At 34.5% G+C, this 288,358-nt stretch overlaps 8 protein-coding genes across 12 annotated transcripts; 5 read left to right on the forward strand and 3 right to left on the reverse strand.

The window, feature by feature from the left end:
- Nucleotides 1–8,718: 8,718 nt before the first annotated feature.
- LOC111062909 lies at nt 8,719–40,916 on the reverse strand. 2 transcript variants are annotated; one of them, XM_039438267.1, is made up of 10 exons: nt 39,571–40,916; nt 30,765–31,000; nt 27,856–28,014; nt 25,636–25,820; nt 22,755–22,920; nt 21,441–21,445; nt 20,965–21,089; nt 18,614–19,077; nt 15,110–15,361; nt 8,719–11,651 (listed from the first exon to the last, which is right to left on the reverse strand). In XM_039438267.1, the coding sequence occupies exons 1-9, from the start codon at nt 40,807–40,809 to the stop codon at nt 15,358–15,360; spliced, it is 2,583 nt and encodes an 860-aa protein (XP_039294201.1). In that variant the 5' UTR covers nt 40,810–40,916; the 3' UTR covers nt 8,719–11,651; nt 15,110–15,357. The 2 variants fall into 2 exon arrangements, with proteins under 2 accessions (XP_039294201.1, XP_039294202.1); XM_039438268.1 differs by lacking the exon at nt 21,441–21,445 and having other exon boundaries at nt 20,965–21,086; nt 22,756–22,920; nt 39,571–40,915.
- Nucleotides 40,917–43,084: 2,168 nt separating this feature from the next.
- On the reverse strand, nt 43,085–75,642 carry LOC111059435 (CLK4-associating serine/arginine rich protein). The gene is made up of 20 exons (XM_039437283.1): nt 75,421–75,642; nt 74,386–74,503; nt 74,127–74,218; nt 72,098–72,273; nt 70,038–70,370; nt 68,578–68,753; nt 66,958–67,031; nt 65,555–65,722; nt 64,000–64,071; nt 62,967–63,136; nt 62,315–62,372; nt 60,112–60,159; nt 58,964–59,053; nt 56,634–56,756; nt 54,995–55,037; nt 51,938–52,022; nt 50,250–50,355; nt 48,512–48,637; nt 45,815–45,988; nt 43,085–43,738 (listed from the first exon to the last, which is right to left on the reverse strand). Exons 2-20 carry the CDS (start codon nt 74,485–74,487, stop codon nt 43,720–43,722), a joined length of 2,235 nt encoding a protein of 744 aa, XP_039293217.1. The 5' UTR covers nt 74,488–74,503; nt 75,421–75,642; the 3' UTR covers nt 43,085–43,719.
- Nucleotides 75,643–78,032: 2,390 nt separating this feature from the next.
- Nucleotides 78,033–186,206, reverse strand: LOC111058141 (actin-histidine N-methyltransferase). The gene is made up of 11 exons (XM_039438270.1): nt 185,821–186,206; nt 184,848–184,949; nt 183,916–184,137; nt 173,734–173,931; nt 171,278–171,342; nt 169,971–170,029; nt 88,891–89,008; nt 84,325–84,534; nt 82,127–82,244; nt 80,685–80,833; nt 78,033–79,596 (listed from the first exon to the last, which is right to left on the reverse strand). Exons 1-11 carry the CDS (start codon nt 185,981–185,983, stop codon nt 79,432–79,434), a joined length of 1,569 nt encoding a protein of 522 aa, XP_039294204.1. The 5' UTR covers nt 185,984–186,206; the 3' UTR covers nt 78,033–79,431.
- On the forward strand, nt 101,174–168,236 carry LOC111058139. Its single transcript, XM_039438269.1, has 3 exons — nt 101,174–101,453; nt 161,254–161,349; nt 163,359–168,236. The coding sequence occupies exons 1-3, from the start codon at nt 101,427–101,429 to the stop codon at nt 166,662–166,664; spliced, it is 3,429 nt and encodes a 1,142-aa protein (XP_039294203.1). The 5' UTR covers nt 101,174–101,426; the 3' UTR covers nt 166,665–168,236.
- LOC111058138 lies at nt 176,401–183,334 on the forward strand. Of its 2 annotated transcripts, XR_005572510.1 has the most exons (3): nt 176,401–176,549; nt 181,294–182,822; nt 182,933–183,041. XR_005572510.1 is itself a non-coding variant. In XM_022345637.2 (2 exons), exon 2 carries the CDS (start codon nt 181,305–181,307, stop codon nt 182,724–182,726), a length of 1,422 nt encoding a protein of 473 aa, XP_022201329.2. In that variant the 5' UTR covers nt 176,401–176,549; nt 181,294–181,304; the 3' UTR covers nt 182,727–183,334. The 2 variants fall into 2 exon arrangements, 1 of the variants encoding a protein (XP_022201329.2); XM_022345637.2 differs by having other exon boundaries at nt 181,294–183,334.
- Nucleotides 186,207–186,441: 235 nt separating the features above from the next.
- On the forward strand, nt 186,442–197,107 carry LOC111058140. 3 transcript variants are annotated; one of them, XM_039438275.1, is made up of 6 exons: nt 186,452–186,547; nt 187,380–187,571; nt 189,499–189,601; nt 192,445–192,542; nt 193,515–193,597; nt 195,207–197,107. In XM_039438275.1, exons 4-6 carry the CDS (start codon nt 192,512–192,514, stop codon nt 195,855–195,857), a joined length of 765 nt encoding a protein of 254 aa, XP_039294209.1. In that variant the 5' UTR covers nt 186,452–186,547; nt 187,380–187,571; nt 189,499–189,601; nt 192,445–192,511; the 3' UTR covers nt 195,858–197,107. The 3 variants fall into 3 exon arrangements, with proteins under 3 accessions (XP_039294208.1, XP_039294209.1, XP_039294207.1); XM_039438274.1 differs by lacking the exon at nt 189,499–189,601 and having other exon boundaries at nt 186,442–186,547; XM_039438273.1 differs by lacking the exon at nt 189,499–189,601 and having other exon boundaries at nt 195,210–197,107.
- A 3,538-nt stretch (nt 197,108–200,645) lies between these two features.
- Nucleotides 200,646–245,024, forward strand: LOC111058142 (transient receptor potential cation channel subfamily V member 5). The gene is made up of 19 exons (XM_039438272.1): nt 200,646–200,865; nt 201,855–202,128; nt 203,572–203,750; nt 213,649–213,739; nt 214,134–214,310; nt 215,538–215,727; nt 216,803–216,956; nt 217,665–217,815; nt 218,617–218,720; nt 219,907–219,989; nt 221,726–221,947; nt 223,784–224,075; nt 233,712–233,897; nt 234,490–234,641; nt 235,980–236,089; nt 237,448–237,629; nt 238,465–238,581; nt 242,551–242,676; nt 244,630–245,024. The coding sequence occupies exons 2-19, from the start codon at nt 202,038–202,040 to the stop codon at nt 244,774–244,776; spliced, it is 2,754 nt and encodes a 917-aa protein (XP_039294206.1). The 5' UTR covers nt 200,646–200,865; nt 201,855–202,037; the 3' UTR covers nt 244,777–245,024.
- An 8,681-nt stretch (nt 245,025–253,705) lies between these two features.
- Nucleotides 253,706–262,275, forward strand: LOC120353658. The gene is made up of 3 exons (XM_039438276.1): nt 253,706–253,861; nt 256,316–256,394; nt 258,578–262,275. Exons 1-3 carry the CDS (start codon nt 253,806–253,808, stop codon nt 261,371–261,373), a joined length of 2,931 nt encoding a protein of 976 aa, XP_039294210.1. The 5' UTR covers nt 253,706–253,805; the 3' UTR covers nt 261,374–262,275.
- The last annotated feature ends 26,083 nt before the right edge of the window (nt 262,276–288,358 follow it).

Raw genomic sequence — 288,358 nt, forward strand, 5'->3', positions numbered from 1 at the left:
CATTTGCTTCACTAGTAGGTCTACTCATTGCAAATCTAATTTTAATCAAATCTAGAGTATGTAGAACAAGAATGGAAGCAACAAAAAAAAAATCAAAATTCAAAAATGCTTTATTGCCGTGAACAAATAAATGTTATTAAAAGCTATCAACCCGCCAGCAACACCAGATAGCAAATTAATGCTCATATACTTGACATGATCAAAAACTTTCAGTCCTGGTTTTCAATAATCTGTTGTTGACTATGACGATACCATTCCAACATTTCCGTTTTTTTATTACATAGTTTTTATTATTAAGACAGAAATTAGTAAACTTCTGGCGAGATATTGTAGCATGACGGTAGTATTTTCCACTCCAACCATATCACTCTTGAGTTGTAAAATTATTTTGAGCTATCATTTTCAGAAACCAAATTGAATAAAAAGTTGGCCATTTCTTCAGCAAAGTTTTCATTTTTGGCCAATGCTCGGCAGTGGTTAATCCATTTATTGTAGTTATCCTGACTTGATCGATCCATAAATTTCAAATCTTTGATGGAAGTTGATGAGGCGGTGTCATAAGTTTCAGTCAGGATCGTTGCCGATTTTGATAAATTCTGATCATTTAATCTTTCCAAAAATATCTGTATCATTTTGAAAAATTCTCTCAATTTTTTGTTGGCAGCTGTAAAGCGTTCTTTGGCTTCTTGTACTTGCAGTCCTGATTGTTTGTAAAATTCGGAAAATTTCTGCTCATATGCATGCAGTTTGCTTTTTCCAACAGTCATCTTCTGATTGAAATTGTTTTCCATTTCACTCAAATGCAGTTTGGCGTCTCTCAAGTCAACATACATCAAATTCTTCTCTCTCAGTAAAGACTTGTTTTCATCTCTCAACACATTCACCTCAACCTGTGCTAGTTCTAGAGCATTTTTCAGTGTGATAATTTCAGAAGCAAGCAGTTCGGTATTCTTATTCGAGATAGAGCTTATGTCACCATCTTTCTCATCCAACAGACTTGTGGCTAGTTTCTTTGAATTGACAAGCAGTAATTCTTGCTTCAAATTTAAAACTTCTTTCTCCAAAGCTTCTTTGTTAATGGTCAGTTCTTGGATACGTTTTCTATTTTGTGTCAATATAATTGCCATAGCTTTAAGTCTTTCTTGCGAGAAAGCAGTCGCTCCAAACTTTTTTGAACTATTTTCTGGCTGTATTCATCACACATTTTATGAGCAGCTTCATCTTCCAGAATCACACGGGGTAACTTTCTACTATTTTTCAACTTCTTTTCTGGTTTCTGTTCTCTTTTGACTCGTCTTCGAAATTTCATCAAACAGCGACAGACTTTCTTATAGCGAGTTTCCAAGCGTTTGATCGTATTCAGTTGTAGCTGGAAGCGAACCCGCCAAGCTGATTGAGCCACCTGCTGAATATGGCGTTCCTGTCCGACTCTGTCGCGACTGTTCTGAAGCACCATCTGCAGACCACTCAGCTCACACTTAATGCGACCCAGCTTCTCCACCAGACTACCGTCCATCATACGGTCCACGTGTGTGGCTAGCTCTACGAATTTTGTTTCCTTCTCTTCATCTTCATGATATAATTCACTTGAACTCAAACTTCTCAGGATGCTCTTTCGGGGTTTGCATGCGTTGTCTCCTGTTCCTCCCGCTTTGGAAAATGTTTCACTCAATTTTGAAGCTTGAAAATATTGCTCGTCATCTGTCTCGGAGTTCAGCTCTCTTCTAAACCATTCTGTCGCTAAATCTACAAACTCCTGACAAGGGGCTATGTCGGGATGAGCTCTCATGCTCCTCAATGCAGCATCTACATTGTCAAGAACTTCTAGAAACATTTTTCTGTCTTGTATTCTCATACGGCTCTCTGACAACAGCTCTTTTTTCAGTTGAAGATAAGGATTGCTTTGCATAATGTTTGCATTGTCTACTTCATAGCTACCGTCCCCAATAAACTCATTTTGCAGAAGTTGCCAGCTCTTTCTTGGTTGAATAGATTCCGTTTCTTTCCTTATAGAGAATTTTGTTTGAACTGGAAGGTCATTTTGGCAACAAAAATAGCTGAGATCAACAACAGATTCGTCAGACACTTCGGCCCTTTCGTGTATGGAACTGTTTTCATTCTTATTTGACGGATTATCTCCTCGCATCAAGTTAGGTTCTGATTCTAATTTCCGATTTCCAAATTTTGCTGACATTTGTTCCAGATTTTCAATATTTTTCTGCAACATTCTCAGTTCCTCATCTTTTTTCTGCAGTAGCAGGAGAGAACGCTGGCTTATGGCCATCTCACCACTGACCAACTTGTTAGCTTCATGCGCTTCATTTGGGTTTGGCGTTTCTTCACTGATCACTCCCAAACTACTCGAAAAAGGCATCATGGATATTGTCTGATTCAATTTATAGAAAAAGATTTCGAAAAAACACTAGAAAAATTACGTTTACTATCAATAATTTATGTTATATTGGTTGACAACCAACTCTTTGAAAATTTTTATTGAAAATAAGATAGTAAGAAATTGAACACGAAGGACGAATTTCAAATTTATTTGCATTCAAAACTAAATAAACATAAGACTAAACATCACCCATGTGGAAAATTGCAACCTGATACAGTAGTAGTTTTAAAACTAAAGAATCTAAACCAGATGATGAGAAGTAGCTGTTGAAGAAAATAATTATTTAAAGAAATTGTTGTTTTTAGAAATAATAGTTTGAAAACTTGAAAATGGATTGAACACCCAAAACTGTTTTTGTATTTTTATATGAAAAAGTTTCTTTTCTAAATGGATGCTATGGGATTATTATGAAGATAAGAAAATTATTTTGTTTATTAGAAATATGTTTATTTTAAGAAAACTTGAAAATGGTTTGAACATCCGAAACTAGTTGTTTTTGTATTTTTATATAAAAAAGTTTTCTTTTAAAGGGTACTATGGGATTATTTTTCTACTAATAAATCAAGTAGCCCTAATAAAATACCGTACCGGTACGTTATTACAAAATATTCAGCTTTCATGATTTTGTATCTTAGCGTTCCTTCATATCAAAAAATTGAAGGTAACAAATAATGTTCAGTAACATTTTGCCGTAAAATCAAACATTGAAGAGTATTCTAAAAGAAAAACTTGTTCCAATCTTATCCGGAGATTCAATGAAAAATTCTGATATGGCGCACTCACACAACTTTCCTTGCCATTATGGAAATTGACGCTAGTGTTCACGCGCATCTCAAGTCTACTATTCTAAGATCTGAGCCAGCTGGTGACACACGAGGTCTGCTATCTCTTCATAGCGAATAAATTAATAGAATTAACAGTTGCCAACAGTTTGCAATTGAATAATCACATTTTCTCGAATTTCGAGCTTATTTCCATTTTTAGGTGAAAATGTTACTAAACATAAATTGTAGAGATTTTCATGCTCAATCTTTTCCACTTGAAATTTTTTGTTTAAATTGTATCTGAAGACTGATAATTGGGAATCTAAAATCATACTTTGCATAGATAGGGCGAAGCTCCTGAAATTTTTACAGATATGGTACTTGTGGCAATTGATAGAGCTTATCAATGACTATTATACGTATAAATTTGATCAAAATCGTTGGAGCTGTTTTCGAGAAAATCGCGAAGAACCCTGTTTTTGACAACATTTTTGCCATTTCAGCCGCCATCTTGAATTGCATGTGATTGAAATTGTTCGTGACGGATACTTATAGTGTAAGGACCTTAAGTTCCAAATTTCAAGTCATTCCGTTGATTGGGAGACGAGATATCGTGTACGGTACACAGACGCACATACACTCATACAGACCAATACACAAAAACCACTTTTTTGGATTCGGGGAACCTTGAAACGTATAGAAATTTAGAAATTGGGGTACCTTGATTTTTTTCTGAAAGCAATACCTACTTTCCTTACCTATGGTAATAGGGCAAGGAAAGTAAAAAAAATGAGAAATTGGAAGGGAGTTATTGCTACCAGTTTTTGAAATCGTGTACTACTGTAGTGCTCACTTGTAGACAACTAACCTTTTCTAGTGGCTAAAAGTACAACTAGATTGAAAATTAATACTGTTATAGTGAGGTTAACGTTTTAATGGCAGAGAACAATGTTGCCAATTCTCTGCCTTGCCACAGCCTTTTATGAAGGCATGATTTTGGGACCACCAGGGCATTAGACTTCAAATTTCATTTTACATAAGATTCGCCCATTTTTGATCATCTTGGAGCCAAAGGTTATTGACATAGAATTATTTCTGGAATATTCCATAATGTTTTATTCTTTTTAAGTATCTATAATGCATTTTTCTGTATTATTCAGCCTATCCATAAATAAATAAAAACAATTTATTTGATCAAAATATAAATTGATCATTTGAACTCGAATCTAAATAGATACGTGAAAATTTTAGATAAAAGAATAAGAAACAATTTTTGTTCTGGTGCATCCTATATTGGAGCAAAAGGTGTCATATCAAGGAATCAAACAATAAAACGTTTTACCTCAAGCTCTATCCTTAGCCCAAATATAAAACTCTGATTCCCGGTTGCACAAAAACATGATAAATTTCAATCATGATTAAAAGCAACATGAACCAATAAAAAAGCCTTCTCTGATAGTTCTCGTAGCATTCAATCATAATTTAATTTAACAGACTCTTGTGCAACCAACCTGCAATATTTTTATATTTAGAGTAAAGAAAGCCTATTTGCTTCTGAATCGATGCAGTTTGCTGCTCGTCTGGCCAAGTAACTGGGGTTAGAGATAAAACATGTTTCAGTGGATAACTCACCCGGTACTGTTGCAAAAAGTGTCATATCAGGTCATAACTACTGTAAGGTCCGCCGCAAAGTAGACCCACGATGATCCACGAAAAGCAACCCACTCCGTGGGATGTTTTGTAAACCATTGCTATAGAATTATCCATAATCAATCAGCTGACAAGTGGATTATTCATTGTATGTATTATTATCATTACACAGATGTCTGGAGCAATGGTTTACAAAACATCCCACGGAGTGGGTTGCTTTTCGTGGATCAGGGTTGGTCTACTTTGCGCCGGGCCTAATAATACTCAACAAATAGGCTACCAAAGTTTAAAATGTGAATGGTTTTTGACTACTCAATAAACAACATATTTTATACAGATTAGGACACCAGTAGCCTAGACCAATAGCTATCCAGGTCAGAAATCAACCAACTAGCCTATATGGTAGAAGTGATGAACAACACAGGTGAATAGCTATTTTATTTATTATGTAAGGTATAAAATACAATGAAAAGATACATTTACCCGAAACTTTTATTTCGGGATTCAAATCTTAATAATACTATATATTTTTAAATTCAGGTTGTGTTCATTCAATCACAGTTTCATTAAGAAAAGAGCAACAAAAATGCTACTATCAACAACATATAGGTTGATGATAAAAGCGAAATCAATACTTAGACACAACAATATATTTAACTAAACATACTATATACATGACGATTAAAGATAATGAAATCAAAATATTTAATAAGTAATGACTCCAACAGCTTTGCCAAAAGAAAGCAATTATGGTATAATATTGATTGTAATGTAATATATAAGTTAAAGTTATTTTTGAAACAATCTGTACAAATACTATTTTATATTAGGCATATCAAATCTTTCAAGTTTATAGTCTTAACAAGGAAACTCTATTTTAGATTAGCCTATACCTGATAGAAAACATATTAATAAAAACACTACATTTAAAGCTATAGTATCTAGTTTTAGTTATACAACTTAATAGGAACACATTTTGCTACGTTCTATACTCAACTATGAACACACAAAACCTAAATGAATATAAAATGTTATCACTTCAAACACTTATTATTTTAGGCCATTTCAATTGTTTCGTTGCTCTTGCTGAGTTGTAATGACTGGAGTTGAAATTATAATTGTATTTATTATTCGTTTACAAAGTACATCAAATCTACATAAATTATGTATTTAAATAGATATTTACTTGTCATAACGCAGTTAAGACAACAACCTTTCATATTTTACAAAAACCTCAATCATTTCAATCAAAATTTTATATTGATAATAATAGAATTATAAGCAAGTGCTACTTTTTGATATAATAAGTTATATTACGTAATAATATTACGTATCTTCTCACTTTAAATGCAATAATAATAAATGCTATAGTTATTTAACAAACATTCAATATAACACAACTTCCAGAGAAGTACCACAGCCTTAAGCTCAAAACAATACTATATTCATTATATCCTTTATTGGGGTTAGATGGTTTGAAATACTGTTAAGATATATGCACGAAACAACAACAACACAGAAAACACTGGAAACGCAGATTTTGGGCGTCAAGGGATAGCAAACTTTTGAAGCCCTCTCTACGGGAAATTATAGACCCCAGCTGAGCCTTTGTACCGACTACAAACGTTTTCTATTCGTTTGTTCTCTAAAAAGCTGAGAAGACTCTGAGAACAATCTATTTTGAGCGTATCTTAGGCATATTCTCAAGGTCCTTTTAAGACAGAATGTGTAGACCTTAACTGAACTTCTGTAACCTGGACATTTTCTACAAATGCTGAGAAAACACAGAGAAAACTCTGAGAACCATCTATTTTGAGCGAATCTTAGGCATATTCTCAAAGTCCTTTTGAAACAGAATGTGTAGACCTTGACTGAGCTTCTGTAACCTGAACATTTTCTACAGATGGAAACTGTAAATTACAGCATTTTTTTTAATTTTCGTTTAATAATAATTATGAGCATTTTCTGTTCATTTGCTCTCAAAAACGTTGAGAAAACGCAAAAAAATCTCTTGCAGAATTCAGATTCTGGCCATATTTTAAGAATTTTTGTTTAAAGCCACAATTAATTCAGTTCAAAGCTAAGAAACCCAACAACAGCAAATATGAGGAATGGTGTTTTGTGATGTAGAAAGACACCACGAATGTCATCATCAACAACGCCATACATTCAGATTCTTCCCCAAATGCAGCAGGTGAAGTCTGAAAGCCAAGTATGCGCGCAGCAAAAACGTTTGCATCTGCAGTGACGCAACCGTCACGTGGTCAGCGCAGGACACTGCACAAAAATGAGTGGACTTCCTCCTCCGTGTTCTTTCTTATGATAGCTCTTCTTCGGAATCAGAAATATGCGATTGTCGCATATGACGGTTTGAAAAAGTACATCGATTGTGCCCCCTTCTGCACCCACAAGGAGAGTTCCCCGACAAAAAGCGAGGCTTTTGAGAAGGGTCCCATTGCATCCAGTTCCTCCAACTTGCCCTTGAATGGTGAGAGGTGCAGTTGGAAGAGTCAGCAGAATCAGTACCATCCACATCCGCAAAGGCAGAAGCAACCAATATTACACAGCCATTACCTGCATTAACAAGAATAAATGCAAGGACACATCTGCACATCAACCTGCTGCAGCAGATGCCCCCACAGAGTGACCAGGTCTGGGCTTCAACTCATAGATCAACAACAAACAGCCAATCTCGCAGTGTTAGCAACTATGCAATAACAGGATCCAAAAATGCTAGAAACATCTGGATGACTCTGGAAGTGAAAAGCATACGATGAACTTTCTCAATTACAACCGTATCTGCAGTTGCATCGTCTGTTAGAGCTGGAACATCTTCAAGCAGAACTCTTGCAGCAAATGCGTTGGCATTTCTTCCAGTGCAATTTTACCTTCAACGTCACCCAATGAGAACCCTCAAACAATAAAGCATTGCTGACTGGATCAGTCACTGCTTCAGTGACTGCATCAGTGACCACTTCAGTGGATGCATTATCTGTGACTCCTTGTGACTGGAAGACTAGCTGAAGCAGCCTTGTCACCTACATAATGTTTGCAAAGAAATAAATTAATACTCAATTATGTAATTACATTGATCAAATTTCAGAACAATATACTGTAACATTAATCACAACTATTATGGTGGATCGGTTTCGATTTTACATCTCCCTATCTGTTGTCACACGATAATAGTAATGAAAATATGATAAATGTCATAGAGGTCAGGGGTCCTCGAACATTTTGGACAAGAAATGTTTTTCTTATTGCATGCAAGTTCTTACAGATTAATCTTTTTCTTATCAAAAACATTCATTGCATATCAAGTGTCTGTACTTCTCTACAACCATATTGATATTCTGCTGCTAGCTACAACAAAAACAAAAGCAAAATAACATCTGCTACTGTTGAAACCGTTAGGCATCTTCGCCAATCTTCCTTCAATTGCAGTAATAGAAGAACTATCACTGTTCAACGCAATAATTGATAATTCTGCTCCAGCTAAGCTTGCAGCCATAAAGAGTCTCAGATGATGCACTCTCAGATGCAATCACTGATGCAATTACTGATAAAGTCACTAATGGAGTAAGCGATGCAGTAGTGTTAGTGATTCTATGAAGGGTCTCCTCTGATGAAGATGAAGGTAAAACTTCAGGGAAAGATGCCGTCGCAGTTGATGCAAGAGTTGTACTTGATGATTTTCCAGCTCCACCAGACAATGCAGCTACTGAAACGGTTGTAATTGAGGATGTTCGTCTTCTGCTGGTGACTTCCAGAGTAGTCCTTCATCCAGATGTATCTGGCACTTGTGGAGCCTGCTAATGCAGAGTTGCAGACACTGCGAGATCGGCTGTTAGTTGTTGATCCACGAGTTGATGCTCTGACATGGTGGCTCTGCTGGGGCATCGGCTGCAGCAAGTCTACGTGCAGATGTTCTTGCAGTTGATGCAGGCAATGTCTGTGTTATATTGGTTGCTTCAGCCATTGCGGTGCTACATGTTGTAACGTATCAAATTCTGATGGGTAAATAAAAATCCCTACTTGAAAGAAATTTATAGGTCTAAGTGGAATAATAGGCTAATATCGCCAAATGCGATAACGTTTTTAAAGATTAGATAATATCAGGTATCATGGCTAAATTTATAACGGCCGAATAGAAATGGAAATAATTTGCTACTTATATAATATTATATAAAGTATTGAAAATTTGAGGTTAGGCGTAAAATATCTATTGATCGGCGACATAATGATCGATTGAGTCGCATAACGTAAAATCTAGCCAGACACCTTGGCAGAAATTTATTGTAATTAAATGGTATGCAACTAGAGGAATTAAAAATGCACATGGCTAATTGTTATAAAGCGAGAAACAACCTATAAACAATAGAAAATTGTATTGCATGTAAAAAATGTATTAAAAACCCAAGATAAAAATAAATTAATGTATTAAGGAAGTAGGAGGTTCGTAGGCGCATGTATACTGTAACAAATTTGCATGAACCAATCAAATGGTAGCAATTGATGGGCGGTAATAGTGAGCCGATTCAAATATATTTGTATATATTTCTATAAATGATAAGAGTTTATGAATTATTGTTGTTCAGTTTATGTACTGGATATGGCCCGAAGACAGATTTAATGTCAGATGGGTGACATAAGTAATAATTTAATAGATTGGCACGAACTATTTGAGCCTTGAATGGCGTATGTATAAAATTATTTAAATTTAATGCAAATTTGCAAGTCGGAAATGAAAAATTGTGAAAAAGAAAGTAGAACTTGCCCACTTGCCTGCCAACCACTACCATGGAATGTCACCAAAATTTATAGAGCACAATATCTTTTACTGTACATTTTTAATGACTTAAAGTTTAATCAAATTATTAATTTTCCATAAGACTTTGTGATGCTATAGTAAAGCAAAAGTCATTTAAATATTTTTAATCCCTTGGAAGAGATGACTTCGGCCACCAATAATCCAGGACTACCAGGAATTCGGATCGCCATCAGCAACTTATAAAAAATCCAGCACGTGAGTGATAAATAGTTGAAATAAGAATAGGGCGCTCTCAGTGCTTCGAGTGAAATAAGAAATAAAAGCTAGCTCGTCAGAAAGGTTTTAAAAAATTAAGAAATTAATAAAAATACTTGCGCAAGTCTTAAAAATGGTATAAGAAATATTTTATTGAATAGGAACGACTCAATTTATATATCAAGGGATACACCAATTAAAAGAATATTAAATTCTATTAATTGCCATTGTTGGTTTTCTCAAGATTCGAACTGAATCAATTGTGACTGTTTTTTGTGATAGTCTTCACATATTATAAAATTATCACATTTCATCTGAAAATTACATCTGAAATTTCTACGGATGTTGTAGATTTGATGTCTAGGGAGAATGCAGTTGAAGAAAATATGTTTCAGTAGCAGAATATTCAAATGGTAGTACAGAAGTATAAACACTAGTATGATCATGGAAAATGTTTACGAGAAATAAAACAATATGTAAATGAAGAACTAGCATGCAATAAAAATAACATTATCAGTGGAAATAGTAATATGAAATACAATCGAAAAAATAATTAAAAATACGAAGGTATATCTGGAGTAACTGTTAATATGGTATCAAGTAGAATGTGCCAGGGCAAGAAATGATTTCAAGGTTACATAAGAGGGCAAAGTTAAGGACGTAGAGGAGCCCTGCTATCTATATGCGTTATTCGCACAGGTCTAGTGCGGAACATGAGACACATACTACTAACAAATAAAATTACCATTTTTCGCAATTTTTTAATGCGTGTTAGCACCACCAGAATCAGAATTTAGACACAAAACTTATGACCTAAATTTATAGAGCATTATGCTCTCCATACCACAAAGATCACTATAATGATATTCACTTCCAACTGTCATCATTCCATATAACATAAAATCTTACCATTGAACACTAGCCTGGCGTGATCGTACAACTACATGCTAAAGTGACAAGAAAAGCTTGGGATGAATTGAACTTGGAATGACGAAACTTGAACTTGGAATGAAGAAGGCGTTTCTTGACAGTGTCACCGAAAATGTCGACTCCATGAAAGCTAGTTTGAAAAGCGTGGAGGACTGGCAACAACACTACGATGAAAGAGGTTCAAGAACCAGACGAACGGCGATGCAAAGAGTGAGGAAAACGGAAACGAATGTGATGCGGAAGAGAAGGAGAAGAGAAGAAGAAGATGGGAGTCGAAGAAGAGAAGGCAGGTGATGAAGAAGAAGAAGAAGAAGAAGTGGGGAGTGAGAAGAAGACGGAAAAAATGAGAAAAGAATGAGACGGAAGAAAATGGAAAAGAGAAGAATGATGAGGTGAGTAGTGATAATGATGAAGCGGGGAAGACAAAGAAAGATGCCGCCGACGAAGTGGATAAGGAGGAAGAAGAAAATTATATTCGGAATATCTAAGTTTGAAGAGAATCCCACTGTTTACACATAACTTTTCACTGCGAGTTAGCACCAGCCGAATGAAAGTTCTGACTCAAAACATCGAAGTCTAGAGCATCATCGCGATTGAAACTAGTCCGATCGTGATCGTCACTAGCGACGAAATTCTCCCAACTTTTAATCAAGTCCTCGGTGGAGGCCGACACGTGTGGAGGCCGGCGTCTCGCGAAAAACGGCTCCTCGGTCAGCGTGAGGTCGGATGCTGCGCTGAATACCAGTTCGTCCACATCCGTTTTACTGGATGTGAAATTCTGCACAAACCGGTCCAGGTTGATGACCTCGTCGTTTTCACCACCAAGCAGAAACGGCTCCTTCACATCTCTCACCTCCCTCACCTCCCCACTCTCAGCTTCCACCACCTCAAAACAGACAATCGATTTTCAATTATATACATAAATATTTCCAATCATCTCCAATTTATCTATAATATAATAATAAATTCCTAATAAACTTTATTTCGCCAAAATACAAAATCACTAGAAAATATTTCTAACTCACAAACTTCAGACTTCAACCTCCAGGTAAAAAAACTGACAACTTGAAGTTGATCTTAAGAGGCAAGTTTCAAATTTTACACAATACGATCATCTATATAATAAGAGAGAGTAGGGTTATGTTTGTTCGTATCAAAACATGATAACTTGTGGATTGCATACCGGAAAAACAGGAATGATTTAGATCTCCAAATTTTGCACATAGGTTCTAAAAATATCAATCTCGTGCACCTCGAAGCCCAAATTTCAATTTTATTTGTAGATTTTTTAGAATTAATGTTCAAATTTCATTCATTAGACATGAATACATACCATATGTTACAACTATAATCTAGAGAGTAGGGATGGGTATCGATACATCGATGTTTTTCACTTATCGATGGTTTTACCTAGACATCGGTCATTCGATGTTTTTCCCAACAAAAAGGAATTTTTCAATCAGGCTCTCTGTATTTTTATGTGAGACTGTTGGATAGTCTTGAAGATTCACATAACTGTGGCCCTTGTCAAGGTTAGATACCTATTTATAATTGAATAAGAGGTCGGATTTTTCGTTTCTTAGGAACAAAGAGTTTTTCTTATTACAAGTGCTTTCCTCAACATACTTTTAATACCAATTATTAATCTAGCTCTGGAATAGAGGTCCTCGTATTGTATGGAGTGTAGATAGCCATAAAAAACACCTCTATTCATTCTCATTTCCTAAATAAAACTATCAGGTATTGAATGAATACGATTATGGGTAACAATGATTGCTAAAATTAGCTTAGGATGAAATCCCAAGACAGAATCTTCGAGGATATCCCGAGAGGTTTCTGACTCAACTATTATTGGATTTTCTTTTTTATATTCGATTAAATATCAATCTCTGTTGATAACGTAGAGTCTGATTACCTACAACTACAAACAATTTATTAACTTACAGTTTCGTTGCTGCCAATCAATAATATTCCTTTATTGTTAACTACTTTTTAAAAGCTCTGTCCCTTTCTTTTACATGTACATAAAAAAGGAAATTGATTTCACTATCTGAGTTACTCTAAGGATATAATAGTCTTCCGTAAAATGTACGGCAACACGTCGATGTTTACTGTTCGATGTTCTTCACTCATCGATGTTCAGGAGAAAAAAACATCGATGTTTTGTCTTTCGATACCCATCCCTACTAGAGAGACTACCTCTTCAAAACAGATGATTAAAATTAGCAGTTGAAGAAATTATCCATACTATAATAAGGAAAGAACTTGCTCATATACGTGCAGGAAAGGAAAATAATTATGTTTGACGCATCATCACGTCTAAACTACTGGACTGATTAACTTGAAATTTCGCATATAGATTCTTAATTAACCGAGGGTGGTCCTAGGCCTATTTCTAACTCTTCAAGACTCCACTCGGCCAAGTTTTAAAATAGACCCTTGCGGAGCACGGGTTACCTGCTGGTCAAATATAATATAGTCATAAAAGGCGATTGGGCGGGCGAAACCCGCCTCCCAGCCGGAGCGCGAAGCGCGGAGCCTGCTTACCCACCCTACTGGAGGTGCAGGGGGCGAAGCCCCTGCCGAGCGCGAAGCGCGATTAATTTAGATAAAGTCAAATATAATATCAAATGATTTAGATGAACACTATCGCGGTTCCAACTCTTTTTTATGGAAGTGAGAATTGGATTCATACACAAAAATTTGACAGCAAGATACAAGCCGCTGAAATGAGATTTTTAAGAAGTGTTTTCGGCTGAACCAGGACAGATAGAATAAGAAATGAGAAAATAAGAGCAACGTTGTCTGTAATACCCGATAATACTGTAGTACACGACGAGATTATTCAGTTCATAATTTACACTGTCTTCAGAAATGGAACTTTTCCATGATGAAGTGAGAATAGAGTGATTACGCAAATATTGTCAAATCCACAAAAATGAGTTTATTTAAAACCAGACTCGAGTTTCAATGGCATACTTGGCATCATATTTCACTGAAACTCAAGTCTAGTTTTAAAAAACGTATTTTTGTGGATTTGTCAATATTTGTGTAATCACTTTTTCACCTAATTATTCAAAATAGAAGAAACTGGTACTAGTCCAGTCAATATAGACATAAAAAGGGGGTATGATTGCAATTTATATGGTAGTTCTGATTTTTTAATATATTATTTTGGTACATAAGAGAAGTCCAGAGCCAATTTCTTCATGCAAAATTTCTTTGTGATAAATAAAGGGTGGCCCAAAAACCTCGTATTTTCGGCTCATTTTCCAGTTTTCAGCTATTTCTGCCAAATCTCGTAATCGAACAGAAAAAGTTGCTCTCGCTTTTTTTTAAATTATAAAATTTTGAATAAAATGAGATCATTCGGAACTCTCTATCTTCAATGAGTACTGAGTTATGATTTTTCAAAAATGAGTGAAATTTGAAGGAAAAAAAAACAATTTGGATGAACTTAAGTTTTCGATCAACAATATCTTCTGATTGTTACCATTTAGATGTATAATTCAAAATCCCTCTGGGCGTATTTTTGTGCTCTACAATCTGAGATCAGGTAGAGCGCTCTATCTCATTTAGATTTCCAGGTCCACCTGACAACAATGCTCCTTGTATTGTGGAAAACACCAAATTTTCAGCTTCAACCATCATCACCAACTACATTGTCCTCACATTGATATTTCGCACAATAACATAAGTTCATGAGATTATGTTCTATGAGAATCACCCGTTAGATGCACTTCATTTCAGTATTTCCTAGTGGAGAGGCGCGCTTAAGGACACCTCGAGGATCAAAATTTCAAATACTTATAACTTTTGACACAATGCTCAGATTTCATCGTAGGCCTACTATATTTCTGTCCGATTACGAGATTTGGCAGAAATAGCTGAAAACTGGAAAATGAGCCGAAAATACGAGGTTTTTGGGCCACCCTGTATCTAGTACAAGGAAATTTTGCATGAAGAAATTGGTTCTGGACTTCTCTTATGTACCCAAATAATATATTATAAAATTAGAACTACAATATAAATTGCATGCACCAATGTATATAGTGACTGGACTATACAGACACTTGAATAGGATGCCTTCAGGAAGAATCCCTTCAGAAGCGAAACATTCAACACCCACTGGGGAAAGAGATATAGGAAGGCCGAGGAAAAGATGGTACCGAAACCACCAATTTACTAGACTTAATCCTTGAAGAAGAAGAAAAAGATTCGATTCATTCTCTATTATTACAGTGAGATTCACTTCAAGTTGTTAGCACTAATTGAATGGAAGGAAAGCATTGATGACAGTATGACAATATGCTGACAGTATGAATTGAATTGTACAATATTCACCTCATTGGTGCTGACTTGGTCATCCTTGCTGCACTTCTGCTGTTGCGTGGTTATAACAGCAGGTGAAGCGACGTGTGCCACGTCCGCCACTGGATGGGTGACCGCTGCGTCGCTCAGTCCACCGACTCCACTATCGGTGTCGGCTGGCTGCTTCTGGTGAGTCAGCATCTTGTCGACTTTGAGCAGATCTTCGTCCACCTTATAGGTTCCGCACGGTATGCCAAGCATAGAACTGATCGACACGTCCTTCATCTGTAAAAACAAATAATAAATAAAATCTCATTGTAAGCAACCAAGAAATCACAAGAAAAATATGACTCATTATAGGCGAATTTCCACATAGGCCTATCAGTATCAGATTCAGTGTCAGGTAGAGTGGAAACATTCTTTGCATGAGATCTATTGGGAATGACTATTCCCAATCTGCCCGGCTACTGATATGTGGAAATCTATCTTTCATTGATTCATAATCAGTACATCATCAAAATGATGGGGAGAGAAAAAATAAGGTAACCTTGTGCTATTCCTCTCCCAAATTTAGATAAGGTTACACATAGTCCGAAATAGGACGTCTTGTAGTTGTTCACTTCACAAAGTTTTCTATAGAATAGATTCATCAATTAGAGAATTTGTGTAGATTCAAACGTTAAACATTGTACAGTTTTCAAGTAAACATTCAATATTTCAAGACTAAGGCCCGGTTGCACAAAAGCCGGTTATATTTTAACCGTGATTAACTTGATAACCAATCATAGAAGGCGTTTTTGAAAGACGGCTTCTCTGATTGGTTCTCGTGGAATTAATCACGGTCAAAATTTAACCGGCTTTTGTGCAACCAGCACTAAATGATTCAATCTCAAAAATCATATAGATTTTATCAACTTATTTTTTATTATAACTATAGTCTGAGCTGAAGAAACCTTGGTTCTCGTGGAATTAATCACGGTCAAAATTTAACCGGCTTTTGTGCAACCGGCTCTAAATGATTCAATCTCAAAAATCATATAGATTTTATCAACTTATTTTTTATTATAAATATAGTCTGAGCTGAAGAAACCTTAGCATTGCTCTTATGGAGTACAGTACTGCCAGATTTCACAGAAGCCAGAAAGACATTGAGATAGATAGATAGATGCCTTTTATTTACACTTTACAATTTCAAAAGTGATGTGGGCGAAATTGAGGCAATAGAAGCCCCCTCTTCCACTTAACCCACCAGAGAGAAAGAACGGAACGGAAAAGAGAGCGCATGATTCATTTTGATAGAATCAGCATAAAAAATGGAAACAGGTGCTCCTATTCTCTCAAGAAATAACATTGGCCTTAAAGCCAATAGAGTTGCTGACAGTTTAAGTGCATCTTCTGAAATGAACAATCTTCGAATTCAAATGTAATTTATCCAAATTCACAATATATGCAATCAAAAGCAATAATGAAACAAAAACAAACAGCTCAGTAGGTTAAAAAAATAACACTGGTATGTTTTATGAGAAATAAATTAGTGAATTGGGAATAAAAATACTACTTGCTGAAAGTATACAATACTAGCCGTAGGCTCGCTTCGCTCGCCATATCCGTCTAGCCAGGAGGCTCCGCCCCCTGGACCCCTGACTGGATCGTCCAAGAATGAGATCAGCAGGCTCGCTTCGCTCGCCTGCATTTTCCATTTGAGCATTTTTCATATGTTAGGACAATCCAGTCGGGGGTCCAGACTAAACGTCTGGCTAAACGGATATGGCGAGCGAAGCGAGCCTGACGGCTAGTATATAATATTCCCAGGATGAAGTAGCAGTGCCCAATCAATTTTTCCGCGATAAATGCATTCAAATCTTCAACTTGGTGCCAACCTAACAGTCAACTCAACTTAATGCCAAGCTGACAAATTATTAATTTAGTTGCCAGTTAACAACTGTTCGAAGAGGAACTCTATCAATACCTACTACTACATCAGGCCCCACAACTGGAGCTCTAATAAACTATGACGTCATCACATGTAGATCACTGATCTACTGTCGGTAGGCAAGCGAAATAAGAGCGCTGATGCTTGTTATCACATATGATATGGTAATCAACAAAATTGGAATTACAAATTCAATTTTCACGGTCTTCATTTCAATGAATATGGTTTGTTTATCATTCTTCTCATATTCGTTTGTAAAAAGTAATAATGAATTTGGGGTTTAAATCATGGGATAATGTTGTGTACCAAATTGTCGCGGGAATTATAACAAGACTCCAAAAGTTTCCGTACGGTATTTTCTTTTTTGAAAGATGAAACTTTGACACGAAAATAGATACGAGTGAGAAGAAGGAAGAACTTCAATTCTACAAAACAACGGTTTACATGAAGTGTGAAAGAACAGTGTAAATAAAGTGTGAGTAGAAAATTTAATTGAAGTGTGAAAGAACAATGTAAATGAAATGTGAAATAACAGTGTAATTAGAGTGTAGAAGAACAGTGTAAATAAAGTGTGAGTAGAAAATTTAATTGAAGTGTGAAAGAACAATGTAAATGAAATGTGAAATAACAGTGTAATTAGAGTGTAGAAGAACAGTGTAAATAAAGTGTGTGAGAGAACTTTTAAACTAATAAATTGAAAAATAAAAGCAAAGTGTTGAGACTGTTCATAACATCCTAATATTAAAGGTTTTACCTAACTGAAAAACATTTTTCTGATGGGTTTCTTTGTACCACAGATTTATTGTGTTCAAGTTTGTGGAAGCCTCTTTCCTAAAAAAGAGTTAGATACAACATCTTATTTGGTTTATCTTTGATTTACCTCTCCTTTGATTCTGATACAGGTTATTATTAAGAATTTTTGGTTAAGATAAATTTATCATTAGCTCTATTACTGAATCGAGTAGGCCTATGTCTATCAAGCTGAAAGTATGGATAAATTATTGCATTTGTGGAATAAAGTGTTTTTATTTCAATAAAATCTATATTTAATAAAATACAAATGTTTTTAATCTAAAATTCATATGGTATTCCACCCAATAAAATTGATACAGTAACAAAAGTTACACTGATAAGCTAGTATAAATTACTACGATCTAGGAAGAATTAATCTACATGTTATGACGTCATTAATAAGTTGTGGGGCCTGAAGTAATAGTAGGTATGACTCTATCCAGATTATAGTTCTATAGTAACATATGATATGAAAATTTCAATTATAATTAAGAGATTGGGAGAAAAAGAATATACATGCTAAAATACGAACTTTAAACCCTTAAAAACAACCCTTAGAGTTAAAATATTGCCAAAAGATTTCTTAGTGCGCCTCTAAAGGGCCAACTGAACATACCTACCAATTTGAACGTTTTTGGTCCGGTAGATTTTTAGTTATGCGAGTGAGTGAGTGAGTGAGTGAGTCAGTCAGTCAGTCAGTGAGTGAGTGCCATTTCGCTTTTATATATATAGATTCCACGTTTGCAAGTAGGATTAAATAATTGATTGGCACCCTTTATTTTTAGCTGCTGACAATATAAAGTGAATCTAACCTCGAACGTAGCTGCATCCAGAGTACACTGATCAACATTGTCGACTGGCTGAAAGAGGTTGCCAAACTGGCAAGCAGCGTCTTAATCTGGTCGCAAAGCACATGCGCACGAATTGATGACGTCACTGGCAGGTGGTTAGATGACGTCACTGGTTGATGTGATGTCATCACAGACTGGTGGTGAGATGACGTCACCGGCTGATTATGTGTAGACGTCACTGGCTGATGTTGGGATGACGTCACAGGCTGATGTTGAGTTGACGTCACCGGTTGTGGGTGTGATGCCGTCACAGTCTGGTGGTGTAATGGCGTTGCTGACTGTTGGTGTGATGACGTCACTGACTGCTGTTGTGATGACGTCACAGCGTCCACCCTGAGCAACAGTAGCTGCCAGGCTGATAGCACGCTAGCCAAAACGGGACCCACAACCTCCACTAGTTCAGTCAGTGAGCACAGGTCTAGCAACTGTAATTCAACAAATTGATGAGAAATAATTGTTGTACCTTTCCTCAAGTCAAGTATTTGTAAATAACGTACACGATGTATTGTCATAGAGAAAAGATAGCATAAGAAGAAGATGGAATTATGACAGAAGGATTATGGAACTATAGCATAAGAAGAATCCCATGATATAAGGGATTTCTGTTCCAAATTTCACTGTTAAATCAAGCCTATAGTCCTAGTAGTTCTTTTTCGTGAAGCTATGTGACGCTGGTAGTCTGTTATACTGTGCCGTTCTCACACTCTCACCCCAACAAAACAGTAATAATAGAAAGTAGTCGTTAGTAATCGGCTTGAGTTGACAGTAATCGTTATTGATCGTCATAGATTATGCAAACACAATTTTAGCAGTAGTCAGTTTTCCGTTTTCTCCTTGTCTTTAATAATAATAAATTTGAATTTATTTCTGCGTGAAAATATACAAAACATGTGGAAATTAAGAGTAATACAGTTGAACAGAATATGCACACCTTTTGAACTAGTTTAAAATCTATTTGTGATAGTGTATGGAGACTATATCATTTTTATCATAATCTCAGAACTACAGGAGTCAGAAATTGATGAATTGAAGTTATGATGTTTTTCATAGTGTAAGATTTATAGTGAAATTGAAATTGATGGCTAGTCTCTGAGACTAGCTTCAACTACTATAGTAAAAAAATTATTGATCATCATAGATTGTACGAACACAATTTGAGCAGTATTCGTTACTTGAATAGAAATACACACCAGGCATTTCGTTTCTGGTTCTGTACCTTGAAGGGGACATAATGTATCAATTATTGAAATGAGAGTATTTTACAAACATGCTTAAGATGAAGAAATTCATAGAAATGACAAACAAAAACTCAATTTAAATTTATTGCTAGTAGGTTATAAATGATCAATTTATAGGCTATTTATATCCCTATAACCCAATTTGTAACCTATAAAACACAATTTAAACAGTTATCATTTGAAAAGAAGCACACAAACACACACACACACACACACACACACACACACACACACACACACACACCAGAAAGTCATACAGTAATAGAGTGTCATTTTTTATGTATCATGAAGACATCTAAACGTGGAATAATATAAATGGATATGCTTACACATGTAAACCTCAAATTAACGAATAGACTTTACTCTGAAGTCTGAATAAAACAAATAAATCTATATAATAAAGGAAAGGGCTGGCTTGTACACGTACGGGATTGTAAATTCACGAATGACGCATCATCACGTCTAAACTAATAACCTGATTAACTTGAAATTCTGCATATAGATTCTTAATTTACCGAGGATTGTTATAGCATAGGCCCATTTTGAATTCTTCAAAATTTAAGCACGTTAAGTTTTCATTTTGTCAAGTTTCCAATTCGATCCTTGCGGAGCACGGGTTAGCTGCTAGTCAACAATAAAGTAAGAACAAATAAAGCCGGGGACACACCTGCCAGCGTTCAGATCCCACTCAGATGCGATCAGGGATGATAACGGCCTAGAATAATGCATGCCACACAAGTCTGCCATATGAGCGATCTGTCCTACACTGTAGAGAAATATCAGGCATGAGTAGAATTGGAACGCTGAAAGATATGTGTGGCCCCGGCTTGATATTGCAATTTTGCGGACATCTCATACAAAAATTCATGATTCTTAGGGGCGTGGAACAAGGTTGAGAAACCCTTCTGGCAAATAGTTACATAAAGAAATACATTTATTTCAGAATCAGGAAAAATATAGAATTCACTCAACACATACATGAATATAAATTTCACAAGGCATTTCGGTTCAAGTCTGTGTATCTTGAAGAGGACAAAATAGATGTATCAATTTGAATGAAAGTATTTAACCAACCTGTTTAAGATGAGCTCTGAGTTCATCAGGCTTAATACTGGCCAGCGAACGACGCTTCAACTTTCTCTTTGAAAAACTACCTCCTCCTCCTCCTCCTCCGACTCCTCTCGACTGCTCCACCCCTGTGTGCATTAATTAATACATTTAATATATGAAAGCATTCAATAGTATGCATTAATTAATACATTTAATTTATGAAAGCATTAATAAACTCAACAACAAAAAAATAATACAGTAAGTAAAGATACACGTATTAGAATCAGTCGAATTCCTAAGACACTTTGCACATTGTACGTTGAACCCTGATATGAAATGCTGGTGAATTAAATCATGTCAATTGACTGTTATTATGCTTATTGAATGGTTTTCATTATGTCTTCATAAAGACATCGAAGTTGTGAGTCTAAATATAGAATAGAATAGAATATCTTTATTAGCCTCAATAGTACATCAAAATTTGACTTATAGGCCAGTCAACACGATACAATACACCACAATAAAAACGGTCAATAAAACACTACAATAAACAGTCACAGTACATTGGACTCAAATTCAAATATACATTACATACAGTTCATAATGTACAATAATACACATTCAAAAATATACATTATTTTCAATTCATTTCAAAATACCTTGGATATAATTTCTTCTCCATATATTCTTTAACAGAGTAGAAGGGATTATTTACGAGAAATTTTTCTAACACATTTCTAAACCTTTTATAATAAAGTTGTCTTATTTCAAAGGGCATCCTATTCTTAATTTTGATTGCGGCATTAGTGGGGCTTTGATCAGACTTGTGGAGTCTGCTTCTTGTAACATTCAAAGATTGACTTGTTCGTGTATTATGTGTGTGTGTAGCACTTCTCAACTCCATTTTATCGGTATTATTATATTATATACATATTTATAGACATATACCTGATTTGTAACAAAATTTAAATTCAATAGTTTGTTAAATGCGTAGTAGCAAAGAAAAGATCTAGAAAAGCTATATTTTCTCTATGGTAGAAAATACTTCTCCTTCTTCAAATTGTCAACCAGAGGTCAGCTTATAATGGGTCATTTATTGATGAAGTATTTTAATATGACATGAACTGTTTAATTATAATAGAAATCACTAATTTCAGCTTAAAACTAGATGTGTTTAAATAAAAAAGTATGAAGAGGGTACTAGTGATTTCTATAATAATTAAACGGGTCATTTATTATAATATAATGTTTTACATTCTGAGTTGAAACCACCAGCTAATCTATATCCGTTTAAACTGAGATGGTGCTTATAAACCGATAAGGGTCTTAGGTCCATATGCAATGCACAATCTAGGTTTAACGCTAAACAAGGTTTATATAAATACATCTATTATACTAATAAAAACAATATAAAAATATTGAAGCACCCTTAATTAAAAAAAAAAACTTTAAAATAGTTTAACAAGTAGTTTCGGTGATCACACCATCGTCAGGTTATAAAAAATTTTTTTGGTGTGATGGTGTGATCACCGAAACTAGTTGTTGAACTATTTTAAAGTTTTTTAAAAATTTAACGGTGCTTCAAGATTTTTATATTGTTTTTATTAATTTAAAAAGTAGCCCATGTAAAATAAAGTGGTTTTATCTATTATACTGTATATCTGGATTGCATCTATTATACTGAGATGTGTAGCATTCCGGGTTTAGACCAGCATCTGATCATCAATAATCGTTTAATCTAGGATAGGACATAGGCCCTTAGAAACCGGATGCGATCAGACTTTCACATTGAACCTTGTTTTTTGCATAATTTACCTGAATTGGCCTGGGGGGGCGGAGCGGATTCACTTGTAGCGGGGGGCCGATGGTCGGGGTACTTGAAGAAGTGGTTCTCCATTTTGGGAAAGCCCAGGTAGACTTTGTTGCACTTTGGACACCGAAAGCTGGATGAGATGCGACGCTTTTTCGTCTCCGCTAAGCCTTCAACAACAAAAAATACAAATATTATTATGTTGAGAACTAATACTAATTTAACTATACTTGAAATACTAAGGGCTAGTTTATATGCTAACACTAAGTTTAACGCTAAACCACGTTTACTAGTAGATATGGTTGCATTTATCATGAAGTATTTCATACAGAGTTTAAACGAAAAGCTGCATTTCTCCGTTTAAACCGAGTATCTGCATAATGGCCTTAATATAATAATAACGTATAATAGTTTCAAGTTTATTAGGCCCGGTTTCCGAGCTCGGGATTTAGCTAATTACTAGACTTCAAACAAAACGGGGCGTAGTCACAGTCCACGTTTAAATTAAATTTCAAAAAACTAGAAAATTAAACAAAAAATAAAATGAAGAGGAAATAGTGTAAAGTTTCAGCTATTTTGAATTATTTAGTAATGTTTCATTTCGTCAAGGAAAATCGTTTCCAATTCTATAATTGAATATATATAACGATAACCAATATATATATATTGAATATATATATATATATATATAATATATATATATATAATATATATATATATATATATATATATATATATATATATATATATATATATATATAATGAGAAAATAAAGATTATCATAAAAACTACGACTACGCCCCATTTCGGAAAGCCAATTATTCTGAATCCAGTTGTTTAAAGTCTAGTAATCAGCTAAATCCCGAGCTCGAAAACCAGCCCTTAGTGTAATATTTTATTATACTTGAAAATACAAATTTAAAAATAATTAAACTATAGTGAGATTCACTATATCATACTGGACAGCATCTGTTTAGCATTGGTTTGCTATCATTGTCAGTCATTAGACAGTGTCGATAACACTATCCTTCTCCAACTCCACACCATTGGAAAATTGCCAGGAGTACTTGATTTCCACTTTCAGCAGTGCCCATTCAGATGTAAATAAGCAATCTTTAGTAGGTCAATTGAAATGTTGTAAAATATTAGAAGTAACCTTCTAATCTTTCGATCAAAAAAAAAAAAACATACAACGTGACAGATGACCTACTAAAGATAACTTGTAAGTCTCTGCTAAAAGCCGTGACCATTGGGCAATTGACAATTTTAATAATAGTATATTCAAACATTTCTGGCAATTCGACAACGATATGGAATTGAGAAGGATAGAGTTATTGACAGTACCTAATGAGCAGCCCAACGATGGGTGGTTTGCCAGCGTTCGTCTTCATTGGCTTTCGTTTGTCATCGCTTCAATTCTTGTTGAGCGAAGGCCAGCCCAGTGAAGGCCAGCGTTGCCAACCCACCCATCTACACTCTTGTCAACCAATGCCAGCTGTTTCGTGTTTTGTAATCTGCTCTGAGTTGCTATAGGCCTAATTGTTATTGCGTTAATTACTTTCCTTACCCTATTACCATAGGTAAGGAAAGTATTGCTTTCCAAAAAAAAATTAAAGGTACCCTAATTTCAAGTTTTCTATACGTTTCAAGGTCCCCTGAGTCCAAAAACATGTTTTTGGGTGTTGGTCTGTGTGTGTGTATGTGTGTATGTCTGTGAACATGATAACTCCATTCCTAATCAACCGATTGACTTGAAATTTTAAACTTAAGGTCCTTATACTATGAGGATCCGACAATAAGAAATTCAATAAAATTCAATTCAAAATGGAGGAAAAAATGGCGGATAGTTAATAAAAAACCATGTTTTTCACGGTTTTCTCGAAAACGGCTTTAACGATTTTCTTAAAATTAATACCATGGATTCATAAGCCCTATCAACTGACATGAGTCTCATTTCTGGGAAAATTGCAGGAGCTCCGTAATATTTTTGAAAAAAAAAAAAAATGGCGGATAATCACTAAAAAACCATGTTTTTCACGGTTTTCTTGAAAACGGCTCGAACGATTTTCTTCAAATTTATACCATGGATAGCTATTTATAAGCCCTATCAACTGACATGAGTCTCAATTCTAGGAAAATTGCAGGAGCTCCGTAATATTCTTGAGAAAAATGGCGGATAATTACTGAAAAACCATGTTTTTCAAGATTTTCTTAAAAATGACGACCGATTTTTTTCAAATTCATACCCTGTATAGTTAGTTATTTATCATCTCTATCAACTGGTATGAGTCTCCTTTCTGGGAAACTTATAGGGGTCCACCCCATCCTTGAGAAATGGACTTTGTAACCTCCTTCTCGTGCATGAGGTAAGTAGGTAGAGCAGTTCATAAAAAGAACACATAGTCGAGATATTTCATCTGTAGAGCAGCTGTTTTACGACTTTTAAAAAAATAATCGAATTTCACAATTTACACAAAGGAAAAAGTACTCTGAAAACAATTATATATACACATACAGACGTCTGATCGTAGTTTCAAATATGTTGCCGCCAATCGTCATTATGTTATTCCCCTAAATATTATTCTCGTAAGAATGAGGCTTACAGTTCAATGAGCAAGGAAAGTTGTGTGAGTGTACCACACCAGATTTTATATAGTTTTTTTTTCAAATAGTTTTTAGTCTGTTCCTTTTAGTTAATATTTAGTAATATTTGCCATCTTCATCTTTCCACCGCTCACCACCGCTGGCCTTGATGAGGCACTGGTCATATTGCAGTGTGTGCAGTGTGGATGGCAAGCCACGGCCAGCGTCTTGGCAAGCCACGGCCAGTGACTTGGCAAGCCACTGGACCAACGTGTGGACTAGGCATTAAAAGACTAGCATACCTGGCAACAGATGGATTTGGTGGGAGTCGGCTAGCGTGTCTTGGTCCTCAGGATCGTCGCTGTGATAGTCGCTGTAGGAGTTTTCGTCGTCCGACTGTCGTCGTCGGATGCGTTTGTAGTCGCGCACTATGTGGCGGGGCGGTCGCGACAGGCGACCCGATCGCGTACGCGGCAGCGCTACCTTCCTACAAACCCAAATACAAATATGTCAAATTGTTCAATTTTCCTACAAATAGGAATAAAATACCATGTAATTTACTTAAAATGTATGAATTTTATTTTTATAACCTGACGATGTTGTGAAAACTGAAACTAGTTGTTATAATCTGTATTCTTTATTATTTATTCTTTTTTTACAATGAAGCAGATTGGGAGAGAAAAACTAAGAATACCTTGTACTATTTCTCTCCCAAATTCAGGTAACATTAAAAGTCCAAATGAGGTTATGTCTTCTAGATTTCCACAAAATTTTCTGTCCAAAATATTAATACAAACCATTCTTTTGAATTTAGATGTTCCAAATACCAAAATAATAATAATTTATAACACTCAGTTATTTTTAAAATAGAGAATATTCACTTATTAGAGAAATTTTTAAACACGAACCGAAAAACAAACTTACTCCTAAAAGTACTTAATTTATTATTCTATTAATTTCAAAGGGCTAGCACCTTCTGGTTCGTGGGTTCGAATCCCGTCGATGGCATGGACGTTTGATCATCTCATCAATTAACCGACGCACTCTCCATTACTCATGCACAATCAAAAAGCTCATGTTGGCATCAACCGCAATAAAAAAATGCATAGTTCAGTTCTGTACATTGGGTGCAGTCGAACTATTAAAATATAAATTTTTAAATATTGAAACCAAAGACCTTAAAGATGCATACCTCTTTAAGGTCTTCGATTGAAACTATAGACCTTAAAGAAATACAGAATTAGACTGGCTTCTCCAGACAATATAATATAGTCTAGATTAAAGCCTTTTATTCAAAAGACCATGTGGTAGGGACAATAATTAAAAGTATATTTGGCTTCAGGCTGGCTTCTTCATAGACAAGAATTAAATAACTTTCAGCACTAACTATTGAAGGATCCAGGGCGAATAAAAATTATTGGATGGACTCCAATTACTATAAAATATGACAAGTAAATGAAATCAAGCTACCTTGAATATAAGAATTGTTATTTTCTACAATTCAAAATGAATTGGTATTCAAACTGACTACTTTATACAAAAAATCAATAAAAAATTATTTCAACTTGAAAATGATCTAAGTTATGGTCGAAATTAGTCGTTGTAATATTTTAAATTAAAAAGGGTACTAAAAGTTTTCATATTGTTCTTATTTAAAAAAATCAGTATATTTTAGCACAAAAGAACTCGATGAATGTACTAGATGATTGGAAACACTTCATCAAATCCAGAAAAATATGACTTTAAAGAAAAATTAATTGTCTATTAAAATGTTTATCCTAATTCGAAACCTATACAATTAGTATTATCAGCAAATTTCATATTTATTCAGTTAAAAAGTTGTCTTAAGTATTGTTTTATTATTCTTATTTGCTATCTTTTTCTTAGTTTTGTGCGCTGTTCTGTTGTTGTAAATTGGATGCGAAATAAAGAATCTTATCTTATCTATATTTGTTTCCAGAAAATGCAATCAATTTTAGCACTGTCTATTAAAGATACAAGGAAGATTCTAGATCGTAGACACTCGTAAGCCTACTTCTCATCAGATACTACCAAAAATAAGGTCCAAGCCACACGAGGCGTTTCTTCAGTCGGCAGGAAAGGATTGGTAGTTCTCTGATTGGTTGGACAGGAAGCTTATCACTCGATACGCCAACCCAATCAGTCAATCGGACAGCTCCTGACCTCTTGTGTCGACTGAAAAAACGTCTCGTGTGGCTTGGCCCTGAGAAAGACTAGTAACAGCAGAAGTAAAGCAAGAAGTGAAAGAATAAGATGTTGATATTGCCATCTTCAGCTGAAGTTCAGATGTGGTAGGTATTACCATGAAACCTGGTTCTGTAATATGAATTAATTTTCGAATAAATTTAAGTGGTATTGACAACATCAACATCTTATTCTTTCAATTATGGAGAAGTACCACAACATCTCATACCATACAATCAAATTATTAAAGCAAGAAGATTGAAAAGTGGATGAAATAAAGTAAGAACTAGAAGAACGAGTGAGAGAGAAGTACTGACTTGCGAGGAGGCTCCTCAGGCGCGGGAGGGGTTGTGGTGGTGGGGGAGGCCTCCCCATCACCCTTGCTAGTCCCCTTTAGAGGTCTTCCCCTCTTTTTGGTCGAGTCACCTGGTGATGATGACGGCTTCTTCAGGTGGAGGTCTTCCGGGTACACCATTCTACAACATTCACAATCAAATTATTTTGTCAGCTACTATATAAATGAATTTTTATTCATTAAAAAAATCAACTTTAGTGATATTTACGTTATAAATTCAGAGGAAATAAAGGACGTCATAGTTGCCAAGTATCTTTTTCCACCGCCTTCTATAGTAGATAGCTTTGATTAAATTCGTCCCGGTTTCTTAGGGTGGTCACTAACGGCAGGACAAGTGTGTTGAACTACTTGCCTCCGTAAACAAAGCCATAGTGCATGACAGGTGGTTGATGGTAACGTCAGCACAGGTAGGGCTCCTACACCAATAAAACCACTAGCTCATATAGATCAGCTGAAATCAACGAATTTTTATTGGTGTAGGAGCCCTACCTGTGCTGACTTTACCATCAACCACCTGCCATGCACTATGGCTTTGTTTACGGAGGTAGTGGTTGAAAACGTGTGTACACACATCGTTGTGTAATCACAGCGAAAGGCTTCAACCAAGTTTTTGAGATTAGGTTTATGTATCTTCGATTTTTTGTTGTTAATTTTTTCTTCGCAGCTCTATTTTAAAGTTAAATTATTTTTAATCTATATTTTAATCTATAGGTCTTACAAATGAGTGTCTAAGGCTGGTCACACACACCGATTAGTCAAGACAAGACTAGTCACGTTTAGTCACAATACTTCACATAGTTGATTATGTAATAGTCATGTCTAATTGCAATGTCTAATCAGTGTGTGATGCGTTATAAGCAGCAATGTGAAGTATTGTGACTAAACGTGACTAGTCTTGTCTTGACTATTCGGTGTGTGACCAGCCTTAGATACTCATTTGTAAGACCTATAGATTTAATGGCCCATTAGATCTAATAAGTGTCCTATAAACAGGACCTATATCTGTTACAATATTAATGGTTGATTCTTGATAATAATGCTCAATATTATAACTCAAATTTATATTATATTCACCAAGAAAATATATTTTTTCATAACTGTATTTATAAGAAGTATTCACAATCTTTAATAAGTAAACTGGCATTTGCTAACTTGAGATAATGAGCTATATGTCAACTTCAATACAAAATTTAGAATCAAGAATTATTATTTGTTATATTTAAATTATTTTAAGAAAATTATTATTTATAATATGATTATTATCAATTATATTTAATAGAATTCAGACATTAAAAACCAATTGAAGAAGATAGACAAGATGCAGCACGCAACTGGCTCAATTAAGAGTTATCTCCAGATAAAAACAACATGGCCGCCGTTTTAACAAAACTAACAGAAGTTAACCCGAGTTAACGCACTCAGACATGCACTATCTGCTATCTTAGCTGATAATTTTATTTTTCCAATTTACTTCTCCTATCTCGACTCAACACTGACTTATCAAATAGCATAACTTAACAGGTAGCACGAGATACCAAAGCTAGCTAAGGCCCGTATGCAGATACTCGGTTTAAACGGAGAAATGTCAGCTGTTCATTTGAACCCCATATGAAACACATTATGATAAATGCAACCATATCTACAAGTAAACGTGGTTTAGCAATAAACGTAGTGTTAGCATAAAGGTGCGTACAGATATACGCGCCGCGAACATGACTATATCTGTATTTTTACAGAAACGGTAAGATACAGATATAAAAAGCTTGGCATCAGCTGATTAAAAGTGAATTGCTCATGTTCGTGGCGCGTATATCTGTACGCACTTTAAGGCTCTAAGTCAAAGATCGTGGATACAGTAAATAACTAATTTTTATGAGATTTTTTTATTTTGTTAGTTCATTATATTTCTTAATAACGTACAAACAATTTGGCGTTAGAAAATGACATTAGCCATAGAGCTGCTTTTACTAATAACAGATAGGGATAGCAAACAAATGTTAATCCAATTTTTTTATTATATTATAAATAGTGAGGTATCATTTTGAAAACGAAATACAATACAATAATGTTGTATTATTGAAAATTTATAAAGAATAATGTAATGTTCCTGAATTTATTAATAAACTCCTATGGATGTGTGGTCCAATATCCAGAGAAATTGTTATTCCCTCACTATAGTACATCATCACGTCTGTACAACTGAACTGATTGACTTAAAATTTTGGATGGAGATTCCGAGGATGGTTGTAGGCCTATTTTCATATTCATTAATCAATGAATTATACTTTTAATAATTAAAACAATTTATTTAATTTATCATACAAAGTTAACTTTAGATAAAAGGCCAAACAAATAGTTTTTCAATTGTAAATTATTCCAGTTGTTGATACGTTCAATATCAGCATGGAACTATGAAACTGAATTCAATCTATTTGTGCTTTTAACAGACCCTTGCGGAGCACCCTTGCGGAACACCTGCTCGTTTTTTATATTCAATATTAATTGAATATCTATAGTCTATAATATTATGAAGAAAAGAATTGGCTTGTACATGTACGGGATAGGAAATAGACGAATTTATTTATTTAGATAATATAAAAGTGGATTTAATTTATCACTGTGTGATAGACGCATCATCACGTCTGAACTGCTGAACTGATTAACTTGAAATATTGTGTATTGTATTCTTAATTTACCGAGGATGGTTATAAGCCTTTTTTTAAATGCATTTATGTGTTTCAATTGAGTCAGTTGATGGTTTAAACTAGAATTCAAGTTCAACTGTTTTGGAGTAAGCGACCCTGATTTTATTTTACACACAAATAATTTGAGATATTATTGATGTTTTAATTAATCTTGTTGGCCACTCACCTATAGATAATCCTGGTGTTGGTCTTCTTGTCGAAGACGACGTTCTTGTCGGAGGGGTCGGCCTGGGTGAGGTCGAAGCTGTTCTTGGAGAGGACGGAGGCGACGTTCCGCAGCTGGTTGCTGGACAGCGTCTGCACCGTCGTGAATGTCTTTCCCTGTTGCACCAGTTGGATCGGGTTCTTATTGGTGCCTACCTTCTCGCTCGAGTCCGACGTCGCCTGGAAACGGGCCACTATCTGCAAAACACATACAATTACTGATACAAAATGTAATAATAAAAACTCTTCATACACATGGGCTACTTTTTAAAAAAATGAAACAATATTAAAAAATCCTAAAGCACCCTTTATTTTATAAAATTTTAAACAACTAGTTTCAGTGATCACACCATCGTCAGGTTTTATAACCTTAAAAGTTTTTTTTTAAATAAAGGGTGCTTTAAGATTTTTTATATTGTTTTATCTTTATGTAATAATAAATATCGGGGCACCGAGCTTCGCTCGTTATTTTTATTTATTGATAAACAGAACACAATTCTCTAAAATGATCGTGTTTATATTTCACAGCTGGCTATACGTTATCTTATAAATTTCGGGGATGCGATATTTTGATTTTTCACATACTCACTCGCTCACTAACTTTTTTACTATCCACAGCTGTTTCAGTCAAGGATGAATTATCCTTTTAATGTCGTTCAGCGAGTTTTCCCAAGGATGAGACCTAGTGCAATCGAATCTTTATATCATAAACCTACTATGTTCCAAATTTCGTGAAAATCGTTAGAGCCGTTTTCGAGATCCGTTAAACATAAATAATCAGATATAAAAATAACCAGATATATAAATACAGAAATTGCTCGCTCAATATAATAGGATTATTGAAGAAAAAAATAGTACCATTTTTTAACTTTTTACATACAGGGCTGGTGAGAATTATGGAATTATGAAAGTTAAATCTTTCTTTCACAAGGATGATTTGACAGTAAGTTTCATTGGGGATCCTACTTGAATATTGAAAAACTTCTTTTTTGTCGCATCAAAATTTTGGTTCGCTTCTTGAATTCAACATATTTTTTTTCAAGAGAGGTGGTCATATTATACATGATTTCGATACAGAATTTCAATAGAAAATGGATTACCGGTGCGAAAAACACACATCCTTACCTCAAACCGTCTCAAAGTTATTCACATATACTAATAAATCATACAAAAATAGAATAAATGAGTACATTGAAAATCTATAATAAAATTTTAATTTCTTCAAGCGTTGGTATACACTCACTTATACCAACATCTACACACATTAAAAAATTTCAACCAAAAGGTTTTATCACTCAGATTTTTAATTTTATCATTAATTTATTCATTATTTAAGGCGACTTGCAGACAAAAATGATCATGAAAAATATTCACTCACTGACTGGATGGAACATGCTTTTGACTAGCAATTATTAATTATTCTGTAATATTACAAACGGTAATGGTTCAAATGTGTTTAAAAGACGCTGGTTTATCAGGTTTTTATACTAAAATGACGACTTGCGAGCTAAAGTAATAATTGTGAAAAATATAAAATATTCACTCACTAACTGGATGGAGCATGCTATGAATCCCAATAAATTATCAATTATTTTATAATATTACAACGGAAATTGTTCAAGTGTGTTACAAAGAAACTGTTTTATCAATTTTTTAAACTAAAAGCACGACTTTGGAGACAAAAATAATAAAGAAAAAAAAATACTGACTGACTGGATGAAGCATGCCTCAAGTTAAAATCGCAATACATTATTAATTATTTTGTAATAATACAAACGGAAATTGTTCAAATGTTTTAAAAAGAACTTGTTTTATCAAATTTTATACTAAAATGACGATTTGCAGACAAAAATAATCACGCAAAATATAAAATATTCACTCACTGACTGGATGGAACATGCTTTTGACTTTAATCATAAATGATTAATTATTATTCGGTAATATTACAAAGGAAACGATTCAAGTGTGTTACAAAAACGCTGTTTTATCAAGTTTTTATACTAAAATGACGATTTGCAAACTAAAATGATTGTGAGAAATATAAAATATTCACTCACTGACTGGAGCATGCATGTTAGAGAATGTTGAAAATGGATCCTATGTAATTTGAAAGCATGCTCCAGTCAGTGAGTGAATATTTTATATTTTTCACATTTAATTTAGTCTGCTAGGTTATTATTTTAGTATAAAAGCTTGAAGAAACATAGCAGTTTGTGATGTACGGTATCAAGAAATTCAAGATGATGCTTTACACTACAGATTTGGTGAAACCTACCTTGCTGGCTGAGATCTTGCGAGTACTGACTAAGTTAGGCCAAATTGTTTGGGGTATTGCATTAATTGAACTTTGAACTGACAGTGTGCAAACAAAACGAAGAAAAATTGACCAGGTGAAGAAAGAGTGGTATTATTATGGGGGAAGATTAAATAGTGCTTCAAGCTTCTGTTATCTTATCGGGTGCATTTAACGAGTTACCAACGGATATCCCTTATCCCTTTTCTATCTCTAATGGCTGAAAATAATCCAACTATAGATGGTTAAATAAGCTAAGTGAATATTAATTTCCCGGACTGACAAATAATTTTTGAATAGTAGCTCTCATAGAATTTCCATCTAGCTGTTTACCCTGTTGTCAATATTTGCAGTAGCAGAAGTCTTCGGGGTGTATTACAGCATTTACTTTCCTATCGCTAAAGTTGGAAAATATTTCAATGTTGATATTTCAATATTTCAATGATTTCAATAAATTGAGTAAACTTTGTACTAATTTGGGCATGGTTAATCATTTTCAACACACTGCAGTTGTAGTTTAACTTATTATAATCGAGCAAACAGTCTGCAAATTATTAATCATACTATATTCTAGCTGAATATAATTGAGATTGAATTGATGCCTGCATTTTAATCCTAGATTAAAATATATTGAAAGCCATGAATCATGAAGATTTAAACAACATGCTAGACAGATTCAAAGCTCAGAAGAATTTAATGTGATCCACAAATTTGGTGTTCTGTTAAAAAAACAGCTAAATGGTATAAATGCGGCAATTAATTACAATTTCAATTAAATTATCAAATATTGAAATATAACGCACCGGATAGCTCATGTTTAGAAACCTAGTAGAAACTTTCAAAAAAAATTTTATCAAAAAATAAATATTATATTTAAAATTCAAAATTAGTTGGAAGAGAAATTAAAATCTTATTGTGGTGAGAAAATTATTAGGGCCTTAGAAGGGAAAGGATAAAAAATACAAATTTCAAGAAGCATGAGATTAAGTTAGAACTGGCAAACGACAGAGGAATTCAATGAATTACTTTTCACAATCACCAACATTTTAGTTGATCATGCAATTTATAATAGCCAATATAATTCATTTATTGTATAAAATACTATAATCATAATACAATTATGACATTGGAGGAGAAACTAGGCTGAGCCTGTTCTATTTCTCTCCAAAAATTTTGATAAAATGTTAATGTTGTCCAAAAGATAAGGTTATGTAATCACACACTGCTTCGTTACTTGATTTTCGGTCCAGGAATGATGATTTAAAATTTTGAATTTTGAAGGTTGATTTTAATTCATAATGCAATGATCACACATGCAGATACACACACCCACAACTCATATGAAGTTGCATCACGATTTTCTGACAGCATAATGGCCGGGACACACAAAACTGCACCGAGCCCGTGCCGCGGTACGGCCGAGTGTCGGACGTTCTACGGCGAGTGAGGAAACAAATGCTTTCAAACGTGTAGGGACACATACTACCGCACCGCGTCAGCACCATCACCGTGTTTGTTGCCCGAGCCGTCACCGACAAGTTCAGTTTACTTTTTGACGGTGCGGCCTCGTTTAGCATAAAGAGTTAAAATCTTATTGAAGAGGTACGGAATTTTCCAGTTTTGTACGATCAAAGTGATGAGAAATATGGTTGAACGGAAAAATAAGTTAAACCAAGAGTAAAATTAGAACCAAATAAGTTGAGCCAAAGGTATAATAAATAAAAAAAATCTGGCGCAATCACACAACTTTCCTTGCCGTTATGAAAATTGATCACCTGACGCCAGTGTTCACGCGCATCTCAAGTCTACTACTTAAAAATCTGAGCCAGCTGTTGATAGTTCAATAACGCTGGAGACACACGAGGTCTGCTATCTCTTCATAGCGAATGATTTAATAGAATAACAGTTGCCAACAGTTTGTAATTAAATAATCACATTTTCTCGAATTTCAAGCTTATTTTCAAATTTAGGTGAACATGTTACTGAACATTACTTGTAGAGATTTTCATGCTCAATCTTTTCCACTTGAAATATTGTGTTTAAATTGTATCTGAAGCCTGATAATTGGAAATCTAAATCAAACTTTGCATAGATGGGGCGGAGCTCCTGAAATTTTTACAGATATGGGACTTGTAGCAGTTGATAGAGCTTATCAATGACTATTTTGGGAATAAATTTGATCAAAATCGTTGTAGCCGTTTTCGACAAAATCGTGAAAAACCCCTTTTTTGACAACATTTTCGCCATTTTAGCCGCCGTCTTGATTTGAATTTGATCGTAATAATTGTTCGTATCGGATCCTTATAGTGTAAGGACCTTAAGTTCCAAATTTCATGTCATCCCGTTAATTGAGAGATGAGATATCGTGTACATACACTCATACACACACACACACACACACACACACACATACAGACCAATACCTAAAAACCACTTTTTTGGACTTAGGGGACCTTGAAACGTATAGAAATTTGGAAATTAGGGTACCTTAATTTTTTCGGAAAGCAATACTTTCCTTACCTATGGTAATAGAGCAAGGAAAGTAAAAATAAACAACAAAAAGTATAAAAGAAGAAACCCGTGACTGTGTCTTAAATTTTAAATTTAAAACTAATTACGTGTAGATGCAGAAGATAACAATTTTATTGATGATATATATTTCCGATACATGACTGATTGTGGTATTGTTATGCACCGAAATATATACCAGCACTATGATTCTCATCTTCATGTCTACAGGTAATTAGTTTAAAATTGAAAAGTATAAATTTAAATCGGATGTGACAAGCTTTTAATAGTGTTATATTATTAACAATAGTTTAACACATTCAGAAATGAGACCACAGTAGCACTACAGAACTGAGATACTGCTGCCGTTCGGCTGTCGCACGGATATGTGTGTTCTCCTACCACCATCACTGTGTCGCGGACGTAGCTCGGCCATACGTCGCCGCGGGCTCGGTTCAGTTATGTGTTCCGGCCTTAATTGTTTCCGAACACAGCTACAAGTCTTCACATGGAAACTAACTAACTACAGCTCTCCGGATACAACTCCCGGAAACGTCTTTGCAACGTCAAATATATTGGATAGTCACTTGCAGAGAGTCGCTAACTTTGCTTTATATGTCTGTTATAAGCCAGTATGGAATGGGTTTATGGTATGGAATAATATATTTATTTATTTTACTAACTTGAGAAACATGAAAAGTGATGATTTATTTTCTACTAAGCCTGCATCAGTTATCAGAAGTTATTGCAAAGGGTGCTGTCGGTTATCGGTAGTTGATAAATAACAAACTTGAAAGCAAGCTCATAGCTTCAGACTTAGTTTCAAAATTCTATATTGACTTCTACTACCTGATAATTAATAATACTATTTTCTCTCTACAGCATTCTATAGTGAGGTCGACGATATAATGAAAGCGGAGAAATGAAAGTTGCCGATTCTCTTCATTGTCACTGTCTTCTATGATACCAGTATATCTAATGTAATATTAAAGGTCGTCGTCACATACCCAGCTATCTGTAGCTAGGAATACGACTTCGAAAGACCTAGCCGTTCTATCTCCCAATGTTAAGGCTGTGCAAAGGCTAAAATAAACTTTGTACTCGTGATATTTTTCAAAGTTTTTCGATTTGTATATCATCAAGCTATCAAAATGAAAAAGTTTTCTCAGGAAAAAATTTTTTTCCGATCATTAATTTTTGAGTTATGAGCGCCTAAAGTTTAAATTTTGGGACAGAACATTTCAAATTCGGTAAGAGATAAATTCATGCGATTTAGGGGATAGATTCTTCATAGTATTGTTGATCTAGTAAAACAAAAATTTTCTGAAAATATCAACTAAAATAGATCAACTATGAAGAATCTATCCCCTAAATCGCATGGCTTTATCTCTTACCGAATTTGAAATGTTCTGTCCAAAAATCTAAACTTTAGGCGCTCATATCTCATAAATTAATGATCGGAAAAAAATGATTTCCTGAGAAAACTTTTTCATTATGATAGCTTGATGATATACAAATCGAGAAACTTTGAAAAATATCACGAGTAGAAAGTTTATTTTTAGCCTTTGCACAGCCTTAAATCCACGCTACGCAATCTATCCGTCCAGACCAGCGTAGCTTTGACATTGGGAGATAGTATGGCTACGTTTTCCGAAGACTTATTGTTAGCTACACCTACCTACACCTAGCTAGGGTGTGTGGCGACCTTTATTCTTCATTCTTGTTCAAAATAATAAATCATATTTTTATTTCCCAAGAAATTCTTTTTAGTGATTGAATCATATATTTATGTTCATAATTGAGATGAATATTTCAAGTAATTATACATTCGGGCAACGTTGCAGAGATAAAAAGAGGATAGCGCTATCTGCTTTGTTGAATTATATTCAATTCAATTTTTCTTCCGTCTGTGACCAGTGTATATACTGGATAGACATTGTCGATTTATAAAACACAAAAGTTCAAATATTTACAGTTATCTCAAGATTGCCGATCAAAGAGACTGACAAAATTGATGAATATAGGCAATGATGGCAACACCAATGTTAATCAAATACTGTCATTGTAACGTAGACCTTACAATAGCTTTTTAAATCATTATATATGATAAAATTGAATTGAAATTTCCCCGATTTGGCTTGCATTGGAAATTGCAATGTGATGACATTATTGGCTTGAAGGATACTGTATTGCAGGGCTTAATTTGTGACGGTACCTTTCAAAGGGAGAGGGAGATTGATTGATTTAATTCCTTTATTGAAACAGAGTTAGAACTCCAGGTATTCACTGTCACAGAAAAGAGAGAGAGAGAGAGATAGATTGATTGGTTATGCATTTGATAGGGCGGGGTTAGGAATCCAGGTTCTCTCTGCTACACAACCCTTTACTTGAAAAAAATTAGATTACAAATTAATAGAAGGAAATAAAATCCTTAATCAAAAATAAACACGATTGTAGAGAGATTGATTATATGCCTTCAGGTCGGAGTTAGGACTCCAAGTCATCTCTACCACACAACCAGAAGAAAGAGGGAGAAAGAAGGGGAAAAATACTGCTTGATTAAATAAATTATTATCAACAGAACTTCGTTGTAACGATACTTCGAGTGGCAATGAATATCAAATTTTGCTAAGGTCGTACTTCTGCTTAGTTTTTGTCTAATGAGCACTCAGTGTCAGACTGTAGTGTTCTCTTTTCTTAATCGCTATTTTTAAATCTACTTCCTACTCCTATACCATAGAGAATATTTTCAATGAATAGGCCTATATGAATGTAGAATCACACAACTAAAAGCTTTAAAATCATTCTAAAATCGAGTTTTGGGGAGTTTATTATTGTTCATTGTTTTTGAAGGGACGGATTCAAGGATCCAAAGGTTCAAAGAACCCCACACGTCAACCAAAGCATATTGTGTTCCCAAGCAGTATGTTAGTTAGGCAAACCAATACCTGCATCCTTTACAAGAGCCAAAGTTTTCACTATACTAACATCCCATTCATCACCTGGTTGCTTGTCGCAATCCAGTATGATATGCTAGGCAGTCTCTTCAGACTGATTAGTCCTCGTGACCAACGTGAGTTCCACTCCTGGCCTTTTTTGAAGGTCCTTCCGCTAAGAAAGGGCAGCTAAGTTGCCTCTAGGGCGCCTGGCTACCCTTGACTCAGCCTCTTGACCCACATTAGTCCTTGAGTTTCACCCATCTCTGGTCCCTTGGGGTTTTTCCCTCCGAAACTTCGCTGGGTCAAAAGCCTCACCTCTCCCAAGAAGTTCTGCCTAAATGACCGCCCTTTTTTGAGCAGTGGTGAGGTTTGATCTCTCCACCCAAAACTCGTACCCTACGTGAGTTCCACTCCTGGTTTTTTCGTAGGTCCTTCCGCTGAAGAAGGGGTCACCAAATTACCTCTAGGGCACCTGGCCACCCTCGACTCAGCCTCTTGACCCGCATTCGTGCCTGGAGTTTCACCCATCTATGGTCTCTTGAGTTATTCTTTTTGCCCCTCCGAAACTGCCCTGATGGGGCAGATCCCGTGGGTTTGAAGGCAAGGCAACTTCTGGAGTTGCCTTGGGGTCCCTTTTAGTCGCCTCCTACGACAAGCAGGGATACTTTGGGTGAAATCTGGTTTTCAACACATTCTTCAGTAGGATGTTCGACTCAAAACTCCCCAACCCACAGGGGGCTTGATGTAATATTATGTCGCGTAAATATTTTCAATGAAAATATGATAGTAAAATCACACAACTAAAAACTTCAAAATCACTCTAAAATCGAGTTTTGGGGAGATAGAACAATTTAACCCCCGTTTGGCTGGAGGGCAAGCCCCTATATCCTCCGTCTCCGTACCAGAACCATTTATCTTCCACTGCTGTTTTATAAAATACTATTACACACTGCACGTAGTCTCTATGAAAGATATTTAGATATTAAAATTAAATAATAACTGAAAAGTGAAAAAACTAAACTACCCACCTTTGATACTTCCTTAGGAAGGCCTTTGGGAAGTAGGAACGGCTTTACAGGAACAATCCTGTTTCCATTCTCAGGAATATTCAAAGTTTGCACCTTCACTTGATCACCGTTCAACACAAACGAGTTTGCACTTGAAGTTCTATTTGAAGCTGGTTGACTGGACGTTACTGAAGTAATTAATGGAATAGGCTCTACAGTTGGCGTAGTGGGAGAGTTCACAAACAGCGCCGACGATGTTTTTGTGTCTGAGTTGAGGTTAGTTTTTGGACTCAACCTTACAAACCGTTGATACTTATTCGGTAACATCTGAGAATCAATCATTCCTGGTAACGGTTCATTCTCATAGACCACCAAGTTGTCATTGATTGCGTTTTGAGTTCCTGAGAGAATGTTGTTTGAGTTTGTTATGTAAGCTACACTGTCACTCTGATTGTTAGTGTCTGCTATTGATAACGACATTGGGGGCATTGTTAATGTAGATGGGTCTAGAGATTGAGTGGTCAAACTTGACAAATCAAAAGAAGAATCACCGGCAGTTGTTTCAATTGGCAACATGTGTGTTGAATCTTTTGAAGAAGACACATTATTAGTGGATAATTCGTCGGTATCAGGTTTGCTACTAACTTGTAAAGTGTAAGTGATAGTTCCGTTGTGAACATGGGGAACTAACGTAATTTGTGGATTAACTGTTTCATTCAATTGTTCAATGATGTTGGCATCTAGTTTCAGTTTGGAAATATCATCAGAAGAAACTATATCATGCTCTGTGAGATTAAAAGTATCATCTTTTACGTTGCTTGTATCGTTGTTACTGTCATTAAACAGACAGATATTCTCGGAAGGATCTTTGGAGAAGATAAACTGCTCTTTGTCAATACTTATCTCTTTATCGCCAGTTGAGAAGGATGTGTTTGAAGGTAGGTCAACGTCACACACGTTAAATTCAATTCCCAGCTCAAGAGCTTGTTTAACAGTGAGATGTATTGTTGACTGTTCATCTCCATTGCTCTGTTTAAAAGCCACCAATTCATCAACACAATTATCTTCTTCTGTACTCTGTACATTCTGGATAAAATGATCGGAATCTACCTGAGATGGAACATTAGGTGAATCCTCAACGTCTTGTAGTGCATGTTGTAAAATATCTCCACTTATGTTGCTAATTGAATTGATGTTGTTCTGCTGAAGGATAAATGGTTGTCCGTTCAGAATGAACACTCGAGAACTTAACGAATCCATTTTAGCTACATAAATTATATTGCAATTTAAATAAACAAATATATATTCACAAACCACGCGACAAAATACATTGCACAGCTGACATATTTTGTGTTTCTGTTATGGTCGCCATCTTTGATCTTTCCTATGTCCTGTCTACTGCCTACATGATAGCATAATTTTGTATCAAACTCTTGACTATCAGCACCAGCATTAAAAATTAAATATCAATAAAAATATTCAACAGTAATTCTCCAGAGTTTGAGATATCATACTTTCTAATTTTCTAAAGATCTATTAATATTCAACGACTTGACAACTGTAAAAGCGAAACTAGCGCTGCCTGTGCAGATTGCTCCTAAACTAATTCCTCTTTTATCGATATGTGATATCGATCATATTAATATCGATTATGTATAAGATAACAGAATCGATTGGGTGATATCGATTTTATTACTATCGATTGTGATACAGATAACCGGTGTAATTTACGGATGTAATTTTTCAGAGTCGAGTTGCCTGAGTGAGGATGTAATTCCGCAGCCGCACCTACATGTTGTCCCAATGAAAGCCAATGTCGACCAGCACCAGCACCAGTGTGTGGATGGATGGTTTAACCAGCGCTGGTCTTCATTGGAATTTGAGCGTTTATTTCGCTTGCATAGTTCACCCCATAAAATAATAAAATGCTAAAAGTCATTAGGTCCCAACTACAGGCGTACACGCGTCCTTTGCTGTATTAAGCTGGATTCGCACATAAGAGTGACAGTAAAAAAAATAATTACACTATAAATCAAATATATATATATAAATCTACCTACCTTCTTCCACTTCTCTATCACACACCCTTCCCTTCCAGTTATACCTTACCTGCCTATTACATGGGAAACCATAGTTGGCAAGGTATTTTCCCCCTCTTTTTTCCAGCACACATAATTTTTATTGTCTTTTAATGTGTTAATATCATTGTTATTGATTTGTTGTATATTGCTTTTACTCAATTTATTTTTGTGTGTTGTGAATAAATTGAAAATTGAATTGAAATTCCCAAAAGTTCTGATGGTATTATTCATAATCAGATAGGAGTGATCCGTGGTCTAGTGGATAGAGTGCTTGCGTAGCAGCATAGAGATCACGGGTTCAAACCCTCTCAATACCAAACGTTTTTTAACCAGATCACTCCCGTGTTATCGGATGGGCACGTTAAACTGTCGGTCCCGGCTGAAGTATGACAGTCGTAAGGCCCATTGACGGCTTAAATTATATATTCAGGCGGTGGGACCTTCCCGCAAGGGACTCCCCACCAACAAAAGCCATACGAATTTACTTTTATAATCAGATACTCACTCGGCCGGACAAAGTGGGAATATTCCGATAAGAACTCGTAGAAATTATACTTTCTATGTCGCCGTTGTGTGCGAATCCAGGTTTAGTAATTTAGCAAACATCAACATCTCACATAGCATAATATGAGTATGGTATCTATTCTATTCATGATATTTCCATTTTATAAAAACGAATCCAAATTCAATAACTATTTCCTGCACATGAAAATATCAGATTATTTTCAGGAAGCAGCTACCTACTAATAATTTATTTTTGAAATTAACTCAATTTCATATAGAGCTACCGGTACAGTACTAGGAAGATCAGTAGACAATAATAAATAATAGAATCATTGTACTCTCAGCATTTATTCACGCATTACATAGGTAAAATAATTTTAATATCTGTAAAATAGTAAGGATACAATAATTCATTGTAACTTAGTTTATATATATATTTTTTTAAAGTGGTACGATAGTTTATTTTTCCCAGTATTTTCCATTTCATTTTCTCAACAATAGCATGAATAGGCTGGAGAATAGTTGATAACAGTGATAAGACATTCAGAATACTGTAGTTATTGCTATGTTGATTATTTTACTCAATCACGAGTTATATCTAGTTTGGATATAATGATTAAAAAATAATTATATGGATTCAGTCTATGGGAGTCTTTACTGTAATTTGTACTTCAAGTGTCTACACTCTGTACAGAAATAAGGAAAAATAGCAAATAAACTTTGAAATTTTACTAAAAACGTTTGTATTATTGGTACTAAGGGTAATAAGATTTGTTTCAACTGTCTTTGAAACGTTTTAGCCTAAATTTCTGGAACTAAAAATGCCTTCAACCTTGAAAAAGATTCTTCTGAAGAGCTGTTGTACAAGTGTGTGTGACTAAGGTGGAGGAAATAATAGAAACTTTGGAAAAATTTCAACAATCTGAATTGACATCTAAAGGTGGGATTTTTTTAAGCGTGATGATTCGACGACTATTAAAGAATACACTTGGCACGTATAGGAATGTTTACACTGCACACGTTTAAACACTCCCATAAGCGTCAAAATTATTCTTCCGTAATCGTCGAATCATTACTCATAAACCTCACATTCAAGAGGATAAAATAGTGAGGATAAGATCAATTCTAAAAGGGAATAACCACAAAAACATGTAGTTCCTTTAAAATTGTTTTTTACATTATGTATGAAATTGAGGAAGTCTGACTTTGATTCCCTCATATTGCTAATATAATATCAATAATCAGAATACTATCATTATTTAATTCACAATATCAATAAATTGGTAAGAAATATAGGAAGAAATATAGAATATCATCTTATACAACCATTGATTTATAATACAGTGGGATATGGTCTGTCATGGAAGGAAATCATGGTACTACAATTAAACTTATTGGATCAACTTATAGATTTAAATTGAATTAATAGTTCCTTCAATAATTTAGAAACTAGATTAACTCGTGAACAACATTGATACATGAAAAAAATCGAAACCAAGACAATTCTTAACTTAAAAATATAATAGTAGTAAGTGCATTCAACAAAAAACTGTTTACCAACGCATGAGCATCGTGGGCACAGTTGCTAGTAGTCGACTAGAGGCCTGAAAACAAATAATAATGTTTTAATAATTAAGTAGAGAACTTCTTACAAAAACTTGAAAAACGCAGAATTTATTTGACATAAAATTGAATTGACTTCCTTGGGTAAGTTGATTCAGAATGCATTTCTAGAACCACAGAAATATATACAAAATACAATATTCATTTGATAAGAACTCAATATTCTTTCACAGATAAAATTACCACTACAGGGCTAAACTTTGAAATAACTTATTGAATAAACAAGGATACATTATATTTTACTAGGCATGTTTTTTATAAGTATTCCGTCGAGTTACCGATCAGATTGTACTGAGATATTCGGATCTGCATAGAAATCTACATATAATTACATAAATGACAAAAGCTCTGATAAGAAACTAAACTTGACATCTTTCACTGATCTGATAGACCTACAAAACAATAGTAATTAATATCTATATAATATATTTAATTTATAATTTGTATTTGATGTTATTTAGAATGGAATGACTTTTTCATTTGATGAAATGGTACAGTTTGTAGTTTGAGGTCTTTGTGAGTTGTTTGGACAAGATGGATGTAATATTTTGAAGGAAGATGAACATAACCTCAAATCCTTCAATTTTGACTAGATCGGTGAACTCTATACGTAGTATAGAATTCAGTGGACCAGTTACCATATTTGGTTGGAAAACTATCCATATACATATGAGATATGAGCCATCACATACCAGAAGAAATTATTCACAACCTTAAAATATATGCAGGTGTAATGAGGCCTTTGAAAACAAACCGTTTCTTGCAAAGGAATAATGTTTAGAGGCTAGAAAATATGACTGTCAAGTCAAATAGCTGGAACCTGAGATAGGGTGAAAAGAAAATGGTTGCTTTAAGCCTAAGAGTGGGCCCGTTCTGTGTACATGGAATGTAATGTGGTAAATTGTCCGATTCACAATTTACCAAGTAAAAAGTTCCGCGTTCCATGGGAGGAATTTTGACAGATACTGTTCCAGAAACCTGTTCTAGTTCCATAATCCTGCCCCACAGTCGAAGTGTGGTAAATTGTCCGACCTGGTACAGTTCCAACTATCTGAGCTCTCATTGGTCGATTATTGTAGTCTGCTTGCTTCTTTGATAGTTTGATCACCATAGCATAGAATACATAACCAACAATATGATGTTTGATAACCATTCATTGAATGAATTTCTCTCGATAGAAAATTTGAGAGTAATGGAATAAAATGAATTTAAACTTTTCTAGACGGTAGGTTTGTGAAACAGCCTTTCTTCATTCACGCAGCTAGTAAACGACACATTTTAGTGTAAATCAACTTTATATGTGCGCGCCAAAAGCTTGAGCCAACGATTTTGAAATGGCATTCCATGGGAACATTTTGCACTAGTCACGTGATGGAACAATTTACGATTGGAACTGGAACAATTTACTGTACACAGAACGTACACATTGATGAGATGCGACCTAACAACTCTGACACCAGACCTGAGCCAGCCAGGTCAATTGACATTATTATCATTTATGCTGAAAATGCTATGGTACTTTAATGAAAACACTGGGATGTTGTCAGAAATGTCACTAATTTCGTGATAATAATTCTATCATTATGGATAGATATCACAACATCTCACCAACAGCAGTAGCCTATCTGAAGTCTATGATACTTAATTGATATTTCAAAGTAAAATACGCATTTGGACAGTAGGTGAAGGAAAAACAAAGACGACTAAAAAACTGTTTGAAATACATGAAGAAATACATACAGAACGTACACAAGTGTTTAAATGTTGGTGTATATAGTGGAGCGGTATGTTCTGACCCATTTATATACATGCATTACATTCAAAACTCTCAAGCTTGAAGCAACCTTCACCGTTCCACTATGTTTTCACCCTAAAAATCATTCAGTCATAACTGGCAGAAAATCAAGAACTAAGAACAAAGACAGTCTGTTCTAGGTCGATATGAGGAAATTCTTCTGGACAGATTTGTTGCAAATGTCATGTAGAATCTATGGTATTTGTGGGACACTGTATTACTAAATAACTGTAATATTAATTACTACACTTGTTAGCCGTACCTGTGTCGCCTGCTATCATGGGGGCTGTGGTGAGGGGGCCGGGACCTGCCCCCCCTAGCCGGGGGCGGACTGCGACTGCGACGTCGGTAGGAGGAGGAAGAGGAGGAGGACGAGTAGGAAGGCAGAGGAGGAAGAGGGGGCGGAGGGGCACTGCGAGAGCGAGAACGCGATCTCCTGCAACACAAAAAAGATAAACAATCAAAATCTGCTCACTTTTCTTTTTAGGACTACTGAAATTATTCAAACACTATAAAAGTTTCAATTAACCCATTATTTTATCACAACACAAATATAGTGAGGTCCACGTTATACTGGCAGTGGAGAAAGATAGGAGAACAGCGTTGTCGAATCTCTGTCTAGTCACTGCACTTCTATAGAAGATAGATGATACTGGTATATCTGATGGAATATTAACTGTTCATCCTATTATATTAAGCGAGCAATTTCTGTATTTTTATATCTGGTTATTTATATTTATATCTGGTTATTTATGTTCAACGGCTCTAACGATTTTCACAAAATTTCGAACATAGTGGGTTTATGATATAAAAATTCAATTGCACTAGGTCTCATCCTTGGGAAAACTCGCTGAACGGCATTAAAAGGATAATTCAACCTTGGCTGAAACAGCTGAGACCTTCGTCGTCTGCGGATAGTAAAAAAGTGAGTGAGTGAGTATGTGAAAAATCAAAATATCGCATCCCCGAAATTCATAAGATGACGTATAGCCAGTTGTGAAATATGAACACGATCATTTTAGAGAATTGTATTCTGTTTATCAATAAAGAAAAATAACGAGCGAGGCTCCGTGCCCCGATATTTTATGTCAATAATAATCAATTAATTTTATTTGTGTAGTGTGTGTAGATAAGATATTTTTCAATTTTTTAATAATAAATTCCTTTAAAATAATAATGATTTGATAAAATCCTTTAAGGTGGATTCGCACACAACAGTGAAAGTGAAAATATAATTCCCATGAGTTTTAATTGGACTATTTCCACTCAGCCCGGCCGACTGAGTATGAATAATATCATTAGAACTTATGGGAATTAAATTTTCACTGTCACTGTTGTGTAACAACGTATGTTGTTAGAAAAACGTTGTGTTCAACGTATTTTTCACACTCGTAAGATGTTTATATAGAATATAAACTGAATATGAATATCTGTAACAGCACATCTCCTTCACTATTGCATGGGAATATATATTTCTTATTTATAGAATCGGCTAAGAAATTACGATGTGGATGAAATACTGTACAATGTAAACAATCATTCACCCAAACATGTTTTTAGTCAATTCAATAATTTAGTCCACAATAGAACACGATACGGCTGTTATGTAGCTAAGGTGAACGTGATATTTTCGAGCTCAAAATTCAAGTGGTTTCATTCTTTATTTTGTGAATTTAAAGTTTGTTTCATGTTTTTACGAAATTTTTATCATCAATCTATCCAAATTTAAAATTGTTTGTTTTATTCTAATCTATATTCTCAGATTGTGATTTGGTGTAGAAAATTGAAATGGACATAACCTATGGTCATATTTGGCAATTTGAAACTAAATTACGAAATTGGAAAAGTTTGGGCAATAGCCTGTTTTTTCTTTTCCGATAATAAATAAATATTACAGCAGTCGATGGAAATAATTTATTCCAATAAATAGTCCAAATAGAGTTCATGTTGAATATGAATCCAAATTAAAGATTTATTCTCAGAAAATACAAATAAAAGTGAATTGTAAATTTGAAAATCCTAATTGAATTTAAAAAGGTTAAATTTAAACAACTTTAATAGACGATTTAATTTAAATTAAAGTTTTTAGCTGAAGAGTCTCAATTATTATCAACTTAAACAATTGATATTCCAGGGGCCCCGTTTCATAAAAGTCACAATTTACATATTCACTATGAATTTTAAGGCTGTTCGTTACACCTTTTTATTCAAATTGGATAATCTTTTTCAATATAATTGTTAAGATTATTATAAGAGTGAGAAAAAGTGGCAACTGAAATTTTTAATCATTATAAGAGTGAGAAAGATCATTATAAGATCTTATAAGAGTAATCATTAAGATCATTATAAGAGTGAGAAAAAGTGGCAAATGAAATTTTCAAGTGGTAGGCGAGTTATGGGTTGTTGAAGTGCTAAACTCCGTTTTCTTTCCAGATCATAGACAGTTTCGAATTTTCCATTGGAGTTTTTTTTAATACATTTAGTATATCATTGGCTTTGTTCTAATATGCGTTTTTCGCGATTAATGCCAAAATAAACAAGTTATCGAATTTACAAAAAATGTTACTTTTTTATTTATGAATGATATGGGGGAATAAAATGTTTTAGTTTGGAAAGATACATTTTTTGAATTTTTAAGAGAAGTTCTAATAATATAGTCGAAACCGTTTATGATCTGGAAAGAAAACGGAATCTGGAAAGTTAGCACTTCAACAACACATAACTCGCTTATTAGACCACTTAAAAATTTCAGTTGCCACTTTTTCTCACTCTTATAATAATCTTAACTATTATAGGCCTATAGAAAAAGATTATCCAATTTAAATAATTAAAAAAAAGTGTACCGAACAGCCTGAACGGTGAATTGTAAATTTTAATGTGGAAAGGTTTAATTTACATGTCTAATGATTTTACTGTCTTAATATTTTTAGAAATATGTTGAGATGCATGAATGACTCACCGTCTACTTTTCAGACTGGAAGTACGCTCAGGGCTAGACGCGGGAGAGAGAGAGCCCGAAGAGACCGAACTCAGATCCCTTTCATCATTATCCTCCAAATAGTTCTGGTGCCGCTTGATACGTTCCCTGAACATAATCAGAAACATCTCAAAATAAAATTCATTTAATCATTTTAGTACTACACAAATCATAGAAATGACTTGTAATGAAACAACGGGAGCTGCTCAAAACTAGTCCTTCCTCAAGCTTTGATAGATTGATATGAATGCTCCAAAATTGGGCCAAGCTTTCAACAAACGTTGCCATTAAGGTCCGCCGCGAAGTAGACCCACGTTAATCCACGCACTGCAACCCACGCCGTGGGATGTTTTGTAAACCATTGCTATAGAATTATTCATAATCAATCAGCTGACAAGTGGATTATTCATTGCATGTATTACACAGATGTCTAGAGAAGCCTAGACATGGTTTACAAAACATCCCACGGCGTGGGTTGGAGTGGCGTGGATTAGCGTGGGTCTACTTTGCGGCGGGCCTAACTACATGATAAGTGTGTTGAGCATGTTATGTGTCATCAGCGTGAGGCTCCAAACAAAAAAAAGCTGTTTGAAAGCAACTTCTAACATAGAATAAGCAATCAATAACCATAAATAACTACAGGAAAATTACCAAAATGAAACAAAAATTATTCAACCTTGAATGGAGCAGCGAAGAAAAAATGAGCAATAAAAAATCGAAGATACAAACTTAACCTTGAAAAATGTTGTTCGCTGTGATGACACAACGATGTATGAGGACGACATGTGTGAACACACTTGTTCAACAAACTTGTCCTGTTAGTGACCACACTTAAGAGTCAAACTTTCAGCCCAGAAATACAAGTACAGAAATGTTGAAATCAGAGAGATTAGAAACCAAAATAGAATATTGCACCCAATAATCACTGAAGACTTTGAAATAATGAGTAATTTACATCCAGAAAAGAATTTCTGTTTTTACAATATCAACAAACATTCAAATCACAATGGCAAACGTGAGAAAAGCAAGATTTGATTCGATGAGCACATAAATTTATTCTTTGTTTTGTAAAAATTTATGAAACAACAAAACTTTAGTTTTCTTGGGGAAGTGCAACATTTGAACACCTTGATAGGAGAAAATCAGATGAGGCACCTAACCAGATTAGCTATATTAAATCGTTACGAGTAGAAGTAAAGTATTTTTCGTATACATTATATTTTCTATGCTGTATGGGATTATTTGTATTTTTTTGCCAAGATGACGCCCACGTGAGCTCTAGGCTTGTGCATTGGTAATGAAACTGATCTTGATGACAGACTGGACCTAAAGCTTTCGGAGGGTTCCCAACCATTGAGAATCGATTTGTGTAGAAATCGATCAGTAAATGTGTAATAGCATAGAGAAACAATAGCGTAAGTAGATATCCCATGGTATAGGGAGTTTATGTCGTAACTTTTACTGTTATCTCAAGCCGATAGTCCACGTAGTTCTTTTCCTTGAAGCTGTGTGACGCTGGTAATCTCTCATATTGTGCCGTTCATACACTCTCACCCGGCCAAAGCAATAAAAATCGACTTGAGATAACAGTAAAAGTTGCGACATAAACTCATTATACCATGGGATATCTACTTACGCTATTGTTTCTCTATGGTAATAGGAAGCTATTGTATTAAATTATAGATATTGTATCTATTATTAAATGATAAAATTAATTTACCGTCTTCGCATTTTGATAGATATCTCTCGCATCTCTTCAGCTCTGTCCAACCTATCTTGTTCGGCCTTTTCCAGGCGTTCTCTCTCTGCTCGCTTATCAGCTTTGTCTGCAAATTAAAATTAAGTTAGTTTTATACAATCGGAATCTAGTCACCATTTTACATGATTCGTTTCTGAAGAGATAAAATACTCTGAAGAAAATATAGCTATCTAACTTTGACTACAGGCGAATATACAATAGCATAGCCATCTCTAGTATAAGGCCATGGCCTACGATATTGCAACGTCGCAGCGTAGGCCTAGAATCTATAACATGAGAAAGATTTTAAAAAAATACCAGCTGATCTTTTTCACCAATCATGTATTAGATTCTAGGCCTACACTGCGACGTTGCAATATCGTAGGCCAGGGCCTTGTATTAGAGGTGGCTATGACTATAGCTATTACTTTACAAATAGTGAAAAGATTAACTCAATAGTAATATGAATGTAGAATTGCGACTCTACATGAGAATACGAAAAACACTATAAGAAGAATAACGTTTCAAAGACAGTGTAAACGACAGGAAGCCACCGTTGTCACTTTTCTATTTCCACCGCCTTCTAAAGCTGTGATTCATGATATACCGGTATATCTGATCATGTTAGCTGTTAATTCATGTTAATAATGTTCAATTATATATTTTAATATCGGGGCACCTAGCTTCGCTCGTTATTTATTTATTGATGAACAGAACTCAATTCTTTAAATTGATTGGGGAACGACTAACAGGCACAGCCCAAAACTGTTTCTTCCCCGAATTTTGATTTATACACTATAAATATTCCAAAAAGTAGGTTATGTTCCATACACTTGAATTCAGGTCAAATTTTCAGTCCAAATATTTGAAAACATAAAAGTTCTAATTTAGATTGTTTACATACCAAATTGAATAACAAAATAACACTCACTAATGACTTACAACTGTAAAATAATTTTTAACTTTGAATATTATGATATATACCATCTCATGTCAACAAATCAGATTATTTTGATCGAGTCAATTAAAATTTCTAGATTTCTCGCGAGATACGGTAAGCTAATTGATTACACAGCTGATCTCCCACACAGGCACACGCATCTTTTGTTATCGACTAACGACGAAATTATCATCTGTTTTCAAAAGATGAATTATCCTTTTCATGTCCTTCAGCGAGTTTCCCCAGGGATAAGATCAAGTGTAATCGAATTTTTATATCATAAACCTACTATATTCAAAATTTCGTCAAAGCCGTTAGAGCCGTTTTCGAGATCCGTTGAACATAAATAACCATATAACCAGATGTAAAAATACAAACAGATATACAGAAATTGCTTGCTTAATATAATAGGATTCGCCGAGCCAATATATTTTTCCATTATCTAATAATGAATTTTCTTAACATATATTAAATAATCTTGGTAGCACTTTATATTTCTACAAAGTCTATGAACAATTTGCAACGGTGCGGAGTTGAAAAAAGATAGAGCTATCTGCTTTGTCTAATGACAGACAAGGATAGCAAACCAATCAGATTCTGAATTTATAAACTGAATCCACGAAAGATTATTTCTATAAAAATAGAAATAATGCCTATTCATTATTATTATTATTGCACATCATTTTATTATTGCATGAACTGTAATGTAGATCTACATAAAAATACTTACATTGGCGGTTTAGCAATGCTTGCATTTTCTTCTTAAGCCGTTCTTGTGGAGTACTTTTGACTATAGGTGCCGATGAAGTGGAAGGCTGCAAAACGACAAAATCAAGTAAGTCTACAGACAAATTACACTTTTTTCCAACAAGTTCAAGTAAATGATAGTTTCTGAATTAATAAAAATGAAATATTAGAGAGGTGTAGAGATCCCAAGACTCAATTTAGATAAATCATATAAATCCGAAATCTTAAATTGTGAATGAAATGCAAAGAGAGTTTGCAAAGAAGCCACATATTGTAGATATGAAATATAAGTGTGATGTGATTAATGATACTGTGGAAAAATTCATCGGTTATAAGGGCAGTATTAATCGAATAGACTGAAGAGTGACTTGTTTATTTTTGTTGACGTGGCGAAGTTTGGACAATAATGTCCACTTAACCACGATAATGATTGATTAATGAATGATTCTTGAGTACGTTCTAAGCCAAGCACGCTTTGCAACCAATGAGAACAATTGGAACAAATCATGCTTGGCAAAGAACGCTATCTAGAATATTGTTTATAAATACAGCCCTATGTGTGCTGATGAATTGGTGATTGGTAGTGTAGGCTTATTAGTAAAATGTATTGGCATAGAATTGACGAGTATTGGCAAAACTAACTAGCCTCGCATGAATAAATGAACTTTGTCATTTTTGTTACGAATTCTTCACAATGAGAAATATCGAAATATATAAGAATATGAAAAATTAAGATCCAAAAAGGAGATTTTTCTAATCGTCCATGTTAAGAAACATTAGCTAAGATAATAAATGGTGCAAAATAATATGAAAAGCAAAAATGACAGTAAAGAAGGAAGAATGAATGAAAATAGACACTATATATTATGACAAACATTTGTACAACAAACTTTAAAAAGGGAAAATACATTAATATAACAAGAATAAGTACAAACATACATAAAGAATTACACCAAAATACAAACTCATTGATAGGGTAGTTTGTATTGCAACATCAGTTTATTATTTTGTGTGTTAAGCAAGAAGAGACATATTTATCAAGTATTTTAAAAGATTTATGGGAGTAAAGTAGTGACATCAGTTTATTATTTTGTGTGTTAAGCAAGAAGAGACATATTTATCAAGTATTTTAAAAGATTTATGGGAGTAAAGTAGTGACATCAGTTTATTATTTTGTGTGTTAAGCAAGAAGAGACACATTTATCAAAGATTTTTAACGTTTTATGGTTGTAGGGTGGTGCCTTTTCTAAAATATGATTTATTAGAGGCATATTCCATAGTTCCTAACGATTATACAATTATGATTCACAGTAAACTTACCCAATATAATGTTAAACGTACTCTCATATAAATTAGAAGAGCCATAAGATATCTGAAGAAAGTTCATAAGTGATTCCTGATTGAATTAACGTGTAATGACTTGCAGAGAAAACGTCTAAAAATATTTGAATAACTACAGTCCTGAACCTGAGCTACTCATGGGGACTACTAATGACTCAGAGAAAGACTATTGTATTAAATAACCTCTAAAAAAACTTCAATTGCGAAAAAATCCACAATTTATATGTAATTTTATTTATACATACTTGAACAATAAAAACAGTATCAACTGTTCAAGCTCTGAAATGTGTATTGTTATACAAAATTTGATGAAATAAACAATTGATATGAACAATTAGAAGAGTTATTCTTGAAATTATTTGAAAAATGATTTTTAAATTTAGAGATGGTTGATGTAATTTAATGAATCATATGGCACAAGAACGTTGAGTGACGAAAATAAAGTTGAGGATCAATCCTCAAAAATCTTAAATGAAGAATAATAATTTATAATTAATTAGGAATCTATCAATTTCAATGACTTATACTTTACTATGAGAGACTTGTGAGAGACTACACATTCTAGGACTTCAACCATTATACCGAGTGATTCAAAAAGGACTTTACAACTTTGAAAGTCCATATAAATCTTACTAAACAAGGTAAAGAGCTAGTTTTGGTATTGTTTTGAAGGAAAACACTCAAAGTTTTGACTCACGTAGTCCGCTAGTGCCTGGTCGCGCCGCACAAGCACTAGCGGCAGTTCCGTCAAAGATGGCTGCCTTCACTGGACTCGAGCGTGCTAGCTGTGTGTTTTGATATGAAAATCGGCATAGTGTACTTTGATATGTTGCAAACATTTTTGATACCACAGATCGATGAGGATGACCGAGAACGAAATGTTTTCTTCATGCAAGATGGCGCACCATAACACTATATGACTGATGTCCGGGATTTTCTTAATGACCACTTTCTAAATCAGTGGATTGGCCGTAATACGCCAATCGCATGGCCCCCTCGTTCCCCAGACTAACACCGCTGTATTTTTTCTTGTGGGGTTTCATAAAAGATATGGTGTATGTACCTCCTTTGCCAGCCACTCTACCTGAACTTGGAGCAAGGATTTGCGCTGCTGTTGAGCAAGTTACACCTGAAATGCTAGTGCCAGTCTGGGAAGAAATCGACTATCGATGGGATGTCTGCCGGATAACCAACGGAAGTCACATAGAATATCTTTAGTTTTAGGTAAAAAAACTTGAAGTGTTTTCCTTCAAAATAACATCAAAACCAGCTCTGTACCTTGTTTAATAAGATTTATATAAATTTTCAAAGTTGTAAAGTCCTTTTTGAATCACTCTGTATTATCTTATTATATTTCGTCAGATAACAAGCCTCTATTCTCCCATCCAACCTTTCCAAAATTATTGAACTATCAGTCATACTTGAATAGAATTACAAAATTTAATTTCATTAGCATTACGTTTTGCAACGATTGAGTTTTTCAAGACCAACGAAATATTTCCAATATAATATCGAATGAATGAATGAAAAAATTGATAATTTTCTTCTAAGAAAATTTGAAAACACCAGTCTAATAAATGATTGAGAATCGGTTGTAAATAATGTATGAATGGCCAGGCGAGCCCAGGAATTGTGTGTGAGCAAGGTTTGACAAAATGTCATCTATAAGATACGCAACAATTTTATGATTCTTACTGACTTTGTTTCTGCCACTTGAATTACCAAACACTGATCGCGCGTTCCTGCAACAGAATTACAAAACACATTTTTACAAGGTTTTCAATAAATACAATAAGACTCCAACATAAATGTTTTCAAAATAAAAAAAAAACAACAAAGAGAAGTCTATTATGCATATTTCTTAGCTCCATAATTAGCTAAGCACTATTAACTAACTCCATATACTTCCTATTGGCTATCGTTATACATTACCTCCACACTTTTCAATTCAATGTGAAGGAAAAACTATATTCTACAGATGAAAATTACTGATATATTGCAATTATTCAAATGTTAATGAATTAATTATTATTATTAAACGAAAATCCAAAATAAAATGCTGTAAATCCACCCCGAAGACTTCTGCTACTGCAAATATTGACAACAGGGTAAACAGATAGATGGAAATTCGATGAACGCTACTATTAAAAAAAAAATCTACTCAAAAAACAATTTTTGAATAGTAGCGTTCATCGAATTTCCATCTAGCTGTTTACCCTGTTGTCAATATTTGCAGTAGCAGAAGTCTTCGAGATGGATTACAGCATTTTAATTTGGATTTTCGTTTAATAATAATAGAAACGATATTGTTAGTTCCACATGATTCATGCCAGTTCCATCATGTGGAACTGACAATATTATCGTTTTTATTTAACCGTAATATGAAGAAACTCCAAAGTATCTCTGTTCATAGTGTAAAATTTTAAATTTAGGTTATCTAAGTTTGAACTGAGTGTGTGATACTTGAAGTTTAAAAAATGTTTTTTATCAGTTGATTCTGGTAAAAGTCGCTGGGAAGATTTGTCTTTCCAATATTGAAGTTTGAGGTTAGATAGACTAAGGCCCGATTGCACAAAAACCTGTTAAGTTTAATCATGATCAAATGACACGATATCCAATCAGAGGTTTTTTTTAAAAGAAGACTTCTCTGATTGGTTCTCGTTTATTTAATCACGATTAGAATTCACCAGGCTTTCTTGCAACCGGGCCTAACTCACCTATAGTGGGATTCACTTATAACAGTCAGCATTAGTTGAAAGAAAATAATTAATCTTATGCTGAAAGTAGAATCTGACTAGAGCTGAAAATGCTCTATGTTTCTTCTCAAGTTTTAAAATTAATGTTCAATCAATTTTCTATTTTCCAGTTATCAGTGATGGTTTAGTGAGATATTATTCAATTTGGTTTTCAACTTATCTAAATTCCTAGTTTATATTAGGCTATATTATATTGGACTCTAAATTGGACAAAACTTATAAAGTGATAAACAAAACCTATTTTTGGACAATTTTTATCTAAATTTTGGAAAGGACAGTTTTGGGCTTCAAGCCTGTTGTTCCTTTCCCAATCATTCATAGTTGAGAATGATATTGTATCTACTATCAATGCATAAATTTTAAACTCAATGTCCCAATACTTGACATTTTAAAAATACACTCAACATAAAATTATTGTTTCTAAAATAAGTAACTGAAGTGTTTAAAGATATGGAATGAAATCAAAATTCATCCACCTACAAGAACATTGTACAATAGTCAGAAAACAATATCTCATTACAATATAAATTATACAGTATAACAAAAAATAATGTTGAATACATTTTAATTGTAACCACTTACTTGTCAGGTACAGGTTTATTTTGCGTAGACGATACATTGGTATTTGTGGAAGACTGAACAGATTCACTCTCGCTTGAATAGCTCAGTTCTGAGGAAGAATCTCTGTTATTTCTACCATAGTATCTGTAAATCAACACAGTTGCATCAAATTTCGAAGCTACATAAGTATAGATTGAGAGCAAAAATTTGCAGGCTTTATTCAATTGCAGCCTCAGATCGAGATAATGAAATTAATTTCAAAACTTTATTGGGAAAAACAAAACATTTACGGCGTTAGTTGAATACGAGTACATTTTTCAATTACATTTTTTTACAATTTATAAAGCCTGCTCCAAACATGCGGCATTCGGCGAACACCGAGCAGCTACTTGCCGAATCACGAGTAGTGTGGATAGATGCTTGTCTATTCGGCAAGCAGCGAACATTCGTGCTCGTCGTTTCCCGTTCAGTGTCGGTCTTTGGAACACTTCAAAGTGGAAGAAATGTTCGGCAAAAGGCGGACTTTCATTCACACACCCATCACACATCCCTCATCCACACATTCGGCTTGGTGCTTGTATCATTTTGTTGTTTGTTTTTGGATTTGGATCTTCATTGATTATTTTATAAACTGAGTTTATCAGAGATTGACAATGGTGTAATAACCGAAACCGGTCTTTCTAAGTATCAATAAATCTGTGGTTTTTTGACAATTTCTTAGTCTTTTTCATTCAATAATATAAATCACTTTTTATATTATAAAGAAGCTCATTTAATAAATTCAAATCTTTATGAAAACTAGTTAATAACCAGTCCCATCCAGGTTACTGAATTAAAGGAAATTCTAGGGCTTTTCATGTCATGTATAGCTATTGACCGGGGTACATAGGGTTAGTTTGGTTTATTTATAAAAGCAGAATAAACAAGAAGAGCATCATCAACATTGACATCCATGTTGACGGTCGATTATATTCAGTTGACGAATATTTGCTATTCCTAAAACGAGCAAGTGCTCGGTAAACCACGCATGTGTGTAGATGTTGGCTCGTTAATCGGCAAATAGCAAGACGAATAGTTTGCCGAACGCCGAACATTCGGTGCTTGCCGCATGATGCATGTCTGGAGCCGGCTTAAGAGTATAAATCCACATGATAAACGTAAAGACTAGGGACTGTGAGTATTCGATGTGTTAAAAATAATGGCCAACAAGAGAAGCGTGAAGACTTTTTAAACATGATCCTCAGGACTCTCTTATGGGAACGAAAAAATATAATTTAAGCCGTAAATGGGCCTCAACCTGGAGCGACAGTTTATTATTCACTAGCTGGCCCGGCGAACTTCGTACCGCCAAATAGTTTGACAAACATTAGCTGGATGCACACCGGAGGAGGCGCGTTGCGTCATTTTGCATCCAGGTGCTTCTTGCTTATTGGTTTGAATGGAAGCACTCAAACACACACACTGAATCGAGCATGGCGTGGAACGGTGTGATAAGGCAATCTCCATAAGATCAACACTTTGTATCACCAAGCGGCGTCTCCTAAAATGTGCTTAGCCTTAGCTTATGATGCATCATTATATTTTTAGGAAAATTATACAACAATCAGTATTTACATTTATATCTCAATATGGACTTCCTATGTACTTAGTTAGTTGTGCTCGCTGGGAATTGAATGGTATATCTCCTTGCTGCTGACTTTCCCGTGCATATTCTAAATTTACAGCATTTCGAGTTCTACGACCCAAGTTTGGACGTCGTTCGTCCAAATAGTTTACTAAAAAATAAATAAATAATTTACTAAAAATCAATTGATTCTAAACACCGAAGACAGCACATTTATTCGAAACAAAGCAATGTATTTAGAGCATGTAAGTCCTGAGGCCGCACTGCTGGATGGTTACACACAGAACAGTCATTTTGTTTTTAGTCGGGGCGTTTAGAATAAAATACATGGGCGACTATGGAGCAGCACACACTCTTGTCTATCTACCAACGGCTGTTGGATGACGCAATGATTATAACAGCTGATTTTTATTTCTGTGTGTGGCCAGCTCACAAATCTTCTCCCATAAGTATTACATGTAAACTTTGAAGGACCGTAGGAAAGAGTCCTGAAGTCTGATTATGAATTTGATAGGCCATAAACCTAGTCCTGAACATAATGAACGCAACTAAAAAGAATCATGAAATTCGGTGGACACATTAAGAATTTATTGAATGTCAAAATTTGAGGCTCGATTTTTATTTATATAGATCATTATTTGTTTATCCATTTCATGAACGAAAAATACAACAGTGGAAGTAATAATCATTAAATTGTTCAAAGAGCAATCTGAATTTGAATGCTAACCTGGTGATGACAGGCGGTGCAGGGACTTCGATACTTCTGATCATCTGTGGGCTTGGCGACTTGTCAAGTGGAGGAGGTCTTCCATATGATCTGAAACAATACAATGCTCTAGTTTATTCATACAATGTTGAGCAAAAGCTTTTACTTTTGAGCAAATGCTCAAACTATTTTTTTTGATGGGCATGAGCAAAAGGTTTTGCTTACGTTTATTCATAGAAAATGAAGCAAATGCTCCATATTTTAGAAGTATAAGAAAATGCTCAACTTTATTCATATGGCCCATTGTGTATATAGAGAATTTGATTTGATTTTAAAATGAACACAATTAAGTACATTTCTGGGAATAACCCAATAATTATCAATTAATAATTCCCGTTATTAATTAATATTTTCTTAATTAATAATTCCCGTCTTTCGGAGGAGACGATAAGCCGTCGGTCCCGTCTACCTAAAAAGTAGTCGTCATCTCTCATCATCATCCCTCTCACTCATTACCCACGCATAAGCCTAAGAGCTTTAGTGGGCTTCACCCTCAGTATTATTATTGTAATATCTCAATAACCCAAAGTGGTCAGGTCTCAAGTAAAATTCGATTTGGACTATAATGCAATCGTTATCAAGTTCACATGTTCAATGGTTATTGACATTTTCCAAAAAAATGTGCACAATTCAGTACCTTTCTTGTAATATCTCAATAAGAAAAAAATATAGTAACCTGCCGTTTTCTGGGCAGATTGAAAACAACCAATTAAAATGAATTTAGATTCTTAGATTGAATTTTTAATTGTAGACAAACTTTAAAGTGAGATCCACTTCATACATTTATCTTTTATTTTAGATATGGCAACAAGAGTGCGAGGCTTGTTCGTGAGTAATGCGAGATATAATTTTTAGATTGGAATTTTTTATGTAGATTACAATAATTATATACGCTGGCTTATAAAATTCAAATAACTGACAATACAGCTAATTCGAAATTCATTGGATTCAACATTTTATGAACTGGAGAATACTATGATCAATATGATAATGTAATGCAATGCGAATTACGATTACATTTATAATTCAACTCAATTGAATATTATTATAAATGAGTTGATTAATTAATAACAGAAGTAAAGTTTCATCTAAAAGATTGCAATATTCACCTTTTATTTGGGGATCCACTTCTTGATCTGGAGTAAGACCGTCTTCTCCTACAAAGAGAGAGACAACATAATTAAATATTAGTGAATGATTTTCTTTCTTTTATTAAATACGTGGATGTGATATACTTCTATTTACTTTAAGTTCATCATTTGAGTGATTGTGGCAACTTGTATATTTAATACTAGCAGATAATCCTTGCCCCGCAAGAGTCTCATTAAAATCTTGACAAACTGAAAACTTGACCTACTAAAATATTGAAGAATTTAAAATAAGCCTATAACCATCCTCGGTAAATCAAGAATCTATATGCAAAATTTCAAGTTAATCAGTTAATCAATTTCAAGTAGTTCAGACGTGATGATGTGACATTCATGAACTTCCTATTTCGAACGTGTAGACAGGCCTATAAGCCAATTCTTACCTTTACTATATTCTATATATCAACTACAATATCATATTCACTCACTACCATACACAAAATTGAGTATTTTCTGAAATCGAGAGCTAAGAACGAATAACTAATAGAAGGAAATTGATAAATTCAATTAAAGGTATTGTCAAGAAGCATCAGAAATGTTACATCATTTTTAGTCATGGCTAAAATATACTTGCTGTATTTTCATAAGGTCTATAGTTTCAATCAGGTACTTGTGGATGAGAATACTGCGTGAGGTCTACTGTTCACAGAACTACTAGTAGATTACATATTAATGAATTAGTTCACGTGTTCTATAGGGTTTTTGAAATTGTTAACGATGGGATAGACCAATACCTACTATTACTTCAGGCCCCACAACTAATTAATGACGTCATAACATGTAGATTGATTCTTCCTAGATCATAGTAGTTTCTACTAGCTTATCAATGTAACTTTTGTTACTGTATCAATTTTTTATTGGATGGAATACTATCTAAATTTCATATTAAAGGCATTTGTAATTTAATAAATAGAAATTTTATTGAAATAAAAACACTTTATTCCACAAATGCAATAATTTATCCATACATTCAGCTTGATAGACATAGGTCTCCTGAATCCAGTGATAGAGCTATTGATAAATTCATCTCAACCAAAAATACTTAATAATAGCCTGTATCAGAATCGAAGGAGAGGTAAATCAAAGATAAACCAAATTTGATGTAACTCTTTTTTAGTATAGAGGCTCCCACAAACTTGATCACAATAAATCTGTAGTACAAAGAAACCCATCAGGAGACTGTTTTTCAGTTAGGTAAAACCTTTAATATTATGATGTTATGGACAGTTCCAACACTTTGCATTTACTTTTTAATTTATTAGTTCTAATAAATAGTTGTTAAACACTGTTCTTCCACACTCTAATTACACTGTTATTTCACATTTTATTTACACTGTTCTTTTACACTTTAATTTAATTTCCCACTCACACTTTATTTACACTGTTCTACACTTCATGTGAACCGTTGTTTGTAGAATTGACGTTCTTTCTTCTTATCGCTCGTATCCATTTTCGTCTCAACGTTTCAAAAAAGAAAATACCGTACAGAAACTTTTGGAGTCTTGTTATAGTTCACGCGAAAATTAGGTACACAACAGTATCCCATGATTTAAAACCCAAAATTCATTATTACTTTTTACAAACGAATAATAGAAGAATGATAAACAAACCATATTCATTGAAATGGAAGACCGTGAAAATTGAATTTGTGATTCCAATTTTGTTGATTACCATACCAGATGACTGTGATAACAAGCATCAGCGCTCTCATTTCGCTTGTTTACCTCCAGTAGATCATTATCTACATGTGATGACGTCATAGTTTATTACAGATCAGTTGTTGGGCCTGAAGTAATAGTAGGTATTGGATAGACTGGCTTCTCCACACATCTGTATAATCACTTGTCAGCTGATTTATGATGAATAATAATTCTATAGTCTGATTTTTACTCTAATATTGGCGTATGAAAGAGGCTCCTTTTTCCTTTTATATTATCCTTGAAATGCAAAATTTCCAAAAAAAAACCTTGTATATACGTTGACGCGCAATTAAAAAAGGAACATACCTTTAACATTTCATGAAAATCTATTACCGCGTTTCGCCGTAAATGCACAACATATAAACATTTAAACATTAAGAGAAATGCCAAACCGTCGACTTGAATCACCTCACTTCGCTCGGTCAATTGAAATTTACAAAATTTAGTTGAAATATTTTACTAACCTCGGGCTTCTACTGCGTGATCTAGACCTGGAATCTCTGTAACTTCTCCTGTGAAAATCAATGTGTTGTCAGTTGATTCAAATATGACACTTGAGAATAAAATAAGACAAAGTACAACACGATTCTGACCAAATTTGAATTTTTTTAAATAGTTTTATCCAATTTACCTAGAATACAGATGTGTAATGTATTCTAGGTACCTTGGTATTATCAGACCAAACTGATAATATTTGACTATATATTGCCATATTAACGTAGCGTAAAAAATATGTTCTAGATGTAGGTTATGCTCCAAATCAATTCACATTTACTAATCCACAAATCACACTGACACTACTTTTTAATCCATAATATCCATTTTTAAATCTTCAAAATTTTTATTTTTGTCTTACTTGCGGTAAATATCCTCAACTTTGAATAAAAAACAACATAAAATTGTAAAAACCACTTATTATAAGAACGAGAAAGTAGTTTCGATTGTTAATACACTATCTAAACTACAGTGTTAAAACTCTATAGCAGTCAACAAATTGGAGTTCTATTATAAACAAACCATATTGAACCAACGAACGATAAATGATACTGTTACATCCGCAACTAATAAATGACTATTCTAATAAAGCTGGATTCTCATATTTCAGTATCAGTGAACGTGTCCGGTGTGACCTCCACCTCTCCCCACCACCACTGCTACCAGCTGCTGACCTTGAAGTCGCCAGATCACGTGACCTATTCTGTGACCTCGACCTATTTCGTGACCTTGAATCGGATCTCGACCGTCGTCTATGAGTGACAGTGTGCGGTGGACTTCTTGTTCTTGATCTGTTAATAGAAAATGTTGAAAAGTGAGTATGGTTGAAATATTACAGAGTGGAGAATAAAATTGAAAAACTACAGATTGGATAATAAGATTGAAATATTACAGATTGGAGAATGAGATTGGAATATCACAGATTGGAGAATGAGATTGGAATATCACAGATTGGAGAATGAGATTGAAATATCACAGATTGGAGAATGAGATTGAAATATCACAGATTGGAGAATAGGATTGAAGTATTACAGATTGGAGAATGAGATTGAAATATTATAGCTGCAAAGTATTTTTTAGTATAACACTTCTTTAGTTTGATTACTAGGCTATAAGGCCCGCCGCAAAGTAGACTCACGTTAATCCACAAAAAGCAATCCACGCTGTGGGATGTTTTGTAAACCATTGCTATAGAATTATTCATAATCAATCAGCTGACAAGTGGATTATTCATTGCATGTATTACACAGATGTCTAGAGAAGCCTAGCAATGGTTTACAAACCATCCCACGGCGTGGGTTGCTTTTCGTGGATTAGCGTGGGTCTACTTTGCGGCGGGCCTAACACTTCTCTAGTTTAATTACTATAAAACTCTTTTCATTTTAAAAATATGAAAATCATGTGAAAATTGAAAAATCTAGATACTATGAAATGAAATAAAATCATCTAAGAAAACTGATATGAAATCACATTTGAAACAAACGAATCCTAGGTCTTCTTATACAGAATTCTACAGTATCTTGTTCAGGCAATGTTTTTCAAGTTTTCAATACCTTATACAATATAAAACATTGCAAAAATAGAGCCATCATCATGACAGGCAGGTGAAACACAAAAATGAGACTTATGCAAATATAAAAATACTCGGCTGTACCTTCGATCAGATGTTTTCTCAGACCTCGATTTATACCTGAGGGTTCGAGAATTCGATGCTGAACTGTTCTGACTGGAAAAAAAATATTGCAGAATGAGTAAAGTAAGTAAAATCAAACACAATGACAGAAGTTACAGGAAAAATTGGTCAATTTTCACCATCCACTTACATAATATACAGACACTCTTTCAAAACAGACATAACAATGACAAACACGTACAACATAACTATTGTTGAAAATTTGAAACTAAATTTGATAGATCAATCAGATGGAGGTATTTAATTATTCGATATTTTAAAAATAGAATTATAGTACCCTTTAAAATTAATAAAACAATAATACAAATTGTAACGTAACTACTAGTTTCAGTGATCACACCAACGTCAGGAAATAAATGTATTATAAATGTTACAATTTGTATTATTGCTTTACTATTTTATTAATTTTAAAGGGTACTATAATTCTATTTTATAAATACAAGAGAGTGGCCCTGAACTCATACATTTAATCGATTATTATCAACTTGAGTATTTTCAAAAGATGTATTCGTAGCATAGAAAAAATTCATCGGTACATTAAAAAAGCAAGAAGAGTTTTTAAAATAGAAACACTATGACATGAATTAATTTTTGATCTGGAGTAGCTAGAAATAATATATTCATGTCAGAATGATTTGAATAAACGTTATCGAAACATTAAAAATGATTTTAAATTAATATAAAGCGATATAAAAACTATAGAGGCCTGTATTGAAAGAATAGTAGAAATCAGAAGTTGTATAGATTAATCTTAAAATATAAAATAGTTCAAGTCTTCTTGAAGTGACATACAAAAATGTCCTTATCATACAAACCATAATAAAAATTGATATAGATACCTCCAACATTAATCTTCTATCGAATAGTTTCCCATTCACAAACTAAAATCAAAGAGAAAAAATAGCGTAAGTAGATATCCCATGGTATAGGGAGTTTATGTCGTAACTATTACTGTTATCTCAAGCCGATAGTCCACGTAGTTCTTTCCCTTGAAGCTGCGTTACACTGGTAGTCTCTCATATTGTGCCGTTCAAACACACTCACCCCAATAAAACAGTACAAATCGACAGTAATCGGCTTGAGATAACAGTAAAAATTGTGACATAAACTCATTAGACCATGGGATATCTATTACGCTATTGTTTCTCTATGCTAAAACTTTATAAGTCCAAAATAAACTTTCATTAAACACTATTTGCCGAAAGTAAGATAAATTAATCTGATATATGGTATTGATAATTCCTGCATAAAACACTACCGTACACGATAAATGAATTAGACCTTAATTGTCTGCTTTTCTAGAACCTCATATCTCTGAACGTTTATTAAGTAACTACTTTTATAAACTTCAACACGACTTAGATCTCATGAAACTTCAGCCCTCAAACTCTTTTTTAATCAATTTGTTACCAGCATGCACAAAATCCAGCAGGGTACTCCATGAAGACTCTTCTGACGTCATAAAAACGGATGACGGTAATTGTTCTAGTCAATAGCTCAATAGGAACTTTTTTACCTTAGTTTGGGAGTTTCTGTGGGCGTGGCTTCATCGCCACCAAAACTTGTGATGTAGGTCACTTGGCCCGTGTTGGAAGGAGAGGGTGAACGGGATTTCGACTTCGACGGAGAATTCGATTTTGACTCTCGATATGCGAAATAGGTCGGACTTTGTCTAGAAGCATAGCTGTAACAAAACAAAAATTCGAATTACATTTATTTAATAACAACCCAACACAATACAAGTTGTTACTCCAAAATTTATGTGAATACTATTCGATGAATGCTCAATATTTTCAATTCATTTTACCGTGATAATGGCACAACTGGCCGAAACTAGTCATATCTGAAAGAAAGTAGATAAAAATGGTACTATTTATTCTATTTAATTGAATTATTCAATGAATACTAGATTGAAAAGCGAATCTTTATCGGTTATCAATATTACCATTTGAATCGTACATACTACAAATGGTTCATTATGATAGAAACTAAATGGACTCATTCCAGGCGGGGACAATTTCACAAAGGTACAAGCATTGTTACCAACCATGGTTACGGACAAGTAGTTTTAGTACATGTTTACAAGTACTCACGTTTCACAAAAATTTATGATCTACAAGTTTACAATTTTACAAATACTCCAATAGTAAACATAACCTATTTTAATGATAAATTCCTTTTTTCATGCTTTAAACATGTTACTTGTACTTTTTAATAATTACTTTGAAAGCAATATAATGTTTTATGTACATTACATATAATGTTTTCTACTTCATTGATTGCTGAATTTGTAACCTACACAGTTTGTACTGTGTGTATAAATAGTTTATGTACTATAATTATATAATGTATACTATATATACTGTGTATATATACTATAGTACACATAGCCTAAGAGGTAACACATTAATGACTATTTTGGAGATTTATTAAATTTAATATCCCAATGCATATATTTCCAAAATAATGAATTATAGAGGGATATAGGGCATTTTTAAATATTAGAAATGATCATTGAATATTTTTAATAATCACTTGTAAAACCTTTACATAGCTTTTCACTTCGGTAAAAATGTCATAGTTACGAACAAGTAATTTTGACAAAAATTGTTGGCTACAATGAAAATCTTTGTGAAACAGGCAAAATCACTTGTTCGTAACAAGCAAATCACTTGTAAACTTGTAAATCCATTGTAGCTACAAGTTTACAATTCAGCTTTTGTAAAACGCTTGTAATCAGCTGTTCTCCAAAACCATGGTTGGCAACAAGACTTGTAACCTACTTGTACCTTTGTGAAACAGGCCCCTGATATTCAACGACCAGAAATGTCAAAGAAGGCCAATATGGACCTTCATAGTTCAATAAGTGAACTATGTAAAGATTATATTCAGTATTCAATTAAATTGAGACTATTTTACCTAGGTGGGCTTATTTTTCTGCCTGCCAGTTTCTTATCTCTGTATGCTCTTCTCTCACGTCTCGCTTTACGACCCTAAAAACAATAGAAAAACACAATCAAGAACAAATTTACGAAAGGAGTTCAATTATGTATAGTGAGAAAATGTTAGCTAGAACAAGATAAGTTACAGTATATGGGGAAATAGCTGGTACGTAAATTGTGACACTTCTAAGATATTTTCCACAGCTCCTGTAGTTGTTTGGAACAAGCACACCAAATTCCTACTTTTGACTTGGGACGACTCGTCCGTTTGTGAGTTTTACTTTTGAATTCTTTAACGATCAACTTCAAATTTTCAAAATTTATCTTTGAACCACAGATCAAGTTTGTTGGTCAACGAAATTTACCGACTCCTTGGTACTTTTTGAAGCCATCTCCAGATAACATGCATAAAAAATTAAAAATGCATAAAAAACAGTTTTAAAAATTCATCATTACAAATCACAAATCAACGACTTTACAGTTGAAAATGTCCGGCGAAAAATAATATAACGTTTGTGGCTGGACATGACATTGCATGGGCCAAAGAGTCTTCCTGGAAAATATTCAATTTGAAAATTATAACTTTATGGAAATGCACGCTTTATATGTTTGGGGCACATGCTCAGTTTGACATGGTGGGTACCCACTACTACGACAAACCACTCGGTCGACTTTGTAAACAAAGGTATTATACGTCATCACTAGGCATTTTAAGCAAAGCCAATTCAAAAGGTGAATTAACTTCATCAAAAACACGGCATAATGAAGCTTTATGAAAAAGTGTTTCTTATAATATTAAAAATTGATAAAAATGCACTTGAAAAAGGCTAAAAAAATAACAAAATAGGCGCTGAGAGCTGCCTACGTCATGGATTAGCTATAATATGGTTTGTTTACAACGTCGACCGAACGCTTCGTCGTCCGAGTGGTTGTCTCCCGTTTGACATTATAGCAAAGTCATGACGGAAATGTCTGCTAGGATTGAATGAGGATTGGCCAACTTGAAGATCCTTTAAGAGTGCACGGTAACAGTAGCCAAAATCGCTATCACAAGTCATATAAATATGATAAGGAAGGAACAGGCTTGGCCCAAAACTATTCCATGCCGAAATTTCGATAATGAATAACATTTTCAAAAAAATAGATAATGTTTCTACAGTAAAACTTATCTTTATCACATTATCAACTAACTTATCATTTAATCTCTTGAAACACATCATAGCACCATAATTTATGGACTTTTTATGAGCGTTCAAACTGTTTAAAATTAGGCTTTGAACTCGACGAATGTACTTTTTCAACTTTGAGCTCTCATAAAAAGTTTATAAACGTCCATCAAATTAACAGATTATATGAATCTTATTGGAAATTTCTTCCTCTTTCCAACCGTATTCTTAGAATTAGATTTTGACTGATAGTTTTCTAGTTATTGACGTTTTTTCAAAAACATCAAAAAATCTATACATCTCAAAAACTAAGGTCGATATAAGAAAATTTTACTCGACATAATTTGTTGCAAATTTCATGTAGAATATATGGTATTCGACTGTTACACCTTCAGTGGAACACTATGTATAATAAGAGTATAAATACTAACCGAATACATGGCCTTCTCCTCCTCGCGCTCCCTGGCCAGCCGGAGGTTCTCTGCCTCCTCGATGTCGTTGGTGAGGAAGCTGAAGAAGTCGTTGCTTTGCATGCCATACACGTGTGCGCACACATTCATCTCGCGCGCCTGCTGGTTGCCGATCTTCGACACGTCCACGCACAAGTCTAAGCAAACACAGATTCAAAAATCAACCATTTCGTTAATTAACGAATTTGATTCCAAAGTTTAAATATTAAGAAAACATTCATTGAAACAATCAACCGTTATTCCGTATTCGTTAATTAACAAATTTGATTCCAAAGTTAAAGATATTGAAGAATGTATTGTAGGCCTATTCTAAATATGAGACAACATGAAAGGAGTGAATCTTATTGAAAATATTTTTCACCAACAAGAATAATGAAGTGAGAAGTGGCGTCCATTCACAAATCTAACCACAATGGTTTACAAATAAAAACCACTATTTAGGTTACAAACATCACTATTAAACTAAACATCATTTAGGTTAAATCTAACCACAATATTTAGGTTACAAATAGATAAAATAGTTATACAAAAAGTTAATTAACGAATGTGATTACAAAGAGTTTAAAACAATCAAGAATAACAGTACGATTGAAAAGTTTGTAGGGCTATTGTATTCTAGAAATGAGACATAATGGAAGGAGTGGATCTAATTGAACATATTTCCTCACAAACACGGAAAATGATCTTAAATTCGTACCAAATATGAGAGGAAATGCGCCGTATTTCATTATACTTTTACACAATACAGCAATGAACGAATGAATAACCTTGTATTATAAATAACACTAGATTAAATGAATCTTATTTTAATTCCCGATATATTCAAACAATAATTCATTCAATTTTACATTGAATAATAAACAAATAATATGAATGATTGGGAAAGAGTCAAATAGAATAATACACAATTATTATAACTTCACACAACTATTCCTAGCTAGAATTAAATAAAAAGATTAAGAAATTGTCAAAAACCACAGATTTTATTGTTAGTTAGAAAGACCGGTTTCGGTTGTGACACCAATGTCTCTCTCTGATAAACTATGAGTTTTATCAGCTTTGTGACTATGGTGTAACAACCGAAACCGGTCTTTCTAACTAACAATAAAAACTGTGGTATTTGACGATTTCTTAGTCTTTTTATTTAATATGAATAATTACCACAATATCAACTTCTCAACTACACAAAAAGTGAAAAAAAAACTAGTTAGATTGTCTAATGAGAGAAGAAAATCTTATTTGTTGAGTCGATAGTAGTTAGAACTGAACAATAATTGAGAATGGAATGCATATCAACATCAGACAATAATGTTCCAATCAATCGAATCGATAGTAGTATGGAAATTCGTACAATATTGATAATGTGAGAGATTAGCATCACATAATAAAATATGTATCGGATAATCAGAGCAGCAACTCACCAAAATCCACATCCTCATCACTATCATCATCGTCGTCATCATCATCATCATCTCCATCCTCACCACCCCCCTCACCATCACTTCCGTTCTTCTCTTGGGCGGCCGCCAACTCGATTCCCGCCAAAACAGGGCTGCCATCCACTGCGCCGACGCCATCTTGGCTCAATCCTGCTGCAGTGCTGCCAACCTCACCCGGTTCGTCGTAGTTGTAGCCAATGGCGACGCCGGCACCTTTTTTCGGTTTGGTGTCGACGCCCGGCGGTAATTCGGGTTTCATCACCGGACCGAACTGTTCTTCCAGGTAGATCTGGCGTAGGAACTTTTCTTCCTGAACTGTTGACAAAACATTAAATAGTAACTAATCAATCATTTTGGTTAGTTTCAAATAATCTTTCCGTTAGGATAGTCTCTTCAGACTTAGCTACGCTGCACTGAATTAGATCAATCTCCCAATGTTAAATCCAAGCTACGAATCTGTCCCGTTCACAGCAACGTAGCGTAGGTATCAATATTGGGAGATAGGACGTAAAGGACGGCTACCTCATCCGAAGATGTATTTCTGAGTACAGTAGCTATAGTCCGTACAAATTCACTTCAGACTTGGAGGAATATGCAGCGCAGAGAAATGGAAGATCAGCCAATTACAGTGATTAATAGTGATAGGTAGAAGAGCAGTTGCCAATTTGCCAGTCGTCTGACCCCTTTCAGACAGGAAACTTGGCATGTGTAGCATGATCCTTTTGCTGGTGATGCCGGATTACCATTGAGAAGTATCTAATTATGACTTTGGTATTATTTATGCTTGATTTTTATTTTAATTATTTTATACTTTTGATTATAAAATTAAGTATTTTCTTTTATTATGTTTTGAATATGTATTTATTGTATGTGACTGATTTGATTTGAGCACATGAACAGTCACTAGAAGTTGGAGAACGCTGGCCGCTTCAAAACGGCAACATCGCGCCTCAGTATCCCTTCCGCTGTATGGTTTCTCTGCTGCGCATGTCCATCCAAAGTAAGAAGTAATTCTGTACAGAGTATAAGTGTGAAGAGACCTTTACGATCTTGAAAATAATGCATGATTGTGTTCAAATGGATTTGATTCTTGGATTTGCATAGAATTATTACAATATATTTACAGTCCATATCTTATTACACCAAAATCTATATTCGACTAAACTAATCGAGTACGAAAACAAGAGAAAATATCAAAATTATAATAATTTGTTTTCAAATTTGCTTCCGATTTCTCAACTGAATACTAGTGTGTCTCCGGGCTGGAGAACTCGTTCAAAATGCCACTGACATTTTTTTTAGCTGTTCTTATGAAAGCTTAGGGAAGTCGAGAGAAAAAAATCAACTTGTATTGAGTTGAAAGTTCAATTAGCACCTTGATTCGATGGGCCGGGTGAATAGAAACAATTAGGACATGTGCTTGACTAGCTAATGGCCATATGCTAACATTACGTTTAACGTTAAACCACGTTTACTAGTAGATATGGTTGCATTTATCATGTGTTTCATACGGGGTTTGAACGAACAGCTGACATTTCTCAGTTTAAACCGAGTATCTGCATACGGGCCTTCTATTCAAACTACGAGCACAAGCAATTAATAATCCAGCTGATATCAATTGTGATTTGTAATGATAAATTGGTACACATTTTTTCTTATACACTTTCAACGCTATCCTGTTATATCCTCAAAAAAGACAAAGTAGTGAGTTAATTTGGTTGACCGACGAACTGAGTGATGGTTCAAAGAATATAATTCAGTTGCACAAAAACAAAAAATCTTAACCGGGATCAAACGCCACAAGAATCAATCGTGAAGGCCTTCAATGCAAAAAACCTTGTCTGATTGGTTCTCAAGACATTAAATTAGGATTAAAATTCGACAGGATTTCATGAAACCGGGCGTTAGTGTTGGAGTTGATTGATGAAAGTATTTAAAAATTATCGTTGAACATACACACAACTTGAGCCATACATACAACGCGACTTGAGCCTCAAGTTAAAAGTAGGACTTCGCTGCTCTCGTTCAAATTCTCTACTCACCACCGAGAAAGTCGTTCTGCACAAGAATGCGATAGCGTTCATAGTTGATCAGTCTGTCCTCCATGGAGGCGCCATCACCCGAGTCGTCATCATGCCTCACGTCGGGGATGTAATCCAGATGCGCGCGCACGTCGAATCTGTCAATCATTATGTCACGGTTGCCTTGCCACGGCATCCTGGAAACAGGGAATAGGTATATGTATTCAATCAATCAAGCATTACAAAATTGGTACCGCTAACAATTGGTACCCACATTTGTGCCTGGAGTTTCACCCATCTCTGGTCTTTTGGTTTTTTGCCCCTCCGAAACTCTGCAGGGTCAAAGGCCTCACCTCTCCCAAGAAGTTTTACCTGAATGGCCGCCCTTCTTTGAGCAGTGGTGAGTTTTGGCCTCTCCACCCACAAACTCGTGACCTATGTGAGTTCCACTCATGGCCTTTTTGTAGGTCCTTCCGCTGAGAGAGGGGACGCCAAACTGCCTCTAGGGCGGCCCGGCGCCCGGCCACCCTCGACTTAGCCTCTTGACACACATTTGTGCCTGGAGTTTCGCCCATCTCTGGTTTCTTGGGTTTTCCTTTTTTCCCCTCCGAAACTGCCCTGATGGGGCAGATCCCGTGGGTTTGAAGGCAAGGCAACTTATGGAGTTGCCTTGAGGTCCACTTTAGTCGCCTCCTACGACAAGCATGGATACTGTGGGTGAATTCTGGTTTTCAACACATTCTTGAGTACGATGATCGACTCAAAGCTCCCCCAACCCACAGGGGGCGGGTTTATTGTTAATGGAAATTGGAAAAAAAGAAAACTCAAAAACTTCAAATCATAAAACTAAATTCAAATTAAAAGAAAGTATACTTGATACTCTATAGTAAGTAAGAATAAATGATATTAATTTACTTCAAAATTAAGGATAATACTAAACAAAAATAATACAATAAGTGATAGAGTCTCAAACGTTAATTATCCATCCATATAACACATGAAAATTATATATTATATATTATAAAAGTTAGTCACTCTAAGGCGGCGGTGTTTCGCAAATAGGCTACTAAAATTTATTTTAAACCCACAAGTTTAGACCTTGATTTTCAGAGGTAAGAACGTCAAAGAATCAAGGTCATCAATACAGGAGAATCAATGGCTATTTTCACACTGACCGATTGTGGCCGACCCTCAGAATAAGAGCCAGTCCATATTAAGCGGGTTTTCATGCGTTTTTGAGCCAGGAAGCAAGGTAGGAAGAAGCAGTCCGATTGGCTGATTGGGTTGATGCCTGAAAAATGCTCAATATGGTTTTACCCTCCGATTGACTGAGAATTAGCCAATCAGTTGACAATTCTGATTTTGAAAACATCCATTTGGTTTCCATCACACTAGTTTACCAGGCTGGGTACCAGTGGGATGGGACATCAGTGATGTCCTTGTTCAACAGTGGGTAGTTCGTTTTAAAAGATTATTTCAGTTTGTGCCTTGAGATAAACTACTTGACCTCCCACTCGAATCATAGTATATTAACCATTTATTCCGAATTAGGCGGATTCGGATTTCACACCAAGCTGGGCCAGGCCGGCCCGAGCCGGGCGCAGCAATGCGATGCCGAGCGGAATCTGGGTGCGTCCGCACTGAAGCCGATTGCCGAATCCCTTTTTAAGACATGTTTTAGTTAAAAATACAAAATACTGCGCAACTCACTACGTGGAAAGATCGAACTAAACTGAAAGAAGGCAGAATCCACTTGGCCGAAAACGCTCGAGTCGGCCTTCAAGCCGACTGCAGAAATCCGCTCGGCTCGGCCCAGCACCGCTCGGCATCGCCCGGCATTGATTTGAATGCTCTCGACTAAATCCTGCATAGTTAGCGCGCAAGCGGATTCCGCTCGGCTCGGCCCTGCCCAGCTTTAGTGTGAAACCCCATTTAGAATGCCTTCTCCAGTGTTATAAAAAAATAAATAGATATAAACTGAGAATAAGACTAAAAAAAGGAATAATATTGAAGAAAACTGTGAAATAAATTGAGTGAGAAAGAAACTTACATATTGACTTCGGCAGCAATGGCAACCTGTGGGTCCAAGCTAACCTTAACAGGTCGGCCATGAAGTTGGAGAAATTGGGTGGGATCAGCTTTCTGCAAAAAAAAATAGTTTTAGAAAAAACAATTTTAAATAAAAGAAAACCGAAAAGGCCTACCTTAATGAACATGAAGAATGTTAACTAACATTATAATGAAGGCAGAAGTTAATCCATTCTATGCTAAATTGGAAACGTAACTTCTGATAGATATTTTGAACTTACAATTTTTTCATAGTAATCTCTCCTTCGCTCGGCTCTTTTCTTATAATCAACCAGCATCCCACGAATCTTCTTCTCCTGCTTCCGAGCCTCGTGCCACATCATCTTGAATCGGTGTATTCTGCAAACAAAATTAAAGATGAATATGTAAGAATGTTCTAAAATGATCAAGTCTTAAGTAAAATTTAGTTTGAAGTTCAGTACATGCAGCCAAACCCAAGTTCATGTCTTCAATGATTATTAAGATAGTAAATTTCATGGAATGAGTACCTCAGATATTATTGTGATATCCCAACCACTGACTTAATAATTTTTACATGTCTAAAACATTTTCTAAATCAGTAGAGCCATATGTAAAATTGAATTTGGAGTCTAATGCAAGTTGAAATCTTGAATGGTTATAGACATAAGTAGTTTTTAAATGTGGACATTTAAACACATTTCATAAGATGTCCCAGAAATCAACTAAATATCACAACCATTGACTTATTGATATTTGATGGCTATAGACCTAATATGTTTTAAAATAGTAGATAGTAATGTTGATTTGGAGGCCAATGCAAGCAACCGGTACCATGTAAATATCTACAATGATTGTTGAGATACTTCGAAAAATGTAGACAGTTTATCAGAAATTATTAAAATACCTTAAACAATTATTGGCTAAGTAATTTTCGGGTGGCACCAAACTGTTCCAAAATAGCAATTACTTCACTAATTTACTAAAATGCATTTCAGTAAAATTGTCAAGATTTTTACGCAAAAATAGATCTGAAAGATAATTTAATTCATTTTTTAAACACTTATTTCAAGTATAAACATTAATGACACTTCTTTTATAGATAAAAATAAAATTTGGTAGATTGCCAAACCTAACCCAACAAACAAAAGAACTCACTAATTAAATGTCGTATTAACTAAGTTGACAAAGGCAATAGAAAAGATAATTGATGTATTATTAATTATTAAAAATGGTATTTTACAGAAATAATGTAGAATAAAAGGAAATTCAAATAGTTAACATTAGTATAAACTTACCGGAACAGCAACACTAGATATCATTGAAACATCAATTGGACAAAAACTGAATCATCAAGTTCCTGACTGGAAAATATTCCATGTAATTTCCGTCATTTAAAACTGAAACTGATCATAATGATTCTAAATTATAAATTATGTCTATTCACAAAATATCTTATAATAATTCCGAAGGTTTTATGGCGTCGGTCAGACGAGTTACGAGTTCCTGAATAAATAAATCCCTTTGTAATTATTTTCATTTTTCTGAAAGTGCTGCTTCTGGTGAGCAGAATTAGAACTAACACCAGCTGATTGCAAATGGAGCTAAATTTGAATTTTCTTCCAACCAAGAAAATGTCAACACGACTTTTCACGGCCGTACTAAAAGGGGACTCGCATGGGCCTATACCTGTAATGTTATTTCCCCGATTTTTAGGTACACTTTTCTTAAAAACTATCAATGATATCTCTATGAATTTAGTCTTATTCTGTTTATTATACCTTTCTGCATGTAGCTATGTGTTTTAATTTTTCTTATTGTCAAGAAAAAAAATTATGAATTTTTTTCAACATGATGAAAATTTTTCATTTTTTTGCAATAATTTTTTTTAATATAAATCAAGGTGATGAATTATAAAAATTTCAACTTCATAGCAAAGTTGAATCCAGTGTGAGGAATAAGTGAAAAAAAATTATCAAGATATCTTGACTGGTTGCTGAGAAAAGTGTACCTGAAGCTGAAAATTTCTGTTTTATGGGAAAATGACTTTGAAGTTCTCCTACGTTGATCGGCGCGGCGCGCTCCTTGAGTGCATACCGGCACCATAGGCTGGGTCATCTGGGTCTTCCTGCTCTTCATACTGGTCCTCCAGTGCCTTCCTTGCTGTTTGGGAATGCTGCCTACATCTTTTGTAAATTTCCTGGATACTCCTTTCAGCGGATTTTATTCTTTGCTCATCACTTTTCTTCAAAGCTGATACACAATTGAGTCCTGGTTCTAGTCCAATCTTCTCCAAAACTAAACACTTTGTAATATTCCCCAAGTTGAATGAGGTTACTGCTTCATATACACCAAATTCCAATGTTTTTCGATGTACAAATACATTTTTTGGTATCCTTGTCCAAATCAAGCTGTTCAAAGATTCATTTGCATTTTGCGTTCTACCATGCAAGCATTTTTGTAGAAGGAGTGGGTTGGACAAATCCTGGTATATTGGTTTTATTGCTTTCATCACAACAGGAGGTAGATGAGAGTGCTTGCTGTGATCATAAGCCTGTTTATTAGCTTGTGCTTTTATATATTTGCACCAAGTATCACTTGTTTTTGACATAGACCATGAATCAGTTCCTCATGAATCGGCTGTCAGAAAAATGACTAAAAGAGTGTGTAGCGTCTGATAAAATATATTTTTTCCAATGGAAATACTACTCTTACAATAGAATGTTATACATCATTATTTACAGAAAAAGCGGGAGAATTCAAATCCATGGAGAACCGAGAATTGATTTCTTTTTTAAATTTTTTGCTGTGCGAGTCCCCATTTTTTTAATGATTTTATCACAATTAAAGCAACGAATAAACTTTAATTGCTAATACATATTAACAATATTCAACTTAAGTGACAATACGGTACTCATTTCGAAGAGGATATAATAATCTAATGTGTATCGTGAGGTCCACATTATAATAAGAAAAAGAGTAGATTGTTGCCGATTCTCTGCCTTACCACTGCCTTCTGCTTTTTACAAGAGAAAAAAGTAATAGTTCATGTCTTCTTGTATAGATGATAGCTGATACCGGTATCAATATTAACTGTTTATTCTGGTTTAGAATATGTAATCAAGTAGGTATTTTATTACAGAAAATTTCAAAAGAATAAGTAGTGTTTATTGATGTCTTTTTCAATTGAGTAGGGTGAAAATAAATAAATGTTCATATTTGAGATTTTTGTTAGTTAATTATAATTATTGATTATTCATTGTTGAAAAACGATCTGGCAACGTTGCACAGCTAGAGCAGGATAGCAAAAGCTTTGTCGAATGATTGGACAATAATAGCAACATCAAAATTTCTATAGTGAGGTCCACGTTATAATGACAGTATTTGATCAACTTTGGTTTTGCTATCCTTGTCTATCATTCGACAAATCCGGTGGTACTATCCATTTCTAGGTCCAAAACGATGCCAATTATGTTTTCGACAGTGTAGAAATATAATTAATTAATTCAGAGAATCGGCATCACTATTTTTCTATCTTCATCCACTGTCATTATAACGTGGACCTCACTATATTTTTTTCTATATTTTTTTTTAGGTACCCATGTACCTAAAATATATTCTAGGTACATTGCGCTTACCGTGCAGACTACTTTTTCTCAATTTTTTTATCGAAAATACATTATTGAAACTTATTCACATTATTAAATTGATTCAACAAATTTTCTACGCAAGTGAAAGATTTGGATACCATACTGTACCGTACACAGTGACAATAACAGTTACCGTACAGCCTTCCAGAGGAAAATATTTCCCATCAATGTGAAATGTATTGAAACCTTTATAAAATCTATATCGGATGAAAATCAAAATACCCATTGAAAAAGGTAAAATATGAAATAATCCAACCACAAAAACAATGAGATTTTTATTGTCAATAAACCAAATTAGAGCAATAAAATATAGAACAACTATTTTTTGTTAGCAGAACACAAAATATACACAAATTTTACTATTTATAACATGAATAAAATACATTAATCAGAATGTATTAATTTTATAAGTTTAAGGATTTTGATTATGATGATCACGATGATTCAATAATATTCACCTACTTCAAGTTCGATGAATAGGAAACTATTACTTTGTTGACATATTCAATTAGGCCTACTATAAAACATTCAAATCATAAAATGTAACAGTGAAATAGATTGTAAGCAGATCAGCATTATTATACTATAGTAAAGTTATGAAAACTCGAAAAAAGTCACGAAATAGGCCTATTATACTTCTTGACAATTTTGCATTGGAGTAATTCTATAAAAGAGGAAGTTATACAGGAAAACTCTCATTTCAATAGTGTTATTAGTATTCAAACTTTGAGTTCAACCCGTGAAAACAACATAGAATAGCTATAGTAAAAAACATCGTTCATATAAGTTTATGACAATATAATCCCAACTTTCAAGTTGTGCGTTTATTGTAAAAAATAAAATCTATGGGAACAGAATTGTTAATATTCTTAAACTAAATAAGTCAATAACATTCAATATATTGAAATTTAGCTAGAAATTATTTTGAGGAAAACCAACTCTTAGAAGATCAATTAATCAATCTAGGAATAAAATTTTCATGTGATATTTAAAATGGAAAGATTCGATCATTATACGTATTAATACCTAGTTTAGGTTTAGGAAGATTCAACGATATTTTAAAAAACAAAACGTGAATAATGAGAAAACCTTACATAATATTAGTAAAGTAGCTTCTTGATTAGTACCATAGGCGAAAAATAATGGTAGGTATTCACTTTAAACTCAATTCTTGAATACTGATTCCATACATATTTATAGCAGTTCTCTTATTGACTAGAAGTGCAAGATCTTAATCACAAAACTTATAAGCCAAATCTTGGTTTGAAAAGCAAATCTAAATAATAAAATATTATTGAAAATACAATACATTTCCAAGCCAAGGGACTTAGAAGTATTTAGCAACCTTTCGAGAGAAAAAGTATCCAAACTCCAACATCCAAACATGCAATTCCGAATACAAAAGTTTCGTTTAATTAACCATAGTTATTTTTGTATTTGATTGAATTGTTAATGTACTTGAAAATAGAAACTCATTTGTTCTATTCAATTCGACTACAATAAATCCTTCAAAAATAGAAAAATAATTAATATTGAACCGAGTAATAGTAAATACTGCGATACATCGACTTTCTTTTTCTTCTCATTCTCTCTTTATCTAATCTTTTTTCCAATATTTTTTCATCTTCTTTTTCCATCTCATTCTATTCTTCGTCTTCTTCATTCTCCGGGTGCAACAATAGTCTTGACAGTTTGTGGATTTAGGAAAAGTTTAACAAAATCCAAAGCTGAATTGAGAACTTGTTTCTCAGACAGTCTGAGCATGATGGCTAGTCTCTGACATTCTGTAAGGCACTTATCCTCCTCTAAAATCTTCTTATCCTCCTGAAAATAGAAAATAAAACATGTTTCAAATAACAGGATTTTTCGAAGATGAATCATAGTAATGCATATAAATTCTACATTCCAACTTTTTCAATTTCACTTTTCATTACGAACTGATACTAATATTATTACAGTAATGTGAAATAAATGAGATGATTAAAATAAAGTGAATATAAATAATATGATAGAGATAAATAGTATGAGTGAATATAATAATATAGTTTAGAATAAATAAGAGTCGGATGTCTACAGTAGAATAATAATATGATAGGATGACAAACAGTAAACGACTACAGTAAATGGGAAAGAAGACACAAAGTTTGTCAATAAAATTCACATTTTCAAGTAATTTAAACAATAAATTACAAATGACCAGAAATTTAATAAACAATTGATAATCACACAAATATTTGAACGTAGTCAACATTAAAACTTTTTATATTGCATCTTCCTTTAAATAGAAATTCCTGGCTACTTCAAAATTAGATTACTATAGGCCTAGTAAGATTCACATTTTAATATCATCATCTGATAAACATTGGTATGCTGCTATCCTTGTCTGTCATTAGACAAAGCAGATAATTCCATCCTTTTCACCGTTGCCAAATTGTTTGTAGGATATGTAGAAAAATAATGAGCTATCAGTGTATTTAATCTCAATTATTAAGAAACTTTATTACCGTATTAAATTACGTTAAGATAGATTTATTGATGGATAAAATATATTTGAGATAGAATAATAATACATCAAGAAGACAATTCTACAGTAATTTATTCACTGTAAAATTCGATCTAATTTATTAAGAAGAAAGTGGACAGTTAATAATAGATAATATAAACCGGTATGAATTGTATCACAACTATCTAGGCTACTGTAGGAGGCGGTGGAAAAAGAAACTCAGCAAAAATGCCGTCCTATCATTTACACTGACCACACAAGTATGACTCTATCCACTATCAAGGACCAGTATGCTCTCCTATGAAAACGTCAATCTCACTGTTGGACATAATATTTCTTTGATTTCGGGAAATAAAAAAATATGTTTTTGTTTCTATAAATAATGAGAACTTCATTTTCTTTGACATACCTCATATTTAGTGGGATACGCTAGCAATAGTAGATTTATCCGTGTTTGAAGGAAGTTCCACATTTTCGTTTCGACCTCAGTGTCAAGTGCACAGTCTGCATATAACAGGTCAGTGCATTGCTCTTTATTCAGCCAATGAGTGAGTTGCTCTGAAACAAAAATACCATTTTACAATCAATATACTGTGTTTGAAATATTGTGCGATAAACGATTTCAATGAATTTTTGCTGATATACTTTCAAGAAAGGAAGAACTCAATTTTACAATCGGAATACTTCGTTTAAAATAATGTACGATTCAATGATTTTTGCTGATATCCTTTCAAGAGAGAGAGAAGATAATAATTTTACAATCAAAACACTGTGATTTAAATATTCTGCGATTCCAATGAATTTTTGCTCATAACTTCCTTTCAAAAAAAAGGAAGAAGGAAGGTGGATTAAATGAAAATAATAATAAAAAGGAGTTTTTTTAGCTGAGGATGATCCCCACATGAGCTTTAGACAGACCACTCACGATACAAGTTTGTCAGACATGTCTGTACAGACATTTTTTGTCATCGGCAAAAGGCTTCAAACGAATTTTTGTGACGTAAGATTTTTGTGACTTCGATTTTATGTTGTTTATCTTTTCTTATTTTCTCTAACAATAATAATTGTAATACAGTAGAGCTCCAATTATCCGAACTCCGACTATTAGATTATCCGAATCACTTTCAGAAAAAAAATTGTCCAAAAAAGACTAAGTGCGCTATAATTCTTCCCCCTGCGATGCCAGTGTTTGCGCGTTCGCTCACTATTGTCCTTCCTTTGTACATAAATACATTTTATTTATATTCAAAACATGTGAAAATATCATGTTTCTTTCATTTAGTTCAATAAAAAAATAGTGCAATATCAAAACGTAGCTTTTTTTTCTCTCCAATGGCAATTTAAAAAAAAAACTCCGATTATACGAATATTTGATTATCCGAATGGTTCCCGGTCCCCCTTGATTCGGATGATTGGAGTTCTACTGTAATTGTTTTTAGAGATGTACGAGTATATATGTCTGTCATTTTATTCCAAGGGTGATGCCCACATGAGCACTAGACTTGTGCGTGGGTACTGAGGCGGATGATCATGAGACATGGAATACAGTTTTATCAATTAATTCAATAATTTAGTATTAATTTCAATGAATATATATAGATTATTTGAGTTGAGTTCACAACAAACAGCCAGCATTCCTTTTAACATAAATGCTTTGGGTGACATCCATTTCATCAAGATTTCAGTTGATCGAGAACTAGCCCGGGCAGGCAACTTCAGTACGTCCAGTTCTCAGTTCGTCAAGTATCTGGTAAATAGGTAGCTTATTTGACCCAGTTAATGCTGACAGTTGCAGAGTGATGCCCACATGAGCACTAGACTTGTGCGTGGGTAAGGAGGCGGTAATGATACCTTTGCCCATGCTGAACACCCTGAGGAAGGCCAGCAGCTGTTCATCGACTGGAGTGGCTCCACTGCGCAGTGCAAACTCGGCAGCGTGCGGCAGACGCAGCTTCGTCAATAGCTGCACCTGAAAAATCGAATCAAATTAATCTGACAAACAATTTTGTTTATTTATTCAACAGAGACAAAAACTCATAATCATAAAATGATTTGGAATAATAAAAAAAGCAGGCCTCAATTCTCGAATTTTGATAGAGCATTAGTCCAAAAGAGGTTATGATTTGACAAGACAAACAAATTCGAATACAGAAGGATATGGAGTATACTTGGGATTACATAAACCCTAAAAGAACATAAACCAAACCTTGATATGACATAAACCTTAAAAAAATCATGTTTTTGGACTCAGGGGACCTTGAAACGTATAGAAAACTTGAAATTGGGGTACCTTAATTTTTTTGAAAAGCAATACTTTCCTATGATACACCTATGCCTATGGTAAAAGGGCAAGAAAAGTGAAAAGAAAAATCTAAGGCTCATTTATGTACCATCTCGGAGATAGAAACTTAGAATATTCAATTCTATTCTATAGATACTTTGGTTTAAACACCGAATGAAACACAGTGTAATAAATGCAATCATACTAACTTTACCAACACGTTACTGTAGATTAGTATCATTTATTATGTTGATGATGCAAAAATGTCTAATAATTATTTAGGGTTACCAGTAGACCCTTGAGCGGTTCCTAGACGGTCAATTGAGTAAAAATGGAGCAACTAATTATAATATCAGGCCACACAACTAGAATGAATACGTCATAGATACTGATGTAATAAGTAGGTGCTGAAATGGTTGAAATAATTTTGAATAATAAATTGGATTGTGTACAAGTCTTGTATAAAATAATTGTAGAATCAGATACAATTTACTATTGTTTTGCTCTGTTGCATATCCATACTTTTTCACTATTAAAATTTGACTTTGTACTTACATTGGTAGTGACGATCGTTTCGACCTGTTGTTGGTCATCATCAGACAGTAGGAATTTACTCTAATAACATTAGATAATATAATAATATAGATATCCTAAAAATAGCAAAGACTGCGAATATCTCCCGAACCGTGCGTTTGACGGGAAAATGTTACTGAACCAAAACTGCTTAAAATTCAATTCTACATCATAACCAGTAATAAAAATTGTTTGATCCCTCCTTCCTACGCCGCGGGGGTGTAAGTTGTGCCAACTCTGTAGGTGACAAGTGGTCAGGGTGACACCTTGACGCCAGCGTGCAAGGTGTCATGTAGACGTGAGCCATCCCCGTCTACTTGTCTCCTTTCTAAGGAGGTGACAACTAGTCGGCGGTACACCCTGACGCGAGGGTGCGAGGTGTCAAGTTGTCGTTTACGGTCATGACTAGTTGGCACCTTTGGTCCAGTAGGTGTCAAGTAGTCGGGGGGACAACTTGACGGCAATGGTATATTTTTACGAGGGTACAAGTAGTCGCCTATGGCCAAAATGACCAGGTGTCAAGTAGTCGGGGTGACAACTAGACGGCTACCCGATAATATCTAATAACATTAGAGTAAATTCCTACAGTCTGATGATGATCGTGAACAGGTCGAAACGATCGTCACTACCAATGTAAGTGCATTTTCACTCCATAAGTGTTTTTTTAAAATTCAAGTTTTATTGTATTGTGTATAATTTAATTTAACAATCGAATTGTAATTGTTTATTCAATTGCATATAGTTAAATCTGTACTAAATTCAGTGCGAAGCGGTTCTTGATTTGTCGAATCACATGAAAACATTGCAACTTTCACAAAAACCCTCATATAATTGTTCAAGTTTAGATCAATTTTAAAAATTACAATACAACAATAATGAACAATCAATATATTGCCAACTACAAATATTGCATTGAAATGGGGCCCTTACATAATTTTAGTAAAATTAAGGTGTAAGGGTAAGCATTCCTGACCGGCAATTAGGAGGTACTGGGTTCGATTCCCGGGCTGACAAATAATTTTTTAATAGTAGCGCTCATCGAATTTCCATCTAGCTGTTTTCCCTGTTGTCAATATTTGCAGTAGCAGAAGTCTTCGGGGTGAATTACAGCATTTAATTTGGATTTTCGTTTAATATTAATAATTTAGTAAAATTCTTTAAAAAATATTTTCACTTGTCATATTAATTTTGTTACCTTGCCATTGTGCAGCGGATCCCCCCTGGCCACACCCAGCCGGAGCTGCACACTGTCCGAGTCATTGTCGGCGAGCACGAATCCATTGTGCACGAGGAGATCACCATTGCAGCGAGCACCGTACAGAATGAACACCTGTTGCCCCGCTGTGACGTCACACCACGCCGAGCACTCGCTACGAGCCAACGTCACGTTGTAGTCGGTCGATAGCTAATGACACCCATATTTCAGTTAATTCAATGGACAAAAAAAGATTAAATATTATATAAATGAAGAGATATTCACTTTTTGGTAAGGGCTACTCGTATTTATGTAGAAAATAAAAAAAATCAAAGTACAGTACCCTTTTTCAACTTTATTTTATTCCTCACGACATGTTTCAACTTATAATTTTCAAGTGAGTGACTATAGTTATTTGTGCAACTAGTGCGCAAAGTGACAGTTTGCTGCACCGAAAGAAACGTTTACGCCCGAGCCTACGGCTCGGGCGGAATGGTTTCTTGAGTGCAGCAGAGGAACTTTGCGCACGTATTTCACATTAAGTTTTTCCTACAGTTACCATTGAATATGAAAAGTGGGTAATTATGGGTAAAATTGCCTGAAATCCATCAAATGTAAATCTGTGTAATTTTATTATTAATAAATAAAATAGAATGTAGTATGTAGTGTGTTTTGAATGGCGGCTGTGTGGTGTGTGCTGTGGCTGTCATCCACTGTTGTCCACCCCATTAAGATTCTTATAACCCACCACAGTCACAGTTACCAACTTAATTTTGATTTTGCTGCACTGGTGCTCCATATAACCTACTAACTATTTTGCGTTGCCATGTTGCAAATCTGGAGTGCAGGAAAAATTTTTCCCGCACTAGAACGGAAAAGTGATTCTTTGCGTTCTGTAATCAGTGCAGCAATGGCCACTTTTCAACGTAACTGTAGGAAAACATTTTTTCAACTTTATTGTATTTCTCACGACATGTTTTGACTTATATAATGTCATTTTCAAGTAAGTGACTCACGATGAAGTGATTTATAATAGCGATATAGAGGAACAATACATTAAATAGCAGAAAACATTTAGTAACTTACATAATAACGAGATATTTCGACAGCAATATTGAAGACTGGTTGTCTCTTATAGGTGAAGACATTCATTTATGAAGAAAATTTATTTTCACTTTTACAAAATCGGTATAATTTGATAATAAAACAACTAAAACAGTCTGAGGACGCCAGCACATCACAGCGAAACAAATTGTTACTTCTAGTAAATTGAAAATACACATTTTCTACTTCTGAGTTTTCATAAATAAAAACAAATTCATAACTATGTCGTATTAGTAAATGGAATATTTTATATTTATTAGTAAAGTAATTCTACATTTTTTATACTAGGTAGCCTACTTTAATGAAATTTCAGTTTCAATCATGCACTAAATTGGTTAATTAGCATTTGTTTTTTATCAAAACTAATGAAAAATGGACTTCAGACCTGAGTACTCTCTAAAATACACTAAATGTTTTTTTTTTCAATTGCTGATGGTGTTCACATGAGCTTTTAGCTTGTGCGTGGGTAATGGCGGGAAATGCGTTGGTGATTTGTTCAAACGTCTATGCCATCGGAGGGATTCGAACCCACGAACCAGGTGGTGCAGACCGAAATTTGTAACGCTCCTTTTACCACTGGATCAACCCGGCCGGCAATGAACATATTAACAATTTTATTAACATTCTACACAATTCAACAAATTGCAACCATCTAACACTAATTTGGTATCTGATTTTCAATCTTCTTTGGGATATTTTCAAAGATTTTTGCTGCTCTTTATTAGAATAAAGATTTATCCCAGCCCGGGCAAGATATTTATCTCGGGCCACTCCCGTGTTTCGGATGAACACGTTAAACCGTCGGTCCCGGCTGCCTAAAAAGCAGTCGTTAGGTCATGTCAGAGGCCCTGAAATTGATCAGTTGCGACCTGAGAACTTTGACACCAGACCTGAGCCAGCCAGGTCACTCGACATTTTTATTATTATTATTAGAAGAAGAACCGCCCTGAAATCCATCACCATACTCGTAATAACACTAAAAAATAGTAACACTAGAGAATCATTTCTCCATAGACTGAACGTACATTGACAACCATAACAAGACAGTTATAAGGAATTTCAATTTTAGTTGAGGATGACTCCACATAAGTAAATAAATAAAAAAGTTTAATGCAATTGAATTTGTAATGAGTGAAATGATGATAGATGGCAATTGAATATTGAAATCATCTAACACTAGAGAACACCTACTTAATAACTTGATGTTTACACAATATTCAAGTATTTCTCTATGAATTTGAAATCTGATAAGAATCGTAAAACAATGAGCTACTGGAGCTTGACCAACCCCAAATCAAACAATCAACTCTTAATGATGAAATAAGTAAGTAAATAATTTCTAAAGCTAGTTATATAATTGAGAAATGGAATAATTTTACACTATTAGCATCATTACAGACATTCATATTGTCTTGGGTTATAAGCACCATACAACCACATAATTATATAAACTCAATACTCAATACTACTAGTAGGTAATTGAATAATTTTAATAAATCTCCATTCCATTATCACACAGAAAAATGAATAATTATTTTCAGCATGCAATGACAAGCAAATACTTCACGAGGGAAAATACTTCATGCTAAAGAGAATAGCACAGGACAGAGAGAAATGGAGAAGGGGGAATCATGTTTGGACCTGCCCTAGGGCAGAACACTGAAGATGATGATGAATGACAAGCAAAGCAAATAAAGTACTCTGAGAGTGATGAGGTAATGTAAGTCAATAGGTAAATAATTATGCAGCTACCAATGTTTGATGACAACACATGAGTATTTGCAAAGAACTTATCAAATATCACCAACTGTGGGCTGATGGAACAGTGGGTGAGGGTACCTAATTTCTGAATAATAGACTCCATTTGAATCGAAGGATAGTAGTCTCAGTCCACAGCGGAAAGTGATGTTTGATTTATTCAGTACTTTATCATACTTATTATTATATATCACAATATCAATAAATAATTGAATAAAACACAAATATGTTGTCAAATTCTACACAGAATTTTCAGTATAATAAATGTATTGAATTTTCAATAAATAATGTATATTATACATAAGAATTAAATCTCAAAGTTTCCTTTTTACTTTTTTCGACTTTAAAGTCATTTTCAAGAGAATGCCTTCAAAATTCACCTGATTCACTTGAAAATTACTTTCAAGTCGGGACTTGCTGTGAAAAAATGAAATTAAAAAGGAAACTATGATTTTAGATTTTTATGTAGCCTAAATACAAGCAGCTCTTAACAAGATAGTGAACATATCAATACATAATATCATACAATCTTGCCAAGAAACCAATAAGGAATGACTATACCTCTAATTTTAATTTATTTTCCACTCAATGAACGTAATAAAAAAATTAAAAATATAAATAAAACCTGCATATTCATACTTTGTTTTGGTACAGCATGCATTCAATTCGGTCCAGTAAAACATTTACATATGGATTTCATTTGATTTGCCGAAGTCATGAAAGGATTATTAGTGATCCCCAATGATATTGATGGTTTAGCTCCCTATTAGTTTTGTAAAAGTGTTCTAATTTATTATTAAAGAAATAACTATGAGTAGTGTTTATGTAAAAAAGTTCAAAAAGGATAGTAGTTTTTTTCTATAATAAAACAATTCAAGTAGCCCTAATAAAATACTTTATTAGATAACTAGCAGGTAACCCGTGCTCCGTAAGTGTCCAATTAAAAACCTTACAAACTGGAAACTTGATCTACTGAAATTTTGTAGAAATTAAAAAAGGACTATAACCATCCTCTGTAAAGGTGCATTTTCGTTTGTGCGTAAACTTCCGCAGTCGACAACGACAAACATTGTTGACATTCATATTGTCCAAATTTCAAGTGTGCTAAAACAGCTGATCAAATAACTTTTCATTATTTTTGTTTTTTCTATCATTTTTCAATTAAATTTCTTTATTGCCAGAATTTAACAATGCAACAAATCAAGGTTAATAAATCAACATTTATTACAAGAAAATGAAATAAAATTAACTATAGAACTAAAAAAACTAAAGATTTTTTCAGGCACCACCAGCAAAAGAAAAGTCTTTGACCGCTGGTGGGAGTCGCAAAAAGTCCGATTTAACATAAAAAATACAAGTTTATTATTCAAGAATCAAAACATTTCTAATAATATCAACATAATTGCTATTCAAAAGTATAAATTCAACCGCCCCCATTAAAACATAATTGAAAATGATCTTTCAGGTTATTTAGACAAATTGAAATCTACCGAATCTGAGATCCTCACCCTGTCGTGGTCGACGACGGCATTTACGCACAAACAAAAACCCAGCTTAAATTGAGAATCTATATGCAAAATGCCAAGTTAACCAGTTGAGTAGTTCAGACGTGATGATGCGTCATTCGTGAATTCTCTATCCCACACGTGTATAAGCCAATTCTTTCCTTTATTATATTATTATAGATTATAAGGATTCACAAACCTTGGCGTTAGCATGGTTGCACATGTCCCAGAAAGGTATGAGCGCATTGACCATTCCTTCCGACGCATCAGAGCAGGGCACAAAGTTCTGTCTTGTCATTACTGTAGATACCGCCCACCTACAACAATCAAAGACAGGATTATTATTAAACATAAATCAAAGAAGGAAGTAAGATAAAAACCCGGACGAGAGTGAAACAAACAAATAAATGAAAACAATATAAACATTGAAAAAGGCACACATTCAATTCTTTATTTTCAAAGTAAAAAAACACTTCAAAATCCATATTCAACGGAATTTACATATTTTTTTAATATTACGACATAATTTCAAAATATTCCAGTTTTATTCTAAATTTAGATTTTTTGGGTAATTGTTTCTAATTCTATGAGATTTAGTTATTCATGATATCTATTTTTGATTGAAGATTTGTTAGTTTATTGAAGTGTAAATTGTTATTGCAATAAGTGATGGTAACTTAGCCTACAATTTGATTTGGACTGTCGTAAAAATTTGAGAAGGGACAGTTTTGGGCATAAGCCTGTTGTGCCTCCTCACATAAGTGAAGAGTAATAATCGCATAAGTGCACATAACTGAATAAATAATAAATAAGGACTCCAATTATGGAGTATAAGACAAGTCAGGTCAATTATTCTAATAGATAAATACATAATAAAATATATAATTTATTGAAAGTGGGGAAATGAGTACTTCTGGAATCTTCGATTCACGTCTTGCGTCATTCTAACTGAAGAGACTCGGCTTCAAGTGGAGTGTAGGAATCAGGTAAACTGGCAGAATTGGTTAAATATGAAGCGTTGGTGTTATTATTTATAAGGAGTGCTGTCAGTTTCAAGTGATACTGATGTGATTATTAAAAACAGACTATTGTTGACAAAAATACAGGAATTTTCTATATATTGATTTGCACTTTCACGAAGAAACAATCAAATTAAAAAATGAATAAAAAAACATGATTTTGATATTCAGAACTTCCAGTCATTAATCTTCATGAGGTTTGAAAACTAATGATTAATGAGTTTCATAAATTGAAATTAATTTGTAATAAATACTCTAATAACGAACCCCATACATACCAAATGACAGATTCAATCTATACTATAATAAAGGAAATAACTAAATTATACACTAGATTATACTAATTATACTATAGATTATACTAGTATAGAGATTATAGATTATACTAATTATACTAGATTATACACGTGCAACATAGGAAAATTATGATTGCCGCATCATCACGTCTGAACTACTGGACTGATTTACTTGAAATTTTGCATTCAACTAACTAAGGATTGTTATAGGCCTCTTTTCAATTCTTCAGGATTTCATTACGTCAAGTTTTAAAATAGGCCCTTGCGGAGTACGGGTTACCTGCTAGTATAGAATATAAAAATATAGCCAGTAAGAGAGTAGGCCTATGCACTATGCAGCCTTTATTTCAATGAGACATAATAAACATAAATCTTAGGCCCCTAGAGATACATCAGCTGTTGGTTTAAACCCGGAATATCATATTATATTAAGCGAGCAATTTCTGTATATCTGTTTATATTTTTCTATTTTTATATCTGGTTATATGGTTATTTATGTTCAACGGATCTCTAAAACGGCTTTAACGATTTTCACAAAATTTGGAATATAGTAGGTTTATGATATCAAAATTCGATTGCACTAGGTTTCATCCCTGGGAAATCTTGCTGAAGGACATGAAAAGGATAATTCATCCTTGGAAAAACAGATGATGATTTCGTCGTCTGTCGATAACAGAAGATGCGTGTGCCTGTGTGGGAGATCAGCTGTGTAATCAATTAGCTTACCGTATCTCGCGAGAAATCTAGAAATTTTAATTATTGACTCGATCAAAATACAGTGATTTGTTGACATGAGATGGTATATATCATTATATTCAAAGTTAATCATTATTTTACAGTTCTAAGTGATTAGTGAGTGTTATTTTGTTATTCAATTTGGTATGTAAACAATCTAAATTAGAACTTTTATGTTTTCAAATATTTGGACTGAAAATTTCACCTGAATTCAAGTGTATGGAAGGAACATAACCTACTTTTTGGAATATTAATAGTGTATAAATCAAAATTCGGGGAAGAAACAGTTTTGGGCTGTGCCTGTTAGTCCTTCCCCCATCATTTTAAAGAATTGAGTTCTGTTTATCAATAAATAACGAGCAAAGCTTGGTGCCCCGATATTAACACATTAACATAAATACGTCCATAGTTACATTCTACATAAGAACCTACTAGTATGTTGTTAAACATTGATGTTGCTTAAATTGATTATGGCCCTAAATATATTTTATTTTATATTCAATATAATTATTTCATCCAGTGACCTCCTGTAGAAGGGGTACATAAGTATTTGTCAAATCTTACTGAATTTCAGTTTTCCTATTGAATCTAATTAAACTAATGTATTATTCAGATAAGTTATTAAGTTAACATCATGAAGTAGGAGGTCGATTCCAATAATTTAATAATGAGTGAGAAGCAGGAAAGAAGCAGAATTGTAAGTAATAAGGAAGAACATGAAGGAAGAGAGAAGAAACAAAGAAAGAGAGAAAAAAAGAAAGAGAGAGAGAGAGATAGGAGTTCAGTGAAAGTGTGAACGAACAAGTGACGGATTACATTCCTGTGCAGTTGCCACTCCTTCCTCCTTCTCCTCCTCCTCCTCCTCCTCCTCCTCCTCCTCCTCCTCCTCCTCCTCCTCCTCCTCCTCCTCCTCCTCTTTCTTCCTCCTCCTCCTCTTCTTCTTCTTCTCCTTCTTCTTTTCCTTCAACTTCTCCCTATGTGAACAGCTTGATATGAGAAAGTTCACTCGGAGCTTGTAAGTTGTGTTTGTGAGAGAAGTTGTAGAAAGACTTTAGGGAACGTCTACATTTGAATGCAATGCAGTACTAGCAGACTACTGATTAAGAGCGGACTTTGTTTTCCAAATAGAAATTAAGTGAAATCTAATGCACTGTCACATGTTTCTGGGCGGAACAATGCATTCAAAGATACGAGAGACTAATCTAGATTTGAATGTATGATTAAATTGATCATACTCTTGGAATATGTTTATACTAATTACAGTAGTCGAGTTGTTATTTAATCCAGTGATAACTAAAAGCTTTTTGATATTATTAATAGATGGATGAATGAATAAATAAATTGGAAAAATTAATATAAAATGTAAACTTGATTTTCAATTTGAAAGAGGGATCATCTATAATATAATAAAGAAAAGAATCAGCTTATACACGTACGGGATAGGAAATACACGATGACGCATCATCACGTCTGAACTGCCGGACTGATTAACTTGAATTTTTTCATACAAATTCTTAATTTAGCGAGGATTGTTATAGGCCTACTTTGAATTCTTCAAGATTTCAGTAGGTCAAGTTTTCAGTTCGTCATGCTTTTAATTGGACCTTGTGGAGCACGGGTTACCTGCTAGTTACTAATAATTAATAATGCCATTATAATGGAAAATTAATAGAAGAAGGAGGACGAGAGAAGAAGAAGGAAGAGGAGAGGGAGAAAATGAGAAAAGATAGGATGGAGAAAGAGTAAGTAATCAATTGTAGAACTGATGAGTGGATGGAGAGGAAAGAGGAGTCACGAGAGAGAGAGAGATTGATTTATTTATTTATCACAAAGAGAAGAAAAGGGAATGGAAGAGGAAGAAACGAAAAGAAGGAGAAGTAAAAGAAGGAGCACAGGAGTAGTAAGGGGTCAAGGAGAAAATAGAATGGCGAAGAGAATAAAAGTAACAGAAGAGGAATTATTCCTACAAAATTTCTAAAAAGTTACTTTTATTCTCTTCGCCATTCTATTTTCTCCTTGGCCTCTTACTACTCCTGTGCTCCTTCTTTTACTTCTCCTTCTTCATTAATTATTAATGACTGAAAAAGAAATGATAGAGAGGAGGAAGAGGAAGATAATGAATGAATGAATGAATGAATGAATGAATGAATAATGAATTTATTGCTAAATACAAGAACTATTTTTACAAATGAAAATAATCATTAAATTACAATAGTTTTTGGCGTAACTGGTAAAAGAAGCCTTGAGCTCCAGCCACGAGTTCTAAAAATAAGAAATACATCTTTCAATCCAATAACAGCAGTGCAAATGATACAATTCTGTTCATGGATGATAATCTATGTATGTTGAATTTTATCAATAATCAAGTACTTGATGAACAAAATATAGGCTAGATGCACAGAAAAATAAAAATTGTCGAGTTTTAATAATTTTTACACAATTAATATTACCAAAATTGGTGATTCAGCCAACTCAATTCTCAATTTTAAAATAATAGTTTTGTTTTACCCGAGATTTTATTAATCTCAATTTGTTTTTTTTATCTTATCCTTGATAAAGTCTTCCTAAATTTTATTTATTAGTTCATTACTCTGATATTCAAATTGGTGTTTACTAAATGTTAATGAAGTAAAATTAATATTGAAAGCATGAGTACATAGTTATAGGAAGGGAAAAATAAGTAGAAGTAGAAACAAACAGGACAGGAGGTAAGAAAAATTGCATGGAAGAACAATAATAATGTGGAAAGTGGATGATCATCAGGATTAGAGAAGACGAGAAAGGTAGATGACGGAAGAAATGGAGCAAGAGAAGCCGGGAAAGGAGAGAAAACTAGGAGAAAAAATTCGGAAACGTAGAAGATTTGAAAAAGAAGCAACACCCACGAGAGCTATTGCCGATTAGAATCGAAGCAAGATGAATGGGTGAAAAAAGTGCCCAAGGCTGCTGCAAGGAAGGAAGGGCAGCCATAATTATTGCTCTCAATTGCTTCTCGAAAGTACTCTATTTTCAAATTACTGTACAGTATATACCTGTATTCAGCTTCATACCACATATTATATCCTGAGTATGTAAGTTGCCTAGCACACTTGCAGTGAGTGGTGCAGTTGGAAGAACAGTGGCCTACTTGGGGTTTTTACAAGTGTGTTGAAAGAGAGAGAAAAAAAGAGAGTATGTCTTTTTAAGAAAGAGAGATGTGTTGAAGAGAAAGACATAGAAGAGGGGTACGAAAAAAGGATGAGGAGGGAAGAGGAAGAAGAACAGGACTTGAGAAACAAGAGAGAAAAAGAGGGGAGAAAGAATGAGAAAAGGATGACTGAGAAGAAAAAGAAAAAGGAGGAGGAGAACAAGACGGAAACTAAAAAGATGATGAGGAGGGAAGAGGGAGAGAAAGTACAAGGAGAAGAACAGGACTTGAGAAATAAAAGAGAAAAAAAGGGGAAAATAATGAGAAAAGGATGACAAAGAAGAAAAAGAGAAAGGAGAAAGAGAACAAGAGAGACATAGAAGAGGGAAACTAAAAAGAGGATGAGGAGGGAAAGAGGAAGAGAAAGTACAGGGAGGAGAACAGGACTTGAAAAACAAAAGAGGAAAAGAGAATGAGAAAAGGAGAACTAAGAAAGAAAAGAGAAAGGAGGAGAACAAGAGAGACATAGAAGAGGGAAACTGAAAAGAGGATGAGGAGGGAGAGAGGAAGATAAAGTACAGGGAGAAGAACAGGACTTGAGAAACAAGAGAGAAAAAGAGGGAAAGAAAAGAATAAGAAAAAGATGACTGGGAAAAAAAACAGGAAGAAGGAGGAGAACAAGAGAGACATAGAAGAAGGAAACTAAAAAGGGGATGAGGAGGGAAAGAGGGAGAGATAGTACGGGAAGAAGAATAGGACTTGAGAAACAAGAGAGAAGAAGAGGAAAAGGATGACTAAGAAGAAAAAGAGAAGGGAGGAAGAGAACAAGAGAGACATAGAAGAGGGAAACTGAAAAGATGATGAGGAGGGAAGAGGAATTTATTGCTAAATACAAGATATATTTCTACAAATGAAAATAATCATTAAATTACAATAGTTTTTGGCGTAACTGGTAAAAGAAGCCTTGAGCTCCAGCCACGAGTTATAAAAATAAGAAATACATCTTTCAAACCAATAACAGCAGTGCAAATGATACAATTCTGTTCATGGATGATAATCTATGTATGTTGAATTTTATCAATAATCAAGTACTTGATGAACAAAATATAGGCTAGATGCACAGAAAAATAAAAATTGTCGAGTTTTAATAATTTTTACACAATTAATATTACCAAAATTGGTGATTCAGCCAACTCAATTCTCAATTTTAAAATAATAGTTTTGTTTTACCCGAGATTCTATTAATCTCAATTTGTTTTTTTTTATCTTATCCTTGATAAAGTCTTCCGAAATTTTATTTATTAGTTTATTACTCTGATATTCAAATTGGTGTTTACTAAATGTTAATGAAGTAAAATTAATATTGAAAGCAGGAGTACATAGTTATAGGAAGGGAAAAATAAGTAGAAGTAGAAACAAACAGGACAGGAGGTAAGAAAAATTGCATGGAAGAACAATAATAATGTGGAAAGTGGATGATCGTCAGGATTAGAGAAGACGAGAAAGGTAGAGGACGGAAGAAATGGAGCAAGAGAAGCCGGGAAAGGAGAGAAAACTAGGAGAAAAAATCCGATAACGTAGAAGATTCGAAAAAGAAGCAACACCCACGAGAGCTATTGCCGATTAGAATCGAAGCAAGATGAATGGGTGAAAAAAGTGCCCAAGGCTGCTGCAAGGAAGGAAGGGCAGCCATAATTATTGCTCTCAATTGCTTCTCGAAAGTACTCTATTTTCAAATTACTGTACAGTATATATCTGTATTCAGCTTCATACCACGTATTATATCCTGAGTATGTAAGTAGCCTAGCACTCTTGCAGTGAATGGTGCAGTTAGAAGAGCAGTGGCCTACTTGGGGTTTTTACAAGTGTGTTGAAACAGAGAGAAAAAAAGAGAGTATGTCTTTTTAAGAAAGAGAGATGTGTTGAAGAGAAAGACATAGAAGAGGGGTACGAAAAAAGGATGAGGAGGGAAGAGGAAGAGATGGTACAGGAAGAAGAACAGGACTTAAGAAACAAAAGAGAGAGAGAGGGGAGGAAGAATGAGAAAACGATGACTAGGAAGAAAAAGAGAAAGGAGGAGGAGAACAAGAGAGACATAGAAGAGGGAAACTAAAAAGATGATGAGGAGGGAAGAGGAAGAAATGGTAAAGGAAGAAGAACAGGACTTGAGAAAAAGAGGAGAGAAAGAATGAGAAAAGGATGACTGAGAAGAAAAAGAAAAAGGAGGAGGAGAACAAGAGGGAAACTAAAAAGATGATGAGGAGGGAAGAGGGAGAGAAAGTACAAGGAGAAGAACAGGACTTGAGAAACAAAAGAGAAAAGAAAGTAAAGAAAATGAGAAAAGGAGAACTAAGAAGAAAAAGAGAAAGGAAGAGGAGAATGAGAAGAGAGACATAGAAGAGGGAAACTGAAAAGAGGATGAGGAGGGAGAGAGGAAGAGAAAGTACGGGAAGAAGAACAGGACTTAAGAAACAAAAGAGAAAAAGAGGGGAAAAGAATGAGAAAACGATGACTAAGAAGAAAAAGATAAAGGAGGAGGAGAACAAGAGAGACATAGAAGAGGGAAACTAAAAAGAGGATGAGGAGGGAAGAGGAAGAGAAAGTACAGGGAGAAGAACAGGACTTGAGAAACAAAAGAGAAAAAGAGGGGAAAAAGAATGAGAAAAGGATGACTAAGAAGAAAAAGAAAAGGAGGAGGAGAACAAGAGGACTGGGAAGAGAAAACATAAAGAAAGGAGGTGGAAGAAGGTGAGGAGGATCAAGAGAGAGGAAGGAGAAAATGACTAAGAGGAAAAAATTGAGAATATGTAGATTAAATAGGAAAAGAGGAAGAAGCAGAATGAAGAGGAAAATAAAAAGGAGCAAGAGAATAAGGAAAAAGGAGGATAAAGAAAAAGGAGAAGAAGAAGAAAAAGAGAAGTATCATGAATGTAGAGTTCAGAGATGTATGAAAATAAAGTATGAAGAATGATGAAGAAGGAGGAGATGAGGAGAAAAAGGTGAAGAAGGAGGTGATGAAAGAGGAGGAGGAGATGAAGAAGGAGGAGAAGGAGAAGAGGAAGAAAAAGAAGAGGAGGAAAAGAAGGGGATAAGAGATAGATTTAAAAAAATCAATTAAAATAAGGTTAGGAATGTAAATGGAGAAGAAGAAGAAGAAGAAGAAGATTGAGAATAAAGATAAGCGATAGTGAGAAAAGAGATGATTAAGAAGTGAACGGAATTGAAGAAAATAGAAGAAGGAGGGAATGAAGAAAGAGAAAGCAGGAAGCGTTAGTGAGAAGACGAAAATGATGGTAGATGAGAAAATAGATAAGGAGAAAACCTAAAAACAAAAAGAGTAGAACTATGTGGAAGATTAAAAATGGGAAGGATATGAAAAGAAGAAAAGTGCAAGAAGAAATAACATAGAAAGCAAAGTGAAAAGATGAAAAACAAGAAAAAAGAGGAAGAATAAAAATAAAAAAGAAAGAAGATGGAGAAGAAGAAATAGATGCAGGAGAAAGGCGTCACCCAGCCCAGAGCTCAGCATCAGTGGTCAGAAGTGATTTGACTAATAAGTAAGAAAGTAAAAGAGAACGTATTAAAAAGCAATAATTGCAAATAACTGAGTCACAGTTTCTCCCAGAGGGGACAAGTCCGTTTCTGAAGCAGCCACCTTCTCAAATCTATGTCAAGTTCAATGCTCACATTGTGGTAAAAATTCTGTTATTGATATGGCTAAATGACCGGTGTTAGGATCAAGTTCGAAGTTTTTTGTGGTCAATCATGGTTTTTGTTGTATTTGTTATAAGATATTCAAATTCCGGTTTATTTTCTCATTCAAGAAGAGATTAATAAAGGAATTACAATGAGTTAAGGATTTCGTGTACTTCGATCCTTGTAGATAGATAAATATGTTTTCAGTGTAAATAGCCTTTATTTGCGCGAAACTGTTTCAGATTTATCTGAAGAGCGAATATTAATATATTCCAATCAGTTATTATCACAACTCTTCGACAAAGTTCTGAAATCAAATTCTCAAATTGAAATTGATGGAATCAAACTACTTCAAATATACTTCTTAATATTTAAATACAATGATACAGACAAGATAAGATGAAATAGCATATGAAAAAGAAACGCATGAACAAATGAACTATAATAATAAATAAAACTATAGTATTTAAGTAGACAATAGATTGAAAATGAGAGAAACTAGATCTGTTTATTACAACATTATCAATCTCTTTTTAATAACTAAAATCTTGAAAATGGAGCTGCAGAGTGTAAACGGGATGAATGAGGCCATATGATTGGTAGTTGGCTGACTATCAAGATAAAAACTGTCATTGGCCGAGACAAGACACGCCTATTGTGGAAGGAGCATACTAGTAGTCTCGGCCAATGACATCCGAGATAGGTCAGCCAACTACCAATAATATGTTTCTATCTATAAGTTCTATAATACTACAGCCGAAAGTGAAATACTCGTATTTTTTTATTTACTAGTGTTGTAATTGTATCAACGAATAAATAAATAAATAAATAAATTCAGTTTCAGTAAGTTCCAATAATTTACAATCATACAACTTTGAGAAAGACACCACAGGCTACAGCCCAAAACTGCTTCTATTCTAATAAATATTTATGTATTGTATTTAATATACCAATTTATATAAATCTATTCTATTCCAACAACAGTCCAAATGTAGCTAGCAAGGTTATGCATCATTGTAACATCATTCGATTGATAAATTTTGCTCTCCAAAACAAAAAACACTAATAATTATTAATTTAAGAATAGTAAACTTAGTAGCAGCATCTGAAATAAATAAAATCAGTACGCCTATAATGATGCAACAACCCGAACTATTTTCACATTTTTAATGAATTAGAGTGATTGGGACAGTATCAAGTCAACAGGTTAATCTTTATGTTACATTTATGCACATAGATTTAATAGAAGAGGGACCAAATTAAGGACCAAACTAGACACAAAATCAGCAGTGAATAAAGGCACTTCTTTATGTTACATGTTCAGATCTAATAGAAGAGGGACTAAATAAGGGATCAAGCTCGACACAAAATCAGCAGTGAATAAAGATTGAAGAAGGGAGATTGATTGAACAGAAACAGCAAGCTGTCTCTCTGCTGGAAGTTCATCCTTGGATCCAAAACAAGGATGCAAGTGATAAGGCGACGCAACAGACGCGGCTTAGATAAGCGGACGAAACGCAAGAGAAAGGGAAAACGGACCAGGGAAGGAGATGCGGGAGAAGGAAAGTGATTGTGAAGAGAAAGAAGGACGGATCTTGGAGGAAGAGACGCGTTTCTTCTCACAGTCCTCAGTCGTCGGTTGAACGCGGTTTGGTGAACCACTCCTGTGAATGAGTCCTGTCTGCGATTTACGATACAGTCTTGTGACCACATTTAGTGTAATCCCTACAGAATCGTCAAACAGTTCTCACAAAACTCATCAACTAATTCGCTCCGTTGAAACATTCAACTAGTTCTTGAAACATCATCATTATTTCACTCCGGTCGAAGAACTTAGAAAATGTCAACTAAATCTTTCAACTCATGAACAATTCCGCGTCGGTTGAAATAGTTAACTAATTCTTGAAACTCCATAATTTTATTTCGTGTCGGTTGAAACACTTTGAAAATGTCAACTAAATCTTCCAACTCATGAACAATTCCGCGTCGGTTGAAATAGTCAACTAGTTCTTGAAACACCATAATTATTTCACTCCAGTCGAAGAACCTTAAAAATCTCAACTGAATCTTCCAACTCATCCGGTGTCGGTTCGTTGAAATATTCAACTGATACTCTAAACTTTTCAACTATTTTGCGTCAGTTTGTTGAAACACATTGAAAATTTCAACTAAATCTTAGGGTTCATGGACTATTTGGCATCGGTTCGTTCAACTATTCAACTAGTATTCGAGTTGTGAGTGACTGAAACCAAGTTGATGGAAATAGAGATTTTGGGATTTTGAGAATTTGAGAAGTAATATTGTTGAAAGCCCCCATTTTAACGTTCTCGGTTGTTAATCAAAGAGCTGATTTATCACTACATTTAGCATATTTTACATCATTGTTTGACTTCTATCCTTAAGAAACGTTTCCAAATTGGTTTTGTTCATGCGTTTCTTCTTCATATGCTATTTTTTATGATGCAACAACCCAAACTATTATTTTCATATTTTTAATGAATTGAAGTGATTGGGACAGAATCAAGTCACATATAGTTACAGTCAAGTTACATATGCACATAGATCTAATAGAAGAGGGACCAAGGACCAATTAAGGAGCAAACTAGACACAAAATCAGCAGTGAATAAAGGCACTTCTTTATGTTACATGTTCAGATCTAATAGAAGAGGTACTAAAAAAAGGAACAAACTCGACACAAAATCAGCAGTGAATAAAGATTAAAGAAGGGAGATTGACTGAACAGAAACAGCAAGCTGTCTCTCTGCTGGAAGTTCATCCTTGGATCTACAACAAGGATGCAAGTGATAAGGCGACGCAACAGACGCGGCTTAGATAAGCGGACGAAACGCAAGAGAAAGGGAAAACGGACCAGGGAAGGAGATGCGGGAGAAGGAAAGTGATTGCAAAGAGAAAGAAGGACGGATCTTGGAGGAAGAGACGCGTTTCTCCTCACAGTCCTCAGTCGTCGGTTGAACGCGGTTTGGTGAACCACTCCTGTGAATGAGTCCTGTCTGCGATTTACGATACAGTCTTGTGACCACATTTAGTGTAATCCCTACAGAATCGTCAAACAGTTCTCACAAAACTCATCAACTAATTCGCTCCGTTGAAACATTCAACTAGTTCTTGAAACATCATCATTATTTCACTCCAGTCGAAGAACTTAGAAAATGTCAACTGAATCTTTCAACTCATGAACAATTCCGTGTCGGTTGAAATAGTTAACTAATTCTTGAAACTCCATAATTTTATTTCGAGTCGGTTGAAACACTTTGAAAATGTCAACTAAATCTTCAAACTCATGAACTATTCGGCGTTGAAATATTCAACTGATACTCAAAACTTTTTCAACTATTTTGCGTCAGTTTGTTGAAGCACATTGAAAATTTCAACTAAATCTTAGGGTTCATGGACTATTTGGCATCGGATCGTTCAACTATTCAACTAGTATTCGAGTTATTAGTGACTGAAACCAAGTTGATGGAAATAGAGATTTTGGGATTTTGAGAATTTGAGAAGTAATATTGTTGAAAGCCCCCATTTTAACGTTCTCGGTTGTTAATCAAAGAGCTGATTTATCACTACATTTAGCATATTTTACATCATTGTTTGACTTCTATCCTTAAGAAACGTTTCCAAATTGGTTTTGTTGATGGACTCCTCAAACTAGTTGAAAAACTGTACAACAAATACTATCATCGTTCTTCCAGAAATTTCTGTAAGTTCTTTGAAGTTTAGTTTGGAAAAGTGACTTTTCAACTATTATTGGTAGTGGACCAGGCAGCTGGAGGAAGCTACCACTGAGGTGGTCCCATGTGACTTGTATGGTTGTCAACGTCAAGTTCTGCACGTGATTACAAAATGGATATCGGCAGAATGCTATGTCAGGTGAGTACAATTTTTCAACTACAATTTAATTATTTGATTGTATGGTGAGAGATGTTGTGATATTTCTCCTTAATTAAAAGAATAAAACGTCAATGTCAATACCAATATTGGTATTATATATGTGGCAGGTGTTTCCATGAAACCTGGTTCTGTAATTTAAATTAATTTCGTACAAATATAGTGGTATTGACAACATCAACGTCTTTTTCTTTCAATTATGGAGAAATGCTACAACATCTCTTATCTATCATACAATCAAACCGCTGGCTTTGTTAAGGTATTTGAAAAGAATGCTACTCTCATAACCAACTTTTTAGGTTTAGATGCATTTTGAAAAAATCAATCAACGTCGTATTCTTTCAATTACAATTGAATTTCTAATTTTTCAAGATGAATTATTTCCTTCTCAATCTAGATCAATGTAGCTGAAAATCTCCTTGTTTGATTTCTCGTGTGCTGCCTGTGAAAGCTGGAGGGTTGTTCTAAATATAGCGAGATCCTAATAGAGATTGATTGAGAATTGATCTAAGAAAATGTAAAGAGATTAAGATTCAACTGTATAGATTTATTTAGAAAGAGATCTATAGTGAGATTCGATGAGATCTATGAGATCAGTACTGAATGGAAAAGCATTGCTGTAATTCATATGGAATGCAGAATATTTCAAGCGGATTTCACTATAGGATAATAAGTTAATTCAAAGTGTAAGATGATGAGGGAACAATATCATGCCCCAGATCAGCAAATATAAAATATTTTCACCTTTTTTCAAATAGATTTGGAAGTAGAAGTTTTATTTGTGTTTCATCCATGATTAAAACCTTCAATTTTACACAACTTTGTAAAATGGATGAAACGGTCGGGCATGTAATCTTGCATACTGGAATGTTGTAGTTTTCAAACTTATTCCTGCAAAGAAATTTCATAATCAATCACTATTATCATTAAATTTTTTCAAACGAATATTTTTACTTTTCATTTAATGCATTGTACTCCCGAAGAGACGTGAACTGTAGTAAACCGTGATGTTTCTTTGAAACGCAGTTCATTTTGGAATGCAGTTCACTTTGGAATAGAGTTTTCATGGTGGAAGTCATCTGTATTTTATTACCGAAGAAAAGTTCATTCACTGATAATTTTTATGTTACAAATGATGTCACAATAACATGTTGTAATATATATAGTTGTGATAATTATATTCATTCACAACTTTCATTCCAAATATGACTAAGTACATTGAAATCAAACTACTTAATATCATATACGATGAGTCTGAGAATCCCAAAATCTTCCAACAGCCAAGAGTTCAAGAGTCGATACCAGTTTTAATCAAACCACAATCTCATTCTAGATCTCGGTTAGATAATGTTTTCATATTGGAGATGCGTATTTTCCCTATTCAACTCTTGTTTAATTGAATTGAAATCCAACTACATAATATATATGATGAATAAAACAAAATAAATCTTATATCACCCTTTATTTAAAAAAAAAACTTTAAAATAGTTGAACAACTATTTTAGTTTCGGTGATATATTACACCATCTTTAAACTATTTTAAAGTTTTTTTAAAAATAAAGGGTGCTACAAGATTTATTTTGTTTTATTAATTTATTTAAAAGTTGCCCACGTCAATAAGTGTTTTATATATGATGAGTCTGGGACTCCCAAAATCGCGCCAGCCAAGGGTTCAGGAGTCAATACCAGTTTTAATCAAACCACAATTTCATTCCAGATCTCGGTTAGATAATGTTTTCATATTGGAGATTCCTATCTTCCATATTCAACTCTTGTTTACTCGGAGAAAAAATAAGAGAAAAGGAAGAAAGCATTTCTCTCAAGTCAAGTTGCGTTGTCCAAGTCCTTGAGGGAGATTGGCCTCTGTCTCTGCCTTCTGCCCTCCCTCAGGGCAAAACGAAATCTCGTCCATTACAGATCACTGCTCTCTCCATCTTGTTTTGTTGTTTGCTTCCCACTCTTCTTCTCCTCCACGGATGTGGACACAAGGGAATCGAAGAAATGCGAAAATCTGTTTTTCTTACTAGTGGGACAGTTTTGCGGATTTGGTTGTTTTACGAATCAAACGAAACGGTTGTTGTTGGAAATACAGATGAGTGAGACCTTTAGATAAATAATTCCAAATGTTGCTGCCATTATCATAGCCACTGTAATAATAAATATCGGGGAACCGAGCTTCGCTCATCATTATTATCAATTGACAAACAGAACACAATTCTTTAAAATGATCGTGTTAATATTTTACAACAGGCTATAAGTGAGCTTATGAATTTCGGGGATGAGATATTTTGATTTTCCACAGACGCACTTTTTTATTATCCACAGACGACGAAAGTCTCCGCAGTTTTTCCAAGGATGAATTATCCTTTTAATGTCGTTAAGAGAGTTTTCCCAGGGATGAGACCTAGTGCAATCGAATTTTTATATCATAAACCTACTATGTTCCAAATTTTGTGAAAATCGTTAGAGCCATTTTCGAGATCCGTTGGACATAAATAACCAAATATGAAAATATATACAGATATACAGAAATCGCTCGCTTAATATAATTGGATATCGATTACATATGTAGTGAGATCCACGTTATAAAGTCGGTGCAAATCATAGGAAGGCATTGTTATCATTCTTCCTTTCCACTGCCTTCTATTGTAGATTGTCGATTGTAGATAAAAATATTATAGCCATAAATAATGCTAATGTAATAACATCGAGTACATTGAGTGAGATTCACGTTATAAAGTCAGTACAAATCATAGGAAGGCATTGTTATCATTCTTCATTTTCCACTGCCTTCTATTGTAGATTGTCGATTGTAGATAAAAATATTATAGCCATAAATAATGCTTATGTAATAACATCGAGTAAATTTAATGAAATTATAGGAAGGCATTGATTCAATTTTCTCTTTTCCACCGCCTTCTATAGTAGAGTGCTACGATTCAAGTTATCCCCGTAAATCTGGTCTTATCTGTTTTTTCTTGCTAATAATGATCAATTATAATATCTCAAATATTATTTTCATAATATATTTTATTTGTCAAAGAACAAGTGTTTTCAAGATTTATACATTTTTATGATATTGAGATGGAATACTTTGATAGATCTTCATATTGCTACATAGTCTACAAACAGTTTGGCAACGATGTGGAGTTGGATAAGCTAACGGCTTTGTCTAATGACAGACAAGGATAGGAATTTTTAAGTTTAATTGGAAACCAATGTTAATCGAATGCTCACTTTAAACTTGAATTTCACTGTAGAATTATTATTAACAACGTTCGACTGCTGGGGAAATCCCATTGATTGATATTGATGATATTAAAATCAAGGACGAATAGCAATTTTATCGATTAATTATTGATATAGAAACCCCATTGATTGATATTGATGATATTAAAATCAAGGACGAATAGCAATTTTATCGATTAATTATTGATATAGAAACCCCATTGATTGATATTGATGATATTGAAATAAAAAACGAATAGCATTTCATTTATTAATTATTGATATTGACATTGATATTCATGATATTGATACCAAGGACGAATAGAAATTTATTGATTGTTATTTTGACGGGACGGAACAGTGATTGATTGAGTAGGAGAGAGGATCCATCTTGATCCAGTTTAGTTCACAGCCATCGGAGGCATCATTAATTTTCATCAGCTGATAGCTGCATCTGCAATCTACAAGATAAAATGTCTGAGAGCTACTTTTACGCTACAGAATTCGAACAGAATGGCTTGAAGAATCCATTACCTCTAATAGATTATTCATTTTAAATTGTATCTTCCAAGGTTGGGTTGGAGTTTACGTGTTGTTGTAGAATTTTGATGGATTGTAGTGTGAATTCAAGAATTTTATAGGTTCCAAAAACATTCAAACAATTCGACTGAGTCACTGTCCAAATAAAACTGTAGAATTTGACGATATATGTGTGTTTTTATTTCACATTCTAACAGTTTTTAAAACAGTGTTTTCCAGCAGTTTATTCTAATATAGTTTCTTATTATGAGAAAAAGTCAATTACTGAACTTGAAATACCTCTAGAACGCCATTTTCTACAGAGTAAAACCTTGATTAACGGGAACTTCTTTTGAATATTTCAAATACTTCAGTAGTTTAATACTACAGTCAATACAATAGTACAAGAATATCCTTTAGTCTTTCTCTCCCGGTCTGACTCCTTTTGTAAAAATAATAAATGAATAATAATAATGAATAATATATCAATAAGAAAAAAAAGACAAAACGTCAAGTCTTCAAATTGCTCAATCCTTCAATAGTTAGAATACTGAATACTATGAAACTTCAAGACCTCTGTATTGATTCTATTCGCGTTCTATTGGAACTTCTATTCAATTAAATTGAAATCTGATCAAATTCATTCTCAGATCTCATTAAATCAAATTAAAGACTGAGGCCCGGTTGCACAAAAGCCGGTTAGAATTTAACCGTGATTAATTTCACGAGAACCAATCAGAGAAGCCGTATTTTCAATAAATCCTTCTCAGATTGGTTCTCGTGGAATTAATAACGGTTAAAATTTAACCGGCTTTTGTGCAACCGGCACTTATTCTACTACAGCAAGAAATTGAGAGCTAACCTGAACGATTATAGATTTTGTGAAAAAATCCTTGAAAATAAACACCTATTAGAATAAAGTTTTCGAGATAGTGAAATAGTAAGGAAAAGTGGAGTTATTATGGGGAAGTACCATTGAGTTCAAAAGTTATCGATGAAATTAATCAATATACTGTAAAACTATGCGAATTAAGAATGCACTGTAGCACAGCACAAAATACCTATACTATACCATACCTTACTTTACTATAGAAAGCCATAATAGTTATGATAATAGAGTTGATAACAATAGTTATTCAATTCATATTTATGATATTTAATATTCCCACAGTACAATATCAAAAGGCCAGGTTATATAATTTTCAAATATTTTTTTCAAAGAATGCGAGTTCACGAATATTTTTAGGGGGCTTGAGGATTGCTTTTTGTAATAATTGGTGTAATAACCGTCATTAGAGAATAGTTATTGTTTTGATTACGTTCACTATTGTATCTTCCCCCGTTTGACATCATCTCTGTTTCTCTCTCATTGTCGGTCTCTCTCCCTCAGTCTCTCTCTCAATCTCCCTCTATTCCTCTCTCTCGTTTTTCTTACTCACTCTTTTAGCGACCTGTCTCTTATTGAAGAGAGGATCGTGACTTCAATTTGTCTTGCAAACACCTTTCGGCATTGTTTTGGGATTTAGTTTTAGAAGTCAGTTGGTTGTATTACGTCAAAGCAATCTGTCCGACTTAAGCCAGTCAACCACCTTTCGCTGCATCTACTACGGCCAATAAAACCCCACCGTTGTTACAACACCCTTTATTACAGAGAAAAAGGAAGAACGTGGACAGAAAGAGTGGAAAAAGAGAAGAATGGAAAAAAGGAGAAGGAAGAGGTAAAAAGGAAAAGGATCATCAAGAAGAGGGAGTGAGAGAAGAATGAATGGAAAAAGGAAAGAATAGAAACAAGAAGAATAGAAGAAGGAAGAGGGATAAAGAGAAGAAGAGGAAGTCAAACAACAAGAAGAGGAAGGAAGATGAGAAGTGATAGTAGAATTGGTGAAAAAAAAGAATTGAAAGAAGAAGAAGAAGAAGAAGAGAAGAAGAAGAAGAAGAAGAAGAAGAAGAAGAAGAGGAGAAAGAAGAGGGGAAAGAAGAGGAAGACGAACAACAAGAAGAGAGAGGAGGCTGAGAAGAATGAGAGGAAAAAGGAAAGAATATAAATAAAAGATTACAGCACCCTTTATCACAGAGTAAAAGGAAGAAAAAGGACAAAAACAATGGAAAAAATAGGATAGAAATAAAAAGAAGAGGAGAAAGAAGGAGAATAAGAGGAAAACGAACAAGAAGAAGAGGGAGGAGGATGAGAAGAATGAGTGGAAAAAGGATATAAATAAGATTACAACACCCTTTATTACAGAGAAAAAGGAAGAAGGAGGAAAGGGAGAAAGAGGAAAGGAAGAAAGAGGAAAGAAAGAATGGAAGAAGAATAGGATAGAAATAAGAAGAGGAGTAGAGGGAAGGAGAAGAAGAGGAAGACGAACAAGAAGAAGAGAGAGAGGAGGATGAGAAGAAAGCATGCAGATAGGAAAGAATAAGATTACAACACCCTTAATTACAGAAAAAAAGGGAAAAAAGAGGACAGAAAAAATTGAAAAAATAGGATAGAAACAGAGAAAGAAGGAGAAGAAGAGGAAGACGAACAACAAGAAGAGAGAGGCGGATGAAAAGTGAGAGAAAAATGAGGGGAAAAAGAAAGGAATGGACATAAGAAAAAGAGAAGAAAGAAGGAGAAGGTGAAGAATAGGCAAACAACAAGAAGAGGGAAGTAGATGAGAAGTGTGAGATGAGTGAAAGAAGGGAAGAATATAAATAGGAAAAAGAGGAGAAGGAAAAGGGAGAGGAAGAAGAGGAAGACGAACAACAACAAGAAGAAGGAGGATGAGGAGTGAGATAAGAATAAGAGAAAGACGAATGTTTGTGAATTAGAGGGGAGGGCCAGTTTCATTTGCTTGGGTACAATCGAATTTTGCACATTGTTTCTCAATTAGTCATTAATGGAAAGGAAGAAAAGCCTTGATCATCCAAATTTAGTTTGTGCTTTGTCTCTCTTACTTTCTCTCTCTCTTTTTTTGGTAGAGATTTACTGGGAAGGATATTCCAAGTGTTCTTTCCGAAGAATGGTCATTGATATGTTCAAAGCTCCACCAATTTATGTAGATACAAAACCATATTACCCTAAAGTAATTATTCTAAATTGCATTTTCTCCATATACAGTTCAATAATTATTATTTCAGTTTGTATTGCGTAAATTCATCCAAAACTTTGCTGTATTTTAAGCTATTTTAATATATAAGTTAATATGAGAGAAAGTATAATATATTGATAAGCCAGTAATTATTGTGATCTTCATAAGTAAATCATTTAATCGATCAATCTCTCATACAAATATAAGTTATTTTTATCTATACTTTGGAAAAATGTAAATAAGGGAAAAACAACCAATAGTAAATTAAAATATTGGATAAAATCTCTAAATTTTCGTGGGAGACGGATGAATAAAACTTACGAGAATTGTATAAGACTAATCAACCTAATTGCATCGGACCAATAAGTAACAAGTTGGTTGAGTTTTTTCGAGTAAGTGATAACTTTAAACCAACGGGAATTGATATTTTAATCTAGAATAAAATTCAAAATAGTTTTCGATGAATGAAATTGGTGCAAATGAACAAATTGGAAAGCACAATTATTATAAATGAAATGTACATAAAGCATGAGCACAACACAACCCAACATGATCTACAATCTACACTGGTAGTTCTGTGAACAGTAGACCTCGCGCTCAGTAAGCTACATTGACCTGTTGTTATGTTTTCTCATAAATTAATAAATAATTTATCAATTTAAAATGTCTAGAAAAAATCCTAAATAAACGTAGAGCTTTCTGTCCTATCGTACCGTGACGTGTCGTCCCGAAATGTGAGTGTGAGCGCTGTTATCAGGTCTGGCAGCCGTCGATACGCCAATCCAATCAACCCATCAGACGACATTCTGTGTTGTTGTGTTGGCGAGAAATCGGTGTGTTGAAATTAAAAAAATAAACTACCATAATGCTGATTTCCTAGAAACTTCATTTCTCACTTTTCATGATTTTAGAAATCAATTTCTTTCCAATAATATTTGTTGCAATTTTGATCATCAGATTAAAAAAGAAAAATGTAAAAAAATGTTTTCTATTAATAACTCCAAACTCTAAACTAGAATCATGGCCTCAGCTTATGGAAAGACAAAATTAGTAGACAACTGTCTACTAACGTTGATGGAAAGATACATTTTCAAGATGTTCGATGTTTTTGAACGGGTAGTATTATAGTCCACTAGACAGCAGATTTACAATGAATAATTGTATAGTCTGATTTTTATTCTAATATTGGCGTATGAAGGAGTCTCCTTTTTCCTTTTATATTATCCTTGAAATTCAAAATCGTTGGAGTCGTTTTCGAGAAATTCGCGAAAAACCCTGTTTTTGACAACATTTTTGCCATTTTAGCCGCCATTTGAATTGCATTTGATTGAAATTGTTCGTGTCGGATCCTTATATTGTAAGGACCTTAAGTTCCAAATTTCAAGTCATTCCGTTAATTGGGAGATGAGATATCGTGTACAAAGACGCACATACACTCATACACACACACACACACACACCACACACACACACACACACACACACACACACACACACCCATACAGACCAAATACCCCAAAAAAACACTTTTTTTGACTCAGGGGACCTTGAAACGTATAGAAATTTAGAAATTTGGGTACCTTAATTTTTTTCGGAAAGCAATACTTTCCTTACCTATGGTGATAGGGCAAGAAAAGTAAAAATTGATATTTCCGTATTTGAATAGAGAGATTATCTGATTATTGTAATGCAATATAAAATATTTCGATATTTTGGTGAAATAAAAGCGATAATGTCAGTTTTACATAACTGATTCGAGTCAAATTCTAGTTTAATATTGCATTTAAGGCATCACCATCGTTGCATCCCCTCTGTTGAAGGTGTGGAACCGCTGAGTTAACACTCGTTGCAATATTGAAAATTTCACCCACTTCATTGAAGTTGCTATAACAATGTCTTTTTTGATTAGACCTTATATTCCTTTTACTTTTACTTATTACTTTTTTATTCCATCTTGATATGGAGAAATTCCTCAACATCCCTGCTCATAGTGGAAATTATTTCTATCACGTATTATAATTACTTGTTTCCTTCAAGAAATTATGATGATGATGATGATGATGATGATGATATAAATTGACCCAACTTTAGGTGATTCACCAAATAATCGAGAAGGTTTATTGTGATTTATTGATTAAGAATAATAAATAAATTAATACTGAAATACGAAAATACCAAAACATCCTCAGTGGAAAGTGTAAAATATTTTCGCGACAATGTCAAGTTCTCTCCATTCTACAAGACTACATTTACATATATACCATATTATGACTTCTTTAGACCTCGTGGCCAAAACCGGCTTCAGTGAGTTTCACTACAAACTGTCAGCATTACTATTTAACACATGCTGACAGTTTAAAGTGAAACTGACTTCAGAAAATTTCACGGATCGAAAAAACGTTTCACCACACAAATTACTTCATTATCATTAAGACAGTTCAAAGAGCACTCAACGTCTACAACCTTGTAGCTACTTCTATAATACTCCTACTACTGTATATACTAATATACTATGCAATAATACTTGTTTATGTTTTGACAAGAATAAGGAAAGAGTATGAGGAAATGTGGGCATAAACAAATTTCTTCGGTCGTTACTACTTGTTCACGATTCCACTTTCGCTATCGACGACTATATATGCGAACGAAAACTGAAAGTAAAAGTGAGATGATGGCATGTTTGGATAAAGATGAGAAGAAAATTGGGAGAATTGAATAATTGTTAGGAGTATTTTCCACTAGAAGATGGAGGATAAGACAAGGGAAGATAAGGAAAATGGAAAAGGCAGAGGAAGAAGTTGTTGGGGAGAAGAAAAGGAGAAAAAGGGAGAACAGATGAAGAGAAGGAGCATGTAAAAGACAGAGGAGGAGGATGGGAAGATGTTGATGGAGAGAAAAGAAGTAAAAGGATTTGGAAAAGGGAAAACAGAGTAAGAGGAACATGGAACGAACATGGAAAAGTTTGGGAAGAAGATGTTGGAGAAAAGAGAATGAATAAAAGGATGAGAAAACGGGAGTAGTATGGGAAAAACTGGAAGAGAGAATTAAAATAGTAGTAGAGAAAAGACGTAAGAAGTATTGGGTTAGTAGAGTAGGAAAAACAAAAGTTTAGGATAAGAAAAAAGTAAACAGAATGAGAAGGTGAAGCAGAATTTGAAAAGATAATTTGGAAAACGGAAAGAAGTTGATGGTGGAAATTGGAAAGAAAACTCTGAGAAACCAGAGAAGGAATTTATTTATTTATTAATTTCACAAATGACACTGATGTAGTAACATTGGTAGATGGAATGATACGATAATCGTTGTGCTCTTTGGTAAGAAAATGGAAAAGTAGACAGAAGAATGAAATGACAGCCGTCAAAATAGGAGAAGAATAACATAGAGTGAATGGATGAGTGGAAGATAGAGAAAGAAAGGGAAGAGAGAAAATGAGGAGGGGTGTGAAAGAAGAAGAAGAAAGAGGCAGAAAGAAGAAGAAGAAGAAGAAGAAGAAGAAGAAGAAGAAGAAGAAGAAGATGATGAAGAAGAAGAAGATGAAGAAGAAGATGACGATGAAGAAGAAGAAGAGACTTATTAAAGGCTAGTAGATTTCAAGTCCAAATGATAGAGAGAGAACAACCAAGTAGAATAAAACGAAGAAGAGAAAAATCAAAAATCAAAGTGTTTAAAATGGAGAAAAAGCGAGAATGTGAAAACAGAACAGAAGAAATAATAGAGAGTAAAATAATTTGATGAACAAACAAGATGAGAACAGACAAGTAGGATAAAACGAAGAAGAAAGAAAAGAGAAATAGCATGGAAAATAAGAATGTATAAGATGGAGAAAAAGCAAGAATGTGAAAGCAAAACCCACGAAACAAAATTAAAAAAAAGTGATAAGTGAGAATGTCTAAAAAGTGAAATAAAGGAGGAGGTAACAGAGGAATACAGATGATAAAGAAAAACCAAGTGCCTTTGTTGTAAGTGCCAAACTAGCTTTGTTGTACAAAAGCCGGTTAAATTTTAATCGTGATTAATCTCACGAGAACCAATCAGAGAGGCTGTCTTCTATAAAGTGCCTTCTCTTATTGGTTCTCGTAAAGTTAATCACGGTTAATATTTAACCGCCTTTTGTGCAACCGGGCCTAAGAGTTAGAACCTATAGAGAGTAAATAGATGAAGAAAACAATGCAGAAAGATGACGAAAAAGAAGAAAAGAAGAAAGAAGGAAGAAGAAAGCGAAAGTGGTAGTTGTTTTGGCGGCCAAGATGGGAGACACGACCCACAGACAAGTTCTCCAAAATAAAATTAAAATATCAAAGAAGACCCGTTTCTAATGGAAAGCTGCAAGCTCCAATTGATTGGTGGCCTGTAAGCCGTAATGAATGCATTCTCGTAACATTCAAGGCTACCTAGCTTAGCAAAGCAAAGCCTACACCAACAAGGCTTTCTATTTCTATACCTTATAGAACTTGAATACTTTTTTACTACGATCTGAAGCTTCGTTCAACAGCGGTTAAAAGTATGTACATAGAATTTAAACGTGGTTAAAAATTAATATCGAGGCACCTTCGTTCGTTATTTATTTATTGATAAACAGAACACAATTCTTAAAAATAATTGGGGAAGGACTAACAGCACAGCCCAAAACTGTTTCTTCCCCCGAATTTTGATTTTATACACTATAATATAAATGGTCCAAAAAGTAGCATAATATGTTCCATACACTTGAATTCAAGTCTATTTTTCAGTCCAAATATTTGAAAACAGAAAAGTTCCAATTTTAGATTGTTTACAAACCAAATTGAATAAAAAAATAACACTCACTAATCACTTAAAACTGTAAAATAATGATTAATTTTGAATATTATGATATACCATGTCATGTCAACAGATCATATTATTTTGATCGAGTCTATTAAAATTTCTAGATTTCTCGCGAGATACGGTAAGCTAATTGATTACACAGCTGATCTCCCACACAGGCATACGCATCTTCTGTTATCGACAGACGACGAAATTATCATCTGTTTTTCCAAGGATGAATAATATTATTATCCTTTTCATGTCCTTCAGTGAGTTTTCCCAAGTATGAGACCTAGCGCAATCGAATTTTTATTTCATAAACCCACTATGTTCTCCAAATTTCGTGAAAATCGTTAGAGCCGTTTTCGAGATCCGTTGGACATAAATAACCAGATATCCAGATATAAAAATATATACAGAAATTGCTCGCTTGATATAATAGGATGTAATCTAATGGAACAGAATCTACGAGATCAATAAACGACTGTGATGACAATAGGATGCCAAATTGTGATTACAATTAGATGAATAAGATGGAAGGAAGCACTCAATCAAGAATCGATTGACATTCAATTTTTTTACTGATATACTCAACATAATAATTTATCAATGCGTATCAAGAAAACATTGAAATTCCCGTTCTGTATTGTTGTGAATGTGCTGTTGTGGTATGGATACACCACAAATTGATTGTGGAATTAGGGAATTAAAAGATGAGATTATCTTTGTAAAAAAATATAATCAAAATTCTCCTATTGAATGAAAACGACTTGATAACGTAAAAACCACTGATTTATTACAGCCATTTTTGGGATACTAGTTTCGGTTACTACATTCAACATTAACAATCTCTAGTAAAATGGAAGCTTAAACATAGCGCAGCAAAAATATACAGTGTGAGTGAAGCTCTACGATTTGTCATTAGCTGTTTACCAATGATTTGTTGTTGTTCAACGAATCCCTTGGCCATATTTGGAATACTTGGGCGTGTCTAGTCTCCGCCAATCACAGAGGCACATAGCTCAAGCTTCATTGGTCAACAGCTAATGGCCAATCGTAGGGATCCACCCACACTATATAATATGCTGTTGCTCAGTGTTCAAGCCTTCAGTTTACTAGAGATACATAACGGTGTAAAAAACTGAAACTAGGTTTCTCAAATCAATTTAGTTAATCTCAAAATCTTTTAAAAGAATAGTCTTCTATTCATGAATATTTTTTCATTCAATATAAAATAAGCATCACACTTTCTAGAAGGTTGTCACTAAAAATTACTAAAAAGAGAGTTATAATGCACAATGATCTCATAAATTAGCTTTTGCAAAGTAAGATGCCTATAATTTCAAGAATTAAAATTACATCTTAATAAGTAGCCTTATAACATCATAGTACTTCTAAAATAACAAATTCAATTTCCTTTCCTAGTTTAATTTCGCTCCTAGACAGCATTTTAATAATTAGATACAAAAGCATAAACTAAAATAGCTTAAATAGAAAAAAAGACCTCAAATTCTATTAAATCTGATTTCCTATTCTAGTTACAGTGCTTGATTCTAGTAAACAATGTAATTTTCATCTTGAGATTAAATGTTTAATAAATTTGATTTCAACTATCAAAAACTAACAATTTCATTGAAAAAATAAACCCATAATTAGAATTAACTTCATTCTATAAGTAGATGGCAGGAATTGAAAGAAATTAAAATTAATTGTAATGACTGAATATAACTTGATAAACAATTACCAAAACTACGATGACTTTGAAGCAGATAGCGTACAGGATGTTAGAAATAACACCATTCTATGAGTAGATTGGAGGAATTAAGAAAAACATAATTCAAATTACTTGTAATGACTGAATATAACTTGGTGAACAATTATTATCAATACTATGTTGACTTTGAAATGAATAACATACAGAATAAGTAATTACATTCAAGGTAAGAAGACATGAAGCTATTATACTAAACTATATTCGCATACCAAAATTTAACCACATGCAGCATGTAACTAGTTAATCTCCTATGACAATAGGAAGCTATTAAACTAAACAAAATTCATATTACAAAAAGTATATCCTATCAACCACATGTAACTAATAAGTAAAATTTCCTAAACAGAAATTACGGACTTTTAATTGAATTTTACTAAGGTGTCATCAGACAGGCGTTACACTAAGTACAAAACTGACACTGACACGAATTATACTCATCATAAACATAATCCTCAACAATACTATCACGATTATAATCTGCAGAGGCAACTGGGCGTAACGTTACGTGACGTTACGGGCCGTGACGATAAATGACACGAAAGCTATGCATTCAAGATTCAAGAGATAGTGGATATTGGATTGAGTGGAGGATGCTTATCGTGCTTGAATATCTATGAGAATGTCAAAATCATTGCAGATGGGAACTAATATAGGAGACAAGTATATAAATGAATGAATAATAAATAGAGGTTAATTTCCCCCAAAAAACTTAAACTACTAGACTAAATCAATTACAGAAAATATTAAATAGATTACAACAGCCAGTCACACAGACATCAATTTTTGGTCGTACGATATTTTGCCGTCCTTATGAATTCTAGCAGATTAAACGGAACTGGACAAACATCATCTCTTTAATCTAATAGAATTTATAAAGATGACAAAAAATCGTACGAACGAAAATTCTTGTGTGTGTATAACTGTGAGACCATAGAATTGAACTTATAGTGAAGGAGGAGAAGATGTAGAACAATAAATAAATGGAAATATTTTTTTCTAAATGTACCTATATCTTCATTTCTATGTGTGTAACAAACTAGAGTGGGGAAGAACTTCCAACTGACGGTGATGTCCGAATGGTTTTATTGTATTGTACGAGGGTGATTTAGTTCATTTATCAATACAAATACAAACCATCATAGCAAGAGTCGTCATTTGGAAGAGTGATTCGATATGTTATGGATGGGACTCTCAATTTAATACAGATAACAGTGTAGAGACCCAACCTAGTTCCTTAATTTCTCAATAATTGATAAGTGGTTGTGATAATATTTCAATAAATTTTGGTTGGATATTTATGAAAATGAAGATTTGAAGGCGGATTAAGCTTGTAATTTTCCAACTCTTTATCCACTTCTCAAATGCTGTTTTTAACAAGGTTGACCGTCGATTAGTTGGCGTTTGTTTAGTTTAGAAACCGTACAACTACTTTCAATTTCAGTGACCGATCAGATTTGATCCACTGAATTTTAAAAGTCATCACTCATCCTCTCATATCTCTCTTCTCTTGACCTTCTTTCATCTCTTTCTCTTTTTTCACTTTTCCTCGGATTCATCAACTCCTCTCTTTCTCTTAGTTTTAAATTTTTCTCGCTCCTTTTAAATTTTCTCTACTTATTCTATTCTCATCCTTCTACGTTTAATAGTTTTCTTTATATACAGTATTTCAATTTCCCTTAAACTTTCCTAAACTTTTCTAATCACTCTGGGACTTATTAGAATATACAATGGAGTAATTAATGAATATACAATGGACTAATTACAATATACAATGTACGTTTGAAGACAATAATTTTGTCTTCTCTCAATTTCATTTTCTTCTTGTTCCTCCCTTTTTAAATTAGAACTCGCGCTTCGCGCTCGGCAGGGGGTTTCGCTCCCTGCACCCCCAGTAGGGTGGGTTAGCAGCCTCCGCGCTTCGCGCTCCATCTGGATTTATTCTATTCTCATCCTTCAACTTTATTAGTTTTCTTTATATACAGTATTTCCATTTCCCTTAAACTTTTCTAATCACTCTGGGACTTATTTGTCAATATACAATGTACGTTTGAAGACAATAATTGTGTCTTCTCTCAATTCAATTTTCTTCTAGTTCTACCTTTTCTTCTTAATTAACATTTCTCTTTCCATTACTCTCCCATATAGCTCAAAACTTTCTTATTCTAATTTTATGTATCAGCAACTCTTCTCTTCTTTGAATTCTTTTTAGATCTTTCTGTTTTTATCCATCCTCTTTGACCTCCTCCTATCATTTTCATTTTTTGCTATTTTTGTAAGTTATTTTCTTTCACATGTATTTTCCATATCCTTATTCTTTATCCACTTCCTCTCTCATACAGTATCTTCTTACCTTCTTTCTCATCTTCTTTCTCATCTTCCTTCTCATCTTCTTTCTCATCTTCTTTCTCATCTTCTTTCTCATCTTCTTTCTCATCTTCTTTCTCATCTTCTTTCTCATCTTCTTTCTCATCTTCTTTCTCATCTTCTTTCTCATCTTCTTTCTCATCTTCTTTCTCATCTTCTTTCTCATCTTCTTTCTCATCTTCTTTCTCATCTTCTTTCTCATCTTCTTTCTCATCTTCTTTCTCATCTTCTTTCTCATCTTCTTTCTCATCTTCTTTCTCATCTTCTTTCTCATCTTCTTTCTCATCTTCATTCTTATTCACAGCTCCCACTGACCACGTGACCTTATTCTATACCACGGGCCATGGGACAGAGATGAAAGTGTCAGGTGCCTCACTCACTCTCTCTCTTAACAGTCAGCTGGCGAGCGGTGCGCGATTTTCGTAATCGTGATCAGTGCCACTTTAATCACCTTTTAAAAAGAATTCAATAATCGCAGCACAGCATCGCACCACCAGTGAATGATCACGGTCTACTCCTGAAAGTCTGAAAGTGTAGCAGACCAGTTGTACTGTCCATCAATGATTGGTCTGAACTCTATTCTAAATTGAAAGAAATCAGACACGAGTTACCTGACTAAACAACAAAACCTGCAATTTAAGTTTCTTTGCATTCTTTAAAAAACACCGCAGTTTTTATCTGTGATAAGTCAACACAATATTCAACAGAGAAAAGGAACGTGATCACGAATTCAACATAATCTGTATAAATTCTTCCCAGAGTATTTGACAGTTTTACAACAAACACAGGAATAACATTATAGGTTCAAAAAAACCTTCATAAATTCTACACCAAGTAGTCGACTATAGTATTTGCCCAGTGAATTTCTAAGAGCAACTGAAAACCGTTATAAAACACAATTAAATCACAGATGACAACTACTATTTAATCTCTAATATTATTCAATCTCTGGTTAAAATAAATAAAGAATTTAGACATTGTAAGTCATTTCAGAATTGTGTTCATAATTTTGGACAAAACCTAAACTCTGCAATTTAGAGAATTGAAATTCAGAGTATATTTCTCTAGAATTTAGAATTTCTTTTTTCTCTCTAATTTTTAATTTCTCTAGGATTTATTTTTTCTATAATTTAGAATTTAGAGAAACTTTCTCTTCAATTTGGAGAATGCAGTACAGGGCAAATACCTCTCAAATCTTCCTGCATCATACAAACATAACTTAGTCATTAAATATATCATAGAAATGAGATAAAAATAATTCAAAGTCATTAAAATATACAAACTAATAAATTTTAGCGTCCAACATTGAAGTAGAAAACCCAGAGACAAACATCTCAGAGAACATCACATACTCAATAGGTTGGCCAACTTTTATTGAAGCCTCATAATAGTTGAACCAATAAGAGAAATGGAAGTTGAAAGTTTAACCGATTATACCCTAAACATCCTAAATAACTATCCAATTTTGAGCAAATAAAAATATAATAAGTTAATTAATTACTCAAAAACTAGTAGTTCTGTGAACAGTAGACCTCACGCAGTATCTCTCATCCACAATACCTGATTGAAATACCTTAGGAAATACAGCAATAGACTGGCTTCTCCACACATCTGTGTAATCACTCTTGTCAGCTGATTTTGATGAATAATTCTATAGTCTGATTTTTACTCTATATTATTGGCGTATGAAGGAGGCTCCTTTTTCCTTTTATATTATCCTTAAAATGCAAAATTTCCAAAACCTTGTTATACGTCGACGCGCAATTAAAAAAAGAACATACCTGTCAAATTTCATGAAAATCTATTACCGCGTTCGCCGTAAATACCAACATATAACATTTAAACATTGAGAGAAATGCCAAACCGTCGACTTGAATCTTAGACCTCACTTCGCTCGGTCAATAAATAATTTCAACGGGAATGCTTCTCCACTGTTCGCTCCAATGAAAGAATTGCACGAACTTAAAGCTTCGATTTGGATGATCGCAGAAATAATCCCAACAAATCTCTCTCAATTCATCCAAGCAGCTAAACTTCAAGTCATCAAGGAAATCTCCAGCACCACTCTTCAGTTTATCTGCTTTGAATAGCAGCACATCATTTCAAGCGTACTTTCTTACGTAGATTTCTAATGAAGCATCAGCTATCATTGGTCAGGTGAGAATTGCTTACGTTTAAGGCTATTCATCTTGGAACAGGCTTCAGTCCATTCAGAACTGGCGTTTTATTATAGTGAGACTGTCAGCATTGGTTGGATGGGAAGCATTGATGCTATTCATAAGGAAAGCTGACCGTTTGAAGTGAATCTCACCGCTGCAAGATGTTTAGAGAAAGTGGTATTCAACTTCTCAACTCAATACTTCTCACGCCTTTTATCACTTCATATTTCTATGCAGACCATATACATCTCGTATTTTATCGTTATATATTACACGCATCTCAGTCCATCTATCTACATCGCCTATACAAACATTTTGTCACACTGTATCTATAATATATAGCAACATCTTCATATAAAATACAGTATACAGATGGAAATTACTGATATATTGCAATTATTCAAATGCTAATGAATTAATAATTATTATTAAACGAAAATCCAAATTAAATACTGTAATTCATCCCGAAGACTTCTGCTACTGCAATATTGACAACAGGGTAAACAGCTATAGTGAGGTCCACGTTATAATGACAGTATTTGATTAACTTTGATGTTGGCTAGACTTTGTCTATCATTTGACAAAGCAGGTAGTACTATCCTTTTCTAGCTCCATAACGATGCCAAATCTGTTTTTGTCGATGTAGAAATATAATTAATTAAGGCAGATGATAGGCAACGCTGTTCTTCTATCTCTATCCACTGCCATTATAACGTGGACCTCACTATAGCTGTTTACCCTGTTGTCAATATTTGCAGTAGCAGAAGTCTTCGGGGGAATTACAGCATTTAATTTGGATTTTCGTTCAATAATAATTTAAATACAGTACTATAAACACACTGTATCTATATTGTAGCAACATATTCATATAAAATACAGTACTATAAACGTAGTTTATTCAAGTATTTAATCACAATATATCTGTTTCCAATCTTGATTTTCATATAAACCATGCTACTACATACCAATTATCTACATATTTATATAGGCTTACACGCTTAGATTCGTACTTGGATTAATTGAATCACAGAAAACTTAAAAGAGGGTTTGAATAGACTGGTTGAAAGATGAAGACAACATTGAAGTTTTCAGTGTCTATCGATGTTTTGGAATTGTCTATGGTTTTAGGGGACGACAGGCGTTAAATTCTAAGGTACCAATAAAATTATGTAGCAGATAGCAATTAAATTTCAAGCTTCTGCAATGTAGGCTACATATAGCAGCGTATTCACTCTATATCTAAACAGGAAACAGATGAAACCCAAAACCTTGTGTTAAATTTTTTCTAGCATTCATTCATGTCTCAAAAATCTGTTGAAGCGAACTCGTGTTCGATAATGGCTTTTGTTGAGTGCAAAATGGCAATTTTCTCTAAATTTGGATTGAATGTTTGATTATAATTTTTGAAAATGTCAGAATTTTTTATATTTTAACAAAAACTCAAGTGAAACAATTTTCATTCATATGAAAATTCGAAGTTTTTCAATCGATAAATCCTTGATGATGAAACTCGTACTTGTTTCCTACAGGATTCAACATGTTTCGATGGACAATTCCGTTCCAAATTTGATTTTTCAATATTCTACAGCAATTTATACAGTTCATTGCCATTATCACAAATTATTCCTGATTTCCTGCAACAAGTTACCAAGCTACTAGCTATAAGCTGAACAACAATTCAGTTGTCCCAATTCTAAAACATGGAAACAGTTATAGGATAGGTTACAACTTACAAGATATAATAAAATACACCATCTTTTTGAGATAGGAAATTCCATCACAACTTAAAAGATCAACAAACAGAAAGGGAAATGATTTTTGTTAGATAATACCATATCCGTATACATCAAAATTCAAACACGAGAAGTCCCTAGCACAACTATCGAAAACATTCGTGATACAGTTACGCTTTCAAAAACAGTTTTCGTGAAAAAAATATCTGGATCAAACTCTGTTCCATAACAACTGAACAATTGTCAAAGATTTTGGGAGCATGAAAACTTCACTCAAAACTGAAACAAGGTTTGTTTTGATCCTTCGACTCCGTTCATGCCAAAATCAATAATTGAAAACCGATTTTCAACTCAAACCAAAGTAGTTCTTTCCTGTCAACATGCGTTCGAAAACGATTTTCAAAAACATCAAAATTTCAAACAATTCCACCAGCTTCCGGCGGTTTTATATACCAAGTTATGAAGGAACGCTTCAAGGTGAATCCGACTTATAAAACATGCAATGAAAAGCTCTTCAAAAGGAAAACTTCTTGGGAAGAAAGTCAGAAAATCACAAAATGCCTCAGGGTGGCAAGAACATACTCAAGAGTTGCTTCACCTACTTTCCAATAGATAATACACTTTGTCTATACCGCATTTACAGTAGTTATTACCCTGCTGGTAACAAAACAACTACAATAACACTGTGCAATTACTATAATAACACTATACTGATCGTGAGCCAAACCACAAGGTTGTTTTACTAATAATGTAGAAATTGAAAGTGTTTGGATGTGGTTAGAGAGGCAACAGATTGGGAAAAGATGCTCCAATTTTCACTTACACTCAGATTCTCCTCTCATATTCCTACAGGACAGTATTTATTTGTTTTCAAATTAATTTATTTATCCATCTCAATTTTGAATTGTAAAAGATCAACAGGTTATTGCAACCAACTTTGCTCCTTCAACAAAATTTCTTCATAAGTAAGAAAATAGATTAGATTAGATTTCTTTATTTATGTATGTCACAATATTTACTGGCTTATACACTAATTTACATTAAATGAGGGTAATGATAATTATTCAACGAGTTATACAAAGTATAAAAAATTAATCAATGAGAATAAAGATTGAATGCAATTAGAATAACAATAATATAAAATTGTAATGTAACTTCATAAATCGGCGGTGTTTCAACAAATGATTGTCGATTCTCTAAGAAGGATATAAAATAATATCCTCCCCATCAACACACGACCGGGTTGTAATGGAATAGAGCTGTTGGGAATATTATAACATGTGAATATGTTATTTGAATCTAGAATTATGGATGAATGAATAAGATGAATGATATTAGAATGAGTAATAGGGAGTACAATATTGCATTAATGATTCGAAATAGATAAATGAAACAAATGTTATGAGGTGGGATTTAATTAAGAGTTTAGAAATTAATTGAGTAATAATGACGATATACAATACTAAAGAACAGAAAATGTTGAGATGAGTATATATCATGTAAGATGGATGAATGAATGGAATGAAGAATGGAAAGGAAGGGAGATTAGAATAATAGACAGAGATTGTATCTGAGGTAAGGATCAGCATTACTGAGTTGATCCACTTTCAACTATCTATCTGTACACTGAACTAGACCTAGGTCATTAGTTCGTCTTACCTGTGTGATTATTGAAATAAATACGACTATTTTTAGCCAGAATAGAGTTAGAAAGATCCCAAGACCAACACTTAATAATCCGAGATCAAAAGGTCTCCTGAATAACATTTCTATCAGATCATTCATTTCCCAGCCATGAAGATGAGAGGAGTGTGATTTCTAGATGTCATCATTTTCAAATATTATTTTTTCCATTTGAGGATGTTTCCACATGAGCCTAAGGCTAGTGCGTGGGAAATAGGAGGAATGATGATCAAGAATGGACACAAAAGTTGAAGCTTTTACCGCCATGCGAGTTGCTACAGTTAACTGTTATTTGAACAGTTGTTTTGTTTCCATCTACATCTCTTGTATCAGGGATAGCTTGTAGCATTCCTTCGTATCAGAAAATTCTTCTTTGTTTAGTACCATAGACTGGATAAACAGGTCTACATTGACCTGTAAATTAGTATATTTAGGAAATACACAGGTCTTGAATCTAACTATACTATTGGGTAAGGTGTAATTTTCAAGTAGTTTTATACAAAATAAAATTTTATACCGAAAGAAAATGGTTGAAAGTAAAACACAAACAAAGAAAGTGTGTATAAAGCCTCTAAAGCAAATCATAGGTAATAGGCTAGTGGAGAATAACCTGTGGAAGTTACGGTGTACATTTATCATCTTAAAATAAACAGTTTTGTAGAAAACGAAAGTGCCACCACTTGTATCAATGGGAGTCAAGGGTCAGAGGAAAGCTTTATGTAATTCATCTCTTCATTATCAATGCCGTTAGAAATCCACCGGCTCATTTACATTCTAAACGCTGCATGTACTGGAACAGGTCTAGAACCGGCTGAAATGCTAATTTAGAATGCAACTTAGTCTGCAGATGTGAATTTCTATTTCATTCACAACTTGGTATAGTAATAGTACAACCTTACGATGACCATAATCGTTTTCTAGTGAATATCTCCGTTGACACATTGACATAAGAGAAATAAATTTAGGCGAGAAGTAACATTCAATTTCTAATAGATATTTGAGACATGTATTGAAACATTTTATGTTATGTATTTCATTGATACAGTGAACATTTTTGAGAATAAGCAATGTGTATAGGTTACCGAGTATCTCTAACGAATTCAATTGGTGGAAATTGTATAAATGCCAGTGAATTGATAGTAATATTTTTTCTACTGGAACTGATAATTTCATTTTTAATTGAAAATTGGAGTTGAAATCTTGAAATTAATTCAATGAAAGTGCAAATATGGGATCGAAATGACGAACCTGATAAAAATATTAATAAGAAGACTAATAGATTGTCAAAACCCACAGATTTTATTGATAGTTAGAAAGACCGGACAATGGTGTAACAACCGAAACCAGTCTTTCTAATTATCAATAAAATCTGTGGTTTTTGACAATTTATTAGTCTTCTTATCTAATATTAATAATTATCACAATATCAACTTCTCAACTACAAAAAAACTGATAAGAATAAATGAACATTGGAATAAAATTATCTCAGTTGACAAGTCTACATATTGGTCTATAAATCAAGATCTAAATGATTAAGTTTATGAATGGAAATTCGAAATATTAATTCATAGGAGGATGGAAGTTTCTATCTCTCTTGAATTAGGTTTCATCATCATCATCATCATTGGCTCGACAATGTAAAGCGGATCTTGGCCTCCTCTAACATTTGCCTCCATTCTACTCTATTCATGGCAGCACGCCTCCAATCCCTGACCCCAACAGCTCTTCCATCTCCGGCAACTGCATCCATCCACCTTAACCTTGGTCTACCAGGAGGTTTTCTACCTTTCATGTTGTAAGTCATTATCTTTTTAGGGGAAATGACTAATATTAATATAACTTAAAATAAATGACTAATATAACTCATCACTTGAATCAGTTTTAATTATTTATAACACTGTTGTGATGAGAAGGAAGAATTGATGTAGCTTGTTGGGTTGAGTCAATGATCTAATATCTCTAATCAATAACAGCTAATAACCGAGATTCAAATTATACCAGTATAACATTTACAGTGTTTCCATCAGCATAAATATTGTTTTTCAAATAAGTATAATGTATGATAACTAGTGAACTTGGTCTGAAATTTGAATGAAACGTTTCTATTCAAATGATAAACCATAGTCATAGATAGATATAGGTAGAAATTGAAGATCAAACGTCATAGTTGAACGAGTAATAGCTCCTCGCAATTTGAAAGCGTTTAGCCAGTTACTGTCATACAGTGCAGAGTACAGACATTACGAGGCTATTACTTCTATTATTATGGAGCATGGAGCATACATACATGGAGAGGTAACAACAAATGAAAGAGAAAGGTGAAAACACTGTTTAGAAATTGAATAATGGAGACAATGATTTGGCACATTCAGCGCTGCGGTGAACATCACTTGTCATGTGTGTGTTTTAGAGAGAAAGGAAGAAGCAAATGCAAAACGAAATGAGATAGAGAAGGAAAGAGATAGAGACGGTAAGAGGGATCGTGAAGGGAGTGAAGAGTGCACTTGAACGGGAATATGCAAATAAGAAGGAGAATAGGAGTGAAACGTGGAGAAACGGGAGACCAAACATTCATTGAATACATTTTAAACAGTATGTAAGTGCTTATCATTTGAGAACAAAGAAAAGACATGGAATAAAAAAGGGGAAACAATTTTCCTATGCTGATTGTCATTAGAATTAGTCTTAGAGACTAACCATTAAGTTTAATTGCACTATGGAAGAACTATAAGGGCCGGTCTCCGAACTCTGGATTTATAGTCCAGTCACTATATACATTGGTGCATGTAATTTATATTGTAGTTCGATTTTATAATATATTATTTGGGTACATAAGAGAAGTCCAGAACCAATTTCTTCATGCAAAATTTCCTACAGGCATGTTTGGTCCTACAGCCATGCATGTGCTATATACAGGGTGGCCCAGAAATCTCGTATTTTCGGCTCATTTTCCAGTTTTCAGCTATTTCTGCCAAATCTAGTAATCGGACAGAAAAATTTGCTCTCACCTTTTTTAGATTATAAAATTCTGAATAAAATGAGATCATTCGGAGCTCTCTATCTCCAATGAGTACTAAGTTATGTTTTTTCAAAAATGAGTGAAATTTGAAGAAAAAAATCAATTTTGATGAATTTTAGTTTTTGATCAACAATATCTTCCGATTGTTACCATGTAGATGTATATTTCAAAATTCCTCTGGGCGTATTTTTGTACTCTACAATCTGAGATCAGGTAGAGCGTTCTATCTCATATAAATTTCCAGGTACACCTGACAATAATGCTCCTTGTATTGTGAAAAACACCTAATTTTCAGCTTCAACCATCATCACCAATACATTGTCCTCACATTGATATTTCGCACAATGATATAAGTTCATGAGATTATGTTCTATGAGAATCACCCGTAAGATGCACTTCATTTCTGAGTATCCTAGTGGAGAGGCGCGCTTAAGGACACCTCAAGGATCAAAATTTCAAACACTTATAACTTTTGACCCAATGCTCAGATTTCATCGTACTACACTTCATTCTTCTCGGCTCGTCAAGGCGGTCCAAAATTATGCATCATAAGACAAATTCGGTTGAAAAATTAAAAATTTATTGTTGAATGTACTTAAGCCCCTATTCCAGTTCGGAATTTACCCCTAAGGAGTAAAGCAGGAGAAGATTGTGTGAATGGAAAAAGAAGAGGAAGAAGTAGAAAAAGAAAAGAAGAAGAAGAAGATGAAGAACAACAACAACCATAACAAGGATTCGCCGAAGAAATGTAAAACCGAAAGGACGTAGCAAGTGTTTGATATGACTAACAAGTTAATAGTGTCTGTGATAGTGAAAGGGGCACCATTTATATCAAATTTATGTGCACCGTACAGTTTGTAAACACGAAAGAGAAATGGCGAGCCCTACATCATAGAAACGCGAATAAAAATTTCAAGTGACAGTAATTTCTGATCTCGGCACTGACTCTAACCGCAGTACTACAGTAGAGCTCACTTTGAACTGCCAGCATCCTTTATGAATAATATCACACAGCTTCCCATTTGGTCCATGCTGACGATTTGAAATGAATCTAGTCTAACCATACCAATCGTATAACATAGAACATACGATGCCCCACATTCCGCATATAAACCGTACATTACTGCTATACGGTGCATTAGTTACTAGAAGATTCATATTTGATACGATCCAAATCGGACCTGAGACTGGCTCAGTGAAAGTGAATTGAAAGTTTCCAAGAGAACCATATGCAGAGGTAACCATAATGACTCTACAAGTCACTCAGATGACTGAGTTGTAAATCTGCAATGTTCTCAAGTTAGGAGAGGATTTACAGGAGAAACTTTGTAGACTTCAATAAGTTTTAACGGCAGAAATTTACGAAAAGACGTAGAGTCGAAAGACGAAAACGTAGAGAAATAAAATAGTCTGTAACATGAGCACAAAAGGTCATCACTTGAAAGATGGTTGGAAATTAGGGACTGGAAGACTGTAAGATGAGCGTAAATTGTGAAAATTGGAGAATTTTGAATAGAATAGAGTGGCTGGAAGACGAGAGTACAAAACGTAAAAGCAGTACTACTATAATAAAACAGAAGGAGCACTAACAACTGATACAAGGAAGCTGTAAAAGTAGCATGAGCTAGTAAAATTTAAAGTTTCTACTGGCTAGCTTTCATGTTTTTATGATATATGCTGGGAAACAGTATATCAATTATCTACGTTCAGGTTGGAATCCGCTAAAATTTTCTAGTTTATAAGTTGAACAGTTTTGGAAAGTGCACCTTTCTGCGAAATTCTAAATGAAATGATATATGTCAATTATGTAGTTGGAGCTTGGAATTATGTAAGTGGGAGTTGGAGCTTGGAATCCGCTGAACATATTTTTTAGTTGATAAAATCAACAGTTTCAGGAAATGATGTTTTTGAAATTCTGAATGAATTATGCGAAATCAAAGAATTATTTTTGTTTGTTCATAATTTCAGTTGTATTTCAACAACAACAGCAACCATTTCATCGATGAAAAAGTTTCAACATCTTATGGTAGCTGTTAGTAATCCATAAATATTATATCCTATTATTATCTACTATACCATACTCTACACTGTATGTAGTCTTCTACAGTATGTCCATACTATACTCTAGTATTAGTATAACGTCCCGACTATCTGTGAACCTGTCAAAATCCACTATAAATCCTTTGTCACGTACAGACCATTGAAGAAAAAACGCATGAAATAGATTCTCCTCCACTACTTGACAATGATCTTCAACTCAAAAAAGACAAGGTAAGTGGAAACATTTCCACATGACATTTTCACATTTCCTTTTATGGCAGAAGAGTACTGTATGAAGGAGAATGGAGATGATGATGATGATGATGATGATGATGATGAAGAAGAAGAAGAAGAAGAAGAAGAAGAAGAAGAAAAAGAAGGAGGAGAAGAAGAAGAAGAAGAAGAAGAAGATGATGATGATGACACTGTCATTAAACCGTAGCGACAACAATGATGACAAATAGAAATCACCAGAGTGTTGACATTGGAGAATGAATTGAATGAATTCGAGTGAATGGAATGAATGGCAAGAGACGGGCAGTCTGGAGAAAGTAAGTGGCAGAACAATGTACACATACACACACACATACATACATACACATATACACACACTTTCGGGAAGTGAAGTTATTGTTGGTTGAACTAACAACCGATGGAGTTATCTAAGAACAATAATAATTGATGAAATCTTGCACAAATATGAGCAGGAAGAATTTGAAACAATTACTCGTAGACCTTAGTTCACAAGAAAATATTCTTCAAACAAAATAGTTTGCAAAGATAATTTTCTCAAAGAAAAATTCTACAAACAAAATAATTAGCAAAGTTCCCTTCTTCTGAATTTAATGTTATTTTTTTATTCAAATATAGTTGGCACAAAATATTTGTATGAAAAGTATTTACAATTCTTTCATGGAAATTTGAACAGTACGAACTTTCAGCTAATAGAATGATAATACGATTTTTTAATGGATATTAGTCTACACGGGACCAAAACCAAACTTTGTTCTCTGGTATTACTTATTGATACATACTACTCTGTAGTCCATACAAAATTACTTTTTACTTGGAGGGACATGCGCAGCAGAGAAGGCATACAGCAGTAGGGATACAGCGGCCGTGATGTTACCGATCTGAACCGACCAGCGTTCTCTAATTTCTATTGAGTGTTCAAGTGCTCATGATAATACTTACAAAGTTTCCTCTATGAAAGCACTGAGTTGACTGAGTCTAATCGACAAATTGGCAACTGCGCCAGTACCATTATTATACTTTTTCTATGAGTAATACCCAAGACAATACAGTGTCACATACTGTGATCAGAGAGGTTTGGAGAGATATCATGGAGTAGAGTAGTATCATATTATAAAGGTGAGAGTATTTAGCAATCTCGCAAGATGGAAAAATAGATGAGGATGAACAGTTTAATTCAATTTATCCGGCGGATAAGTAATTTGTCAAGTGAATGTACACGACTGAGTTTCTAGTTCTTGGAGTAATAATTTAGAAGGCGATAGTGATGAGATCAGTTGCATGCGGCAAGATGGAATATCGGTCAAGTTATCTTCCTTTCTCTCTTGTTTTCATATTGCTGTACCTTCCTCGATCACATTCTCTCTCTCATATTTTCTCACTCTCATTTTCCAGGTTTTTATCACCACTCAGCTGAGAGCTGACCAGTGGAAGTGTGTAGATCTATTAACGAGAATAATATAGAACTTTTTCTCTTTAAAAAAATAACTTTTTAAAAAGTATTAAGTATAAATCTTTGCTTCTCCTGCTTTTTATACTCATCCTGCTCCTCGTCGTTCTTTGTCTCCTCCTTCTTCTTTCTATTCGCCTATTTCCTATTTCCCCTCCATGTCATTCTTCTTGTACTTTACCTACTTCTTCTTCTCCTTTTATTTACTCATTTTCTTCAGCTACAACTGCTTCTCATTCTTTACTTCTCCATACTCCTCTTCCACTTTTTCTTCTATCAGTACTCATCCTTCTTATCTTTACTTTCTCAACTGGCACTGCTTCTTTTACTGATTCTACTGCTTCCCTACTATCTTCTTCTCATTCTTCTCATGATCTTCCTCCTTTCACTACTTCTCTTTCTCCTTCTCATCTTCCTTCCCATCTTTCATCATTTTTCTCATTACTAGTTAACTGCTCATCAGCTTCTCGTTCATCTTCTCTATATTCCTCGTTTTCGTTTCCTTCTTCTTCCACTTCTTCAATTTTTCCACTGACATCTTTCCACTCTAGTTTTCTTCCTTTTCTTTTATCACCATTCTCTTTCTGCTTCTCTGTTTTCTCAGATTCTTCTGATTCTCTTTCCGTCTCCTTTCTCCTCCTCCTCCTCCTCCACCTTCTTTTTCTCCTTCTTCCACCTCCTCCCCTTCTTCTTCTTCTTCTTCTTCTTCTCCTTCTTCTTCTTCTCATCCTCCTTCTTCAATTTCTACACTGACTTGTGTCCTCTTCTTTTCTGTTTTCTTCCTATTACTTATTACTATTTTCTTTCTAGTTCTCCCTTATCTTCGCGCTCTCCTCTTCATCATTTTTCTGCTTCTTCTCATTCAACATTCAAGTACTACCTCCTTATTCTCTAATTTCTTAGTCCTGCTAGTCTGGCACCTTCTCCTCTTCATCTTTGACCACTATTTCTTCTCCACTTGGACTAATATCTCCCCAATCTGTAAAGCTAATTGTTATGGCTCAATTCCAAAGCAACGCTTTGCCAGCCTCAGTGCGAAAAAAGAGATCAACTTCCTTCCGTTGACCTCTTTCCTCTCGCATTCTTTCAGTTACTTCTTTCATTAGTGTATTTTTTCATTTCTTCCCAATTTTACGTCGATGTTTTGTTCGTTTTTATATCTCTTCACATCCGATGGACGGTGATTATGTTGATAGATAATTGAACGTCCTTTTACTTTCTTCTTCTTCTTCTTCTTCATCATCATCCTCCTCCTCCTCTTCATCATCATCATCTTCTCCATCTTCATCTTCATAATTGAACGTCCTTTTACTTTCTTCTTCTGCTTCTTTTCATTCATTTTTTTTCTTCTACTTGTTTTCGTTTATATTTTCTTCTTCTTCTTCTACTTTTTTTCATCCTCATAATCATTTTCTTCCTCTTTTTCCTCTCCTCCTCGTTCTTCTTCTTTTTTTTCTTTTCCTACTTCTTTTCATTCATTTTTTCTTCTTTTTCTTCTTCTTCTGATTCTTCTTTACCTCCTCCTCCTTCTTCTTTTTTTCTTCTTCTTCTTCTCCACCTCCTTCTTATTTTTCTCTTTCTTCATCTTCTTTTTCTTCTCCTACTTCTCTTCATTCATTTTTTTCTCCTTTTTCTTCTTCTACTTCTTCTTTACCTCATCCTCCTCCTTCTTCTTTTTTTCTTCTTCTCCACCTCCTTCTTATCTTTCTTTTTCTTCTTCTCCTACTTCTCTTCATTCATTTCTTCCCCTTTTTCTTCTTCTACTTCTTCTTCACCTCCTCTCCTTCTTATCTTGTTCTTGTTCTTCTTCTTCATCTTCATCTACCTTCTCCTCAGTTTCTCCAGCAGTCGACCTTCACTAGTGTAGTCTCATCATCATCATCATCATCATCATCATCATTATCATCGACCAAGTGGAAAATCTAGGCTAATCGTTTTCTTTTCAAGTTGAAAAAGTTGTCGGAAAAAGTGATTAATCAGAATTTACTGGACTAGTAGTCTGAATTTCTGATATTGAGTTTCTATGGTTGAATGCTTCTATGCACACTACTTTTGGTTATTTTTTACAAGTTTTGTTTTTCTTGCTGGAATGTAGCAAGTAGGCTAATTGAAATATTCTCTTCATTTTTCGTGATATTCATCAATTACAACAATTTGATTTTACAACAATTACAAAAATCACCTACAACAATTTTGATTATTATGTTTAGTTGAAGGGATCATAGGCATTTTTATGAACTAATTAATTCATTGGGATTAATTTTTGAAAATGTATCTTTCCATGAGCAACAGATGCTCTTTTGTATCTTCTCAAAAACAACGTGTTGCAACCGATAAGATGCTTTTATAGTGAGGTCCATGTTAATGGCAGTGTTTAATTATTAACAATGGTATTTATTTATTTATTTATTCAATCAATGAGAATTACACAACTTACAGAAAAGTACCACAGGCTTATAAGCCCAAAACGGTTCCAATTCTAATTTATACAACAGTCCAACTGCCAGGTTATGTGTCACTTAACATTCTTCAATTACACACTCAATTCAAAATTCAGAACACACAAGAATCATTCTTAATTAAAAAAAATACTTCTAAAGTGAATTAAATCAATCACAATAATCAATATTAGAAAATTCCAAACTTTTAGAATACTAAGAAATTTTGAGACTGAATAGACAAACACTATTTTTAGAGCTTGTGGTATTGCTATCCTTGTCTTTCATTCAACAAAGCGGACAGCACTATCTCTTTCTCGCTTTGCTCTGTTGCCAGATCGTCTCCTAACAATGTAGATTTAATAATTAATTAACAAAATATCTCATCTTAATTATGTAGATTCATTATGAAATTATTAAAAATTATCATTTATTGCTTAATAAAATATAATTTATTATTTTAAACGAGAATGAACAGTTTATATTACATTAATAAATCTGTATCTGTTACCGTCCATAGAAAGCATTGACAAGACAGAGGTTCGGCAACGTTTTCCTATTATCTTTCTCCACTGCCATTATAACGTAGACCTCACTATAGCAGGTGACCCGATATCTAATCGAACAAATTAGACAATAGCTGTGCTCTCGGAATGCCAATTGAAAGGGTGACAAATATAAGATTCAAAATCACTTCAAGGTAGTCCGAACTCCGGAATCTACCTAAAATTAAAGTGGGTTCATCCATTTCTTTCAGTCATTCGATTTGGCACAAACCTAGCGCTGTTTTGGGAATCATACTCATCAAAAAATGCCTTGCTGTAGGATCAAGGTACCTTGGATCTAGGATCAAGTATTTGATGTTCAATAAACGACCCATTTATTCACCAAGAATTTTAGCAGCATTATGATGCAGTACATTCATTTGTTTTCAAGCTCTGAAATATGAATGTTTAAAATGTTTGAGAGTCCGGTCTCACAAGATCTATGATCTACAGAAATAATCTGTCGATAAACTGAAAAACTTCAATGATAATTTCTAAAAAGAATTCGTGCCATTTAAAATTGTCCAACGCCATAGAATAAACAATCTAGCTACAGTATTATACAGCTATTAGAATAAATAATTCTATAGCTATTATATACTAGTAGTTCTGTGAACAGTAGGCCTCATCTTATACTGTCCATCAGAGTAAATCCTGTCTTTATGTCGTGTCGGCGAGATATCGGTGTGAAAACGGCTAATGGCTGTTGGGGTTAGTGTATCAAAAGTGCTAACATCAAAAGCTGATCTCCTTCAAGACAATACTGGCATCAGAACAGCCCGAGTTCAAAGCAGAGAAAGGTCGAGAGACAATACTATGTTATTTTAGTTATTAATTGCATGCAATCAATAGTTCATTTCAATAGTGCACAAAAATTTCATTCAATGAGGCATGCATTTAATAGTCCATACAGCAGCTGATCTTCCACCAAGTTACATTGAGATATTGAATTGCATGCGTCATGACATGCAATTTATAATACACTCGACAGCTGATTTATGATGAATAATTCTTTAGTATGGTTTTTACTCTAATATTGGCGTATGAAGGAGGCTCCTTTTCATTTTATATTTAAGTGCAAAATTTCCAAAAACCTTATATATACGTCGACGCGAAATTCAAAAAGGAACATACTTGCCAAATTTCATGAAAATCTATTGCCGCGTTTCGCTGTAAATGCGGAACATAAATATAAACATAAAACATTTAAACATAAAAACATATAAATATGAGAAATGCAAAACCGTCGACTTGAATCTTAGACTTCACTTCGCTTGGTCAATTATCTAGATATTGTACTCCCGACAGTCGAGGCCTACGACCGTAGAGGACTGTAAAACAGTCCTCTACGGTCGTAGGCCTCGAATGTCGTCGGTCTCGACTGTCGCGCCCCCTTGTAGAGCTATTCTCTACCCATACATTGTATTCAATACTTTAAAGAAGTTCAGTACATGAATAAATAGCTTCAAACATTGATACGTTAAATAAGACAGTACTGTATTGATAAATGAGTGACGTTACCAACGTACTAACTTTACGGTATTCGCATTTTCAGAGACTTAAGATTAGATTTTTGTAACAGAATTGGTATACACCCAAAATGGTAAGAATAGCGAGAAAGTATTCATTAGACCAGATTACTTTCGAATGAATGTAACCAGCATGTTCTCCAAAACCAAAGCAGGATATAAACAAAATGACTTCGTTAACAAGGACCTAACCACTAACAATTGCATTTGGTTTCCTGTCAAATGATCTGTATCCTAATTTGCATTATTTGTCAAAGTCTCTTCTTTTTCTTCTTCTTCTTCTTCTTCTTCTTCTTCTTCTTCTTCTTCTTCTTCTCCTCCTCTATTTTTTACACAACCAAATCAACCGAAGCCAATTTGCTTTATTTCACTTTTGAACATTGCTTTATTTGTCTCAGTCACTACTTCTTATTTTTTATTTGTCTTCTCCTTCTTCAGCATTAAGTTGTGCCGTCAATCAATATCATTTCCTTTCACTCTTACTTTTCTTTCACTTCTTTCTCTTCTCATTTGGCAGCAGCGAATACTGATCACCAAAAAAGGGAGAGACAATAAAAAAAAAGAAATTCAGGAAGTGAGTTGTTAAGACTGACAAGGTCGTCTTCTGTGTAGAACGAGTGACGGCTGCCAATCAATTCATTATTCCAGTACAAGAGAATTAGATCGATAAGACAAATAACACAAGAAGAGGCTACCAGTACTAAGTTAGTAAACTAGTGGTAAGAAGTAATCTCCCCTTATTCTGTGCTACCAGGATCATATAATAAAATACAACTACAATTCAAGATTTCAATGGTAACTGATTTCAACTTCAATTTAATTCATGGTAATGGACATTAGAATAATATTATTGTTTATTAGAATTGTATTTGAATATCACAGTTACGGCATCGCCCATTGAAATTAGGAAATTTTCAGGGTACATTAGGGATAATGGAATAGTCTATCAGGTTCTAAATAAAATAAATATATAAATCTCATAACCCTTTTTAATTATTCTATCACAACATGTTTCGGACATTAAAGCCATTTTCAATTCCGAAACATGTTGTGATGAAATAATTTAAAAGGGTACTGAGATTTATATTTTATTTTATATTAGAAGTAGCCATGAAGAAAAAAGACAATAAAATGGCGTATCTATCAGGGTATTATAATATCGTATGTGGTATTCATCGTTATCATATCTGGACTCAATAACTAACGCTCTAAATATTAATAGTGCTCCTTTGAATTTTTTGATCGCCTTCATTTCCATACCAGCATACCAAATACATATCGTTGATATCAAACAAAAACACAGATTTACTCAAAATTAAAATATTGAATCAAGATCAAGGTACCTAGAATACTAAGTACATTGCATTAAATATTCTGAAGTCAATTATGTTGGAATCTTGACTTGTTCTCTGCAGTTGTGCAGTAGACTGAAGTTTGCATTTCACTCTTAAATTGAATGATGAACAAGATGAAATGGAAAGTTGAACAACTTCAACTGGAAATGTATCAATTCTAAATTTTATCCCATTGAACAAAGAAACCTTGAAAAACGTCAATTAAACTTGACGAAACCAAACACGATGCTTGAAAATGTTAATTTTCATGTATTAGCTACTATCTATCGGTGAAGTTTGGTACTACATACAACTACTCCCACTCACCTACCAATCAGAAGCGTCTAGCTCCAAAAGGAAGGCGATGACGAATACCATCGACCAATGTGAGTGCAGAGACGTGTACTACGCCAGCTAGTCGCTTGTGATTGGTGGAGGAGTTCTATCCATCTTTCACCGATAGATCGCAGCAGAAATCAAGTGTGACCATCGGTTCGTTGAATGATTAATTTGAATTCTCAAGTTGGGGAGAGCAAATTTGACTGAATTTCCAAGAACAAGAAGCCGTATTAGAATACTGAAGTTATACCTATTCTTAGAAATATGAATTCCCAAGAAAAAATAAAATAAGAGGAATTTCAAAAGAATAGTATCCTAATTAGAAAACTTCGACAACTGTTATTAGCAGTTTGTTTAGTTTTGGATTCCAAGTTTAATAAGTATCATTCAATAATAAATGGTACCTATAACACAACTGAGAAATTAATTGCAATTTAGTGAGAGAGATGACATTCTTTGCTTAATGAGATAGTAGCCCAATGTTTCTTTCACTAAAGTTTTTTTCAAAATAACTTATTATCAAGATAGCATCCCAATGTTATCCTATTCTAATGTCACATCTAATCTCAGCAAATGGAAGAATAAAGATCGCTGCAGCTTCCTACCATTCCTCATTCTATGGTTTGAGACGTGAATTTTGATTTTTCATCTTCATAAAAGGGATTGTAGGACTTAAGAGAGAGAAAATTTCATGAAAACTCAAGAGAAGAGGATATGACAGTCAAATTCTTTAACACTTGTTCTGTGAAATTGTTCAACAACGATTACAAACCGTCTACTTATTCTATTTTCCAAAATAACATACAAAAAACAATTAGCGATGGAGTAAATCTTGAATTTTTCATCGGAATCACTTCTAAAATCTTTTTCTCATTACAAATGATCAGAATAGTTAATCTCAGAAACAATCCCACATTCTTCTCGTCCAGAAACCAGTTGAAACCAAACAAAAACCTCAGTTGACACAACACTATTTCCGTTAACGCATTCACAGGTATTTCGTAACGAATACCGTATTACAATCCGATCCTCTGACAACACCTCACTAGAAAGTATCAAGATCAAGTTCATCTAATTTAGAATGCAGACCGCCTCCCATAAACAGTCTACGCCTTCGACGATGAAAAAAGTTGTCCTATCATTTCAATAATATTATGTATCTCAACTCCACATCGATTGGAGAAAGTTATCTAAAACGGAACCAACTTATTTTATCAATCAATTTGAGATGATGGAAGTATAGCGCTACAGTGAGATTAATTTCTGTCAGCAATGGTTAAATGGGAAGCTTTGATGTTATCTATAATAAATGCTGACAGTTTTTTAGTGAATATCACTCCAAGTATAGAGCATTTATTGTGGAGTACAAAGTTAGTATAGTCTCAATAAAGAAGTCGAGGCCTAGTGCCTGGAGATAGAAAGACCGTATCAGTTGGTGGATTCTTATCTAAATTGAATTTATAGGAAGAGAGATGAAAGGGAAAGTGATTGCTTATCTTGTTTTCATATCTTCCTTCTTTCTCTCCTTCGGTTTAGTATTCAACATGAATACAACACAACTGAGCACAGAGAACTATTTACTCAACACACAACACAGTTCGTGAAATTCCAATTTGAACACAATCAAATTAAATCAAAACACACATCAAACAGTCGGAAATATGATTAATGCAATGGAAAATATGATTATTATTAAACGAAAATCGCAATTTAAATGCTGAACAAGTTGCATTTGTTCAAATGCTAATTAATGAATAAATATTATCAAACGAAAATCGCAATTAAATGCTGTAAATCACCCCGAAGACTTCTGCAACTGCAAATATTGACAATAGGGTAAACGAAGTTTAGTCTTCAGGGTGATTTACAGCATTTAATTGCGATTTTCGTTTGATAATATTTATTCATTAATTAGCATATGAACAAATGCAGCTTCCAATTTATTTCCATCTGGAAATAGGATTCATTTCTCAATCCTTTTGAAGCCCTTTGGTTTGTTTCATTGGTGGTGAAATAGGACTTTCTTTTATATGGATTTTGAGGGTTTTCCACACTGGTCGAATACTCTCCGTCGACCTCCTCCTTAACAACTCCTTCGAATTGTGAACCATTGATTCTCAGTTCCTCTTAATTATTAGGCCTACTTACTAGCAGGTAACCCGTGCTCTGCAAGGGCTCTGCAATAAAAAACTTGACAAACTGGAAACTTGATCTACTGAAATTTTGGATAATTCAAAATAGGCCTATAAACATCCTCGGTAAATTAAAAATCTATATGCAAAATTTTAAGTTGATCAGTTAAGTAGTTCAGACGTGATAATGCTAATGCGTCATTCGTGTATTTCCTATCCCCTACGTCATGTATAAGCCGATTCTTTCCTATATATTTCACAAAATGCTATGAATACATAGCATTGTCGCTATGTTGTTACTGTTAAATTTATTTCGAGAATTTATGTTTCTATTTGCATGGGTTGAAATATCCAGACTATCTAGTCTACATCTGTTAACATTACATTATTATTCATCTTATAATATTAATTGTTGTAATTTGTTATTTATTTCGAGGATTTATGTTTATCTTATCGTAAATGAATGTACAACCAATTTGTATGAGCCAAATAAAATGATTATTTATTTATTTCACAACACGGGAGAAAGGACTCACCCCCTCCCCCCTCTGCTGCTACCAAATCCACCCCTTTGGGGACCTCTGCAATTCTACAGAACTGCAGTTACAACCAATACAGACAATTTGCACTTCTTAATTTTATGGAAAATATCAAACTATCAAAACTTATTTAACAAACACCTTGAAATGTAAATGAAAATAGAAATCTGAGTATCCTTTTGAATTATTTTGACACAACATGTTACGGCTACTAGGTAAAATTTAAAATTTTCAAGTAAAAATGCATTTTTCTGCTACTAGATGAAATTTAAGTGAAATGGCCATTATTCACTTGCAAATGGCATTAGTAGCCGAAACATGTTGTGTCAAAATAATTCAAAAGGATTACTCATATTTATATTGTCATTCATAGTAAACGTAGCCCTAAAGAAAAAATACCTTGAAATGTTTTTATTACTTCTCAATAATCTACTACTGAAGATTCATGACGTCTACCGCTCCAACGAATGAACACTTGACTCGAACATCACTTTCCACTGTTTGTATCAACAAAAACACCCTCCACGATATCCATTTGACGTTTTTGACATTGAAACGTTCCCTGTAACAACCCAAACGTCCATCCAATCCACCAGCATATCAACAACCAATCGTGGATAACTTTCTCAGTACCGTACCGAGTCTATTTTCACCTCACTAATCTCAATATTTCACATTAAACGCTTGATTAGTACCTCTCAACTAAATATTTTTTCTACAGTGACGCGTAAACAGAAAGGCTGTCATCAAAATTACCACTCTCTCAATAATAGCACCGAAAATATATAGGTAATGTTAGTGAGACTCACAAAAACTGTCAGCATTGGTTGAATAGGATGCCTAGGTGTTATTCTCATAAGAAATGCTGACAGTTCAAAGTAAATCACACTATAGTAATAGTATCAGTCTCAGAGCGAAACAAATCCCGACCAATTTCAAGGATAAACATCATTTTCATATTATTATATCTACTCACTATAGAATATACTCACTCTATCTACTCAATTTCGTGCTGCTTATAGATAAGAGGCGGCTCAATTTTATGAGAAGACGAAAGTGACGCTGATCTCTGTGATGATGAGATCAGATCCAGCAAAGAAATTTTCACGCTGTCATATTGACCGACGGTATAATAAGAGTTGACAAGAACAACGAAATTTTTGCACAATTTCCAAGAGTGAGGACTCTTTTCTTCTATTATCTTTCTTTATTCAATCCTGAATTCCTGAATGCTTTACTTTATAGTTTCTTCCCCTTTTCTTCCTACACAATTTGATTTTTGGTAAATGATCTATTTCTGTATTCTATCTTTATTTATGTATTCTATATTTTTTTTCTTCACTTCCAGTCTCCTTCCTTCATCTCCTTTCTCTGCTCCTAAAGCTCCTTCAGTTCTCGGTCCTAAAGATGAGTAATTACTTACTTTGATACTTGAGATGTAAGTATGTATGTCTTATGTTAAGGCTGTGCAAAGGCTAAAAATAAACTTTCTACTCGTGATATTTTTCAAAGCTTTTCGATTTGTATATCATCATCAAGCCATCAAAATGGAAAATTTTTCTCATGAAAACATTTTTTTCTGAGCATTACTTTTTGAGATATGAGCGCCTAAAGTTTGAATTTTTGGGACAGAACATTTCAAATTCGGTAAGAGATAAATACATGAGATTTGGTGGAAAGATTATTCATGGTATTGTTGATGTAGTAAAACAAAACTTTTTTTGAATTATCAATTTTTAATATAGTTATTTAATTTACTAAAAATAACTTTTAGTTGAGTTATTTTTGGTAAATTGAATAACTTTTTCAAAAATTGATATTTTCGAAAAAATTTTGTTCCACTAGATCAATGAATAACCCATCCTCTAAATCTCATGGATTTATATCTTACCGAATTTGAAATGTTCTGTCCCTAAAATTCAAACTTCAGGCGCTCATATCTCAAAAAGTAATGATCGGAGAAATTTTTTTTCTGAGAAGACTTATTTATTTTGATAACTTGATGATATACAAATCGAAAAAACTTTGAAAAATATCACGAGTAGAAAGTTTTTTTAGCCTTTGCACAGCCTTAAGGGTTCTGAGGCAGAAATTACCTATAGTGAGGTCCACGTTATAATGGCAGTGGAGAAAGATAGGAGAAAAACGTTGCCGAACCTCTGTCTTATCAATGCCTTCTATAGACGGCAGCTGATACAGGTTTATTGATATAATATTAACTGTTCATTCTCGTTTAAAACAACCAAAAACATATTATTAAGCAAGAAATTATATTCTTCAATAATTTCATAATTAAGATGAAATATTTTGATAATTATTAATTCTACATTGTTAAAAGAGGATCTGGCAACAAAGCAAAGCGAGAAAGAGATAGCGCTATCGGTTTTGTTGAATGATAGACAAGGATAGCACTGCCATTATAACGTGGACCTCACTATAGAGCCTTATCTCCGTCCTTAATTACAGCAATTCAATCCAATTCCTTCTACTGCATACTAATCTGACGTCTCCCCATATAAGATACCTTCAAGTTCTCGATACATCAATCTACTTGAAATTAATAATTGTATTAAAGGTGAAGGAGCAATATGATTCCACCACCATCAGATTCATCTCGTACATTCATCTTTGAATTTCATAACAGGTAACAGAGCTATTGTAACAGTGTTAACAAGTGAACGAAAATTATGCCAACTATTTGATGTAATTTACCACCACAACAGGATAATAACACAGCCATGCAATTGCGGTGTAAAACAACACTAAATTTCATAGACCCGTGTCGACAAACACAAATTATCATTATTATTTCATCCTATTATCACTTTCCACATCCTCTTCTTTGCTCTTCTTCTTCTACTGCTACTTCTTCTTCTTCTTTTTTTTCTTCTTCTTCTTCTTCTTCTTCTTCTTCCTCGTTCTCATTCTGCTTCTGATTCTTGTTCATCTACTGATCTTCTGCTTTTTGTACACCTACTTCTAATATAGTCAACCGCACGAAAATAGTTGTATGGAAATTGGAACAGATGAGTGAAACGTTGCCAAATGAAAGTTCATCAACATTGACCTCATCTGATTATAAATGAGATTTAATATTTTTATAATACACCAGACGAATTATTGACAACATCTATGGGTGAAAGAGACTAAGCCGTTCCAATTTCCATCAGACTATTTTCGTGGGGATGACTATAATTCACCTTTTTCTCCCTAATTTTCCGCGTCCGTTTTCTTTCCATATTCCACGATCGTTTATGTCTTCATTTTCCAGTTTGACATTATTAAGATTTTGTTGTTTTCAATCTCTTCACAAATAGTTTCAGCATACATTCATTAACAGGAAGTAAATCAAGAGACAATAAGAATCACAACCTTAAAAACAAATTCCAAACACTACCAGAATAAAAGAAATCTTCAGAACGGATGTGTCAATTAAAGAGTTTTGGACAGTGAAAGTGAAGGAGCTTCACTAACTTTTGGTTGATAGTGAAATGCAGGTTCACCTTTGTTGTCAATTGTTCTAATTGACGGACTTGAAATGTCCGCTACACTAATTGCAGTTTAAGTAACAATTATTACTTCTAATAGCAATTCAATTAGACCGAAACTGGTCATAGCTCATACAAGTTTTGTTAAAAAAAAAACATGGCATGCAAGAAATTATTTTTGAATTGAAAATAATAATCCGTCCAAATAGCTATTGATCCAATCAATCTGATTGTAAATGTAAGTGATCTTCAACGCTTCAAGTGTTCAACACTTATAAATTATCAAAAAATCTTCTGTTGCTTCTACCATAGAATTAAACAATCTCGTATAAGTTTTCTGTGCCTAATTATCATCAATATCTTCTTCCTCTATTCATGATGTAAGTTCTCCTTCTCCTAAAGGTGGGTTTTCATAACGAGTCGTGCAATTAGTCAAAATAGGGGTAACATTCATTTCATCCTGTATTTCAGTTCATCCTAATCAGCTGTTTGGTCAAATACAAGGTTACTCGTATTTTTGTAAATTTCTATTCCTGAATTCGAATGGTTGCTATTTTGACTAGTTCAAGTAGCAGACGACTGCAGATGCAGAACACCTTCAGGTTTACATTTATTCATTCTTCGTTTTCATTTTCAACAAATGCTCACTTCTACTTTTATCCATCTACTTCTTCTCCCTCTTTCCTATTTATCTTATTTTTCAACACTCCAACAGAGTTTCATGATCTTCTTCCATTTCTTTATTTCCCATTCTTCGTTACTTCCGTCTTCATTATCTTACACTTCTACCTCTTACTCAGTTATCCTATTTTCTATCATTTCAACACATTATCATCATCATCTTCTTCCATTTCTTTATCTTCCATTCTTCGTTTCTTTCATCTTCGTTATCTACATCATTTCTTCTTACTTCCACATTATCAAAGTTTTCCTCTTGTACATCCCCCATACTTGTTCTACTTTTACCTTCCCATTCTTCTTCTTCTTCCTTGTCCTCTTCCCATCCTTCTCCTCCACGACTTCTTTCTTCTCCTCCACTTTTCCTCTTCATTACAATTCACTTGGAATATTCAAACACATTCAAAATCCTAAAAAGCAGACATCAACTACTACCACAAATGAACCGTAAAGCAATCCATCTTCAACAGCTTATAATAATATTTCGCCACATTGATAATACGTAGTTCCAGTATTATTATCTTGACCAACACTTTCCCCTCATATTCCAAAGTACCAGCTAAATTGGAAAGTAATTTCTCCGAGACGAACAGCAACTTCGGACAAGTGAAACATGATAATTTCGCCACTAATATGCAAAAGACAGGCGTAAAATAGAAACAAAATAACACAGAAGAGCACAGCGTAAAATTGAAAGAGAGAAGAAGAAGAAAACAAGGAAATGGAAGACGAGGAAGAAAACACCATAGATGAGGAAGAAAACAACGTGGAAGAAAAGGAGGATAACACAAAAGAGAATCGGAAGAGAGTGAGAACGAGACACACCGATAATATTCTCCACAACTTTCCAATCCATACACAGTGCTTATGTTCACGATTATAGGTTTGTAATATTATAATTATTGTGATCACGTTGTATTACTGCTAAAATCGTGAGTTTGGAAACTGATGTTCTAGCTTTGTCTAGAACATTTTATTGGTAATGCAATGGGAGAAAAGTGGTTGTTACGTCTAATTATTTTATGGTTAATGCTGTCATAGAATATTCGTTGTTAGCATCATCATCTTCTTCCTTTTTGTCTTATCGTGACTATCTCTAATAAAATTAATTGTGTTATTTAATTTGTTTTATTTGATATAGAGATAACGTAACAGTAGGCATGGAATTATATTGTTTTACCATGAACTTATGCAGGTGAAAGATTCACTACGCTAGTTGACAACAAATTACAGAAATACGAAATTGCTATAATTTTACTAACGTAAGCAATATTTTTTCCTATAGCAATTTTCTAGTGCCAAGTACTAAGACGTGCTAAGGTCCGTAGCTCAAATATGATTTTTTCGGGAAGAATGAAGAAATTGCCGTTACCCAAGGATGAGAAAACTACGGTAATTTCATAACACAAAACAATCAATACTCTTTTTTCTCAAATATTGAATTTGATTTGTTTTTGCCACAGCAATTATGCAGTGCGAATATATTTTACGCTTAAAAATATTCCTTATGAACAAAAAAGTGGTGAAATTGAATTACGTATAATAATTTCAATCACGGAAGTACACAAAACATTCAATTAAGTTGAAAAAGAGATTAAAAATCTTCTTTATCATTTTTATAACTTACATAATCCATTGATAATTTTATTGACAGCTTAAGCCGTCTATTGAGGATTTCAATTGGGAACTATTAATGAATTATGTTTGAATTTGAATCCATTATAATCATAACCTCTATTCTATGTGAGTAATTGAACTTTATTACTTCTATTGATTTCACAATTATTCATTTCATATTACTTATAGATAATTCACAAGTATAACTATCAGTCAATACACGTTCGCAGTTCACAATACTTTAACTTTTGGTTGAGTTATTTTTGGTAAATTGAATAACTTTCTCAAAAATTGATATTTTCAAAAGATTTTTGTTTCATTCTATCAACAATACCATGAAGATTTTATTCTCCAAATCGCATGGATTTACCTCTTACCGAATTTGAAATGTTCGGTCCCAAAAATTTAAACTTTAGGTGTTCATATCTCATAAAGTAATGATCGGAAAAAAATGTTTTCTGAGAAAACTTTTTCATTTTTATAGCTTGATGATATACAAATCGAAAAAAATTGAAAAATATCACCAGTAGAAAGTTTATTTTTAGCCTTTGCACAGCCTTAAGGCCAAGCCACATTCTTGAATTTAAGAAGTACGAAGTACTCCTCCCAAGTTTTAGTGCCAAGCCACATGAAGCGTTTTTCAGGCGTTTTTGCACTAGCAGGGCAGGAAGCTCTCCGATTGGCTGATTATCAGCTGATTGGGTTGGCGTTCGGGAATCAGCTGATAACCACCCAATCGGAGAGCCGACTCGACCGCCGTCATTGCAAAAATGCCTGAAATTGGGAAGAGTACTTCGTACTTCTCAAATTCAAGATACATTATATTACGAAAATTTTCAACCATCCCAGTACACAACAACCTTTAAGGACGCATTCTAGAAATCATCATTACATATTAACAAAAAGTGGTGAAATTGAATTACGTATAATAATTTCAATTACGGAAGTACACAAAACATTCAATAGCTAAAAAAAAAGGATAAAAATCTTCTCTATCATTACTTATAACTTACATAATCTATTGAGAATTTTATTGACAGCTTTAGCCGTGCCTAGAGGATTTCTATTGAGAATAATTATTAATAAATTGTGTTTGAATTTGAATCCCTAAAGGTTCGTACAGTTATACGCGCCACGAACATGAGCAATTCACTTTTAATCAGATGACTATATCTGTATTTTTACAGAAACGGTAAGATACAGATATAAAAAGCTTGGCATCAGCTGATTAAAAGTGAATTGCTCATGTTCGCGGCGCGTAAATCTGTACGCACCTTGATAATCTAATACCTTTATACTATGTGAGTGACTGAACTTTATTCTATTGATATCACAACTCATTTTATATTATTTATGAATAATTCACAAGTATAAATGTCACTCAATTCATATTTGTAGTTCACAATGTCTCATTGCGATCTTCTTTCTACTCAATGTTATACTAGCAGGTGACCCGTGCTCCGTAAGGGTCTAATTAAAAACTTAACAAACTGAATACTTGACCTACTGAAATATTGAAGAGTTTAAAATAGGCTATAACCATCCTAGGTAAATCGAGAATTTATGTGCAAAATTTCAAGTTAATCAGTCCAGTAGTTCAGATGTGATGATGCGACATTCATGAATTTCCTATCCCGTACGTGTATAAACCAATTCTTTCCTTTATTATATCATAGATCATCGACCTAGAAATTCTTCAGCTTAAAACTTAGGAAGAATCACTCCTGAATTCGACATATATATTACGGAGATTTTCAACCATCCCAGTACACAACAACCTTTAAGGACGCATTCTAGAAATCATCATTACATATTACACAACTCATAGAGTAGGAGTACCGAGCTGAAGAACACTGTACGCAAATTACGAAGTTTAATATTACCAGACCAATAAGACTCTCCCACGAACTATCTCAACATCCAAGCCATCATTTAAAGCTCCATCATATTACGTTCCCAACGTAATGAAGAAATAAGTTGACCGGCATTAAAAACGTTCACTTTTCAAAACGTTCTCGCCGACTGAGACCAGAGATAATAGATGGTACATTGTTGTAATTTTTCTAATGCATACGAAACTGAAGCAGAATTAGAAATGAGTGGGAAAAGAGTTGACGACGATGATGATTATTATTAGAGCTATTCTGTTTTTGTTGTTGTTGATGATTAAGATGTTGCTGCTGATGATGATGATGATGTTGAAGATGATGATGATGTGGTTGCAGTTGATAAGTGAAATGAATTAGTGCAATTAGTGAAACGTTGCAACGTTGCTACTAATTAAATGAAAGCGTGAGTGGCTGGATTGGTGAAGCATTGCACACAAGAGTAGAGTTGAAAAATTTGCCTACTAACAATTTCTACATGTAGCAATATCTGTTGTCATATCGGTATCTGTGATATCCCAAATATGCCACAAAGTGAAGAATATCTTCTTTTCTGTGAATATTTCAACTGTTTGTTATTTTTATTTATTATCTAAAATTATCGAAACATTTCAAATAAAATTAACATATTACCTTTTGAAAATCAAAACCTAACCTCCGTAACCTTTCCTTTTACATTTAAAACCTAATTGAGCAGAGCCTTTCAGCTTATGTTCATACACTAGACAATTTGAAATCTCACAGATCGTAGGCACTTCCACTAGATCTATCCTATAGTCAGATTCAAAAATTGGTACCTTGTCTGTTACTGAACAACGCAGATAGATCCATCCTTTTCTACCTCATTTTCGTTGAAAATTAAGAGACATGATGCACTATCAAAATAATTCATCTCAATTATGAAAATTTATTATTTAATCATGAAAAAATATATTTTCTTGGAACATGAAATATATTTAAGATAGAATTAATCATTATTAACATGAATCAACCCATTAAATTACTGAATGAGAAATGCTGGAATGACTTGAATAACAGCTATCTACTCTATTAAGGTGTTGAGAAAATAAAACGGGCAACTATGCCGTCCTATCATTTCCACTAACTTTTCAACGTAGATTTCACTGTAGATCTAAATATCCAATACAGCAAATTGATGTATATTTCATCAATATACCTTTAGTGGTATGAATAAGAGATAGGGAATGGGGATACATATTTTTCTGATAGGGATTAGTGTTTTTTTAATAGTATTTTTTGCTGAGTATGATGCCCACATGAGCTCCAGACTTGTGCATAAACATGAGAGGCCTTGATGGGTTCCCAACCACTATTACTTACTATAATGTGCTGAACAATCATAACCTCTTTTGAACTAATTTATAATCAAATTTCGGGAGTGGAATAGTAAGGGTTATTTAAGCCTATTTTTCCATTTCCGATCATTTTATGATTATGTGTTTCATCATTGTCGAATAAATACATAAATGATAACTAGCTTCAAGTGGGTTCCGAACCCACTCACTATGAAATTAACAATCATACTAAATTACTTCATAACAATCACGTATATCCCATCTCAAGGACACCTTCAAAACCAGACATAGTGTCTCCACTGGTGTCTAGTAGCCAACAACCATATCGGCCTAAAAATGATGTTAATCACATAAACAAAGGTTAATAAAGAGATTTCCTATCCACACAGATGCGTGAGAATGTAATAACATGTGCATGCTCACATATACATACATACATGTAATACATGAACATATCCAAAAACATCCATTACTCCATCATATGTGTTGAGAGATATCACCTACGATAGCCTATATGCACGGTTTTATCTATACGAGGCCTAAACATACCTCGTAAGTAGCGTACGGTGTATATTTGTTTATTCTACAAATATAAGATTTTAATTATAGAATTAAGATTTTCGCTTCGCTCGCCATATCCGTCAAGCAAGGGGCTCCGCCCCCTGGACCCCCGACTGGATCGTCCAGAAATAAGATTGGCGGGCTCGCTTCGCTCGCCTGCATTTTTCATTTCAGCATGCTCCATTCCATCAGAAAGTCAAAGTACTGAGAAAACGCAGAGAAGCTGAGAAAAACGCTGATTTTGGGCGTATCTTTGACGTTATTGCAAATTCCTCCTACACAACATTATTACACCCTAGCTGAGCTTCTGTACTAAATTTGAACATTTTCTGTTCATTTGTTCTCGATAAAGCTGAGAAAGCGCTAAAAAACGCTGGAAAAATGCAGATTTTGGGCGTATCTTTGGAAATTTTTCCAAATCCGTTCTTAGTGCGCCTCTGAAGGGCCAACTGAACATACCTACCAAATTTGAACGTTTTTGAACGGTAATTTGAAAATCCGGTAGATTTTTAGTTCTGCGAGTGAGTGAGTGAGTGAGTCAGTCAGTCAGTCAGTGAGTGAGTGCCATTTCGCTTTTATATATTATATAGATTATTACACAAAAATCAAAATTAAACGCTGTAAACACCCCCGATGACTTCTGCTACTGCAAATATTTAAATTAAATATTTATCAATTTATCAAATAAATCACCTACTACGGGGTGATTTACAGCATTTAATTTTGATTTTCGTTTAATAATAATAAATTATTCATTAATAAGCATTTGAATAAATGCAATTTCTCATTAATCTCCAACCATAGGATTTTACCTATATATGTATTTTATTCTTTAAGGCTACTTTTGAATATAAATCTGAGTACCGTACCATTTTTAAAATTATTTATCACATGTTTCAGCTATATTATAATACCATTATCAAGTGTTTGGAAAATGAAGCACTTATAACAATCACTTGATAATGGCATTATATAGCCGAAACATGTCGTGATTAAGTAATTTTAAAAAGGGTACGGTACTCAGATTTATATTTTTATTTATGTAGCCTACGGTATACATACTGTTTATCCTACAAGAATTCTGCTATGTACGATATAGACATATCCTTTAGTTACAATCACTTCGGACCGTGAGCATTGGTTAAATGGGAAAGCATTGATGTTATCTCATATAAGGAATGCTGACAGTTTAAGATGAAACTCATGTGGGCCTACTCACCATACATGGATTCTGCAATGTAATAAACAAGGAAGCACCAAATCCGCAACTTTACAGATGGTAAGAGATGATGCTGTGAGGAGAGTAGGAGAAAGGAAGAACAAGTGAATGAGAGATTAGACAGAGAGGAATTGAGTGAGAGAGTGAGAGTGAGAGAGAAAGATAGAGAGAGAGAGAGAGAGAGAGAGAGTGAGTGAGGGAAGTATGTGAGAGAAGTTATGCAACGGAGAGACGTCGTAAGTCGTCTGAACTTCCCGCAGGAGGAATAATTAATTAGACGCTTCCTCGGCAGTAAGAAAGTAGTTTTTGTGGAAGTATGTCAGTGGTGTAGTGTAGTTGGTGCATAAGAACAATTGCAAGCCTTCAAGATGGTAGAGAACAACAGAAACGTGTTTTACCACGAAGAATACATGGAAATTATCCAATGCAATTCTGTATTATCCAACTTTTCAATGCATTTTGAAGAGTAATATTCGATTTTCGTTCATTATCTTAGATTAAATTCTCCTAAAATATTTTTCGGCTTGTATTGCGAAAAAAATGAATCAAAAGAATCAATCCTTAAGGTAGGCGCACACAGATCCATCTAATCGTCCGATCCGTCCGATGCGCCTACCTGGCCGGTTTCCGAGCTCCGGATTTAGCTAAGTTCTAGACTTTGAACAGCTGGAGTCAGAAAACTGGCTTTCCGAAACGGGGCGTAGTCGCAGTTTTTATGATAATATTTATTTTCTCATTTCTGTAATTGGAAACGTTTTTCCTTGACGAAATTAAAAATTCCTATATGAAACTTTACACTATTTTATTTTGGGTTCAATTTTCTAGTTTATTGAAATTCAATTTGAAATCCACGTTTAGGTGGACTGCGACTGCCCCGTTTCGGAAAGCCAATTTTCTGACTCCAGCTATTTAAAGTCTAGAACCTATCTAAATCCCGAGCTCGGAAACCGGCGCTAAAAAAGTGAAAAGTGATACCTAAAATAATATGAAGAAGATGAAGCAATATTTAATTTTGGTTCGTCCTCCTAATTGAATTTCGAAATCAGCATTAATCCTTAAAATAATCGTACAGTAATGAGTATAATTAACTGCATACAGGAGTTTATTAACAATTATAATTTTGATGAAAGATTGGAATGATCTAATATAATATTCTTTATTATCCATTTTTCAATGTATTTTATTTAACATTTAACAATACACACATCATATACATGATTAGAAAAGGATCAACAGGCCTAGCCCAAAACTGTTCCCTTTACGAATTTTGATAGTAGTAAGCAAATGTCTAAAAGGTAGGTTATGTTGCTTTTAATTTTAAGAACTAATATTCAATTTTAGTTCAATATCTTGGTTAAATTCGAAATTTCCCTCACACATTTCTTGACTTGTATTGCGAAAAAAGTGAAAAAGTGATACTTAAAACATGAATCATAACATGAAGAAGATGAAGCAATATTTAATTTTGGTTCGTCATCCTAATTGAATTTCGAAATCAGCATTAATCATACAATAATGAGAAAAATTAACTGCACACCGGATTTTATTAACAATTATGATCTTGATGGAAGATAATTTCATGGACAAAGCTCAATCCTTGACTTACCATATCAATGTTAATTTCAATGTCGGCCTCATCTTTTCATTGATCCAAGAATTGTTCCAACAAGATAACACAGCTAATCAAATCTAGTTTTCTAAATCAAACAGCAGATTTATAAAGCTTAGTAGCCACATCAAGTTTCCTGAAAGTGTTTTAACCTTAACTTGACTCCAAACAAACTAAGGCCAATCTTCTGTAATTCAACTCAGTTTTCACATGTCTATTATTCTAAATTTTACACTGATTTCTATTTCTAATGTCAAATTTAAATAGTTGTGATGGGGAATGATGAAAAGGTATCACACAGTACGAAAATCAGTAGACAACGAAAATAGAAGTAAACTAAAGATGAAAAAGAAGAACAACAAAAAATAAGAAGAAGATAAAGATGAAGTAGGAGATGGAGAGGTAGGAGGAGGAAATGAAGAAGAGAAGAGGAACCAAGGAGGAGGTGGACGAAGAAGAAGAAGAGAAGAAGAAGAAGAAGAAGAAGAAGAAGAAAAAGAAGAAGAAGATGAAGTAGAAGGAGAAATAAACGAAGAAGAAAATAGATGAGGAATAAGATAATTCAATAGACAACTATTATCATAGTAATGTGATAGTCCCACGCTATGCTACAGAGCGTAAAATTCGCGTGTTTTTCTTATAAGCATTAACATGTACATGATTCTAGTATCTATAATAATTCAAAAGATGTATTAAACTGCGTATTTTGAGCCTCTAGATCGCACGTATCGTCATGTTTTACAGGTTTAAAGTGACCATGAAACAGATATGTTGGAATTCAGACATAAGATTCTCAACGCAGAATTATACAATATACTTTTGATATTCGGATACTTCTTGAAACATGAATCATTCACCGATAATAATTAATAGTAGTAGACCTCATATCACATTGAAATAATGTAACACTGAAATCTTTGAAATGCTGACACAATAGTTTTACATGTAAAGTTTGAATCCAATTTTCAATCTAAAAATAAATGTTTCAGGAATTTCGATGAACCACGAACCAAATAAAATAAAAATCTTTGGACATTTTATCAAACAGGATTTTGAGACAAGACCTTTCGGGTTGAATTGTTTTTCATTTCATGCAATTTTTGATCCATTAAATGAAGTCAAATAAATAGGTCGAAATCATTTTGACAATGTTACTGTTTGTTGAATTTGGGAGAAGAGCATTTTTGGGCTAAGCCTATTGCTATCTCCTAGTCATTGTTATATAATTTTTATTTCTAATGATAAATGAATAAATTAATATTGTAGGAGAAAAATATGTTACCCACAAAACCAAGAATATACAGTTTACACAATAAATAACTCAAGTCCACTCAAGTATAAAATAAACAGCCATAAAAATTTCACACAACTCTGCAAACCATTTCCAAGCCAAATAAAAGCATTCCAGTGGCATGTGAAAGGAATAACACTTCACACCTTCTGCAGCCGGAGGCAAACTTAAATGGAGTGAGACAAGTTGTAATGTACAATTCTAATGTCAGAGAGAGACAAGTTCAATATAGTAATCTAATGTCGGAGTGAGATAGTAGACCATCACTCCACTTCCTTTTCCGTTTTATTTCCTGGAGCGCTAAGTCCGGTCAGGTTATAGTAAAATACATAGTACATACTCAAGTATATAGTGTATGTAGCAAAGAACATAAACTGCAAAGTGTATAGGCCCAAGGCGGAGAAATGATCAAGTGCATGCTTCACTACTTGTAATTCACCAACTTATTTCGTACTTTCAGATCCCAGCCTATAATAATATACATCTATACATGCAGCAGTAAATAATATACTTGTACTTTGTACATACTAAATACGGTAGTTCAACTTGCAACTGTTTGATTAATTCATTGACATTAAAGTGAGGTCAACGTTGTAATTGCAGTGGAGAAAGATAGGTGAACAGCGTTGCCGATTCTTCGCCTTGCCACTGCCTTCCATAGATAGCTGATACCGGTGTATCTGATGTTATATTAACTGTTCATTCTTGTTTTAAAATGATCAATTATAATTTATTCGCCAAGAAAATATACTTTTCAATGAATGGATAATAAAATTTCATAATTGGGATAAAATATTTCGTTATTGACCGAGCGAAGTGAGGTCTAAGATTCAAGTCGACGGTTTGGCATTTCATGAAATTTTACAGGTATGTTCCTTTTTAAATTGCGCGTCGACGTATATACAAGGTATTTGGAAATTTAGCATTTCAAGGATAATATAAAAGGAAAAAGGAGCCTCCTTCATACGCCAATATTAGATTAAATTCAGACTATAGAATTATTCATCATAAATCAGCTGTTTAGTGGACTAATACTACCCGCTCAAAAACATCGAACATCTTGAAAATGTATCTTTCCAGCAACGTTGTAGACAGTTGCAGCCAGACCTGATAACAGTGCTCACACTCACATTCCGGGACGACACGTCACGGTACGATAGGACAGAAAGCTCCATGTTTATTTAAGATTTTTTCTAGACATTTTAAATTGATAAATTATTTACTAGTAGTTCTGTGAACAGTAGACCTCACGCAGTGTTCTCATCCACAAGTACCTGATTAGAACTATAGACCTTATGGAAATACAGCAATAGACTGGCTTCTCCACACTTCTGTGTAATCACTTGTCAGCTGATTTATGATGAATAATTCTATAGTCTGATTTTTACTCTAATATTGGCGTATGAAGGAGGCTCCTTTTTCCTTTTATATTATCCTTGAAATGCGACGCGCAATTAAAAAAGGAACATACCTGTCAAATTTCATGAAAATCTATCACCGCGTTTCGCCGTAAATGCGCAACATATAAACATTTAAACATTTTTTTTTTGGGAAATAAACATTTATTTATTTATTTTATTTATATAAACATTTAAACATTAAAAGAAATGCCAAACCGTCGACTTGAATCTTAGACCTCACTTCGCTCGGTCAATTAATTTTTGAGAAAACATAACAACAGGTCAATGTAACTTACTGAGCGCGAGTTCTACTGTTCACAGAACTACTAGTATATTTCTAATTGTTAAGAAATGATCTTCACAACATTATGGAGCTAGAAAATGATAGCGCTATCTGCTTTGTCGAATGATAGACAGGGATAGCAACACAAATGTTAATGAAACACTGAAATTATAACGTGGACCTTACTATAGGGTCCGGTTTCTTGGTCGTTCTATAAATCGTTCACAAGTTATTGGCCCAATAATTTATAAACGGTCAGATACATTTATAAAATCAATTATAGGTACATTTCTTGCTGTGCCCATACTCGGATAATATTAGTCTACACTGGAATTTCGTTGAGAATCTATCATTTGGTATACAAATTAAGAGAATGAGGCTTGTTTAGACTACTTATTTTGCACTCCATTTACAAAGATTTTGCTTCGGAGCCCTGCATTATAAGTACATAAAAATTTACTTAATAAGCTATTCAAGAGGTTGTTTCAAAAGCCAATTAGATTTTCAAAAGCTTGAAATGAAAAAGTACATTATCAAGCGGGAATAGGAACCAAGCGTATTCTCTACCACTCAACCTTGCTTTTAATTCAATATTGAGTTGTTGGAAGGATTGTTAATGATTCTCAATACAGTTTTTTTGGTACGTTCGATGACGTTATTGGACCTATAAACTACTGAAGATGACTAAAAAAACCACGCATTAATGTCAGATGAACCAGTTACCTTGAAAACCTTGATGCATTTCTCGAGTGATGATAGGGTGTAGTAAACTGTCCCACACTCAATCCAAGTGAGAAGTGAAAGCCTACGCCCGTTTTATTCAATGCAAACTCGAATTTGAACTGGTTCATTTTCTCTGAATGAAACATCTCTGCTCATTTCTACAGCCGGCGTTCTTGTTCCCACAATCGGATGAATAAATTAAATTCAACACGAGTAACTATCAGTAAATATAGTATTTATTAGGATAATTTACGCCAGTAAAAAATGTGAAATCGTTAAGATTTTTGTTGGTCGGATCGGAAGTTTCTTACTTGGAGGTCTCCACCTATCCTGAGTTTATAATTTAAGGCTGTGCAAAGGCTAAAAATGAACTTTCTACTCGTGATATTTTTTTTTTTCAAAGTTTTTCGAATTGTATATCATCAAGCTATCAAAATGAAAAAGTTTTATCAGGAAAACATTTTTTTCCCGATCATTACTTTTTGAGATATGAGCGCCTGAAGTTTGAATTTTAGGGACAGAACATTTCAAATTCGGTAAGATATAAATCCATGAGATTTAGAGGATGGATTCTTCATCGTATTGCTGATCTAGTAAAGTTATTCAATTTACCAAAAATTACTCAAAAGTTATTTTTGGTTATTTTTAGTAAATTGAATAACTATCTTAAAAATGTATATTTTCAGAAAATGTTTGTTTTACTAGATCAACAATACCATCTATCCTCTAAATCTCATGGATTTATCTCTTACCAAATTTGAAATGTTCTGTCCCAAAAATTTAAACTTTAGGCGCTCATATCTCAAAAAGTAATGATCGGAAAATAATGTTTTCCTGAGATAACTTTTTCATGTTGATAGCTTAATGATATACAAATCGAAAAACTTTGAAAAATATCACGAGTAGAAAGTTTATTCTTAGCCTTTGCACAGCCTTAAGCCGTATATATGGGCCTCACAACTGTTATAATATCTAATAATTTGATTATATGGTATGAGATGTGGTATCTCCCCATAATTGAAAGAATAAGACGTGATAATATCAGTAAAGGCAGTATCTTTTATTCTATTTAGCTGAATTAATTTGAATTAGTGAACTGAAAGCTTAAACAACAAGCAACAGAATATATAGTGTGGGTGAAGCTCTACGATTGGCCATTAGCTATTGACTAATGAAGGTTGAGCTCCTACTGTAATTGGCCGAGACTAGATAAGCCCAAATATTTCAAATATGGTCATGAGATCCAGTCATATCTCAAATTTTTCTCTTTCTCATATCTCGAATTGTTTTAATAAATTCCGAATTTCGACAGTATCATAATGTTTTCATTCAATAATTGAATTCAATTCTATCTCTTGAAGAAAATTAAGGATTGCGAATTGATTCAAAATCCTTCAAAAAAAGTAATAAGTCTTTATATATTATATACAAGTCGATTTTTCAATTATAATTGTTTAGGATGGAAGTTTCTGGATAAAAACTACCTTTTTCTAATAACATTGAATTTGTCGTTCTTATTGAAAAGAGAAGTGTATCAATTGATTTAGAATTATTCAATTAATTCACCAATATTTCAACATTTGGAGATGATCCACCGGCTCTCTGTCTAGAAACGTGATTCTCCTGCTTTCTTACCTATGTTATATCCATTAGAATTTCAACTTAATCAATTCAAAACATTTCAAGACCAATTAATCAACCAGATGCATCTTCCTGGATTCTATTATTATTTCAATATTCTATTATCTATTTTTATGAATTGAAGCTAACAAAATATTTAAAAGCTTGCTTAACAACTCTTCCAAAGTCATAATTCTCAGATATTCAAATGACTTTCTTCCCACTCTCTTAAGCTCATATCACAAAGTGAAATGGAATGGAAAATATCATTGTAGAATGTACGAATGAATTAATTAGACGTATTTAGTGCAGTTAATGAATGAGGATGCCTTCTTCAACAAATAGAGACAACACGCATTCGGTTGAGGTTAATTGGATAAACAAGAGCAAGCCATACTGGCACATTAACCTGGTTTAAGTAAACATAAGACATTATAGAGATGGAAAGTTAAACCTGGTTTAATGACTGTTTGTTTCTCTATGTGCGAGTGTGTATGTTACTAGGTCCTTTTTAAAGAAGATAAATTCCTACCGTACGCTTTCAGTATCATTAGTTTTGTCTCTCACACACTCACTCTCTCTCTTTCGCACATACCTCAAATTATATTGTTTTCACTATCATCCGTCTCTCTTCTCAGTTTATTCATCCTTTTCTTCACTTGAAATTTGTTTCTAGCACATGTCATATCAGTTGTTTTAGTTTCCTTCTTAGCTATTAATTTATTATTTTTATTTTCAATGAATGGGAGAGAAAATCTAAGGATACTCCTGGTACTATTTTACTCCCAAATTTAGATTTAAAAGTCCGAAATGAGGTTATGATTCCACTTCTTTGAGATTTAGTCCTTTTTCACTCAAAAAATTATTTTTATTACTTCACTCACTCTTGAGAAAATTGTATAACTTCATTACAATTATTTGCAATTTTTCAATTTTCATGGTGTCGTAGCAAACCTCAGCATAACGAAATACAGTAATTTTATTTACACTCTCACTGATATAAAGTGATGGAATAATTTTCGAGAATTATTAGTGATTTTCTCTTTAGAGCCGGTCAGAGGTCTCTGGGAAGATGGAAAATGCGTGAATTGAATGAAAAGAGAGATGGGAATATAGTTTGATACAGAGATAACAAGAAAATTGAAGCAGCATGAATTTAATGGGAAGAAAGTTGTGAATACAGATAGAATAGAGATGGAGATGAACAAAAAATTTAGAATATCGAGAATTGAATGTGAAGAATGATACAAATAAATATGTAAATAGTGAGAAGACAAAATATAGAAAGAAATATTAATGGGAAAAAGCTTGAATTTAAACATACAGATCAATAGAATATACATTCAAATGAGAAGATGAGGAGGAAATTGTAAAAATTTAATGGAAAGAAAGAGATGCAATTACTAGTAAATATAGGAAAACAGAGAAGGAAATGAGTCAGAGGCAGAAAATGGAAACATCTCAATTGAAAAGACAGAGATGTAACTGAATATAGAGTAATGTAGAGGTAAATGGGAGCCAGTAAAATACTAACAAAGCAGAGAAACAGGTAAGTACTTAGTACTAAATAATAGGGAAATAGGTAATAGGTAATAATAAAGGAGAATGTAAAACAGCCTGAATTAAACCGAAGAATTACAAATAGAAATACAAATTTCAGTAGCCCACCCTTTTTGAATCATTTTAGTGATAAATATCGGGGCACCGAGCTTCGCTCGTTATTTTTATTTATTGATAAACAGAACACAATAATATTATTCTCTAAAATGATCGTGTTTATATTTCACAGCTGGCTATAAGTCATCTTGTGAATTTCGGGGATGCGATATTTTGATTTTTCACATACTCACTCGCTCACTCACTTTTTTACTATCCACAGCTGTTTCAGCCAAGGATGAATTATCCTTTTAATGTCGTTCAGCGAGATTTCCCAAGGATGAGACCTAGAGTGCAATCGAATTTTTATATCATAAACCTACTATGTTCCAAATTTCGTGAAAATCGTTAGAGCCGTTTTCGACATCCGTTCAACATAAATAACCAGATATAAATATATAAAAATACAGAAATTGCTCGCTTAATATAATAGGATATAATTCAAAAAGGGTACTGAGATTTGTATTTCTATTTATATTACAAGTAGCCCCAAACAGAAAAGAGACGAAGAATTACTGTACATGTCAACCTAGAAAAATATGGATGAATGCAGAATATCATAAACTACATGAGAAGAAAGTAGAAAGATGAAAATACTGAAAAATAGAGAAACAGACAAGGACGAGGTGTGAAGATAATCGAGAAGAAACATCTAGACAAGATGCTGCAAGCCAACAAGGCTCTACAATCTATCTATATAACTCTATAGTATAGGTAAGAATCAAAACGTTATCAATTGTTGTCGGCGTTATAAATAGGAATCGCGACGGTCACGTTCAATTTGGTGATGCCGCGTTTTATTTCTATTATTATGTAAGCGATATTTATCGCGCGACATTAAATTATCGCGCAACTTTGTCGCGCAGTCGCTTGCTTCCTTTACAACAGGTAATTGACAGAATCCGTGCAACATGAGATCTTCATAAAATTACGTCCTCCTTTCATACTGTCTCTCTCTCTCTCCCTCCCACCCTCTCTCTCACTCTCTCTCTTTCTCTCTAAATCTAATCCAATCTATCTCTTTCTCTCTTTCACCTTCCTCTACGTCTTTTGACTTCCCTCCTCTTCGAGATTATTTGTCGCCGACGAAAAATTATGTAGCAATTTATGTAACAAGACTTATGGAAACCATCGACCACCCAAATTTGTCACACTCTTTAGATGGAGACTGTGGCAAAGTGGAGTTTCCTACATAATTTTATCGAATGTATAACTTTCGGCTGCGAATTAAGTTTGTGACAACTATGTAATATTGATAGCGGTATTATATCCATAGTTCGACAACTATGTAATATCAATAGCGGTAGTCTATAGTTCCAAAAATGATTCAACGTTATTTGTCAGTTACTGTTACAAGGAATTATCATTTGAAATGTATGGGAGGTAAGATACGAATAAAAAGCATAAGGCACTTATGTTGTCAACTAAGGGCCGTTTGCACAGTATCAGTTTAAACTAAATTTCATTTTAAACTGGATTAAATCCATTTAAGTCTCGTTCGGTATAATGTGATTCATTTTTAGTTTAAGCTTAAATTAAAAAAAACAACAGAAACACACAAAATAAGGTCAAAATACAAACAAGGTACCTACAAATATCAAACACAAATAAAACGTAACCGGCATCATGGTGGCGTGTGCTAGAATAGGTCTGTTAGGATTTCCAACTATGTTTAACCATGCACTATGGACTAGGAAATCCACTATATTTGTTCAAGATCACTTTGGGATGTGGCAGTTTTTTCCATAAAACCTGGTCCTAAAATGATGTGTTTTTGAAAAAAATGTATTGATATTAACAAATTCGGTGTCTTATCATGAAAAAATACCTCAACATCTCTTCTCATAAAATCAGATAAAAAACAGGCAAATCCCGAACAGTTCGATCATAAATTTGGATAAATGACAAAATGTTATATATTATGGGTTTGTGTCTTCACTTTCCACTGAACACATTGATTTCCAGTCAACAGAATATTTATGCTAGAAATTTGGAATATAGAAGATTCAAATTTTTCCTGTTTTATGATTTTGATCAGGAATACCTTGCACTTCGTAAACCATGAGAAATTCTGAAATACTCAATAATCCATAAAATTAGCAATAAAGTATTAATTATTGGACATGGAAATTATCCTAACGTGTTAAAACACATTTTTTGTAAAAAGTAATAACAGTCATTATATCCTTAATATTGGGTAAATTTGATTGCGTTTTACGCAAAAGCAAAGGTGTACGTTTCTATGTGAACAGGTTTTTTTTTCTGTAAAACAAATAGGTATTGCAATAACTTGAAAGATGAGGAATACAGTGAACATACATGTGCCACGAACTAATGTGTTTTTAGCACTGTGTCTACTGATACTGAACGAGACAAATCAACACTATTTACAATCAAGAGAGTTAAACAATCATTCATTACGTTTCTATTAAAAAACTACTTGAATAAAATGTTCTTCTTATATTTTATTAATAAGATAGCATTGAAAAATCATTAGATTTTAGTAAAAGACGCGTTGTTTTACGAGTGAATTTACAAATTAAGCGGCGTCTGTGAATGTAGCAGTTTGATTGAAAATGAGACTACATCTTGAAAACACGTTTATGAACTTTCATCTCCACAGAATCAAATTCACCATAAAATTAGTTCCACAAACATAATGGTTCACAATCATTAGACTCTTCGAAAGTGAAAACTTAGCAATCAAGTCGGAGTTCCGATAGTTCTCATGAAAAAGTCATCATGACCTAACCACGGTAATCATTTTCAACGGTAATGATTCATTTACGGTAATGTTTTAATTGGTTCCGCGTAATCATACCTCGCCCACAGGAGTGTTCTTTTCAAAGTCAAAATCACTAAGACCTTGCACTGAGGACACTAGATGAGCACTAAGTACACTAAGAGGAGCACTAAATACACTAAGATGAGCACTAAGTGCACTAGATGAGCACCATTAGATAATGCAATTGATCTTCTATTACTAATTCCGGTAATAGCGACTTTGAAAGGACAATGATGATGTACTTTTCCTCTTTACTTATGCTTTCTATTTTCACAATGAGTGAGAGAAAGAACTATGGCCAAAGAGAGAAACCTTATAGGGATATCAAAATCAAAGTCTATATCAAATCAAAGATGATATAACCACTATAATGGATGGAAAAGACTAGATAATAGCAAAGAATAACTATAGGCTACAAAATGTTTATTCTATGATAATAGTCTCCAACTCTCCATTCCCAAGCGCTTCTTGTCAAGAGTCAAAAATTCAAATAATCTGAAAGAAAGAAATTTTATCGGTATTGAAACTACTGTATCTTTGAATTCATTCCCAAAGAATTCAAAGAAAAGTTTATTTTTAAAAATGTCATAAATTTGAACGGTTTTAAACAACCTACCTTTCAATATTTTGAAATATGTTACAATTTATAGTGATGAATGAAAATTGATAAAACCTGGAATGACTCATTTTAATATTTTGGTTTTTCTATTTTTCCAGATAAAATGTCAACGGCTCTGTCTAGTATTGTTGGCAGTTCTCCTGGTATTGACACAAGCAGCTGAAGAGAGTGCTTCTCCACAAGAAAAAACTCAGGTGAAAAACAAACTATTTCCTCTCAACATTTTCCATTGTCTATACAATTTGAGCTTTGGAAATAAATAGAAATCTAAGTACCCTTTCAAGTAGCCCTAACGAAAAAGGTAATTTGAGCTTTTTTTGCATTTCGAGTGCATGAAATTGTCATATCATAAATCCTTTCAGAAATCAGGCAATCGGCTTCTTGAATTTAAATTAAAACTCATTGTGTTTCTTGGGAAGCTTCACGTTTTTCAGATCATTAAAGTCAAACTCTGCACTTTACTATCAACCCAACACAGTACTTGTTTTCACTGAGAAAAATCCTGTAGGACACTGAAAATTTTGCATTATTTGAAACAACGTTGGCGTAGTGTGGAGCACCATTCCCACAATTCTACAAAAAATCTTAATGAGCTTATAGCATTGAACCATCATCTGACAATTTTCCTCAAGTTTTAAACTTATTACTACAGAGGATTATTTGAATTAATTTCCTATATTAACATTCTACATTTAGAATTTCTTGTCATCATTTTGGAATCATAAATATCTGTGTTTGAAAGTACTGACGAATCAGAACCTTTTCTAGACTAATTTTCAATCAAAATTCGGTAATGGAATAGTAAGGGCTAGAAGCCTGTTTTTTCATTTCTCATTGCCTTATGATAACCTAGTGCTATTTTGAATATTTGAAGTATCTTGGTTATATTATATGATCAACTATATTTCATTAATTTTATGATTGTTTATTTTATTTATCTATCTATATTGTACTGGTATTGATTATAATATTAAAGAGCTGTATTAATTCTTAAATCATGTTAACTATAGTAAGGAATGTTTGAACTTGTGGCTAGAGCGCAAGATTTTTTTAGCCACTTCAATTATTTAACAAACAAAACTTTATTTATTTTCTTGTAACAATGTTGTTAGTTGTTAAATGGTGATCTAATGTAAATTATGTGTTTTTATCATTGTTGAAGAAATAAAATTCTTTATTTGGTAGAACTTCAAGAGATTACACCAATAACTCCAATTGCACCGAGATCTCAGTTAGCCTATTATTCACAAGAAATCCTAACAAATTTAACCAACGAAAATGACGTCGTATCTAGGATTATTTTATTGGTTCCGTAAAATTTAATCCATTCGCAGCAGTTGAATTCAATTGGATTTTGATCAACTAGCCGTTAAGCGAAGAATAGGTCTATTTCTATCCAATAAAATATGATTTGAACACATTCAAACATCAGTCTTTTAATCAAAAATTATTATTTAATGTGACATAATATTATTATTTATTTGTTGGATAGAACAAACAATACAATAGTCAGAAAAGAAAAACAGGCACTTGTCCAAAAATAGATATATTTCTATCCAACGATTTTAAGGAAAATCACAGTTTATAGAGATGAAAAAGCGTTCTCAATGATACGAAATATGAATTTTCCCCAATTTTGAAGTTACAAACTATTCAAATATTTTGAAAAATATCTTGAAATAACACATACGAATCTGAAAGGATTCAACAATATTTGAAACATATATCTGAGCAATTTAAGGCGGTGCAAAGGCTAAAAGTAAACTTTCTACTCGTGATATTTTTTCAAGTTTTTCGATTTGTATATCATCAAGTTATCAAAATGAAAAAGTTTTTTTTCAGGAAAACATTTTTTTCTGATCATTACTTTTGAGATAAGAGCGCCTGAAGTTTGAATTTTTGGGACAGAACATTTCAAATTCGTTAAAATATGAATCCATGAGATTGAGAGGATGGTTTCTTCATGGTAGTTTTGATCTAGTAAAACAGAAATTTTCTGAAAATATCAATTTTTGAAAAAGTTACTCAATTGACCAAAAATAACCCAGCTAATAGTTATTTTTGGGAAATTGGGAAATCTAATCTGACTGCATTTTAATCTGGAAAGATTTATAAATAATAAAATAATAATAGTAATGATAATCTACTAAAATATAATCATAATTTCGAATAAAAATGAAATATATTTCTTTTTAAATTGCAGATGTGGCGAGAGACAGAGTCTGACATAAATACAGGAGGCTCAGAAATCGACAGCTATGGAGCGGAATCCCAGGACACCAACACACAACGAGAGAACCATCCCAACTCCTCCCCCCTCCTGGTTGGCGAAGGAGAGGAAGTAGACGAAAGACCGTGGAGACCGCGAAACAGGACGCGAAACGGAAACGGAAAACGAAGGAGGAGAATGAGGAAACGTCCGAGAACCACTACCCCCACCCCCGAAGGAGGGGAAGATGGAGAAGAAGGTTACAAACCTAGGTACCAGGATAGAGTAAGAGGGGGAGAGGATAGTGAGAGAGAAGTGCTACGAATTAGAGAGGAAGGAGCAGGAGGGGTTGTTCCTAGTGAGGAGGAAGTAGTGTACCCGAGAAGAAGACCACAAAAAAGGAGGAGACGACCTGTGAAGAGACCTCCTCCGGTGGAGGAAGAAGGACAGGAGAATGGGGGACACGGTGAAGTAGAGAGGGAGATATTCAGGAGCAGACCTGGTTCACAATATTCAGAACCCGAGGTTAACAAGGGTACACTAGATGAATTTGGGGAAACTACAACAAAAAATCGTGAAAATACCTATAGAGCCCGACCTGATACGTATAGAGTTAGACCCGGCCCACCTAGAGATAGATACCAGGAGCCTGAAGGATACAGGAGTCGACCCGAAAACGGACAACGTAAGAGAAGGAAAGGGCAAGGTAGGAAAAGGATACGAGTGGAAGAAGTGAAAATTGAGACAACTACAATGAGTCCTACATCTTTCAGTGAGGAGATTGCGAAGGAGATAGATGAAAACAAAGAGATGACCAACAGAAACGAGGAAAGTAGATACAGCACGATAATTGTCACATCCAAGGTAGAATCTACAGATCCAATGGAGGAGTACAATATCATGAAGGAGAGTAATGAGGATGAGGCGGAGGAGGAGACGCATGTTGCAGCAACAAATCCCTACACCCCAGACACAACACAACATGTTACGACAGCAAGTAGCGAAGAAAGTGTAACATACACCAGTCAACTACCCACAAGGTTCACCACAGATCTAGAAGAGGAAACATTGAGGTTCACTGATGTTACAACTGGAAAATACTCAACCGAAGTTGATTCAACGTCAACGGTCGTTGATGACCATGACACAATCACAACAGGACTGCCTAGGGATGAGGAGAATTCAGTTGAAACAACTAGTTATTCAACGAGTACAGAGACTACAGTGCCCGAGATTAGATACACAACAGCGTTCACAACGGTTGAAGATGTGGACAAAACCACAAAGGAAATGGATCCAATGATCACGTCCCTGGGAACCACCCAAACTCCCAGAACGCCTCCAAGATACAGTTCCAGGATGAAGTACCACAGTCGGGTACAGGGTAGTACTAAGGAGCCACAAGTTTCCACCACGACTGAGTATACCGGGTACAGAATCACCACAGAGAGCAGCACTACGAAAGAACCACTCAAAGCTGTATTGAACCGGAAGAAATTGTTCTCAAATTCGAGACGTCGCCTACCACCTACTTCCGCCATTATCAGGAGGAGGTTAAAGAAGAAGGACAATGAAACAACTGAAGGTAAAGATGGAGAGGGAGACGAATTGGTGATGAAGATGAAGATACCAGTACACATCAACACCGAGAAAGAGTTGAAGGTTAAATATCACACAGTAACCCAAAAAACAGATACTAAGAACGAGATTGACACAAGTACCTTGATGCCTGTAGGATATAAAGCTGCGCCAGAAGTTATCTCACCGATGAAACTTCTAGAAGAGGTCACAATTGGAGAGGTTTTGAAAATGATGTCAACAACCGGCACAACTCTCAGCCCACACGAGGATGCAACATCAGAGAGTTACACCAGGGCGACACCCAAGGTTCTAGAGGGTGTGGAGTTGCCTAACATCAGAGACGAGATCCTTGATTTGATCAGATCGGATGAGAGTGGATACACACGGTTGAAACGTATACTGGAGCTCAGGAATATGACGTTGACTGATTTATTGGAGCATAGGGAACGAGGGTCAAGTCAGTTGCATTTTTCTGAAGCGTTCAGGAGTAGTACAACTGTTGCTCCAAGTAACGTAACATCTGATGTGCAGGAAACAACCAAAAATGTAGAAGGGACAACCAAAAATACAGAAGGTACAACTAGAAATGTAGAAGCTACAACCAAAAATACACAAGGGACAACCAAAAATACACAAGGAACAACCAAGCATGTACAAATTACAACTAGAAATGAACAAAGGACTACTAAAAATGTACAAGTAACAACTGAAAGATTGACTACAACAGAAGAATCCACCCCCCAACCTGAGCCCGAGCCTATACCTGTAGAGGTAACAAGTTCGAGAGCAGAATTGGAGTTGGAAAAAGAAATAGAATTAGCAAAACAGATGGAATCTCGAAAAGAAATCGATTTTGACCAGAATCAAGATGAAAGCAAGTATAACTTGATTATGAGAACTGTAGAAGCTAGCGTGATACCTATCCCGATTGAAAATAACGGTAGGAGAAACGAGGGGTACATTCAGTTTCCTGAACAGGGGGTGTTGAAAACGTTTCCTACTTTCCTTACCGATACTATAAGGAAAGATAAGGACAGGTATAAGGAGGAGGAGGTAAGGAACAGGGGACCAATTTTGAAGGAACCTAGTATCAAGTTTTATATTGATTCGAAGCGGGATGATAAACGGGAACCTAGACAACACTTCGAGAGTGTTCGGACCAATCAAACGAGTTCAAATAGAAGTGGCAGCGAACAAACAATGAGGCCGTTCAGGGGTGAAAGCAAGGAGATACTGATAGCAGTGACGTCATCCCGTCCCAAACCGTCAGTACATGTTGATGACGTGCTTTTATTCAATGAAAGCGACGAAGTCCACCGATCCCGCACCAAAGCCGTCGGAAAAATCAGCGCGGACACGGAGAGCGAAGAAGAAGAACCCCGTTACAACGATTTCGCAGATCTCAGAAGATTCCCACCCGGCGTAAAATCAGCCATCCTAGCTAGTGGAGCCGTTCTGGGGATAGCTATCCTCGGATTCCTCACAGTTTTGGTCACCTGTCGACTGAGGCAACGAAGCGTACGTCGCCGCGCTAAGCGCGACATACTTTGCGAACAACTCCAGGAGGACTTCAGAAGCAGCCAGTGTAGTTTAAGTCCGGTGCTTAGTAAGCACCAACGAGTGCCTGTGTTTAGTTCTCGCGGTATTCATTCGAATACTTCGTCGAACAGGCATTACTATCTATGGAGGACTTTGAGGAAAACATTCCAGTATGAATGAACGTTATTTCCCATCAATTTGTGATGTTTTAAAAGTTTGAATCTAACACAAATTGCTGTTGAAACAAGAGCAAGTGAACATTATCTCCTTAAGTTTGTGATTTTTACCCAAGTTTGAATCAAACCAACACTGTTGAAACAAGAGCAAGACATTCTTGAAGTTTGTCATGTTTTAAAGGAGTTTAATATGATAGAATATTGATTTCTTTAAATTGTATCGGTTTTTTGAAGAATTTGAATAGAATAAACATGTCAAAGCAAAATCATGACATAGTTCAGTCCTAACATGAGTTTCATGAAGTTTGATTCTGATAGTACATGAATTTGTATCAAATACTCAATATTGTTAAAAGAAGAACATAAAATTATCGGAGTTCAAGTTTGCGAGTTCTTTATCATGTTTAAAATTTAAGAAGATCAATTATAAAGTAAGAATCTGTAAGTTTGATATACAGTATAGATTCTAAAATTGTAAAGTTTTAATCAAATCATGAAGACCAGTTTTTAAAGTGTGAGTATTTTCATTATTTTACATTATTATACATGAGTATTTATCATTATGAATGCTTTATTGAATTATGAATTCATTTGAATTTTATCATTAAACATGTGAATGCTTAAGAAAGTGGATATTCACTATACAACTGATAAGAGCTACTTAAAAAATTCTATTCTTAAAATGATTTTCATCACACAGTTTCAAAGATAATGGGAATTCTATGACATTTTTAAAGATTGGATTTTTAAATACCATTGAATGATTTTTATAATATTCATGAATCCTTCCATTCTTCTGGTTTTCAGTTCCAAGCGTTCTTCCAACTATAGCCATATTTTCCAGTTGATACAGTTATGTTGCTTCAAAGAATGTTCCCCACCATTCAGTTGAAAAATACTGAATAATAACTATAAACATATTGTACTTCCAAAAGCTTTAATAACCTTTATTGAGTGTGATATCCAATAATGAATTTCAAGATGACAATTTTCGGAGAAATCATTATTTTACATTTGTAGTAAGCTACATGAAAGATGTTTGATTCATGATTTTGTAAAGTTCACGATGTGCCAACAAACGAAATAAAGTATGGAAACTTGAAAGCAGCATTTAAGAGCCTTTACTTGATGGCTTTTGATTATTTTCATGGAGAGCGAAAAATTGATTTTATAAAAAAATAGAGAGAAAACCACTAAAAATATGCTTTGAAAATTATAATTATTGTTAATTATTTATTAATTTGTACAAATGAATTGTTTCCAAACTATTATCCCAATGAAAATCTTTTAGTGATAATTAAATTTAGTAGAATAAGATCCGAAAAACCGTTTTTGACAAATACTATAAGAGCATAAACAAAACCAACTTTATGTGCAATAATAAGTAGTATCTTACAAGTATAATGTTGATAATAATTATAAAAATAAGTACTTTTTAAATCATAATAAAATAAGGATTTATATTTATCAATAAGTAGATAGATTCATATCTACTTTATTATGTAAAACAACTTGTTATAAGGTTATTATATTTGTTAAGTTTGAAATAAATGTTTTGTTCATTTGTTGTTGTTCTATCTGTATTTCCCAACATTATTTAAAAAGAAGAGACTGTCAATAGAAAAAATATCAACATTGCTGAAACAACCAAGAATGACAATATCTTGCTCACTTGAAGGTCTATACAGAATGTTTCTAGAATAGACCGACAAACTTTGTAAATATTACCTTACATCAAAATTAAAAAAAAAAAGGTTCCAGTAAACATGGGTTTTAAAATGTTTTGTTACCGAGATAATGATGTCGGAAGATTTTGTTTCGAATGGGATATTTTTAAAAATGATTTTCTGTCTCCTTTAAATCCTGATTTGTAAAGTTTGGATGCCTTTTAAAATGTATTGGTACGTTTTTCTTCATATTCAAATTCTCTACAATATTACATTATTCTAAATATCAGTCATCAATAAGGTATCCTTTTTCTATCATTTGGAGATGGAAAATTGAGTTTTTTAGCGTATTTTGCACACTATCACAATAATTATGAATGTTACAAACATTCAACTGGTCCTATTGGATTTGTGTATTCATTATACAAAACATCATTATAATATAATGATGACCATGGAGAGGAAAAACTAGGCAGAGCCTGTACCATTTTCTCCCAATCCTAAATTTCGATAAAAAAGCTTTCTAAGTTAATTTTACATGAGAAATGATCACTCAAATCCCGTCGTAAGGCCACCACAAAAATATAAAATTAAAAATTTGTTGAGAAATGTGAAATCTTCCGCTATTATTATCTCAGCAAGAACTAATTTACGGATCCTTGTTTAGAGGAACTATTTTCTTTAGTTTGGAGTAAGGAAATACCTCACTCAATTTTGTCGGTCTATTTCAGAAACATTCTGTATGAAGAACTTTCTATAGACTTTGTCTCATTTCAACAATATAGTTAACTTCCAAAACTAGATTTGATGTTTACTTTTGAAAGTGGTTATCTTTATCTTTTATTTATTGGATTTTTTGGTAAAGAGACCCAAAGGTGGTTCTACTTTGCCATATAACCAAGTATCCATTATTTTGGAAACATGATATATCATGAAAAAAGGTTATAGTGGTTATATTAACCAAGGTGACTAATACTTTCAAGGCATTATTCTAATGTTGATCTTCAAAGGAAGCACATTACACAATTAAATATATTTTTTATAGTTCTAGAACACTTTGTACTGAAGTGTTAAATTCAGAGTTTTCAGGTTCCAGTCTCATTATACAAACATAGCTTCCAAGGGCGAAACTATATTGTGCGTTTTTCATGAGTTTTCAGAGTCGGAGGGTAGGAATCTCTCCGATTGGCTGATTGGATTAGAGCCTGAAAAAACGCCTAATCTGGCCTCACTCTAAATTCGAACCGACCAATGGAAATCAACAACTCATCACTTGACGAGTCACATGTCATCCCATACCACTTAGCAAAAATGAATCAAGAAAAAGCAATAGAGTACCCAGATCAAATAATACTATTCCACGTGCATTGGACACAAATTCAACAAACTAGCTCAGGTTATAAACAACGAACAAGATTCGATGAATAAATAAATGCGTTGTTGGTTATCCATCTTGTTTCCACTGGAATTATTACTATTGTATTCTTATATAACTTATAGAACAGAAACTCAGTTTGGCTTGAGAATGTGCAACACCAGCACGAAACGGTCGTCGCCACACCAAAGAATGTGAGTGTTTTCCACTTAAAAGTTATAAAATAATACAATAGTAATAAATAAATATTGTTATGTTCAATTTTTACCTGTACAGCTCATAGGTGAACACCTCCCTTAGTAATTCACTCGCCGGGTCTTGGGATTTCTGAAATTTAAAATATTGAAATAAGATGAGAACTCAGAAGAGAAACTTTATTGACAACAGGGTGAATATCAATAATTGCAATATTTGGTAGCAGAAGTCTTCGGGATGGTTTCAGTATTCAACTTTAAATTTTTTTAAATAATAATTACAAACATCACAATTTGAAATAGAAACAAATTCAAATACAACTATAACACATTTTATAGTGAGAACAAGTCCAGATGTGGCAAATGTACTGTGCGCAAAGGAATAAATTTCGAGTATCGTGTAATAAGCAGTTTTCATATAGTTTATATCTAAGAGATGATTTTTCCTTATTTTACTGTACGACGCAAAGAAGCCAACCAACTGTCTTCAATCCAGCTTCTACTAGAGAACAATCAATTTTAAATAAGATGGGTACCGTCATAGCCACCTCTAATACAGAGGTGGCTATGGCTCAGCGTTACATAACTCAGTAATAAATGTGCTTCGAACTGCGATTAACAATTACATAATACAAATACATAATTATGGATAACTAGCTGGCCCGGCGAACTTCGTACCGCCAAATAGTTTAATGCATCTTATGACAAAGAACTTTAGCTGGATACGTGCACACCTGAGGAGGCGCGATGCGGCATTTTATTTATAAAGATAATTTTCCAACAGCAAAATAAATAATTTACTAAAAATCAATCAATTCTAAACACCGAAGACAGCACAATAAATTATTCGAAACACAGCAATGTCTTTCGAGCAAGATAAGTCTTTAACCTGAGGCCGCACTGCTGGATGGTTACACACAGAACAGTCATTTTGTTTTTAGTTGGGTCGTTTAGAATAAAATACATGGGCGGTTATGGAGCAGCACACACTCTTGTCTACTATCTACCGACGGCTGCTGTATGACGCAATGATTATAACAGCTGATTACTATTTCTGTGTGTGGCCAGCTCACAAATCTTCTCCCATAAGGATTACATGTAAACTTTAAAGGACCGTAGGAAAGAGTCCTGAAGTCGGATTATAAATTTGATAGGCCATAAACCTGGTCCTGAACATAACGAACACAACTAGAAAAATCATCAAATTCGGTGCACACATAGATAAGTTATTGACTGTCAAAATTTGGGGCTCATTTTTTATTATATAGATGAAGCTTTCTGAGAGTGCTTAACTGATCAAGAATAAAAATGTTATTATAATGAAAATGCTAATAAAACTTTATCGATACTTTATGAAGTTATGAAATAAATTTAAAATTACCTGAAACATCTTATTGAAGTAAGCATACTGCCGTGCGATGTTCCGACACATTTTTAAAGCCGGCTCTGTAAATGAAACAAATGTAAAAATAAATATTCAGTAACTCACAAAAGACAATTCATTTAAATCAATGTCATGGATAAATCTATGTGTGTAGAGAGAGAGGGGAGAAATTACTAGTAAAAAATTATTTATTTTTAACTGAAAGAAATTCATCTTAAGTGGAATCCCACATATCTGTAACGAGTCCGGTTCAGTGTGCATATTATTACAATGAGTAACAATAGCTATTCACACTCAGCCCGGCAAAGCAAGTATGAATAGCCCAATGACCATGGAAATTATATTTTCACTGCACTGGACGCGTTCACTGATATGGGAGGATCCAGCTAAAATGTCCATTCACGGTGAGTACATGGTCTCTTTCAACTTATTGAATTGAATTGGTTTTAATTTCTGAAAGTAAATAACAAAGTATGTTTCATAGTCGTCATTTGGAAATAACGAATTGTAAACGTATAATTAAGTTGGTTGATGATGGAGTTGTACTTTACCAGATATTATTTTTTTATTTATTTATGTATTTATTTATTAGATCAGCACAAACAATACAATGATCGGAAAAGAAAAAGCAGGCTATTGCCCACAACTTCTTCAATTTCCTAATTTAGTTTCAAATTGTTTTATAATTTACATGAGTTTATATTCATGTTATTGTCATTTCTTGAGTATAATAATACAACTCAAAGAGTGACTTCATTGACAACAGTGCAACAATTGAGACTAAAATATTTGAATAAAGAAGTGGTTGTGACGATTTCAAGTTTTAAAATTCAACATGGATATCTAACACACATAACCTTTGATACTTTTTAGTGAGGATTCTCACACTCCAGTGATAGTAAAAGTGATCAGTATGAATATATTTTCCATAGTTCTTATTGGACTATTCCCCTTAGCACGGCCTAGTTATTATGAATAATCCCATTTCAACTTATGGAAATGATAATTATCAATGTACTGATAATTGTGTTCGGATGGACACGTTAAGCCGTCGTTCCCGGCTGCCTAAGAAGCAGTCGTTAGGTCATGTCAGAGGCCCTGAAATTGATCAGTTACGACCTGAAAACTCTGACACCAGACCTGAGCCAGCCAGGTCACTCGATATTATTATTATTATTATTATTATTACTGATCACTTTCAATGTCACTGGTGTGTGGTAAACCAGCTTTAATAGGATTTGATAATGACAGCTTTCAATCTTATTAATGAAGGAAGGAATTGTCTTATACTTGTACGGGATAGGAAATACACGATTGACGCATCATCACTAACTCATGAACTACTAAACTTGCAATTTTACATTAAGATTCTGAATCTACTAAGGATGATTGTAGGACTATTTTTGTTCTTTTTAATTAATTTTTAATTGAATAACTAAAACAAAATTTATTCTTGTATTTATTCATAGTTTACACAATGATAAAAGCACAACCAAACATAGCTTTCTTCAAGTGAATTCGTGGCTGTATGGATAATAGTTTAAGGGTTCGAGACCAATGAAACTCTTTTTTTGAGAATTTTCAACTCTGGAAATTATCCACGTAATTTTTGAAAAATAATGAATAATGAAACACTGGAATGTTGTCTAGAAGTATCATGAATTAATTGAAAAATTACATACATATTTCTTCACCTATGGTGTCATGTGAAAATTCAAAACTAGATGACACCATAGATTTTTAAAAATTCATGTAATTTTTAAATAAATTCATGATACTTCTGGAAAACATTCCAGTGTTTCATTATTCATTATTTTTCAAAAATTACGTGGATAATCTTCATCACAGTTGAAAATTCTCAGCAAAAAAAAAAAAGAAAGAAAAGAGTTTTGTCTCGAACCCGTAACTTCTCACTGAATAATGAAACACTGGAATGTCTAGAAATATTATGAATTTATTGAAAAATTACATACATTTTTCAACACCTATGGTGTGATCTTCAGTGTGAAAATTCAAAACTAGATGACACCTTAGTTGTTTAAACATGTATGTAATTTTTCAATAAATTCATGATACTTCTAGACAATAACAGTATTTAAAGTCAAAAATAGCAAATCATTTTCTATTTTTTATATTTCTTTGGACATAGGAGATTGCATTTTATTGCAACACAAAAGTTTCCCCGGTGCAAAGTGCGGGTTACTTGCTAGTATCATATAAAACTTGATAATATTTTAGTTTTCTTATGATACTTGATGGAAGCTGTACACACCAAGCGCCGGAGAGCCAAGTCAAAAATAATAAATAACTATTCTATTTTTTTATATTTCTCTGGCAAAAAGGAGATTGCATTTTTAAACACAACAGTTTCCCCGGTGCAAAGCACGGGTTACTTGCTAGTATCATATAAAACTTGATGATTTTTCAGTTTCCTTGATCTAAGCTGTACCCACCAAGCGCCGGGGAGCCGCGAAGTTCGTCAAGCTCTTTAGGCGTGAAGTAGAGAACGGTGGTGTACTTAGCCGGCAGCATATCGATGTAGGGAGCCCAGAACGAGCCCGCATCGCCGCGAAACCGTTCCACAAGCACCAGCAGGGCAAGAGCTATGTTTGGCATCAATTTCAACATGGTGTCCATCTTTGCAAGTGTCGCTACAAAATAAAACACAACCTGTTGTTATTCATTTGATAACCCACACATTGAATAAAACGACTTGAAATAATACAATGTTACAGAATACAGGAAATAAAGCATAAGAAGATCCCATAGTATAGAGCTTTTATGCTCGAAATTCCACTGTTAACTCAAGCCGATAGTCCTAGTAGTTATTTTTCGTGAAGCTATGTGATGCTGGTATAGTGAGGTCAGTATAATGGTATAATGGCAGTGGAGAAAGATAGGAGAAAAACGTTGCTGATCCTCTCTGTCTTGTCAATGCCTTCTATAGACGGTAGCTGATAGGCCTACAGGTTTATTGATGTAATATTAACTGTTCATTCTCGTTTAAAATAATCAATTATATTGTATTCAGCACGAAATAATATTTTTCCTGTTTATCAATAAATAAATAACGAGCGAAGCTCGGTGCCCCGATATTATCAATGATATGAATAATAATTATTTTGAATCAACGAATTCAAAATAATTTTAGGTGTTTAATGTTGTACTAAGGACTAACTAGTAGCTAAATGCAAAAAGGTGATCTAATTAAATGAATTATTTAATATTTTCAATATCATGAAAGCGATAAACTATAGTGAGGTCCACGTTATAATGGCAGTGGAAGAAGATAGGAGATGGAACATACTTCATAAAATATGATACATAGGGAGTCCCGTGATTTATATATAATATAATATAGAAAAAAATGTATAACAAATCAAAAACTATAGAGAGGTCCACGTTTTGATGTCAGTGGAGGAAGATAGGAAAAAACTTTGCCGATCCTCTGTCTTGTCAATGCCTTCTATAGACGGTAGCTGATACAGGTTGATTGATGTAATATTAACGGTTCATTCTTGTTTAAATTAATAAATTATATTTCATTAAGCAAGAAATTATATTTTTCAATAATTTCATCATGAATTTTCATAATTAATTATTAATTCTACATTGTTAAAAGACGATCTGGCAACAGAGCAAAGCGAGAAAGAGATAGTGCTATCCGCGTTGTTGAATGATAGACAAGGATAGCAATACCATTGCTAATCAAACACTGTCATCATAATGTGGACCTCACTCTAGTATCACATACTGTGCCGTTTTTACTTTCTGACCCGGCTAAAACATTAATAATAGACAGTAATTGTCTTGAACAATAGTAATTGTCACAAAGAGTCATATTGTCAGTAGTTGTTATTAACAGTATAAAATTTCATTGTGTGCAATTTATATTCTTGATTTGCTGAAGAATGTTTTAATTATGATATGTACAAAACATGAGAACATAATCTCAATCAACTTGAAAGAACTCACTCTCCAGTCACAGACTCAAGTCTTTGTGGAGAGTATTCACTGTTAAATGTTAAATGAATTTTATAAATATTTGTATTATGTTTTTTGTGAATAAAAAGCTATTTGATTCGATTTGAATAATAAATGTTAATCAGGTGCTGATTTTATAACGTGAATCTCACTATATATACGTCTGTCAATAAAACTGCACTAAAATGATATAACACAGATTCAAAGTTTGTAAAAAATATCATTTATTTATTTTCTAAAACTGGACAAGTGTAAATTGTCGAAACAACTTATTGCATTTAAAAATTGAAAACTGGTTTCGGTCGTTAAACCACTATCGATCTGCAAGCTCAAACATCGAGTAGCAGAATATTTATTCATTTATTTATTTATTGGATAGAGCAAACAATACAATAGTCAAATATACAGTGTGTATGAAGCAAAATGCTTTGTGGTCGGTTGTTTCTAGAGATTGTTAATGGTATGACAACCGAGACTTCGGGTAGTTACTCAAAAATGTTTTACTAATAAAGCTGCGTTTACATCAAAGTTATTAACAAAATGTTAATAACTTAATCCCTATAGATTCTATTAGATTGAACGGAGCTTGACAAACACATATCATGCTCATCATGTGTATGATAAGTTATGTACAATCTAATAGAATCTATAAGGATTAAGTTATTAACATTTTGTTAATAGCTTTGCTGGAAACGCAGCTTTAGGTTGTGACAATTTCAAGTTATTTTGGCAATACAGTATTAGACAATAATATGCAAAATAAAGCTTAGAATTGTTATTCTTCTCTTCTCATAAGTGATAAGTTTTCTTCTTCGCGTAGCAAGGCTATCGTTGATATGAATAATTAGTTTACCGTCGAGAAAGTCCATCATCTGTAGATCTCTTTTTCTTCTTATTTTTCAGTCGACTAACGAATTTTAGTGAAAATCCAAACATGGGTGGCCAAACATAGGAGGTTGGGAGACAATGCATTGAACTATTAACAGTCTTGTAATCTAGATATATTTCAGAGTTACTGCAGATTTTTATTAGCAAGTAGACAATACAGTAAACAGAATGACTCTAACAGTTCTCAGCTTGATAGCTGATAACACTGTATTCCTGATAACAGAGTTATCTTTTCTGCTCTGTTATCGTTCGATTTCAGTTCATTCCATTTCCCGTTCAATCTTTCATAATACAGTACAAGGCTTACTATTGTGGAAGTGAGATTTGGACTACCGTGTCTGTGATAGGTGTTTTCCGATACCCAAAGGAGTTGAGTTGTTCATATTCTTAGATAAAAGTGAGTGAATGAACTAGTTAATTTTATATTTTTTCCATTGTAACCGCCCAAGATTGATTGATTGATTGAGTACTTTATTTATGTAGATTACAATATATACTGGCTTATACACTTATATACAATAGCTTACAATACAGAAAAATTATAGATGAATTTACATAATATAGACTAAGAAAATAATTATTGAACTGTATATGATATGAAAAAGCAATTTGTAATATAATAACTATAGATAATAATTATATTGTTATGCATCTACATAAATTGGCGGAGCTTTGGACATATCAATGTCCATTCTTCGGAAAGAATATTGAAAATATCCTCCCCACTAACTCTCTACCAAAAAAGATGAGGGAATAGTAGAGAGATCTCTAAAATAGAGTCATGGGACTCTAACAACAAACGTTTGCTTTCTATTCAACTTTAAAAAATTTATTGAATGAATAAATCTAATTTAAATTTGGACGACAAATAATCTGTATCGTTTCATTGCACATTCTATAAAACTGCCTGTAAGATTTTGCTTACTGTTAGTCTGGAATTCTAACTGTTCACGAAGGTAGCGTGAACTTTACACATTCCTCTACTTTAAGGCTGTGCAAAGGCTAAATATAAACTTTCTACTGGAGATATTTTTCAAAGTTTTTCAATTTGAATATCATCAAGCTATCAAAATGAAAAAGTTTTCTCAGGAAAATTTTTTTTTTTGATCATTACTTTTTGAGCCATGAGCGCCTAAAGTTAAAATTTTTGGGACAGAACATTTCAAATTGGATAAGAGAATATCCAAGAAATTTTGAGGATGAATTCTTCATGGTATTATTGATTGAATAGGACAAGATTTAGAAAACATATTAATTATTGAGAAAGTTATTCAAATTACCAAAAATAACTCAACTAAAAGTTATTTTTGGTTATTTTTAGTAAATTCTCAATAATTGATATTTTTTCTAAATCTTGTTTTATTCAATCAATAATACCATGAAGAATTTATCCTCTAAATCTCATCGATTTATCTCTTACGGAATTTGAAATGTTCTGCCCCAAAACTTATATTTATATAAATTTTTATATATTAACTCATATCTCAAAAAGTAATGATCGGGAAAAAATGCTTTCCCGAGAAAACTTATTCATTTTGATAGCTTGATGATATACAAATCAAAAAACTTTGAAAAATATCACCAGTAAAAAGTTTATTTTTAGCCTTTGCACAGCCTTAAATGAATGATTGGGGACTCGGTCAATATAGGGATTTTAACATAAGCTAGGAAATATAATGTCACTCACAACCGTTCATTATTATTGGAGTTTTCACTATACTATTTTTGACTCACTAATATTAATCTTCAACAAACATTCACACATTCACTTTAAATGATTAATAAAATTCATCATTATTGGAGTTTTCACTATACTATTTTCGACTCACTAATATTAATCTTCAACAAACATACACACATTCACTTTAAATGATTAATAAAATTCATCATTATTGGAGTTTTCAATATACTATTTTTGACTCACTAATATTAATCTTCAACAAACATTCACTTTAAATAATTAATAAACTTCTTCGACAGATTCTACGGAGAAAATAATACCTTTTAGAACATTTAAATAACGAACAAATTCAATAAACACGTTCAATTTGGGCCTTTGAGGCCCGAGGCTACCTCTAGATTTTAATCTATTTCGATTCGCGGCTTGATTGGGACTGCTCTTTTCCACGCAAATTATGTTCCCTTTCAACCAACGAGACAACGGTCCACATGGAGACGAGCATAATTCCGTGGGAAAAGAAAATGCAAGTTTGAAATATTCCCAAATAGTTGTGTATTTTCATCGCTAACGGAAATACAGTTCCGTGAGAATACTTCAACCCTGCATAAGATTATTTTTTTGGACAAAAATTGAACTTGGACTTTTTACAGTAGAATCATAACCTATTTTTTGAACACTTCATTATCAAAATTTGAGAATGGAATAGTTTTGGGCCAAGCCTGTTGTTCCTTCTCAATTCAACAGAAATTTAAATTTTTCAACAGAAAAATAAATTTCTCACGATAAAAATTCACACAGCTACAAGATCACAAGAATCTGATTGTTGAAGACCTAATTCTACACTTTTTTAAATGAACACAAAACAAATTTATTTCAATATCATCACCATTACACTACCCCCTTCCCTTCCAAAATAACTAATGTAATAATCTCTTTTCTGTATAGGGCTATTTCTAATAAAAATATAAATAAAAATAAAAATCTCAGTACCCTTAAAATAGGAGACACAAGATATAAATAGATTGAAAACACTTGAAAACTTACATTAGAAATGGGGGAAATTTTCGGAGTCAGTCTCCTTCCTCAACCGAGCAAACTGCAAGCATATCTTGTGTCTCCTGTTTTAATTTATATTACAAACTTTAAAGTGTCTTCTGTTATGTGCTATATATATATATATATATATATATATATATATAATATATATATATATATATATATATATATAATGTCCTCATTCATACCCGGAAAAATCAGAGTAGTCTGCAGTTTAGAAGTGACGTCCATTCTCTCAACACTAGGCATAGTTGTCGCATAGATATACAGCACCAAAGATTGTCAAAGTCTCTCAACAGTTTTGAGATCGCAGGGCAGAAACTGTTCAATAAACTGCCTCCTCATATTTGTTGTATGTTTCAAAAAATATTTGAGCAAAAGATGTACGGATGGCTGATTTCAAATCCTTTTTATAAATTCACAGAATTTTATGAGTGTCATATGAACATATTGTGATAACAAATCCTAGCTTGTGACCTAACTGTAATTAGTTATAAAACTGTAATTTAGTTATACGACTATATAATATGGCATTCTGACAATAAAATGTTATTATTATTATTATTAAGGCTGTGCAAAGGCTAAAAATAAACTGTCATATTTTTCAATGTTTTTCGATTCGTATATCATTCAGCTATAAAAATGAAAAAGTTTTCTCAGGAAAACATTTTTTGCCGATCATTACTTTTTGAGATATGAGCGCATAAAGTTTGAAGTTTTGGGACAGAACATTTCAAATTCATTACCAGATAAATCCATGAGATATAGAGAATACATTTTTCATGGTATTGTTGATCTAGTGAAACAAAAATTTTCTGAAAATAACAATTTTTGATAAAGTTATTCAATCTACCAAAAATGACCAAAAATAACTCAACAAAAAGTTATTTTTGGTCATTTTTAGTAAATTGAATAACTTTCTCAAAAATTGATATTTTCAGAAAATTTTTGTTTTACTAGATTAGCAATAACATGAAAAATCAATCCTCTCAATCTCATAGATTTATCTCTCACCGAATTTGAAATGTTCTGTCCCAAAAATTTAAACTTTAGGCGCTCATATCTCAAAAAGTAATGATCGGAAAAAATGTTTTCTTGAGAAAACTTTTTCATTTTAATAGCTTGATGATATACGAATCGAAAAACTTTGAAAAATATAAACAGTAGAAAGTTTATTTTTAGCCTTTGCACAGCCTTAATCCTCAGGATTCTTACATGGATATCACCCATCCATGTCTTCATAATACCTCACTGTATTATACCGCTGAAAGTCACGTTATCTCTCACCAATACTCTCATTATAATAAGCTTGAGTTTAGAGTCCCGCTGCGGACAAGGAAAATGGTTCATTTCTGAGGTCCATCTTTCCCTTCTTGTTGGGCTGTTCACTGCCAGGCTCATGGTAAACTAAACTAATCTGTCCAATCTGCACTAACTTAGTTGAGAAGTTCATATTTTAGCATGTAATTCTTCTTATTCTCTTAATTATAATTGAAAGGTCCATACCATATGATAATATAGAACTATAATCTAGAGAGAGTACCTCTTCGAAACAGTTGTTAACTGGTAAATAAATTGATAATTTTGTCAGGTTGGCATTAAGTTGAGTTGACTTTGTTAGGTTGGCACCAAGTTGAAGATTGAAATGCATTTATCGCGGAAAAATTTATTGGGCACTGCTACTTCAATCAAGCTATTCCTGGGAATATTATATTACTAGCCGTCAGGCTCGCTTCGCTCGCCATATCCGTTTAGCCAGAAGTTTAGTCTGGACCCCCGACTGGATCGTCCTAACATATGATAAAAATGATGAAATGAAAAATGCAGGCGAGCGAAGCGAGCCTGCTGTTCTCATCCTTTGACGATCCAGTCGGGGGTCCAGGGGGCGGAGCCCCCTGGCTAGACGGATATGGCGAGCGTAGCGAGCCTGACGGCTAGTTTTGTTAATAATTTTGGTGTAAACCCAGCTTTACACTTTCACATTTCTATAAACCACTTCGATTTCTGTTTTCTAAATAATTCATCTAAATTTCATTTCATGCTACACGACAAGTTTCATAAAATACGCTTAGCCTAATACTGGGTTAGAGATGAGATTTATTAAAACAATGCACTTCCATCGCATTGTTTCTCGTAGGTGCACTCGTAATTTGATACTCTGCTATCATCACCATCACATCAACGACTTCACTGTAGCCAGTCCCCAGGCAATACAGTATATTTCATCCCTCGACGTGCACTCATAAAAGTGTGGAATTTTAAAAAATTTGACAAAAAATGCCATACGCTAAATAAATAAATACCATTACATCATGATCTGAAACGTTTATGAACATTCGGAATTTAGTTGTAGTTGTGCAGTTTTTCCTGGGGATTCACTCATTTTTCAACATTATTTTCCTAGGAGATCCATACATGGACTCGGCTGCAGGATGGCTGTTTCCCGAGATTCTGGAAATGATTTTCTCGAACCTCGAACTGAGGGACTTGGTAGCCTGCAGTGGCGTGAATCGAGCCTGGAACGTAGCAGCTAACACGGCCAAGCTGTGGAAGAAATTCCTAAGTAAAAGTGATCTCAGCTGGTTGCCGACAAATGTGAATTGTGAACTTCACTCCTCCTCCATCACCACTGATAACAATCCGTCACAAAGTTTTCCAGCATCCAATCCTTACAGAAACATTATCCAACAACGTAACCAAGTGAAGCACAACTGGATCAACGGTTGTTTCACATCATATGACTTGGATCCGTCAGAATACGGCTGGAAATTAACTTCTTACAACACTACGGCAATGGAGTACCCGTCAAATGCACCACAAGACTGCGCGTACTACCCTGTCGTGGGGAAGTTTAGTAACACGAAATTCGTCAATTTATTTCGATTTGATACAGTGTTGGAGCTTGTTTGTAGATTGCCAATAGACTTTGAAGTGAATGATGTTTTGGTTTGCTGCGTTATGAGAGACTTTATAGCGTGGCTACTGAAGGACGGAACTGTACCGTATGTCACACTGCCTACATGTGACAAGTGTTCATTCGAGCAATGTCAAGTGAAAACATTAAACTTTTTCACTGTCACCAAACCAAAAGGTTCAGAATGCCTCCTCACTATGGATGCTAACCACATAGTAATTTCAACCTTTCAATTCCTAAAAGTCTGGAATAAGAAATCTGTTGAGTTAATACTCTCCCGTTGTTCACCCACCAACTTTGACGAATCACGTCCTTCTGTTTATTATGATGAATATCCTTTATACTTAGATGATGGGTATATAATTAAATGCTACCGAACACATATCCCAGACACAACACTGATTGAAGAATATAACTTGGAAACTAACAGCAAGTTGCCAACCGAATTCACAATGAGAGGAACTGTTACCGGAGTTAAATGCACTGGAAACTGCGTTGTGATGAAATATTATGAGATGGAATTTTACAGTTTTATCCAAGTGCGTCGAAAGAATGATCTAAAACTAATAATATTCACATATAACTGTTATGACGATTCTAATTATACTACTTATGAAATCGTCGGAAACTCATTTCTCATTTATCGTTTGAGCCTAGAAGATTATGAAGAAATTGAAATTTCAACGGGTGTCAGAAGTCCCATCCGTAAACTTCCTGTTAATTGTCTAAAGGTTAGTAATTTATTTGACAGTCTTGCCTTAATAAGAACAGAGTGTATGGAAATTTGGGACTGGAAGAGGAATTGCATGGGCCCCAAGCTGCATGATTCGAACCGATTGATAATACGTGCTACCCCAAAGTGGATCATAACTAATAATGACACTCCATCAGGACTTCATTTCAAAGTTTATAGGTGTAATTGAGTTCAAATCACATTTAGACTTGGTATCTACGTAAAAATTGTACTTTCGACTTTGAATTTTCAGATGATTTTAACTACTAGTGACACAGAACCATAGGTGTAATTGAGTTCAAATCACATATAGACTGGGTATCTACGTAAAAAATTGTACTTTAGACTTTGAATTTTCAGATGATTTTAACTACTAGTGACACAGAACAATTATAGTTGCAACAACTCTTGTATTCATGAATCTGTTTTCTTGTTCTGTAACTGTCTACTTTTTATGTTATTTGATTTGAATTGATTCCAAATAAATTATAGCAACTGAACCGAATTCCAATTTTTTTAATAAACTTCACTCTCAAACGACCAGTTGCACAAAAATCCTATTAAGTTTAACGATGACAGGACCAATGGACGAATATAACGTCAACACTACGACGTCATGGTTACACTGGTTAAAATCACTCAAATGGCATAACTAATAACAAATCTAACGTCAACACAATGACGATATTTCACAGGTGGTTAATTTCAATAGTACTTTTTGCTAGAAGATACTAATTTAAAAATTTCCAGTTTGTTTATCACTGATTTGCGATTTATTAATAAATGAAGATGAATAAATGTCTTATTGCTACCAGCCTTAAAACACCCTGAAAATGGTTTATTACCTTACTGGAATACGAAAGTACCTATAGTTTGTATAAAATAATAATTTAGATTATTTTCGAGAAACTTTCTCGCTTTCACCACCCACTTATCTTTTAAAACAAAGAAGTTTCTAAAATTTCATGTTTCCTGCTTGAAATGCCTCGACATTGAAGAGCATAATCATTAATTAGAAAATAAATATGGATCCAGAACATGGAAAATGATCCAGACACCAATAGAAATAAGACATTTTGATAAACAATCCTCACTCATTACGACATCCCATAATTCTGAGGAAAGTGATATTCGAAAGAGAAACATATTTTCACGAGGTTTCCAATTTAATCGAAAAATAAAATTACCTTTTAATTCATCAACCCTGAAACTTTTTCAGCATTATTGAGATGTCGGGGATTATATTCTAAATCAAATTCTGAGGTTAAATAAGAAATTTGCCATTTTACACGATTTGGCAACCCTTTATTTTTTTCGGATGGAAGGCCAAGTCTAAACTTATTTCATGAAGACTATAGAAAAATTTACAAGCTACTCACACAATAAAGACGTTTGGACCGACTCAACGGTCATCATAACATTTCTAGGGATTGCGATCATCATGTCTCCAGTCTTGATCTGGTTATCAGCCCGAAGTCCCAGGCCATAACCCTCGAAGTCTGCGATAGACACATTGTTGATCTCGGCTCCATTCTTTTCCAACCAACTCATGAACCGATTTTTTGTCCCTTCATCTCTTTCAGGAAATGGAGTATTTATTTCTATAAAAAAGGGGAGTAACATAATGATAGAACACTGTTTCATAAATCGAGCATCTATCATTAACATAATATTGGAGGAAAATTAGGTCAATTTTATACTGGCAACTTGATATCAATGTTGAATGAATAGTATTAATCGAAATAACTTATTCAATAAAAGGAATTATCTTTGGTTGCAAAGTCATTATAGATCAGTTTTAAACTTAACAAAACTGAACAGATGTTGATTTAAGTTTTTAATGTTCTCAACATTTATCTAAAATCTAAAGTATAAAAAAGAAAATATTAATTATTAATATGTTTATAAAAGTTATATTTTTTAATGTTTCAACAGAAAATTGAAAATGAAGTTACAACCAAAATTAGATTTTCAACAAATACAGTAAGTGACAGTAAACAATTCTTTGAAGTGGAAATTTAAAAAATCGAAGAACCCTTTTTTAACTTGAAGTGAAATAAATTTTAAAAAAGGGGTCTTTTGATTTTTTTTAAATTTTCACTTATACGAGTCGCCCTTACCAATAAAGAAAATCTCTTTTATGCTACGTCCATTTATTCTTCAAGGAAATTTTACATTTTTTATACGTGCAGTCTTCATTTTATCTAGAATCTGATCAAAAGATGTTCAAGTTAGCCTAATATCTATTATAGCATAATAGTAAAATCTACTAAACAAGATTTTCTAATCAAATCGAATTTGAAAAACTCACCACTCTCAATACTGATAATTTTGCTCAAGATTTTATCAATTGCTGAGTGCACTTCCCATTCTTTAGCAAGATTTGTTGTTGATGACTGTATTGAACTAGTCACTGTAACAAAAAAATGCAATTAGAAAAGAGTAATAAACAAGAGTTTTATAACTATTGTATTTTAAAACTTGAAAAATTTACAGCTTCTTCGCATAAACCAAGCACAGACAGACGTTCTACGAATGGACCTCACATTTACCAAATTACGTACTTGATTGTAATACAAAATTGAGTTGTGTTAACAAGAAGGGATGGTAAAATTATGAGTACCAGATGATTAAAATTGCAAAAATTTCAAGAGTTCAGGAAGAATATATTTTTAAAACATATATATATCGTATGGTTATGTCAGCAAATCATACAAACAAAAATATAGTGTACTATTTACTCACGTCAATAAAAATACAATTAAGAACAAATAAATAGATAAATAAAAATAAAATGGCTTTTTTTCATTCTGTAGCCTATACGTTTCTGAAGCTTACCGTATGTTCTAAAAATAAATATTTTTTAAAAATATTTCTATGCTTCAAAAACGTATACAGAATGAAAAACTGATACCTAATTGACAATAAATTTTAATTTTAATATTGTGTTCTAAATTTTATATGCGTTTAAAAAAACTTCAGTTTCAATCTTTGTTTTCCTTAATCATTTACTGTTTGCCAAGAAAAATAACCTCAAATAGCCTAGTCATACATTTCTTTAAAGAAAATAAAATGTTTATTTAAAGCACAAATAATTTTTTACTAAGAGAGGCAGCATTCAGACGTTTGCTAAGCATTACCAATATTGTGTCAATGTAAGAAATCGTCCCAATCAGGTATACCTTATACGGTAAACAAAGTTTGAAACGGTGACACAGTTTTGATAGGCTTATGACATAACCTCACCGGCAACAAAACAATAATCTATTTAAGCATAACTTTACCTTCAAGCAGTTTTTCAATCAACTGATTAACTTCATTTCGTTTCTGAGGTGACAATTTTGGAGTTCGTTGGCTTTTTTGTTTAATTTGACTGGTATTGTTTGTTCCTTCTTTGGTCTGTTGCAATCCATCTGACCTGTTATTTTTACGATTTTTCTTACCCATGATTGAGTATCTGAGCCGCAATAGAAGGAAAAAATAAGTTGAATTTACACTGTATATTTATAAACAAAAATCACTGGGATATAAACAACATATATTATTCACGACAATACATAATTATCACACATTAAGCTTAGCTTCTATTCCAAAATCCAAAGTAGACAAATTCTGGCGTCTGCTGAAATGAATGATCAAAACAAAACGGCTCTGCACACTCTGCCACTCTGCAGTCTGCAAGTTTTGTAATCAGCTGGTTCATTCAAAGCAGCTGATTGTCAGAATGGGTAAAATATTAAATATGATTAATATTTAAATATAGAAAATGGAATAATGGAAAAGAAATAAAAAATTCAAATGTCCAAATTTTTCTTATAAAATATTCATAATTTAATATTTGAATATCGATATTTTCTTCTTTTGTGGGAATTTTTTTCTTTGTTTTGCACTTGTTTTGTGTGTGTGCGCATGCTTGCTAGTTGTGACACTTGTGACTGGTTGTGATTTTTCGCTCTCTTCTTTCCTTTGGAATTTCTTGTGATTACAAAATAAGTTTAACTCCAAGAAAAGGTAAATTAAATCATTATAAATATCATAAATTAAATCTAAATAATAGCAATTAAGTAGGCTAATATTATACAATGCATTCAAATAGAGATCTTATTTATGTTGCAATAATATAAACACATGTTAATATTAGTATTTATAATTTATTCATCCAACAACACAAAGATGAAATATTTTTTAATTACTATTTATATTATTAAAAACCATTGTAATTTTTTGGTAGGTATTGATTCTGGTAGGTCAATTATTTTTTTATTGATTCAAAGTGTCAAATAACAAAGATTCAATAATTTATTCTTTTATGATACAAAATTATTACATATTTAAAATAATTTGGGGGAGAACCAACAGGCACAGCCAAAACTGTTCTCCCCCGAATTTTGATTCATTAAAATAATCCAGAAAATAGGTTATTTTTTCTTCACATTGTAAAATTGTGTCCAATTTTCTCATCAAACAATTGAAACAATAAATTTTGAACTAAAAAAAAATTAAGATTCAAATTAATAACAAAATTCCTTTTATACTAGGCCTACTTAATGTAGCACTCAAAACTCAAACTATTAAAATAGATCTAATTCCAATTAATTAATAAGATAATTTGGAATCAATAAATTATTTTCATTTTTTATTTATAATTCTATTTTTTATATTAACTTATAACTATTATAAAATTTAACTCTCGTAGATTTTTTCAAAAATTTATTATTTAATAATTCTAAAATGAATCCGATGAAAGTATATTATGTAAAGCATTATCAGGTGATGCAAATCTGAAATCACTATTTTAAACTGAAATCGTTTGAGTCAATTTTCAAAATTTATATTGTTTCAGGATGACTGATCAAAATACTGATAAACTCATCACAGAAGCTGATTTTTTTATAAGGCAGTCGCAAATCATTTCCAAAAGATTAAAATCAGTTGAGATGCTTTTAAGAAGCCTTGCGGACGATCCACAGACTGATGCTGAAATTATAAATCAACGATCAAATAAGTTTGATATGTTGAATATTTCTACATTTTGGTTAGTATCATCCTATCACAACTCATTTTATAAGTTGATAATTTTTTTATTATAATTTATTGTTATTAAATAAGTAAATTATTATTTCCCTTATTTAATTCTATGAAACTTGAATTAACATATTGAATTCTATGAATCTTGATTCCACATATTTATTTACTCTATACCGTGGTCCATTTATCTATAACGGTACGGTACAAATTGTGCTGGATTCCTATATATTATCTGTGACAGTAAAAGTAAAAGTGACCTCGGTACAGAAAAATATTTTTTTATTCCCATAAGTTTATGGGACCATTCATACTCGCAATCGGTTGTGCTAAGTGGAAACAAATCATTCAAAACTAATAAAAATTATACTTTCTTTGTGTGCTAATCACTATCACTGATACAGTATTGTTTATTGTTTTTGAAGGGACGGATTCAAGGATCCAAAGGTTCAAAGAACCCCACACGTCAACCAAAGCTTATTGTGTTCCCAAGTAATATGTTAGTTAGGCAAACCAATACATATGTCCTTTACAAGAACCAGGGATTTTTTCCTATACTAACATTTTATCACCTGGTTGCAATCCTTGTCGCAATCCAGTGTGATATGCTTGGCAGTCTCTTCAGACTGATTAGTCATCGAGACCTACTTGAGTTCCACTCCTGGCCATTTTGTAGGTTCTTCCGCTGAGAGATGGGACGCCAAACTGCCTCTAGGGCGCCCAGCGCCCGGCCACCTTCGACTCAGCCTCTTGACCCACATTTGTGCCTGGAGTTTCACCCATATCTGGTCTCTTGGGTTTTTCTTTTTGTCCCTCCGAAACTCTGCAGGGTCAAAAGCCTCACCTCTCCCAAGAAGTTTTACCTGAATGGCCGCCCTTCTTTGAGCAGTGGTGAGTTTTGGCCTCTCCAACCACAAACCTACGTGAATTCCACTCCTGGCTTTTTTGTAGGTCCTTCCGCTGAGAGAGGGGACGCCAAACAGTACAGTATGTGGGAATCTAACTTACCCAGTGACACTGAAAGTGATCGGTACAGTAGAAATATTAATTCCATGTAAGTTTGAATGGGATTATATTCATAGCCTACTCGTCGCTAGGCTGTGCTGAGTGGGAACAGTCCAATCAGAACATATGTGAATTATATTTTTACTGTACCTGAAACGTTCACTAATAATAATTATAATAATAATAAAATATATTAATATTGATACACTGATATTGATATGAGGAAATCCAGCGTAATAAATTATTAGGTTTTAGCGTTTTCACAGAAAAGTTTTATTTGTCCATAAATTTGTTTGTAATTCTATCTGTATAGTGTACGGTATGTTGTCGTATATTGTAATTTGTTTAGCCTTTACTTCGTATTGTATAGCCTATGTCAGATTTTGTGATGTTCTGTATGATATTATAGAACATTCTATTCTAAAGAATGATGAAAAGAACCAAATTTCCGGACTAGACTATAGCTTACTTGTTATTAAAAGCTGTATAACCGTAAGTTTCAAGGTATCATAGTTAAGTTTATTATCAATATTGAGGTCCGATAGGTATATAAGTTGAATGTCATCTAGGATTCTTGAAGAATTCTTGAAGATTTCTATTTTATATGTAGGCCAAGTTCACGTAAACCTTATTTCATTCTTCTAGATTCAATTGCATAATTTGTCAATCATACGGAGATCTAATAATTGCAAAATATTTTACATTATTATCAAGTAAAATTGATATTTCACTGTCATTTTTATCTTGTCTTTATCCTTTTTTCCTTCATTGCTCCTTTTCTTTAATACGATTATTTTCCGGTTCCCTTCCTTTGTGATCCCTCAAAATTTTCGCTGAATCGTTCCTGCACCCTTCTTATTTGAAGATGAGATCATGGAAATTTATCAAATCTGATATAATGATCGCTAATATAGTACCTATTGACATAATAGGATTAGAGGACAACAAGAATAGCTGAAAATGCTGTATTATAATATTCTACCCGTGGACAATATGGAGTGGAGACCAATCCATTGCAGTGCGACTCAATCTACCGTAAGTCAGTAACAAGGGATTTGATGGCTAGCATCCAACTTGTCTTGATGTATTTGCACGAGAAAATAGTTGCCCGAAAAATGTATTTGTCAGTCGCAAAGAAAAAGATGAGTTGAATTTATTATGTTTTCGATATAACACACGATATGATATATATGAGCTTCTTTGGGAATCACCCTCAGGAAAAACAGAAAATTCATCCTGGGATCATACATTGATCAGCAAATGAATTCATTTAATAATTGATTCGTGGTCAATATAATATCAGTTTTGATTGTAATGCACGTTATATACTACACTTCAATTCTCTTTGAATCTGTAGTAAACCAGAGATCAGCATAATATTAATCAAGGATTGATATTCGTCTGCAAGCACTGCCTGATTATAGGTTTGATAATCCACCGGTGGGCATCGATTCTTATTCTTAATAATATTGCTTGCCATTATCCACGCACATTCCAAAAGATTTTGTATAGGTATCATCATAGAGAAACAAAGCAATGGTTTAGGGCGTTTATGTCGCAACTTTTACTGTTATCTCAAGTCGATTACTATCGATTATTGTAGATTTTTACTGTTTTGGCCGCGTGAGATTGTATCAACGGCACAATATGAGAGACTACCAGCGTAACACAGCTTTTTGGGAAAGAAATACGTGGACTATCGGCTTGAGATAACAGTAAAAGTTGCGACATGAACGCCCGATACCATGGGATATCTACTTGAGCTATTGTTTCTCTATGGTATCATCCACAATAAAAATATTTAAAAATAATTTTTTCACATCACTAAGTATTAGTACCCTTTATTTTTTTAAGTATCCCTATTAAAATTAATAATATATGAGTAGGCCTCTACTATGCTTAGGTGTTGTTACACAACATATGTATGTCTCCAGTTTAGCTTTAGTTTATCAGAGACAATTCTCCAATTCTTAACTGGAGATCATACTCTCAACTAACAATATATCAGACAAACTTCTAGCACACGCTTTGTTGTAGTAACATTGCATGTATCTCCGGTTAAACTAACGTCGATCGTTTCTTAATCTTCGATCTTTGTTAATTAATTTGGTAATATATTATGATCGACGTTTATGCACGGTTACTGGAATCGCTATAGTGAGGTCTACGTTATAATGGCAGTATTTGATTAGAAATGTTGTTGCTATCCTTGCCTGTCATTCGACAAAGCAGATAGTGCTATCCCATTCTAGCTCTGCAACTTTGTCAGTTAGTGTTTTTACAATGTAGAAATATAATTGAATAACAAGGTATTTTATCTCTTATCATGAGATTTTATTATTCAATCATTGAAGAATAAAATCGCATGAAGAGATAAAATTGATATTCAATCATTGAAGAATGAAATTTCTTGAAGATTAAAATATAAAGATAATAACAACATGAAGATAATAATATATCTCATGTATTACATAAGATATATCTGATTGCTGTCAGCTATCTTTTATAGAAGGCAGTGACAAGGCAGAGAATCGACAACGCTGTTCTCCTATCTTTCTCCACTGTCATTACAATGTGGATCTCATTATATGAAGTTGATTGTAATGATCGTATATTGAGTGTAATGGATGAAATATTGGTGTTGGAGCTTCTTTAATTTGAGTTTTGCTCATCTGTCAACTCAGTCAAGTAACGTTCACTCTGTAATCTTGTTGGACGGGTGACCGCATCTTGGCTATCAACATTGGATTTTTTCATTTGTGATATTAAAATCACTTTCCTATATGGTTTGAAACTCACGTGAAACATTAGGTCCATTGATTGTTGGATAAATTTAAAATTGGAAAACAAGTATTCCTCACATAAAACTATTATTTGGGTGCATGGGTAACATGCTCAAACATTTCAAATGCATGTGTATTTTGCACTTTAATTAGCAAGTAATGTAGCTGGTTTCTGGTGTTGGTATCACCTATTACTGTGTATTATTACATTTATAGATTATTCAAACAATATTATTATTTCACTTCAGATATTGTTGTTGGTGAGATGTTGTGATATCTATCTATAATGGAAACAATGGGTTGTTGTCAAAAATATCCCTTATTTATTGAAAATAACAAACATGTTTTGACACCATTGGTGTCATCATCATTGTGAACTGAAAAATTAAAAACTTTGAAATTGTATGTTGGGATACACAATACACAATAGGGTTGTAGAAAAAGATTGTGAAAAACTTTTTTTTTTGACACCATTGGTGTTGAAACTTGTTTGTTATTTTCAATAAATTAGTGATATTTTTGACAAAATCCCAGTATTTTAATTATTATTTCATTCCAGGAAGTTTGTTTATTTCAAGCAATATAATCTTTTCCTCAAATATTGAACTATTGTATCTCTGATTAGCTTATGATTATGATTTATTTCATTCCCACCTGCCGACAATATCTTCTCCAGCTAGTACCTACCTATAATAATAAATGAATAAATTTAGTTTTCTGTTCAAACAAGATAATCACAATGTTAGGATATACCTAAGGAAAAGTAGTGTACAGTAATCAATTCGATTTTTTCAAGCTTACCGGTTTTTTGTAAAACTATATTCTGTGTACCTACTATTTTACAAATTATTTTGAATTTGCTGATGTCATCGATCTGAACTTGTTTTGATCATTCACTGAATTTTAATTTCAAGCACTCAATTTCCCATCATGCATGGCATTTTGTTAACCTGGCAATAGTTGCATTCTATTCCAATCTATTTTATGTTGGATAGGTTGGTGTACATTATTAAAATGATTATAAGTAATTGGATTAAACAACTAATTGATCGTAATTCTAGTAGTCTTAATAAAAAAAATTCTGTATCTTCACAGGGAGCCTTGCAGTTCACCACAATGTGCAGTTAATAATTGTGAGGTGTGTTGCGAATCAGTCTTGAAAATGTTCATCGAAACTAATCTGTTGAATAAACGTAAGTATTGTCTTTTTCAAAATGAAAATTTGCTCTACATGAGTTTTCCTGCCATAATTTTCTGTCAACATGATTGAGTCATGATTATGCAGTATCAGTAGCTCTCAGATGTAGTCTAATAAGATGATCCCCAGTTTTTTGGTGCGGATGCGGGTGAAAGTTGAAACAAGCAAACTGCACATGCCTCACTGATTTATTCCTAGCTATAAAATTACGGCGTGCTAGGCTGTTGACTCAAATAGCTGGCAAAAACTAGAAAGAAGTCAGTACAGTTAGATCTTTCTTTATCTTTGTAAAAACTCAGCTGATTGATCAAATGCTATTGCTATGCATAGTAGCATCTTGATGCTGGAATAGTTGATCGGTTCAGGGATCAACTTGCGAGACCATGACTGAACTCAATCCAGCCACGTGAGATCAATCTAAAGACAGGCAAATCATGCATTCTTTTTGGAGCACATCACATTTAAAATTTACAGTTATTAAAAGAAAAATGTCAGTGCTGGATGAAGTATTATTCAATGTGGCAGGGAATAGCTCTCTCTCTCAAATTTCAAATATCCTTTCAAAAAGATTTAAACCTGAAGTAGCTTATTTCCTTTAATTATTGAATTATTTTGAAAGTTGAATAAGTAAAAATCAATTGCCTTTGCGAAAGAATGTACCGGACTATTTTTTGTCTTCCTTCAAAAGAGTATCCAAATCCGTTTTACGAGCGAGCGTCAATGTTTCACTCGCAGGAGTCATGGAGGGTTTAATAACAGTTGAATAATGTCTAATTCTGGTGTTTATGGATCTTAGCATTTTTTTATTATAGATGTTAAACATAATCACTATTGTTAATTATCATTATATTTACTCTAGTTTAGTAATTTCTGATAAACATGTTTTATGGTACTTTTTACAACAACATTTTTTCGTTTTGAGTTGGGTCTTTTCGATTAAATAAAATTCAATTTTATTATTTTACAGAGAGTAACGTGGTGGAAAGTTATACTGCTGTATGGAGAATTATCAGCAATATCATTTGTGGCATGAGACAGAAGGAACACATGGTAATTATTCTAATTAATTTTCTTCCACCTACTGTCTGAAGTACCTTACTTTACTCCCTGAAACATAATACTAAAGTGTCACTTTTTCGCTCTCGGTAGTAAAAAACAGAAAAACTCCCTAGGGAGTAAAAGTGACTCCATTTGAATAACATGGGAAGCATCTCTATTTTAAAAACTTACATTATAATAGGTTAGAAGGTCTAAGCTCAGATGAGAAAGCATAAAGAGGTGTCTGTCATTGAGTCAACTGAATTCAATACCTCAACCAGATTTGATCAACATATGAAATATATGTTTGTATGTTAAAATTATTACAAACTTCATATCACTATACTGAAAAAATGTATGAATATTTTTTTATATTCCATGCTATTCAAAATACCAGCCAACGAATATTCCTTATTAACTAATCAAATTTGAAACGGGAACTTCATCATAGCTGTAGTTGTGGCGGCCATTGTTGTTACAACTTTTGCCGACAGATAGCGCTGTCGGTGGAGAACTGGGACAAGGTCTATAAATACAGGTCATGACACTCGTGTTCTTTATGGAGCGGCCATTTTATGGGGTCTTTATAGCGGTACATTTGAAAATTCAATCTAATTCAATTTGCTCAAACAAGATTATGCATTTTAAAAACAATACGGTATTCTAGTTCAGATAATATGTGAATTCAGGTTTAAATTTTTTAATAATAAAAGCATCAATTATTAATTTATTTATTTTTAAAAATTATTCTTATTCTTTTATCTCAAGGATTATGATTCATAAGGCATTGGGACAAGACAGAAATATGCGAGGCCAACTTCAAAAAGGGTTTTAGGTTCCTGATCAATTAAATCTAAAAATCAACAATTCAGTTCCTAGTTGGAATCTAAATATTATTATTCTGACAGAACAGTTTATTTTACAATTCAAAGCTAAGCAATATCCCTTGAACAATATTACAAAATAACACATCATGTTGTTTAATCTATAATGATAACACCTGATAGATTTGAAAATTGGTGAACTAGGACCCCATAAAATGGCTATTTTGCAATGCATCACGGGATTGTGTCATGACCTGTATTAAGGGTAGCGAAGAATGTAGCTGTTTGTTATGAATGGTATAGACAGAGTGCGACAGCAAAACTTACTTTTTTAAGTAAATAAAACTCTTTGTATGAATCAGGAAGTTTGTATTTATTTCTTGTAATCTAGACACATATATAAAGTTTTTTTTTCAATTGGTTTTGAATAACAAATGAGGTGGATGACGTCTCCCATTCTCCATACACACTGACTAAACCGATTTCTGGCGTTTGTCATGACTTCTGCCAACATTGCAGCGTTATGTTAGCAATTTTCTCCCTGATATTGGTCTTCAAATATTGTAGGGTCCTTGGAAGGTTCACATGAACAAGGGATTTCAAAAACCCCTATAGAAAAATATCAGAATGTTCAAATTGGGAGATCGAGCTGGCCTTATTTGTGGCACTATTTTCAACACACTCAGCTACCTTCTCTGATACCCTCTACCTTCGCCGCTCCATCATGATTCAATCCTTACTTGTGTATTCTATCGTAGGCTATATATTATTCTAATAATTGTTGTCTTTCTTGTAAGTTGGCCCTTCAGAGAGCCCGTGTTGCGGCCGCCAAACAGAGAGAAGAAGCTGACTTTCCAGAAGATCTGAAAGATCTGTACAACGACTGGAACAATCGACCAGAGAAGAAAGCCGGCGTTCACCTGCCCGTAGTCAGCGATAACCTTGTCCAAACGATGGTAGCCGACTTGAACAGCGATGACTATTTGCAAACGAAGCTAGCCGACTTGGAAATTGAAAACAACACTGCCCTACCCCAGACAACGACTGTCAAACGGCTGTTGGCCATGCAGCAGAAAGACAGGGCGTTGATTTTCAATCGGCCGATAAGGGTGGTCAAACCACAACAAGTGAAGCTCACCCCGCAGGGCCTGATGAGTGCCTTGACAGGCAATCAACTCAGGGTTTTGCCCGTCAGGTTGACGCCGCAAAGGAGTATCCTGCAGAATAGGACAAACCAACCAACCACTGTACCCGGGTACTCTCTGTTGGGTCGTCCCCGGGTGGGGAGACCCCCACTGATGACGTCACAAGCCGCTGCTAACCGTGTAATCACGTTCCGTCGTGCATTACCGCCCAGGCAAGTACAACAGACCCAGCCCAATGTCACATTTATTCAGCCCATGCCGAAAACTAGGGAGAACGATGAGAATGATTGTAGCAAACAGTAAAGGTTTTTCATGTATTTTGTTTAGTATGAATCTTCTAAGCATTTGTTTTGAAACTATTCGTTTTGAAGAGAGTAGCAAAACTCAGTTTAATTGTAGACCAAAAATATGGGAATCTTGTTGGTGTAAGGAAGTAGCAAACAGTGAAGGTTTTTCATGAATTTTGTTTAGTATGAATCTTCTAAGCATTTGTTTTTGAGAAAAGTAACACATGTAACACGGTATTAATTGATAGTGGTCTCTAATGTGGTATATATTGGTGGTGTGAGCAAGTTCAAAATGAAAGTAGAAAATAATGAAGATTTCTCATGAATTTTGTGTAGTATCATTCTTGTGAGCAATATTTTAGTGAACTATTTTTGTTTTAAGAAATCTATCACCTAGATTTCTTACTATAGTGTTATATTTTCAATAAAAATTTCATCTCTGTAAACTCTACTGCTCTTTCTATAGATTGAATTTGTGGTAGTTTGAAGAATTTGTTCTTCAATGTATCTTGCTCTGAATGTTAAAACTTCAAAGTTTTTATATATATAAGTCCCACAATAAATCAAGCTTTTACAATTCAAATCTCATTCAAGCTTAAAATGATTCATCTCAAGGTCCAATCTTAGTAAATTCAGAAGAAACACGACACCGTAGTGCTATCTTTCAGACAATTTTGTTACTTCAATGCCCATTTTTTGTAAAATCTGTTAATCAGTTTTTATTGGAAGATATTGAAAGAATACCTTTCAAATTACTTTGAGAAGAAACTTAAAAACAATTTCTATATAGAGTCCTATTTATTACTAAACAGTATTATAACCAAATATTATATTATTTCTAGAGCTTTAAGATAGTATTTGTACAATTACCTTCTAGTATTCTGTAAATATCAGTAGTCTTTTTGTAGTATTGAATTAATATTGTAAACATTTCGGTAGGTTTGCTTAGCCTGGATGATTCTAAAAAAACAACTAAACAAATATCTTAAAAACAACTTATGGTAATTGAACCATACTTAATGATTGTGTAGTTGTTTTGTTTGAGATTTCGTAGATTTTAACTTTTCCTTTTTTTCATCTGTAAATTACCTTCTAGTATTCTGTAGATACCGGTAGTCTTTGTGTAGTATTGAATCAATATTGTAAACATTTCTGTTGGTTTGCTTAGCCTGAATGATTCTCAATGTGTAGTTGCTTTGTTTCATTATGTTTTGGATTTCGTAGATTTTAACTTTTCCTTTTCTCATTAATCAATAAATAGTTCTCTCTTTCAAAAATCGATGGTGTTACCTAATTGTTTTATTTCATGTAGTCATATTCTCCACATCTCCATTAATTTATCATTCATTAATATTAACCTTTTTATATGTATGTATAATTAGGTACCCAGTCAATTTGATTTTCATTGATCCACCTATTGCATGCTTTTTGTTATGTAGTAATATTTTTCACATCTCCATTAATTTATCATTCATGAATATAAAACTTTTTTATGCATGTGCCGTATAAAATTGGTCAATTTGATTTTAATTTATCCACCTATTGCATGCTTTTTGTCATGTAGTAATATTTTTCACAGCTCCATTAATATATCATTCATGAATATAGGCTTTTTTATGCCTGTACCGTATAAAATTAGTCAATTTGATTTTCATTTATCCACATATTGCATGCTTTTTGTTAACTCAAGAGCAGAATTCAATATACTTCGAGTACTATCACTACTAACCCGGTGGATGGATCTACTTAAATTACGGTATTAATTTATTATAAGTAGATGAGTTATGATAATAGATATATCATGGTACTTTTTAAATTCAGGGTTTTTGAATTCAGGACTACTTTCTTATATTTATAAAATATAATTATAGTACCCTTTAAGGCTGTGCAAAAGCTAAAAATAAACTTTCTACTCGTGATATTTTTCAAAGTTTTTCGATTTGTATATTATCAAGCTATCAAAATGAAAAAGTTTTCTAAGGAAATTTTTCTCTGATCATTACGTTTTGAGATTGAGCGCCTAAAGATTAAATTTTTGGGACAGAACATTTCAAATTCGGTAAGAGATAAATCCATGAGATTTATAGGATAAATTCTTCATGGTATTGTTGATCTAGTAAAACATAAATTTTCTGAAAATATCAATTTTTAAGATAGTTATTCAATTTACTAAAAATAACCAGAAATAACCTTTAGTTGAGTTATTTTTGGTAAATTGAATAACTTTTTCAAAAATTGATATTTTCAGAAAATTTTTGTTTTACTAGATCAACAATACCATGAAGAATCCATCCTCTAAATCTCATTGATTTATATCTTACCGAATTTGAAATGTTCTGTCCCAAAAATTCAAACTTCAGGCGCTCATATCTCAAAAAGTAATGATCGGAAAAAATGTTTTCCTGAGAAAACTTTTTCATTTTGATAGCTTGATGATATACAAATCGAAAAACTTGGAAAAATATCACGAGTAGATAGTTTATTTTAAGCCTTTGCACAGCCTTAAAATTAATACAACAAGAAAACAAATTGTAACATGGTACTTTTTTAAACACGTGAAGGACTTGATAATTTTTTTTTGTGATACCGTATCAAGTTTATACTGTCAGCATTCCTTATAAGGCTAGTTTCACATTCATTCGGTTCGTTTCGTTTTCGGCAAATTCCGATAAGTGTGAAACGGTAATTCGGTTTGAATTCGGTACCGAATAGAAACCGCATAGAACCGAACGCCCACTTGACTCTAATAAATTCCATCAGGTTTCAATTTGTTGCTAGCGAGAGGCTACTTTCACACACTTTCGGTTCGGTTCGGTTCGTTTCGTTTTCGGCAAATTCCGATAAGTGTGAAACGATGATTCGGTTTGAATTCGGTACCGAATGGCAACCGCATAGCACCGAACGCCCCCTCGACACGAATAGGTTTCATCATATTCGAATTTGTTGCTAGGGAAACAGGAAAAAACAAAGTCTTTTACACACGCTTGCCTTTTTTGTTTTTATTTTAACCTGATGTCGTGATTATCTGTTTCAAAATTTTCCAAGTCAAAATCATATGGTCAATTCATTTCTGTTAGTTCACAGGAACATTTTTTCCTCAATGAATAGTTAGCTAAAAAATATGAAATAGGCTATATAAATTAAAACTCAGGGAGAATTTTTATTTATCTATTTTATTTTATATTTTTCCACGAATATTACATGATTTCATCAATGGAGAGAAGAGATGAAGCGTATATACCATGTGTCAAAACAAGGAACAAATTTTCAATTTAAAAGAATAATCTCTCTGAACATCCAAAATTAACATAATCAAAAAGAAACTATTCAAATGGTCCACAATATTTTTAATATACTTTAAAGTTTTGTTGTTCAAGAAATAATATCTTACAATTTAACACCAGCTGTTATATTCAAATATACCAGCATAAACTGTAAAAATCCAAACACAGCTGTGTTTGAGAAGAAAATACCTAATTAGAACCGTACGAATTAAAACCTGACATGTATGAAAGCCTCATTCGTTTTCGGTAACGAACCGAACCCTTCCGAAAACGAACCGAACCGAATGAAACCGAATGCCTGTGAAGCTAGCCTAATAGAAGTCCTCGTCATAATTCCTTAAAATATTTCAACATAAGATGGTTTTAAGTAAATGACAGTTTTTATACGCGACGATTCTGCGACGACACATCATCCAGCCAATCAGAGGACATTGTGGGTGTCGTGTCGTCCCAAAGTCGGTCTGTGTGGAAACGGCCATTTGCACTATAGAATATCAATTCTAGTGCCGTATTGAATGCTTCCTTCTCTTAATTTTTTGTCTTCTTAGTGATTTTTACAAACACATTGAGGACGTGAGGAGAATATCCTGGAATATCATTCTAGTACGGTATGGTCTTCCCTCCATCTAATTGAAAAATATTGAAGTATTTCCACAAAAAGAAACTAGTTTGAAAACACTGGGTTGTTGCCAAAATATCATTTATTTATGCATAGGTATCAGAATATCTCACCATCTACAATATCTGAAGAGAAACTATAGTGAGGTCCACGTTATAATGGCAGTGGATAAATATAGAAGAATAGTGATGTCGATTCTCTGCATTAATTAATAATATTTCTACACTGTCAAAAACATAATTGGCATCGTTTTGGACCTAGAAAAGGATAGTACCATCGGTTATGTCGAATGATAGACAAGGATAGCAAAACCAAAGTTGATCAAATACTGTCATTATAACGTGGACCTCACTATAGTTTGTTTTAGTCATTGCAATACCGGTAGCCTACAGAAAAAAGATATCAATAGGCTACTCCATACGTGGAAATTCATTACATTTCTCTAATAGCTTTCAAAATTTTTCCTACCAAACAAAGAAGATTGGAATAAAAGAGGGGGTTTGAAGAAGAAGATGAGAAATAAAAGAAGAGAAACAGATAAATGGTTAGTATAGAAGAGATTTTTCAAGTAGAAAAACAAATTATTGACGTAGTTTTCTAACAATAATAGGTCAAAGGGTAAGGAACTGCATGCTACCTATATAGCTATAGCATGTCTATTTATCTATGTAAATATTATATCTATGTCTGTAGCTATAGCATGTGATGATGACAGCAATGCGTATACAAAAATATTTTGGGGGCATATCTGGGTCATCCCTCCAATCGTGACCTTGTTCGTTTTCAAGAGTAGTCCTTGAATGGAGGTGATTTGTTGAGCCTACCGGAATCCGTGTGACATAACAATGCGAAAAGGGGGATGCGTGAAGGCGGTACTTTTGAATCGTGCCTTGTACCGGCTGGCACCGTCTATCGACCTAAGTGAAATTGTTGTGCTGCCTCTGAAGTAGTGTTAGTCCCACAGTGAAAGGGGTAGGAGGGCCCTTGTTAAACCACACACCGCTCACGGTTTCGCCAATGGAATTCAAGATAGATATTTGAATTTGAGAGAATTATTTTTTCGAAAGGTGTGTGTTGTACTGGAAAATGATTATTAGGACCAATTTGCGAGCTTCAGACAGGTATCATAATTTTTCTCCTTATTAAATTAGTTGTAACTTAGGTACTTCGTTTACCATTCTTCTCCTTTCCCCTTCTAGTTTACTCTACTGTTTGTTTCTTGTGTCTACTTGTAGAATGAAATTCTTGGTAATTTTAAAACTATAAATTATTGTTTTTTATCGAAATAATTAACTATTTTCCCATGAAGCCCAACTGAAGATTTGTGGAAGAATTCAGTAGCTCAACTGAATTTCTGTAGAAGCCTTCAATTTATTGGATAATAAAATTATTGCTTTATTTGAAAAATTGATCATGTATGTTGGAGAAGTTGAAGAATTTTCCATTCTCTTCTAAAACGAACCTCCTAGACCGGTTTAACAATTCAAAGTGTGGTTCTATAAAACTAACTCAAAATGAGTCACAAGTAAAGTGGATTATTCTTATAGTTGATCAAATTCTGATTTTGTTAGTTGCTCAAAATACAAATGACTTAGAAAAATTGGTTTATCATTTGCAGATGCCAACAATAACATCATGATCAAAATTTCCAATAAATATCTTACAGATATTTTTCTTCCTACTTGTTTTTCTTGTTGACATTAAACGTTTTATATATTTGAAGCTGTATTTATAAATACTGTATAGATATGCTTGTATTGGGGTCAAATTGTGTATGAAAAATTGGTAGTCAAATTGTGTATCCTGGTCATGCTCTGAGTATTTTGTATCATTTGTTTGCATTAGCTAGCAGGTCTTGATAGAAAATGAAATTGAAGAATAGTATTTTGAATTTTGGTTATTTTCGAATGTAATTGTGTATAAATTGCTTGAAAAGGAGTAGATCCAACTTGTATTTATTTTTAGTTTCACATTCCAAGAGAGCTGATTAAAGTTCATTACATAGATTAGCAGCTTACCATCCAATCACTCACTGGGAAGCCTAGACAAAGTTTCAGATTTCAGATTTTTTTTAAATTACCGGTAATTTATTTTTCTCTGTCTATTTCAGGCAGCACTGTCATATTCAAGCATTTCAATTCACCAGTACGACATCAAGATCATTGATGGTATTCCATTGATTGATCTGAAGGGAAACTCAGCTACGATTAAACTACGGTTTTGCAGATTGGCTTCTACGGTTGAACTTATTTACAGTTTTTCCCAGTGAAACGTTTTTTAAAACTATAATGCAATGGGAAATACGGAGAGCAATGTCACCAGCGGTGTCAAGAAGCAGACGGACACCTCGTCCATTACTATGTACAAGTTGGTCGACCTCAAGGGTGAGTTTTTATTCATTTTTACAATAATTGAATTTCTATTAAGTAGCTTATGATACATAAACTGATTATTAGAGTTACTAAAATAGCTGAGGAGCCTCAGTTCCATGTATTGAGTTGGCGTTACAAACTGGAGAAAGAAAAGAGAACAGCGTTGCCGATTATCTGCCTTATCACTGCCTTCTGTAGAAGATAGCTTATAACGGTATATCTGATGTAATATCAACTGTTCATTCTTGTTTATAATGATACATCATACTCTATTCATCAAGAAAATATATTTTTCAGTGATTTGATAATAAATTTTCATGATTGAAATTGAATATTTTGTTAATTATATTTCTACATTGTTGAAAAACCATCTGACAACGTTGCAGAGGTAGAAAAAGAATAGCGCTACCAGCTTTGTCGAATCATAGACAAGCAACACCATAATGTTAATCAAATAGGTAGCCTACTGCCATTATAACGTTAACTCGAGTCAACAAACTTGAATCAAGAAAACTTGACCAATGTAAACCCCACTTGATCAATCACTGTTTTACACCCCAGTATCATTGAATTTCTCATTCATAAATACAGAAAATTCAGCTCTAATATTTTTCATTGAATTCTCTTGAAATATTGTTGTTACTCTTATAATTTTTTCCACTTCCTGATAATTTGTGTCCCATGCTCTTCAATTTTTGTCACTTTCAATTATCATTTTAGAATTCTTTATAAATTTTGAAGTTTCCTCTTTTTGAAATTGTTGTCATCAACTTTTTAAACTCTTGCTGTGGGTTCAACATCTTTGTGAATTCTTCATATATCATATTCAAGGTCGATGCATATTAGTGAAACGGTTAAGGTAGAGTGCAACAGAGAAGGTAGCTGAAAGTGTTACATTAATGCAGTATTTAAATGTCTCAGCTTCTTTATACCGTTTACCGTATTAGGGTTGTGTGGCAGAGAGGTGCTAGAGTCCTAACTCCTTATCCTGGCACTACAGCCAGATTGGGGCTTTGGCCTCCTCCAATTTCATCCTCCACCTATCTCTGTCTTCCGTCTTCTCCTCCAGCCTCTGACTCCCATCGCTCTAAGGTCCTTCTCCACATTCTGCTTCTATCGTACTCTCGGCCTTCCTTTTCTTCTGGCTGCATCTAATATTTCATTCAACATGACTCCTAGTGCTAACCAGAGTCCTAACTCCGCCCTTGATAAAGGCAATCATCCTATTCTATTCTACCTTGGCTATTTCACTATATGTTCTGACTCATTCATTTACATACATGCATTATTATTTTTAACACTCTCAGCTACTTTCTCGGATACACTCTACGTTCTCCACTCCACTATGTTTTGACCCTAACTCTGTCACTTATGTAATTTTTGCTAGTTTCCAACTTTCTGTAAACTCCTTGTAAATATCCCCTCTCTTTGTTGATATTTTTTATCACTATACAGGCGGAGGTCTTCTGGTTGAGCTGATGAAAAGAGCAACGCAGAACAAGCAGTACGCCGAGCTGGATCATGCTATTAAAACGAAAGTGGAGCCATTTCTCTACAATAAAGGCAATGGGCGACTCATTTCAATTGCCAAACTCGTCCTCTTGCGAAACAAAGATCGGCCCCGGACCAAAATGGTGAGATTTTTTTGATTTTCTTGAATAATTGAAATGGTAAGATTTTTTCGATGTCTCAACTAATTAAAATTAAGAGATTCCTTTGATTTCCTAAACTAATTGAAATGGTATAAGACACCTTTGACTTTCCCAACTAATCTTTGATTTTTGAGAACTTATAAATGTAATGAATTATTTTTTATACTCTGAGTAGATTATTGCCCACACCTTTCTCTATCAGAGTTCCCAGTGTCGCTCTGGGCCGGCTAAACTCAGTCGGCGACTGGGGAGGGCCGCGGCAGGGGACGGGAGTCTTGGTGGGGCGTCCGTCAACCACCCTCGTTCGGGTTGGGGGTTGAAACAGGGTTTTGAGTGCTTTGGAGAAATGTTTCCCTCTTTTAGGAAAGAGGGGCCGTGCTTTCGCACTGCCAAACAGGGTTGGTCGCGGAAAGAAGGGAACAGGAACCTTGCGGTGTTAGTCGTGAGAAAGGGCTTCGTGTCGGGACTAAGTCTTAGTCCTTGGGCACCGGGTGTCTTCCCGGGGTCCGGGTTGGACGCGGAGCTCTGGTAAAGGCCTTCCCTGGCCTTCCCAGAGGTCCTCTTTCGCTTCCGCACTGGATCAGTGAGCTGCGGCGGCTCGCGCTCTGGACTTCCCTAAGTCCTACTTGCCGGGCACCAGCTGTCCTCCTGGGGTCCGGATCGACCGCGGAGTTGCGGGAAAGGTTTTTCCACACCTTCCCAGGTGTCCTTTCTCGATCCCGCACTGGATTAGTGCGCTGCGGCGGCCAGCACTCTGGACTTTCCTAAGTCCCACTTGCCGGGCACCAGCTGTCCTCCTGGGGTCCGGATCGGCCGCGGAGTTGCGGGAAAGGCTTTTCCACACCTTCCCGGATGTCCTCTTGCGATCCCGCACTGGGCTAGTGCGCTGCGGCGGCCAGCACTCTGGACTTTCCTAAGTCCTACTTGCCGGGCACCAGCTGTCCTCCTGGGGTCCGGATCGGCCGCGGAGTTGCGGAAAGGCTTTTCCACACCTTCCCGGATGTCCTCTTGCGATCCCGCACTGGCTAGTGCGCTGCGGCGGCCAGCACTCTGGACTTTCCTAAGTCCTACTTGCCGGGCACCAGCTGTCCTCCTGGGGTCCGGATCGGCCGCGGAGTTGCGGGAAAGGCTTTTCCACAACTCCCCGGACGTCCTCTTGCGATCCCGCACTGGACTAGTGCGCTGCGGCGGCCAGCACTCTGGACTTTCCTAAGTCCTACTTGCCGGGCACCAGCTGTCCTCCTGGGGTCCGGATCGGCCGCGGAGTTGCGGGAAAGGCTTTTCCTCACCTTCCCGGACGTCCTTTCTCGCCTCAATATCCCACTGGTGGCCTACCAATGGGGAGTCAGGTTTCGACCAAACCTGACGTGTTGTCGTTGGTCGAAACTGGCAACCCGTCGTCTAAACAGGTTAATGTCGTTCAACACTCGCCCAAACGAGTGTAGAGCAGTGGAGTTCACTGTGTGAGAGGCTAATCGACTTTAGCCTCGACACAACTCCCGGTCGCTGAAGAAATCGGAGTTCACTTCGTACAAGGCGTACTGTGACGTTGCTAGCTGCTCGCTGCTTCCTTCTCACCTCTCTCGACCGCTCGACTTGGCTCTCCGAACTCGACTGCCTCCTGCTGGCCTTTCTCGAGCCTCCCTCAGTGACCGAGAGGGAGGGGAGAGAGGATGCGCAGCATCGCTGAGCGGTAGGCCAGTGGCTGGCTTGAACGTTGACCCCTCAGATTCTATGAAAGATAGCCGAGCGTCGAATAAATGAGCCCTAAATTCAATTCCTTTCTCTAGTTACGATATACATCGTGACACACTGTTCCTACTAAGGGAAGGGGGGGAAAGAGAGGGGGAGGAGAGGGGGGGTGAGGATGGAAGGGGTAAACGGCAGACAGAATGTCCCAAATGCCTGAGTACATTCTGCCGCCTCTCCGCCGGTCAACATAGACCGAACACAAACTGGGCGCCAGGTTGGCTCCTCGCCAACCGGTGGTGATGCGTCGGCACCATCCGAAGAAATGAGCAAGCTATCTGGCCAGATCCTAGGCCTAGCTTCAGAGAAGATCTTGAAGATCTGCGCCGTGCTTTCGCACTGCGTTGAGACGCCGTGTTTGCACACTGCAAGAGACCGCCGTGCTTCCGCACTGCGATGGGGGACGCCGTGCTTTCACACTGCAAGAAGCGCCGTGCTTTCGCACTGCAAAGGAACGCCGTGCTTCCGCACTGCAATGGGGGACGCCGTGTTTGCACACTGCAAGAGGCCGCCGTGCTTCCGCACTGCGATGGGGGACGCCGTGCTTTCGCACTGCAAGAAGCGCCGTGCTTTCGCACTGCAAAGGACCGCCGTGCTTCCGCACTGCAATGGGGGACGCCGTGTTTGCACACTGCAAGAGACCGCCGTGCTTCCGCACTGCGATGGGGGACGCCGTGCTTTTGCACTGCAAGAAGCGCCGTGCTTTCGCACTGCAAAAATAAGGACGCGGTGCTTTCGCACTGCAAAAGGAATGCCGTGCTTTCGCACTGCCCGGGGCGCCGTGCTTCCGCACTGCCATGAACGCCATGCTTTCGCATCGCGAAAAGGACGCCGTGCTCCTGCACTGCAGAGTTGCCGTGTTTCCACACTGCCGAGGACGCCGTGCTTCCGCACTGCAGATGAGAGTCGCGGTGCTCTCGCACTGCCAGGAGGGGCGGGTAACACAAAAAACGAGGTGAACAATACCTCAGACAGGTTCTGAGAACCTAAGTAGCATTGCAAGGGAAACGCCGTGCTTCCGCACTGCAATGAGTCGCCGTGCTCTCGCACTGCAAAAATAAGGACGCGGTGCTTTCGCACTGCAAAAGGAACGACGTGCTTTCGCACTGCCCGGGGCGCCGTGCTTCCGCACTGCCAGGAACGCTATGCTTTCGCATCGCGAAAAAGGACGCCGTGCTCCCGCACTGCAGAGTTGCCGTGTTTCCACACTGCCGAGGACCTCGTGCTTCCGCACTGCAGATGAGAGTCGCGGTGCTCTCGCACTGCCAGGAGGGGCGGGTAACACATGAAACGAGGTGAACAACACCTCTGACAGGTTCTGAGAACCTAAATAACATTGCAAGGGAAACCCCGTGCTTCCGCACTGCAAGTGCCGGGCTTTCGCCCTGCATGGCCGTGTTCTCACACTGCCTTGCTTCGCCGTGCTTGCGCACTGCATGTGCCGGGCTTTCGCCCTGCATGGCCGTGTTCTCACACTGCCTTGCTTCGCCGTGCTTGCGCACTGCATGTGCCGGGCTTTCGCCCTGCATGGCCGTGTTCTCACACTGCCTTGCTTCGCCGTGCTTGCGCACTGCATGTGCCGGGCTTTCGCCCTGCATGGCCGTGTTCTCACACTGCCTAGCTTCGCCGTGCTTGCGCACTGCATGTGCCGGGCTTTCGCCCTGCATGGCCGTGTTCTCACACTGCCTTGCTTCGCCGTGCTTGCGCACTGCTTGTGCCGGGCTTTCGCCCTGCATGGCCGTGTTCTCACACTGCCTTGCTTCGCCGTGCTTGCGCACTGCATGTGCCGGGCTTTCGCCCTGCATGGCCGTGTTCTCACACTGCATGTGCCGGGCTTTCGCCCTGCATGGCCGTGTTTTCACACTGCCTTACTTTCCAGCATCAGACAGCTGGGATGAACCTCCAACACGACCAGGCAGGAACTCGTCGTGCTCTCAGCAATAGTCAGCTGAGACACAGCTCCAATAATCCCAGGAGCTCGTCGAGGAAGTGGACTCAAGTTGTAGTCCCCATCCTCAAGAAGAAACGTGATACACAACAATGTAACACTTCACAGGAGGCAGAAGTTGATAGAGGTGAATTGGAGTCCAGGAAAACCACCAAGTGTCAGAGTGATTGATACCCTCAGATAGTTCAGTGTATCAGCAACTTATTGTTCACAATAAAAGATGAGAGATGACAATATGATGTAGAATACTGAATTATATGGTTGACATGAAGCCACTAGTTGTGATGTTACACCACATATTTCGATTTTATATCACAATTAAATGTGGTCGAAATAATTCATTTTCGATCTGTTATGAGGATCTCAGCCTTCTCACTATATCACAATAATAAAATCGGAACTATAAATTCCAACTCAATATTCCACTTCTCACTGTTCATTTCAATAATGAAATCAATCACATGATTTACTTATGCAAAGTAACCATCCATTGGATATAAATGACAGTGTGTTTATTATAACAGACAAAATCTGCTAATTAATTCACAATCAGTGAACATTTATTGCTCAATCTCTCTTTCTCACTTCAAGACTTATTTCACCCCGAAATAAATCTTAATTCACTTTTTCAAAGTAATTATTCAGACAAGGCGTGTATAATGACAAAACAGCTGTTAATAAATCACACTAAGTGAATATTGATTTTCCGAAAAATAATCACAACAATTAGCACAAATAGTAATAATTGAATAAATTAATGTACCGTCAATAATAACTCATGATGGTAGGCTGAGTAAGAATTAGATTCACTCTCGAGACGTGATCTAATTCCGAACTAACAATAGCACAATCAAACTCAGACTGACTCAATAACAGTAGAATATCTGGAAAAGCTAGAATTCTCATTAATTCAATTTTATAAATTGTTATTGAAAAGGAGAAGTAATTCTCTTCTACAGACTAGAAGCTTGGCGATAGCAGTTAGCCAGTTGAGATAACGTTTATCTTATCTTCACAGCACAGCACAAACAACTTTTCGATCCAACATAGAATTAATTCCAATTGAAATAATAATTATTTTATTCCAATTTATAGTAAGTCCTCCGACTTTATTTTCCAGTGAAATATTAGAAAATTTAAATCATAATCTGAAGCTAATAACCCCCGATTGTAGTCTCGACTCACAATCAAACGCAATTTATTCATTCCACATGAATAATTAATTGCAACGTAATTCACTTTTATCCCACAGTATAATAACGTCTGTTAATTAACTGCATCGTAACACTTTACACGGATTAAAGCAATTACCACCAGCTTCATTAAATGATTTCAATTATTATAACCATTACCTCATGGTTAAAATATTATTCGGATCATACTGATCTATAATATTTTCTAATATTCTCTATCCACTCATTTCGCCATCAACTATTTATGGCAAGTAGAAAACAAGCTACTGCAAGTTTTGTTAACCTGTACCTGGTTACAACAATATCGGTAATATACCGATCAAGAAAATTTAGTCTAGTTGGAATCGACTTTGGCTGTTATTAACTAGTCATAGACTGTAGAAAATTTTCTTGATTATCCTTGCTTGGTCACATCTTAATATTGTAAATAAATTTCAATCTGAAATTATTGGGATTGCCTTCAGATCAAAAGAAACGTATTGATTTGTCAATAATAATTTTTTCCATTCAATTCAGCCATTGCTTTATGACTGATTATATTAATTAAACTGTAATGGTTGAGTTGCCATTTAGTTTAAGTAGAACTCTATTTTATGAGAAAAATTAAACGGAATATGCTGTTTCCTTTTAATAAACTATTGACCAATTTCTTTCAATAACAATAATATTGTCAGTCTTTTAATATTTTCATCATTTTCGGAATCGTGCTAATGCTATCTTCAAAATTCGGCTAATAGATTCATGCTAATAATTCTGAATTAATTTTCTTCGATTTCTATGCAAATTTGTCTTTGACAACAAAATTTAATTTCCTCATTTTAAATGGGATAATTTATGAATCAAAAATAGCTCTAAAGCTGTGATATGATTGAACTCTTATGATATTCACCCCTTCTCGCCTCTTACCTCCTTATTGGCGGCGCGTGACACCTCTCTGGTATCCCATCCTCCGGATAGGCAGCGACCCTCTATAGACTCGCTCGGCCTCCTGCTGTCCATCCGCTCGAATTCCGTCCACCTTTTCCGCAACTGCTCCATCACCATCCTCTTCCTCATCTTCGGGCAGGTGTGGCTGGAGCTTGGTGCCCTTCTCGTGCACAGTAAACCTCTTACCGGCACTCAACATTTCCTCGACCTCATATGGGCCAGAAAATTCCGGCGCTAACTTCGCGGCAAGCTGATTAGCACCCGAGGACAGGTGACACTCCTTCCTGTAGACTAGCTGTCCAGAGTTCACCTTCATCGTCCTCTTTTTCCAATTATAATACCGGTTGGCATTATAATTCTTGTCTCCAACATCTGAAACTACTTTGAGTGTAGTTTCCAGCACCGGCAGTCTTCTAGACTGCACTGCTTGACGATTATCTCCAGCTCCTTGCTGAAAATTATCCTCCTTCTTCCGCCTCCGGTACCGCTTTTCCGGACAGTTGAACCTCCAGTGCCCAGCTCGTTTACAGTGCCAGCAAATGAACTTTCCACGGGCTGGAGAAATTTTCTGAGAAAGAAATCCCTCTTTTCCAGTCTTCCACACGGCTCCTACGTGTTTCTGGACTTGAGGAAATTTCTTCTTCTCCTGCTTCTTCACAGGAATAATTCCAGGTGGCTTCCTTGACCTCCCTATGTCAGGCTGGGTTTTAACAGTAGCCAGCCTCGAGTTGACAGCTCCTTTTCCCACTTTTGGAGTGGAAATATCGTCTCCAATGTGCTTTTTGACGAGATGAGGATCCCATTCCACTGACCGGGAATAGGGGTCTATTTTCACCCGGTGCTCACGAAGAAACTCCATACCAAGCAGAATATCTGGAGAAAGCCCATCCATTATTGTGAGTGTTGTTGATAGGGATATTCTGCCGATTTTCAGGTTGATTATAACACCACCTCGCAGACGTGCAGCCGCTCCATTAGCCATAGCAGCGCCGCGCTGCACAGGCTCTCGTTCCACTGCTTCCAAACTATAAAAAGCTTTAGAGCTAATATAGTTGGACTCTGCTCCGGTGTCGAGAAGAGCACTATACTGTCTGTCTCCTATTTCCACCGTAGTGAAGAGACGGCTGTCATCCTGGAGCTCCGGCTCTAGCTGGATTTGAAGCCTCGTTTTAACCACAGCTGTTTTATCAGAAGTCTTCTTCTGCTCTCTCTCACAGGAACAATTTGGTCGTGGCTTCCCGCACTTTGAGCAGAGTGAAACCTCCGGACACTCTGATCTCCAGTGTCCCACCTTCTTGCACTGCCAACACAAGGGTCCTTCTGTAGGCTGTTCACTCCGGCGCTGTGTAGTAGTCGTCTCCTGTCGAGGCTTGGTCTGCTTCCTCACCTCCTCCTGCTTCACAGCTCGTTGTCTCTGTTGAGCACTCTTCTCCTCGAATTTAATTCGTTCATATTGCCTCGCTAAGTGTAGCAAGTCGTCGGTGGTGTACACTTCAGCCTCCCTGATGTAGAGCTTGTAGCGTGGTAAAAGATTTTTGTACAATCTCTGTACCTGGCTACTCTCTGAAAAACCACCTCTTCTCCTCATCAGCGTTAGCAGCTCCTCAACATAGTCGTCTATGAGCTCGCCTTCTTTCTGCCGCCTGTCGAGAATTTCATTCTCAAGATCCTCCACATAAGTAGGTGGATAGTAACGAGACCGAAAGTCTCTCAGGAAATCGTCCCAGTGTCTCCACTGTTCTCTCCTATTCCTCATCCATAAGGAACATTTCCCCGCTAACATTTCAGGTAGCGCTGGAAATAACTGTCTGCCAGACAAGCCATATGCTTGTTGCAGCTCCTCGAGCCGCTCCATAAAACTTGGAGCATCTCCACTCCCATCATATGAGAGCCGCCACCCTCGAACCTTGTCACACACGGCACCCGGGTCCATACAGGATGTAGCAGGCACCGCTGACCTGGTAGGTGACCTCAACACATGCCTAGGCATGTTATTATGCCTCTCCGGCATCTCCGGCCTCACCAGCGCAGGCTCTGCCTCCTCGCTAACTGGTGCTGGCCTTCGCGCTCTTCGACGAAGCGCCTCCTCCCCATTATCCAGAACGGGGAGCATCGCAACAATCCGCTGTCGTTGCTCCAGTAGAGCCCTCCTCAGGCTCGTACTTGTGCTATCTGTCAGCACTGAGTCGAGTAGTAGATCAATCAAGCCTTGATCGTGCACTCTGTACACCCAGGAGTTGCTGGAGTCTCCATCAAACTCTGGAGACGTCTCCTTGGGTATTTCTTCCAGTCTGGAACATGCAGTGGCCTCCGCGACTGGTGGCCACAAAGCTGCAGCTCCTTCCTCTTCCTGACCTGTGCCAGCTCCGCCACCGATCCTGTTTAGACCGGCGGCCTCCACCATTGTCCTCCGGTGGTTTTCGACAAGAGCTCTCCTGAGCTCTGCCATGGTACCTGTTGTAGGTAGCCCTGCTGATGCTGCTAGATTCACTGCTTCATTCCGGTGGAGTTTGTAAATCCAGGACACTCCTGGATCGCTGTTATCCTCTCGCGGCTCCTGGTCTTCTCCGGCGCGATTACATTTCTCTTCTGCAATCCCGCACTGGGCTAGTGCGCTGCGGCGGCCAGCACTCTGGACTTTCCTAAGTCCTACTTGCCGGGCACCAGCTGTCCTCCTGGGGTCCGGATCGGCCGCGGAGTTGCGGGAAAGGCTTTTCCACACCTTCCCGGACGTCCTCTTGCGATCCCGCACTGGACTAGTGCGCTGCGGCGGCCAGCACTCTGGACTTTCCTAAGTCCTACTTTCCGGGCACCAGCTGTCCTCCTGGGGTCCGGATCGGCCGCGGAGTTGCGGGAAAGGCTTTTCCTCACCTTCCCGGACGTCCTTTCTCGCCTCAATATCCCACTGGTGGCCTACCAATGGGGAGTCAGGTTTCGACCAAACCTGACGTGTTGTCGTTGGTCGAAACTGGCAACCCGTCGTCTAAACAGGTTAAATGTCGTTCAACACTCGCCCAAACGAGTGTAGAGCAGTGGAGTTCACTGTGTGAGAGGCTAATCGACTTTAGCCTCGACACAACTCCCGGTCGCTGAAGAAATCGGAGTTCACTTCGTACAAGGCGTACTGTGACGTTGCTAGCTGCTCGCTGCTTCCTTCTCACCTCTCTCGACCGCTCGACTTGGCTCTCCGAACTCGACTGCCTCCTGCTGGCCTTTCTCGAGCCTCCCTCAGTGACCGAGAGGGAGGGGAGAGAGGATGCGCAGCATCGCTGAGCGGTAGGCCAGTGGCTGGCTTGAACGTTGACCCCTCAGATTCTATGAAAGATAGCCGAGCGTCGAATAAATGAGCCCTAAATTCAATTCCTTTCTCTAGTTACGATATACATCGTGACAATACATTCGAATTATGCGGTGCAGTGCAAAAGATGTTGCTAGATTTCTGGATAAAGTTGGATTTTCACATATCAGCATCAGAGTCAGTGACCGGTACAGTGAAATTATAATTCACATGAGTTCTAATGGAAATAAGCCCACGAGAAGTCAAGTGAGTGTGAATATTCCCATTAGAACTCATGGGAATGATATTGTCACTGAAACAAGAACTTTTAGTGTCACTGTGAGAATCCGCCATTTATTCACTTGTTAAAGAACGCAACTTTTATGAAAACTTCAATATTATGTCTACGTCCTGGTAAAAAAATGGTAGATATCTTAAACGACTGTTAGAATAACTATGTAAATGTTTCCGCTTCCTTTTACCTTCTACCCTACCTTCGTCGCTCCACTATGTTCTGCCACATTTGAATACATGCATTACTTTTCAACAAAAACTCAGCTACCTTCTCTGCTACACTCTACCTTCGCTGCACTATGTTTTGACCATATGCAATGTGAACTGTCACATCTATCTCTCTCAAATTATCTGAATTGCCCCTGCATTTTATTATAAGCCCAAATGCATTGTGGAGTCTTACAATAGCTCAGCTGCCTTCTATGGAACTAGGATTTTATGTTCCTAAAATAGGAATTCAGAAGTCTTTCAATATTTTTTTATCAATTGCAGCTTCCACCTCTCAAAAACATGGAGAACCCAGATGACTTTGATGTTATAGGAAGCAACATACCAGGCATTCCGGAGCCCAAAGAGACTGATGGTAAGATAGGCCTATTTTCGAATTATTATATTTGGTTACTCTTCTAACCAGATTACTCTATATCATATAATTTAACAGGGAAGAGAGAGATTAAGATAGAGAGAAGTAACTGAATGTGAAAACCGTGGAGTTTGGAGGAAAAATTCATACTTTAAATGATAACTTTGGGTTTTTATTTTCAGCTTCACCATTCATTGGAATTTCCAACAAAGAATAGAAGTTGAATAAATAAATAATCAATGGATAATTAAGATTCGTGTAAACCTGCTATACCTGCTATATAGCCATAGAAACCAGTGGCCTTCTCGTTATTGTCTTATCATTATTAATACAGGAAATATTTTTTTCTTTAAAATCAATTGTTTAAAATTTTAGCTTCTCTTTGCTCTTCTAGATCCAAGCACCTACAGAGACGTCTGCTGGGACCTGAATGAGAGGGGAGCAGTGGGTGAGACTATTCTCCATCTCTGTCTGTTGAACGCCACTTCGGTTCACGCCGATCTAGCCAAACGTCTTCTCAAGTTCTATCCGAAACTCATCAACGATATCTACATGTGTGACGAGTACTATGGTAAACCCCTCCTTTCATTTATCTGTAAAAATAATTATGCTTTCGTTAATTCCAATAGCTGTATTCTATCAAGTCCTGTATTTTATGTATTTGTAAGAATATGCGTTCAATAATTTCAATTGGTGAAACCTATTCTATGAAGTACTATTTTTAAATATTAGCATTCTAGCCAAAAAATGAAATTCTACAGTTTGTAGGAAAAATCTAAGTCTATTAAGTGTCGCTTCCTCCAAAAAAGTTAAACTCAAATTGTAGTTGAAACCATCAGTTGACTCAATTGAAACACATTATAATAAATGCACCCATAGATTGATTTAACGGGTTTGGTTGATAAATCAACTTTGGAGAAAGCGACCCAATTATTGCGCTATGAATTATAACACTATTAAATCTAAATCTAATGGACCATGAAATCTAAATGAAATCAATATCAGTCTAGAAGATGGAATGAGTGTCCTCTAGGAGCCCGGACTTATAGTTGGATTGAAAATTTTGTTCCTAGATCAGTATGTTCTTGCAAGGCTAAATCATTTTTTGTTATAGTGAAGTCCACGTTATAATGACAGTGGATAAAGATAGAAGAATAGCGATGCCGATTCTCTGCATTAATTAATCATATTTCTACACTGTCAAAAAATAATTGGTACCGTTGTGGACCTAGAAAAGGATAGTACCACCGGCTTTGTCGAATGATAGAAAGGAATAGCAAAACCAAAGTTGATCAAATACTGTCATTATAACGTGGACCTCACTATAGCACCAATAAGTACAAAAATTATCAAATCCTCATGTTAAATCTGATTTGGAGTCCAATGAAACCGGATTCAAGTTCATATCTTCAATGGTTATTGTTTTATCGACTCCTCTAACCACGGACTTGTTCCATAAGAGGAGTAATTTTCAGGGGAATGTATCTAGAAATAATGCACACTTTCTGAAAATAAAATTAATTTGAATTGATCACATTGAATGTGTATGTGCAAGGCGAATTATGCATGAGTCGAAAGATAAAATTTAAAAAGTGCCATTGAAACACGTTGTGACTTGCATATAGCTGCCAACACTGAACGCACTAGCAAGTGTAAGTATTATATTGTGCGTGTTCCTTTTGCTCTTTCCAGATTTTGTTTCTTATCTGCAAGCTTGGTCATGCATAACAAAGCGTGCACTTGCACATATATGCATCCAATGGATCACACACTTACATTTTTGTTGGATGGGTTTCAGGAGAGAGCGTACTGCACATAGCAATCGTGAACGAGGATCCAGGCATGGTGAAGTTCCTGCTGAACTCGGGAGCCGACTTTCACGAACGCTGCTTCGGCAACTTCATGTGTCCCGAGGACCAGAAGGCATCCCGCTCCGATTCCTTCGATCACGAATGGGTCAATCTCTGGCCTGTCACCAACTACGAGGGGTCAGTTCTTTTAAAAACTACAGTTCTTTTAAGAACTAGTTCTTTCAAATACTTCGGTTCGTTCAAAAACTCCAGTTCTTTTAAATACTTCAGTATTTTTTCAAAAAATGCAGTTCCTTGTCTGCTCTCAGATCTGTCTTGCACAAAAGTCTGTTAACTTTTAATCCCGATTAAATGATACGAGAACCAATCAGAGAAGCCTTCTTCTTAGAAAACCCTTCTCTTATTGGTTCTCGTGGAAGTTAATCATGTTGAGCCAAAAAATTATCAACTCCCTGCCACGCCACCTTATGCATATTTACATTGAAGAAAAAATAAAGGACTGACTGGCTGATAGGTGTTTTTATGACGTACAGGACTTTTTGTTGTGAAGTTTTGCTTTATAATGTGACGATTGCCATTCAATTCTATTATTGTAGAAGCAATGAGAAATGAATTCAAATTCAAATTTAACCGGCACTAAATCTCTCAAAATTCAGTCTGCTGAATAACCAACTATCTATGGGTTCTAAAAATTGCATCCCGGTGCTTTGGAACCCACCGAAATCTGTTGATTATGATTATTCTATGATAATGTTTTTTTACACTATGAACAGTGATTTTGTGGAATTTCTCCATATACCGTACCAAGTTGAAATAAAAGCGATATTTGATTAACAATATTGCTTTTATTTCACCTTGATAATGTGTTTTTATTATTCATGAATTAATGAATGAATCTCTAATCACATTCCTTCTTGTTACTCACGCACAAGCCTAAAGATGGATGTTGCATCGCCATCAACATTTATAAGTGGATGAAAGTCAGTTTGATGTTGTTTGAGAATTAATATTGATTAGGCTGCAATATGTAATTATAGTGAATGAAGCAAAGAAATTGATGAGTTTAATCAGAGAAAACTTCTAAAACTTCTATAGATTGTTTATTCTGAGGTTTAATGTAGATGTAAAAAATTGATATACAAAATATATCATGAACAAAGTGAATGAAACAATGAATTGATGAGTGTGATATTGATCTTCAACTATAACTCGTTTAATATTTGAATCAATAGTTGTTATTTGTTTGTTGCAGCTATGTGTACTGGGGTGAATACCCGCTATCTTTTGCTGCATGTTTGGGTCAGGAGGAATGCTATCGGCTCATGCTAGCCAGGGGTGCCAACCCCGACAACCAGGACACTAATGGCAACACTGTTCTTCACATGCTTGTCATCTACGAGAAAATGGTCAGTCATTACTCTCAATCAAATAATTATTATTTAGAAGAGAATGGGCTGTGATAAAACTTTGAATCTCTTCAAGGATGTGGTAGAGGTTTTGCCATGAAACATGAGTACTAATCGTTCTCAAAAATATATTATGGTATTGACAATATCGTTGTATTTTTTATTATGAAGAGATACTACATCTACTCAAAAATGTACTTGTTATCCAATTTCTTTCTCTTCCAAATTCTACCTGGCTTTTTTGAAATAGTTAATCTTGTATAGACTATGTAATATACTAGAATAATCTTTATGATAAATGTATTAATGTATTATTTATTTATTTATTCTTATGGCTTTTATCGGCAGAGAGATCCTTTCGAATGTTCTGCCTTGCCATATTACCCAATGTCATTTACTATCAACACTCAAGTTTATAATTAGTTATGTATTGGGTTCTTCATGTTTTCATTATAAATGTATAATCTTGAACAATTTGGCAACACAGATTTGTTGTTTTATCATATCAGACAAGTTTCAGCTTGTTTTATTCAGAGTATATTCTCTCTGAGAGTAGTTAGTCAACTCTAATATATATTCTACCTTTCTATCGCAGTCTAAGAAATGCAATGAGAATATACTCTGAATAAAACAAGCTGAAACTTGTCTATTTATGTGATTGTGTAGATTAATTCAATGTCTTACAACATAAGCATGTGATTATTTCAGGGAACGTTTGACACAGCTTACGAGCTGGGTGCTAACGTATCGGTGAGAAACATTCAGAACTTGACACCTTTGACACTGGCAGCCAAGTTGGCCAGAATTGAAATGTTCTTCCACATAATGAACATCGAACGAGAAATTTACTGGCAAATTGGTGAGAGAACAGCATTTTCCACATTCATTGAACTAACTTACGCCCAGAAATGATTAAAGCTTGAAAAATATTACAAACTTATTTCTTACTTAGCCTATTACAATTTTGTTGCATCACATAATAATCTCCCAAATAATGAAAATTGAACGAGAAATTTACTGGAAAGTTAGTGAGAGAACTTAATTTTTGCCATAATAGAATTAATAACTTACGCCAAGAGCCCAGAAATGATTGCGAGGCTTGAAAAATATTACAAACTAATATGAAACGCTATAGAATATTGTCTAATAATATAACGAATAATAGATTATATTCTAATGTTTCATTATGGATGAATATCACTATATCTCACCAAAAACATTATATACCTATTTCTTGCTTATTTTACAATTTTGTTACATCATAGACTGCATAATATAATTAAGAAAACTAATTTCTAAAGTTTAATCTGTAACAGTATTGGATAATAAACAGGATTCCAACAATAAACTCTTATATAATTTAATTGTATGGAAAGAGAAACTGTGGTATTCATCCATAATTGAAATAAAATATGTTAAATATGTTTAACTTACCATGAAACCTGGTTCTGTAATTCAAATAATGAATGTTCTTGTTAAAACTTGTTCAAGTTTGAACAAGAATATAGTGGTATTGACAACAAATTATTCTTTCAAATTGTTATAATTTACACATTTTAATATATTGTCATTTTCACGTATTGTTAAATCATAGATAATCAAAAATTTATATCTTGAAGTTTTGAACATTACAACTGAACTCAAATGTGTTCTATTTCAGGTAGTATTACTTGTGCGGCCTATCCCTTGATGCTAATCGATACAATAGATATTGAAACAGGGAATATTAGCAAAGATTCGGCTCTCAATCTTGTCGTATTTGGGGTGAGTTATTGTTTGTAGATTTCTGTTTACTTTGACAACAAAACTGTTATAAAATATTCAAAACTCATAAATGCCTGGAAAAAGATTTTTAAATAGAAATATATAGCATATTATAGCTGTAGTAGATTAGGTACTTGTAGCAATCACGGTTTTAACCAATGTACCTAGGAAACAATACAAATAAAATATGTAAATCTCAATCTCTACATTAAACATTAAAATCTCAGTACCCTATTGAATTATTTTATCACAACATGATTCGGACAATTTCAAGTGCACTTGAAAATGGCATTAATGTACGAAACATGTTGTGATAAAATAATTTAATAGGGTACTGAAATTAATATTTTATTTATATTAAAAGTAGCCCTGAAGAAAAAAGACACTAGGACAAATTGTTTGATACCTATAGTATTCTAGGTACATTGGTTTTAAATATAATTTTCCTCCACCTACTGTCTAAAGTACTTACTTTACTCCCTGGAACATAATACTAAAGTGTCAGTTTTTCGCTCTCGGTACTAAAAAACAGAAAAACTCCCTAGGGAGGAAAAGTAACTCCATTTGAATAACATGGGAAGCATCTCTATTTTAAAAACGTTCATTTGAAATAGGTTAGAAGGTCTAAGCTCAGATGAGGAAGCATATAGAGTAGTCATTAAACCAACTGGATTCAAAACCTCAACCAGACATTTGATCAATATATAAAATTTATGTTTGTATGCTAAAATTATTACAAACTTCATATCACTATACTAAAAAAATGTATAGAATATTTTTTTATTCCATGTTATTCAAAATACCACCCAACGAATATTCCTCATTTACTAATCAAATTTGAATAGCTGTAGTTGTGGCGGCAATTGTTGTTACAACTTTTGCCGACAGTAGCGCATAGCGTTGTCGGCGGAGAAATGTGATTATAAGCCAGCTGTTTCTGTTTACTTTTTAGATTATGTTGTACCTAACACATTGTTTGGTCACGTACGTTTTTAAAAACTATTTTATTTGCAGTTTTTATCAAAATGTAGGTGGAGGAAAAATGTTTTTTCTCCCTCAGGAAAATTGTTGCCCTCGGCTTCGTCTCGGGCTTCAAACTTTCCCCTCAGGGAGAAAAAACTGTACTTTTCACTCTAGATATACCAATAAATATTTCCTATGCTACATTTAATTTTATTCGTTTCAGGACAAAGATGAGCATTTGGATTTGATGGAAGGCGTGCTGGTAGATTTGCTCCATGCCAAATGGAATGCATTTGTCAAGTTCAGGTGAATAATAAACGATTGCATAATTCATACTCAATTCATTTACTTATTCATTCATTCACACTGGAGACAACGGGTTTCCCCCAAATATTTCGCTTTTACAATACAAATTTTAAAAGTTCAAATGAAAAAAAAATGATGAAAAATAATACAAAAAGAAAGAAATAATATTCATGAGTCTCTATCTTTCAAACATGATATTTCTTTATGATCTCTTTATAGATCATGTTCATTCTTCATACGCGTGCCATGAATGGGCTTTGATGGCATTTGAATGTGAATTTACAGTATTTCAACATTGCTTAGTTATATATACATTGTTTGGCAATCGTCAATACAGTGAGTAAAAAGGAAAAAAATGCTAGATACAAATATATCACATCCAAAATCATTTGATAGTCTATAATATACTGTTAAAATCAATGAGTCAGTCATCTGCCAACAAATACCGTAACTTCAATCTTCACTGTCTATCAAAGAACTCCACATTGGAACATTGAACGAGATACAGCCGAGTTGACTAAGGCGTGTTACCCTTCGGTCTGCTAGTGCTACCTGGTCACGGGTTCGAATCCCAGCGAATAGGCATGGACGTTTGATCATCTCATAATTCACCCTCGCACTTCCCATTACCCACGCACATACAAAATACCCATGTGGGCATCATCCGTAATAAAAAAATCCAATGAATAATAACAATTTGTAATGGAATTCAAATTGGAGCAATAATATGAGATCTATCTTTGATAATATATGGTCGAGGTGTTACATTCCAATTTTGTCTCATTATTACAATTTGTTGAGGTGTGGAAGATTTTGAATGAAATTCAATAGATAGATCTTCAATGAATTTACCTTACAAATCAATTAGAATCACCCTAATTGATTTTGTTGAAATAATCAAATTAATTACTTGAATCAGTTGAGTGTCAAAGATAGACGTCCGAAAGTGCTCCACATTGTGAGTGAAAAGCATATAGCTATTATTCATAAAATTTAGACTGCTGTGTCAATTCAATTCAAAATTCTTTATTGGTTCTTCAAAAACAAAACATATATAAAAAAATGTTCGCAAGAATATAAGAAACCAATCACCTGCAAGGATGTTGTATTTGAAGTATTAATAATTGTGAGTGAAAAACTTATATAGCTATTATTCATAAAATTTAGACTGCTATGTCAATCCAATTCAAAATTCTTTATTGGTTCTTCAAAAACAAAACATTTAAAAAAAAATGTTCGCAAGAATATAAAGGTGCGTACAGACTTTCGCTCTGCTCCGCAATCGAACGTCACTCCTGCAGAGCGATTGATGATCGACCGGCGAGCAAGAGTGGTTCGACCGGGGAACGCGAGAAGATCTAACATCTTCCGTAACGTTCATGATGGGTGCGTGGGCGGAGCGACTGTGGTTCGATGGTGGTACGAGGGCGGTACGAGGACGGTACGAGGGAGGAGCGTGCTCGGTGCAGGTTGGAAGCGCGAATATGTGTACGCAGCTTTAGAAACCAATCACCTGCAAAAGGATGTCGCATTTGAAATATTAATAATAATATCGAGTGACCTGGCTGGCTTACCTAGATCTGGTGTCAGAGTTTTCAGGTCGCAACTGATCAACTTTTGGGCCTCTGACATGACCTTTCAGGCAGCCGGGACCAAAGTATTTGAAGTACTGAAAAAGTATAACTAGTTGAATTAATTTTTGCAACATCTGAAATGTGATTGTTGATGGTCCTCAGGTTTTACCGCCAGTTCATAATGTTCTTCCAGTACTTTCTGATATCGTGCGTGTGCTTCATACTGCGGCCGGGTCCCCCCGAAGCGCACGACGGCATGAACATCACCGCCAATGCTACACTCAACCTGAGCTTCGGGGTGCTCGAAGTCCGACCTGAAGCGTTGCAAGCGCTGCTCTACAGGCTCGAGAAGCTGTCACTGCCCCAGTCGGGTGATCTGGAAAGGTGAATTCTGTCATTTACCAATATCAACTGTTTTCAAGTGAATTTTAAAATATTTAAAAAATTGTGATTGAAGCTTCTTGTTTGGTTTCGTGTTTGGATGTAGCCTAAATTAATCAGATAAATTAAAAATTCTAGTTGATAAATTTTTACTTTCCTTGCCCTATTACCATAGGTAAGGAAAGTATTGCTTTCCGAAAAAAATAAAGGTTAGGGTACCTTTCTAAATTTCTATACGTTTCAAGGTCTCCCGAGTCCAAAAAAGTTGTTTTCTGGTATTGGTCTGAGTGTATGTGCGTCTGTGTACTATGATATCTCATCTCCCAATTAACGGAATGATTTGAAATTTGGAACTTAAGGTCCTTACACTATAAGGATCCGACACAAACAATTTCGATCAAATGTAATTCAAGATGGCGGCTATAATGGCGAAAATGTTGTCAAAAACAGAGGTTTTGCTATTTTCTCGAGAATGGCTCCAACGATTATGATCAAATTTATACCTAAAATAGTCATTGATAAGCTATATCAACTGCCACAAGTCTCATATCTGTGAAAATTTCAGGAGCTCCTATATGCTCTCTATGCAAAGTTTGATTTTAGATTTCCAATTATCAGGTCTCAGATATAATTTAAAAGAAAAATTTCGTATGGAGAAGATTGAGCATGAAAATCTCTACAATTAATGTTCAGTAACATTTTCACCTAAAATTGATAATGACCTTGAAATTTGAGAAAATGTGATTATTCAATTGCAAACTGTTGGCAACTGTTGATTCTCTCAATTCATTCACTATGAAGAGATAGCAGATCTCGTGTGTATTCAGCGTTATTGTCCTGTCACCAGCTGGCTCAGATTTTTGAATAGTAGACTTGAGATGCACGTGAACACTAGCGACAGGTGATCAATTTTCATAATGGCAAGGAAAGTTGTGTGAGTGCGCCACACCAGATTTTTTGGACTTAGAATCGTGTGTAAATTAATGAACTCTACATGACCTCTGGACTTTTTAGTTAAAATTTTGTTAAAATCAGACTTAGAATCGTGTGTACATTAATGAACTCTACATGACCTCTGGACTTTTTAGTTAAAATTTTGTTAAAATCAGTTTTGGGCGAATGCCTGTCGTTTTTACCTGGATTGAATCTATTGTCTATGAATAAATTAATAAATTTCTGATCTTCTTGCAATAAATTTTGATAAAATACAAGTACCGTATCTTAATCCTATAAGCTAGTGAGTCATATCGATGATAGTAATCTCTAGTTTATAAAGTAAAATTCATTGAATTTTGAATTAGCTGTATTGTCAGTTATTTGATTTTAGTGTATAAGCCAGCGTGTATTGTAATCTACATAAAAAATATAATTCAAAAATCATATCTCGCATTACCCACGAAGAAACCTTTAGATAACGTTAAATATGAGGTTCTCTCCAAAAAAGGTACTAGTGTGGCGATGGGCGAGAGGAGGAGGAGGAGTAGGAGGAGAAGGAAGAGGAGGAGGAGGAGGAGCAGTTCGTAATCGTTCATAATCTTGGAACTACACGAATACACAAACTAGCGATAAACTGTTCTTACTTCAATCCTTGAACCCTGGACCTTTTTTTAGCACTGCTGGAGTATCGGGGATTATATTATACATACAATTCTGTGGTTAAATTAAACATTTGAGAAAGTCGCAATTTTACACAAATTGGCAACGTTGTTACTTCTTCGGATGAAGTGCCAAGTCTCGAATTATTCTATACAAACTCTAATTCTTATCTTGTGTCCTCAGCTGAATTATTTGAATTTCATATTCACCTGAATTTCACTAAATTCCAACAAAATTTTGCAGGTTCATTCTGGAATCTCTGGCTGATGAGAAGTCAATTTCAGAAGCTGCATTAGAGAACGATGAGAATCGGGAACCAGGCTGGAACAATAGTGTGTTTTCGACCTATGAAACGCTGGCTCGTGATACGGGCTACCAAACTGATGAGAGTCCACATGACGGATTGTCGAGTAGTATGGATTACGCCGAGGTGGCCGAGCGATTGACCAAACTGATGATTGATGTCAATCTGACTGAGAGGAGTGGAGCTGTCAATGAGATTATACTGAAAGCTTTGCCTAGTCTTGAGGAGAAAGTGAGTCAATTTTACAAACATTCATAGCATTAATTTTATTGAAATTCATTGAAAATAAAATAATAATAAAATAATTCAACTTAAATCACAAACAGGTACGAGTGATCTTCAAATAAAGACTCTCCTAGTCTTGAGGAGAAAGTGAGTCAATTTTACAAACATTCATAGCATTAATTTTATTAAAATTAATTAAAAATAAAATAATTCAACTTAAATCACAAACAGGTACGAGCGATCTTCAAAATATAAAATTTCAATGTAAAGGTACAATTATTACAATATTAAAATATAGTCTGGTTACGCTATTTAGAATTGTAGTGAAGCACATTTGATATTATTATTATATTGAAAAACTTCAATTTAGATTATAGGTATTGTGCTATTAACACCTTTTTCAAGAGTTTGCTATGCAGGATTTTCTATGATTCACCTTGTTCATATACTATTTTACATTGGATCTATTAGTACTGATGTGATCTATTAGTACGCGCCACCTTAGTCCTCCGACACACCCAGAACCTGACAGGAGTGGACATGTGTAGACCCTCCGGTCCGGTGAACCTCACCTGAGCCCTTGTGTACCTGATTTACATCATACCACAAAAACGGCTCAGGGTCCGTAGCACCACTGCCAATCGTCAGGTGGGCATCATTGAGGAGTTTAGCCTGGACGCCAATGGAGAGACAAGGTGCCTCACCACAGACGCCCAGTTCCGGCGGTACGTGGGCCAGAAGGCCCGGATGTATCCTCTCCGCTACCTGAAGACTTGGAAAAAGCCCGCGCCACTGCCAAAATGACCCCGACAGAATCAGGGGCATTCAGACAGCAGCCAGGGCGTTTCGGAAAGATGTTACCCGAAACTCCGCCTAGACTGTCGTCTGAGCACCGACAGCAACCCTACCTAAAATCTAAAACCCAACCTCAAACTAAAGTAACCCCACCCACCAAGATAATCCCACCCAGCTCAGCCATCAACTTATCCCGAAAAACCCAACCCAACCCAAGATACCCCGGAGTCAATCACACACTCATACCACAGCACAGGTCCCGATCCCAGCCCAACTACCCAGGAACAGGCCTTCTAGGCCTCCTAAGACCCATGCTGCCCAACTCACTCCACGCTGGTGCCTATGCTAAGATGATGACGACCACCCCCTACGGTGAGGGGCCTTCACCGCAGGAGAGTGGTATGGGCATTCAACAGTCCAGAACTCTGCCCTTTACAATTCTCAGGGAAGAGCTCCGGACTGGTTCCCCGCGACCAGGCACCAGAGACAGATTCACACAAGGCACGACGTACCATCAACACCATTCACAACAACCATACATACAAACATAATCCCAACCTACAGTACTCCTTCTCATTACCAACCGACTGAATCACTAGCAAATACTCCCCCCCACAACCAGTTCAACCCAACCAACCCATGGTACTCACACCCAACCTACAAACCCTACGCCTAAACAATGGTGACTCCTGAGGCTCATACACACTACACACACACATTCACACACACGCATTCGGGACTATGCCGCATACCCGCTCCTCAAATAAAACAACAAAATCATCTAACCGGTTATTCTTTAACCAAAATCAAAATAAAATCAAAATCAAAACCACTGAACATAAACATGAGCAACCTGAGCAAGTATGCGACATCAAACCTGGACAAAGTCCTCACGCATACGACCCAATCTCTCACAGAATCGTACAAACAACTTACACGCCTGCACACTACAAACCATACACTCAGACACAAAGTGACACCCAATCCTCTCATACTCTAACACGAATGCCGTCCGGACGACCTCATACCTTGCACACTCAAACATAACATGAGCACTGGACTCATCGACACCACATCCAGGGCAGAGTGGACTCTCCCGCCTCCCCCACCAGTACAAAATATCGGCGAAGTTCCCATGCCCGGTCAAATACTGCACGGAATAATGTGTCCAGTCATAAAACCGGACACGGACCCTCCGACGCACATCCGGGAAGAAGGCAAAGGTCTGCCGCCCAAACTGCCCATTCTCCCAATCATGTTGCCAACAGTCCAACGCCTCATGGTATGCTTCATACTTAGCAGCCCTACGATCCATACCGCCCATACGAAGGCCACATTCATGCACTCTCATTCTACACAAAACACTCAAGGGAAAAACACAAGCAATCACACACAATGAAGGGCCACTTGCAGTCCTATATGCCCTGGTCACACTCTTCAAACATTTCCTCTGCACACCATTCAGTCGACATAGAACTCGATCACTCAAACCATTCGCCCATACCTCACAGCCATACAGACACATCGACTCAATCACACCCCTATAAACAACACGAAGAGCATCTCCCTTGTAGCCCCAATCGCGCCTCGCAACCACTCCACAGCGCGAGAAGACCCGTAGACACCTCTCCTCCAATCTGGCAATGTTGCCCTCCATTCGCAGGTCCTCCCCAAGGGTGATTCCCAGATAAACACATTCACTCACATACCTAACAGGTACACCATTCATACGAACATTCCTCCTGCGAGACAAGCTACGCAGGCCTCTCATACTCATGCACAGAGACTTTTCCAGTGCGAACTCCAACTTAACACTGACGCTCCATTCAAACAGACGGTCCAACACAGCAGTCGCTCGCTCCTCCACCTCAGCCCGCCGATCACCGCCCACCAACAGCACCAGGTCGTCAGCATAGGCAACACATTCAACATCCACACCCAGATCCATACAAAGCCACTCATCCAACAGAAGGTTCCAGAAAAGGGGACCCAGAACAGATCCCTGGGAACACCCACGCTCCATCGTACGCTCCACAAACACCGAGCCACAACCCATACGCACAATTCTACCAGTGAGGTACGCTCGGACCAACCTAACGACATCCAAGGGACACCGGAACCGCCTCAGCTGCCGCATTATGGCCGGCCACCAAGCCGAGTCAAATGCCCCCCGGATGTCAAGGAACACAGCCAACACAAAACTATACCCACACCCACCGACCCACTCAATCACATGCCTGACAGCATCAACAGTACTCTTCCCACCAACAAAGCCATACTGCTTCCTGCTCATGCCTCCAGCTCAAGCCCGATAGCACTTCGCAGGCTCGTCTCAATGAGGCGCTCCAATAGCTTGCCCCACACACTCAGCAAGGTGATAGGTCGGAATGACTTCACCAGGGATAAGTCCCTATCACCCGCTTTGGGTATAAGAACCACCTCACCGATCCTCCAGGCCGCTGGATACACTCCCTGGTTCAGGCATCGATTGAACAGATCCAAACACACATCTTTCACTCTCCCCCAAGCACGCCAGACAAGGTCAGGTGAGATTTCATCCAGTCCCGGAGCCGTCCCACGCTTCATCTTTGAAACGGCAACGGCCAGGGCCTCAGGACTCCACTCACCCACACAAGGCCCACAACCATCCTCAGACACAAAACCAGCACGAACAACAGGCTGTGCTCCCGCATCAACCCGAGCGTCATCACCAGGCAGAAGCTCACACAAAAACGCATTCAAAGTCTCATTCACACCAGCCAATGGTTTTTAGTGAAAATTGTTTACCCAAACTTTTTAACAACCGTTTTATTTACCGACGAGGCACACTTTACAAGAACTGCTATCGTTAACGTCCACAACCAACATATTTGGGCAGCTGAGAATCCTCATGCCATCAATCCTAATCTTTCACAACATCAGTTTTCAGTGAACATTTGGGCAGGAATCATAGGAGATCATCTACTTCTGTTTGAGCTTCCTCCCAGGCTTAATGGCATAATCTAACTAGTCTTTTGGTATAAGTTTAATGTCATTTAGTTATGCTACTTTCATATAAGAAAAACTTTTCATAAAAAACCGAATATTTTATTTGCAATCAGCTACAACCTATGAGTTATTAGTTCTCTCCTCATAAAACAGCAAATTTTTATGGTGTAATTTACTACATAAGAATTCATTTTATTCAACTTTTATTTGAATTTAGTTTACACAGCTTACATAATTCTTTTCAGAATTAAATTCTCTACAATTTTTACTGCGAAAAAATATTTGTTTACTGGTGATTAAAGAAAGTTATTGGGCATCAAACGTAGAAGTCTGTGTTTTTCTACTTAAATTTTTTGCATATTTCAACTTTTTTCTCAAAAACTACTCACACTACAGCTTCCAGACTAGTTTTATTCAATTTTTCAGATATTTTTCCATATGAATCCAGCATAGGTTTTTCAAAAACTAGTCCCCAAACAATTCAGCATCGGTGTATTTCACCAGAGGAACTGAATTCCGGGCGAAATCTTTCACCCTGTATAGCTCGCTAATGAAGCGTTTATGGATATATGTTTATATGAACTTTTTTTTCTTATTTTTACCTCTACTATCACGTATTGAAATATTTTACCATAATTATGAATCACCCTGTATAAGGGATAACATTTATTGAATAGAAATTGATATTGTTGAACTTAAAAAATAAAAATGACAGAATTAAAAAAACCATAATGAATCTTATAATGGATTGGATTAGGATAAATGTTTATTTTAAATTATCTATATCCATTATGTAGTGTTTCATTCTTGTGTTATAAATTTAAAAAAAAATTGTCATGGCTTCCATGTCTTTTTAAAGTTTGTCATTTGCTTGTGATTTTGTTACTTTGTCTTATCGTTTGTAAGTTTTGAGATGTGACCTGGTTTCCATAATTTTATTTATTCTAGTGGTTTGAATAAGCTCTTTTTCTTTCTATTGACATGTTTGCTGTACCTAGTTGTTCGAACTCACTGCCGGCGCACAAGTTTTCTTTGCCGGTAGTGCCATTTTGTAAGTTAGAATATTTATTTTATCAATCTGTATTATTTTATGGCAAATGAATGAATTTGAAAATTTGAATAAACAGTTTAATTTTTTCACATCCATATTTATTAAACTTGTTCACAGGACTTCAGTTTCATGTTGAAATCAATACATCAGCTGAAGATGTGTTGGTTTCAACACGAAACTGCAATCCTGTGCACAAATCTAATAGATGTGGACGTGACAGAAATAAAACTTTTTTTCAGTTATGTAAGAGGGTTTATAATTTACTGACGATAAATCCGAGGTTTTCACTATGTAAATTACCGTACTTATAATTTTTGACGGGACCTATAAGTGACAATATATCCGTGTTGACGCTATGGTCGCAATAACCAAGTTACACTACGTATTGTACCTGACACACAATGAGCTTCGGTTGACGTGTGAGGTTCTTCGAACTTTTGAATCTTTGAATCCGTCCCTTCAAACGTATTGTACGTACATGACGAAATAAATAAATATAACAATATTGCTACCTATATCACATGGGGCGATGTCAAGATACACCACCGTCAAAGTCAGACACATCCATCCTAGCACTAAAAATCAGTCTTGTTTTGGCGGTGGCTAGTTTTGTCGTTCCTGTGCTGAAAAAGAAGTGTCTTGTTTTGGCGGGGCGAGTCCATGACTAATTTCTCTACCTGGAAAAACAGTCTCTGGTTGTCGCTATCTGTTTTTGACGCCTATGTCAGAATAGCTTGGAAGTAAACTGGTTTCAATTTTGGCACAGACTGTACTTTCTTTGAAATATTCTGTTTATAACTTAGAGTGACTGTAGAAGTGTGTGTGTCCCCACCGTTAGACAATACTCCTGCGTGACATTGTCTCTTATCTCAACCTTATATTTTAGTTCTATTGCTTACTCTCTCATTCACCCTCTCGCTCACCCCCCCTCTCTCACCCCCCCTTACCCTCTCACTATCACTCCTGCGCCTTTCGCTCTCGCTCCCACTCTGTCTCTCACACACACACACACACTCTCTCTCTCTCTTACCCGGTTGTGTGCTAATGTTCTCCTTTCTTCAAAACCCCTCAGGGTTTTGTTATTATTTCATAGAATGCTTCAGACATATTATCTTCAACCTATCTTGAATTTGACTTTCCCATGCCTAGATTTGTAATTTTTTTTGTGTCAATAATATTCATTACTATCAACTCTTGCTTGTAATATTGTGAATTCCCTCATTCCACTGAGTAGGATTGTATAATATAGTTAATGTAGCATCGTACTGGAAGTTTGATGGTTGAATGTGAGAGAGGGCCGGCCGTGCAAAAAAACTAAAACTGCAATTCAATTGAATCCTCACTTCTTCACTTTCTCACTATAGGCCTATATCCCTCAGAAACACACTCTCTTGTAAAATACTCAATCCCCTACACTGAAATAATTTGACTCCTTCAAGTTATGTGCTCCCAACTTGATAATACCACCCGTTGTTCTCTCAATAATATTTGTTGAACGAGAGCTAGCAAGTTCTTACTTTTTACTCAAGTTCAAAGTTGTTGCCAGTCTGTGGGTTTGCTTGTTTGTTTGAATGCACTGCAATAACTTTAGAAAGAGTTGATCGATCAGCTTCAAATTTTGAACACGCACTCTTCGAATCTTTTTACAGATCAAAGTTCGTTGAACAACAAAGTATTTTACTCACTTCTTCGTCCTTTTTCAGGATATAAAAGTAACATTGAAAGTACTACATGAGACAAAATAACTTGCTCCTGAGTGTCTGCCTGACTATTATCTTTCTGTAGCATACGCGTAATATTAATGATACAAATTGTGATGGCAGTTGCTATGTCGTTGGTATTATTAATTTGACAAACTTTGAATTTAGATTCTGAATCATTTACCCATACGGAGAAACCTATGAAGCTCTATGGATTCACGTAGGCCTACAGCGTAATATTAATAGGAAAACAGTTTGATGTTCCTTTTCCCAAGATAATTTGACAGTGGGCTCCACTGGGATTCCTATTCAAATGAAAAAAAAAATTCTGTAGGTAGCTTCATAATTTAGGTCTGCCATCTTCGTTCCGCCACATTGGATTTTGTTTTGTTAAACTGATGATAAGAGGAATCTGAATCTGAATCTCTCTCTATTTCTTACACTCACTCTTCTGCTCAACCACAAATACTAGCACGGGGAATACAGTCTCGTGGCAATAGAGTATGAACTTTCTGGAGGTGGTATGGATGTAATTTCTGCTATTTTAGTATCCTCCAAATAATAGATTGATAGACATTAAACTGCACTGACAATTCTCTTGTGCTCTTCTCTGGATATTCATAAATTTCATTAAGAACTTTTTCTTCTAACTCAACAGTCATAGTAGATCGGGGTCTGCCTGCATAAATGTGCTCTTTGGATATCAAAGAATCTGTTTCAGACAGACGTTGATGAATAGTGGCAAAAAACCTTGAACTTGGACATATTCGGTTAGGAAAGTTCTCTTGATACAAACGTCTTGCTTCAGTACTATTACAGTAGTGTCCCACTCCATACATTAAATGCATGTCAGCTAATCGGAGTATGAATAATGTCTAAGATTACCTGCCATTTTTTAAAAAGTTAACACTCAACACGAAAGCAAAGTGGAATGGTTACAAATAACTGGTTAATAGATTAAACAAAAAACACAGCGCGGTTACAGTAGGCCTAACTTACAGTTTTTTTTTTTGTTCAACAGTGAGCTAAAATATTTCTGAAAATAATTTTCAGCTGATAATTTCATTTGAATATTTTCTTATTTAAAACATAATAAATCAGCTGTTTTAAAACAGCTGTTATTAAAATCCATGTTTTATTTGCAATCAGCTACGAGCGATCTTCAAAATATAAAATTTCAATGTAAAGGTACAATTACAATATGAAAATATAGTCTGGTTACGCTATTTAGAATTGTGTTGAGGCACATTTGATATTATTATTATTATATTGAAAAACTCCAATTTAGATTATAGGTATTGTGCTATTACCATATTTTTCAAGAGTTTGCTATGCAGGATTTTCTATTATTCACCTTGTTCATATACTATTCTACATTGGATCTATTAGTACTGATGTGATATAGGTAGCAATATTGTTATATTTATTTATTTCGTCATGTAGGTACAATACGTAGTGTAACTTGGTTATTGCGACCATAGCGTCAACAAGAATATATTGTCACTTATAAGTCCCGTCAAAAATTATAAGTACGGTAATTTACATTGTGAAAACCTCGGATTTATCGTCAGTAAATTATAAACCCTCTTATATAACTGAATAAAGTTCTATTTCTGTCACGTCCACTTCTATTAGATTTGTGAACAGGATTGCAGTTCCGTGTTGAAACCAACACATCTTCAGCTGTATAATGATGTATTGATTTCAACATGAAACTGCAGTCCTGTGAACAAGTTTAATAAATGTGGATGTGAAAAAATTAAACTGTTTATTCAAATTTTCAAATTCAAATTCATTCATTTGCCATAAAATAATACAGATTGATAAAATAAATATTCTAACTTACAAAATGGCACTACCGGCAAAGAAAACTTGTGCGCCGGCAGTGAGTTCGAACAACTAGGTACAGCAAACATGTCAATAGAAAGAAAAAGAGCTTATTCAAACCACTAGAATAACTAAAATTATGGAAACCAGGTCACATCTCAAAACTTACAAACGATAAGACAAAGTAACAAAATCACAAGCAAATGACAAACTTAAAAAGACCAATTCAAGGAAGCCATGACAAATTCTTTTTTAAATTTATAACACAAGAATGAAACACTACATAATGGATATAGATAATTTAAAATAATCATTTATCCTAATCCAATCCAGTATAAGATTCGTTATGGATTTTTTAATTCTGTCATTTTTATTTTTTAAGTTCAACAATATCAATTTCTATTCAATAAATGTTATCCCTTATATAACGTCAAGAAAATTTGACCGAGAAGGACTGAGAGGAATGTTCAGAAGAAAATTACATAGAGTTACTTCTTTGTTCAGTATGACTTCCGCTTATAAGTTGTGAACTGTCATTTTCATTTTCGTACTTGAACTACTCTCTTGGTACTACAGCCCTGTATGAGCCTTGGCTTCCTCCGTCACACGCCTCCACTCGTTACGGCCATTCGCCATCCTTCTCCATCCATGAAACCCCATCATATTCAGATCACCGTCCATATCCTGCAGCCACCTTAAACTTTTTACACTCATTTGCTATCTCGCCATCTTTTACCTGCTGCAGCATTGTCCTAACATTACATGTTGCTACATTCAGTAGCCTACCGTACATATTTCCTTTTTTTTCTTTATAATTTACCAAAAACCGTCCGATATCCGAAGCTTGTTTGAAGGATTCGCAGCAAACTTGAATTTTTGCTGGGAGGAGCAGCTAACACCACACCAAACCCTCAACCTGGAGGACCAGGTAATTTTTCTTTCAGGGTTTTCTTCCCTTAGCCTTTGAAGGTCCACTGAGATCCATCTGCAAGGCAGCAGTTTTGTTGCTTGTTTTGGTCCTCCCCGGGTATTTGATTTCCCCGGTACCCACTATATATAGGGGACATTTCCTGATCCGCCACCTGCGGAGGCGCCCTATAGGAGACCAGCAACTCCCACGGGACTTGGACATTAGTGCTCATGTTTGTTTATTTATTTTTTACTTTATTTTTATTTTTAGACTTGAGTTTTTAGATAAGATGAGTGTTTTTATTACTTTAATATGTGAGAATAAAAATGGTTTGATTTTTGATTAAGTGAACTGGCCGGGTTGTGTTGCAGGAAGACGGTTTGGAGGAGTGGTGGAGCGGAATAGCCGGTGACTGTATCCTGTTGCAGGTGAATGACCTCTACGACTTGGCACGCCTGTGCGCCGAGGTGGCGCTTGAAATTGGCGCATTTCTCTACCTGCTGGCAGCACTGCGCGAGGCCCGCTTCCTCGGACTCAAAATGATGATCGAGAATCTGGTCAGTCATTAGGCAAACTCACGAAAAAAGTCTATGATTGTACCATAGTGAAGTTCACGTTGGCAGTATTTGATTAACATTATTGGAGTTTCTATCCATCGTTTATCCATCATTCGACAAAGCAGATAGTGCCATCCTTTTCTACCCACGAAACGTTACCAGATCGTTATTAAATAATTTAGAATCTTAATGTATTAATATTTCATCTGATATAACCGTATCAACGGTATGACAATATACTGTATTTTTACTTAACACAATAGAAGCTAAATACAGAAAATCATCTTCTTCTTCTTTCTTCTTCATCCTTTCTCTTCCACTCCTACTCCTTCTCATCCTTCTCCTCCCCCTCTTGCTCATTCTTCTCCTTCAAATCCTCCTCCTTCTCCTCCTACTACTCCTCCTCTCTTCTTCCCCTAATAATTCTTATTTTTCATTGTTTGTTTATCAGAGATGATATTTTGATTTATGATGCATTATATTTATGTAATGTAGGCCTATATTATTGAGAATGAGCATTGACTTGAGTTGAATAATATTGAGAATGAAAATAATTATTGAGTTGAATAATAATAATAATAATTGTTCTCAGATGACGGCGCCGTCGCGTGTGATGTTCCTGTTCTCGTGCTGCCTGATGATGACGATGCCCTTCTTCCGCTTCACCTGCCAGGACGAGACCGAGGACATCCTGGCCGTTGTCATCATGCTCACAACGGGGCCTTACTTCCTCTTCTTTTGCAGGTCAGTCCTAAGCAGCTCACAACTGAAACACAAATAAAAATGAAAATGAAATTTACTCTGCCTTTGAAATTTGAATACAAACATGGATTCAAAATTATACTAGCAACAATTTTCTATAGACTAAAGTTTACCGAAATACAGTTTACCAAAATTTGAATCAATGAACTTAATTCTGCCTTTGTATTATGCAACATTTGAATACAATCAATCAATCATGGTTTTAAAATTATACTAGCAGCAACTCTTTATAGACTGCACTTTACAAAGGTAAAGTAAAAGTTAGAAAGGTAAAGTGTTTGGAAATACAGTTTACCAAAATTTGAATTGAACAATTAATATTAGAGAATCCATTGTAATAATTTAAGGAATAGCCTATTATTACAGTACAGCGGAGTGGTCCGTGGTCTAGTGGATAGAGTGTTTGCATAACAACATAGAGATCCCCGGTTCAAATCCGCTCATCACCAAAAGTTTTTGAACAGGTCATCCCCGTGTCACGGGTCATCAGATGGACACGTTAAATTGTCGGTCCAGGCTGAAGTATGACAGTCGTAAGGCCCATTGATGGCTTAAATATTATATTCAGGCGAGGTGGAACTTCCGTCAGGAACTCCCACCAATAATACTACTCTAGAACATGGTACGCCATAGTGGAGTAGGTCAATTTCCACACAGAAAACACTAAACATGTAGAGGACACATTATAAGAAATTTCTGAAACTAACTATTGTATGTAATTGTAATTTATCTAATATTTTCTGTAATTGATGTAGTAGTTTTAGTTTTTTTGGGAAATAAACATTTCATTTATTTATTTAATAAAAGCCAAACGAATATTATTATTACAATACAGCGATCTATTAAAATTCTCTGAAATTATATTCAAATTTTAAAATAAAATAGATTTGAATATATTTCCAAATGTACTGTTTTGGTATAGTGTAGCCTATATGTTTATGGACCATAAACAATATTTAATTTCTTGGTAAGGGCTACTCATAATCACATGAAAGATTAAAAATCAGGGTACCCTTTTTCAATTTCATTTTATTTCTCACATCATCTTTCGTCAGCTTTTAAAACTGAATTTGAATTCAATTTTTGATTTACTTTTAATTTCAGCTTTGAAACTGGAACAATTTCTAATAACTCTGTAGAAGTCAAGACACTGTTTCAAAGTACCTACATTAGAGTATCTCAATGTCTTGAACTAAGTGTCTATAGCCTACTCTATACTCCAGCAGAGACAGAATATGGTATTCATTTGATATGATCACTTCTATGTGTAGGTCATATTCTATGATAAGTTTTTAAACATTATTTTCAATTTTTTTTCAGAGGGTTCAAAACAGTGGGACCTTTCGTAGTGATGATTTACAGAATGGTAATGGGTGATCTTCTTCGTTTCGCATCCATTTATTTGGTGTTTGTTATGGGATTTTCACAAGGTAAACTATCAAACATTTCTAAATTGTTGAAATTATATCCGAATAAATAAATACTATTAGCATTTAATCTATATTTTATCTATACAACATAATATTAGATTCGCAATCAATTTACACTGATCATCACATTTTAAAACCAAAACCCGTCACAAATGATCTAAAATGGTTTATAAAAAATATTAATCATTAGCTGATTTAATATAATAATAATATCAATGGATTATCTCAAATGTTATATTTTTTCATCCAGGAAACAATGCAATGGTATAATTGATAATTATATCTTCAGAAATATTTCTTGGCTCAACCTATGAAATAATAGATTGAGTATGAAAGTGAAGGTCTACTATTCTCTTGAAAATATCTACAGTGAAATACAGTGTAGCTAATGGATTTGATTTTTTATTAATAGACGATACATTCAATCCAGGTAAAAACGACAGGCATTCGCTCAAAGCTGCTTGAATCCTTAATTAGCTTGCAAGATTTACCTACTTACTCCATGGCGCTACAGTCCATCCAGGGCCTTGCCTTGGCCTCCTCTAGAATGCCTCTCTACTCCTCTCTGTCGGCAGCCTTGCATCTCCATCCCCTAACGCCTATTTTCCGAAGATCATCTAGGTTGCGAGATTAGACTTTTAAATAATAATAATGCTTTTTTACATTTTCACATGCTCTTACATTTTACAAGATCTCTATTAAAAATTATGTTACATCATAGACAAAATATAGCATAAGGTTGTTTATGTTCCAAATTTCAAGCCGATTTTCTGTTAACTCAAGCCGATTACTGTCAACCGCTGTCTATTATTACTGTTCTGGACGGGTGAAAGTGTATGAACGGCACAGTATGAGAAACTACCAGCGTCGTGCCGGTTGCACAAAAGCCGGTTAAATTTTAACCGTGATTAATTCCACGAGAACCAATCAGGGAAGCCGTCTTATCAAAAAGACCTTCTCTGATTGGTTCTCGTGAAATTAATCACGATTAAAATTTAACCGAATCTTGTGCAACCGGTCCTTAGTCAGTGAAATTAATTCCACGAGAATCAATCAGAGAAGCCGTCTTATCAAAAAAGCCTTCTCTGATTGGTTCTCGTGAAATTAAAATTTGACCGGCTTTTGTGCAACCGGGCCATAGCTTCACGAAAAATAACTAATCGACTATCGACTTGAGTTAACTGTGAAACTTAGAATATAAACACCCTATACCATATGATATCTACTTATGCTATATTTTCTCTATGGAAATCTATCAAACTTTCTAGCCTATAAGTCTGGAAATATGTAGCGTATTCATTTTCTGAAGTTATTAAACATTTTATTGTAGATTTGTAAAATTTTGCTCTTGTTTGTAGCGTATTACATAATTTTCTTGACGTACGACAACCCGACGACACCAGAAGGTACGGACGACACTACGTCGAATCCACTGCCCAGTCCAATTGAAGCCATTATGGCCATGTTCTTCATGTCACTCACCAACTTTGGAGACTACTACTCTGCGTTCGAGAACACCGAACATGAAATCGAAGCTAAGGTATTCCTTCCTACTATTTCGTGATATTCGTCATTCATTGCAAAGGAATTATTATTCATATTCAACAGTATCATCCATAGAAATGCTATAAGTTGATATTTTGTAGTTATGGGAATAAATTGAATTACAAATTTATTGTTAGGAACTCATCACAAACGTTTCAAACACAAAATACTCTGATTAGCACTAATGTCAAAACGTAAAAACTCGAATTAAAATAAAAATCTCAAATCTCAAAGTAAATTGTGAGAACATACAGTTAATTGAAGAAAAATAATAAAATAGAGACTTCCTCTATAAGTTAGTTACCCTGAAACAAATATATCAATGAGACTGCTATCAAATAACTATACTAAATTCTGTGGGGAAGCTGCTAATGATTTATTATTGAAAAAATCAAGCTTTGAATGATTAAGCTCAATAATTATATCACTGTACTCAGTCGTATCTGCTAGATTTGTTACCGTAGGCCTACTGTTGAATTTGTTGCTGATAGACACAAAGTAAAACTTGAAAGAATGAATCCATGAAAAATTGAGAAGATCTTCAATACTACTATCATTTTGAATGATTTTATTGTGATTTCATTGCATTTTTGTTTTCATTTATTGATAATGGCTAACTCATCGATTGTAAATTTGCAAAGATTTATAAGAGGATCAGACAAACTCAGCATTGAGATGTACTCCACAGAAATTAGTAATCTTGTAAAAAAAAATGATATTTCTAGTAGATTTTCAGTTACATCTACTATTATTATCCATAACATGATTGATTGATAACTTGTAGTTCTAAATGCCCTGGAAATGTATGTTTTATCCTGTTCCTTTTGCAGGCTTTCTTTGTGATTTACATGGTGATTGTGGCAATTCTTCTAATCAACATGTTGATCGCTATGATGGGTAACACTTACCAGAAGATTGCTGAAACAAAGAATGAATGGCAAAGACAGGTAATTCGGTCGTGTATCATAATCCTAGAATCTTTTGCTGGTTTCTTCTATAATAATAATAATAATAATAATAATAATAATAATAATAATAATATTGTTATTATATTATTAACTAGCAGGTAACCCGTGCTTTGCAAGGGTCTTTCTTAAAACTTGACGAAATGAAATCTAGAAGAATTCAAAATAGGCCTATAAGAATCCTCGGTTGATTAAGAATTTATATGCTGCATTTCAAGTAAATCAATATGACCACCTTTCAATTAAAAAAAGAAGTTGGATTCAAAATGGCGGAAAAAATTTGGGTATGACGGAAAACCTGTTTTTATCATTCGAAAATGATCCCCAATCATACGTATCTTCTAATTTCCCTTTTAAGAGAAATCTTCTGCTGCTTCCATACAAACTGGAAGCATGATAAATAATTGAAAACTTGATGTAATCAAATCTTGAAGAATTTAAAATTGGTCTATAACCACCCTCGGTTAAGCAAGAATCTATATGCAAAATTTCAAGTTAATCAGTTCAGTAGTTCTGACGTGATAATGCGTCAAACATAATTTCCCTATACTTTACATCTGTATAGGCTACGTTTATAATCCAGTTCTTTCCTTTATTATAGTATAGAAGATGATACATGGATGGATGATCGTTGTTATTTTACTAAAAGATAGAATAAGTTGAATAGTTTCCCTTTCAGAGGGAGTTTTGATAACCCACAAAACTCATTTTTCATTTGAAGATAAAACGAAAAGGTGCATATGACCTTATTTTTTGCTCAGCTTGTCAAAATACCCCTCATTCCAATATTAAAATTTTCGACTGACTGTGCAGTGAGTCAATCATTCTATCAGGGCTCTAATAATTTTGAAATTTTTATTAAATAAACATGGAAGAATATAATTTTTTATGTAAATAACAACATCTTCATTCAAATACATATTAACTGCATGCGTTTTCATATTGCCGATACAGCATTGATGAAACTGTAGACGTTTATTGAACACTTTGTCTCAAAAATTGTTCTAGCTGAAAAATTAATAATCCATGCCACGTGTAGGCCTAAACATTACATCAGGAAAACGAAGTTTCAAAACTATATTTTAGGTAGAAAGCAATATAGAAACAGATGTTCCTTTTTTAATTTCGACCATATGATTTGGTAATTTTTTAATGAAATCGAATGTACCATTAATTAAATTTAAACATCAATTCTGAGAAATCTAGAAGGAAAATTAAAATTTGGGCTCCCAGGTGCACGAGATTGATATTTTTAGAATCTATGTGTAAAATTTGGAGATCTAAATCATTCCCGTTTTTCCGGTATGCAATCCACAAGTTGACATGTTTTGATGCGAACAAACGAACAAACACAACCCTACTCTCTCTTATTATATAGATGTAGTAAGACATTTATTTAGGAGTTCAGGTAATTGGATTTTGAATGAAATAATAGACATCTAAGTTAATGGATATTGAGATTTCCATTTACGAATGCAACCTCAGTACCTACTATCTAAGAGCACAAGACAATGAATTGTTTAATTTCATCATGGAGCAATTTGACATTTTATAAATAGTGTTTAATTCAACAAGGCTTGAGGTAGCTTGTATTGGAGGATTTAGTTCTTCAAAACCATATATTCCATGGAGATATTAGATCGAATATTTTGTACTTTACTTTCTAATGTGCATATAAAATGATTCATTCCAGAAGTGAAATATTCAGTACCTCCTCATGTATATCCTCATGAATTGTAAACTACAGAACTTATTTCAAAACCTTGACAATAATTTAACATAGATCTAACACTAGCATACTATCAATTCCTTCCCAATTCTTCTTCTCCTTCTCGTTCTTCAGCTACACAATATTTTGATGAGAGTTGACTATGTGATGCATGTTATACTGTATAGGATATATTGTATGTTATATTGTTAGGATGCATGTTATATTGTATAGGACGTACTTTCTTTACCCACCGTCTTTTATAGTGGATAACTGTGTGTGAATCAAGTTATCCTAGTAAATAATGTAGCCTTATATTCTTGTTGATAGTAATCATTCTATCTCAAATATATTTTATTAGACAGGGAAAAATATTTTTCCATGATTAAATAATACATTTTCATATAATTGGCATGAAATATTTTAGTAGTTTGTCTGGTATTTCTGGACAGTTCACGAACAATTTGGCCCGGTTGCACAAAAGCCGGTTAAATTTCAACCGTGATTAATTTCACGAGAACCAATCTCTAGGTTTTTTTGATTAGACGGCTTTTCTGATTGGTTCTCTTGTAATTAATCACGATTGAAATTTAACCTGCTTTTGTGCAACCGGCACTTTGAAAACGGTGCGTAGTTGCAGAAAGATATCGAGCTATCTGCTTTGTCCAATGACAGACAAGGATAGTAAATCAATGTAGACTACGGGTAGATGCTAACTTTTTGACGTGAATCTCACTATAGCTCGGTAATTATCATGAATATGACAGATTGCAGTTCCTAAAAGAACTTGAATGGGTAAAACTTTATGAAAATGAAATTAACGTGTCTTATTTTATGATATTAACGTCTTATTTTATGATATGAACGTCTTATTTCATGAGATGAATGTCTTATTTTATGATATGAACGTCTTATTCATGAGATGAATGTCTTATTTCATGATATGAATGTCTTATTTCATGAGATGAATGTCTTATTTTATGATATGAACGTCTTATTTCATGAGATGAATGTCTTATTTCATGATATGAACGTCTTATTCATGAGATGAATGTCTTATTTCATGATATGAATGTCTTATTTCATGAGATGAATGTCTTATTTTATGATATGAACGTCTTATTTCATGAGATGAATGTCTTATTTCATGATATGAACGTCTTATTTCATGAGATGAATGTCTTATTTTATGATATGAACGTCTTATTTCATGAGATGAATGTCTTATTTCATGATATGAATGTCTTATTTCATGATATGAATGTCTTATTTCATGAGATGAATGTCTTATTTTATGATATGAACGTCTCATTTTATAAAATGAACGTCTTATTTTATGAAATGAACGTCTTATTTCATGAGATGAATGTCTTATTTTATGATATGAACGTGTACTTTTATTTAAATTACAGTGGGCAAGAATAGTTCTGGTTGTGGAGAGAGGTGTTAGTCCTAAGGAACGCTTGAAAAAGCTTATGTCCTATTCACAGCCTATGTCCGATGACAGACAAGGATAGTAAATCAATGTAGACTACGGGTAGATGCTAACTTTTTGACGTGAATCTCACTATAGCTCGGTAATTATCATTAATATGACAGATTGCAGTTCCTAAAAGAACTTGAATGAGTGAAACTTTATGAAAATGAAATTAACGTGTCTTATTTTATGATATTAACGTCTTATTTTATGATATGAACGTCTTATTTCATGAGATGAATGTCTTATTTTATGATATGAACGTCTTATTCATGAGATGAATGTCTTATTTCATGATATGAACGTCTTATTTCATGAGATGAATGTCTTATTTTATGATATGAACGTCTTATTTCATGAGATGAATGTCTTATTTCATGATATGAACGTCTTATTCATGAGATGAATGTCTTATTTCATGATATGAATGTCTTATTTCATGAGATGAATGTCTTATTTTATGATATGAACGTCTTATTCATGAGATGAATGTCTTATTTCATGATATGAACGTCTTATTTCATGAGATGAATGTCTTATTTTATGATATGAACGTCTTATTTCATGAGATGAATGTCTTATTTCATGATATGAATGTCTTATTTCATGATATGAATGTCTTATTTCATGAGATGAATGTCTTATTTTATGATATGAACGTCTCATTTTATAAAATGAACGTCTTATTTTATGAAATGAACGTCTTATTTCATGAGATGAATGTCTTATTTTATGATATGAACGTGTACTTTTATTTAAATTACAGTGGGCAAGAATAGTTCTGGTTGTGGAGAGAGGTGTTAGTCCTAAGGAACGCTTGAAAAAGCTTATGTCCTATTCACAGCCTATGTCCGATGGAAGGAGGGCTCTGGTTCTCAGGCTGAACATGACGGTGAGACTGCATTATTTATAACCATCATTATACTAACATCTCCATAAAATGATGTTAATCAAAACCACATCAAAAGGAATAAATCCATTTCATATTTATTATATTTAGTGTATGGCATTTTTTGTCAAATTTTTAAAATTTCACACTTTTATAAGTGCACGTCGAGGGATGAAAAAGGAATAAATCCATTTCATATTTATTATATTTAGTGTATGGCATTTTTTTGTCAAATTTTTAAAATTTCACACTTTTATAAGTGCACGTCGAGGGATGAAATATACTGTATTGTCTGGGGACTGGCTACAGTGAAGTCGTTAGCCTCGCCCAGGTAGGCACGTCTCTCAAACTCAAATATAATGTGGTGCACTGTCTGCCTGTCTGCTCCATCGCCCCACAGTCACATACTGGGGAGTCTCCAAGTCCCCATTTGAAAAATGACGCATTACATCTCCCATGCTGGGTTCAAATGCTGCTGAGCACTGGGAGCCAGGAAACTGGAGTGGATCGTAAGGCTCCTGTAATTATTCGCATTGAATTATTCAGTTGCACATCTACAAGGTGAGTGTGACAACTTTTGATCCAGGAAGATGCACAGTACTCAGCAGCAGCATACACCAGGCCCAGACTAGAGCACCTCAGAGTTGAGGAAGATGAGCCCCAAGTTGTGCCACAACTTGGGGCTCATCTTCCTCAACTCTGAGGTGCTCTCTCAGAGCAATGGTGTGGTAATCCATTTCAAAATACAATTGATATCTCATCATGAATATTAAAAATGCCCATTCTTATACTCATTACTCTAGCATTTTCTAACATTATTGAAATAGAAAATAATTATTGATAGTCTATTAATAATATTGGTTTATAGATTAACATTATTATTATTATTCTAAATAAGCAATTAGTGACTTTTCATTGTAATAATGAAAGCGATAATGTGCTAAATTGATTAATTCTACCATAGACAATATTCAACTATATCTATCAATTGTTTTAAATCGAATTGAATTTGTGTTTCATGTGAGTTGGATTTAGTAACGAATAGATGATTATTATATTGACTGACTAATTATTCTAGATGCATCTATATTTATTGATCCAATTATTCGCAATTCATTATAAAGAATTGTAACAATGTTTTGTTATTTGTTCAAATATGGATGTTCATTTATTTATTTACAAAGGCAACCTTCTACAAGTATTTTAAGCCTAACTGATGATGAGGGAATGAATGATAATACACTTTTTGGGTAGTTGAGAAGTTGATATTGTAGTGATTATTCATATAAAAAAAAAGACTGAGAAATTGTCAAAAACCACAGATTTTATTAAAAGTTAGAAAGACTGGTTTCGGTTTTTACACCATTGTGAATCTCTGATCTATTCTGATAATCTCTGAGTTTATCAGAGATTGAAAATGGTGTGACAACCAAAACCGGTCTTACCAACTTTCAATGAAATCTGTGGTTTTTTAAAAATTTCTTAGTCTTTTTATTTTAAATGATAATACAGTACAAACGTTGTTGATGACTAGCTGAAATGAAACTTGAGAATGGATTGAATCTACTATCATTTTTTGTAACAATAGGAATAGGAAATGATACCTTGATAATTTTATAATTTGTATATTTGAGTTTTATCTATGATAATTACAATACGATAGTTTGTAGAGGAGTGAATAACTATTATTGGTGAAGTCGTAGAATATTATAGTAATTCTGTTTTATGTGTGAATAAATTATTTCTTTTCAAATGAATTGAAAATATATTTATATTAGCTATATTCATATTATTTTAAGATTTTCTGTTTCATTATTGATATCAATTTCTATTTACAAAAACAGAACGCATTTAAAAATAACAATAATTGCTTTTTATAGAATATCTTTCATTTCCTAAATATTGCATACTAATAATTATTATTATTATATTTATTATTTTGAATAATGTTTGCAGGAAGAAGACAAGGAAGAAATGAAAGAAATCCTGGAAATGAAACGTGTACATGATAAAATTGTCATGAAGCGCAAAAAAGGCTTGAAATTGTTGGGGACTACAACTCCTAGTCCAAAGAGGATGAAAGGCCGAGAAACTCCTATTTAAAACCGTATAACATTTCAGTTTTTGTTTTATATCTGCAATGAGTTATAAATATTTTGGCAAAGTAATTCAATAAATCCATTCTCCTTCTCCCACAGTTCATTATAGTGATCCAAAATTTAGTAGTAATTTTATCTAGGTTATTATTCTTTATAGTCTACTGCTCATGACAAACAGCTTTTTATTATTTCACTTTACAACATTTCAAAACTCTGTATCCTGTTTGAAATTAAATTTTATATTTTGTATTCCAAATTTGAAGCAGTTCTGGGCAAATGCCTGTTGTTTTTACCTGGATTATATTTACATATGAATAAATGAGATTATATTGCAATTGCGTGTGAAGATGATTCACAATTGATTCCGGTACGGTAATTGAAGTAAACTAGGATAAGGGTTGTTGAGAAGTAAAGTTCAATCACCTACTTATACCCACTATTGAATTCCACATCGTATTTTCATTTTCAGTTTAAGAATGAGAATTGAAGACTAAGTCCATTGATATAAACGCGTTGGTTCTAAATTCACGAAGCATGTAAGTTTTGGGACATATTTATTTTGTAATTCGGTCCCACCTCAGGGGTAACATTTGGTGTGCTACCAATTTATCCTAATAGGTTGGATATCTTTCACCTATCATCTAAGGAAAGTCATCGGTTCCAAATAAGCTAATATCTTGATATATCATGAATGGGTCTAATGCTTATGAATAAGAAATTAAGTTCAGAGCAAATAAACTTATAACTTTTATAATACTTGGGCAATTTACAAAAAAAATTTACTGAACAAAACCATATGACACTTGAACATAGAATCTTACAAGCTAAAATACTTATCTATTCTTATTTGAATTCATTTGTTTGGCTACAGACTTCAAAATTATACGATATATTCAAGACACATTTAGTAAATGATAAAATTATTCAGATCTCAAATAAAACATTTTAAACTTCACTTAAACAGAAAACTTTCAACAGGACAAAAACTATTCTATTTCAGCCAGCAGCCATTTTTCCTGAGGGCTCTACATAGCTTGCTTTCTCAAAGGACACACCTTAAAAACGTCATCAATGCCAACCTCACAAAAAAAAGAATACAACTCTACAAATTCCATTTATTATATTCAATAAAACTTTATTTTTAAAGTTATTTTAAATTTATTTACCCTTTATGTTGTTTAGAATTATCTGTTAATTCAGAAATAGAACTTTGTTACAGTAGTCAACACAAATGTATCTGATAAATTCCCGGAGAAAGTTTAGTCCGCATATCGATTACACCAATATTTGCTATCAAGTTTTATTAATATTTTGAAATATCGAATTGAAGATTTGATTTTAATCGAGAAAAAATGTAATATTACAGTTTATTTATTTATTTACAATATCTCTTTGGAGACAACAGGCCGAAACCCACAACTGCCTCCTCAACTTGGATTATAATACTGTAAAAATACTATAAAAAATTATGTTGTAATAAGTTTTGACTGATAAGATTATTGATGAAAAGTTTGAGAAGGATTTGAAATTTTGATTACGCTACGTAATATAACACATATAAAATAGTGACATTAAAACATAACACTTTGTCTTTGACTAGAGTTGACATGGACAGGCCACATTGAAAGAGTTTTACACCAGGCTGGCGTGGGTGATCTATTTCTAGACTCAGACTAATTCTCAGCAGAAGAGATCATCTGGTGATCAGGTGTACACCTGGTAATCAAGAGTACACCTGGTAATCAGGTGTACACCTGGTAATCAAGAGTACACCTGGTAATCAGGTGTACACCTGGTAATGGTGTACTTCACTCTTTGGCCTTTTCCAGTCCAATCTCCTGTACGACTCCTGCTGTGGGGGAAAGCAGCGGGCTGCAGGAGTGTGTTGATACTCCAAAAGTAGCCTTAGCACTCTGAGCTGATGCTCAGCGGTTTATCGTGAGCACTGTAGTGTCTAGACCCATCTTTGTGCAATACTCATCCACTGCGTGATTTCACACTCGACACTATAATGAAGCTGCTGAACCAGTCGTGGGGGAATGCGTAAACTTGTGAAATTATACATAAAATTTGATGCTCTAAAAACCTACGTTAAGCATTGATTTTTACAATGCATTTTTGGAAAGTTATAAGCCCTGAAAGAGCAAAATATTGGTTAAAAATCTGATTTTTATTCAACAATTTCACTTTTTCAAAAGCGAATATCCCGAAAACAGTTGTAAATATCATAAAACTCTTCTGAACAAAAATTGTAGGGAATTTATCAAACTTCGTTCTTGAATAGTTAGTCATGTCGGTTGAACCCATTGTTCTCAAGATATAAGCATGGAAGCGAAAAGCTAAAAAATTCAACTCTTTTACCCACCCTCATCCCTTTAGCACATAAGGTAAGGATGCTGGGGACTTTTAATAATATGTTCTCCTCCTAACTAGTCCCAACCCAACAAAGCTGGTCAAAAATTGTCTACAAAACATTCCCTCCAAATTCCTTAGTCAAGTTGTTTAGTTCAAACTAATGTAAAGTTAAAGATTTTCCATTTGAGAATAATTATTAATAACATCTATCACTTTTCGACAATTACTTCTTTAAGATTGCTTCCTCCTGCACAAATACACTCTTGAAATCTGTGTTGAGATTCCTGAACAATTGCTGCAACATTTCAGCTGGGATATTACTAATTTCATTTTGAATTGTCTGTTATGATTCAAACACAGTTATTGACATAGCCACCTCTAATACAAAAGGCCCCTGGCATACGATATTGCAACGTCGCAGTGTAGGCCTAGAATCTAATACATGATTGGTGAAAAAGATCAGCTGGTATTTTTTAAAATCTTTTCACCAATCATGTATTAGATTCTAGGCCTACACTGCGATGTTGCAATATCGTAGGCCGGGGCCTTGTATTAGAGGTTATTAGATGTTATTGGTCAAGTTGTGAAAACGTTTGATTTGAGATAGCTCCACAAACAGAAAATCGAAGGTGGACAGATCATGGGACCAGGAAACGCAGATGTTGCAGTGATAAATGAGGAATCGTCAACACAAATTTCAGGAGGAAGCCATCCTAAAGAAGTAATTGTCAAAAAGTGATGTTATAAATGGAAGTAAAGCAAGAGCAGAATCATACTGGAATTACAACGTTGGCAGAAGCTATCGATTAATTTTGATTGATATAGATTTTGGTTCGGGCACCAAAAGAACAGATAAATTTTTATTCATGTGTTGAAGCATTCAAATTGAATCTATTGAACATGATTTCTCATGATTTGACATTCACAGATTTAGTTGGGTGAAGCTATTTGAAGAATGTATCTGATTATCAATATTATAGTTTTCACAGCATTCTAGTTCATTGTGATTGTTGAAGGGTTCAAGTGAGTTGGTTCAAGTGAATTCTAGTACCAGTATTTGTGACTCTTCTTTATTTTTCTATCGATGTTTTGCTCCAGTAGAGAAAATTTAAAATGTTGGTTTTACATTGTATAAGCTTTAAAGATACAGTAATATAAATTTGATAAGTCAATGCAGTATTAAATTAATCGATGTTGTTTTTCATTGTATTGCTTTGTATCAATGTTACATGCACTGTTTGCAATTCATCACTGTTCTCTCAAGAATTATTTCGTTATGAATTTCATGATCTGACAATTCAAATTGAAATGCTATTTGGATGACGTTTACATTAGATTGGTTTTTTTAAAATAATAATTACATTGAAGAGGCAAACAATTTAATCCATTTGGAAGTAGAAGGAAATCACAGTTCAATTTGAACAGTGGATAGTCACTTTGAAATTTATTTGCTCAATTCATTTCGGCTTGATACTATCATTCTCTATTTGAGTTGATCAGAAATATGCATTGTATAAATGTTTATACTTCAGTTTGACTAATCTCTTATCACAGTCGCGCTTTCATTCATAAACATGATAATCCTAAATAAGTTTATTGCCTTAAGGATGTAGCTTATCTTACGTCGAACAATGTACAATACAAACAAGTTTTATTAAATTACTATTATTGATGATCATTGGAATTTCTGCCTATGAATGAGAAAAAGTCATTTCGAGAGCATTAAAATTCTTACCTATTAGAAAAAGTTACATTATTACTGGAAATTTGTTATTTGTAATATTTATTATAGGTACCGTAGTAGGGCTACTGTACATTCATTTTTGTGATATGATTAGACATTAACTACTTTATTATAAATCACGATAAGGATAGATAGGGAATACTGAGATGAGGATTTTTTTTGGATTGCATCAATAGTTAAATTTACATAGCATCAATTTGAAAGCTCTGATAATAATGATTGTGAACGGTACTGCAATTATGGCTCGGTATTGCCTCTTCATGTTCAGTGAGAATAGAAAGCTTCAGCATAATTTGTTCTCACTCACTATTTATGTTATAATATTGGTAACATTTTTTAATATTCAAGTTAAATGAGCAACAAAAATATTAATCTGCTTTCAGCTTGAAAATGTTCAACTCATCAGGAGTACAATGTTATCATATAGTATCACAGGTAGGTCTCCCGTGTTATCGGATGGGCACGTTAAACTGTCGGTCCCGGCTGAAGTAAGGCCCATTGACGGCTTAAATTATATATTCAGGCGGTGGGACCTTCCCGCAAGAGACTCCCCACCAACAAAAGCCATACGAATTTACTTTTTACAGGTAGGTCTACCCTTTTATTTTCGTTGTTTACCCGATCTGATGATATTCATCCCATTAAATCAAGTGTTTAAATTATAAAGAGTACTTACCGTAATCAATCAAACAAGAAAAAACACAAAAATGTTATGAAAAGAAATTTTGAATCTTAATTTTTCATAGAATAAGGATAAGGTGAAGGAGTCGATACATAAGTCGAGATACATAATATTTATCATCAAACTTGATTGAAAAACATCAATATCTGAAACTAGAGTTAGGTATTAAATTGTTATACCTCTGACTCGTGTATTGAGAAGACACACTTCAAATTAATGAATTCTGTGAGCAGACAACGAAAGCCTAATTTTTATTATCAGGGTGGTTGAATCAAGAAAATTATAATATTTTTTAAAGTTTTTAAAAGTGAAAATCTAGATTCAGTGCATGTCGAAACAATAGACAAAATTAATTGTTTCGGGCGCCATAGTGTAAATAAGATGCAATGTACAGATTGTCTGATAAGTCACTCCCTATTTCTATACAGCTATAATTTCTTTATTTTTGAACCAATTTTGTTAGAACTACATTCGTTAGATAGAGCACTCTTTTAGGTTGTGTTTAACACCAATTTTAATTTGTTTTCATTTGAAAATGCGCCCTCTCTTGACTGTGGAAGAACGAGCCAAAATAGCAGCTAGGTATGTGGTCTGAGGATCTGTGGTGCGAGTACAAAGATGGTGGAGGGCTGAACAAGGGATCCATGCAACACTGGATGCAAAAACTGTTATTCCAAATTGTCTGCCATTCCAAATTACTAACAACAGGGAGTGTCGCAGATGCAGGAAGACCATCAACGTCAAGGACAGCAGAGAATGTTGACAGAGTTCATGAAATGTTCATGAGGAGCCCTAAGAAATCACTGCGTCAAGAATCTCGTGAAAGTGGTCTTTCACGTTACTCTGTTGCAACGGTTCTTAAGAAAGATCTCAGTGTTTTTTCATCCAGTATTGCATGGATCCCTCGTTCAGCCCTCCACCACCTTTGTACTCGCACCACAGATCCCCAGAACTCATAACGAGCTTCTATTTTGGCTCGTTCTTCCACAGTCAAGAGAGGGGGTATTTTAAAATTGAAACAAATGGAAATCGGTGTTAAACACAACCTCACAGAGTGCTGCTCTAACAAATGTAGTTCCAACAAAATTGGTTCATAAATAAAGAAATTAAAGCTGTATAAAATAGGGAGTTACTTATCAGACACTCTGTAAAAAGCAGTAGGCTACTATATTATACTGTTTGGTGAAGAGAGTCAGCCGCGCCGTACCGGTACCGCCGTATCGGCTGTTTCCCCTTCCAAGGCATCAAATCGAATCGCAAATGCATGACAATATACATCAATGGATTCGCAATGAAAGTGGCTACATTAATAATTATTAAACTCATTTTTCTTTAGTATTACTTGCTTTGAAGTTAATCGAAGAAAACAAAAAAATCAAATCGCAAACCCCCTAAATTTTTACATATATATTATATTACTAGCCGTCAGGCTCGCTTCGCTCGCCATATCCGTCTAGCCAGGGTGCTCCGCCCCCTGGACCCCCGACTGGATCGTCCAAGAATGAGATCAGCAGGCTCGCTTCGCTCGCCTGCATTTTCATTTGAGCATTTTTATCATATGCTAGGACGATCCAGTCGAGGGTCCAGAATAAACGTCTGGCTAAACGGATATGGCGAGCGAAGCTAGCCTGACGGCTAGTAATATAATATTCCCAGTAATAGCTCTGATTGAAGTAGCAGTTCCCAATCAATTTATCCGCGATAAATGCATTTCAATCTTCAACTTGGTGCCAACCTAACTAAGTCAACTCAACTTAATGTCAACGTGACAAAGTTATTAATTTAGATACCAGTTAACAACTGTTTCGAAGAGGTACTCTCTCTAGATTATAGTTCTATATTAACATATGGTATGGACACTTTTCAATTATAATTAAGAGAATAAGAAGAATATACATGCTAAAAGACGAACTTTAAACCCTTAAAAACTACCCTTAGAGTTAAAATATTGCCAAAAGATTTCTTAGTGCGCCTCTAAAGGGCCAACTGAACATACCTACCAAATTTGAACGTTTTTGGTCCGGTAGATTTTTAGTTCTGCGAGTGAGGGAGTGAGTCAATCAGTCAGTCAGTGAGTGAGTGCCATTTTGCTTTTATATATAATAGATTTTATCAAGAAACCGGAACTGTTAGTTTTATATTGTAGTCCATAATGAAACGAATCGAATGACATAATAGAACTTTTTTTGATCAATGGTTTTAAGATAATGGATTTTCCGTGATTACCTGTATTTTTCAACTTTGTGGTTGGCTAGGGGGGAAAGCTCCAAGGGGATTTCTTGGGACTTTTGGGAAAATGACCAATACCCACTATTACTTAAGTAAGTAATACAATACTCTCTTATCAAGTAATAGTAGGTATTGGAATGACCCTCTTGGAGGAGGGTTCTATCGATGGTGAGAGTTTCAGCTTTTATTTAATTTTTGGACCGGAAAAACCTTTATTGACTGGGCCAAAGAGGATGAATGGTGAAGAAACTTCTATTTCAAAACTATTATAGACATAGATAGTTATTGTATATCTGCAGTCGCAGTGAGCTATAATATTTTGGCCAATTAATTCAATTCTATTGTTTAATTTATAAATAATTTTAGTCTCAGTTAAAGTTGATCTTGATTGAATCTTATTAAAATTATTCTTCTTAATAATAATAATGTGCACTCAAGGTTAATAGTAAAGGGATCAGGAATAATGTAAACGCAAAATTAAGCGACGTCTACTTCCTGATCTACAAAAATTTGATATTTATATCGCCCTAGATGGGTCCCTCTTAGTTCATAGACTAGAATCGTTGTCTAGATGACTATTTGTTCTGTGTTGATTTTACATTGGCGAGAACTTGAACATTTGCAGCTTCTCCCTCTCATTTACAATCAAGTAATTGAGCAGAATTTTCTGGAAATAAATGGCTAAAGTATTTGATCAAACGATTTCTCAATAAAATGATGTGAATTCAACTTTTTAATAATTATTTCAACTGAAACCATTCTTTATCAATCAAGTAAAAGACTCCTAGCGCTATCTCGTGGTTGAAGAATGAACTTTTTGAAAACGTATCACAGCACAGAGTAAAGAAAGGATCTTTTCTTTGTAGTCCCAGTTACCTTGAAGTTCAGTCAAATGGTCATTTTTCACCGCCGTGAGGCTGGCCCCACCATATCGAGCCCAAAATTTGAAACATATGCCAATATTTAGGGCTTTTTTTGGGCTTCCAGAATAACCAAGTTTCAATTTTTGGGCTCGACCGGAAATGGGTTTTATAAGGGTTTATACATTGGCGGGCCAGCTTCACGGTTAGCCCGCCACCATCACTGATCTTGAAGATGAAGGTGTCATTTGATAGAGTGAATTTTGGGCTTTCATTCTATACTATTTTCAAATTTTGGGCTCAAAAAATACGACCGTGAGAGACTTCGAAAGTTTTCAAATTCGGCGGGCCAGCTTCACGGTTAGCCCGCCACCATCACCGATCTTGAAGATGAATGTGTCATTGGATAGAGCGAATTTTGGGCTTTCATTCTATACCATTTTCAAATGGTATCCAAGGAATCATACATGGAATCCAAGCGTATGTTAGTTACAAATTCTGACGCTAGATCGCGCGGGCGTTCCAAACGTAAGAAGATCTAAGCTTTGACTGGGTGCTTGGATACTGGGACACCCATCACAGATTGTCTCTCCAATTCAAAGATAAATTGGTCTACTAAACCAGAATTTCTTTCAGCCGAAAAATTCAGGGACATCTAAGTTTTGAGAGAGTTGATAAAAACTTGACCTTTATCACCTCGAATTGGGAGATCCCGGTTTTTAATCAAAAAGTTTATAAAAACTTGACTTTTGTCACCCAAACTTTCGTTAAACAATATATTATTGTGTACAAACCATCAAATGATATTATCATTATTGGCTCGTTGACCCAGATTGCTTGAGATATCGATATTTTTAATTGTGTAACATTGGGCAGATTATTGATGTAATATTAACTGTTCATTCTCGTTTAAAATAATCAATTATATTTTATCAAGCAGGACATTGTATTTTTCAATAATTTCATAATGAATTCTGGCAACAGAGCAAAGCGAGAAAGAGATAGCGCTATCCGCTTTGCTGAATGATAGACAAGGATAGCGATATCATTAAAAATCAAACACTGCCATTATAACGTGAACCTCACTATAGGGATATCGCCAGATGAGATAATTAGCTCTTGGCTTTGAAAAATTTTAGTTGCAAATTTGTCAGTGGCCAAAGATGTTCCTCTCGCGAATTTTCACAATTTTCATACTGGTTTCCATAGGGAGTCTAAGGTAAGAATAATTTTATTTTATTTCAAAGCTCTACCGTTTTACAACTCGATCTGTAGAATTGTTCAAAGAATTGTGTTCAGAATTTGAAGATGATTGATGGGAATTATTAAATGTAGAAATCTATAAAAAAACGAGACTCTAGTCATCAGTCATACGCTCGTTTAATAATCCTATACTATTAAACGAGCAACTTCTGTTTAAATGTTTACATGTTTAAATGTTTAGATGTTTAGATGTTTCGATGTTTTCTGACATCGAGACGATTCTCACTAAATCCAGAACATAGTAGGTTTATACAGAGAAATCTGCTATATTAATTCTGTGGTTTATAATATAAAGATTCGATTGCACTAGGTCTCATCCCTGAGAAAACTCGCTGAAAAACATTAAAAGTGGAGTTGATGAAACACTGATATAGGGAGGTCCACGTTATAATGGCAGTGTTGTTATATGACAGTATCACTATCTATATTATAAGGGTTGTTTTTAAGGGCTTAAAGTTCGTCTTTTAGCATGTATATTCTTCTTCTACCAATCTCTTAATTTATTATAATTGAAATTTCCATATCATATGTTACTATAGAACTATAATCTAGATAGAGTACCTCTTCGAAACAGTTGTTAACTGGCAACTAAATTAATATTTTTGTCAGGTTGGCATTAAGTTGAGTTGACTTTGTTAGGTTGGCACCAAGTTGAAGATTTAAATGCATTTATCGCGGAAAAATTGATTGGGCACTGCTACTTCAATCCTGGGAATATTATATTATTAGCCGTCATGCTCGCTTCGCTCGCCATATCCGTTTAGCCAGACGTTTAATCTGGACCCCCGACTGGATTGTCCTAACATATGATAAAAATGCTCAAATGAAAAATGCAGGCCTGCTGATCTCATTCTTGGATGATCCAGTCGGGGGTCCAGGGGGCGGAGTCCCCTGGTTAGACGGATATGGCGAGCGAAGCGAGCCTGACGGCTAGTTCAATATAAAATAATTGAAAAATATAATTTTTTGCTTAATGAAAATATAATTGATTATTTTAAACGAAAATGGACAGGTAATATTGCATCAATAAACCTGTATCAGCTACTGACTATACAAGGCATTGAAAAGACTGAGGATTGGCAACGTTATTCTCCTATCTTTCTCCAACGCCATTATAACGTGGATTTTGCTATAGCAGGTAACCCGTGCTCCGCAAGGGTTTAATGAAAAAATTGACGTAATGCTTTGAAGAATTGAATATAGGTATATAAACACAATCCTTGGTAAATAAAGAATCAATATGCAAAATTTCGAGCTAATCAGTCCAGTAGTTAAGACGTGATGATGCGTCATTCGTGAATTTCCTATCCCGTACGTGTATGAACCGATTTTTTACTTGATGATCATAGATGACTTTTATTTGATTTTTTCTCTAGTGATTATCAAGTCTGACTATTAATAGAAAACACAATACACATGGTATAATATAATATTAGTATAGTAATAATATAATAATAATATTGAGTGATGTAATAGTAATAATATTGAGAGCCCACTCCTTGTATGAAAAACGATCAAGGAATCAGTAAATTTTGTTGTCCGATGAACATAGTCTGTAGAAAGGTTAGAAAAATATGTGTTCCAAATTTGAAGCTGATTGAACAATGCATTCGATCGTTATTGTAAAACATACAAAGAGACGGCCAACGACTTCGGCCTTGAGTCAGAAGTAGGAACTCGTTAGCCCTAGTTCAGTTATCAATGTCCAACATAGTACAGGAAAATCTATCTAATTAAATCATAATACTGATAATTTCCCAGTTTTATAATAATTATCAGTTAGGCTAAATATATTTTCAGAATCCTATTATATTAAGCGAGCAATTTCTGTATATCTGTTTATATTTTTATATATGGTTATCTGGTTATTTATGTCCAACTGATCTCGAAAACGGCTCTAACGATTTTCACGAAATTTGGAACATAGTAGGTTTATGATATAAAAATTCGTTTGCACTAGGTCTCATCCCTGGGAAAACTCGCTGAAGGACATGAAAAGGATAATTCATCCTTGGAAAAACAGATGATAATATTAGTCGTCTGTCGATAACAGAAGATGAGTGTGCCTGTGTGGGAGATCAGCTGTGTAATCAATCAGCTTACCGTATCTCGCGAGAAATCTAGAAATTTCAATAGACTCGATCAAAATAATCTGATTTGTTGACATGACATGGTATATAATGATATTCAAAGTTAATAATTATTTTACAGTTTTAAGTGATTAGTGAGTGCTATTTTGTTATTTAATTTGGTTTGTGAACAATCTCAATTAGAATTTTTCTGTTTTCAAATATTTGGACAGAATATTAGACCTGAATTCAAGTGTATGAAACATTACCTACAAGTGTTTGAATACATATATTTTTAGAATTTTTATATGACTGTAGAGAGTCTGATTGTTTTTTTTTAGATCAAATGCCAGGCCGTCTGACAGTTTCGACAAAACAGCTGATTCGACAGAACCGCTATCTCAGACATTCGTTATAAGTGTTGAGTTCCTAGGCCTATTCACTTATTCTATAATTAAATTATTTGCATTGTGATGTCTAATAATTAGTTGATATTAGAAAACGTTCATTTATGTCAAATTCAATGTGAAATATATTATTGTCCTCTTTGATAATATGATAGTCCCTGATTTTGATCATTAAAATGATGGAGAGAACCAGTTTCAGATCTACTGTATTTTGTTCAAGATGCAGTTGCCAGACATGAATATAGTAGATCCTCAATAATTCGACCCTCTATAATCCGTGGTGGAAACTCGGTCCTTTGAAAAAACTTCGTAGTAGAATAATGTATTCTGGCTCCCTCGACAATTCGTACTGAATTCGAGCACGAAGCAGTGATATGTGATGATTTCATAACCCAGTGAAATGGACAGCATTAACTTTTATCAAATTTTTGGAGTGAAATGATTCAGGCTCAGCCTTCTCTTCCCTCCTTCTTCTTCTGGTGCCTATCCGTTAACGAATGTTGGCAATCATTGTGGCAATTATAACTTTGTTGACAGCCGCTCTAAAAAGTTCCGGGGTGGACACTGCAAACCATGTTCTCAAGTTCTTTAACCAGGAAATTCGTCTCCTACCAACACCTCTCCTGCCAAGAACTTTACCCTGTAGTACACATTTCAACAACTGATATTTAGTTCCATCCCTCATAATGTGTCCCAGAATAATGTGTCTTCCCTCCAATAATTATAATTATCTTATAATTATTGTGTTTTGTACAATAAATGAGACAAAAAATAAATAAATTATTTTTAGTGTACTCAGATACTGTTTTTGGTCAGATATAAATTTGATAAGGGACAGTTCTGGGCATAAGCCTGTTGTGCCTTCTCCCTTGAGTGTAATGATTGTCCATGACTGAATAAATAAATATTGAGATATCAATTTATCTATAATATATTTAAAAAACTGCCTTATAGGCAAAGGCCTGGGGAAACGCATCCTCGTTCGTGAACAACTGAGATGAGCATTTTACATTTTGATTCTAATCTACAGAGGATGGTTTTAGGTCTATTTTAAAATCTTAGGGCCGATTTCCGAGCTCGGGATTTAGCCAAGTCCTAGACTTTAAACAGCTGGAGTCAGAAAATTGGCTTTCCAAAACGGGGCGTAGTCGCAGCTTTTATAACAGTAGACCTAGTTTTTATTTCCTCATTTCTATAATTGTAAAACGTTTTTCCTTGACGAAATCAGAAATTCCTAAATAATTCAAGATAGCTGAAACTTTACACTATTTTCTCTTTATTTTATTTTGTGTTCAATTTTCTAGTTTTTCGAAATTTAATTCAAACGTGACTATGACAATGACTGCGACTACGCCCCATTTTGGAAAACCAATTTTCTGACTTCATCTGTTTAAAGTCTAGGACTTAGCTGAATCCCGAGCTCGGAAACCGGCCCTTAAAGTCTTTAATGGGTTACCTGCTACTACATAGTTAAACACTGGAAGATTGTCTGAATATATCACTTCAAAATTTGAGTGCAAGACTTGTGATTGATTCGTGATATATTTAGATAATATTGAGTTTATTTTTTTGTCTTGCGAAATAATTTTTTTAATAATTGAATATTCCTTATTCTAGTGATAATAATGTGGAATACTTCTTCTATGTTTGGTTTTGAAGCATCTCAATTTAAAAATCCACTCTGTAAAAATAATTAAGTACTGAAAATTTTGTGAAGTGAACAACTACAAGACTTAATCTATTTCGGGCTATATGTAACCTAATCTAAATTTGGGAGAGGAATAGCACAAGGTTACCTTTTCTTCTCACTCTATCATTTTGATGATGTACTCATTGTATCAATCAATATGGAATAAATAATATTCACTTTTTGTGTAGTTGAGAAGTTGATATTGTGGTAATTATTAAAAAAATATGTGGAAAAAGACTGAGAAATTGTCAAAAACCACAGATTTATTGATACTTAGAAAGACCGGTTACGATTATTACACCATTGTCAATCTCCGAAAACTAAAACGGTTTTAGTTTATCAGAGATTGACAATGGTGTAATAACAGAAACCGGTCTTTCTAAGTATCAATAAATCTGTGGTTTTTGACAATTTCTTAGTCTTTTTCATTCAAATAATAATTTGAGTGTTTTATCATTCCATGTCATTATCCGAATGCATTCTTATAATTTCAATAAATTTTGCAGGGAAAGAGACAAGACGCTCACCAGTTATCAGTTGAGAGCTGTCGTGCCAAAATAAAAGATTCTCAAGAGCTGACATCGAAAATTCTGAGTGGAGTTGACGATTTGATAGCAAAGCAGAACAACCTGACAGGTGACGAGACGATTCTGGTACTGGGAGAGGCTGGAGCTGGGAAAACAAGCCTGATACAGTTTTTGACGGGAAATCCCGACTTGCAGTCCAGGGAAATTGCTGGGAAATATGTGATTGAGGATGGACAAAGAATTGGGGAACCAAACTCTGGGTCTTCCACCCTCTACCCCAGGATTGTTCCCTTCAACAGAGCCATCGACTTTGTCGACTTTCCAGGATACCAAAACATAACACAACCTGCAAATGAAATCGCTTCATCGATTATTGTGAAAACAATCACAAATAAACTCAAAAAAGCCAAGATTTTGCTTCTAGTAGACCATGCCACCCTGCAACAGAAGGATGGCTTCATCAACAGTCTTCGACCTCTGTACTATAACCTGCGATTCAATTTTGATGACTACAAGGATCGCATTGCATTGATCGTCACTAAAGTCTCCCCAAAATTGGATGATGATGAAATTCTCAAAGTTCAGGAAACTTCTGGATCAGACACAGCTAGATTCTTGGAAGAAGAAGCTCATATTATGGAGCAAGTCATGGAATATCTCAATCAAACACAGTCATCATTGAAAGATAAACTGGAACTAGAAATGGGGTACGAGGAAGAAGGTCTTCATTACGATTCGATGCAACTGTTGAATAGTTTGAAGACAGGAAGCAAAGACGGTAAAGCACCAAGAATCAATGTGTTTTATCATCCAAACAAACCAGGACCACTGAGGGATAACAAACTTATGCTGCAGAACAGGGAGTCGTTGCTTGAAACTGTTAGAAACTTGACCAGTTTTGATGTGAAGAAGTATGATTTCGGTTTTGGGTTGTCTGATAGAACGAACGTGTTCCTGAAATGCCTATTGGAAATGTTGAGTGATCTTTACAGAAACAAAGTAAAGGATATCGTTAATTCTCTTGAAAACTCTGCACATGGAAGAATCACTGATGGTATCTTTCTTTGCATACAGAAAATTTCTGATTTACAATCACTGATTAATAGAACGGAACTGTTCATTCAAGAAAATAAACAGGTTGTACGTTACGATGAGTTCTCTAAAACTTTAATTTCTTCTGATCTCGCCACATTGTCGCCTAGGCATCCGGAAATCGGAGAAATAAGAATATTCGATTTCTTGGAGAAGTATGGAGAAATTATAATGGGATTTGTTGACACAAGTGAGATATTTGAACTATCCCCTTGGACTGAAAGAATAAGAGATGCTTTACAACTTATGGAGAAGGAGAAGGAATGGTGTAATACACTGCTCAAGTTTATTGAAGGACTTTCAAGTTACAAAATTCAAAGTCAGAGGAACAAAATTTACGATGAGATGTATACTGTAAAACCCACATCCAATAATGTTGAGCATCCACTTATATCAATGTTCTTGGATATTACTGATAGCAGCCCCTCTCAACTGTTTGAAAATCCACAAATAATCAGTGAGAGAAAATTATCAGAGATTGATTATATAGCACGCGGTAGGTTGGAGAAGAGTCGAGTCTTAGGTTGGGATGACTCGTGTTCATCCCAGGGAAGCCTTAGGGTGAAAGGGTTCATAATTTGTATGTCCCATATCAATTCAGATGAATTTCTAGATTCTCGCTGTGGAAATAAATCGGTCACCGACTTGATTATCTTTGCTACTTATAAAGTGTTCATAGATATTCAAAATTTGAATAAGAGATTGGAAGGGGTAGACATATACCTAGCAGCACCTTACTGGGAGGTAATCGGGGAAAGAACTGATATAAAATTGGTAGGTCGAGAGGGACAAAGAGTATCCGACAGTATTTACTTGGAGAATGGAAAGGATGGGAAACCTGGACTTGCAGGCGGCATGGGAGGAAGTTTTTACGGTCTTGGTATGAGATTTCTGAACTGTGAAAATCTGCATATTATGTCTGTCGGAGGCAAAGGAGGTCCGGGGATTGATGGGGCAGACGGAAAACCAGGAAAGGATGGCAAAAGTGGATATGAGAAAGCTGTTGAGGTACTGGGATCGAAAAGAGGGTTGAAAAATTATCTAGAGCATGAAATAACCCAGGCACATGACTCACTCGAGCTGACTGAAAGTATTTTGCGTGATGGAGGTAGTAATATTTCCATGAGTGGAGACAAAATTGGAGGGGATTTCCTGGGATTATCCACATACAAGTTCGGTGGTGATTGTGGAAGGGTAGGGGAACTGGGGGGCTACGGTGGTAGGGGTGGATTTGGAGGACTTGGAGGCAAGTTTGAGGTTGTGGAAGCGGGTGACCACCGATCCAACATCACTTTCCTGTCGAAAAATGGGGAAGACGGCGAGAATGGGAAGAGAGGTCAATCTGGGGGCCATGGAAACGATGGGACTGGGTTGACTTGCTACAATATCAAAACAACAGAACAAGCTTCAAATGGCTCAACATCTTACTGGAAGTGCTTCGAAACAGATAGCAGGTGCAGTCACGATGTCCAACCGGAAATAGAATGCAGACCCGATCATTACATTGATACTGGAATTGAACGTCCATCAAGGAGATCTCCTTATGAACTTTTTCGATCTTGGTCAATAAATCATCCGTTGAGTTCCAAAGAAGACTTGAGCACATCGGAGCGCGAGAGGGATTTGAGGGCCATTAAGGCTCTTGGTGACTTTGAAAGATTCTTTTGGTCATTCTCTGATTGAGTAGATATCTATTTGTCTAAAACAACTTAAAGAATATGATTAATAATGTTTAAAAGAAGTACAGTAACTTTATAACCATGGTTATATTATAGAGGGAGAGGTTCGGCTCATACTTTAGAATAGCAATAATTTTTTGATGTCTTTGAAACTATTTTGATTCTTAGAGATGGTTTCCGAGCTCGGGATTTAGCTAAATTCTAGATTTTTAAGGCTGTGCAAAGGCTGAAATTAAACTTTTCACTCGTGATATTTTTCAGAGGTTTTAGATTTGTATATCATCATGCTGACAAAATGAAAAAGTTTTCTCAGGAAAACATTTTTTTTCTGATCACTACTTTTTGAGATAGGGCCTAAACTTTAAATTTTTTGGGACAGAACTTTTCAAATTCGGTAAGAGATAAATCGATGAAATTTAGAGGATAGATTCTTCATTATATTGTTGATCTAGTAAAACAAAAATTTCCTGAAAATAACCAAAAATAACCTTTAGTTGAGTTATTTTTGGTAAATTGAATAACTTTTCCAAAAATTGATATTTTCAGAAAATTTTTGTTCTACTAGATCACAATCCATCCTCTAAATCTCATGGATTTATATCGTACCGAATTTGAAATGTTCTGTCCCAAAAACTCAAACTTCATTCGCTCATATCTGAAAAAGTAATGATCGGAAAAAAAATGTTTTCAAAACTTTTTCACTTTGATAGCTTGATGATATACAAATCGAAAAACATAATCGAAAATAAACACATAATCTACCTAACACATGGCAAATATTCTTATGCTATCTTTCCTTTATGATATTATTATACAATTACAATTTTATCGAATTCTGAATGATATTAATATTTAATAATCAGATTATAAAATTTGAGATAGATTGGAAATATATCGATTATTAACTGTGCAGTTTACACTTCTTTTTTATCTTCTTCTCTTCCTCCTCCTCCTCCTCCTCCTCCTCCACCTCCTTCTCCTCAAATATTCAACACCTGACTTTTCAATGCATGTGTAACCAAAGCGATCCTCTTATAAGAAGATCGGCAACGTTTTTCTTCCATCTTTCTTCACTGCCATTAAGGCTGTGCAAAGGCTTAAAATAAACTTTCTACTGGTGATATTTTTCGAAGTTTTCCGATTCCTATAATTATCATCAAGCTATCAAAAAAAAAAGTTTTTTCAGAAAAAATTTTTTTTCCAATCATTACTTTTTGAGAGATGAGGGCATAAAGTTTCAATTTTTGGGACAGAGCATTTTGAATTCGGTATGAGATAAATCCACGAGATTCAGATGATAGATTCTTCATGGTATTGTTGATCTAGTAAATCAAAAATTTTCTGAAAATATCAATTTTTGAGAAAGTTATTCAATTTACCAAAAATGACCAAAAATAACTCAACATAATGTTATTTTTGGTAATTTCTAGTAAATTTAATAACTTTCTCAAAAATTTATATTTTCAGAAAGTTTTTGTTCTACTACATCAACAATACCATGAAGAATCTATCCTCTAAATCTCATGGATTTATCTCATACCGAATTTGAAATGTTCTGTTCCAAAAATTGAAACTTTAGGCGCTCATATCTCAAAAAATAATGATTGGAAAAACATTTTTCCCTGAGAAAACTTTTTCATTTTGATAGCTTGATGATACACAAATCGCAAAATTTTGAAAAATATTATCAGTAGAAAGTTTATTCTTAGCCTTTGCACAGCCTTAAAACTTGGACCTCACTACAGATTGCAAGTTAAAACTTTTTGTAATTCACAAGCTACGAATTGATTACAAGTTACAAGTTATAAAAGGTACATTACATCTCACAGCTAGAATTGATAAAAAAAATTATTATCAACTGATATCAGAGAATAATATCAGGCTACAGTCAATAATACACTAGGCTATAGGTTTATGTATTACCATAGAGAAACGATAGCATAAGTAGATATCCCATGGTATAGGACGTTTATGTCGCAACTTTTTCTGTTATCCCAAGCCGATAGTTCACGTAGTTCTTTCCTATGCAGCTGTGTGACGCTGGTAGTCTCTCAAATTGTGCCGTTCATACACTATCACCCCAACAAAACAGTAAAAATTCACAATAATCTACAGTAATTGGCTTGAGATAACAGTAAAAGTTGCGACATAAATTCCCTATAGCATGGGATATCTACTTACGCTATTGTTTCTCTATGGTATTACTGACCGTTATTAATTTTACGAAACTAGGTTTCAAATCTTTCTAACTTATCTGCTGTTGAATACTAGAATGATGAGTCTTGTTCATTTTCAACAATAAGAACGTTGAATAAAACAAATAGTAAACTGATTATTAACAACTCAAACAGACAAGTGTTTGTTTCATCCTTCATACTTCACAAAACTTATAGCCCTATAATACATTCATAATTGTATAAAAATGGAATATTATCATCTCACCTTGTAGGAAATTTCATTCTCTACAAAAATGGTGAAAACATAAATTCAGCTACGATTTACGGTTCAAAAGTTATGAGCAAAAAACTGTAATAATTTCATCAACCAAGTTTGAGATAGAACTCAAAGCACAGTCGAGCATTCAATCTACAACAGAAGCTCACAAGAAGCGAGAAGGACACAGCGCCACCATCTAGCGGATTAAATTGTATCTAACTCCAACCCAAACAAGGCAATCTTCTCTTTTTAACAAAAATGCAGACTCCTGCTCATAACTTTAACAAGGAATAAAAAGGAACAAAAATTTATAAGTAGATGGATTTTCATCATGATGATTATTAACTGATCTGTATTTCAATAACATGATAATCACATACTGAATAGTTTAATTCTCACAATATTATTGAATGATAAATTGTGTCGGTTACCGTCGTGAAGCTGGCCCCACCATATCGAGCCCAAAATTTGAAAAATTTCGAGATATTTTATGATATTCATCATTATGATTATTAACTGATCTGTATTTCAATAACATGATAATCACATACTGAATAGTTTAATTCTCACAATATTATTGAATAATAAATTGTGTCGCGGTTACCGCCGTGAAGCTGGCCCCACCATATCGAGCCCAAAATTTGGCCCGCCAATGTATAAACCCTTATAAACCCCATTTCCGGTTGAGCCCAAAAATTGAAACTTGGATATTCTGGAAGCCCAAAAAAAGCCCTAAATATTGGCATATGTTTCAAATTTTGGGCTCGATATGGTGGGGCCAGCTTCACGGCGGTCTGAAACAGCTGTGGAGTCTGAAAAAGTGAGTGAGCGAGTGTGTGTATGTGAAAAATCAAAATATCGCATCCCCGATATTCATAAGATTCTAATCATTTTAGAGAATTGTGGGCGCAGTATTGTTTATCAATAAATAGAAATAACGAGCGAAACTCGGTACCACGATATTAACAGTGATATGAAGGTGTTATGGACATGACTTTACAATCATAGTCATGTCTTCCAAAAAACCATGCTATAATTTTTAATTAATTGCATGGTGAAAAGTGAATACAAAGTGATGCAGAGTGAATACTCATTGCACGGATGGATGAGTTATTAAATGTTCACACGAGACTCTGGCGAGAGTTGGTAAGAAAATGCCAATTTTACTCATTTATCCCAATTGTTATTAACTAATTTGCTCTCAGATAAGTGGAACATACGTTTCATCACCAGTTAATAGATCCAAAACATTGATAACTCGTCAATTATATTGATAAATTGATATAAAATCGACTCTTCAATTTTTCAAGTTTGGGCTGGAAGAGCTTACACAGTTGGCTAACAGATAGCGTTGGTGATTTCTGAGTGTCTCAAGGTCTATAAAAATAAAGGTCATGATACTCGTGTTCCTTATGGAGCGGCCATTATGTGGGGTCTTTATGGCGGTACATTTGAAATATACCAATCTGCTCATAACAAAATCATGCATTATGCTTTTTAAAAACAATATTCTGGTTCAGATAATATGTAAATTCGGGCTTTCGATTTTTTTAAATAAACGAAAATAAGTTTTTCTTGCTGAATTTTTCTTCTCGTGAGATCAGTATATACCTTTGTCTGCTTTTGTAATAATGGCATCCTCATTCTTCAATTTGTTTGAATTACTACAGTTATCATGAAACAAACAGATTATAATGATAAAGTAGAGAAATTCATTAGAGATAACAAATTTGGAATCTTAACAAAAGATCCAACTCTTGAATATAGTAGAAATATAAATAATATCATATCTAAATGTAAATCAATCTCCAGAGCAGAAGAATTCAAAATGAAGACGATAAATCCTTTATCTCCAATGTTTAGAGGACAACCAAAAGTACATAAGGTTGGAATACCAATAAGGCCAGTAGTAAATTACCGTAATGCTCCTGCATATAAATTTGCAAATATTTGAATAAAATTCTACCTCAAAAGACAATAATGACAGAAAACCATAGTATAAAAAACACATATCAGTTAGTTCAAAAAATTAAAGATATAAAAATTCCAAATGATGCTATTTTCCTAGCATTTGATGTAACCAACATGTACACTAGTATTCCAACAGATGAAACAATTAGTATTCTGAAACAAAATTTGATAAATAATAATATAAATAATGATGAAATAGAAGATCTAATAGCATTGACAACAGTATGTGTAGATCAAAATTATTTCAAATTCAATGAGAAAAATTACAAACAAAAGGAAGGTTTGGCAATGGGATCTCCTTTATCAGGTTATTTGTCTAACATATACATGAACAATTTAGAAAAATCTAAAATAATGAATGATAATAATCCTCTAAAGAAAAATATTATTTATTGGTACAGATATGTTGATGATATAATATGTCTGTATAATAATGAAGATAAAACACATGAAGATTTTGAATTATATTTAAATTCAATATCACCTTCTATAAAATTTACGATGAAAGCTCAAGAACATGAAATAAATTTTCTTGATTTAACGATTAGTATGAAAGATAACAAACATGATTTTAGCATTTATAGAAAGCCCACACATACAGATTGTATAATTCCTAGAGATTCAAATCATCCTTGGCAACAAAAAATTTCAACTTTCAATGCAATGATATACAGGCTAATAAATATTCCCATGTCAAAATATAATTATAGAAAAGAGAAGAAAATAATAAAATATATGGCAATAACAAATGGATATAATACCAAAACTATTGATAGAATGATTTACAAACAAAAAGGAAAATTAATACAGAATAGAACTCATAATAATCAAGGAAATGTAGGAAATAAAGAATATATTTGTGTTCCATATAACACAAAATTTAATAAAGCTATAAGAAAAACCTTTACAAGAAATAAATTCATTCTAGGTTATAGGACAACAAATAATGCATTCGAACTGATAAAAAAGAAATCAAATTTAAATGTACAGCAAGATAAGTTTAAAAAATCTGGAATCTATGAACTTAAATGTAGTGATTGCAACAAATTCTATATCGGGCAAACGGGTAGAAATTTCCATATCAGGTTTCGAGAACATATCCAAGCACTAAAATCTAAAAATTATACACAAAAGTCGGCATTTGCTGAACACTTGATAGATTCAGGCCATAATTTTACAGATATGAATTCCAATATGAAAATACTTAATTATGGAAATAAAAGTCAAAAACTGAATGTCAAAGAAGAATTTCATATTTATAAAGCAGCAAAATTAAACAGAGATAAAATAATAAACTTAATCCAATTAGACACCAATAACCCCATTTTTGATAGAATCATGCGAATTTAAACCCAAAATTTACAGTCCTAGTTCATAAAAACATATGAATACACTAACATATGATCAAAATAAGAATCTTCCATTAGTATTGAAATAAGTAAACTCTTCATTTGTAGAGCTTTAATCAAATAAAATTGAACATGACTTTCTACTAGTAACGGATCAACAACATTTGATATTTATGAATGAATCAATGACAACGAAAACATATGGTTTATCATATCATTCTACCCGGCTAGATTTTCGTGTTATCTTAGGGGCAAGATGACGGAGCGACACAGTGGACTCTTGTCCATCAGGGCGACGAATGTGAGCATACTCTGGGTTTGCCTCAATCAATTCAACTTCTTCTACTGATGAATCTTGCTTTGAATTTCGGTTCATTTTCTTCAGCCAAACTGGTCCTGGGCTCATTAGCCAAGATGGTAGTGACTGTCCATTTGTTGAGGATCTCATGTGTAGGAACATTCGTTCATGAGGGGTGCAATTTGTTGTAGTACACAAAAGAGATCGAATAGAGTGAAGTGCATCAGGCAACACTTCCTCCCATCGATTTGAATCAAGTCCTCGTGATCTTAGAGCTAGTGTTATTGCTTTCCATATAATTCCATTATATCGCTCTACTTGACCATTCCCTCTCGGATTGTAAGGCGTTGATCTACTAGTTGCTATCCCTTTTGAGCCAAGAAAGCTCTTCAACTCAGTTGACATGAAGGATGTTCCTCTGTCTGTGTGAATATAGCTTGGAAGGCCAAACATTGATATTAATGAGACCAGGCAATTTATGACTGTTCTCGCAGTCATGTCTGGACAAGGAAATGCAAAAGGGAATCTTGAGTACTCATCAACCATCACCAGTAGGTATTTATTTCTTGTTTTTGATTGTACGGGTCCTTTGAAGTCCATATTAATTCGTTCAAAAGGTTTTGTTGCCTTTATGAGAATTCCTTTTGTCTTCATATACTGTGGTTTTATTTCAGAGCAAATTGCACAATTGGAGCAAATTTTCCTTACATCATCTACAGTATAGGGGAGATTTTTCATTCTGAGCCAGTGGTAGAAACGAGTTACACCAGGGTGACAAAGTTCATCATGGTATTTTGCCAAAGCTGAGTTCAATGTTGAACAACCAGCTGTAATACATATACGAGAGAGTGCATCAGCTGGTGCATTTTCTTTTCCAGGTCTGTAGACTATGTTGAATTTGTATTCAGATAATTTTAGGCGCCACCTTTGTATCTTTTCATTTTTTATTTTTCTATTGTGTTGAGTGCCAAACATGAATGTGACTGATTTTTGGTCAGTGATCAAAGTGAATTGTTTTCGTAGTAAATAGTGTCTCCATTTTCTTATAGACTCCACAATGGCATAGGCTTCTTTCTCAACAGCTGAATGCCTGGTTTCACTTTGGGACAAAGTTCGTGAGAAAAAGGCTACTGGTCGAGAATTTTGTGTTAATGTTGCACCAATTGCAAAATCTGATGCATCTGTCTCAATTATGAATGGTACATTTTCATCAACAAAGAGCAGTACCGCGGAAGCAATTTCATTTTTCAACAATTCCAAAGTTTCCATCTGATCTTGAGATAGAGGGAATTTCTGTATGTGGACAAGGGGGTGAATCTTTTGAGAAAAGTTTTTAATCCATCGGGAGTAATGAGCCAGTAATCCCATGAGTCGTTTCATTTCTTTAGCATTTCTGGGGGTGGAAAGTTCATGAGTGGTGCAAGGCGTTCTGGGTCAGGTTTAATTTCTCCATAGGAAATTCACCCAAGGAACTTCAATGATTTTTTTGAAAATTTACATTTTTCTTCATTTATAGTCAAGCCATACAATTCAATTACTTGTTTAAATTTCTTAAGATTTCTGTCATGTTCTTCTTGATCTGAACCGCAAATGACAACATCATCCAAATAGGCAAAGCAGTCGTTCAAATTCTCTCTTTCTATAAGTCCGTTTATTGTACGTTGGAAGGCAGCTACTCCATTGGTTACTCCAAATGGTATTCGTTTCAACTGATAAAGTTTTCGGCCTACTTCAAAGGCAGTGTAATGTCGTTCATTCTCAAGAATCGGTATTTGATGGTAAGCTGACTTGAAATCTACAGTACTAAAAAAGTTGTACTTGGCAATTGTGTTTACAAGATCTTTGATCAATGGGAGAGGGTATGCGTCTAAATTTGTGAATTTATTAATAGTCTGTGAATAGTCTATGACCATTCGTTTATTCTGTCCATTGGTTACAATGAAAGGCTGGGCACGCCAACTGGACTGGCTTTCCTCAATTATTCCTTCTGTAAGGAGGCGATTGACCTCATTCTTCATGAATTCATGGTCATCTTGTGGGTGTCTTCTGGATCGGGTAGTTATTGGGTGGCAATCGGGAGTCAAGTCATTGAAAAGGGAACATGGTTTTATCATGGCCTCCACCAAGAGGCAATCTTTCAAGGGTGGTGTGGTTGTAGAATTATTATCTATTACAAGAGGCTGTTTATTACCATTGAATGCTAAACTTATTGTAGAGTGATTCATCAAAAAATCGTGACCAAGTATCACATTGCAACAGCATTCTTTTAATACCAAGAGTTTAATATTGTTGTATTCATTTCCTTTGTACACAATATTGCTATAAACACATGCTTTTGTAGCGGTGTTATGTTGAACAGATGCAAATCTTATAAAACAAGAATCTGATGCAGTTTTAAATTTATTTGTTTTTGCAAATTTTTCATCAATAAAACTGGCAACACTTCCGGTATCAATAAGAGCTGGTGTATTTATTCCATTCACCGAAACAATAATTGTAGCTTTAGAAAGATTACTGGCTATACCAGCTGCAGTAATAGTTGACGTAGTTAGTTTTTCTTTGATCGTTTTACTTTTACACACATGGGAAAAGTGTCCGATTCGGGAACATTTATGACAAGTCTTTCCTATTGCAGGACATTCTTGAGAATTTGAGTGTTTTTTATATCCGCAACGTTGGCATTGAACGGATTTCTCTACAATTGCCTGTCGATTTTGGGTTACAGCATTAACATCTGAGAAAGATTCACTCAAGCTTATGTTTTTATTTTCTTCAACAGAGTTTGTATAACAAGTACTTTTAAAGGAGTCGGCATATGTTTTTGCGGATTCAAGAACACGTGCTTGGGAAACGGTTTCTTGTAGACTCAATCTCCTTGTTGAAAAAGTTTCTCTTTAATTTCAATAGAACATAACCCTGAAACAAGAGCATCTCTAATATGCTCGTTTTTGTTTTCTTCGGCTGACGCTCTAGTGAAGTTACATGATAAGCTTAATCTTTTTAGTTCAGAATAGTAGTGATCAATGGACTCACCTATTTGTTGTTTTGCATTAGCAAGGCAGTATCGTGCATAAATTTCGTTCTTTGGTTTAATGAACATATCTTCCAACATGGATATAGTTTCTTCATATGAAGTATAGCTTTCCACAATTTCGTATAAAGCAGGTGATAAGAAGTTTACCAATATTTTTATTTTGTCTTTGGTTGTCGTTACTTCTAAGAAATTTTTGAACGTCTTTTTCCAATGTTTCCACTCTCTCTCTGCCGTAGGCGAATCTGGGTCGATAGATAATTCCTTTGGCTTGAGAAACTTGTCAATATGTGATTCCATCTTATCTTCTTCGTAGTTACGGTTTTCAATCGTTTTTGTCTTTTTCTTTGTCGGCATTTTTATTTGATTAAATTGAAATAAGTAAACTCTTCATTTGTAGAGCTTTAATCAAATAAAATTGAACATGACTTTCTACTAGTAACGGATCAACAACATTTGATATTTATGAATGAATCAATGACAACGAAAACATATGGTTTATCATATCAAGTATTTATTTATTTAATTCATATCACTTGAAAATGGCATAAATGACCGAGACATGTCGTGATAAAATATTTTAAAAAGAGGGTCCTGAGATTTTTAATTATTTTCTTTATATTTGAAATATTTGTGAGTGGGGAGAACAGGTTTTATGTTTTACAGCTGTCAGCTCTAAAAATGTTTAGAAAAACAGTGATTTTTACTTTCTTTGCCCTATTACCATAGGTGAGGAAAGTATTGCTTTCCGAAAAAAATTAAGCTACCCGAATTTCTAAATTTCTATACGTTTCAAGGTCCCCTGCGTCTGTGTGTGTGTGTGTGTGGTGTGTGTGGTGTGTTGTGTGTGTGTGTGTGGTGTGTGTGGTGTGTGTGTGTGTGTGGTGTGTGTGTGTGTGTTGTGTGTGTGTGTGTGTGGTGTGTGTGTGTGTGTGTGTGTGTGTGTGTGGTGTGTGTGTGTGTGTGTGTGTGTGTGTGTGTGTGTGTGTGTGTGTGTGTGTGTGTGGTGTGTGTGTGGTGTGTGTGTGTGTGTGGTGTGTGTGTGTGTGTGGTGTGTGTGTGTGTGTCTGTGTATGAGTGTATATGCGTCTGTGTACACGATATCTCATCTCCCAGTTAACGGAATGACTTGAAATTTGGAACGTATGGGCCTTACACTATAAGGATCCGACACGGACAATTTCGATCAAATGCAATTGAAGATGGCGGCTAAAATGGCGAAAATGTTGTCAAAAACAGGGTTTTTCGCGATTTTCTCGAAAACGCCTCCAACGATTTTGATCAAATTCATACCCAGAAAAGTCATTGATAAGCTCTATCAACTGCCACAAGTCTCATATCTGTAAAAATTTCAGGAGAACTGCACCATTTATGCAAAGTTTGATTTTAGATTTCCAATTATCAGGCTTTAGATACAATTTAAACAAAAAATTCAAGTGGAAAAGATTGAGTATAAAAATCTCCACAATTATTGTTCAGTAGCATTTTCACCTAAAATTGAAAATAAGCTCGAAATTGGAGAAGATAAGATTATTCAATTGCAAACTGTTGGCAACTGTTGATTCTATTAAAAATCATTCATTATTAAGAGATAGCAGACTTCGTGTGTCTGCATCGTTATTGTCCTGTCACCAGCTGGCTCAGATCTTAGAAAAGTAGACTTGAGATGCGCGGGAACACTAGCGTCAGTTGATCAATATTCATAACGGCAAGGAAAGTTGTGTGAGTGCGCCACACAAGATTTTTTGTTTGGCAAACAACGACTGTCTAAACTTTTCAAAATGTTTGTCCCTGAGCTCCTCAAAAAACATGTTTGCCGAACATGTATGTCGAACACTTGTTCAGTGTGGACACTGCTTTAGAGGGACTCCGCCCCCAGAAGCTTAAAAGTATTCCATCTTTTCCTGACTGTGTCAGCATAAAATGAATGAGATCAGTGCCTGACTGATTGTGCCTAGAAAATTTATACAGTTGATTTTTCAACACTATTAACATATCACATTATTTATAAACTAGTAGGTAACCCGTGCTTCGCAAGGGTCTATTTTAAAACTGCAAAATGAAAACTTGACGTAATAAAAAATCGAAATTTGAAAATAGACCTATAACCATCCTCGGTTAATGAAGAGTCTATATGCAAAATTTCAAATTAATCAGTTGAGTATATTTCAGATGTGATGATGCGTCAAACATAATTCCCTATTCCTTACGTGTATAAGCCAGTTCTTTCCTTTATTATAGTATAGAAAACTGAAGAATACATAATACTTGGAAACCTCACAGAATCATATTGATTTCTCCAATACATCAATATATTTTAGTTCGATTAGGATCCTCCTCAATTTGAATCAGGCAGCCTTTTGTTTTCCCAATTCCAAACAAAATACCTAAAATACTCGTTTCACTGGGAATTCGTGTCTGATAGTACATTATAACTGAAGAATATAAATTATTTCTTATTTTATTGTGATCTATTCATGTTTTTCTCATGAAATTCAATTATAGGCCTACAGCATGAAGACTATGTCCAATTCATTTGTACTGGTGGCAAAATTTTACATTAAAAATAATTATTTGATAAAATCCAATTTCAATAGTAATGAAAACAAATTCCTTCAAAAAAATAATTGATAATAATACCTTTCGAGGGAAAAAATTAAGAACAAAAAAATGGGAAGCCTTGGGGATCCGAACCGAGGCACCGTCGCTCTGCAAGCAGGCCTTTTACCGCTGTGCTACATAGACGTTCGTAAATGGTAGTTTTATAACCTGCTCATAAACAGTCACACTTTGGGCTATGAAACTTCATGTAGCCTACGGTAGCATAGATGAATTTGAGCATTAATTCTGAGAAATCTAGAAGGAAAATTGAAATTTGGGCTTCCAGGTGCACGAGATTGATATTTTTAGAATCTATGTTCAAAATTTGGAGATCTAAATCATTCCCGTTTTTCCGGTATGCAATCCACAAGTTGACATGTTTTGATGCGAACAAACGAACAAACGAACACACAAACAAACACAACCCTACTCTCTCTTATTATATAGATAACAATATTGAGGTCCACGTTATAATGGCAGTGAAGAAAGATGAGGGAACAACGTTGCCGATCCTCTGTCTTGTCAATTCCTTCTATAGACGGTAGCTGATACAAGGTTATTGAGGTAATATTAACGGTTCATTCTCGTTTAAAATACCTAATCAATTTATAATAAATAATGCATCTTCATAATTAAGTTGTAAAATGCTATCAATTAATTATTACTTTTTGTGTAGTTGAGAAGTTGATATTGTGGTAATTATTCATATTGAATAAAAAAACTTCTCAAAATTAATTAATTAATAATTTTATTGTTAAAAACGATCTGGCAACAGAGCAAAGCGAGAAAGAGATAGCGTTATCCGTTTTGCTGAATGATATAGACAAGGATAGCAATACCATTGCTTATCAAACACTGCCATTATAACATCATCATAGGAATTTAACTCACTTTGGGAGGAGAGACTCTTACAGGGTCATATCTTGCACACTCAGTGCTGCCGGTTGCACAAAAGCCGGTTAAACTTTAACCGAGATTAACTCCACGAGAACCAATCAGAGAAGCCGTCTTTTCAAAAACGCCTTCTCTGATCGGTTCTCGTGAACCGGTTTAATTACGGTTAAAATTTAACCAGCTTTTGTGCAACCGGGCCTCAAACTTTTAACACTTCCGGCTGAAATTTTAATGTAGATGGAAAGAAATAGTGAGATAATGATAATAATATTCGTATGGCTTTTATTAGTGGGGAGTCCCTGACGGAAGTTCCCACCTCGCCTGAATATATCATTTGAGCCGTCAATGGGCCTTAAGACTGTCATACTTCAGCCGGGACCGACAGTTTAAATAGTGAGATAATTGCTGACAAACACCCCGTTCACAGGTTTCCTCAGCGTAATGGTTTCCTTCAATGGGCCTTACGACTGTCATACTTCAGCCGGGACCGACAGTGTAAATAGTGAGATAATTGCTGACAACCATCCCATTCACAGGTTTCCTCAGCGTAACAACAATCTTTATTCGCCCAAAGCACAGACTTACCGCCTATGAGTAGGGAGCATTATATTCAGGCAGAAAAATATATAATCCTTTGAAAAACTAGTTGAAAACTTAGACTAATTTGGAAGTATTCGAAAATGAAATAGATGATATACTATTAAAGAGTTGTGCCTATAGTGTTGGAGAGGGAATAAGGTCCTTGTCTGGTAGTTTGGACATATAGACTTTTAAGAAAATTACTATATTGAAAAATGTATCGAATAAAACCAATCTTGTCTCTTTTCTGTTCAGGCCTACTAGTAATATAAATAGAAATACAAATCTCAGTACACTTTTTGAATTATTTTATCACAACCAATAGAATAATTCAAAAAAGGTAAGATTTGTATTTCTATTTGAGACCAATCTTGGATGTAGCTTATATATGCTATATCTTGGATGTAAATGACAGGTGGCATGTTGTGTGAGTTTTAATAAAGCTCACATAATTATATACAACTAAGCGCTATGAATAAAAATAATAATAAATATCGGGGCACCGAGCTTCGCTCGTTATTTATCGATAAACCGAACACAATATTCTTTAAAATGATTGGGAAGTACTAACAGGCACAGCCCAAAACTGTTTCTCCCCCGAATTTCGATTTATACACTATAATGATAGTCCAGAAAGTAGGTTATGTTCCATACACTTGAATTCAGGATCAATTTTCTGTTCAAACATTTGAAAACAAAAAAAATATTATTTAGATTATATACAAACCAAATTGAATAACAAAATAACACTCACTAATCACTTGAAATTGTCAAATAATGATCAACTTTGAAAATTATGATATACTCTAATTTAGGAGGATTATCATGTCATGTCAACCAATCAGATTATGTTGATCAAATCGATTAAATTGTCTAGCTAGATAAAATTTCTCGCTGATTGATTACATAATTCTGTCGCTCTCCCACACAGGCACACGCATCTTCTGTTTTCGAGAGACGACGAAATAATCATCTGTTTTCCAAGGATGAATTATTCTTCTAATGTCGTTCAGCTAGTTTTCCAAACAATGAGACCTAGTGCAATCGAATCTTTATATCATAGACCTACTATGTTCCAAATTTCTTGAAAATCGTTAGAGCCGTTTTCGAGATCCGTAAAACATAAATAACCAGATATAAAAATAACCAGCTTATTTATCTCTTTTCTGTATAGGGCTACTTGTAATATAAATATGAAGAAATAAAAATCTCAGAACCCTTTTTTTTGGAAATATTTTATCACTCAGTGATAAAATATTTCAAAAAAGTGTACTGAGATTTTTATTTCTTTATATTTAAGAATAAACAGAAATTATTTTATATATAACCAGAATTTATATATACAGAAATTGTTCGCTTAATGTAATAGGATAGAAATAACATATGGTTGATGGTGAGATGATGAAATATTTTAAAAGAAGAATCTTTATTTCATTCTATGTTACAATAGTGTATGACCATCACAAGTTTCATGTTACCAATATTCCCAGAAGCTAAATAAAGGAAACCCAGCACTGGTTATTTTGACAAGATGTTTTCCTCACCAGAAAGAAGTGCCATCTGCACTGGTCGTCTCTCTCACACTGTTCAAAAAAACAGAAAAATTCGAATTACATGTCAAATAATTATTCAAACCTGAAGTTTGCGCTTGTGTATGGAATAGAAGCTATGGACCAAATCAGCTGAAATTGGTATTTATAATGAGCTGACATTCAGACATTACTTGAAGGAATAAAACTATGTTTCATATTAGCATTATTAAACACTGGTAGGTAACCCGTGCTTCGCAAGGGTCTATTTTAAAACTGCAAAATGAAAACTTGACGTAATAAAAAATCGAAATTTGAAAATAGACCTATAACCATCCTCGGTTAATGAAGAGTCTATATGCAAAATTTCAAATTAATCAGTTGAGTATATTTCAGATGTGATGATGCGTCAAACATAATTCCCTATTCCTTACGTGTATAAGCCAGTTCTTTCCTTTATTATAGTATAGAAACTGAAGAATACATAATACTTGGAAACCTCACAGAATCATATTGATTTTTCCAATACATCAATAAAGTTTAGTTCGATTAGGATCCTCTTCAATTTGAATCAGGCAGCCTTTTGTTTTCCCAATTCCAACAAAATACCTAAAATACTCGTTTCACTGGGAATTCGTGTCTGATAGTACATTATAACTGAAGAATATAAATTATTTCTTATTTTATTGTGATCTATTCATTTTTTTCTCATGAAATTCAATTATAGGCCTACAGCATGAAGATCATGTCCAATTCATTTGTACTGGTGGCAAAATTTTACATTAAAAATAATTATTTGATAAAATCCAAGTTCAATAGTAATGAAAACAAATTCCTTCAAAAAATAATTGATAATAATAAGTTTTGAGGGGAAAAATTAAGAACAAAAAAATGGGAAACCTCGGAGATTTGAACCGAGGAACCATCGCTCCGTAAGCAGGCCTTTTACCGCTGTGCTACATAAACATTAATGGTTCGTAAAAGTCTTATAACCTGCTCATAAATAGACACACTTTGGGCTATGAAACTTCATGTAGCCTACGGTAGCATAGATGAATTTGACATTAATTCTGAAAAATCTAGAAGGAAAATTGAAATTTGGGCTTCCAGGTGCACGAGATTGATATTTTTAGAATCTATGTTCAAAATTTGGGGATCTAAATCATTCCCGTTTTTCCGGTATGCAATCCACAAGTTGACATGTTTTGATGCGAACAAACGAACAAACGAACAAATGAACAAACGAACAAACGAACAAACGAACACACGAACAAACACAACCCTACTCTCTCTTATTATATAGATATATAAAATGTTTCCTCCACTCTCAGATCAGAGAAATCTCTCATCTTCAAATGCTTATAACTGAAGAATAGGAGTGAATTTGGCCAATGTAATGACATATTATTGTTCCTCTCGTCAAGTGCTATCATATTCCTGAGTGTTTGAGCTACTTTAATTTTAGCCAATTTTTCAAAAATTCTTGATGTTCATGGATTCAAATCAAAAATGCAAATCTCCCAGATTTGGTTGATATTCGGGCTATGGATAGAGGTTGACCAAACAATGTCGTGCTATAATATGAGAAGTGTGAATACAGGGTGAATTATTCAGTTAAAATTAGTATTCAATGAGCTTACATTGAGAGGCATTACTTCTATACTTGGACAAGCGCAAATTTTATGTCTTGTCTCTCCTTTCAATCAACAGATTTGGTTTATCCCATGAGATTCTCGATGAAAACATTCAAATCTATTCATTAATTTCAGATAATCTCACAAATAAATACAAATCCTATATAATTAAAACTATTGCGGTCTTCCTGGATATACGCAAAGCTTTTGATCCAATACCTCATAATACTTTGTTCAATAAACTGGAGTCCTATGGTTTCAGAGGAGTCTCGCTTAAATTGTTCAAAAGCTATCCGAGTATAGAACCCGTCCCTAACCATAAATGATCAATCTAGTGTAACTAACTCAACTTCTTATGGTCTTCCTCAAGGTACTGTACTTTCTCCCATCCTTTTCATACTCTATGTAAGTGACTTTTCAAATTTAAGACTTCTAAACTCAACTGTGATATCCTTTGCAGATGATACTGCAGCTATTTTTCACGGTAATTCATGGAATGAAGTTCATACCATAGCTGAAAATAATATGCTTTTAATTAAGAGGTGGTTAGATAAGAATACCTTAAGTTTAAATATTGAAAAACGAATTACATAACTTTCTCTGCAAATAGAGTAGGGCAACGAGAATCAAGATTTGAGACTCCATTCTCAGTGCAATTTAAACTTGGGTAATTGTGATTGTCCCACCATTAAAAAAGTCAATAATACTAAGTACTTGGGAATCATAATTGATGAAAACCTTAAATGGGATGTTCATATTAAATACAATTAAATTCATATTAAATATGTAGAAAAATTGGATATTTATCTTTTAAATTTTACCAAGTTAACAGAATTCTTAATAAGAACCACCTGAAAATGATGTATCATGCTCTAGTCAAGTCAATTCTGCAGTATGGCATAGTTGTTTGGGGAGGCTGTTTCAACTGTAATATTGCTGAATTATTTGTTGCACAAAAACTGATAATTAAAACTATATCAAGCAAACCCAGGCTCTATCCAAGGGATATGGTTTTTAGTGATTTTGAGGTCATGACTATACGTCAATTATACATAAAAACCGTAATTGAGTACTTAATAAAATATAGATCCGATTTCCTCTCACAATAAACTCTACACTTAAATATTATTGTTAAAACTCAATTTGCATCATCCTTGATCTTTGAACTTAGCGCGTTGCCAGTATAGCCAACGTTTGGCAGATTTAGTCTGCATTGTTTTCAATATTTGTATCTTTGTAATAATTTCAATTTGTTGTCTAGTATTATTTGATTAATTTCAAATTTGTCCTTTTTCAATTGCTTTTGAATAATATTTGTGTTTTGTATTTTTATTCTTGCATTTCTCACTTGCGGAAACCGTTTGTAGGTAGGTTTTGCTCCACTCGGTTTGTGTGGCGCTGGTGTGCTGCTTCTTGTTTTCAACTCGATTCCGGAATGTGGGAATTGGCCAGCTCTTGTTTCAATTTTCGAATTTGAATTTATTCCAGCTGAATATTCAGTACTTTCATGTTTCATTGGCATATTTGCGATAAATATTGGCCTAATTCAATCAAACAACTTGTATGTCTTCACGGATTGTGTTGAATCTCAAACTTCTGTTTGGATTTTGGGAAACTCAATCAATCTCTCTCTACATCTCTCGAATCAATCTGCTACCGAATCTGTTCTACAATTCTACCTACGATCGAATCTACCGATAAAGGTCTGCAGTCTCTATTGACAGTCGAAATTGCATCCACTTGGGTTCCATATACCCTCCCACTCACTTGGTCGACTGTGCAATTTAGCATTCCACTTTGGGGTTACATATACCCTTCCACTCTCTGGCCGGTATGGTGATGATGATTTCCATTGCCGGAGCATTTCTTACAAATGCCTACAATCTTCGACAGCTTTCGACATCCTCAAGATATTCAGGTTTACTCAACCTTGTATATTCATCATAAATTTGTAATATCATCCATTCTTATTCATTCATCTGTCTATTTTCATTCATTCATTATCATTCATACTGCTATTGTTCATTTACTTATATAGATTTATCTTACTTATGAGCTGTGCCTACAAAGGCAATCAAAGAGTTTGTCATTTCAGGACATTGAATAATATTCAAAATTTTGAATACAAAATCATTTATTTTTTGAATTTGTTTTTTCACAATTTAAAAGTCTTTACAATTGGCATCACATTCAACTTATGTATTTTGAAACTTACATCACAATTAATTCAACGATAAAAATAACAATTATTCACTATTTGATTTTGCAATTATTCGCATTACCTATTGTTTTGGTAGGACGAGTTGTATTCAGGACTCAGCCTACCTGGTCCTCTATTAATTTTGCTACCAGAAAAGTTTTTTTGATAGATATCAGAAGCATATTTATCAATTATAATCCAAGGGCCACTGCTAACAAATATGTAACCTATAACACTAATATTGAATGTATAAGGAGGCAGTTAATTTACATAAGTACTAAAATAATAAACCTCATTCCAAATCACTTTCTCATGGACAATAGATCAGCGGAAAAATTAAACTGGATATAAAAACTGGACATAGAGTAATTTCTTCTTCCATTTAGATATATGACTCGAGATTTCTGCTCCAGCATTGTTTTTTCATTTTTCAGTGGACTCGCTTACCTTTATTTTGAGTACCTATTCCTCTGTTTTCTTCCTTCTCCCATTTCTCCCTTACCTTTTTCCCTCATTACTTCTCTTCTCTTCTTTGCCTGCCTATTACATGGGAAACCATAGTTGGCTAGGTATCTTCCTCTCTTTTTTTCTCTTCTCCAACACACCCAACCACAAAGCCCATGGTTTTTTATATCTGTAACATTTTATTGTGTTTTACTTGTTTCATAATTCTTTGTAATTTGGTTTTGTCTTGTTTTGTGTGTTTTTAATAAAATGAAATGATTGATTGAAAAAAAAAATTCAAATTACATGTCAAATAATTATTCAAACCTGAAGTTTGCGCTTGTGTATGGAATAGAAGCTATGGACCAAATCAGCTGAAATTGGTATTTATAATGAGCTGAAATTTAGACATTACTTGAAGGAATAAAACTATGTTTCATTTCAGCATTATTAAACACTAGCCGTCAGGCTCGCTTCGCTCGCCATATCCGTCTAGCCAGGGGGCTCCGCCCCCAGGACCCCCGGCTGGATCGTCCAAGAATGAGATCAGCAGGCTCGCTTCGCTCGCCTGCATTTTTCATTTGGGCATTTATATCATAATGTTAGGACAATCCAGTCGGGGGTCCAGACTAAACGGCTGGCTAAACGGATATGGCGAGCGAAGCGAGCCTGACCGATAGTAATATAATTTTCCCAGGATTGAAATAGCAGTGCCCAATCATTTTTCCGCGATAAATGCATTTAAATCTTCAACTTGGTGCCAACCTAACAAAGTCAACTCAACTTAATGCCAACCTGACAAAATTATTAATTTAGTTGCCAGTTAACAACTGTTTCGAAGAGGTACTCTATCTAGATTATAGTTCTATAGTAACATATGATATGGAAATTTCAATTATAATTAAGAGAATAAGGAGAATATACATGCTAAAAGACGAACTTTAAACCCTTAAAAACAACCCTTAGAGTTAAAATATTGCCAAAAGATTTCTTAGTGCGCCTCTAAAGGGCCAACTTAACATACCTATCAAATTTGAACGTTTTTGGTCCGGTAGATTTTTAGTTATGCGAGTGAGTGAGTGAGTGAGTCAGTCAGTCAGTCAGTGAGTGTGTGCCATTTCGCTTTTATATATATAGATATATAAAAATCTTACCTCCACTTACAGATCAGAAAAATCACTCATCTTAAAATGATTATAGCTCTAGAATAGGAGTGAATTTGGCCAATGTGATGACATATTATTGTTCCTCTTGTCAAGTACTATCATCTCTGACAGTTTGAGCTACTTTAATTTTAGCCAATTTTTCAAAAATTCTTGATGTTCATGGATTCAAATCAAAAATGCAAATCTGCCAGATTTGGTTGATATTCGGGCTATGGGCTATGGATAGAGGTTGACCTAACAAATGTCCTGCTATAATATGAGAAGTGTGAATACAGGGTGAATTATTCAGTTAAAATTAGTATTCAATGAGCTTACATTGTGAGGCACTACTTCTATACTTGGACAAGCGCAAATTTTATGTCTTGTCTCTCCTTTCAATGAACAGATTTGGTTTATCCCATGAGATTCTCGATGAAAAGATTCAAATCTATTCATTAATCTCAGATAATCTCACCAATGAATACAGATCCTTTAAAATTCAACATTACTACCATACAATTTCAAGCATATCACATTCGAGAAGCATATTTTGTTCCTGCAATCTGCTAGATGAGAAATTTGAACAAAAATGTATTTTTTTTCATTTTATAACTCTAAGGCGCGGTTGCACAAACGCCTGTTAAATTTTAATCATGTTTTGATTCCACGAGAACCAATCAGAGAAGGCGTTTTTGAAGAGGAGGCTTCTCTGATTGATTTTCATGGCATTTTGATGATGACTAGCAGGTGACCCGTGCTCCGCAACAGTCTTTTTTTGAAATTTAACAAACTGAAAACTTGACGTAATGAAATCTTGGATGATTGAATATAGGCCTATAACCATCCTCGGTTAATTAAGAATCTATATTGAAAATTTCAAGTTAATCAGTCCAGTAGTTCAGACTTGATGATGCGTCAAACATAATTTTCCTATTCCATACGTGTATAAGCCAATAATTGTTTCCTTCATTATTTAGTTATTTATCATTTACAATCAACTTAAGGACAAATAAACAGACAGTCAAAAACTTCTTTTCATCCCAATTTCATAGAATAAATTGTCCGATTATTATAGTATAGATTTGTGCAACCGGGCCTATAGTGAGATCCACGTTATGATAGCAGTGAAGAAAGATAGGAGAACAACGTTGCCGATCCTCACTGTCTTGTCAATGTCTTCCTGACGGTAGCTGATACAGTTTTATTGATGTAATATTAACTGTTCATTCTCGTTTAAAATAAACAATTATATTTTATTAAGCAAGGAATTATATTCTTCAATAACTTCATTATAAATTTTGATAATCAAGATTGAATATTTTATCAATTAATTATTAGTTTTACATTGTTAAAAGCCTATCTGGCAACAGAGCAAAGCGAGAAAGAGATAGCGCTATCCGCTTTGTTGAATGATAGACAAGGATAGCAATAGCATTGCTAATCAAACACTGCCATTATAAGGTAAGACCTCACTATAGTTATTGAAAATGAATGTAAGTTACCACAGGAAATTTGAATAGATCATGAGAGTATAGAATAGAATGACCTTTATTCAATTTCACAATAGTTGCAATACATAAGAAATCAATTATAAAATATTATCTTCGGTTTTTTCTCCATGACAAAGTGCCGTCTGGAGGAAGATCATTATAGACTATTCCAAATGATTTACTACATTGTTATTAGGACTTATATTACTTATTATCAGGACTTATATTCCAAATGATTTACTACATTGTTATTAGGACTTATACTACTTTATTAGTACTTATATTCCAAATGATTTACTACATTGTTATTAAGACTTATATTACTTATTATTAGGACTTTATTCCAAATGATTTACTACATTGTTATTAGGACTTATATTACTTATTATTGGGACTTTATTCCAAATGATTTACTACATTGTTATTAAGACTTATATTACTTATTATTAGGACTTTATTCCAAATGATTTACTACATTGTTATTAGGACTTATATTACTTATATTAGGACTTTATTCCAAATGATTTACTACATTGTTATTAGGACTTATATTACTTATTATTAGGACTTTATTCCAAATGATTTACTACATTGTTATTAGGACTTATATTACTTCATCAGTAATTAGGATAGTAATATCGGGGCACCGAGCTTCGCTCGTTATTTATTTATTGACTTTTGATAAACCGAACACAATTCTTTAAAATGATTGGGGAAGTACTAACAGGCACAGCCCAAAACTGTTTTTCCCGAATTTTGATTTATACACTTTAAATAGTCCAGAAAGTAGGTTATGTTCCATACACTTGAATTCAGGTTAAATGTTCTGTTCAAACATTAAAAAAAAAAAAAATAAAAATATGATTCAGATTATATACAAACCAAATTAAATAACAAAATAACACTCACTAACCACTTGAAATTGTCAAATAATGATCAACTTTGAAAATTATGATATACTAGCCGTCAGGCTCGCTTGGCTCGCCATATCCATCAAGCCAGGGGGCTCCGCCCCCTGGACCCCCGACTGGATCGTCCAAGAATGAGATCAGCAGGCTCGCTTCGCTCGCCTGCATTTTTCATTTGAGCTTTTTTATCATATGTTAGGATGATACAGTCGGGGGTCCAGACTAAACGTCTGGCTATACAGATATGGCCAGGAATAGCTCTGATTGAAGTAGCAGTGCCCAATCATTTTTTACGCGATAAATGCATTTCAATCTTCAACTTGGTGCCAACCTAACAAAGTCAACTCAACTAAATGTCAATCCTTAAAATTATTAATTCAGTTACCAGTTAACAACTGTTTCGAAGAGGTACTCTCTCTAGATTATAGTTCTATATTAACATATGGTATGGACATTCCAATTACAATTAAGAGATTGGAATAAGAAGAATATACATGCTAAAAGACGAACTTTGAACCCTTAAAAACCAACCTTGGATTTAAATTTTTTTCGCCACACTTGGATGTAATGAGCTGGTTTACGTGCGTCATATGGAGGCCGAAAGTGATTGTTTTCCGACCAGGCCGGTAAAACTTTACGGCCCTAGGGCTGTAAAATGACCTTGAATAACAGCTGATCGTGTCCGATCTCACAAAAATCATAGAGAGATAATCTCATAACGACTGTAATAATCTATATAATTATGTATCGTGAATCGCGGAATTATGTCTATAATATATTTTATAAATTACTGTTTCATAATTTGATATTTATCATTGTGTTTTTGATATCAAACAATAGAATACGATGATATCTCTATAGCCTCAATAATATAATGTTTGCTGCTTTATCCATTGTCAGAAAGGTACGTATCGCAAGTATTTAAAAGTAAAGAATCGAATTTGAAATCAAAGTACAATAATTGTATCAATATTTAAAAGTGAGGTAGAGTAATAATTGTTTCTTTTTTATTATCGAATTCCACTTCTTAATGCAATACAATCAACAATAATAATAAGAAAATACAGCAGAGATCTAAAGTTTAAGGTAAGCCTACTGGTGAAACTCAGCCTTGACTGAAAAATACCTAGTAATTTTTCGGTAATTCATTATTAAAACTTTTAGATAATTTTTCTTCAATATTAAACCATATAGAGAAAACATTAGGCCCACTCAAGATTGAATCTTCGAATGTTTTCTCTATGATTTAACTATTTTCAGAGCAATATTTTGTTGTGAAAATGCCGGCAAACCGGCTTCAAATTTGCCGCTATACACTATATTATAGTAGCCTACATACGTTACCTGACTTAAATTCAGAGTGAAAATTTTATTGTGAGACAGATAATAATATTAATTTTAATAAATATAAGTCATGAGCCAAAGTCTGTAGTTGTACGCTTTTTAGGAGTGAAGTAAACATTTTTAGAAGTCTAGTTCACAGTACCTACAGTATTACGTGCTGTATGCTAACTCTTATCAGTCAGGCCTCTACATTCAACAGTATGGAATGGCCGAGAGCGTAAAGGCGTAATACATCAGAACTCAAAGCTCAGTGAATAACAAAAATGATCTAGGTTAGAATCTCGGTCAATGACATTTTTTTTTTGTCTATGAATTTCGACTTTTATTAGCTATTTTTTTATATTAGTTACCGTAATTTAAATTTCAATCAATTTTTTAGATATATTTTGAGACAAAACTGTGAAATATGCAATTATATTAATTTTTTCATCACACTATTTCAAAATAGTAATGAAAATTCTATTCATCCATCTATCCATGAGATATTGCACCGGGCACAAAGCGCGAGCTATAAAAATTCAAAATATTAATAGTATAAAAATATGGTCACTATTGTAAATTATTAATTAGTAATATTGAAATTAATTGACAGTAAAAGTTGTCATAACCAAGATTCAAACTATCATAATAGGCTGTTTGAATTTTATTTATTTTTCAATTTCTTTTATATTGGGAAGTTTTTTTTGGTGTGGCGAAAAATAGCGTTCGCAACACGGGCAAAAATGTTTTTCCGGCTCTCGAATGCTTCAAGTTCTCGACTTCGTCTCGAACTTGAAAACCGCGATCTCGAGCCGGAAAACGTACATTTTCGACCCTAGGTGCGAAATATACTATTTCAAATCCGTTTTTAGTGCGCCTCTAAAGGGCTAACTGAACATACCTACCAAATTTGAACGTTTTTGGTCCGGTAGATTTTTAGTTCTGCGAGTGAGTGAGTGAGTCAGTCAGTCAGTGAGTGAGTGAGTGAGTGTCATTTCGCTTTTATATATATAGACTCTTGTTTAGGAGGATTATCATGGCATGTCAACAAATGAGATTATGTTGATCAAATCGATTAAAAATTTACAGCTAGATAAAATTTCTCGCTGATTGATTATGATTACACAGATGGAAATAATTCTGTCTCTCTCCCACACAGGCACACGCATCTTCTGTTATCGAGAGACGACGAAATTATCATCTGTTTTCCAAGGATGAATTATCCTTTTGATGTCGTTCAGCGAGTTTTACAAAGAATGAGACCTAGTGCAATCGAATCTTTATATCATAAACCTACTATGTTCTAAATTTTGTGAAAATCGTTGGAGCAGTTTTCGAGATCCGTAAAACATAAATAACCAGATATGAAAATAGCCAGATATAAAAATAACCAAATATATAGAAGAAATTTCTCGCTTAATATAATAGGATAGACAAGAATAAACGTTTATTCAATTATGTAGCATGCATCTATTATTTTACACATATTAACTCACATATTTGAAAGGAATTTGAGGCCACCATTGGTCAGGATCAATCCAATTCTCGAGCCAGGAATCATACCCAACCAGAACACAGCAAAAGTCAGTCAATAGCAGAGTCAGCAAAATACGGAATAGGATCTGGAATACGTAGCCATGATATCCAGGATATAGTATCTGAAGTATTAATAGTTATTCAGTGTCACAATCGATTAAGAGAATCTAAGAGAATAGAAAATTCAAAAATCAGAAAGTCAAAATCAGATATTGGTCGGTAAAAAATTTAAAGTTGATGATGTTTTGTTTTTTGGGCAATCAAAATGATTTCAAATGCAAAACTTTTTTCAAAATCTATAAATTGGAATCTGAGTTACAGTATAAAGTTAGTATTGGATTTAGTATACCGTACTGAGTTATCACAAATTGTGAATGAATATCCGAGTACTGAAGCGAGAGTTCTGATAGAGCTGTATGATTTCCAATGAGAATTAAGTATTATTAAGAGCGATAAGAACGATGAGGGATTAGAAGAGGTGGAGAAGCAGGAGAAGAAGAATAAGAAGGAGGAGGATAAATAGAAGGAGTAGAATAAGTGGTGAGAAAGAAAGAAGAGGAGAAAGAAGATTGATTGATTGATTAGCTGCCTTTATTAAAAAGAGGAAGGAGAAGAAGAAGAAGAGAAAGTTATTTATCTAAATGATAATAACAGTAAGAGAACAGAAGAGGTGGAGGAGGATGAGAGGAAGAAGAAGAAAAAGAAGAAGAAGAAGAAGAAGAAGAAGAAGAAGAAGAAGAAGAAGAAGAAGAAGAAGAAGGGGGAGGTAGAGAAGTGCTAGGAGACAGGCATAGAGGAAAATGAATAGAGAAGTCATAAATTATTCAGCACAAACCAGAGAAAACCTATACGATTGAACTTATAACTTCAAACATATAAGATTGTTTTATCCTATGTTCAAACATTACAGCTGGCATAAAATTTATTGGAAGAATTTATGTATTTTTGAAAATAATAGTCCAATAGTCACGAACTGTTTTGACAATTACTTCACATACAGTCACGTTTTATCACGTATAATCCATACCTTATCATTTATTAAGTAATAAAGATAAAAAATGGTGATTGATGTATCACCTAGAAAAGGAGATGGCCGTATTTTCTTCTTCTTCTTCTTTTTCTTCATCTTCTTCTCCTCCTCCTCCTCCTCCTCATTCTCCTCCACCTCCTCCAGCCAATATATATTTTAATCTGCATAAATAGAGTACTCAATCAATCAATCAACCTCCTCCTCCTCGCTTCTCCTTCTTCTTATTTTTCTCCTCAATCTTCTGTTACATTCTATAAAATCTGAGTATAAAGCCTTAGTAAATTATGTAGGAAGGTGAGTGGGTGCTAAATTTAACTAAATATTTTATGTAAGTGGCATGAAACTGTTGAATTATTTCCAATGTGAATATAAATTCACTATTATGGATATTCCATGATTATTTCACTTATATTATTAGTATTGGATAAACCAATTTTTTCCCAGTTTTCCAAAAGCTACATAACTTCAGATAGCTGTAACTCCTTCAATGTCGTTTGTATGAGAATCAGACACCAGTTTGTAGAAAATTGAATTCTCTACAACAATGAGGATATTCAAAATTTAATGATTTATTATTGAAAAACTAGAGAG

This window comes from Nilaparvata lugens, chromosome 11 (genome assembly GCF_014356525.2).
Source record: "Nilaparvata lugens isolate BPH chromosome 11, ASM1435652v1, whole genome shotgun sequence".
NCBI lineage: Eukaryota > Metazoa > Arthropoda > Insecta > Hemiptera > Delphacidae > Nilaparvata > Nilaparvata lugens.

What these genes read in the sequence shown, in the direction of transcription:
- LOC111062909 (XM_039438267.1), bottom strand. Translation starts at nt 40,809, where the DNA reads ATGGATTCGTTAAGTTCTCGAGTGTTCATTCTGAACGGACAACCATTT. An exon ending in AACACCAGGATTATCTATAG is followed by an intron (nt 28,015 to 30,764) that starts GTGAGTGGCCAA and finishes TGAATGTTGTAG; the next exon opens with AATGGTGTACCCGGAAGACC. An exon ending in CCTGAGGAGCCTCCTCGCAA is followed by an intron (nt 25,821 to 27,855) that starts GTCAGTACTTCT and finishes TTGGGTTTGTAG; the next exon opens with GAAGGTAGCGCTGCCGCGTA.
- LOC111059435 (XM_039437283.1), bottom strand. Translation starts at nt 74,487, where the DNA reads ATGATGTGGCACGAGGCTCGGAAGCAGGAGAAGAAGATTCGTGGGATG. An exon ending in GAGATTACTATGAAAAAATT is followed by an intron (nt 74,219 to 74,385) that starts GTAAGTTCAAAA and finishes TTTTTTTTGCAG; the next exon opens with AAAGCTGATCCCACCCAATT. An exon ending in ACAGAAACTCCCAAACTAAG is followed by an intron (nt 64,072 to 65,554) that starts GTAAAAAAGTTC and finishes TTTTTTTTCCAG; the next exon opens with TCAGAACAGTTCAGCATCGA.
- LOC111058139 (XM_039438269.1), top strand. Translation starts at nt 101,427, where the DNA reads ATGGATATCGGCAGAATGCTATGTCAG. An exon ending in TCGGCAGAATGCTATGTCAG is followed by an intron (nt 101,454 to 161,253) that starts GTGAGTACAATT and finishes CTATTTTTCCAG; the next exon opens with ATAAAATGTCAACGGCTCTG. An exon ending in CTCCACAAGAAAAAACTCAG is followed by an intron (nt 161,350 to 163,358) that starts GTGAAAAACAAA and finishes TTTAAATTGCAG; the next exon opens with ATGTGGCGAGAGACAGAGTC.
- LOC111058138 (XM_022345637.2), top strand. Translation starts at nt 181,305, where the DNA reads ATGGACTCGGCTGCAGGATGGCTGTTTCCCGAGATTCTGGAAATGATT.
- LOC111058141 (XM_039438270.1), bottom strand. Translation starts at nt 185,983, where the DNA reads ATGGGTAAGAAAAATCGTAAAAATAACAGGTCAGATGGATTGCAACAG. An exon ending in TCGCGGCTCCCCGGCGCTTG is followed by an intron (nt 171,343 to 173,733) that starts GTGGGTACAGCT and finishes TTTCATTTACAG; the next exon opens with AGCCGGCTTTAAAAATGTGT. An exon ending in GCAACCATGCTAACGCCAAG is followed by an intron (nt 84,535 to 88,890) that starts GTTTGTGAATCC and finishes GGGTGTCATTAG; the next exon opens with CTATCGACCGACTACAACGT.
- LOC111058140 (XM_039438274.1), top strand. Translation starts at nt 187,381, where the DNA reads ATGACTGATCAAAATACTGATAAACTCATCACAGAAGCTGATTTTTTT. An exon ending in AACTAATCTGTTGAATAAAC is followed by an intron (nt 192,543 to 193,514) that starts GTAAGTATTGTC and finishes ATTATTTTACAG; the next exon opens with AGAGTAACGTGGTGGAAAGT. An exon ending in TGAGACAGAAGGAACACATG is followed by an intron (nt 193,598 to 195,206) that starts GTAATTATTCTA and finishes CTTTCTTGTAAG; the next exon opens with TTGGCCCTTCAGAGAGCCCG.
- LOC111058142 (XM_039438272.1), top strand. Translation starts at nt 202,038, where the DNA reads ATGGGAAATACGGAGAGCAATGTCACCAGCGGTGTCAAGAAGCAGACG. An exon ending in CAAGTTGGTCGACCTCAAGG is followed by an intron (nt 202,129 to 203,571) that starts GTGAGTTTTTAT and finishes ATCACTATACAG; the next exon opens with GCGGAGGTCTTCTGGTTGAG. An exon ending in AGAATGAATGGCAAAGACAG is followed by an intron (nt 238,582 to 242,550) that starts GTAATTCGGTCG and finishes TTTAAATTACAG; the next exon opens with TGGGCAAGAATAGTTCTGGT.
- LOC120353658 (XM_039438276.1), top strand. Translation starts at nt 253,806, where the DNA reads ATGTTCCTCTCGCGAATTTTCACAATTTTCATACTGGTTTCCATAGGG. An exon ending in GTTTCCATAGGGAGTCTAAG is followed by an intron (nt 253,862 to 256,315) that starts GTAAGAATAATT and finishes GTTTTTTTTTAG; the next exon opens with ATCAAATGCCAGGCCGTCTG. An exon ending in CTCAGACATTCGTTATAAGT is followed by an intron (nt 256,395 to 258,577) that starts GTTGAGTTCCTA and finishes TAAATTTTGCAG; the next exon opens with GGAAAGAGACAAGACGCTCA.